The sequence below is a fragment of the Drosophila sulfurigaster genome, chromosome 3 (assembly GCF_023558435.1).
Source record: "Drosophila sulfurigaster albostrigata strain 15112-1811.04 chromosome 3, ASM2355843v2, whole genome shotgun sequence".
NCBI classification, from domain to species: Eukaryota; Metazoa; Arthropoda; class Insecta; order Diptera; family Drosophilidae; genus Drosophila; species Drosophila sulfurigaster.
The window spans coordinates 22,553,550-22,772,080 of NC_084883.1; the positions used below are offsets into that span (position 1 = coordinate 22,553,550).

Below are 218,531 nucleotides of genomic sequence, written 5' to 3' on the forward strand. Positions count from 1 at the left end.
CAACAAGATGTGATGAGACGGTCAGTTGGAACCGGCTCTGAATGAATGCCGCTTGTGAGAGACAAAAGGCAAACTTGCAACTTAAATTGGGCTCTCGGTTGGTCTTTTTTTGTTTTGTTTTTTGGTTTGTTGTTGTTCTTAGTTGCCGCTGCTGCTGCTGTTGTTTGTTTGCTTAAATGTTGCATTGTATGTTTGGGCTGAGGCTCTGGCAGCCGTTGACTGCATTTAGCGTTCATTTGATGAACAATTCAGTGCCATGGCTTCTTGCCATGCACTTGTTGTTGGCCAAGGCGTGGGCAAACAAACGGTAGCTGCCATCGAGGCCAACTACAAGTAGAAGTCGCCGTCGCCGTCACCGTCGCCATCGCCATCTCCATCTCAAATGTATCTGTCGTCGTTGCTGCTGTTGTTGTTGCAGCCATTTAACGTTACCACTCCCCGGCCCAAATGACTTTCGCATTCTTGCCGCAAACGTTCCTTTCATACTCTTACATGCACTTCACCCAAGCAACTATCACTTTCCCATGCAACTGGCGTAGTATTACATAAATGCTTGGGAATTATGCACATTCATAAATTATACTTCAAAAGAGAAAGAATTCGCAGGTGTACTTAAACACATTTCGTTCTAAAAGAAAGAAAGCATTCTTTCCTATCTAAACAAGAGGAGTATTTGAAAGCCAAAATTTAAAATTAGAAACTCATATAATCTATCGCAACAATGACAAAATTAAAATCCAACCATAATTAAAATCCAACTAGAACAATTGATTGATATAGATAACAATCACATATCTTAAAGAAATAAAATGAAACATTTGTATGTTCAATTCAATAATTTAAAAGATAAAAATATATTATGTTTTTAAGGACAAAAGGTTATTTCATATGTAGTTAAATATATATAATTTTAAACAAACGCACTCTACCATATTTTTCAGCAAGAAAAGTATTCAAAATTTTAAATGATAAACACATTTAATAATTTAAAATTTGAGTGATGCATTTTAATGAGAATAAAATACAACATAAATTTAAAATGGAATAATGTGTTTTATATTTTTTATTATGATCGTATGAGCAGAAGAAATGAGAATTTTAAAGCTAAACTTTTGAATCGATAACTCATTTCAACTTTCATGATGAAATCCATATTAAAAATTTGGCTAATAACCTTAATGTGTGATTAAATGGTATTATAAATTTAGATTGCAATACCGAATCTTATTTATTTATGACAATTTAAACTGCCTTTTTCCCCAAATGAACCTGTTGTTCTTTCAGAGTTTGCTTAAGCTTAAACATGTAGTAAGTGTATTTGAAAATCGTGTTCTATGACTCTTCATGATTGCCCCTTTTTTTGCTGCTGTCGGCGGTGGCATGTTATGCGACTGCGATTTGAATTCAATCAAAATGAGAGACACACACAAACAAAAGCAAGTCATGTGGAGACAAAAAGCATTGCCGCTAAATTGGCCGCTGGCTTTTTATGTTTCCTGTGACGATTCTTTGTTTATTAAACTAGCAATTTCTACTTTTATTTCACAATTTAAATACCCCGAACACACACACATGGAGAGACAGACAGACAGACGGACAGACAGAAAGTCCTCCTACGGGCAAGCAGCAACCAGCAACCAGATAGTCATGTCAGAAATGAATACATGAACTTTGTTGACCGCCGCGCCAGAGATTTATGTGAGCATGCGCAGTATGCAGCTCTCCGTGATCTGGTCGGTTGCGTCTGCGCCCGCCAATTGACGTTAATTTATGGCATCGCCATGCACTCGCCGAGCCTAACAAGCCCAAAATGCAACAAGCTCCGAATCTGCCAGGCAGCAAGAGCGCAAAAAAAAAAAAACCAAAGCAAAAAAAAAACTAAAGACAAAGACACAAAACGCAACAAAACTTATGAACTGCTTATGAGTATTTATTTTTATAGAAATAATCAGAAAGGCAGTCAAATTTATGGCAACACAGCTAAATTGGCCAGGCCCAGAGAGCTGCATGCAACGGTTGCCATAAGAGGCTTGCCACACTCTTGCTGCACTCTTATACTCTTGCACAATTCGCAATTCTTTTCAATCTGCCAATCGCCGCAAGGCGAGTGTCTCCGATTTGCATGGAAGGACTTTTGGCTTATCATCAGTCGCTTAATGCGCTGACATGTTTAATTTTCGGGCGTGTTCGATAAGGAATTGCTGCTGTTATGCAAACAAGAGGCGATCGAATAGTTGCGACGCTGCTCTCTGGTAAAGCTGCAACTCTTGAAGCAACTCTCGAGGCGATCTAAACGACACCTGTTGAAAGCGAATAAAGTGGACCACCAGAAAGCAAATGAGTTACCTTAATGGCTGACAAATGCTGCAACTGAATTTATCAACAGTTCCTGCTATCATTCAGTTGTGACTTTAAGGCAAAGTCTCTGGCTGTGAGTTAATTGAAATCGAAAGGAGTTTAAAGTGTTTCACGATACGATCGTTCGTTAAGTGCTGCCGACTTTCTGTGGTGCAGTCAACGCTAACCATTGACTCTTTATGCCCCCACAACTGTTGCACAATCACAAAACAGAGTCAGGCCAGCGTCGTTTTAGTGTCAATTTGCAGTGGAAGCAAACAAACAAACACCGTCAAGTGTACATAATTTATGCCAAATTCATTTATCGCCTGCTCAGCATTTTTTCTTAAGCTGCTCGACCACATTGCAGACAGTTAACATATATTTGTTTTTGGGTAACTGCTGTGCAAAAGCGACTAACATAAAACTAAAGTACAAGCATGCACATTAACTTTGTGATAAGTCCAAATAACTAAATTTGTCAGCGCAACTTTTTTTGGTGCGATTTTCCACGCGTTTTAAGCGCGTTTTTGCCTTACGCATCCTGCAGATGCGGTTTGTTTGTGTAGCCGCTTATCTCAGATGCTGGCAACGAGCAGAAATAACAACAACAACAAGAACGAGCCAACAACTGTCGATTTTTTCAATCTGGACAGTAAAATTACATGCAAATCCAATTAAGTTGTTAACTCTTCGTTCGATGCCGCGACTTTTCTGTATTTCCTTTATTTTCGTTCGCAATTTATTTTAATTTTTTTTTTTTTTGGGTTTCACTTTGTATTGTTGTCTAGAGTGTGTGTGTATGTGTGTGTTGGTTGTTTAAGCTCTTTAGGGTCACTGTGGTGCACTCTTTGCGTTTTTAATGAGCAAGTGCTCTCTGGACCTCAATGGATTTTGGGAATGGTTTCCCTCGCGGCTGCCAAAGTGTTTGGCATTTGGGGCTATTGCTATTGACCAGCTGTGATTAAATCACAATCCATGTCATTGTTGTTGTTGTTTCTCTTGCTGTTGCTGTGGCCAATTACTCGTTTATTTACAATGCAGCAAAAGCCAAAAGATTTTTGCTTTAATTTAGTTTCGCTTTAACTCGCATTTCGTTTTAACAGCTTTATCTCACTCGTATCTGGGAACTGCTTATAATTGGCAATTTAAAGCGAGCCACAAAAGCGCCTATTTAAATCAATTGGCCAAATGAAACTATAAGCCACAAAGCCAGTGATTTAATGGCCTAATAACACCGCATTTACGTGGCCACTAAATATTGCATTTATTTTCGCTGTACACCAAGCATATGAAAATGTTCAATCAGCTCTGTACTTTTAATGTCAGTTTTTCCATTTAACCAAATCCACCATAAGTGTGTTATTTTTATGCTTACTCTCAGTCTGGGGTGGACATAACATTTTAATTTATTTGAATGATTTTAGAGCTTTAACTGACTTTCATTACTTGCATCTAAAGTACCATTTCATTATTTATTTCGCAATAAACTTTAGTATGATCTTATTGACAGCTGTTTTAGTGCTAACTAGAAAAGGCTCGTTGTCTAACTAATTTATTGGCTTTTTCTTAAACTGAATACTTTATTAACTGAGTAGTAATATTATATTATATTTCTTTTTAAAAAAAAACCTTTACGGGAATAAACATTATTTTGCCTCCATATGTTGGATAATTTGGTCTTGTTTATAAGATGGAACTTTGGTTTTTGATTGCGATAGGATAAAAATTGTAAAAGTTATTTATGAAGTTCTTACTGTTTTTGGTATATTTGATATATTTCAAATGAAGTACTTCATCGATATACCAAATATGACCTTAGGTATATTTTAATATTTTTGTGGTATAGTGTTTGGTATATTTTAAGAATAATACCACACTGTTTTGCTTTAATTCAAAATGGGTAGAGTCTACAGTCCAGCTCACTCGATTGTAATAGTAATAATAATATAAAAGTAAATAAATATTTTTACTGTTATAGTTGTGAAATAAGTAAAGAATTAGTGTTACATTAAATTCACATAACTCTTTTCTATAATCACCATTGAATGTCAATATGGACCAACAAAATCATATTTTTTCCCAACATAATGCAAAGCAACTTTACTGTGCTAGAGTATTACTATCTTCGGTGTATTCAGAATGGCTATTTCCTTTGCCACTCGTGTAATTGCGTCACAGAAGTTACGCGAGCAATTCTCGCTAGATATTTATGCTCAGCCATCGCACTGCAATTGTTGGACACGCCCTCGTCATTAACAATGCAAGCGAAGCCAAAGGAAAGCAATGTGCTAGGACAAATACTAGTAGTACTCACCTGGTGGCTGTGGGATGGTAATCCACTGTGGCAGCTGCTACTCTATAATTGAATTCACAAAACTAATGATCCATAAGCAAGTCGTTGTCGTTGTCGTTGTCGGTACACACACACGTAGAGATTTAGATAGATGGTCAGTTGTTGGAATGCTTTGCAATTGCGTTAAATGCACAAATTTATGAGAATTTAAACAGTGATTTTCACGCTTTAATTACCCAGGCAACCGGCAACTTGCAACTGGCGACTAATAATAGTTCCCCCAACTGAGGCTGCAATTGAGGTTGCAACATAGAGAAACGCGTTGTCGCGTCGTCGTCGTCGGCATCGACATCCACGCATGCGCAGCAGTTGCCCCAGCCAACGAACCGGGAGAGAACTAAGACTGAGACACCGACTGCGGCGGAGACTGAGACTCTGAGACTGAGGCTGAGACTGAGACTGGTCTCTGCCGTCTTCCTGGCCGCGGGCGGAGCTGCGTTTTGCTACCTTTCCAAAAAGTAGCCGACAAACGGAACGCGAAACTGCAACCGTGTAACTGCTGCGTTGTGGCGTTCACAAATTTCATTCGGCCTCGCGGCGTTTTTGGCTTTAATTTATTGCAGTTTTGTCGGCTTGGCGCGGCCAGCGTTTTTAATATGCGCTGCTGTTAAGTAGTTGCAGTCGTTCGTTGTATTACTGATCTTAGTGGAGATCGCTCGCACTCGCACTCGCACTCCCTCTCACTCTTCCTCTCTCTCTCTCTCTCTCTCACTTGCTGTCTCACTCTTTATTGCACTCTCTGTTTCTTTCTTTTTTTGTTTTGTTTTGCATCACATCCGTGTTTTGGTTCTGCTCGCGTTGAGCTTTGTTTTCGCACTGCCAATGTTTGTCAGCAATTGCGCGGTCTCTGCCTCAGTCGCTGCCTCTGCCGCTGCCGCTGTCGTCGTTGACGTCGCCATCGACTGCGCTGCTGGGAGTAACGAGTTTGCAGTCTGGAGTTTGGGAATAGGAGGATAGATGGGGCATCGAGCCGGTGCACTGCGAATGCTCAAGTTCTTTTACTCGCCGTGCAAGTTTTTCTGCTGTGCTTCCATCAGGTTGCAAACCGAACTGGGGAATGCGGCATAGAACTGGGAGAAAGGGAGCAATGTTTTGCTGGTGTTGCCACCTATCAGATATATTGAAAAGAGCAACGAATGATCGAGGTATTCTTCTTAATCGTTTCAATCACATACATGATAATAATAATTGTAAAGTATAATAATATTAAGTTGAAAACCGAAGTGGGAATGCAATGGCGTCAAGATATTATCCCCAACCGTCTCAATCATTTCGAACTGAGAAATTATAATAATAATTCTAAAGTATTCAAAAAATAAGTTACAAGCTGAATGCGATATAGAACCAAATGATTGAGAAGTATTAAAAATAAAAAACACCGAATAGCAACGAGATAATATGCTCAGAAGTTTCACTCATTTAGAACTTCAGAAATTAATATATGAATTCTAGACCATGATCACAATGAGTTGTAAACCGAACTTGGGAATGCAGCATAGAACTTAAAGAAAGATAGCATTGTGCCAGTGTTGCCACTTAACAGAAATATTGAGAAACTAATGGATGGCAACGAGGTATCATCCTCAGTTGTCTCACTGCAGAAATGATAATAACAATTCTTAAGCTCAAGGAACGCTGAACTAGAACTAGATGGAAACAGGGACTGTGACTGGAACTGGTAATGCGACTGTCAGCTTAGCAGCAGCAGACGAGTTGTTGGCCATAGTTTATAGCCCGATCCACTTTGTGGCTATCTGATGAACGCTGTGCACCTTGACGCATCATATTTCATATGCAATTTGAGTGAAGCCCGAGCATAGATAGAGACACTAATGGCCCGATGAACTCAACTCGGCTCAACTCAACTTGAGCTGATCGCAATTGAATGGCAGCCCTACCCAGCGTTGGCCCAGAGCGATAGAAAAGCCTCATTAAAAATTACAAGCCTTTAGTTTATGCTATATAATTTAATTGATTTCCAAGCACCTTTAAGTTGACTCGATTAAAGTTTTGTGCCTTCACGCAGCAGCCGTGGCAGCAGTTATGCTATTAGATAAATGATAGTGTTAATCATCTGAGTCCAGCCTGTTGAGGCAGCAAATAGTCTTGGGACCGGAACGAGCTGACAGAAGAAGGAGCAGGCCATAAAAATGTAACAGCCATTTGGTCGCAGATCATCATTGTCTATGTTTTATGATGTAAGTAATTAAGCCATAATCGTAAAATACCGTTCTTTTCTCATTTAAATTAACATACTAAATGCCGTAGGCTGTACAACAAACTGGAGCAGAGAACCGAAGCTGTGAAGCACCCAAAGCTGTCGCTGCTAACGGATCTGCTATCCAGACGCCTTTGGCCATCCGTCTACGTCCTCGTCACTTGATCTTGGCGACAACGCGAACCACAATCACGACCAGAGCCTCAACGAGACATCGACATCGACTGCGGCTGTGGCTGCAAATTGATAATGATGTAGAGCACACACACACATGTTATGTGATGTAGTAGTATCTCAGCCTGTCGCTGTCGTTGGAACTGTGAGTTTGAGAAATGCAACGCCATTGACTGCTGCTGGCCGCATACGTACATAGTCTGCATAAATATCCCGACAACAAGTTGTCGACATTATATATACACACACATATCGTCGACTGCCTCAGCTAAGAGGCAGGTGCAACCCACGCCCAGACTTTGTCTCAAGTTCAATTGCATATTACAATGATTAGCATAAATGTTCGGCCATGCCCACAAACATTTAATAAACACAAACATGCTGTTTGCCTCTATTCTCCAAAAGCTGGGCATCAATTTAAATTGCTTTCTAATTTTACTTACAAGATGCTGCTGCTGCTGCCTCTGCTGCTGCCTTTGCTGCTTACCTCCTGGAGTCTGCTGGACAATGTTAGGCCATTTATGGTCCGCTGCTCATTAGGTTGCTAGCCCAGTCTATGGGCCGAGCCAAACCCGACTACCAGTAATTTTAATGGCCTACGTATGTTAACTTCTATTGGCATAGCCGCTGGCTTAGACGATGTTCCAGGCGCTGACCATGACGATGCTCCTAAACAACTTTGGTGGCAGGTGCAACCGGCAGCCAAACAACGCGTAATTACAAATTGCAAGTTGCTTCCAATTTGGCTTTAATGCTCTTTTGGCTAATAAAAATAGCATTCTCTAGGCTTTTACCAAAACTTACTTCGGATTGTTCACGGTATAAACCGCATTGAATTTGTTAAATGCAACAGAGAATTTTCTCAATAGCCTGTTAATAGTCTTTAACTAATTTGAGTATATTTCAAATAAATACCTGTATAAGTGAAATATATTATTCATTGTTCTTCATTTGAAAAAAAAGTGCTAAAATCAAGAAAACATTCTTAAAAATTTAACCTAGAACACAAATACTTGAATCAAGATTAGAACTTTTTTTTTTAATTTCAAGAATATATTGTAAAATAAAGATATACAATAAATGTGAAAAACAAAGAATCGAACGTTTTTAAATTTAGATTGCCTAAAAGAAAACATGAAGAACGAAATCTTGTTTAAAGAAATTGTCAATTTGGAATTCATCTTTTAAGATGGAAAAGCGTGATTGTTCAGCCATTTATTTATGTAATTGTTCCTCGCGGTCAAAATATTTAACCATGGAATAATTTAATTACACAAAATACACAGATAGTTACATGCCCACAGCTTTGCAATAAATATTAATGAGACCACAACTAATGAGAACACTGCATTTAGTCAATTTAAAATGCGTTTAAGCCAATGACAGGGAATTTCACATAAACATGAAGCAAACTTCATTTAAGGGAAATTAAATTTGTACCATATATTTTGGCCGTACTCGATGTGTTCCCAGCTTAAAAGCCTGAGAGTTTTTATTACAGGTGTGCGGCCGAAATGGCTCAGATGCTTAAGCCTGCTAAAGCAGCGCAGAGCTGGGCATTCGTCACGATTTTTTTGCTCTTTCTTTGTTGTTGAGAGACTGAGACGAGCAACAGAATGTGGCATGAGAAGCGAACGAGGTTGCAAGCATTTTCATTTCTTTTATCGCACATTAAATTTACAAAAATAGTTTTAACACCTTTTAAGCTTACAAGCATGTGTTGGTCTGGTTTTCAGGCCTCGTTGGCCCCACAGTTGATTTATCCTTACTCAGGCGTACATGATCTTTGCTGGTCGAGACATGTGCTGACCATGGCCAACAGACCAATAACAACAACGACAGCGACGACGACGACGACATGATTCGTACATAATCCAGCCATTATTTTTGCTCTACCACTGGTGCCGGCCTTTTGGTTCATCCTTTGGACCAGGTCTTGCGGCGGATGGGACGCGGCTGTCGACTTATCGCAAAAATTGCGTCAAGATGTTTTAATGCGACCCGTCCACAGCGCGCTTTGCGACTATAAAAATGAAAGCAACTTTGGACAGAGCTGAGAACTGAGATGGAGACTGAGAACAGAGAACTGAAAGCTGAGAGCTGAGAGCTACAACGAACATCCTTTTTAATTTAAAACATTATCGTAAATTCTCTGGCAATTATGCGCGATGTTCAAACGCATCTCTCTTCACCTCACCAAAATATCCGCATCGCATTCACATTTCGCATTGTCCACAGAGTCAAAACACATGTCTGAATCTTCGCTGTTGTTGCAGTTGAAGTTGCAGTTGCAGTTGCAAACTAATGCTAATGAATTGCATGTTGCTGCATTCTCCCCACTTTGACTGCGTGCTGCAAGCAGATTAGCTTAGCATTCTCTCTCTCTCTCTCTCTCAACTTACCACCTAAAGGCCATGCCCCAAGTTCTTTATTCCGTTTTGACTAACTAGACAGGACCATATCTTATCGCTGAGCTCACTCTGTCGACACGTCGTTTGCCTAAAAGATATCACCATTTCAGCCCGTGTGCGTGCATTGTTGTTATAAGTCAAGCTCAAGCTGAGCCCTTGGCACCAATCGACAGTCGACAGTCGACACAAGCACACACAGCACCATGCACCTCAATAAACGGCAATAAACTTATGCGATTATCTGTAGATGGAAATTGCAGAAATTCGCAGGCTTCGACGGCAAATAATATGGCGGTATTTAATCAGTTGTGTTGAGCTTACGTATTCGATTTCGAAGCCTTATTAGCCAACCAGTTTTGAAGTATTTTTGCTTAAGATTTTAAGTGGGGAGTTTGTCATCGCAAAAGTTCTGATGCGTTGCCACAACTGTTTACCCCAAAGGCCGTAAAGCAATTAAGTAGCATTCGTTTTGGTTGGATGTCTGAATGGATTCTACTATGTATATATCTATTCAGTCGGCACTTTCTCCATTCAATATGTAAATGCCGTACTGTCTGCATATTTTACGAACTGCAAAGTAGACAAGTTTTGTTTTAAAACTGTCAACGCGAAGACTGGCAACGCCTACAAAGCGAATTGTCCTTGTGTTTGGGGTGAAAAAAAGACAAAAAAAAAGGGGAGAAAAGGGATAAAATAAAAGTAGGAAAACAGCAGAAGATTCTGTGCGTTGGATAAAAAAAAAAAAGAATAGAAATCCTACTATAATAAAATAAATTGTTTCAATGCACGGCAAGTAATCCGCTTTGGCGGCACTCATTCCTTGCGGTTTAAGATTTATGCACTGCAAAGTCGCTTTCGCTTGGCATTTTCTTCCGGTTGGTCTCCTTGGTTGCTGCTGGCTGGAAAAGTGAAAGGGGTGCGCGGCACGGTCTGGCCATAAATTAGCTACGCGGAATGTCCTGCTACTACAGCTACTTGTGTTATCCTGGCGGTGGCACTTAAACACAGTTAATCCCGCATTGCTGGCAAAACAAAGTTTGGCAATTTCAACATCTTTCTTTTTTGCTTTGTTTTGCTTTGCGCGTTGAACAATTTTCAATTAAAGTGTTGAAATTTTAAAGTCATCGTTCGTCGTGTCACACACAACGCACAAGAACACATGACAAATTAGCTTCCTAATGAGCTGAGACATAAATCTTGACATGCTTTTGCCACGCACTCGAGCAAACAGTGCTTTCTCCTCCCCTTCCCCTTTTGGAAACTGCGCCTTACAATCCAGAACAATAAGCAGGAGGCTACCCCGACTCTATTGCACGTCGAGTCGTCTTGTACACGTGTTAAGGCAAACATGAAAGCCAGCCAAGATGGCATTAAGGCTTCATTACAAGGACTTGCCATTGCCTGCTGCTGCTACTTCTTCCCCGCCTTCTGTTCCTGTGGGTTGCCCTGTAAGCCGAGCCATTATTAAAATGAACTGTTAATACAACGACAGCACAACGCTTGATTTAACTACACACCAACCGAGGGTTGGCAACCGAATTCAATTGAATTTCAAATTAAGAAATCAAAGAATCAAAGTAAACATCCCCAAACCAAAGGCAACTATCAGCGCAGCTCAAAATTTGACAAGTTAAAATCTTGCTATAGATACAGTCGCAATTAGATAAAAAATAGAGATTAATTGAGATCTATATTGACAACGCAAAAAACAACAGCAGCAAGTTGAGTAAAAATCCCCCACAATAGATATATTTTATAGCCTCAATTTTCAAAGCATTTTGTGATGAGCCAGCATTCTCAGAATTTCACACCTTTTACGCTTTGATGGTGCCTACCACTTAACCTGTTGTAGGCTCTAGAAGGGTCGACTTATCGCTGTTTAAAAGCCGCCCGCATCATAATAATGAATGGAGCATTAATAAAACGACAAATGCCATAGAACAAAAAGCTGTATCAAGTGAAACTTGTAAATATTTAAAAGGCCTTTCATATTTCATGTCATAAATCGCACAGAGCAGCTGTTATAAATAATAAAAGCATATATATTTAAATGCCCATAAATTTGCGATGCGGATTTAGGTCATTAAACTGTACTAAAAGAATTCAAAAAGGCACAACCAAAAAAAAAAAATCACAGCTTGCTTCTAGGCGCACGTGAACTTCTACTCGAATGGAACACATAATGCTCTCTCTTGGCTGCCATAATACTCCAAGTTGGGCTGTAAAGAGCCCATTCGAATACCCATTGCAGTGCGTATTATTAGCATAATAAAAATACAACCAAAGCTCACACATTGCTGAAGTGATGAGGGATAAGCCGGGAGCGGATTTTGGATTGCAGATTGCCGGACAACAGCGAGTGCCGCAGTGTGGACAATATAATTTTATGGGCTCACTTTTATTGTGGCTAAGTGTCTTGAGCTTTGCTTCAAAAAAGCAACATCATCATCATCATCGTCATAGTCATAGTCATTGCCATCGTCGTCATCATCATCGTCATCATCATATCCGGGGTAGGCGTTGAAAGCCTTGGCCGCATAACATTTAAATGTTATGGGCTGTGGCTCACACGAGTTGCCATAAATGTTATAACAAATTTTGTGCTTTTTTTTTGCTGTGTTTTGAGTCAGATGTCTGTGTTGCTGTTGCTATTAAAACACACGTATCATGTACATATGGCGTTGACTTTCAAATGTGGCCGCAGTTTTATTAAATGCTCTCTATATGCCGGGGCTAACCACAAATTGCAAATGCTCACCTGAGCTCACCTCACCTCGCCTCGCCTCGTCTGTAATTCCGGGTATCAGCTGGCTGCAGCAAGCAGGTGCCGCAACATGAAGCGAGCTTTGTCTGTGCTGTACTGTGCTGTGCATGTTTTAATTAAATATTCCATTTGCCTAAACCAAAACCCAAAACCGAAAGCCGCAGTTAGTTGTGGGTGTAGTGCATAAATTCTGCACTGACAGTGGTCAAAATGCCACTGAGTTCTCTCTGTACTGAGTACCTGCGGTGTCCTTTACACTCCTCTATGTCCTGCCATGTCCTGTGCTCAGCTGTGTCTGTCTGTTTGTTGCATGTTTGCATTAAGGATTATGTGTGACTGCTCACGGCAGTCCGAATCAGGACAACAATTGGTTTGGGGGCGCGTTTGCTGGCAGCTGGCGGCCAAGTCATTAACACATGCTCCCGTGGCACGAACACTGGACGCTGACTGTGGTTGTACGCGGTGCGTGTGGTGCAGGTGTTTTGCGGTCAGACAACTTTAACAAAAGTTTAAAGTGCCTTTTTCATCATCATATTGAATTTCAATTAGCCGTTGAAATAACAGTTTTTTTTCTGCCTTCGACTGTCAGCATTATGTAAATGCATTTAAATGCAACACGACCAATAATGAACCACAAAACATTTTACAACTGAATAAATAATTTGGCACATTAATTGCATGTATTTATTTTAAGCCCTTAATTGCGCATACGTCCCGTCAGCCAGCCAGCAGCTAAAAATGATCGCAAAAATATGCATGCGACTAATTAAAGAGGCCAACGTGTAAATTATATTAATTTTCATTTATTTACACCCACAACAAAAAAATGACTTAGAATATTAAATAAAATTATGGATATTTGCAATTAATTAAAATGCACTTAGGGACAGGGGAATTTCTGATTTGAAGTTATTTCCGCGACACACGTTTCAGTCATAAATCATTTAAAAAGCAAACTCAACTAATTTGCAGTGAACCCAATAATTAATGGAATAGAAATCATATTGCATTACAAGTCATTAAAATTCAATAGAGGCAGCCATAAATTTGAGCACATTTAATTTGAAAACTGCGTACTCGAAATTCACTTTACGCACAATTTTTAATGAAAATGTCAAAGAAAGAAAGAAAGCAACGAATCAAGCAGGAGAGAAAAACGAAAAACTTTTCTACTGGCAACAATGGCATAATGCAAATACAAAACTGGAAGCTGTGGAGCAACACTCGATGGCGATGGCGACTGGTGGCAGCCAACGGAAGCGGAAGTAATGCCAAATAAGAAAACGAGACGAGGAGGGAGCGACAACAAAAAGAATGAACAAGGCGCCAACACATAATAATAATGCCATCATCAATGCCAAACAAGCAACGGAAAAGCGGCAACCCAATCCAAAAGTATCGACAATGAAGAAATTGCAGTGGGAGGGGAGTCGAGAGGGCGACGTCAGAGCCACAACAAATGATGGAAGATGCTTTAAATTAACAAGCAAATGCAAATAAGCCAGCGACAGGCAAAAGGGAAATAAATTAGATAAAGGCAAAAGGCAACAGCGCTGAACAACGCACAGGACAACGCCGCGAGCCGCAGCACGCGCAGGATTATTACTACAACAGGACACACAGCGCACAGCACAACAATGCCAATAACAACAACAGTCGAAAAAAAGGACAACGCAGCAGAGCCTGCGGCCAAATGGAAATACATATACTCGTATTTCTTTTGTATTGGAATACAGAAGATTTTGCTGGTTCGTTAAGTATACCAAAAGACATTCGGGTAAGGATATTGAGAATCCTGCAGGAAACTCAGCATACTTGAATGTTTAGTGGGAAGGGAGAGGGAGGGAGTCCAAGCCAAATGTCAATAAGTTAAGTGGGCATGGTCACGTTAAACGGCCGCCGCCTTTTGTGACTGTGTGACTGGCATGCCAAAGAAGAGCGTCCGAAACGAGCTGTAGCCAGGGCATTAAACTTTGACTTATAAATATGATTAAAACATATTTTCGTAGCCAGTCGAGCCCCAAGATTGTGGGGCGGCGGCGTGGCAAACGGCGTCAGTTGATAAATGTGCAAAGTTTTGCGGGCTTAAAGCTCAGCAGGCAGCAGTTGCCTGAGATGCCGATATAAATCCAATTTAGTAGCTACCATAAAAGTAGCAGCAATCCCAGTGAAAACGCCCTCGCTCTCTCTCTCTCTCCCTCTCCCTCTCTCTTTTCCGCTTTGTCTACGTCTTCAACTATTTGCATGATAAAAATCTTTCATCAAGTCAAGCGCCAAAACAATCTCAGTCTCAGTCTCTCCATCGAATTTAGCAGCTTCTCCCTCGATCTCTGCATAATTCGACGATTGCAGCGTGAAGCAGCGGCTTTGGCCTTTGTGTGGTAAACACCTAAAGTAGTAAACTGGGATTTAAGCACACACACACACACACACAAACACACATGCATAGAGCATACACCTACGTGTCTATAAAAATTTTACGTCGTTCGCATCGAGCAAGGACAAAAACTTTTGCTTGGCTCTGCCAAAGGCAACAGCAACGTTGCCTGCCAACGTCGATTGAGAGATGGGCGGTGGGCGGTGAAGTAGCGGAAGGTAAAAACGTTATACAGGATATGCCTTTTATTGCTGTGCGAGAATGGGAAATTGTGATGCCTGAATACATACATAAATTCTTGGTTATACTCGAGTAAAACCCAATAGGGACATTATACATTTACGTCCTACTACTGAATCTATAGAATATGTAAAATACTTTTCAAAAAGATTAAAATTTTTGCAATTTTAATACGTTGCCGGGCAAAAAGAAGGTGCTGCCAGGAAATACACACTCACTCACACACACATATATGTACTCACGTGGGTTGCCAGCAGAACTTCTCGTTACACAAAGTCGTAGGGCAAACAACAAAAATTCAAAAGTTCCTTTTAAGTTATATGCAAAAGATAGAACAACTCTCTCTGTGCTTGTCCATGTTTGCTCTGTAATTGTTTTTCGAAAAGTTTTATAAGCAGCTGTGTGTTTATAGGAAAACTCCAGCAGTTACTGCACAAAATTCCTTTGGCCACTTTCAGACAACAAACTCGCAAACTAAATACACAAAGATTTGCATTTAAGTGGCATCTCACAGCACATCAAACTGCCTTTATTTTGCCCTTTCAAATAAAGGCAAGAATATAACATTAAATATTAAACATTTTTCTTTGTTTATTATAACTTTCAGCATTTTATCAAGTATTTTTAATAAGTAGGAAATAACTTTGAATATTTTGCAATTTGCTTTGAAATTGTAGTTAATAGTTTATCATCGTTAAGTCAATATTTCTGCACAAATAATATGAATAATGAAATTCGCTTTAACTCTTTAAATTGTAGCCATTTTTTCATTGCTTATTTTAAAGTGTTGCAAGAATATGTCTATGTATACTGCAATTTATATTTTCCTTACACCTCGCATTTATAAAATAATAAATAAATAGAAAATTACATGATAAACAATTAAATTATTTTCAACTCTTTAATATATTTTCTTTATTTCTTTCACTTTCTTTTAACGATATTTGTATTACCTACTCTTAAAACAATTTTCTTATTAAAATTCTCGCTTTTCTATATAACAAATTAAATAACTAATTTCTATTTAACTCGTCAATTTTGCGTCGTTATTTCAATTATTTATTCGTTGCACATTCTTTATATTCTTTCCTTTCAATATTTTCAGTCATCGTTTTACTGCACAAATATCAGCAATTAAACATGTAAATAAATATTTTGTTTTGCTTATTACAAATCTGCAATTTATTTATGGTATTTCTTTTATTTGAACTTTTGCCTGTTTTCGCTTTTCTTTGTAATATTGCAGGACACGCGCTATCCTAAATCATTCTTACCCTAGTAAACTCATTGGTCACGCCGACCAAGTCGGATCCAATAATAACTCAGGGCAGCAGCAAAGCGTTGTCCTGCGTTTTAAAGCCGCTTAAGTTCATGAATCCGCTTCCGGTGTAGCGTCCGCTTATTAAGCAACCCGCGTGCACCTTGAGAGACTTCCCTTGCGTTGCCAGGCGACCATGCCTTTGGTTGCCTAGCATATGGCCAGCCTCGGTGCCTGGCCAAAAGAAGACGTTAGGACACAGCACTCGGCATAGAGCAAGCTCGAGCACAAAGAAACGTTCCCCATTCCAGGCGTTGGCATTTAAGATAAATGATCGCCTGCCAACAATGCACAAAGAAGAGTCACAAAAAGTTTGGTCACGTTTGTGCTATTTGGCGGCGGAGGCATATGCTCCATTTGGGGTAGCTAGCATCTTATAATATGACAAGGGTTGGTGGGAGGAGAGGAGAAGGGGCGAGACAGGAAGTTGGCAACGTCTAGGTTGCATTTACCTTGCCGCAATTTTAATATGAAGCTGCGAGTTTAAAATTCAAGACACATGCAGCAGCTTAAACGTTTTAGAAATCTATTTTTCAAATGCCAAGTCTGGCCAGGGGATGAGGAAGAGATGAAGCAAAGGGGGCAGAGGCAGTCACATGTGTGCGTGCAAATTGGCAAACGTTGCGAGCATTTAATTGAAACGTCTGCCGAGCAGCACAACAAAAGAAACAGACGAAAAGAGAGGGAAAAAGAGAGAGTAAGAGCAGGTGAAAGTGTTTCAAAGTGTGCAGAACAAACAATTTTTTACTATTTCCATTGGACACTCAAAATAAAAAAGTGAGCAAATAAATGCCAAGTGGTAGAATGAGACAATAAAGGACATACAACTCCAAACAGATGCCGGACATCAAGTGATGTTTGTCCAACTCCCGCTGCGCCGCCTTCAGCTTGGTGCAGTGCTCGTAAAGAATTAAAGTGTGCCGCATCACATTGTACTCCACCCGCTGCAAGTGCTCCAGCTGCACTTGGAATTGCTCGAAGTCAGGCGAGTGCATCTGATCGTAGATTTCACCAAGCACCTCATGCGGTATATGCGTATCCATGCGTCTGATCAGATTCGCATCCACATCGGGCATCTCTTGCAACAGCACTTTGTAAACAGGCAACGAGTCCATCGTCTTGTTGTTGCGCTGCAGACGCTTCAGCAGCCGACGCAGTGTGCTCTCCTCCTGGGGCGGGAATGTGCCGGCCATGTAGTTGAGTGTGCCCAGCGCCTTGTCATAGTTGCCACGACAGATGAACTTGACGATGCCTTCGGCCACTTGCCGCTGCAGTGGTGTCAATGCTTGGGACATTACCTGCAACCGGAGAGGCAGCTGTGATTAAGTCGAATGCTGGTAGATCATCATCCTCACCTTCTGTAACGAGAGTTGAGTTTATGTTTTCCTTTTAGTGTAATTTGTTTCTTCTATTACCTACTGTGTTTAATTTGAAAATGTTTCCGTGTGTGTCTGCTTCTATTAAAGCCATTCCGCTTGATGACAGAGAGCCATAAATCGAGCAACATATGTTGGCATTACAAGTGGCTCCTGCGCCGTCTGCGCGCCCAATTCAAATGGAAATCAAAGTGGGCGTTCATGAGTTAAACACTCCAATACAGCTCCAACTCCAACTCCAACTCCGGCTGCGACTTCATTCTGCAACTCGCGCTTCGGGCAGGATGTGGCAATGTGACAAAGTCGCTGCCAGTTGCGAGCACTTGTGGTTTACGACCTGGTTCTGCGTTTCAGCTCTTTGAATTCTCTTTCTCCCTTTCCTCACTCATACACACACACACACACATACACGCATTCGCACACTCAAGTGGCTGCGCTATAAAATGGCGGCAAGCATTTCCGCTTCTGGCTGCCACATTACTCAAAAATTTATTATTCTCATCTAGATGAGTTCATTATTTCGCAGCGGCTGCCAATGCCGTTGACTGCTGAGTACTGAGCGCTGAGTTGAGTGCCAAGCGCTGAATGTCGAATGCGAAAACAATTTAATTTTATTGTTTTTCACATAAATTTGTTTGTGTTTTTTCTACGCTTCGCATCGCTTCTGTTATTCAACAGAATTATGCATTGTTTTTTTTGCAAAAGATTCCATATGAAATCTGAGACACATCTAGCAGCTAGCAGCTGCGCGTATGGAGGGGGCGGCATAAAAAGTTGGGTGGTCCTCTTCCCAGTTGCACTGCTGTGTTGCTCCCTACACTGGCGGCCATATAATTGAGTCACGTTTGCTCTGGGATTACATGCGCTTGGGTAACATATTCAGATTTATGCCGCGATGTCGATTCATATGCGTATACATGCAAGTATAAACAAATTGATGTTGCCAATGTGTGTGTGTGTGTTCTGTGATTTATGATAACCATATTCCCCTTTGCATATTAGCAAAGTATGGCAGCCACGATGTATTAAGTATTGAAGGTTTTCAGCAGCTGATACGCACTTCAAAAATATTAAGATTCTCTTTTAGTTTAAAAAACTTCAATTTTATTTAATCAAAGAACTAGTTCTACAATTTATGTATATATACTACCAACACACTACTACTACCAACACTCTAAATATATTTTAAACTGATTTAATTTGCTTTAAGATATATAGTCCTTCAAAAAATAAAATGAAACAGAAACCTTTTTATCACACTTTTGCTCCAGAGTTTTCTATGTATATTTTTGTATTTTTTGCTGTATATTATTAAATGTTAAGAATAATTCCGTACTCGACTGTAACTTTCTTTCTTGTTAATTTATTAATTAAAACTAGAACTGAATTTAAAACTATTACGCATACTCTTTTGATAAATTCTATACAATTCTTTTATTAAATATAAAACATTCTTACAAATTTCTTGAAATAAGAATTAACAGATTAAATTGCTATACTATTTCCAATTGTACAAGATTTTAAAGTGGCAATTTTTTCTCAAACAAACAGATGGGCGATTGGCCTTTAACTTTATTTTAAAACGTGTGAATAAATACCAAAATAGTTTGCATACTTTATTTCCAAATTAAAATATAACAAACTACAAATAATCTATTTATTAACAATAAATACTCGAACTTAATAGTTGAAATTCCTGTACAATTTCTAAATCTTGCAACATTGTTATTGGCAACACAACTAACATAGCTACCTTTACTATGTGTAGTTATCTCACCCATGAACTATTGATTATACATATTTCAAAAGCTAAACCATTGAAAACATATCACAGCACCCGTTAAGGCCACAAATAAACCAATTTTGTACGTTGTTGTTAAAGCAATATGCAACACGCTTTGCTCTCATTTCGGGATACGTGTTTATAATGCCAATAACCTGGCGCTCCCACACGTTGAACTTGTTTCCCCCGTCCGTTCCTTCTTAGCACAATCGTCAATAAACAGAAACTAATACATGACAGACACAGAGGAGAAGGAGACAGAGAGTGGGAAGTTGAACAGGAATCAAAATTCGTGCTGGCATGCAAGTTCAATGTACATCTTCCTGGACTGGCAAACGAAATTTAATTTATCTGTATCAGTTCCACTTGCCCTGAAATTCAGATGACAGGCAGAGTGGCAGAAGGCAGTCAGCAGGCAGTCGAGGAGTTGTGTCAATGCCACAGCTGGAGGAACACATGTTCCGACAAATTCATCTGCCATGTCACAATGCGCAACGGCATGCAGAAATTTTCTTACTCCACTTCGAGGAGGAAGCTGTTTTCACCCCACCAAACAGAGCGAGAGAGACATCGTCATGGATATGGATATGGAGATGGATATGCAGGGGGTTGGGAATTTTGCTCTTGGATATATGCGATGAAATAGTTTGCACAGGCTGCACACGCTGCACGTGACAAGACTCGGCGAAAAGTGAAACTTTCTGTGCAAATATTTTGTGCAGGCAAACAGCAATTTTTTGGGTAAAACGATTCGAGCTTAAAGCGTTCCTCCCTCCATCCCATCCTCTAGCGTTTGGGGCCGCAAGTGTCATTAATCAAATGGTACCCAATAATATCGTCGGCGTGTCAGCGTCTGCCAACCCTTCTGTTATCCTTTATCCTTTTTTGGCTGTTGCTGTTGCTTGCTAAGCAGCCATTTTTGAAATATGAACTTTTTGAGTCCTTGTCGTTGCGCTGACGAATGCCGGCAGTCATTAATAAATTAGGGGTTAAAATGCCATAACAGCAGGCAAAGGCATCAAAGGATGGAGAAAAGTTGTTTATTTAATTGAAAGTGAAACGAGCGAAAACAGATTTGTTTAACTCAATTAAAGGGGGGAAAGTAGAAAATGGAATTTGATTTTACGATCTCAGCAGTTGCTGTCAACAATTCATATTTAGTTTCATTTAATCACCCACAATTTAGTTCGAGTTCAAGTTTTTGTTTTCTTATCGTGATGGATCATAGAAATTTAGACACTTGGTATAAGGGCAAGTGCCACGCCCCTGGCATAATAGTCGAAGAGGAGGCCGAAGTCAGTGAAAGCAATGAAGACACACATTTCGCAGCTGAAGAGCCCGACTACGATTTGGCCTACGAAGAACTGGAGTCCATCAAAGGGCGGTTGCTGCTTTTGCGCAGCAAGTTGCTAATAACACCTCCAGATCCATGTGAGCAGAAGTATCCTATTCCACTAGAGGACGAATCCTTTCGTACACCCAACCAGCAGCTGTTGCTGCAACGCAGCAACTGTGTGCTCAAGTGCCAACTACAAAAGTTCATGCAACATTTGCAAACAACACGCAGTCAAATCAAAGTATTGGAAGCAATGCGTGCCCAGCTGAACAAATGTCTCGGCAAGATGACCAGCGAGGTGCAGAAGTTTCAGGGTTTTCAGCAGAAGGCCATCGAATTCTTTGGCATCTGCCTGGAGCGTCACGAGCAGGTGAAGATGTGCAAAGTGGACAACGATCACTTTGGCGCCAAGGTGCAAGCCATGATGAACCACACCCAAGCCAGACTGCGTTATTTGGTGCCGATGCGTTGCCACAATCAGTTGCACTATGATCTCTCTGTGGAGTTGATACTAATGCGCATCTTTCTACACTCGCTGTTCAGTAACATGATCGACGATTGGAATCACTGCAAACGCCATTTCACAGAGTAAGTATTTTCGCTTTCCTAGAATATAAGCTACTTTGTTTTACAAAATTACAGACGGAATTGGCACTGCTCAGCTATACTTCCCCCCGTGGACAAACATTGAAGAGCCACCCAGCCATGAATGTATTTCATTTTTATTTTATTTGTTTGGCCAACTTGGTCAAATTGCCGTCTACTAATTGCGTCTGAAATGTAGCTCAATTAACATTATTGGCGCTCGGCGGCTTTTATGGCACTTTTGTGGCCCCTTCGTAATAATTACAAAATTTCAACTCTGCCGCGGCAATTGCCTCAAATTAATGACGTGCATTTTTATTTTGAGAGAATGCCCGTTAAAGTTACAAATATCCCAGCGTTTGCTTTTACCATCCCTGAGCTCTCCACAAAATACTAATCCGACGCCATACAAATGTACGCATTCCCACCAGGATAAGACGCTACAGCTAAATACGCAATGGCATCAGATAAAAACAAAAGCAGATTTGTCTCTCCCACACAAAACACACGAAAATACCCTAAAAAAAAAAAAAAAAAGAAAATAGAAGTAAGAGGAATCAGAAAAGTCCTTGACACAAACCATGGAGCTGACAGCCCAAAGCGAGAGCTGGCGGCCACAGTTTTCACATCCTCCCTCTTGGAGCCTTTTTGTCGAAATGCGTAAAAACTCAATTGCTGCGCATTGGCAGACAAACAAACTATGGATTGAGATCGAGCTATGTTACAGTAGCGCTCCCCGTTTGCCCTGCTTCCCTCTGGGCTAAGGCTACATGGGTTAAATGCGCCTCAGTCCTTGTGCTAAGTGAGATAGCGCCGAAAACGGCAAAAACGAATTTATTGGAGTCATGTGCTGATAAGCGTTCGCTTCAATGCCATGCCAAATTACAATGTTACATGAGAATCCCAGCAAACATCAGCACAACGAACTGGTAATGCTCTACCCAAAGATACTTTACTAACTACAATTGTTTGCAGATACTTTTGTGTCGTTTTAATTTCAGTCCTTAAATTCCTTTGCCCGCATGACGTAGGGTATAGAAACACACAGAGAAAGAGATAGACATTGCTAGATACACAGGCAACAAACACATCAGACATCAGAACATGGCTGTAACACAGGAAACGCATTAGATACTTTTTGGTTCGGTTAGCTGGGTTTGGGTCTGGGCATGGTCAACTGGCCAACTGCTGTTGCTGCTGGTTCAGCTGCTGTGGCAGACATTCGATGTGCGATAAAAATCTGCGTAAAATGATGCGGCAATTTGATGAGCAACTAACTTCGGGCAATTAGTTTGCTATAGCATTCGAGAGTTCGAGAGTTGGAGTTGGAGTTGGCGTAGTTGTCGTGCGTGTTTCTGTTTAACTTAACTGTTGCACCAGTCCATGAGGGTTGACAGGGAATGGCAATTGACATCGGTATCAGAATCAATACGGGGGGAGAATGGGATTGTGTCTAATGGTATTTAGCGTTAATGTGTTTAGCAACTGTTTGAAGTTTTGGTGATTTATGTGAATAGATGCGGATCTATTGAAAGAGTGGTCGCACCTGCTTTGAAAGTATAAACGGGTGAGTTGTTGAGTATTGTATTTGCTACTTTACTTACTCAAGTCTTTGACAATGTAAACTGTAGGGGAAATGGCTGGCTGCCTGACTGCCTGCCTGGATGGCTTCTTGCCTTTGGGCTGTTTCTGTTTAGCAGCAATCTCAAAGATACATTCGAGTGCTTGAGTTTGCACTGTACTTGTGTGTGCCGACCGCAAAAGTACAAATAATTTCCATTTGGCCGCAGAAGCAGCAGCACCAACATTTGCATTTTTCTTCAGCTCCAGCAAACCCACAATATAGACAAACATGCCTGCGAGGCGGTAACTGGAACTTCAGCATCAAGTAAAACTTCGTTTAGTGCGCTCACTGCTGCTGCTGCTGCTGCTGTTGTTGTTGGTTGGTAGTACGAGTATTTGTACAGCCGAGAGAGATATGTCTACTTATAGATACTTTGTCGACTGGGCAAACGAAAAACGATGCGGCACAAGTTGTAGATAAATATGGCATAGATTACATAACTAGTTCGGGGGCCGAACAATAAAACTTTTGCTCTGCACCACAATGACGACGACAACATAAGTATCTATTTTTTTCTTTGCCGCTTTCTTTCTTGGCACACACACATGTGAGAGATACTTTTAAGTATCTGTGTGCCCTCGCACAGTTATTTATGATTTTTCCCGAACTCCGCACGGCAGTCCGTAGCTCTTGTTCTCTATCTGGCTGGCGCATCTCTCAAGGCGCCGTGGCTTAGTTGGTTAAAGCGCCTGTCTAGTAAACAGGAGATCGTGAGTTCGAATCTCGCCGGGGCCTACAACTAACTCCAACGATATAGGAAACTGATGGAGTTAGGTTGCCTTTTTATACCCGCTACCCATAGGGTAGAAGGGTATTATAACTTTGTGCCGGCAGGAAATGTATGTAACAGGTAGAAGGAGGCATCTCCGACCCTATAAAGTATATATATTCTTGATCAGCGTCAACAGCCGAGACGATATAGCCATGTCCGTCTGTCCGTCTGTCCGTCTGTCCGTCTGTCCGTCTGTGTGTCTGTCCGTCTGTCCGTCCGTCCGTATGAAACACTGGATCTCAGAGACTATAAGAGATAGAGCTATAATTTTTTTTCGACAGCATTTGTTATGTTTGCACGCAGATCAAGTTTGTTTCAAATTTTTGCCACGCCCACTTCCGCCCCCACAAATCAAAAAAATCGAATAACAAGCGTAATTTTAAAGCTAGAGTTACGAATTTTGGTATATACAATAATTACTATAGTAGTTATGATTCCTGAAAATTTTGTTGCGATCAGAAGAAAATTGTGGAAGTTATTAAAGAAATACTTTTGTATGGGCAAAAACGCCTACTTACTAGGGGTCTTGGTTGTGTTAGCCGACAATCTGGTACATTGTGCCGTCTATGGTATATTTTGAATGGTGTACTATATCGATATACCAAATATACCATTTGGTATATTTTTAGTATTTTTTTAGTATTTTCGGTATATTTTGAAAATGATACCGCAATATTTTGCCTTTATTAAAAATGGGTAGCGGGTATCTCACAGTCGAGCACACTCGACTGTAACTTTCTTACTTGTTTAATTTAATTTCCGTATTTTCCAATTACAAAATGGCAAATTCAAACAGTTTGCGCCTTCTGCTGCCATTTGCTATTTGCGCGCCATTTATTGTTTGTTTCCTCTTCCGCCGACAGCAGCTCCATTAAAGTTTCCTATTGTTGTTCCTGTTGTTGCGTTTGCACACCAACTGACGCGCTTGCCATTAACATGTTTCAATTGCCGCAATAATTGTTTCAATAATCGTTAAATTCAGCAATATTGCCCGGTGCCATGAACTGCTAAAAGTACTGCTAAAGTGCCGCGGGTGTAGAAAAAAAGCTCCAATCGGAAAAGCTCCCACTACTGTTTCGATTTTTTTAGACAGGTAAATCGCCTATCACTGTGGCAACTGATAAGACTCAATAAGTTTAGGGCTTATCAATATTATAAATTTATAAGTGTTGAAGTTATAGTTGCCCAACTTCCACATACCCTACATATACTTAAATATTGTCAACGTTGTCGACACATAATTTAATACAGTATAAAATAATATAATATATCATACCCTAGAAAAATACTTATTAACACATGGGCTGAAAAGTCCCGGGCCTAACGAAGAAAACACACTTTTTTTGGATCAAAATTGGCGTTACTCATTAATTTAATCTTTATCAAGAGCATCGCAATCATTCCAGAGCCGCTGTAACATTTCAATATAAATTTTTTAGAACTTTTTATTTTTTGCCTCAAAATAGGCTTCAATTTCAGTGATAACCTCTTCATTCCTACGAAATTTTTTTACCGGCGAATATTTTTTCAGGACTGCGAACCTCCAGAAGTCGCTAGGAGCCTAATCTGGCGAATACGGTGGATGTGGGAGCAATTCGAAGTTAAATTCATGTAGTTTTGTCACTGTCATTGAATCATGAACACATTCTTGTTGATGGTCAAAAGTGAGCAAACGCGGCAGCCACTTTGAAGAGAGCTTTCTCATAGTCAAATGTTCATGCAATATTAGGCCAACATGTTCTTTTGATATCTTTACGATGTTAGTTAATTCATGCAAATTTAATTTTCGATCATTCAAAACGATTTTGTGGATTTTTTTGATGTTTTCTGGTGTGACCTCCCCATTTGGACGTCCACTGGGGTCTGCATCATCGGTGTCTCTACGACCACGTTTGATTTCAGCAAACCAACGTTTAATTGTTGTTTCTGATGGAGAGGAGTCCCCATAACACTATTCAAGCCAAAACTGTGCTTGAACGGTATTTTTTTCCCACCAAGAAGCAGTGTAAGATTAGAACACGAAATTGCTTTTGATGCATTGTTTTGAAAATAGCAAAAGTAGTGTCACTCTTAGCTCAATAACTTACAAACTAATGAATAGAATATCATGAAATTTTAGCAGCTGTCTTCTGAAGGATTGTATTAACTGAAAAAAAGGTGACTGCAATAAAACTAGCGCCACCTATGTGTAAGGCCCGGGACTTTTCAGCCCACGTGTTAAGTATACGAAACTAGAAAAAAAAATGTTCAAAGCTTCATGAAATCAAATATCATATATATAATTAAACAAAATATTAATAAAAATTGTTTCGAAGTGAAAGCTTCATTAAACCAATGTTATATTTATCTGTTTCTAAAGATAGATTTCTATACTTACATACACAGCATACCGTATGTTATTATATCATATCTATGCCGCACACTCTCCATGGGGTATTTTATTGTCTAAATTTAGAGAATTGAAGTGTGTACTCCATTGAGAAAGATATCATTATCTTCATGTTTAAACCAAAACCAAAAACATTTGAACAAATATTAATTTAAACAATGGACTTTCCAGGTACTACGCTATAGATAGCTTTAGGCAGCTCCAATTTTGTAGGCCTCTTGTCTTAAATTGACTATTTTTCCCGATGAAAACACAACGGCGCCGTGGCTTAGTTGGTTAAAGCGCCTGTCTAGTAAACAGGAGATCGTGAGTTCGAATCTCGCCGGGGCCTTTGAATTGACAAGTTGTTCAGTTCAGCAGTTAAATTTTTTTTTAATATTATTCGACTACATTTTAAATTATATACTAATCTCTAAGTCTATGGAGCATGTCTTAACTACGGAAAAGTAACAATAAAACAAAAAACAAACAATTGCAACTGGTTCGTGCATAAGCTGGAAAAAGCTTTACATCGAAGCTTTAGAAGCTTGCAAGCTTTCGCAACTTTCACTTTCGGTTAATCCTTGTAGACCAGATACAAGACGACAATCATAAAGTACGTGGGTCGTTCGAAAACAAGCTGAGTGAAATTATCACGCTTCTCGTCCATCAGATGGCACATTCTCTGATAGATGCCCTGATTCTGCTTCTCTACCAGCGACAAGAGACAGACAATGCGATGGCTGCAAATTACAATTGGGGTCACTTGGCTTGTTTTGTGGTGGAATTGAATTGGCAATAAGTGTGCACCACTCACCGTCTGTGGTTTAGCTTCTTGACCCGATCCCGTATCTCCGCCGACAGACCCTCGACCAGTTGAACAGCGCGCCACGAGTCGTAGCTGCGGCTAAAGCGATCCCACAGCAGACGCTCCTCAATGCAATCTTCGATGATTTTGTGCGCACGTTCCATATTGAAATTGGTGTGAAAGAATTTCCAATCATTTTTCGGCTTCTCCTTCCGTTCGCCTCCCTCGGCCACCGGGCCCTCGCCCTCTCCGCCGTTTTGCAGCGCACGGCGGCGACTTAACATGGACTCCGAGAGCAAGGCATTCATCCGATTGGTGGTGCGTACAGACGCAGTGATGCTGCAAATGAAACACAAAGACTAATCAGTGTTGCTGCCACCAGCCGAGAGCTTCACGTACCGCGTCTTCATTGACGTCCAACTGGACGCCGCTACAGTGCCTGACATCTTGGTTAATATCACAATTTCTTAGACGACACACGCGTTTGATTGGAAAATCGCGGCCAGCCGGCAAAAGGAAAACAAATGCCTTGCACTGCTATCTGCACACTGACAGGACGACCGAGCGACGTCAACAACAATGACGACGACATCGGCACTGACATGCTGACACGAGGAGCTTCGGCCTGTGCCTATGTCTATGCATGTGCCTCTGCCTGTTCCTGTTCCTGGGCATGTGCCTTAACTCTCAACTCGCTGTCGGTGCCTCCCCGGGCATCCACACATCATCAAAAAAAAAAAGAAAAAAAAACAGAAAAGTTTTTGTCGGCGACTTTGTTGGTTTTTCGCCAAACGTTTTTTGTTGGCCTTCCGCTTTGCGTGTCGCTTATCATAAACCCAAAGGCAGCGCTCCAATTGCAACAACGGCGACGTGGAGACGTGGGTGTCATCGCCAGGCCCAGACCCAGGCCGAAGCCGAAGCCTAGTCAGGCAGAGTGTTGGCATATGAACGCGCCCCAGTCTGGGGAAATTACTTGAGCACTGCCGGCACGCGAAGCCTTTCGAGTTTATGACTTTTGATCGGTTACTTTGCGACACCTGCAACGTGGCACACCGGAAGGACGAAATCGCGGCCATTGTGCGGTTTACAGCCAAAGTTCAAGTAGTTTGATTGCATTTACGACACTTGGCGAAACTCTTTTCTTCTTTGACTCTATTCTTAACAACATTTATGCAATTTATTGCCTGATATTTACTTCTATGAAGCAACTGCAGAAGCGTATTCAAAGTTCGCGTTCGATTGCGAAACCTTGTATTTACTCAGTTATAGTTTTGAATTTATTAAATTGATATACCCTCAGAGTCACGTGTCGAGAATCTACCAAATAGTTTCCAATACTTTTATATCATCAAGCTGAGTTCTCTAATTGTGTTGAGGTAGTGCATGGAATGCATGCTTGTGTCGAACTTAGACTACAGCGCGTGTCAACCGAATAGAATCGTTTTGCAAATAATTGTTAGATAAATCAATTTAGTTTGTCTTAGAACTCAAATCTGAATTACTTAATGAGCCTAATCAGTCAATACGTTGATTATACAACACAAACAGGCTGAACTTAATAAATTTTTATTTAATAGATATATATATATATGTACTACCAGCATAATTTTATATAATTTATTCAACTTCATGACATATTTTAAGTACTAATTTAATAAAATCCAGCCTGATCTGAATAAGAAGAAAATCACAAACTTGCGCTGAATACATTAAATTTCTAGACTAAATTTTATATTTTTTATTAGTTAAGTTTTGGTGATTATATAATTTAATCTAATACCTGCATAAATACATTTAATTTATATAACTTCATCACACATTTTAATTGCAATTTAAATAATTAATTTATTCTCTTGCAACAGCATCTTTTTCTTTTATATATGTTAACATAATTTATGCTCTTTAATTAACAATATTTGAAGTCAATATTTAGGTGTTCAAAAGTTGCATATTTTCATATATATGCAAGAGTTTTACACTTGCAGTAAAAGTTTACATGGTTGATTGAATTTCCTTTAAATCAAATTATTATTTGACTAAATTGTAAAGACTTCAAAGACATTTTAAAAAGTGATTGAGATTATTTTTGAATGAAAAGAATTTTCTAACATACACCTAATTTTTTTATTACATTTATTAAATTAATATTAATTACGAAATTAAACAAATTTACCTATCAGGATTAATTACAAAATGGTTGAGGTAACCCTGCCGACACGTTCAGTTAATAAAAGCAAAAGAAGCTGCTTTGGCTGCAACTTTAGTGCCGAAAACTAAGCGAGGGAGCTGCTGTAAATCTTTTATTACTTACGCAATAAAAAAGTAACAAAAGTGCAAGAACTACTGAGCTGAGAGATAGTAGAATTAAGCGTATCATCATGCGGCATACTATAGATAGCAAGTTACTCGCATGTGCGCCCCCGACAATAAATGGTTAGAACTTTAACTGTAATGGTTGCCACTGGCAGTTACCTGGTTACTAATTGCCAGGCACAAACTTTACGACACGTGAATATGTGCCAAAATTAAGTAGGCAATGCCGCAGCCACACATCCATTTTGCTGTGTGGCTGCCACATTCGGAGTTGGTAGCAACAAATTAAGCAATTTGTAGGTGGCGACACCCACAAGGGTAACACTTTTGCCATTTGCCACAAAGGCAGCTCGTCTCGGCTGTTGCTATTGATGGCGGTGGCGATGACGGTGGCGGTGGGGCAGGTTATTAGCACCCGGGTGCACGAACTAACGAACGAACGTTAAACGCGAAACAGTATGTAAACAAATATGAAAATCAAAACAGAAAGGAAAAAGGAAATAAAGCAAAACACAAAATACACGCCTTTCATTATTTGCATTAACTTACGCTTGCATGCGACTCATGAGGCGCCTGAAATTATGCTACGATTTTCCGCTTGAATTGTTCTGTTGTTGCTGTTACCCGTTCGGTGTTAGCTGTTAGCTGTTAGCTGATGGCTGTTAGTTGTTAGCCCGCTCAGAATATTTGGCAAAACTGCACGTACGCTCGTCCCGAATGAAACTGGCTTTGGTTTCTCAAAACATAAAAGCGCAAAACTAGCGCTGAACATTGCCCAAAACCAGAGAAGAGGAAGCAGCTCTCTAACTGATTCCGCTGACAAGGTGTACGCTCTAAAGGTGATTGTTTCACGATATAGCACGCCTCCAAAAACACCGCACCACACCTCGCCGCCCACTTTGCAGCTGGTATTCTCTGAAACTCTCGCTGCCAAGCTTCGGTTTCAGTGGCATGTCTAAGGACAACTCTGAGTTTTTTTATTAGCAACCCCATCGCTTCACTTCGACACACACACACACACACACAGAAACACTAGCATCTAACACATGTATGTGTGTATTCTAAATTGTATTTATTTTCAGTAATTTGCTTCATATCTGAGATACACATATAGAACAAACACACACACACTCTCATTCACATCAGCACCATCAGCTGGCAGTGAGGCAATTAAAAACTTAGGTTACAAACTGTCGACGCGGCTGCATGCAACCGATTTACTCTGACAGCTTTTCCATGTGTGTATGTGTGTGTGTGCTGGTATCCAAGTTGACTCTATGTGTGTGTGTAAGAGAAAGAGATCGCGTGCCAAATTCGCGTTGAACATGTCCACTTAAGAATTGCATTTAAAAATCCACAGAAATCGGAACTGTACACGTGAGAACCGTTTAGCTTTGTTAGCCAAATTGTTTGGCCCAAGTGGCACATTGACACATTGTTATAAATATTTTAATATCCACAAATAAACAACCATTTACTCCTAAGCTTGAGTGTAATGAAAAAACAAATCTAATTGGATAAGCTCTTTCGTCATATTTCGTTATGAAGAAATGCGATTTCAACCGATTTGTTTTTCTAAAATGATTCGCTTTTTTAGTTAGTTAGTTTATTCGGAATATCGTGGTGCAATTCAAAGTCTGCGCTATCAATTGTTTTTTCTTATCGTTATTTAAAAGTTAGATTCTATTTCCGGCAATCTAGAACAGAAAACAGGGTGCCTCTTCGACAAACATTAGGATTTTCCAATGATATGGAATTTGAACATTTTAATTACAAATTTTTTATTAGCTAATACTTGATTTACACTAATAACATTTTGGTGAATGCTTCCGCATATATACATATTGTCGATTTGTATTACATAAAAGTAAAAAGTACTTAATATCTGGAACGACGTTGCTCGTTGTTGAATGTGATACCCAAAACGGTGGCAAAGACGAAGGCGGCACCCTATGAATAATGAACGGTAGAGGTTGAGTCAATGCTAAAAAGCTTATACCAAATATTTAATATAGATAAGTTAACTTACCTCAACGGCTATCAAAATCCAGCCAAAGACCCTAACGAACTTCAAGGCGTCGTCATAGAAAGCGATCAATTTAGTTAAACAGCCGTCGGGGTAAACCGAGTGACTTGTTGTTGCGGTTCCATTAGTGTTGGCAGCATAACAACTTTCGGGTGTCGTCAGATTGGCCTTGGTATAGTCATTGGGGCCAGTAATACCACAGCACTTGAACTGCAGGATTCCAAAATAAATAGATAAATTATATGATCGAAGAGAGGTAGAAAGTCAATGCTTACAGTCTTCTGATAGAAGGTCATGGCATCGGTGCCATTCTTTTGCTGAGCCCAGGCGTTGTTCAATTGACTCCTTGCCAACTGCTCATCGTCAATGTGGTGGACATAAACGAAGCACAGCACGCAGGAGAGGATCAGTATGATCAGCATAATAATGGCATACTAAAGGGGAAAGAAAACGGGTTTAATTACAGTATAGATAAAGATTAAATAAATACTCACCATCCATGTTAGACAAGAGCTCTCTTTGATGGCACCACAGCAACCGAAGAAGGAAATCAGAAATACAATCGAACCGATCACAATGAAGAATATGAGTACGGGACGTGTCTCATTGGCGACATCTTTGAGTGCAATCGAATTGACCACAATCACACCAATGCCGAGCAACTGAAATGGCAAAAAGGGGGTTATGAAACATACATATATTTATAAAGATGTCGACTCATAGGTAAGTACACAAATCAAGCTATATAGATAGGGGCAACAAGTATCTAGCGTGCCGCACCCAATCGTATCTAGGTAAGTACACACTCAGCTCACTCATACATCATCCACGCTTGACTGCCGATAATAACAACCACTGAACCAGTGAACTACTCTCACAATATACTTGTAGTATGTTAATACAGTCAACACAACTGAACTTTGACGCTCTGACTAACTCACGAGAGCATTGTGTTTACTCACCGCGCATAAAGCGTTGAACAGGAATACTAGATATTTGATCGTTGCCGTTGCACAACCCATTTTACTTTGTTCTCTTTTCTGTTTTCTGACCAAACTTCGATGTTAGCCCGTTGACGACTTTTTTTAGACTAAATATTAACTAAAGTCGCTTTCCCGTTCCAACCGACACCGGCTGCTTGGGCTGTTAGTTGCGATAATAATTGTATGGGAAGTTTTTGTGTGACGACGACGACGACGACGAAGGTGTACAATAAATATAACAATAATAACGATAATAAGCGCTCACCTACACTGAGAGAAATGAGCGAGTGCTACCTTAATCCTCAGTGATACTATCATAAATCTCCTATCTCACTGATAGTGAATTTGGCAACTTGGTAACTGGCCAAATGAGTTATTTCATTTAATAATAACAAACAACTCATTGTTCTATGTGCTACCCATTAAAAGTTTAAGCAAACAGTTGCACCTACTAAAAGAAAATGTTTTGCTATATACTTCGCTTATCTAGGGTATTAGGGAAGTCTTGTCGATGAGCATAGTGAGTGACCCTGAAGCACATAGTGAGTGAGTGTAATGTAAGCTAATTTGCTGATAAGAGAACAAGAAACAGCTAATACCACAAACTGAAACTTATCAGCAATAGTATCAGTTGTCAATGCTCACTAAATGAGATACTTTGACTCACTTCCCCTACTATATATGTAGGTGTGTGTGTGTATGCAAAATGAAACTTGCAGCTGTCGCCGTTGAGTGCAGATCAAACATGTTGCTTAATTGACTGCAGTTGCAACTGCTGTTGATAGTGGAGATTGGAGGTGTACTCCAATTCAAATACTTTTGCGATAAACTTTGCTTTCCCCGCGTGACGCTGCCACTCAACAGCTGTTAGGCAAAACCTTATCGGCTAGATGGAGCTTGCCTCCACTATCAGTGCTGAATGCCTACCTAAGCTTCAATGGACAACATACTCATGCTCACACTAACACTCACACTCACACCCATAGACGCACTCGCACACACCCAGACACACTCGCAATCACTCACTCATGGCTAATGTTTGATTTCGGTTTCTTGTTATTTTATTTTTCTTGCCACTCAGTTGCTTTAAAGCGCTGCGCATTGACGAGACAGTAGATCGAATATTGAATTTTGCAAAATGCCGAGTAGCATCAAAGTATTGAAGATCTCCTCATTTGTTTTGGACTTTCTTTGTTGTGTGAGTTGCTGCAGATAGATTTCGCATATGGTTATCATTAAATCGAATTAATTTGCATTATTTTCTAGGTATTTGCCGCTTTATCTATTGCCGCATGTTCTTATGCCCTGATAGTGTTTCCTCACAGTGTCGCCATTCGTTTGCCATGTATTTTTGGCATTGTCCTTGGTGTGCTGATCTTTGGCAGCACCATCTTTGGATGCATTGCGGCTCTGCGCGAAAACATTCGTCTTAGCTGGATTGTAAGTAGAATACTTGCAAGCTGCGCAATAAGTACACAAACAGTTCAAACCGTTTATTTCTATCCATTTCATATGCTCCGCCTAAAAGTATACTGCGATTTTAATGGCTTTGGTATTCGCACAAATCACCGTCGTATTCGCCGAGCCAATCGATTTCCCACTGCTCGCAAATGAGACCGTAGGCAATGCCTGGAATAATCAGCTGTATAATAATGGCAGCATGTCATACTTTGAGATCAAGGTAAGTATCTGAATTTTGTTGTTTAACTAATTCAACAATACCTTTTTAGTATCATTGTTGTGGCATGTCAGGCCCAATGAATTATATGGAGAGCGGAATTACAATTCCACAGAGCTGCTACTTGAATCAGAACTCGAGCATCGTGCCAGATCTGTTCACTGTTGGCTGCAATAAGAAACTTGCTATCGCGTATGTGAAGGGCACGAGTTATGAACGCGCCTGTGATTGGAGTGTTATTGGCATAGAGGTGTGTTTTCATATTCTTTATTTGTTTACCTTGGATTAACAAATTCGTTTAAATTTATTTAACAGCTACTTACGATGATTTTGACTGGGCTCTTTGCAATCAACTTGCAAAATGCGGAACGTAGACGACTTTATCGTTAATCCGATTCTAATCAAATTGTAAACAGTATTGCACTTGTACAAATATTGCATTGATAATTTGTTAACTTTTATTCTAAGTCAAATTGTAATTTTACAAATATTGCTAATTGTACAAATATACTATTTATGATTTGTTAATTTTTAAAAATTTTATGCCATCATAAACAAATATATTTTCGAATTTTAAATAAAGCGCTCCCACTCCTAGCGGAATTTTTGTGAACTACTATGCACTGTGGATTTTATAGAATATACCGCACTTCGATTTATCGACGGGCCGCCACAAATAATCAAACCTGCAGATTTTGTAAATTTATTTACGGAAAATTATTATATTTTCTAATTTAAATTTAATTAATGAGAGAAGGAAGCTGGAAGCTGATAACAATTATGAAATACTTTTGAAAGCTTCCATTTTTTAAGAAACACAGTATATGGTATTTTACGTTATAATTCATTGGTCGTTTGGTATTTTTATCGTTATCTGTGCGGTCACGCTATTCTTTAGTCAGTGTTTACGAATTTTATGAAATGAATCAACGAGCTGTGGCCCAGATAACTAGTTTTCTAGATAAATAGCGAAATTTCGAACAAGCAAAATGCATTCATAAGTAATTCTGCACAGTTGGCACTCGGTTCGCGCAAACCGTCGCGGCAAATAACGGCTACCTAAGTATTTAAACGACCCATTCATTTGGTTGGTTGCTGCTTTGCGGTGGCAGCGGCGTGTCATCAAAACAACAAATAAGAGATACCAAATTTCTTAGCCGACGCTTAGTTGGCATCGAAGAGAGCTGCCGAGCAAGTGTGGGCTTGGAGTTTGGGGCTCGGAATTGTTGCCGGTCATTAACACAGCGTAGCCGAAGGCTGCAACAACATCAGCGACAACAACAACACGAAGACGGGCGCAAACAAAAGACAACGACAACAACAGTATTGACCATTGGGTGTCCAAATAGTAGTCGATCAAAATGGGTCTTCGATTCCAGCAGCTGAAGAAGCTATGGTTGTTATACCTGTTCTTGTTGTTTTTTGCATTCTTCATGTTTGCAATTAGCATAAACTTATATGTGTCAAGCATTCAAAACACTGACGCACAGCCGCGGTGAGTAAACAACACAAAAAAACACAAATAATTTAACAACAACATAATGAAAACAGTTGAGTATTATTGTGTGCTATCTAAACAATTACTGGTTGTGAAGGAAGTTAATGTGCTGGAATTTGGCATAAAGATGCAACCGCCACTATCAAAGCAACGTGCAACTCGTCTGCTAAATAACCGTTGCGTTGCAGTGTCATTGCATAATTTCCTTCAAGGCAAAAAAACTCAACTCCACACAACTCGACTCGGCTCGACTTGATTCGATTCGATGGTGTTGCAAGTGGCGTTGGCGGCATTGTCGCTGCCGGCGCTGCTGCTGATGTTACACTCGAGTAAGTTGACTGGACGGGTCTCTGACTCTGGCTCTGGGTCTGGGTCTATGGTCTATAATAGTCTATGGTCTATCTAGCCTTGCTTTCGATTTTTATAGCTACTTTGCATTTGTTTTTTTTCGTTTTTATTATTTCTTATTTCTAGCATTTTGTTTTTTCCTCTTTGAATTCATTTAACGCTGCCCGATGCGACTGAATGACTGTTAAATACATACTACAAATTATTGCCAGTGTCATCTCCATTGTTTGTTTTTATTTATCTATTTTTTTTGTCGTTTTCGCTTTTTTTGGATCAATTTGGCTGCCTGTCTTTCGTATATCGTCTTTTGCGCAAAGTCATCCAAAACCGCCGCCCAAACGGCGATCGCTCTGGCCGTACAAAAACATTGTGGCTCACTATATTGGCAAGGGAGACATCTTCGGCAACATGACTGCAGGTTATTATTAAAGGCACATAACAAATGACACAAGCATTCACCGATTCATTTGCAGACGATTACAACATTAACCAGTTCGAGCCTAAACAGGGCGAGGGCGCCGATGGACGACCTGTGATTATTCCACCGCGCGATCGCTTTCGAATGCAGCGCTTCTTTAAGCTAAACAGCTTCAATATACTGGCCAGTGATCGTATACCCCTTAATCGAACACTCAAGGACTACAGAACCCCAGAGTAAGCAACCGTCGTCTGTCTAAAAAAGCATTTAAATTTCGCATTTTATGTGAATAATTAATTCATTTTGCAGATGTCGCGACAAGAGATATGCTAATAACCTGCCCACAACGTCCGTCATTATTGTTTTCCATAATGAAGCTTGGTCCGTCCTGCTGCGCACCATTACAAGCGTGATTAATCGGTCACCTCGTCATCTGCTTGAGGAGGTCATCTTGGTGGACGATGCTAGCGATCGATGTGAGTGTTTCCTTATTGATTTTACTCCGTCTGATCATCACCGATAATGTTCGTTTGCTTTTACAGCGTTTTTAAAGAAACAACTGGAGGCATACATACAGGTTCTGGCGGTTCCAACGCGCCTGTATCGCATGAAAGAACGCAGCGGTTTAGTGCCTGCTCGTCTTATGGGCGCTCAGCATGCCCGAGGCGATGTACTCACCTTTCTGGATGCGCATTGCGAATGCTCTCGTGGCTGGCTGGAGCCATTGTTGGCGCGAATTCAGGAGTCACGTGAAGTGGTCATTTGCCCAGTGATAGATATAATATCCGATGACAATTTCAGCTATACGAAGACCTTTGAGAATCACTGGGGTGCCTTCAATTGGCAATTAAGCTTCCGCTGGTTCTCCTCGAATCGCAAGCGACAAACCAGCGCCAAGCCAGCGGACAGCACAGCACCCACAGCAACGCCTGGCATGGCTGGTGGTCTGTTTGCCATAGATCGTAAGTACTTTTACGAAATGGGCGCCTACGACAGTGACATGCGTATCTGGGGCGGTGAGAATGTGGAGATGTCATTCCGCATTTGGCAGTGCGGTGGCCGCATCGAGATTAGTCCCTGCTCGCATGTGGGACACATCTTCCGCAGCAGCACTCCGTACACTTTCCCCTGGCGGCATGAGTGAGGTGCTCACTGCAAATCTGGCCAGAGCTGCCACCGTATGGATGGACGATTGGCAGTACTTTGTGATGCTCTACACAGCTGGACTGTCGCTCGGTGCACGCGATAAGGTGAATGTGACAGAGCGTCTGGCGCTGCGCGAAAAAACTGCAGTGCAAACCATTTGCATGGTATCTGGAGAACATTTGGCCAGAGCATTTCTTCCCGGCACCGGACCGTTTCTTTGGCAAGATCATTTGGCTGGATGGTGAAACAGAGTGTGCACAGGCCTACAGCAATTATATGAAGAACTTACCTGGTCGGGCTTTGTCACGTGAATGGAAACGCGCTTTCGAACAAATTGATAACAAGGCCGAGGAATTTATGTCGTTGATCGACTTGGAGCGTGATAAGTGTCTGCGTCCGTTGAATAACGAAACGCCACGCACCTCATTGCATCCTGTTACAGTGGGCGATTGCACATCTCATTCGCAGAGCATGGACATGTTTGTGATTACACCCAAGGGTCAAATAATGACCAATGAGAATGTCTGTCTCACCTATCGCCCGCCAAAGCAAGGCACTTTGAAGCTGCTTGTGAGCCGCAATGCAACCACATCGAATGTTATGCTAATGCAGTGTGCCATTGAGTCAAGTCAATTGTGGACCTACGACATGGACGTAAGTAGATAATTTTCTAAATAATTTGCAACGCTTAACACAAAATATTTCATTTGCAGTCGCAACAAATTTCGCATCGTGAATCGAAGCTATGCCTTACACTTAAGTCGGCCACAAATACGCGAACGCAGAAGACGGAGAAAGTGGTGCTAATATCGGATTGTAACTTCAAAGATATAACACAAAAATGGGGTCTTATACCATTGCCATGGCGCATGTAATGCTATCCACAAAAATTCCCTGCCAGCGATCTTACGCAATGTGATATTTATTGAAATTGTTTAATGCACCCGCCCCACTCGTTTTTACATATGACACGCTGTAAAATCCCCCCTCTTCCCATACACACACACCTAAACACATACACCGAGAAACGCCCACAAGAATTGTTTGTGAAACATTATTATGAATGCATAGGGACGTTTTTTCCCTTTGCGTTGCGACTTGATGAAACTCTATGCAATTCTATGTCATATTTATTAAGCAAATATTTAGGCAATTTTAAGACAACCACAATTAGAAAGTACTTAATACTTTTGACATTTTATAACAACTTTAATAAAACAAAAAAACAAAGTCTCTCTCTGTGCATTTCTCCTATCTCTATTACACATATTATACATTCATGTCAATCTCGGTTCCGCTTATCGGCTTGACAGTTCATTAACGTTACACTTGCTTTAAATTTTGTGAATCTGCTGCAGATTGCAGCATTCTCAACATGATCGTCTACTACAACACAATCAAGTACACCGGACTTCTGTCCAATTTTATATACATGGTGAGAACCCAATTAAGCTATTGTAAACCTTTCTATTGAATAAGTTAACTTCCCTTGCAGTTGCTGGCGATTGGCGTCATGTCTGCAGCGGGTCTGGGACTGCAAATTGTGGAGCCGAATACGCCGGAGCACACATACTTCGTGGAGAGCCTTGTGCTGGGTGCAACCATCTGTATGATTGTCATATTTGGCTGCTACGGCATGGTCTGTGATCTACTTAGTGTTAATCTTATTGTGAGTTCAGCCTACACTTAGTATTATTTTGTTTATGCTAATGTTGCACACTTCTATAGTTCACCTTCTTCATACTGATCGTGCTGGCCGTGGAGTATCTGCAGGTGCACAACTATCAGCCGCACACTCGTTACAGTGATGCCTGGCAACAGTTGGAGTTGTCACTGGCTTGGCAAAACTTGGACAAGCAGCCAGAGCTGATGCAGCACTTGGAACAACAGCAACACTGCTGTGGCTACAACAATGCCGAGGACTACAAGAATTTACATTTGCCATTGCCATCGAGCTGTTATCAGCAGTCGCCGCAAAGCGATGGCAGCACAAAAGTCAAGTTGATTTCGCGTGGCTGCTTGGCAACTTTGAGCAACACCAAGCGCGGAATTCTGCATCGCGATAAGCTATTCATGTGGTGCATTGTTGGCCTTGAGGTAGGCAATTGACACCTTAACCGCTAAATGCAGCCGCAAAACAGTTGCAGCTGCGGTTCATTGATCATCATCAGCATTGAGACAAAATAACAAACGGCATTTCTGTATTTCGTAGGTCTTTATACTGGTCCAAACAATTTCATTGAGTCTGCTGCTCTACAAGTTGCGCCAACGCGACAGACAGGCAAGGCAACAAGTGCCGCCAGGTGTGCGTCGCGAGCCACGTGCCAATCATGTGGGCTCCAGAGCCCAGCTGCTGGACAATGTTTGAAAGCCATTCATCATCATCATCATTATGCGTCGTGTGTTGTGTAGTGTTTATTATATGAGTTTGTCAAATGCATGGTATAAATCTAAGTTCTCTTTTAGTAGGTATACCGTCGTGTTTTAGTAGTCAGCTGACAGCTTAGCGTTATGGCCAAAATAATGCCCACAATCTGAAATTGAAAGCGTATAAAGCACATTAAAACAAAGCTAAAAGATTGCTGCTGTTGCTCACCTCATAGGCAATGAGTCCGATGTGTGCCCACTTCTCAAACCGATAGAATTTCAAATGATCGCTCTTCACTGCCGACATGCAGCCGTTGCTATAGGGATTCAAGGCGTGGACACCCTCCTCGGTGTGAAAGCAGCTTGGCGGCACCTTCAGCTTCAGACTGGTGTAGTCCGCGTAGCCTTTGTCACCGCAGCATTCATACTGATCACACCAAATGCAATTCAATATAAATATTTCAATATTTATTGGTATCTTATCTACTCACTCTGCGTTGCAGTTGATACATGGCACCGGGATGTGCCAGCTCCTTCATCCAAATGCCCATGACAAACACTTCTGTAGTGTCCTGTTGCCTGTGCTCATTGTAGGTGCTCAGCTTCCAGCCATGAGCACCGATCACCAAAGCGAATAACGTCAAGTGCTGTGTGTAACATTAGCAATCGAAGTTATTAAACGGTTCACTTTATTACTCACCACAACAAGCACTTTAATGGAGCCCAGAAAGGCGCCCGAGCAGCCAATGAGAGCAGCCAGGATGAGCGTCCCCGTGATGGACAATTGAACGATTTTGTCGATATCAATGTGCTCCATTGATCCCTCCTCCAATTTGTGGAGCAAATCGTAGGCGCCAGCCAGCGTGGCCAGGATGCCGATTAGCTGCGTGCGTCAAGTGATAAAATAAAATAGTATCATGGGATTAACGATTTGCTAATTAACAACGTCATAGCGCATAAAAAAAAAATCAAAAGAAAAAGCTAAAATAAATATAATCTAATATTCAAAATAATAACAAATGCTTGAATATAAATAAAATTTAATTTGGTTCACAAAAAAGTCAAAGACAAGAACAACAACATTACTTTCGGCTTTATTTTTAAATGGCAGACGTATATATCTACACACACACACACACATACACACACAGGCAGACAATTGAACACATGCGCTAGTATTGAATGTTTTAAGTTCGCGAGTGCGAAATCTTAGCAGCAATAATTAAAAATAAGTAAAGTGACATGTTGTCTGGCAGAATGGAAGCAGGAGATTTGTTTGCTGCCAAATTGCCCGTATACAAAATTACATTTAACAATTAAAACCAACCGAAACGTATTGAGAATTTAATGAAACGTTTTAAGCATGCCAAGTCAACTGCAGAAAACATACGCGAGTAGGTGTAAGTTAATGAGCTGCATCCAAACATTGCTCATACGACATGTGAGTCAACTAGTTATTAATTAAAAGTACTCGATGCAACTTATTAAATCCAACGAAATTAACCGACAGACTGTCAGCATACGAAGAATACTATATAAACACAGATTTTCTTTTGTTATTCCGTCAATTACTCATACGTAAAAAATGAGATAAATTCGCTGTGTTCCGTGAGTGTTGACAAAACTTACCAGAGTAAACGCATTGAAAACCACCGCTGCCCATTGCAGACACACCTGCACTGTGGGCATTTTGTTGAGTTAACTTTGTATATACTTATTGTACTAAAAATGATGGCAATATTTTTATATTATTTATTATTTTTTTCTTGTTAAACATTTGCCATTCGCTCGTGTTGGTCCAACGTTTGCCGACTGAGACGCGCGTTTCTCGTGCCTCAAACTGTTAATGTTTTTTGGCTGCTGCTGTTGCTTCTGCTTCTGCTTTTGCTGATGCTGCTAAGAGAACTCAACTCGTTCAACATGAAGAAGAAAAACTGCGAAATGTTTACAAATCCGCTGAGTGGTTGCCGCCTGCTCGGGCCGGACAGGCGGTTTTGGTCGTTACTCAAGAGACATCCCTCCTCTGCCCCACGACAGGCAGACAGACGGACGGACGGACGGACAGACCGACGAACTGGCGAAGGCAGCCATCAGACGGGCCCAAAAAGTTTTGTATGTATTTTTATATGCGTCTTTATAGGCAGCTATATATTTATCTATCTATTTATCTACTTATCCGCTTATATGTTATACGAGTATAAGTAGTTTTGGACAAGGAGAAATGCCAAAATTTATAGCATTAATACTAGAATAGAGTATCCGACACATTGACCATTTGATCGCATCAATTGAGAAAGTGTTTTCAAATGCTTTTCTGTTTTTGTTTACAACAGTTTCACACGATTTATTTTGTAAAATGCCAACACTTAGGGATGCTACTACACACACACTTAAGTATACAATATTTGCGTTATATCCAATTTTTATCGATCGCGCTGCTCCAAATGACTAATTGGGGCGAACCTTTCAGAAACGCTCTCGTCGCAATTTATTTCGTACTGTGACGCCCAGGTGGGTGGCCGAGATCAGAGCGAGGAGCTGTGTGTGCGAATGATAAATAGAGAGTAGGGAGAATCGATTAAATGCCATTCACTGAGTGCTACGCTCCAAATATTTTTGAAATGTCTATTCTTGGCTTTCGTAAGCCTGCCATAAATTATGAGATATTTTGTCAAGGTCAGTGCGCATAACTTGCCTCCACCACCAGCAGCAGCCACTTGATGATCAGTCCGTTCATGACATTGTCTGTGGCATGCGCCTCCACAGCCACCAAGCAACCTTCGCCAAACAGTTGACTCTGAACACGCTCGCGATTCTTATAGCAGCTGAGCGGATACGCGCCTCCTTGTAGTATGTAATCCTGCGGTCCGTCCTGACCACAGCACGAGTACTGCAAGAGAAATTTATAAATTAAAAGTAATTTCTACAGTGTATAACTAGCTTACCTTGTGTTCCAAGTACGCTATGCGCTCAATACTGCGTCGCTGATCCGTCCAGAGTGCCAGAAAGTCGGTGCGTGCACGTTGCACATAATCGGTGGAATGTGCGGCAGCAATGATATAGATTTGCAACCCGATCAGCAGCAGCATGCAACTAACAAACTGAAAATACCTTTTAGCGAATTAAAGTCACTGTAAAATACTTCCTACTTACACTCCAAATGAGTCCCAACGAGACGCGTCCGGCTGCAAAGCAGCCCAGGAAAGAGCTGAGCACCACAAATGAGCCCACGAATATTTGGACCACGATGGCAATGTGCTCAAAGGTGCCCGGCGAGGAGCTGTTCAGCTCGTATACAGACAAAGCTATTAGTGTCACGCCAATTAACTGCAAACAAACCGTGCCCATAAGACAGAAATAATAATCAACGATATATTACGCATACGCACCGAAAGCAGCACATTCAGAATGATGAGTATGGCTTTGAGGAAGGATGTGCGGCAGGCCATGATTTTACCAAATCAATCGATAGTGCGTCCAATTGCGTTTTATATTCGACTTAGCTTGACTTCACTTCTCTAATTGTGTGCTGCGCAGTTGGGGATTTGGACAACCGAATGAAATACTTTGCCTAATGAACACGCTCGCACAAATATTTCAGCCCTTTTGCCGTACACGATGAAGTGCGACTAAACGACGCGCTTTTATTTTGAAATTATGGCGCTCCAAAAAGGCCAGCGACTGTCTCATAGTCTCGTAGCCTAGCCGTTTTGAATTGGTGGGTTCTCGTAAGAAATCCACGTTCCAACACTCAGTGCTGTTGTTGTGGTTATACCCTATATCAATTAAGTTGTACAACACGGGTATAATCAACTTGCAATCTTCTACATTTAAGTTTACAGAGCATATAAAATAATTCATAGTATCAGATATGAAATATTACGTATACGCATTCCTGTGATTAAATGTGAAATATTAAGTATACGCATGTATCTTATGTTGAACATTTCATAGTGTAAAATAGCATCAAAATTGATATATTGATGATATTGATGCCATACTTTGAATTCAATTCATTGAGTATGAAATATTAAGTATACGCATACAACATACATTTCACATTGCATAGCAAAGAAATAGTATTTAAAGTAAAAGATTAAGAATACACCTAGTAATAGCATAGCATAGTAATAGTACTGAAATATTACGTATACGCATAGAAAATTGTGATAGGATTACGAGTGAAATATTACGTATACGCAGAATCTCATTAAAATTGTAGTTGATGTTCGTATCAATCGGGCATTTTTATTAACTTGCTGAGTATCTAACAGCCAATCACTGCAGACTAGGTCAAACTTACTTGTTGTGCTATTAGTGTTGTGTCTGTTGGCATTTGTGGGTGGTATGATGTCACGACGTCGCGACGTCGACAAAAGCTTTTTCGCATTTCCGCTATGCTCGGCTCTCCCAAAGGAGCTTTTACTCGTCGATGATAAAGTGCGCAACAGTATTCCATTCCCCCCTTGTTGCGTGTATTAATCAGTGATAAGCGGCAGGATATGAAGTAAAACGCAGCAGCTTTTGAAAATTCTGACACATCAATCTGAAGCGAAATTTAACATATACGAAGCGTCGCACTTAGTAATGAAATTAAACAGAAAATGCTTCGAGTTATTGTATTTCTCTGCTTAATTTCTACGATAGTTCAAGGCTTTGGCCAGTTCTCTGTGCTGCTGAGTCCCAAGTCTTTAGAGTTTACTGGAGATGATAAACTAGAGAGCGCTTATGTGGGCGATGTACTCCTTGCTGCACTGGGAAATGCTATAGCTGGATCAAGTAAATGGACGGGCATGTCTGTACGCGATCCTTTTAGCTTGGCGCAAACGTCGATCATTGTGTTATTGGTACGCGGTGTGCTGAATATGACGACTCCACAAGGTGCGGGCAACTATGAATTGAAAGGTATTGGTGTAGAGGATTCGTTGAATTATATGGTTAGCCAGTTGCCCAAAGAAACGGTGAATGATATCAACTTTACGAATCACAAGGAGGGACTGCGCAAATTTGAAGAATGCTTTGGCACACTGGATACACCCGTTGTGCACTCCGTACAGTATCTTCGTCCTAAGCAATACTGGAGCCATAAGCATTTTCTTGATCAATTAGGTCTGATCAAACTTGCTACGCAGAAGTTGGATGTCATTCTGAAGCCGTCGCATGTGCTGATCTATCGCATATCATTGGATCGCATTGTCAAAGTGGCACGATATGCACCGATAAGTGAAGCCAAAGCATTACTTGCCACAATCATTGCAAATTTACTGAATGTTATCAGAGAACGTAATGAGTCTGTGCTCTTGGTGCAAGTGACCCTTGGACAGAAAACACAATTGCTTACGAAGAGTCATACAAGAGAGAAAATAAATAAGAGTCCCTTTGAGAAAATGAATGATAATGTGGATCATCCAATTCTTGCCAATATTATAATTTGGTTCTGTGTCGTGTTTGCCCTTGTGATCACGATTATTTGCTACGCAATTGCGACAATTGATCCGGGCAGAGACTCAATCATCTATCGTGTGTCCACCGTCAAGGATTGGACAAAGAAAAAGCATTAATTTTATGATCATAATTTGTGCTCGGAAAAATAAATAATTGGAACGTATTAATATAACGTTAACATAGGAATTGACCAAATAGCATTACCATATTAGTTGGCGAGTTCATTACTCGATGAATTTCACAATCTACGTGCCATGTTTACGAATTGGCCAACCCTCGTGCCAAAAGCAAAACATTGATATGACAATAAAAAAAACAAAAACAAAAAATAATTCTACAAATGAGATAGAGGCAGATGAGCAACAAGTTGTCTAGCAGTTTTGCCTTTTGCTTTTCTCGACGGTGAGTACGTGACGTAGCTCTATTTATAATCTGACGAAAACAGGGGCCTACCTAAGGGCGAACGCGTACCACATGTGGTATGCGCACTATGTAAACGCAATCGTATTTGAAACACACATAAATATCAATTTATTGGCTTTATAAATATATGTAGTTAAAGGCTACTCGTACATAAATTAACTAGCTTAGGATTTCAGCATACGAATTAAAATGTTCATTAGAATAGTATTAAGTTTCATAATTTTTGGTTACGTGATGTAAATGTTATTTATGCTTTTCATCGAGCACAAATCCAATACATTTCCTTGTCGTCCTTCCCGGACACGGTTTTGTACTTGAGGCGTAGCTATATCATTAGCCGCTCATTAAAATTGCATGCGCCTCTGTTTGTTGCGGAAACTAATGCCAAGAAATACGGCAACGGCAAAGCAACCCAGCTGTGAATATTCCCAGATTATTATCATCGAATTTCAAATTGAATTAAACATTAACGCCAATCGATCGACTCACCTCGAAGGCAGCCAACACCCAAGATGCAACTATTATGGCAAACTTTCCATTGTCGTAATGATTTTGCATCTCATTCACGCAACCTTTGATGAACATAGCGTTGACTGTTTGCTGTAGATCGGCATAGCAACTGGGTGGGATCACTTGATTGAGATGCACATAATCCTGGGCACTGGATTTGCCGCAGCATTCATAAATCTGCTGGTTGCCATCCATATTGTGAGTTTGCCAGGCGACATCGATTTGCTTCTGGGCGCTCTCCACCTTCATCGGATGTAAGAAGAGGCATGTTGTCAAGATTTGCAGTATGGCGAGCACAAGCAGCAGCACAGCCACCTACCAAAGGTCGAATGAAAGCCGATATTATTATGTACATATATGTATATACACCATCAAGGCAATGACCTACCGTTGCGGTTAAGCAGACTGACTCACGTATCGCAGCGTAGATGCCAGTGAATGCGAGCAACACAATCAGGACACTGGCCACATAGCTGGCGATAATTGTCTCATCGGTGCCCGTATCTGAGTTAAAGGCTATCCACCCGATGGAGCCGAGTGCCAACAACTGAAATGTATAACGGAAATTCATATGTGGAAATTCACAATTCGCGACTCATTCGCATGACAATTAAGCATAAACAATAAACGATAACAAAGCATCGTCACATGTGTACAATTGAGAATTAAATGAATATTCGTTTTAAATAAGTGTTTCGAATTATCCAATTTATAGCATAATCCCAACCTATAATAATATGAGTGATTTTTTCAAGACATTCTGTCAATTGCTTGCTCACTTTTATAGCTTCTTATACAGTTGGAATGAGTGGCGGATGAATTGTTGTTGTTGTTGTTGCAAAAACACCCCGACCGACTGATTTGGGGACCTCTTTTCTTATATAGGTCAAATTGCAAGTAAGTAGTAAGAGAGTATGACATCATCTGGCGTAGCAGTTAAAAAGTGGCACACACAATTCCTTCAATTTTCAGGCAAGTCCGTTACTAGATTCCCAGGACAGTCAAAACAAAACAAATGCTTAAAGCGTAAACATGTTTGTCATGGTTACCAGACTGTCATCACAGAGGGGGTTGGGAAGTGGTGGCTAGTTGCAAGTGGCTTCTGGGGCAAGACCTGTCGTCGACGTGGCCATAGTGTGTGAAACTGACAAATGACAAAATATTAAAAATACAACATGGCCAGATATAAGTGGGGAGCGCAGTCAGCTACAACTACAATTAGTCCAACATCATTGGGGCCATGTGCATGAGAATATTTGAGAATATTTCTTGTGTCTTGCAGAACTCTTCTATGGATATATAATATGTTAGAATCCTCTTGATTGCCACTATACTTGTTTCAAAAAATTATTTTTGTAAGCCATTTGAAATTGGCTTTCGCGTTGTGTGACGGTTCATGACATCATTGCCTGCAGTTTATTTATTTCTTTTTTGGTTTTGTTGTTGTTTTTAATTAAATGCAACAACAATGAAATTATTTCAATTGCCTTTTTTTCGATTTGCACACATGCAAATATAAAATTTCCTGTTTATCCATATATGAAACTTACCGCCAAAATGACATTCAGCGCAATCGAGATAATTTTAACGGCAGTTGTGGCGCAACCCATTTTCAAAATTTACTTTGAATATCTGAAAATTAAATAATAATTAGCTAATACTGAAAATGCACTATCGAAAATTGTATTTTTATAGCGAGAACATTTCTTTAATACAAGATGCGGAAGTGTGCATTCTGATGACTTTTAATTACTCGAAATTGAATCTTATTTAAGTTCGTTTTGTTCGAAATTAGCCCTGCACATGTCACAAATATCACATCACTAAAGTTGTTTAACCTTTTGACTTCCAATAAAAAAATCGGTTGTTTATTTTTTAATAACAATACAAAAGTTTGCTGTACGTTGCCCTCTTCTTATTTGATTTGAATAATTTTTCTCAGTTGAATCCGTTCCGGAGACTTTCACGTTCTGCGTTTGCATGCAAACTGAATCCAAACAAACAAAAAAGATTGTTATTTTGTTCATTGAATGCGACTGAGGCACTCGCACGCACACACACGCACATGCTCAGAAGACACCACTCACAGACACAAATTCAGAGCACGCGAATAAGAATGAGAGCAAGAACCACAGAGAGCGCGAGAGCGCAAGCAAGCGCATGCTAAAGAGAGTTAATGCGCTCGCGCATATTAACGCTCCACACAGTGACGTCACTATCACTTTACTTCCAATTGCAATACGTCACAAAGCCCGGCGTAACAACTCATACTCATACAACTTGTCTTAACCCTTTGGTTATCATTGAATTGTTTCAATCGCATGATATTTTTGATATTTTGTTTTATTTACCTTTGTGCGATATATTTTTTACGTGAAAATTAAAATTGTATTAAATTGTTTTATTAATGTCTTAACATCAAACAGCTAATAGTATTCAAATTTTAGAATAATCTTTTATATTTAAAAAAAAACAACTTAAACTTTTGCGAGCAATACTTTTGACATTTTCCCTTAGAGAAAGGATGTCGCATTAATCATAATATGACAACGCTTACGCATTGTAATTACCATATATTAAATTATTGTATTATATCAACTTACCATAACTGACTAATTAAATTCTATGGAAATTAAAGTTGATGAGTTGAAATGCTTTTACTCATTGATGAACTGTAATAATACCTTTTTAAATTCATTCCCATAGCTTCATATAGAATTGAGGTAAGTTAATACTTCATACAGCAAATAACATTTTGATTGATCTAATATGGAAATGTTTATTACGTATTATAATTACCATAAATATTGTCTTATAGAAAATTACTATAACTCACTAATTAAATTTCATGAAAATTAATTCCTCGATTAAAACTGAGCAGTTAAGCAGCTTTCACTTATTGATATTGCTTCTCTAATAAACTTTAATAGTGATACCTTTTCTTTGGCTCATTCTCTTTCTCCATCTCGCTGCCTGTTTGCCTAGGGCATTAAAGTGGTGCAATATCCAACATTTGTGTTGTTGTAATAAGTGGCTTTTGAGCTTGGGAGCGTTGCCTGCCGATGCTGTGCAGCTGGCTGGTCGGCCTGACCGCAGAAAGCTCATTAAACATGTCGTCATTAGAGCTTAATTGTGTGTTTGAATATCAGTTGAGCTTCAACTCCCACGTTCACGATTAGTTCACCTAATTGATTTTGAAAGCTTTCGAATTTTGAGTCAAAATTGCTTCAACAGCAAACAACAAATAAAAACACATCGAACAATATTGTTTATGTATATTCGAGATTAGTTTTATTTTAGGCACTGGTTTTTTGCTTTGATTTTTGCTTGGCAAGGGAACACATGGCTTTGTGCTCAGCCCAAAAGTGGCATAGGTACATTGGTGACATTTTAAGTTGAGGTACAAATACAGAATTGACTAAAAGTTAGCATTAATAGTTATAGCGGCGTCTGCGATTCGAATAATGTATGGCTAGTATGATGGCTAGTGTCAGTATTATCACCTGCAAATATATAGAAATGGTTAACTCAAATCATTCAAGCAAACACATCGCGGGTGGCCATCTGGAAGCACAACTCACATCGAATCCCAGCAGGCCCCATTCGCAGTATTGCCATGTTATGGCCTCATCAGCAAAGACCTTCTCCACCCGGCTGAGGCAGCCTTCGGTATACACATACGATGGATTCATGCAATTGTTGCCCTTGCAACAGCTCGAGGGCACAATGTCAGTCACATGACCAATGGTTTTGTAGTCCTCGGGTCCATTGCGTCCACAGCAAGAGTTCTAACAAAACAAAGCGAAAAGAAGAAGCAATCAAGTTAGTTGAAAGTTTTCGCCAGACTGTTTGCCTGCCACCTTCAACACTTACGGTCTTCTGAATAAAATCCATGCTGCCTGGCTTGGTTAGCTCTTGTTGCCATTGCTGCTCCACCAGCTGGATCGCATACTTCTTGAACGTGTCGCGGGGATTGAGGACGATGAACGCGATTATCAGCACAAGCAGGATCAGTAACAGCGTCACATACTATTAATTGCATTAAAGGTTAGTGCTTGACTAGCATCAGATAAATGAGCAAGTAATTCTTACCGTCCACAACATGCGGCAAGATTCACGAATAGCGCCACAGCAGCCAAATAGTGAAATTAGCAGTATAACGCCGCCCAGTACCATGATGCCTATGGCATAATACTGAGGCATTGCCCCAACGCCAAGGCCGCCAAATACTATAACCACTATGCCAAGTATCTGCAATGTTCAGAAACGATTTAAAAATCAAATATCACTTATGTATATATGGGTAATAATTAGAGCTTAGAATGATTTTGGAATTATTTTTCTGTTTTAAGATAATTGCAAAAATTAACAAATTCTAACTCTCATCAAAAATTTTGGAATTTATATATAATATTTTATACAAAAATCAAAGAATTATCCACATCTAGAATTTCCATTATTCCATTATTTAACTAAACTCCTTGCACTCTTCGTGTTTGCTTCACTTATATTCTCTTTTATCTTAGCCAGCAATAAAATTGTCTGCTCATAACAAATTGGAGGATGTTTAACAACAAAAAATTAAACATTCATAAATCTTTGCAATGTCAAAATATTGTTAATTCCTGAATAAGTCAAGATCTTATCTGACTGTTGTGAAATTGTCCACTTTTGAATCACCAACAATTGGGGGCGTATAGAAATCACTCCTCCGGATTGTTGATGATTTCATACCGGTCTCTATTATGCATTGTGTTAGGTAGAAATTACGAGATCAGAATGGTAGAAAACTAATTGCCATATTATTTGATGACTAGCGATATCTGATGTCATCTAGAAGTCTGAAGCTTTGTTGCCAAGATTTTTTCATTCCAATTAAACGAAGAGTTTCTTTTGTGAAATATGAAACATAAGAGCATCTAATTTGTTAGGCGGATTGTCAACGAATCAAAGAAAAACATGAAAAACCTTTATCTGCTTTCGACACCAGGTGTGTTGACATTGCCTTTGGTGTCTTGTGTGCGTATGTTTTCTAATCCGGTTTATAATTTTTTTTTTTTTAATTATTATACTAAATCTAAAGGCATGACGTCGTTGTCGTTGGTGTTGTTAGCTCTTTGTTAACAAAAGAAGCTTTCCACGCGGCTCAAGGAATGCAAAAAGCCACAGACAATAGACACACAAGCACAGCAGAAAAACACACGCACACAACACACACACACACACAGAGAGAATGTGAAGGTATTTGTGTTTTTGACTAGCAATAATAGTCGTGAACTAAGCACGCATATGGACGGACGGTAGAGTCATACAAGATGATATCATCTGCCGCTAGGTAGAGCGCTAAAAAGAGGTTCTGCTTGCAAACGTATGCAAAATATTTCAAATAAAACCAAAAACAACTGCAATATCTAATCAAAATTTTCAAGTCTGCCATATGGTTCATCTCAATATATTTTTGAAAATATTTCAAATTTGAATACTTACCGCCCATAATGCATTGAAGAGGAACAGTGAGTACTTAATGGTGCCCGTTGCGCAGCCCATTTTTCAACCAAAATATATGCTTCTTCGAATTGTTTTGTTTGAGATGTAATGTAAATAATTGTAATTGTTGTTGGCACTTGACACGTGCAAGAGCAACAGCAACAGTTTGGAAAACAATAACAAAAATTACGTGTACTTCGATCTCCTGAGAGGTTTTTTGTCTATTTTCAAATTGGAAGGCGGCAACTGCTCGTTCGGAGAGCTAGAGCTAGAGCGAACACGGTCACGAACGAACTGAAACTGAAACAGAAACCGACACAGAAACACACAGACAGCAGACCGATGACTGAAACTCAGGCCAAAATCCGAAGCTGTCGGCGACGGCGACGGCGGCGGCGGCGAGCAGCGTTTGCCTTTGCTTTGGCGCTCCACACACAGAAAAACACAGTGAAGCAGCGAAGCACCAAAGCACCGCATAACCACACTAACACTAGCGCAACGAAGCAAACAAAAAGACAGTAAACAAACATGAAAAGCAAAAGCAAAGAAAAAAAAGCCAAAATCAAAAGTCAATGTGTGTGTTTGTGTGTACATATACGAAAGCCTCGCTGATGTCGGAAGCCAAACAAACAAAAAACACAAATAAATAAACAGCCGGGCGGTCTGTTGCTCCAGAGAGAGCAACGCAACTCAATGACTGACTGACTGACTGACTGACTGAGCGGGCTCCAAAGTGGTGTACTTGGGATCTATGTAGGTCTAGGGGCCGCGAATGATTCTAAATAGACTCTGGCGCTACAACTGTAAAATGTAACCAGATGTTAGCACCCCACGAGAGAGAGAGTAATCGACTCTCTAGATGCGATCGCTCCCTCATTTTTTGTTTTGTCTTTTTTGTTACTTCTCTTGCTGTCGGGGAAACTAATGCGATGCGATTATCGAACACGCATTGCGTCATGATTGAGTAGCTGGAATGACGCCAGCCCAGCAGATACTTTATAATTGGAGTCTATCAATTATCATTACAAGATTAACGCATATGTATTTGTAAAATGTTGACAACACGGTGTCTATATAAACATTCATTTCGATTCGATTGAGTATTATTATTGGGTTATTAGAATCAGTTCGTTTTAATAGTGATACGAATATGTTTGGCGCTCCTTGCGAAAGCGTCGTGCCAAATAGAATGAGCAGAAGCACAACAAAGCCTGAAATTACATCAAATAGTGATTAGTGATGTCAGCAGGAAATAAGAGTAATATTCGAACAACAATGACGTACTGTAATTCCGAATGAGCCCCATTTGCTGGTATTCACATAGTTGAAATATCTGAGGAATACATCGGCAGCTGCAGTGACACAGCCCGTTGTATAATATGGCACATTAGTATTTCCCTCGGGATAGCAACTCAATGGAAGATTGGTTCGTTGAATGATAACGTAATCATCTGGTCCATTGCGGCCGCAGCATTCGTACTGAAAGAGATGAGTTGAACATCTGTTATGACTCTATTCAATTTCAAGTATATTGACATTGATCGCTCACTGTGCGCTGTATCTTGTCCATGGCACCTGGTTTGATGACCTCCAAGTTCCATTTGGCATCCACATCGTCGACCGCAAACTGTTTTATGTAATCCTCATCAAAGTTCTTTCCAAAGAGGCCCAACAATTGCACAACGAGCAATGCCAACAATATGAATCCATACTGCTCGAATGCGAGAATATAAATTGTTTGTGCGTGTGATTAACAATCTGCTGGCATATTTTTATTTTTTTATTTATCAAGTTCACTCACCGTTGTGGTCATACAGACACTCTCCTGACAGACCCCACAGCAGCCGATAATAGATGCAACAAACACAATCCCGCCAACAACATACAGATAGGTAATGTAAACCGTTGGCGCTTGCTGTAGACTCAACGTGGCTATTCCAATTATCAACAGGCCAAAGAGCTGCAATCAAAGAGCGACTTATCACAATCAATATGCATTCTGTTGTTCGCTTGCAAAAGTCATTCGCATGACTCAGAGGCATAAAGTGCATGTTGCAAAACAAAATTTAAATTTAATTCATTAAATATTCTATATTCGTAATAGAGATTGTAGTTGTCTACAAAATTGTTGATCAATTAAAAATAAAAGGCTGACGTCTGAATTAATTACAAAAGCAACATTAAGCAAATAATGGAGGCATTAAAATATAACTGAGATTTATAAGAACCATTACGATATATTTTCTCTAATGTAGTATAATAGATCTTCTGCGCACAAGATATATTTATAAATCTTGTTATACTATAAGTCGTATACTTATTATTTTACAGCCTAGGCCGAAGGCGTTAGCGGTTATTTAGAAATACGTTAATGTTAATTTTAAATATATCAAATTTTAAATAAAAATATTTTGCAGATAAGCATTTCCTTGCAATGAAACGATTCTTACTTCTCAATATAAACTTAAACGATTCTCTTCATTATTTGTTAAATCATTTGCATGCATATAAATATATAAAGCATAAGCATTCTGGTATCAGATTTATCGCTAAATACTTCATCATAAAACCGGCTATTTGTATATTTTTGACTCCTTCATTCTAGCACATTCGTACACATTTGTTAAATCTATATGTATACTCGATGAATTCACTTATATACTTCAAAGCAAATAATGCACAAACAACACGAACGAATCGAATATGTTATGAACGATGAATAATGTGCATTTCAAGAGCACATACACAAATATTTGTTCAATACGAATATTCAAGTTCACAAACTTACCGCAAAGAGTGTGTTGAGAATGTTGAGAAAACACTTAAAGCAACCGGAAGTACAGCCCATGTTGAGACGCTGAGTTAAAAGTTAATTGGCGTATATAACAGAACCGATCAGATCGGCGTCGATTCTACGAATGATCAAAGTCAAAATGATGAGAAACAATGGAAGGTGCGTTCGTGTTCGACTCTTCGGGTCCAGCCAGTGCTGGAAGGCGTATTATTTTTTGGGGGGATTATTTGGCGAATTCAAACAATCAATAACGTAACGTATTTCTTATTAATTTTATTGAGTGATCATAAAATTCATAATTTGACTATTTGCCACGGTTCGACGTTATTTCGTTTTCGCATTTTCCTACTATAATTAACAACTAATTGGACTAAGCATCTATTGCTTTCGCTTGTTAGTTCTCATTAATGGGAGTCTCGTCATCCTTTGTCTTGATCAACTTGCGTGCCTTGCCCATGAAAAAGGCGGCAAACAAGCTGAGTACCTGAAATAAGTAAATTATATTAGAGAGTCTCTCTTCTTTATGTATTTCTTTTTACCAACCTGCAGTATGAATATAGCAATGGAAGCGTAGTAATTGATATCTGCTTGCAGAAGTAGGAATCGAGGCGCCTTTGTGGCGCAGCCCTCATCATTAATGTTCGAGGGTTTGGTGCAATCAGCTGAATAGCAGCAGCTGGCTGGCAGAGCGCCCTCCTCCTTGCCCAGATAATCCTGTGGTCCATCCAAGCCACAGCAACGGAACAAACTGTGTATGGGCTGCATAGTATCATCGTTGACGGATTTCTCCTCAAACAAACGCTTGACGCGATCATCGAACTGTCGCAACAAAGTGCCCTTCAGCGACGAGAAGGTAAAGAAGTATGCGGTCAACATAGTCATTACCAAGACAGTGCTGATTAGGAACTGTAAGGTTTCGTTGGATTAGCTGGTGAATTTAGTACTCAATTGTGCACTCACATAAATGGAATACTTGTAGGACTCCTTGAGCGAAACATAGACACCCAAAAAGGCGGCTGCGAAAATAGATGCACCAAGCAGGGCAACTGCATAGCCGCCATAGACGCATAAGGAGGCGCCCCAAGTGACGACGCCACAGGAAAAGAATAATACGTTAAGTGCCTGAAAAAAACGAAAACAAAAAATGATTTAATACTCCAAGTAGAGCATTCACGAGTCGCGCACTAATAAAAATGTAAACAGACAAACTCATCTCTTAGTCACGCGTCCTAGACCCCAAGCGATTCATCATATTGGCAGAACGCAATGGCTAACGTAAACAAAAAACCAAAATCGACCAGGCAGCTTAGCCAAAGCTGACCATTCGCGTTGTTGTTCTTCGCTGTAGGCATATAAAATGAAGAAATATGCAAACATTTGCGCATGTTAAGTATACCACATGTAGGCCAACTGAAGGCGAAAGTAAACAATCATATTTAAATACTAATTGATTGCCAATTGTTGCCAGCTGCTGAGCGCATTGCAAATTGTGTGATGCTCTGATAAACATTCCACATTCACGTATTATCGATTTTTTGCGCTTACATGAGTGCGGAAATACTCGTAAATTTTGGCTACAAACTGTCTGCTTCGGTTTGGCTTGTCAGGTCATCAAACGTTCCCAGGAGGCGTGACTTGGTCATTGACTTGAATTTAACTTACAGAGATTAGAATGCATGTGGTAAGTAGTGCATATTTCCAGGGTGTTATGGCGAATGTTTTCTCCATGATGCAATCTGTGAAACGAAATAAAATTATACATGTAACACTCGACATTCAGTTATTGACCATAAATTGATCTATTTATTCACACTTACTGTCAATTTTCACTAGCTTCTAGTTTATTTTTAGACTCCGTTGTATTCTTTAATGGGAGCTGGTTTATTTTTAACCAACAATTGCAACTGGTATTATATATAAAACACTGACCCACGTATTTATGCTTGGGGGAGTGGCATTGTTTATGCGGCACCAACGAAGCCAAGTACGGAAGCGGCAGCGTCGTCACTTATGGCCCGAGTGCTGGCAGTCGACTGACAGCCGCAGACCTGGTTTCAATTTCGGCTTCTCAGTTGGAAAAGTTAACGCCGGCGCAGGCGCTTCGACTTCGAGATACAGGGTGTTACCCACTTGGTGAAAAAAGTGTGCCACAAATTGAACAATTAAAAATCAATTTATGAGCAAGCAACTTTCGAAGATACTCCAATTATTAAACATGACAATTTACAATTTATTCGTTCTGTGTGGAACAAGGTGACAAGATGCAATTAACATGGCTGCTGCAAATTATTTGCTTGTTAAATATAAACTATGCAAATGTAAGTACATACATAATTTATAATTTTTATATTTTTTTGACGCACAAATTTGTTGTTATATTTCTTATTATTATTCCATATTCCTTCCTTATTTCTTATTCCTTATTATGAACATGTAACACTCTATATTCTGTTATTGGCAATAAAGTGATCAATTTATTCGCAAATACTTACTTCACTAGCTTCAGTAACCAATAATTACAACTCGTACAATATATTTTTTATCGTCAAGTTAATCTATTTAAGTAGAAAAAACCAAAATTACCTGTACTTTTTTCTTTCTTCTCTATACACAAATATTTTAAAACGTGATTTTTATTTCTCCTTGCTCAGCTTAAATTTATTAATTTTACCAATATTACCTGCGAAACAATGGATACAACTATAAGTACCATCGAGTATTGTTACATAGGCCACGTAAATGAACTGAAAAACTATATGAGCTTGCGTTACGCCCTCAGAAAACCGATCATAAAGGATATTGGCGTAAGTATTCACATACTTTTGGTTCAAACTTTCTTTTAATTTTCAGCAGTTTCACTTGCAATTAATGAAACGAAGCAATGGTTGGAAACCATTTCTCTATGGCATTGATATCGACATGTGTCGTTTTTGGAAATCAAATTACAATGCCATTGCCAAACTCGTTTTTTCCCTTATCGATGGTCATACAAACATTAATCACAGTTGTCCCTATAAGGTATGAAATAGTTTCGCACATTAGATTGAAAATTAATGTCGTAACTTTCAGGATGAGAAGTACATATTTATTGATAACCTTATGAATACGGATATATCTCAAAAAATTGGCGGACTTCCCTTTGGCAAAGGACTTTATGCGCTGAACGCTGAATGGTCTTGGAGAAATGTATCGCGTGTTCGGGCAAAAATATACTTTGAGGTTTTAAAGGTTTAACTTCAGAGAGTATAAATATTTCAACATTGACATGTATTATTGAGCAAGCTATTGACGTATTTAATATTTGTACAATATATTAATAACAATCTTTCAATGTACTATATGGTTTAATTATAAAACAATTAAATATTAGTGTATTTTAATATAAATAATACTTAAATTCTAGTGTTAAATTTATTTACATCCAGCCGGCATTATTGCGCCGATCTTGGTTCTTCAGTCCAGTTAAGAGCAGCCAGCCAAAGAAGGCGCCAACAGCCTGTGAAATCATATAGAGATTAGCCGTAATAATAATACAAGTAAGAAAGGCTGTTAAGGCTGGTGTCCTCGACTATAAGAGAGCTCCTACCCAATTTAAATAAACCATACAGGTATTATTCTTAATCAAGTAAGAAAGCTACAGACGAGTGTGCACAAAAGGGCGATATTATTCTTAAATTATATCAAATTAATACCTACTATATACTGTATTTGGTATATTGATATAGTACAACATTCAAAATATATACATTAAATATATATATAGAATACTAAACATACCAGCCCAATCAGTTGGCGATGTATTTCGGAAATAACTTCTACAATTTTTATCTGATCGCAAATTTTCATGTACGGAGGCGTGGCAATAATTTGAATCAAATTTGATGTGCGTGCAATCAAAATTATATCTATATCCTTATTGACTCTGAGATCTAGATATTCATAAGAACAGACAAACGGACATGACTAAACCGTCTCGACTAGTGATGCTTATCAAGAATATAAAAGGGATTAAGGGACCGGAGATGCCTCCTTCTTCTGTTACCTACATTTTCTATAAAAAGTTTTAATACCCTTTTACCCTATGGGTAACGGGTATCAAAATATACCCCCACTTACCTCGCTCAGAACCAACAGCCAACATACGATCTTGAAAACCAAAAGCCTGTCATCCAAGTACTCCACGAACTGCGATTTGCAACCAACTTTGTAGATGCTGGAACTGTCGACGCACTTGAGGTCAATGCAACAACTCTTGGGCACAGCATGATGTATGACCGCATAGTCCTCGGCATTGTTGACGCCACAGCAGTGTAGCCAGGTCTCATAGTACTGCAAGGCGCCAGTTTCATTGCGCTCAGCATCCCATAGTTGTTCAAAGCCTTCGTTGATACTGCCAGAGAGTCCATCCTTGGTGCCATGCGATATCATGCTGAGGAACATCAGCTGTATGAGTATGAGCACCACAATTGCCACCACATACTGCAGAAAAAGTGAATAAATTTGTTTACTTTCGGATAATATTATTTAGTATATAGAATTCACTCACAATCAACAGTCGCCTTGGCGCCTCGTGTATGGCGGCCAAGCAGCCAAAGACCGCAATGATCACTATGACGACACCCAAGCCGATTATCAGACCGCCGGCCACATTCTCTCCGATGCTGACTGAATACGTCACATATGCGCTTAAAAGTTAAACGGCTTAGTTAGTTATTAGGTATTATGGAGGATTATCCACATTCACTCACAGAAAATATATGCCAAAAGCAACGAGAGCCAATCCAAGCACCTGCAAAAAGAAAATAGCAAATCAAAGCACACAGGTGTGCGTATTTTAGTAAATTATAGAAATAGCAATACACTCAGGAAAAATATGTGAAATTTGTTTAATGAAATTCCATTTTTTGGGTCAGCATTTTTTTAAAGTAATCACTCTTAAATTATCTTAAATTAATCGTTCTTCAAAAGTTTAATCGTTCGTTTTTAATTTCAAAATGAGAAATTTAAATCAGAATTACTCATTTAAAATAATAGATAGGTTTAAAGTTTAGTTCGTATAATTTACCTAATAAGTATTAAAAACAAAAAGTTCGTAACTACATATAAATATGTAAAAATGTTTACAAATAGCAATTGCAAAATAAAAACCAAAAATATAAAAAATATTGAATTTTTAATTCTAAAAGTTATTAATTCAGAAACATATCACTCTTGAGATAAATCTAAAGCGCACTTAAAATTCTGCGCATTTCAAGAAAGTTCTTAACTATAAAAATTCGTTTCTGGATCAGAAATTTTTTTGTTAGAACACCGCAAATTCTTAATTCAACTACGAAAGTACTTGATGTTTCTCTCAGTGCAGCTACTTTGACTCACCGCATACACAAAGTTGAGTAAAAGCAGCAGATGCTTCACTGTAGTGTCCGACAGACCCATCTTGCGTTCTTTTCTCCTATTTTGCTCGTCTGCTGTTGATGTTGCTGTGGCAATGCAACAAACGAAACTGCGACAATAATGTAAGAGACACAACACAGCAGCTGTCTCTCCGATTCGACGAGCAAACAGACTAACTGCTTGGCGTGTGTTTTGTGGTTTTGCTATTTAAATCAGCGAAAATGAGCTGAATGCATTAAATAGGTGTTACGTATATGGCAATAGCCAGTTTTGGACTGCGACTACGCCGTATCCGTAAGATACTTTTGTATCTCTGTCTCTCTGCTGCTGCTTGCTGACTTGTTTGCTGACCGCTGTCTTTCAGTGGCGTGAATCAACTGAAACTGCCAGCCACTATTTTTGTGTGTGTTTTCAGAAAAACGCGCGTTGCTTTGTAGCACTACAACAAGATTCTAGCCTCACACAGACACACTCACTGTGTTTTTCATCTCATCTAACGATCTATGTATAACATCGAGAAAATCGAGAGCGTTGAACCGCCCACATCGCTGCCTCTTATTGGGAAAAAGGCGAAGGCGCTCCCCCCATCTCAGTATCTCACTGAGCAAAAGCGTATACGAGAGTCTGCGTTTTTTGTTTTTCTATTTTATCTGTTGGCATTCTCGTTTCGGCTTGTTATTGTTTCCATCCCAAAAAAAAAAAGTCTCAATCCTACTCGTTTTCAGATATTTCTCGCTGTATTTATTATATTTATCTTGCAGTCTACAGCAAATTAGTCAATACCAACAGGTTTATTTTATAGTTTGTTGTTATTGCAATGTTGCGTAGGAGTCATTTTACAACGCCGCAACGTGATTTTTTCTTTTTATTGAATGCCGTGAGCTGGCATTGATATTTTTATCAATTAATGCAAGATAGTAAAATAGTAAAATATTTCGTTAACTATTTAAAAATGTACAATCACAAAAAAAACTAACTAAACATAGAAGTAAGAATATGATAATAATACAGGATACAGTGTCAACAATTAAATATTAATTTTGCATTAATTATAAAATCGCACGCGATCGCGATGATTTCGTATGCTATCCACCAAATAACAGGTAGCTACGGAGCCAACAAACTGCAAAGAACAATTGATAATTAAAAGTCAAATTAGTTAATTCATTTTTAAGTATTTTTGCTTACCTCAATGATTATTAAAAGCCAGCTGAGTGTATGGAAATTTGCCGTCTTTGTGCTCACATAATGCTTGAATTTATTTTCACAGCCATCCATAAAGAGATTTTGCGGATTTGTGCAATCCTGTTGTAAGCAGCAACTCGGAGGATATTCTCTGTCCAGCATGATGTAATCCTCGGCGCTATTTCGACCGCAGCAATGAAGCTAAACAAATACAATTGTTGATTGATGGCTAATTGAAATGAAACCCCTTCAAGGCACTCACCCATTCCTCGTAGACGTTCAGTGTGCTGTTGCTTCGCATCGAGTTTGTATCCCAAAGCTCGTCGAATCCCTGACGCAGACTCTCTGGCAATGCATCTCTGCTGGCTGAAAAGCTGATGCTGAACATGATGAATTGTATGACCAATAGCAGCAACAAAAGAACTGCATACTGCAGTTAAATAAGAATTAGTTTTGTGTGCGAAATTCGAATTTAAATTTGAACTCACACTTATGAGCATTTTCTTGCACTCCTTGGCCAAAGCAACAGTGCCAAAAATGCTGGCCAAAATGATGACGGAGCCAAGCAGAATACAAAGTATGGCTGCCATTCTCTCGCCCTCATCGATTGGATTTGGCTGCTCCACAATGGTGTCCAGCAGCCAGGTGCCATACCAGATGAGCAGACAGCCATTAAGCTATAAGATTTGGAAATGAATTTCGAATTTTGTTTTGAAATTCTTACGTCAATGTCACACACACATACACACACAGCCATAAAACAACAAGCGACGTAATCGTGTATTTTTGGGAGAATCGTCAAAACTTACAGCGTAGATCAAATTGATGACACATAGAGCGTATCTGAGCAGTCGCGTTGTGCAGTACATTTTTCGTTTAGATTACACTATACAACATGATACACTAAACACCAAAATAAAATAGAGACACTCACGCACACTGATGACACTTTTAATTAGTTTGCGTTAATCGTTTCGCACCAAAACAATGTTTGCTTTTCAATACGTTTTTTTTTTTTTTCGGTTACGGCACACCTTGAGGCATCGGCAATGGTCGCACGGCAAATACTCGGCACCGACTCATCATAATCTGATTTTGTTTGGCCGCATCTTGTTGCGACGCTTCGCCGTCAGTTGTACGATTAACCCACAGTTCTTGTTGTCGCCAATGCAATAGCCAAAAAAAAAAAATATACAAATGCCTCAGAGAGTAGTCCGTTGTCTAGTCATATACATAAAGTCAATATCAAAGAAAAACTCAGCACACAAAGAATCAAAAATTAGCGTATGGCGCCCACGCGGAAAAGCAGAGCACACATGTGGAGACAGATAGAGATACAGATACAGATACAAGTAGAAAAATTCATCTATAATGTGTGTATTTTAGATACTCGTATGCATGCCAAAGAACGGAAACTGCGGGCTGACAAAGATGAAAGAACGAGAGAGGCAAACTCAGACACAATTTGGTCAACATCGAAACAGAAACAATGATGTCAACAAACAAATTTGATCTTACAACCACAAATTCTGTGGCTATTTAGCATTGAAATTGCCCTTCAATGCAGCCAACGGGTGGCCAACGTCTCTTCCCATAAATATTGAACTAAGCTGACATCTTGGTATGTTTTCTCCGTCGAAGTCAATTCTAATAAGCATTTAAATCAGTATGATTTATTAGGAATTTATTGTAATTAATAAGTACAATTCTACATAGTTGTACTTTATTGCTCGAAATGTTACAAATTGCATTGACCATACAAAAAATAAAACATTCACACACACAGTTACTTATGGTAGGCACTGTGTGAACACTTTGTGACAAATCTTATCAAAAATAAATACATGCATATAAATACGTAAGAAATAAGACATCGAAATCGGCTTGAACACTGTTTTTGCTTTTCTTTTTGTTTTTGGCACCTTTCGTTGAGCTCTCTTCGCTGACTGCAGAATCGGAATCGAAATTAGTTTTATTTTTAGTGATTTTTATCAGTTTATCAGTTGTGCTGTTTGATTTTGTCGATGGATGAACATGAGGTAGACTAGCAATTGCCGCAAAAACATATTTGTTGTGCTTAGTATTAGATTATTTGTAAGTATTTGCACAGTATTGAGAATTCTTTGGCCTTTCTTTAGAGTATGCGCGCCTTATGAAGAGTGCTCCAAATTATTGCTGAACTTATTTTGGAAAGTACTTCGAGCGTCTCCAGCGATTCACAATGCTATTGGCTAGCACATAGGCGAGCAGCGCACAAATTACCTGAGAAACAATAAAAAAAATGTATTAATTTATATATTAAAAAATAATAAAGTTAATTAATTAATGACCTCAACGCCCACAATCGCCAGCGCGAATATATTGGAATCTACCCATCTGTCCGCAATGAAGTCCAAGAATTTTTGCCGACAACCTTCAAGATTCATTTTACCCGAATCGGGATTGTAGCAGCTCTTCGGCTGCAACAGATAATCCTGGTAGCCAGCATTGCCGCAACACTCGAGCTAAAAAAAAAAAATGAAGAAAAAACAATCAATCAGTATGTGAAATATCACTCGATATCAATTGATATGTTACTCTTACCCAAGACTCTATGCTCGAAATTTGGCTGGAATTTGCTGGCTTAACTGGCAAAGGCTGATCATGCCAGATTTCATCGAACCTTCTGTCCACTGAGATAAGCAGCGATTCACGGAATATCAAAAGGAAACCCACCGTCAGCACTTGCAGCACGATCAGCACAATCAAAATGACCGTGAACTATGGAGAAAATAAACATAAATTAATAATTGTTGCTTGACGGAAATCGCATTACTTTACGCTTACCGATTTGACCATGCGACTGCTCTCGCGCCATGCGCCCAAAACACCAAAGATCGCGGTTAGCAGCAGGACGATGCCAATGGCAATGGTGATGAAGCCGGCAGATTGAAAGACTTCAAATTGGATTATGATGTGCAGACCAACCAAAATGACTGCGATGCCAAGTAGCTGAAAAAGGTGTAAGAACAAATTAAAATTCAATTACCTATTATGACCTTCAAATGTGTCGTGAATTTCAATTGGCGGCTTTATTGATAGACAGACAGTGCGTATGCGTAATATGCAAATACGATTTACAAGTTGTTGCCAAAATTGTGTGCTAGGCAAATATTTTGTAGTTGATTCAGCTGTCATGCCACCACATTCAACAAGTTGGCCTTCGCACAATTTGTTCTCTTAGCTGACATCACTCATACGCAACGTTGTCGCGCGTTTTTCGCACAGCCTTTCCCTTTCACTACTTTTCGCTTGTGGCTGCACAATTAGCTCAAATTAGTTGCATGCGCCGTTAGCCAAATGCAATTGCAATTATAATTTAAACAATGAATCATTTGGCTTGCTCACAGAGCGAGCAAAATGTTCGCAAATGTAAACAACTGCGAATTTGGCAAGTATATACAATAGTTTTGCCGAGCAATCGTGCAATCAGCATATACATGCAAAATAGTTGAATAAATGCGCAATAATTATATTAACACTGATATTTTTTTATCACCTGCAAACATTGTTTGCTTGCCAACCTGTTGGCAGCTCAATTGTGAATAACAATTGTAAATTGTAAATTGTTTGAAACCAGTCGCGACGTGTTGTCACTTTGGGCCATGGCAAACTTCCGCACAAATCGATGTCACGTTAAGTAGCCGCCTCATCGGCTTTCAGATTTTCCTAAGCATGAGGTAATTATGACTGATTTGTGCGATTTATCATGCTCATGTTTATTTTTCTCGATTTGTCTTTCCATTCTGTTTTTTTTTTTTTTTTTGGGTTTGTCTAGCCCAAACGCATTTGGCATTTACTGTAATTCATGACCATAACTGGTTTCGATGTCGACAAAGTTTATCTTTACTTAGCTACGCCTTTTAAGGCTCTCAAGTGTAATTGAATTAAGGTCGACGATTAATAAATTAGCTGATGTCTCTCTCACTCTTTCTCTCTCGCTCTGTTAAATTACAATTATGCAAATGATCGAGTGGCTAGTACAGACAAATTTAATAGCGAGCCGTTAACGTTGTACATACAAATGAAAAACACTTTTAGATATGGTAATGTAAGTAAAAGTATTTGCATTTGTTGGCTATAAAACATTAATAGAGTTATTTTATGTGGTTAAACGCCCTATTTGTATGCTAGTTTATGTTGACAAATCATTAGCAGCCTAGACAAAGCCATAAATTAGAGTCTGATAAAGTGTTTACAACGCTCTGCAGATAACAAACAACTCAACACTTGTCAGTCTTAGAACTGTGGCATCTGGCATTACGTTGAATGAACTACGCTATTTAATTGTAATTTATTACACATGGCACCCAATTTTTACATTACTTTTAGAGACGAGTCATGATAGCAAAGTATGTTGTGCCAACAACTTCAGAGTTCAAAGGGGCGACAGACAAACCGAGCATAACCCATAGAATCAAAGTGACAATGACAATGAATCTAAGTACACGCCATGCTTCATGGGGCACAGAGCACTCGTAGTTAGTCAGCACTTAACTTACTTAACAATTCATTCGCAAAATCATAAGCAAATATTAGATAACTCACATAATGTCACATGCGATACTTTTAGCAATTATCACTTGGCTGCTTCACGATAACGAGTTAAAAGTGCCAAATGTGCCGCGGCAACAGCGAAAAGATACAAGTAATTTAAACCAGATAGCATATAGAATTATGCATATATGATTCGCTCTAATTTGTCCAGTAGACAAGCAATTAAATGTAATTAAAGGCAAGGCCAGAGGCAAGTAGCAAATACATATTTGCACATACTTTACGCTCGATGATAAGAGACAAATAGACAACTGATTAGGCTTGGGCGAGTTTCTGATCCCCGATCGACGCTTCAAAGAGAGGAATGCGAACAGCATGTGGTAAATGGAAACTAGAATAACTACACGGCTGTCATTGAATGCGGAGCGGAGCAGAGCTGAGCTAAACGTTTGCTGAGATTTATGTGGGTTTACAAAACTCCGACAGCGACAACTTGACAACATAAATGCCCATGTACATGTTGTTGTTGCCGCTTGGGAAAACTACAAAAACAATAAACTTAAAAAAAGGTTGTGCCCTACCTCAAATGCATGGGAGGCCCATAGGCACAACTGGCATTTAATTAAAAACACGCGGCCGCACCAAATGAAGTAATTTTTAAGCACAGAGTGAACTGCTTGCTCATCAGTAAATCAAAGTTTACTCGGATGGAACCAATGCGGAAAATTGCGCATACGCCACGTTGTGTGCGCGTTTCTTTTCGACATTTCCTTTTCGCATTCTCAGTGTTCCACATTTCCACATTTTTTTCTTTTTTTTGTGCTTTAAGGTTATTGCCGAAAAATATTTATATTTTCAATTTTGTAATGCCTGCGCGTCTGAAAATGACATCAACAAATTTTAGTTGATGAAAATGAAAATAGGAATAAGAACAAAAACCAAAACAACAAAACGAAAACGAAAACAAAATACACAAAAATTGTTGGCGCAAAAAGTAAAATAAACTAAAAATTCTATGTGTGTATTTGGCTAGAAGCTATGACCGCCTTTTGCTCAGGGCCAAGTTTTGTGGCGTGGGTGACCAAGTTTTATAATGTTATTTTTGCCGCTGCACGCATAAGCAAATTTTTCTCCTGTTTTTGTTTTTATTTTAAAACAAATTAAAACAAAAAACAATAAATTAAATGAAATCTTCGGGCATATGGTTTAATATTTGGAAAGATGGCAAACATTATAAAAATAATATAAAAAAAAAACAAGCCTGGACAACATTTCGAAAGAATCCGTATCGAAATCAATATATATATATACTTTATTCGTATGAATTCTCAACTTGATCTGTTCGTGCACATAAAAACTGAACTTGAACATTTGTTTTAAATGTTATGCCTAAATTTGATGAGCTGCGCCCAGTTCGAGTCAGCAGTGCGATTAGCCAATTAACATAAGAATAACGTAGAGCATTTTCATTTTTTTTTTATATACGATACTGAGCACTAAAACTGAATGAAAACCTTCAAATGTAATTGAAATGCTGCCGAAAGCATTTAGCTATTCAATCAAACTGAAAGACTATCTGGATGTCCATATCCATTGGATACTCCTATCGGATTCAATGCTCAGCCGCATTAATTGCACAACAATAAATATTTATACGATGTTGATAAGTCAAGGTTTGTTTTATATACTTGTATCACATAAACAATTGCCGATGTTTTCCCCATTTGTTGAACATCAAAGCGCTAACCTGCTGATAAAGAAGAGTGTGAATAATACTTTGAACAACTTATAAATTGGAAGCACCTAAAAAGATAATGTTCGACCATTTTGATGAGTGTTTCGTTGATTTGTAAACAGCTTCTGTCGTTAGTATCACTCTAGAGTCTAGACCTTCAATTAGTTGGACTTTAGTTGGGGTTAGAAAACTTTTGTAGTTGTGAATGAACTTCGCAACTAATGAAACTAGTCTTTCCATCTGTAATTATATCTTTTAATGCTATTATAATTATAAGTTTTAATAGCATTTACAAGACTTGGCAACACTCGTGGCCAAATGTAAGAGACTTAATTTACATACGCGACTTCCGCCAACAAAGCACAACTAATCCCATTGCCTATTGTTGTCGTTGGCTCCTCTCAGGTTACCGTCAATAAATTTCATAATCATAATCACATTATTCGAAGACTCACCGCATATATTATGTCGCATATCAGTGCAAACACTTTCAGTAGCTTTGTGGAACACGCCATTTTGCTGTTGCTGTTGCTCTGTAAATTTTTGCTTTGCCAAAATGCACTCTTTACTAACAACTATTTTTAGTCACGTATCTTTCCGACGCGATACTGAGAAGAACTGTGCTTAGTTCTTTCTTTTCGATTTTGTATTGTTTTCACTGCCTTGTGCACTTAGTTTTCCCGAAGCTCTTGGCAACGCGTTGGCACCGCACGGGCCACAATAGAACACTTGTTTGAAATTCAAAATATTTAGTTTAACGGTCGCTCTGGAAACCAAACCGTCATGTTCGCGCACGAATGTTAACTGATTTGTTGATAGCGAAAACTTTTAGCGAAAACCAACACACAACTTTTTGAAAATGAAACGGCCGGTCGGAACGAGCTGAAATGAAACAGAAACTCGCGCGTGCGGTTGCCGCCGCTATGCATGAGCGTCACTCAAAGGGGTTCGTAGTGTTTCGATTCCATTGCGTTGCAGCTAGTACGAAGAGTACGTGGAGTACGTAATACGTACTACGTATAGATTTAAATGAAAAGCCAAGACGACAACAACTATTGTGCCGCGCTATTTTTATAATAGTTTACATACTTTTTAGCGCACTCACATCGATATTTTTGCAAGAGAGAAGAATAGAATATTCTTCTATTTCCCAGTCTCATGTTGTAAGCGAATGATTCATGGGAAGCATGTAATTGTATATATTAGGTCAACTTGGCAAGAGATTAAAAATATTGTTTAAATCCCCACTTTACGAAGCACTGAATTAACAGTTCTATAAAAGTGAGTTTTTTATCTTAAACTCTTAAATATCTTTAAGCAAAATATTGAATTTAACATTAAAATTTTACAGGAGCTTTACTTTACACTTTGAGTGGCAAAATAATAACAAACACAATTTCCCAAAAGATTCAATTGACAACATGTGTATTTATTATAAATTAAATTCATAATAAGTTAGTTCACAGTACTAAAAACTAAGTTTGTCTGTTTTAAAAATGCTCACAATGCAACAATACCCTTACAACATCGAAAAGCAAACATATCAAAGTCATATATTGTAATGCAAGTCGAAAAATGAGAGAGCTTGTAACAGTTGATTATATTCTAAAGCATATTAACACAGAGGTATAAATTTCGTATAAAAAAATAATAATATAGTAATAATCGTCATTGAGTAAGGTAATTGGAGCCATTTAAATCATAGAAATGCCATTTTAGAGCAAACATCTCCTTAAAAATAAGTGCGTCGACTAACATTCCGAATACTGTTGCACAGACTACAGGAGACAAAAATCAGTAACACCTGTAAAAGAAGACACAAAGAGTTATATGTCATTTTTAAGTTAATTAATATTTTTAAGGAACCCACCTCAACTGCAACGAGCACCCAGCCAATGATGTTGAAAATATGCAGAAGATGCACCCAGTAGTTTTCAAACTCGATGCGGCAACCTTTATGGATGAGATTATCGGGATTTTCCTGGTCATGGTCTCTGAAACACGATGCTGGCGGTAGACGTTCGTTAACAACATAATCCTGAGGACTTCCTCGACCACAGCATTGGAACTGCAAATGAATTTATTAATTGCATTATGTATTGTATTGTATTATTCCGGCTTCTTGTATTTTTCTCACCCAATTCTCATACAATGACATGGCGCCAGGACTATCGAGCTCCTGTTCCCAGGTTACTTCCAAGGAATGAGCAAACTCCGTCGCAAAATCGTTCACCTTTGTAGTAGCCACGTATAAGAATAGACCCTGAACCAGAATTATGAGGAATAAAAGTACAGCAAACTGCAAAGCAAATGTTGAATCATTAATTGAATTCCAAGTTGATGTCATCTTGCATCTACTTACGGTCACGGTGCAGCAAACATGCTCTCGCCAAGCAGCCAGATAGCCCCAGAGAACGATGATTAAAGCAGCTCCTCCAACGACTGCATAACATGCCGCAATAAACTTACTTTTGTCGGTGAGATCGTAGGATATCACCACGTATGCGCTAAAGCCAATCAAAACCAGTCCCAGCAGCTGCAAGTAAACAACAATTATCACACTCCGCAACACTAGAGAATCACTTTATCCTATTCCTACAGAACTTTCGCCTACTCTTTAATGTTTTTGACCTTACTCCATCAACCCGAGCAAGTACGCATTGGCGACCTAGAGACTAGTCTGTCTGGCGACGAGAAAGACGTCAGCAGCGAAAAATAGGCGACAATAGCAACAGTTACGATGAAGAAGAACTTGATAAACAAAAGGGGCTTTAGTTACTGTCTCAATTTGTTGTTATTTGCTCACAAAGTATTCAATGAGTATAAAAATAATAGATTATAATGGGACTCAAAATCATACGCACTGTTAATTAATGTTGACATTCATGGAGATGCGAGATTTAAATCTCTGGATTTCTTCTCTGTAGTTTGCTATAAACATAGTATTATATATTTCCCATATGTTCATTTTAATGTTTTTTTAGAATACATATAAATCTTCTTGGTCATATTTTTCTCTCAGATTCAGTGTCTATTCTTTTTTTATCGTCTCTGTTGGGTGCGTCGTTTGATTATTGTTTGCCAACCGAACAACAGCCTAATCATAAGTAAATAAGAAACGACTTGGAAAAGTAGTCATTACTTAGTTCAAGCACGTCAATCGCAGGTATGTGACCCATCTGTTTTTTGCAATCTTTCTATAAATATTCTCCTAATAAGTCTTTAATTGAAATGGACATAGACATCGCATATTTTGAGTCACGTAGTGCAAAACAATTTAATTGAACTCAATTCCCAATATTGAATACCCCACATACATATGTATATAGAATTTTTCATCTGGAAATTTTAATTTAATAACAGACACATGATAAGTGCAAGACCTATTTATCATTAATAATCACGTAAAAGCGGTGAAAGGCCTTACACCGCATGCAAGCCATATTGAGGCCTTACTAACATGTGGCTATTCTCACCATTGGCTTATAATAAAATTTTGTTAAATAAACTAACAATCGAGCAACGAAAAATAATCATATGAATTTCTAGTGCTCTCTCTTTAATTGTGCCAACCGCAGAGTTCATTGCACATGGCAACACGTTGCTCCAGAGTTTCAGAGCAATACATGTAGATAAACATATAAGAGTAACCAAGTTTCTAAGTGTTATCAGCAAAGTACTTTCGTACGTTTTAAATCCTGATATGAACTTTAAATTACTTTGATAATATCTTGAAATTATGAATGGTAGTAACTCTCTTTCATAAATAAACAAGTAACAATTCTAAGAGAAAATTGACCTTAAGTGTTTAGTGTTCAGTGTGCACCTTCAATTCCTCAACAATACCGCCAGACTAATTGAGGCTATTAACACAACTGTCATTGTAAACAAACCGAAAGAGAAGATGGGCGTCTTTAGATTAAAATTATTTGACTCACCGTACACAGTATATGCAGTGCATATGCAAACACTTTTAGTGATGATGTTGATGCCATGGTGAGCTTTATTATTCCAGCTCGATGTTAAAAATTCTTTAAATTCGTCTATTCGGTAGCAACTTCTCTTAGCTTTGAAAGCAATCAAAGAGACTTGTTTTTTTATTATGTTTCCCGCCGTTTCTTCTACGTTTTTATGTTTTGAAACTCTCTCACTTCACCTTTAGCATGAGTAATACTCTCAGCAATTTTGATGATGACATGAGATCATGAGACAACCTTATAATACAAGTTTGACCATACCAATTTTTTATTTTGAATATTCACAATATCGCGATCTATGACGACATCTTATTTATAATTAATGACGAACTTTGCCTAGCGCCCCCTCATATATGTATATATATAAATATATAATATATATGAATATATCAGAATATTTAAGAAGATCGTCAATAGTTTCTATGATGAACTAGATACATATATATGTAAATAAATTTCACGCGACGATTGTTTTATATTTGAAAGTGTCTCCGACAGCTCTCTCTCGCGACCAATAGCTTACTGAGCGAACCCAGTTATCTGTTGCGTGCATAGCCAGCCAGCCAGCCAGCCGGCATGCGAGCTTTTATAGCTTTTATAGCTTTTCGTTGGCCTGTCAGCTGTGACGTCAGCTATGCACATACCTCGTACGCACGCACAGCATTCGAGAGAGCTTACAAAGTCAGCCACTTGTTGAGTTCGTCAAGTTAACAGTTGTAACCTTTTCTGTGCTCAATGCTCCTCACGAGCAAGCTTAGAAAAAAGTCGGATTTAAAAGTGCTGATATTTTTATATTAAGAATTTATATATAAGCCATTTTACGTTATCTTATTATGGTGCCAATTATAAATTTAATAATTGCTTAAAATCGTGTTTTAAATGTTTGTAACTATATGATTACAAAAGTAGATCTTTATTGTATTAGAAATACGAACCTAATGAATACTAATGTCATTGATATATATAGAAGTATAAAAAAATTAAAACATAAATTAAAAATAAAAATATAAAGGTTGAAAGAATATCAAACTTGGATCTTGTGTATAATAGTTTTTTATCAAGTAAATTTTATTATCAAATTTAAATTTAAAAATTTCATTAATGCTTTTTAAGTGATTTAAAAAATAAACGCATGAATATAACTATATATAACTATAATTGTTTCCCATTCATAATAAAACAAGGTGATTCCTAGTAATACAACGATATGGAAATAATATAGAATTTTTTGTAGGGAGTATAAATAAATTACAGAATAATTAATGAACATAAAAATTTTAATATTTTTTGATTACAACTTAGCCAACCGATTGTATAGATTCTGGATTTGTAGTGACATCTGGTGCTGGAGTCCGCCTCACTTTAAAGAGATGATTGGTCACGATTATAAACGAAATTATAAGTGCAGCTGAAAGTTATTTAAGATTAAATACTTATCACAGGAATAAAATATACAACGCAAACTTACCTACGCCAAGACCATTGAAGATAATATTATAAAAGGTATAAAATGAATTGTAACAAATGAATGTAAGACAACTGCAACAAGTGATTAATGCTTGAAACAGAAGCCACCATTCCAAATTGATAACATTCTACAAAAAGAAAAGGCCATGAAAAATCGCACAAAACTTTCACAGCTTTGCTACTTACACGAAAATCAGTCAATACAAAAATTGGAGCTGCAACCAGGGATGGAACATATAATGTATATAAGGCATACGCTTCGAAGCAGTCCTTATCAATCGCCTCACCTTTGATATAGAAATTAAAGGTATTTTAAAATAATATGAGAGTCTCGTAGATTTACTATCCAACGAAGTCAACAAAAAGTTTCTCAAATGAGTATATTGTATGTTATATTGTGTTAAATACACAATTTGTAGAATTTGTATTTAAATTTGCTGACTCATGAAGTGATTACTCCGCTATGCTCAATAGATTTCAAAAAATTATATATAAAGATATTTTAAAATATACCTTCAGGCAACTCGTCCACATCGCAGTCATCGTAACACCGAAGCACAAATGTAAGAATTACAAAAAATAGCAAAAAATTATAAACTATGGAGATATAAAACGCAACTACGCCCGCAGTTTTCCAAAACGAACACATTTTTATTGAGTCGCGTATATGTCTATAATCCCAAACGTTTACACAATAAATGCCAAAAAAAAAGCTATTCTCCACATCAGCTGAATAAACTAAAGATCATTTAGTTAATACGAATACATTCAGTTTATAAATTAAGTAATCAGCTAGGTCTATTTATTTTATGCATCATTTTAGTAGTCTCTACTGGGTGAAGGCATGAAAAAGCAAACATTCGACGTTGGCTGCATGACAAACAAGGATTAAAGTCAGTGGAGCAGTTCAGTTGGCCCCAGACTGGGTCAAGTTCAAGAAAATTGCTGCGAAATATCAACAATTCTGGTGTTTGTGGTACATACCCCAAGTGAAACCACAACGGACTTATTACATGTCAATCGCATGGTAAACAAAATATTTACTCTATACATACTATACATACATACATAGTACATAGTATGAAACTACTGTGGCACGTTGCCATGCCATCGGCTCGAGGCACAACAAAGGCTGCACTGCGCGTACAATTTGCATGCCAATTTAATTGCAACAACTTTCAACGGCAGTGATGGCAACTTGAATCACAACCTTTTATTATAGCAAGTACAAAAGACTAAAATTATTAGGGGTATTTGGTTTTTTATTGTATATGTATATATAAATACGTTTTAAATGCTTTATTCATCCACGTTGTCTTCAATTCGAGTTTGGGTTTACATTATTAAATTGTTAAAACTTCAAGAGATTCCAATTTACAAATATATTGATGAACAGCTTTCAATGTATACATCATGTTTTTGAATCTTTATATATCTGAATATATATATATTATCTTTCATTTAGACACTTGTTTATATCATTTCGTTTTCAACAGGTAAAAATTAGCATTTACATAGTCTGCTTTTAATATCTTATACAACAAAATAAGTGTAAGTGTAACATTAAGATTGCGCTTATCAAGTTGTAAGTTTATTGTAACAGTGTCTGTCTATTGGTTTTGTTTTTAGCTTTGTACAACGACTTTGGATTCATTTAATTATCGCGTGAGTAAGTTTTAAGAGCAATAAAATACAAAAACAATAATTGAAAAGCATTTAAGCGACTTATACTAAGTATTTTTCGTTTTTCATGTTCATGTTTCTTTGCTTTTCATTTTCATTCGTTTGAAAAATTGTGTTTTATACGAATAACTTAAATGTTCATTTTTGCAACCTAATGGTTTACTTTAATTATTTTCGTTATGTGCGTTCTACGACAATACATATTATAAAAATTAATGCGAATGTTGTGTTTTGTTGTGTGTATGTGTGTGAAGTTGTGTGCGATTTTATGTGTCATGGCATTTGTTTAGTAGACACCATTGCGTCGCTTGTAATTGCGAATATTGTTGGCCAAGCAACAGGCAAAGATGAAACCAACCAGCTAAAAGAAAAAGGAATAAGTTGATTAGAATGAATTAATTTAAATGAGGAGATTCAACTCACCTCAACACCAATCAGGCCGAGACCGAAATATTTTGACTTATCAGTATCACCGGACACAAGAGAAATAAACTTGTCACGGCAACCGCCGTAGATGTTGGAAACGTTGATGCAGGAACCTTCACAACAGCTAGCGGGCAGTCCTTGGAAAGCGAATGGATAATCAATGGCACCATTGCGACCACAGCACTTGAGCTAAAACAAAAATATATCAAAGGTTTAAAAACTGTCAAGAGACTATCATTGAATAGCAGCAGTCGCTTACCGAACGCTGAATGTTGTCAAAGACACCTCCTTCACCCTTATCGCGATTCTCCCAGGCCTTATCGATAACATTGCCCATGGCTTGATCGTAGTTCTCCTTATTGGTGAACAAAAGCACAATAAGAGTCAGCTGCAGAATAAGAAGGACCAGCAAGCAGACAGCATAGCTCATAGTCATGCAAACGGATTCACGAATAGCTCCACAACATCCCAGGAATGAGATGAACAACACGATCGAGCCAAGAGTGATCAGTCCAATTGGCAGTATTGCCTGTGGGGGGAAACCGACCTGTCCATTCACCTCGATGGTGCCAATGGTCTTCAGGATCAATACGCCATAGACAACACCTAATATGCCAACAATCTGGAACAATCAAAAAAGTTTATTAAAGTATATTCTTTTGTTATTCTTATTACTACATTATTTATCTTTTTGACTTGACTTTTTCAGGTATTTGCAATCGCTTTAATAACATATATATTTTCGCTTAAAAATTATATGGTTTTATCAGTAAATTAATTCATTTAAGTATTTGTCGCCATATTAATCTTATTTATCAGCACCTAGTGGTTTTATGTAAAATACCACACACGATTTGAATTGTATTAGTCCAACAATGAAGCAGTAGAATATGAATCATGATCAAGAGTTCTTTGAGAACAACTGGCAATGTTTGCCACCACAATGACCGCTTTTGTAAATGGATACATAATAAATGCAATAAATGGCACTCACTCACATTAACAATTGCAATGCTTGTGTTAATTTTGTTTAATTAAAAGACTGGCCTGGGCATTCATATGGCAAAGATAAATTATTACAAGCCTTAATTAGTGCTGAGCCCTCGTGGACTGACCTCAGGGATGATAACATAGCATAACAAGCAGAAGGTAGTCGTGGCAAATGACTATTAAGATTCAAAGTAACGCAAAGCTTACGTAATGCAACTAACACTTTATGCTTTAATTCGCGTTATTTTAGTGTTAATTTAATTTCTTTTGCACGCACAGTAGTTCTATTTACCATAGACTAAACCAAACAACATAATCATCAACATACACATTATGAAGAACATTTAGATAAGACTTGATAACCTTAGAAACTAAAGCCCGGAAATCTGACGACCGACAAAAAGCCGAGACGCTTAAAGTTCAAGGTGCCAAGTAATGTACGTCAAATTTATGCCAATTGCGAAATTTTGTAATATTATTGTTGTTATTGCACACAAAGAAGAGAGCAACAAATGCATGCTATTCTGTCGCAATGGGAATAAATGCTCGCCAATTAATTGAATTTACTTGATTTAATTGTGTCTACATCTGCATGAACATAAATACATACGTATACACATTGTATTCATGTGAATCTGTTGCTTTAGCATTGAGTGGGCTGCTGCTTCATTTCACTCATTAAGCACACACAGTGTCTGAAATTCTTATATGGCATTATTTGTGGGCGGTCTAAAATTAAATATTGTACATTGTATTGAATTGAAGCGAACGTCGAAAGCTAAGAACATTTAAGTTGTCCAAATCTCTGGCATAATTGACCCAAATAAGCTGCGACTACGAGTTTACTCTGGCCGCACACAAAGACAGCGTATTCGCCTATTCCGTCTGCTAATTGCTCCACTTTCACAAAAACAAAAGCATTTCCTAATGAAAGGCATCACGTGCAAACAACTCGAATGATTAAAGTCTGTCTCGGTTTACTATATATAAATTCCCTGCTTTTTTTTGAGTACTAGTCGACAGATTATATCTACATCATATTCCACAAGTAACTGGCACGCTCGTCTGACGTCATCACAACTGCATTGGAAAGTTGGTTGAATAAAAATTGCTGAATAAAACCATACAGAATCCATGAACAAACAACCCTCATCATAAGCAGCATTTGCAATGAAATAAATACGCATAATGTGAATGGAAGAGAGTCAATGAAACCGCACCCAAAAAAAGAAATAAAAGCAAACCGCGATCTCTTATATCTCGCAGTTATCGCAGCAACAAGAGAACACACAACAAGTGACGACAACGAGATACGAGATACGAGATACGAGAAAATAAAACACATGCTTGTGCAACAGGACGTATGCGTGCTACGAGCGAGCAACATGTGACATTTTGATTGAAATCGTATCGCAATTTATAAAATACGTACACGAAACATTTATTTATAGAGACACACTAGGGTCCACTTAATTATAGAAGGGCCACTGAAGTTTCCAAGTAACTTTTTAAACTGGTTTCTCAATAAAATTATAGTTCTTGAAATCCCTTTGACCTTTACTTTGGTTGTAATTTATATCGACAGTTCTGAATTCTTTGTAATTTGATACAAATCTAAACATTATATTGAACTGAAATTCAACAGTTGTGATGAATAAATAAATACTACTTAATTATATAAACAAAATATGGCCACATACGTAAAATCGAGTTTCAACATTGCCGACAGCCAAAAACTTGTATTCAAACTGGCGAAAATGCTGAGATCATTAGGCTGATCGTGTTTCCAACAAGTCATATGGGATCAATAACGTAATTTCTGATGTGTTTTACATTTCGTGACAACAAAATAAAACAACAACAACAACAACAAAACTCCTGAGGGTTATTAAAATAGTTTTAGTTTAATTTCCCCAGCGTGTTAAACACAGCTAATGAAATTATTTATAACTCAATTACGAACACACATCAGAAATATACAACTGAAACTTGCATATATAAGTTGTGCATTGGGTTACAACAATAAATGGAGCAAAACTCAATTAACGTCAATTGTTCCGATCATTTGAAAGAGCATTAACTTTACTGCATGTGGAATAAAGGTTAAACACCCTGCTCTGTGTGAAGAATATTGACTCATGTCAGTTAATGCATCAGAAGTTAAAATCAATTCGCAGAAATTGTTAATAAAATGTTAAAAATGTTAATTAAAAATTAACTGTCTTTCTATGGAGTTGTGGACGCAAATCAAGGTTGATATTACGTCTCAGATAATAAACTTGCTGAACAATATTCAGAATTCGTATTGTTAAATTGAAATTAATGAATACGCCTAACACGTTAATCATCACTTAACCAGTTTGTACTTGTATCTACCTACATACTATATAGATATATCTGTATGTATCTAAAGCAATTTTAAGCACTGGCAATGGGAACAAAAATACTTTGAAACTCAAGTTCTAACTGGCGGTCGACACTCCACACACAGAGACGTGTTTGAAATACAAAACAAACATACTCGAACCCTCAAATGAATCTGGGTACAACACACATGACTCCCTGTCTGGCTTGTACTCAAGGGTAGAGAAGTATGAGTGAGTGAGTGTATCCATACAAGTATTACCGTAGTTTCCCTTTTGTATTTAACCAACCGAATTGCACAATGTATTTTTTTTTTTTTTTTGCTGCTTTCTCGACCGTTGCGATGTGTTTCGTCGTTGTATCTTGGGTATACAGATTCTCTTATCGCATGCGTTACAGTAAAACTGTTTATCAAGTTAAACACACAAAACTTAAATATCTGCGACATTCTCAATTTAAGTGAAAACATGATAAACACAGCTTAACATATCAATCAGTTAAAAAGAAATTTGCACTTGGAAACATACTATATACAATTTATTGCAAGAGTATTAAAAGTTCGACAATGTGTCTAAAGTGGTTTTTCCTGTTTGTTTTTTGTGTATACATTTTTTTTTTTCATTTTTGTTTTGTACTCTTTTTTGTCTGGCCGAGTGACGCTCAAAGGCGGCTTATTGTTGTGGCCTGCAATTTGTTGCTTTAGCTGAAACAGAAGAATGCTATATACTCCATTCGCATTTTGCGTCCGATTCAGCTACAAATTGTATCTACACCTGAGCCGGGAGAACGAACACGTGTGCGTTAGCTATGTAAATAATCTGTAGTAGTTACTCCACCAGTTGCTATGACCAAAGCAACAAGTTGGCTTTTTTCGCCGACGATTGTGTTTTTTATGTCGTTCGCATTTTGTATTTACTTTGTTGTTTTGCTGTTTATTTGTCGCTATTTTTTTAATGTTTTCTGTTGCGCTTGACGATTCCCAAGGCGTGAATTTGCAAAAGTTGATAAAATATATATGTACAGTTAAAAATACATATATATACAATATGCATATTCCAAACGAATATTGTTTTCATTTATATATTTTTCTTCATTTTTGGTCGCCTATATCTTGAAGGTGCGCTTTTTTTTATTGCTCGTATGCATAAATATTTGCTTTAATTAATATTTCAAATGCGTTGTGGACGCGTCGCCATTTTGTTTAAGGTCTCGAGCAGGTCGGCAACAAGGTTGTCGTTGTTATACCTGACTTAGTTTTCAGCTGTGCTTGCTGTGTTGAGTCATGCATCTGTTGATCAAAAACTAGCACGTCAATTGTCAATTATATTACTTGTAAGTGTGCATACATATCAATGTAGTAGTCCCCGTTTCTATACAATTCTTCGTCATTTTATCAATCGGAGGTGCACATTTCTGGGAAACTGATTCACTCTTTGCCAAAATGACATCACGCATCCCCAACATCTTGAATTCTGTTTTGTGTGAGTGAGTGAGAGAGAGAGAGAGAGCGAAAGTATTATATTCTTATGCTGTGTAAACAAATCTCTAGCTTGAGCATCTATTGGTAGCTACAGCAACAAGAAACAAACAAACCATTGGAATAACAGCTCATAAACATTGAAATTGATTAAGCCGCCTCATGACACCATCTATTATACTCTCTTAATGTGCACAGCAGCTCAGTCGCAGATAAAACCGCACACACACACACATACGCATTAGTATACATGTATAAGTTTGCGTATCTCTGTCGGCGGTTTGGCTTGGAAGCTGACTACACGCACACTTATTATATTACTACATACTCTCGATGATGTCATCGGAGAGGACGGAAAACAAGTTGTGATTTTTTAGGTGAACACTTTGCTAAAGCGAAACTGATCCGACCTGATGCGATTTTTATTTTGAAATGCATGCCTCTCAATTCTATGAATGGCATAATAAATTGCATGCTTGCAAAGCATTAATATCTGCTAAATTTCTGCAGAATTTTATAATTTACTATACATGTTTCTTTTTGTTTTGTCTTGAAATCTTGAATTCACTTACCGACACGATCGTATTGAATATAAAGAGTATATATTTAACCATAGACGTTCCACAATCCATATTGCTGAAGTTTCAGTTTCCTGTAAATGCATAAAAGGTAAATGATATAATAAAAAGAGATATCATTTTTAAGTTTTGCAATCAAACAAGTTCGAATTACGCAAAATAGGTGAATTAATTGATCATCAATCGACCATCGATTAGTCGAAACAGTTTCAAGTTAGTTTATATAACTCTCCACGACCGTTGCATGTGTTGAACTTGTTTTATACGGATTGCGTTAATTAATTTTATGCGGCTAGAGTGTATTTACTATGGAAACCTGACTTTGACGATCCCTAAGCTAAATACGCCCATCATAAAAATATTTCAAAATGATTTATCTTAGAAACCTTATTATTTCTTTTCAATCTTTTATATGAATAATGTTTTTTTTTGTGACTTATTTCCTTCTTAGTCACAGGTGATATTCGTAACACTGAATATAGCATGAATAATAATGGATATAAAAAACTCGTTAACAGGTTTATGTTTTATCTTTTTGAACTCATGATGCGGTAATTTAATTTTTTAAACGTATAAATGTCCGCTTGTTTAATTTTTTTTTTTTGTGTATAAAACAATTTGCATCTGTTCGCATTATTCACGCATTGACGCCGTAAAAACATCGCCGGATTTCATCTGGGTCGCCACAGCGACCGTGGACAAAACAAGAAATGTTTACATAGAAAGCTAGCAGCAACAACGCAACAATGTTTTGTTATGCATCTATTATGTATAATATTGATGGGAAAAAGGAAAAGTTCACTGCACTTATTCAAAGTCAACAACACCAACATCACATAGTCATTTCATTCTTATAGAAATTTCGTGTTCCTTGTTTCTTTCTCTTTATTCACACAGAAGCATACGGTTCGAAGTGCGTCGTATGTTTTGCATCTCTCCTTTATTGTGCTTTTACACTTTCCGTTTTCAACCACTTTTACTCATGCGTCTTTCTTCAGACAGCTGCCTTCTCAGCAGCTGCATTCTATTTGAGCATCCTCAGGTAGTCGACAAATAAACGAGAGAAATCACATACATGTGCATATGTGTGAAGCGTATTGTTTTAACTTATTCAGTTTGCTGCACTTTGCCACCTATTACTGCAATTACCTTTTCTGATTTGTTCAAGGTTTCTTTAACACACGCGACACGTCCACCTCGACGAGAAACTGTTTTTAAATTGAAAAGGAACGCAAAAAGTATCAGACGTCAAACGGATACACAGTGTGACCAAACTTGGAAGTCATAGCAATACCAGCAGTATTTTGCTGCTAGACCGTTAAAATATACCAACATGCCCAAATAAATATACCAAGCAACAGAGTTTCCTTTCCATAGATACATATGTATATCCATTTTTCGGAGTGGGGCTACACTATAAAACACTTCCGAAAAATAAACAAAATATTTTCAATTTGAAAATTACCGTTAAATTTGAAAATAATTAACCGCTTAATTTTGTTTTACATCGCTTTTTAATCTATTAGTCACAAGCACATTAAATCCTATAAAGTGGTTAACTATACCAACTGAATAAATTACTTATATGTATGTAATAAACCGTGATGTAATTATCGTTTTGCAACCTCGATAAGCTAAGTTTATTTATAGAAATACAGTTTCAATAATTATTACATTTGCAAATAAGTAAATATAAGTAGAAGTATGTTAATCATTACATGTGACAACAAAAAATATAAGGAGATACATTACAAATTTTCATTCAAGACATAATTTTTGACGTCTTAATCATTATTAAATTATTTTTAATAATTTTGACGTCTTAGGTTGTTGCGCGTTTGGTTGGCCAGGCAGCAGGCAAAAATGAAGGCGGTCAGCTAAAATAAGAAACTTAATTATTACGCTACTGCAAATATTAATTTGTCTATATACTGTACCTCAACTGCAAGCACACCCAAGCCAGCATACTTAATTATGTTCACATTTGTGTCCCACAAGGAATCAACAGCCGACTTGCAACCGGGTCTAAGCATAACGGAAGTGAAACTGCAAGATCCATTCGAAGGTGAATCACAACACGAAGCTGGATAAGAAGTACCGTAATCGGCAAATCCGTGCAGTCCACAGCATTTCAGCTATTAGAAATTTAAACTTATTTAGTAAAATTGCATTTGATATTATTAAACAGAACTAACCGATTTTTGCAGAGTATCCATTAAGAGTTTATCGGTATTGCGTTGGTCCCAAATTTTTTGCACCACTGTGTCTAGTGACTGTCGGATTTGGACGTGATTGATCCAAATGTAGATGATGAGAGCTATTTGACACAAGAGCAAGCCCAGCATCACGATTGAGTACTATAAAAAAATTAATAATAGATCTTTAAAATTTAACATTTGTTAATATAAAATGAAATTTACAGTTGTAAGTCCGCAAGAATTCTCGCGAATCGCTCCACAGCATCCAAGGAATGAGACCAAGAAAATGATACATCCTAGGATCAATATTACAATAGCCACACTATTTGCAGTAAAGGTCTCGTCAACACTCGAAAAGTTCTTGATTTCTGCGACCATAAGGGAGCCAAATACAATAAGTAAAATGCCGCATATCTGAAAAAGGTTCGATTTTAATGAATTATTAAAAATATGTTACAGTAAGAAAGTATTTAATGATTAACAACTTTATCTTGCTAAAAAATTACACCACATATATTATATATACTATTGTTACTATTATTTCAATTATATTATATTATCGATTTATGAAAACAATTTCCAAGAAAACAGTATTTAAAGAAAACAGCGTTAACATGCAATAAGGGTACTCAATATAGAAGAAATGCAATCTACTTTTAAGCGGCCCAGTCATCAATTCATGCAATGCAATGGTATTACTCATCATAAGCCAATCATTTGGTCTTGCAAAACATTCTACTCGACCACATTTCATTAGCTGTAATTACATTGAACATTGACATGTAAACGAATACGTGAAAATCACGACATTCCCTAGCCGTTATGAAGAAGCTTTTTCAGTCATCATTAGATAAGATAAACTGCGAACCACTTTCCAAAACTTATAGATATGTATGCCGTATATATACATATATAAAATGATATATACGTACAATTTAAAAACCCTTACTCGATATACACCCATACACACATATATTTGTGAATTCATACATGAACACATGTTTGTGTCGACGATCTCGAGTATACTTAATTTTTCCTCGAGATAAGATTCACACATGCACTCAGTATATGAACAATACATTTATACGGAGTCTTTTTATTTGCAAAAAAATATCAGACCGGTACATATTATTTAATGGTACACAATAACAAATATTTCGGAACTTACCACAAATAATATATTAAATATGAAGAGCACATATTTAACAAAGACTCCGCCGCAATCCATATTGGATATATATATTCTTTCTCGAAACGAAAGCGGTTATTATAATTACAACTGAATAGTTTCAGTGTCAAACTCGAACTGATTTTCTTTTTCGAATGAATACAACTGTTTTGTACGATTCGTTGAGTGGGCCTCTTATCGCACTGACTGTAGTTAACTTTTCGACATCGAAAATGAGCTCCAGTAAATGTAGTATACTTTTTGGCAGCGAATAAAATATGAAAGCTTGCAAAGGTAATCGAAGGGGAATCCCATACTCAAGACTTTCTATAACGCAGCCATAGCAACAGCAAAGTTATTAACTTAATACAACAAAGAAAATAAAAAAGCTGCAGTCCATCTATGATTATAATATGGCCTTCACCTACTTAAAGTATTGGCCGGTTAATAAACGGTGTACATTTGATGGGTTGCCAGATAACATCCTCACCTATTAATTGTTAATTAAAAGAAAACAATTATTGAGTCTAGGTAATAATATTTATTAAATAACTCAATTAATCAATGCAATATATAGTTCAACAGCTTTAGCTACTCCACATCATCTAAGCCGAAACTTGTCTGCCTGAATTTGATTTGCGCATTGAATGGGTCAAAGCAGCAGCAAGCAAGAAGACGATAAACTCATATAAACAGATGCCTAGGCCCGACCAACGAATGAGATCTGTGTTTTTGACCCAGAAGTTCTCAAACTTAGCATTGCATCCCTCAAGATTCTCATAGATTGCTGGAGAGCAGGCCTGAGTGCGGTTGGTGTAGCCACAGCAAGTGCCAGGCACCGTCTGGTTTCTGGTGTTATAGTCCAAGTAGTTGGTGTCACCGCAGCAATTGAATGTCAGCTCAATTGCGCCCATTGGGTAATCGTTAGCCGCATCGTTCTCCGCCCAAATTGTGTTCACCAGATCACGCATATCGTTCAGGAAGCCCTGACGGTTGACAGCCACCCAGCAGGTGAGCACCAATTGCAGCAAAAAGAGTATAAACATCAGCGTAGCATACTGAAATGTAAATCCAAATTTGTTATGTCCTATTTAATTAATGTTTGAGAGTTATAACTCACCGTGCCGGTCAAGCAGGCACTCTGACGCCAAGTGCCACAGCAGCCGAAGAAGGAAACGATGAAGATGAGCACGCCCAAAACAGTTATGCATATGGGAATCGCATTGGTCTCAATCAGTTCTTCGATGCCATAGAACTGATTGATGTGCGAGAGCATAATTGACCCCAGCACAATCAACAGAATGCCGACGATCTTTAAAACGAAATAATAATAATGGTGTCATTAATATAACAATTTATATTTATTTATATATTATTACAAATGTTATTTATATTTATTAACATATGTTATAAACAAAGTGATGACCTAAAAAAAACATAGCAAATTAATCAAGGCTAATAGCTCTGGAGTTTTCTTCCTTATCATTGTAACACAACAGACATTAATAATACATCATGTACCCGCATATCTAAACATTTATCGCCGCACACATTTATCATATCATATCACAGCTCCGTTACAAACATGTATTTCCCCAATGACTCAGGTACATTCGTGTCTCTTTAGACCAGCGATAAGAACAATGGACGCAATGTGTTTCTCTATTGTATAATGACAATCAATAATCCTCTAAGCTCTGGCGCATGCGACATTAATAGACGATTTATACTATATTGGTAAATATGAACTGCGAAATATATGCAAATTTTTTTAGTCGCCGGAACTCATCAATATATGTAGATAGTAGAAGTTTAAGTTTGCTAGACAGTTAAAAAAGTACAATTTTAAAATTGTTTCTTTATTTTGTAATTGTTCTCATATTTACGAAAAAGGATTTTCTCCAATCCCAAGCCTAAAATTAGTGTCCAAAATATTTTACACAAATTTATCAAAATTCTATTATAGAGTTGGACTAATAAAATTCTCTTTATATTAAGGGCATTCGTAATGATTTCATGATAAATTTCATTGAATTTCTAAGATTTTCCGCACATTTTTCAAATATTTCACAATTAACCAGTTCATTTGTTCATAAGCTTCCGCTTTAGTAAAATAGAAACTGCATTATCAACAACTAAAACCAATATATAGAATACTCCTTTTTTGCATGATATCCATTTGAATAGTAATTCCATAAATCCTTTTTGAATGCAACTCACCAAAAACACTATATTAATTAGATATAGTAGAAAATTTAAGGTTGCAGCTAGGCAATTCATTTTGTTGCTGTTTTTTGTATCCTTTGGGTTAAATAAATCAATTTAAAACACAGTTTCCAAATTTTGTTTTATGATTTTATCGCGCTTTGTTAACGCGTCGTTTACTGCAGTTCGATTAGACTGGGCATTGTTTAGAGCTACCGTTCTTAAATGAAATGAGACATACTCATATCTAGATATTCGGATTTGGGTATCTTATCAAAAAGTCCCATTTGTGTTGATAACGTACACACACCAAAGCATTGGGCTAGGCCTTTGTGAATAACAAAACAAAAAATTTTTGGGTTCATGAGTGGGCGGAATAGATAGCTTCATTGATAGTGTCTGATTCATCCAGTCGCACCGAAAACCGATTTCTGCCCGTATCAGCTCCAAAATAAAACAACACAATTGATAATGAGTTTCTGGGAAACTTTGCTCAACGCTGTACTCAAAATTATCGCAGTAGTGCCTAATACTATTAGCCAAGAACTATCCCACTACTAAAAAAATACAAAAATACTATATTGCGATAAGATAGCCAACCAACCAGCTTTGCGATAGATCATTAAAATGACAGCACACTTTATACAGTTACTTTATAAGTATTAAAACTATTTGTTTATTGATTCTCTATGGCTTTGATGAACATTTTCTTTGGTGATCTGTGAATGATGAAAAGCGTCTTGTTAGCTTAACGCTGCTTCCTCATGGCGCTGGCCAAGCAGCAGGCAATGATAAAGATGGCCAACTCGAAGAGCGCAATGATCAGACTGCTCCAGCGAATGAGATCCGTGTTGGAGGACCAGAAATCATTGAATTTCGAAATGCATGGTGGACGTGTCGTATAGATAGCTGCTTCACAGGTACGAGAGCGATCGGCGTAGCCACAGCAAGAGGCGGGAACAGACGTTCCCCAGTCCGTGTAGCTATCCTTGCCACAGCATTGGAACTATAGTGGAAATCTAATGTTAGCATCGATGCAGAAATAATTTTTAATTCATCACTTACGGATAGTTGCAGGGCATCCATGGGATATCCATTGGCGGAATCGTTTTCCGACCAAGCCTTATCAACCAGATCATTCATTGTGTTCAAGAAGTTCTCATTCTCCACAAAGATCCAGATGGACAGAGCCAATTGCAGAGCGAAGAGAATGAACATACAAACGGCATACTACAAGAGTCAAAATATGTGATTTAGATATATCCTTATATCCAGAGCACTTGTCGATTCTCTACTTACAATTGTCGTGCAACAGGCATTCTCGCGAATGGTGCCACAGCAGCCGAAGAAGGAGACTAGGAAAATGACGCAGCCAATGACAATGATGGAAATGGGAATCGTCTGAGCATTGACCGAATCACTGAACGATCCAAAGGTGCCAATGCTGGACACCATGATGGAACCGACCACAATCATCAGTATGCCACCGGCCTGTAAATTGTTAAATTTTACAATTTAATTACAATCAATCCATTTATTGTGCAATCCAATTCAATTAGCTGCGGATAGTCCAGGTGCGAATACTTACGACAAAGATTATATTGAGGATGTACAGAAGGTACTTGAACATTGCGGATAGGCAATTCATTTTGATAAATTCGTTAATTCGTCAACTCGTTGATTCGATTTAATTTTAAGTCCGTTCGTTTCGACTGCTCGAGTCTAAGTAAAATACTTGTGCTCAGATCTAGCCATTAATAATGAAATTTTTGCGCCACAAAATTTCTGATAAGTTTATCAGGCCACATAACAACAATTTGCGGCCAATACGGCTGGGATCCATATGTGAATAACGTGCCAACTATGTACTACTCTGGCCTTATCAATGGACCTTATCGGATTGTACCCAGATAGAGAGCGTAGCAATTCGACTCTTGGAGTATATACTCCAACCTGCCATATAGTAGAACCGTCATATGTTTATTGTCACAGTCATTTGTTTGTGCACACATTTTAGGGGTACTTGCACCCATATAGCAGATAGCATCTCTGACTCATGGACACTCTGTATCAGCATTTATCTTAGAAGTAGACAACCTTGTCATTGGGGGGCCATTGTCTATATTGACACTTAGGTTGATTCATTCGAATTTTACGCTTCCGTTAATTGATATTCCAAGTACATTTCTTCCAGCTTTTTCTCGCGGTCAATTATCGCCCAATAATCGAGTTATCGTGCACTACATCAACCGGCTTTCCGATGGCCAAGCCTAGTGCATGACTCAAATTTCGATTGCCAAGTACAATAATGCTGGAAATGACAAAAAACCAACACGATGGGAGTCCCCAACCCAATCTACTAGATTTATAAATAAGTAGACAAATTATTCCCAATGGCGAAATAGCCTGTCAATGGTCACTAATATATTGATTTAACTACTCGAGTGGCAGCTTGTCGAAGCTGATACTAGATGCGACTGATACTAAAGGGATTATCATGTTATGGTAAAAAAAAATAAATAAATACTAAATAATAGCAATAGTACATACAAAATGAATCAACATTCCACAAATAGAAGTTCCAATAAATATTTTAGTTGATGAGTAGCTCTAACCCATCAATTATTTCGGAATTTTTCCAATATAAATATTATTCCCCTTATTTGGTAAACTTCTTCAAATAGATAAGAGCACCTACGCCTAGCCTTTTAGTTACTAATAAAATAGATCGAACGGAATTAGATAAGACAATATCAACATTTTCTAGCCACCTCAAGATTGGGTCATCTATAATTTAAAACGTAGTTCAAGAATACATCGTATATAATAAATTTATGTTTTTATTGCATTCTGTATAAATAAAAATATTCGTTACGCATACATTTAATTTGTACAGTTAATGGGTAGCACAATCATATGGAAAACAGTGCAAATTACAAATAAAATATATAAATTTCAACATATATTTTCAATAAAATGTGCGTTGTAAAAAAAAATAAGAGTAAATGTCAATAATGTAATGGCCATCGGATTCATTGATTTTATGCATTAATTATATGTATAATTTGTAAAAAATTGGGCAACATGATTCGTACTTTCGGTTTCAATTAAAATTAGTAAGGCCACAATTTCATCCCCTAATGCCGGATGTTAAGCGAAGTCCCTTAGTAGTCCACTCGACGTCTATAGTTTCGAATGCTGTTCGCCAAACAGCAGGCAAACACGAAGCCAACAAACTGCAAATGAATCAAAATGAGTCACGAACCCGATGTCTAGATGCTGTTGCTTGCAACTTACCTCAATGGCGGCAATAACGAGACCGGCGTACTTGATGATGTCACTATTTCTGTCCCAGTACTCGACAAAGACCTGTTTGCAGCCACGACGGAAGACGGTCTCCTGGCGACAGTTGTTGGGATCCTGACAGCATGAGGGTGGGAAGTAGCCTTGGAAGGAGTAATCAGCAAAGCTGCTGCGACCACAGCACTTCATCTGAAATGATCAAAACGAAAACGCATGAAGATATCATATTGAATATTTACAAAAACCGTTGAACTTACGCTAATCTGAATGGCATCCATGTAGTCGGCACGACGTGTGCGACGATCCCAGGCCTTCTCCACCACTTCGCCCATGAACACCAGATATTTATCCTTCTGCAGCCACATATAAATGACCAGGGCCAGCTGTCCAATCATCAGCACAAACAGCAGAATGGAGTACTACACAAATCGAGAATAATTTTAAATATAAATATTGCAAAAGAATTGAGAAGTGAAATTACCGTCATGGACATGCAGTAAGATTCGCGAATGGCGCCGCAGCAGCCAAACCATGAGATCAACAATATAATCGCGCCCAGCACAATCATTGTAACTGGCACCTGTTGGGTGCGCAAAGCCTCGTTAAAGTCATCAAAGTTGTGGATATTGCTGAAGAGCAGTGCTCCAAAAACTATCAACAAGATGCCGCATATCTGTGGGGAAATAGAATAAATAGAAACTTTTTTATTTTCGAACAACACAAAATGCTCATTGGGTAGCCGCTAGACATGAAAGCTTTCGCATTAAAGCTTTCAATTGCTATGCAGAGCGCAAAATTCAAATTGAATGATATCATTAAACAATAAATTATTTCAATTCGGCTAAATTCTCTAGAGTATTAATAACATAAATTGACTGCTTATTTATTTTTAACAACTGCATACTGCATACTCACGCAAAGAACTAAGTAGTTTCGATTAAATTCTAAACAAAAGTAACTGAATTGTTTTGTCTCGTTAAACGTTATCATTTTGTTGCAGTGCATGGCACCAACAACAATTATGAATAGTTCGAACAACTTATCATCGGGCATATCTAATCAATACTAAGGCTATTGAATTAGGCAATTTAGATTAAATGATAACCGTAACAAATAAATATGCTAAGGGCAACTGTTTGCATTGATTTGGCGTGACAGACGTCAGCAACTAAACATTTCGTATATTGAGCTAGTGAAGAGTCGCTAAGAGTAAAAGATATTCTAAGATATCCGACTGATAAGCACAGTAATTAATTAAAGAACATGAACTCGCATGTTGACCTATATTAAATGATGATTATTTCGCCCAATTTATGTACATATGCTCACATTGAATTGAGATCAGTGGGATGATGACGGAATAACTAAGCACTCATAAATGAATGGAATGGCACTCTATAATCACGAATACTCGTAACCCACAGTTCATACCAAATGAGTTCAAGGGTGCTGTCAACGTCCAAAGCGGCGCCGCCCAATTTTCATTTCCACATTTCATTTGCCCCTCCCCCATAATGCGTTGAGAAATGCAAATGTTTTTCAGCCCCAAAACTTTTCAACTATCCGTCAAACTGACTGAGAGAAAGAGAAATAGATGGATAGATTATATACGCCAAGTTCACATTTAATTAAGGCAGCTATAGCTATTTTAAGCGCTGACGTTTCAGAGACGCCCTCGCCCTATAATTGCGCAATTTTCCATTTTCCGTTGCACAATATTTGGCTGCTTTTACGTGACTTGACTATAAATTATTTTACTTTGTAATACACATACATACATATGTAAGTTTCCCAGCCCACAATAAATATTTTCATGTCGCATGGACTTGGAACTGGTTTTGTTGTTTGTGTACACTGTACAGTTCTCAGTCGTCATGGAAGCTAAGCGCACAACAATTGCAAAACAAATGGAAATGCCATTGTTAGAAACCTGTTGCAGCTACTGGTTAACCTCGTGCAACAAGCTGTTTAATTCTAGAATCACCAGAATCAAAATAAACGACATCAAAATAAATAATATAAGCAAAAAGTAGCTGTATTGTATTGTATGTATACATATTTAGTTCAGCTTTAGCCCAATTTTAATAACGAGTTCTGCATTCGGATGAGCTGCGGGCAACAGCCCCGAAACAAACATTTTGTGAATTGCCACATTCTTCGGGTAAAACCGGTTTGTCAAATTACTCGTTGTGCGTTGTAGGCCTGCCTTCACTTTCTTGAGTGCTCCTAAGATAAACAACGTACAGTGAAACCTCGCGACAACTAAAACGTTCACTGTGTTAAAAATAAAAATGAACGCTTTTTTATTTCATTTGCAAATATCTATTTATAGCTAAGAAGATATAAATCAACTAACACAATCTTAAAATAGTTAACTGCTTTTATTGGTTTTACTGTATTTGTAAGCAAATATTTGTAAGAAAACCTGTTCTAAAGCAGCTAATGATATCATAATTATAAAAATTGTGTTTGGCTCACACATAGCAAAATAAGCATAGAATATAAATGAAAATAAAAACACTTTTCTTACTCACCGAACACAGCAAATTGAATATAAATAGTATATATTTGACCATAGAGATTCCGCAGCTCATTTTGATTGAGTTTGAGATTCGTTGATGCAACTGAAGAACTGAAGAGCTACGAACTGTTTACTGTTGTTTGAGGAGAGCACAGAAATGTAGTATACGAAATGAAATATCAAGTATACGTTATGTATGGCATAGTATGATATACATAGTGATACATTTTATTTGTTCAAGCATACATACATATATATATACAGTGTATATAAAGTAAAATGCACTCGCTCACGTACGCACGTCACACACATACACACACACGGACTCACACATATACGCGAGCTTTTATGTCATACAGCAAAACAACAATAGCAACAATTGTTTATACCAAATTCATGTGTTCGTTGCGTCGTTTTGCACTCCTGTGAAAATCATGAGAATGTCACGTTCTCAGTTTCGATTGGGATCAAGTTGGATTTGTGCGACACTACGCGGGAAGTCGTCTTATAATTAAATTAACAAATATTTAATGTACGTTCAACATTGTCTTCACTTAATGACTAATGATGGGGGGGGAGACGTGTGTGATCACTGAGATCAGCGCACCAACTCCGGCAACAGCTTCTGCTTGGGCAGCAGTGATGCCTTCAGTTCATTGAAACGCTGCCAGAGGTACGGATAACGCGATATAAACGCCAGCCACGCCTCTTTGCTGGCTGTGGTTTGCTCCACCTGACGTAGATGCTGATAGTATTTGTTATTCCGCTTGACTGCGGCCGCCACATCCTGAGCGTATTTTGCGAAACGTAGTTTCAACAATGTCTCGGACACATCCAACAGCTGGTTGTTGCCCTTTGGAGGATGCACCAGGCATAGCTGGCACACAACATAATCCTGCGACTTGGCACTCTTATTTAGTGGTAAAAATGTTGCCTCACGTCCAACCAGACACTGCTGCAGCCACGAATAGCCGTTGGCATTGACGCGCACTCCCGGCAGCTTGACGGGCAGCAAGCGATCGCGACTGGTAAAGATCGGTATGAGCGGTCGGTGCTTGATCAACAGCAGCGTGTCCTGATCCCGTTGCTGCACTCCACGTATGGTGCCGGTGTGCATGATGCGTTCATTGATAATCCGCTCGGGAATGTGCGACGGCTGCTTGAACTGACGCACGAGATAAGCGGGCTTTCGCTTCATATACGCAACCAGCAACATTAGCGTTGAGGTGCCGTAGATCGCCAGTTCGCTGCCCACGGTGTCGCGCTCCAGGTAATTACATAATCCATGGTACTTCTCCAACAACAAGCTTTTCGCAGACTCCATTTCGTTATGGGTATTCAATTAAGTACACTTGCGCCTAGTTCATGGGGGAAGGGAGGAGGAGTGGAACGTTGAGAGTATTTTATGCAATTTGTAATGACATCATTTTACTTTTAAATAATCTGCAAAGCGGCAACGCAAAAACACAACGTCCTCCAACAGTCTCGCGTCGTTTGGTTATATATACGCTCTATTCTTATAAGATATACATATATATCTATCTATACACAAGTATATTTGGGATTTTTGTTGTCATCCGTTTTGGTTTGACTTAATGTTTTGCTTGGGAGAATGAATACACGAAGCAAGCGACAAGTCAGTTGAACACAATTTGACATTCACGCTTGCCGGCGACGCCTAAGTGCAAGTGGGATGGCAAATGAATGCTTGGTGATCTAACTAAATTTTTCAACACTTGAAAACTTGAACGTCTTGCAACACTTAAGGATCATACAGACGCACGTACGCACACACACACACACACGCACACCAACACCAACACAAGCTCCAACGGTTTTTAAAACTCACACACACCTTATTCCGTTTGTTTTTTCGATTTGTTTTTGCGCGCGCTACGTTATGAACTGTTGTCGATGTCGTTACAGACTGAGATCAGCCGCCAGACACCAACCACAACAACCGCCTGTTGCTTCATGCGGTCGGTCGTTTGGCCGTTGGGTCGGTCGGACACACAGACTCTCACACCAACGACACGGCCAACGTGAAACGTCGGCGTTTTCGGCATTCGGCTCCCACTAGGTATTTATTTTGATTGTATTCATGGCTTCCCCAACCCCAAAACATTCACACACACACACAGCCATTGACATCGTTGCTGTACTTTTTAATTGCATTAGCCCTTTTTTGTCACGTCATAATTTGAACGTAGAAATACGTTACTTTTGCGTTTGTCTTACCAAACAACAACACTGTTGTTGTTTATTTGTTTATTTATGTTAATTCGTTTCATATGATGCAGCAGTACATCGTTTTATTGTGGTTTATTTGAACGTGATTTCTGCAGACTTGGGCGCCAAGTTAGAAAACGTGTTTTGCTTGTTGATAAAGCTTTTGTAACCAATATGTTGTACCAAAATATTAATTACAATTTCACCCACAATAGATAACTTGGGTTTCAATTAAAGCTCGGCTTCCGCTTTTAATTGCATTAGGCTCGAACTTGATATTTGGAATTGCAATCGTTGGGGTTTCGTTTTCCTTGACATCAAAACAACAATAATTGTTGCAACAACAATAAGAACAATACCGTGAATACAACAACAAAAACTGGTTTACAAGCTATTGTAACTTGCGTAATCCAATCCCACAAAACGTGGCTTGAAAACATATTTGTTTTGCTCTCGTCACGTTCAGCATAAGCACAGTTGTTTTGATGTATGTATCTATATATAGATAGATATTTATGTATAAAATATGTGTACATATATAGTATGCAGATAAACAAGTATCTATGTATGTACATATTTTCATTATTTTGGTGTCGCGGCGTCACAGTCGCCAAATCCAATTAACGAGATCGCACTGTACAATTAACCCTGGGCCATATGTAAATGAATTTCCATGATGTCCGCACGCATTTCATGAATCATTTGTTTACGATTTCGGAACAACTAAAAAATGGGAAATATTTTATACTATTCAAAGTGCTTGACATCAAATGAGATTAGCATTTAATTGACGTTTTACATGTGTACTTAAATTAACCCTGCGAGAGTGCATCTAATTTCCCACGAATTTAGTAGAGATTGAGATTTCCCATCTCATAATGATTGTGCTTACGTCAAATGCGAATAATTTCGCTTCGTTTAATACGCAAATTGCTTTCCCAAGTTTGAACATCCCAAGTACATTTAAGTATGTACATATATGTACATCCATATGTCTGTATGTGTATTCAAGTAACAGCACCCACAGCTACTTATAAAGCGTTCAAATGTTTCCGCAAATTTAACACAGCTGCGCAAACAATTTGACAAGTTTTGCTGCTATCAGTAGGATTTCGTAGAATAACGATCATTTTTTTTTTTACATAAAGATTAAGTTTGCATATCCAATCAATGCAAAAGCACATGCACACAGACATACACACTTGGGCAATAAATAAGCTCGGTTGGTGGGTGGAACAAGTCTGTTATGTATGCATTATATATGTGAGTATGCATTTATGCATGTGTATGAGTTCGTGTACTTCATAAACTGCAAGGCAATCACAACACTTTCTCACAGGCATGCGTAACCGGTTCGTTTATAACGGCACTTTAGCACTACACACCGGACGTTGATATTTTTGCAGCACACACACTGACACTGCTTCCAGTTATGCACTGGAATGTGAATGTAAACAAAAAAAGCATTGCATTGGAAAATAGGGACGCCATAGTTGTGTGCTTTATTCGTTGCTGCTGCAAAGCAGCGCGTTAGTCAATCAATCAATTGAATTAAATCAAATCAAAATTATATCCTTATTAAAATTGTAAAATTACGCGTGAGCTTAGCAATTAACGTAGTAGAATTAATACAAACGGCGCGAGTACTGCAACTGTTGGCCATGTGGCGGCTGTCCAGCTCCGGATGCGGCGCCTGGTTGTCCTGGCAGCATGGCCAACTGTTGTTGTCTGGCCAACTGCTGATCATAAGCGCTTGCGCCACGTCCTGGCGCATATCCCTGCGTAATGCTGCCCGTCGCCTTGGGATTCTGCAGCCCCAAAAATAAATTGAATTAAATTGCGTAAACGAATGTTATACGTTGGCTGCTCACCTGTGCTGAGCTTGTGCTTATCTGCAGCACATTCGGGTGCAGCGGCAGCTCTCCCAAGTGCGGCTTATAGATAACACCCTCGGACAGAAGATGCGGTGGCGGCGGAGGTGCCACGCCCACTCCGACACCATCGTGCTTCACTTCAATGTGATAGCGATCCGACAGCTTCTCCATGGTCACCTGCGGCTTGGACGTTTGCACAGATTGCACCTGCACGAGGTCGGCCTGTGAAATGGGCGGCGGTTGATCCAAATTGATGTGCAGCACCTGCATCGGCTGCTGCGCCACTTTAGCTGCTTGTGATGATGATGGGGATGGGGACTGCGAACCGGGCGGCGCTTTGCTGACCGTTGCACTTGGACCCGACTGCAACTCTACGTGGTAAGCGGGTCGCAGTGGCAGACTGTAATTGTAGATGGACTGCAGCCGTGCATCGGCCACCTGATGAGCCTGTGTCGTTGGTGGCGCCGCTGTCGTCTGATAGAACAAGGTGCCAGAGCTTGGATATTGTGGCGTTTGCTCTGCAAATCAAACAGATAAAAGATAGATAAAGGGCAATCGGTTGGATCAACGATTTGCTGATGAATTTGCTTTTTTTTGGATGTTAACTACTTAGGGGGTAAAACGATTAATGTGTTGTTCTTACTGTTCCATGACATTTTAGCATAGTCCGCGGCACGACGGTAGTCATCGTGTTCTGCGAATCAATTGTAAACAAATAACGAAATGAAAATAAATTATGTGTCTTGTGCATGTGTGTTTTAGTAAGGAGGATTAGTAGTTCTTGTGTGTGTGAGCGTGTGCTAATCAAAAATGAGTGATAACCGCTTTTGTATCTTGGTTAGTCAACTGAGAAAGCAGTTAATCAAAAAACAAGAAGGTGTGTTTGACTATCTTGAAAGCAATGCTTACTCTGCTGTTGTGGCGCATAGCTGGCGGGACTCTTGTAGTACGCCTGATGCTGCTGCTGTTGTTGGCTAGGCGGCGAGGGGCTGCGACCACGTTTTACAGATGTAGATTGGCTGCCAGGTGGCTGTGGTTAGGAATTATAGGTTAAAAAAATGTAAAAAATATTGATTTCTATTTGTACTTGCCTTCTGCAGCATGGGCATTTGATGGTGCTGCAAGCGCACAGGTGGCATAAACACCTGCGCAGTTGCAACACTTGCTTGGGCCTGCAGAGCTTGTGCTTGCTGCAGCGCAAATAATTCATTCTCCTTGGCCTGCTTTTTGCGCGTCTCGTCATCGTTCAGCACCTTCTTAAGCTGCACCACTAGCTGATGCTTCTTCTGATGCAAGTCGGCCAATTGTTCATCCAGTCTGGTGATCTGTCCACGTGTGTCCTCCAACGACAAGTTGTTCTCGCGTTCACGTGCTTCCTGCTCGCGTCGCAGTCGCAACTCCTCCACCTGTCGTTCATACTCTGCAAATGATTGTATTAGTATTAGTATTATTTATAGCCTGTTGATGCCCTTCATATAGCTACCTTCTTGTCTTCTCTGTCGATCCGCTAATATGAACCCTTTGAGTGACCCTCGCAATTTTTCGGCTCGTTCGGCAGCTGCCGCTTGTGCAGCTGCATTATTATTATTTACCGCAGACGCTGGCGGCATCTTTGAGCTGTGCTTATTTATCTTGCCAATTTTATATGCTTTTAGTGACAGCTTTGCAATTTTGAAATACAATTGAGGAAAATAAAATAAATGGGCAAAATGCCGTAGCGCAAACAAAACAATTTGTATGCCGAAATTGAGTCGCGTGGTATTTATTTGTCTAGTTCTTGAGCGCACGCCGCTTTTTGTTTTCTTCGCTAACAATGCTTGAGTTACTTGTGTAACAATATATTTAACAATTATTTGAATATGGTTTGTTGTTTAAATGCACTTTGTATTTAAGTGTAGCTTTCGACTAAATAATAAACAATTTGTTGTGTGCAGTAAATGTGTTTGGCAACTCTACGTAATCGAGCTGTATAGTTATCTCTTTCATGCAAACAGCTGGTTGAAGTACGGGCACCTTTTTCACTAAATATCGATAATGACAACAATGAAGAGACCAGCTGTTGTAGTTAAATTGGATGAGATACTATTTGGAAAAGATCGTTTAGTAGACACACAAAATTGGATTTTCTTTTTTCATTTTCAAAGAAAAAATGGTTTTTGGAAAACTATTTCTCAAAGTATTAGATTTTATTCTGAAATGAACGTGGTCACTCTGATCTGCCCTGTAAAAATGGTATTTCTTTAGTCAGTTTTATAAACATATTTTTGGTTTACAGCTTGCGGTCACACTGCTGCTAGTCTTGTTGGTGCGCGGTTAGATGGTCGTCGGAAAAAACGCAAAAAATACAAATATTAAAGAACGCTTACTAATTATATATTAAAAATAGTTCGTGAATCCGCAGTCAATGCGGGTATTTTGTGCAAAAACGCGGGTCGACAACAGATTGCATGTTCAATCGTACAAATGCTGTGAAATGTGTTCAATTTTGTGATTAACCCACATTGCATTGTTTAAACACTTGAGTCACCTTAAATTCAAGTTAATTTGTGTGCCTCCCAATAAGTAAATCTAAAGCGTTCTCGTCAGGGAAATTGGAATAAACTCATAACACTAAAGGCGGCTAAGCGCAGCAGCAATAGCAGAAGAAGAAGAACAGAGCAACAACCCCGGCGACAGCACCCAATAAATAACAACAATCATGGCGAGTGAGTAATAAATAGCAAAAGAAAAAACATAAAATTATTCATGTTGAACTTAATTCATGTGCTGTGTTCAACTCGAGCAACAAAGCAGATCTAAAAACGTTTTAGACGCACGTTTATTTTATGCCTAGTATAAACAAATGCAACTCATGCGTGTCATTGTGTGTGTCTGTTTGTAATGTTCACCTCCCCATGTGTGTGTGTGTGTGTGTGTGTGTGCAATCAAATGTGGCAACTAAAGTAAAGTATGAGAATGTGTACATTTTATGTGCGTCTTAATATTTTACGAACTGCACTGAATGCACAACAGATTCCGACCTGCCATCCCCCCTCCCACATCGTCGACACCACTCTCCAGGTGCTTTTGGAGTGTATGTCTGTCTGCTGCCGGCTACAAAAGTTGTGTAAAGTGGCAGCAGTCGGAGGCTGTTGCAGACGTTGCTGTGTTGCAGCTGCAGGCTGCCGTTTGTGTCGGGGAGTCATGTGTGAAAAATCAATATTTACGCGCTTTTCCCTCATTTGTTGCCTTTCTTCCTTCCTTTCGTTGTTGTTGTTGATAATGATGTTTTGGTCTGCACTTGTTCAGCAAAGATGGCCACACATGGATCGCTTACACATGGTCACACTTGGTTAGATCGCCATTTGCATATTACACCCTGTGCCTAAGTCTATTCCAATCAGAATTTCCATTTCTCATCCGCAATTCGGATCCATTAACTGACAACCACCTTTCAGCAACCACCCAAGCAACCCAACAACACTGTCGACTCCCCATTAATAAATGAATATGCCCCTGTGCGGCACATGAGGTGCCTGCTTTACCGGCATTACACTAACATGCAACCCCCTTGGCGCAAAAAAGGGAAGAAAACAACAACAAGAATAACAGGCGCGACAACATCAACATCAACAAACACAAGTTGTACGTGCCAGCGCACATTTGAGACAAACAGAGACGCACACACACACACACCACCGTCACCCGCTTTGAGTTCGTGTCGCCCACAAGCGGCAGCTGCGCCCCAAACTCACTTTAGATTTTAATTGGTCCTTTGTGTCTCGCGTCCTCCGACACTTCAAGCAAGCCACCCACAACCCACAACCACCCCCCAATGTGTGGCTGATAAGGCATATCGCTTACAGAAACACCCTGTGCTAGAAATATTTCACTGAATGCCTTTTCTTCTTTATTGTTATTATTATTATTTTCGGGCTTTGCATTCGTTTCACGCAGCTTTACCCCAGATTAGCCTACACACAATTTTTCTAGTTTTTCCCCATGCCCCAATTTATTGGCCCTCGCTCGCTCTCTCTCTCCTTCGTTCGTTCTCCCTCTCTGTTAACTTGTGATTTTTCGTTTTCTTGCCCTTTCCTATTTTTGCTTTACTGCTAATAAGATTTTGGTCTGCACTTAATGGCCTTGACTATGGGCTGAATGATGCGTCCTTTGAAGGGTGGGGGTGGCGTTTTAATTGAGTTCTGTCCCCATTCAAATTGGCATAGAAATTAATTTCAATTAACTCAAGTTTTGAGTTACAGACACAAGGACACGTCTTTGGCAGTGTTTGTTTCACTTGCCCGAAGGACGCACAAAGTTTGAAGCATACTTTTGGGATTGAAGTGTTGTCAGTGTTTTTTTTTTGGCTTTTTGTTTGTTGGAGCTTTGCCAGCATCTTTGCTTTGTCTTAAAGTGTGTACTTCCGGGCCAAGCACTCACTTTGTGGAATTGCCAAGGCTCAAGAAGTTCAAGTCCTGGTGAAAATTAGAGTTTTCTTCATCACAATACAAAACATTGCATACTTTTGGGAGTGACAACAAAATAAACTTTTATTTTATAGTTCAAACGAAATAATAAGAATTAAAATGATAATATTAATAAGAGACATTGACTGCCAAGTAAGCTTAGCAGATCTTTGCTAGATTTTCGTTTTTACAAATTTGTAAATACATTTTTAATAAGTTTAAGTTATATTAAAACGAGCGTGCAGCTTTAATGTCGTGCTAACTGGCCCAAATTATATGTTCTGAAGTTTGCTTCAGCTGTGTGTTTTTTGTTAAGTACATATGTATATCAAGTCCACATTTCTGCTTACGCAAGCTGCTGACGACGAGGAACACAACAACATCAACAACAGCATGAAATCATTAATGTCCGCCAACCTGCGGAGCATCACAACTGAGATTAGCGAGGGCAACTATGAGCTGGCCATGCGCCTGATCAACAAAGGCCTTGCCAGCGGCAAGAAGAGCAGCGAGAGCAATCAAGACCATGTTATGGCATTGCTGGAGCTGAAGAACATTTTGGTGCGTCTGCGACTGAAAGGCGAATCACCAGATCAGACATTTGGACCCACACTGAAATCGAATGCTTTGCCACACAGCTTTAGCATCGAGATGCTGGACGTGGTGCAGAAGGTGTTGCGTTGTCGCAGCCACTACGAAGTGTTGCGCATCTCGCATCATGCCACCTATTCGGAGGTGAAGCGTGCCTACAAACGTTTGGCACTGCGTCTGCATCCGGACAAGAATCGAGCGCCTGGCGCCGACGAAGCCTTTCAACGCATCAATGAGGCAGCCGACACATTGACCGACAATCAGAAGCGCATCGATTACAATATGCTGACGGTAATTGGCGATTGTTTTGGGGCGAGAAAACGACGTTGGAGCAGCGGAGAAGCGGACGAGGACGATGAGGTGGAAGAGTATGCTGAGCAAATGGAGGGGGAATTTGATGCGGAGGAGGAATACAGTCAGCAGCGTCGTCCATCATATCAGCCAGCGAATCAACGTGTGCCGCAGTCACAGTCGCTCTACCAGACCGAGCAGCTGGTCATTGGCCTCGCTGCCTCGGTGGTGTTCATAGTTATAACGCTGCAGTACATGGCCAAAGCGCCGAACTTTAGTTTCACGCCCACCAGGTGAGTGCCAGCGCATGTGCCACATGATGCCCAACCCAATCAACCAACCAAGCAAAGCAAAGCAATCAACAAACACACAATCTCGTCTTCAAATCTCGCCTCGCAGCACCCACAGCGTGCAGCTGACGAGCAGCATCAATCAAGTGCCCTACTTTGTGACGCCCGAGTTTGCGAGCAGCGAACAAACGCCGGAGCAACTGCAGCGCATGGAGGAGCAGATCGAGGAGATGTATCTGACGGATCTGAAGTACAGTTGCAAGCAGGAGCGCAAGATGCGTGAGTTCGTTTCCAGTTCTTTTTCTCTCTCTGTGTGTGAGTGTTTGTATTTGTGCTGTGTTATTCATCCAGTTGCTTTTGCAGGCGACAAGTTGCTCAATCGCGCACGCAACGCAAACAATCGCAACTTGCGGGATCACGCTCTAAAGATGCCAACGCCCGCTTGTCATGCTCTCGTCAAGATCGATCAGGCCAAGTACAAACCGCTAATCATCGATAATTACGATCCTGGCGCCAATGAGGAATGGAACTGAGCAAGTCAAATAAATTAGAAATGAATTGTGCTGAATCTATGCCAAGTTTTAGTGAATTGATTATGAAAATGTAACAAATGCTTAATATACAAATAAATTGTATGTAAAGATCCTGAGTCTTCTCTCAGTGAATTGCAAACAAAAACTATAATGATCCTAAACTAACAAATAAGTTGTTTTATTTTGAGAAAAATTAAAGTTATAATTTAGTTATACCCGCTGTCCGTAAAATATAAAGGTATTATAATATTGTACAATGTTTCATACATATGTACATACAGGCAGAAATAAGAAGTCTTTTACAAAGTATATATATTCTTTATCTGTCTGCCCACATCTTAGAGACTATAAGAGATGGTTGACTAAAGTTGCAAGCAGATGTAGATTGTTTTAGATTTACGTCATGCCCCCTTTTTCCCATGCAAATCTAAAAAACTTTTAGAATGTGTAATTTCAAAACTCGAGTCTCGAATTTTGGTACATGCAATAAAAACTGGTCAAATTATGGTAGTAATTAGAAAAAAATCTTAAAAATTAGAACAAATCTGGTTTATTTTGTAGTCTATGATATATTTTATAGTAGCTTATTGATATACTAAATATACATTTCGGTATATTTTAAAGATAATACCGTAGTTTTGCTTTTTATGCAAAAGGTTAGCGGCTATCTTTTATCTAAATTTAGTTCAGAAATATTTGACTTAAAGAGTAAACTTAGGCTAGAGCATTTTATACATATTTAGATGTATTTTCAACTGGTTTAATTTCGGGCATAGTTGGGGAAATGTTTAGGCTACAACTGTTGAATTGGGCCGAACAATTTGCAAAAGCAGCCTTGGGTTTTGTCAGGCGCTTAGCGTGATGTGTTGTGTTGTGTGTGTTGATGTTCGCTTAACCCAGTTTTTGGGTTGCCAACAGCGCAAAATTGCACATGAAACCAATATGCAACAACAGGGGGCAACAAACACGCCCACAACAGCAGCGCAGCAACTACCAAACTACAAATACAAAGAAAAACAAAAATAAAAATGGAAAATAAAGGAAAATATGGCCCAAAAGCAATTGCCCCACAAATTTGAAGTCAGGCAAATTCAAATTCCTGCAGACAGTCAGACAGCGAGAGGGAAAGGGAAGGGCAGAAAAGAGAGCGAGAGAGAGAGAGTAACAGCATGCTTTGCCCCTTGGTGAAAAGCTAACGAACTTGCCACATTGCATGGCAGCATACTCTGAATACCAACGAGTACCAGTTACAGCAGTTACTCCTAACTCAAACCCAAACCGTAATCCAAATGAAATGCCAACGCACGCAAAAGGCAGCGTTCGAATCGGTCGCATAAAAGGAGTCACGTGGCACGAGGCACGCGGCAGGAGGATGAAGGCAGAAGGCAGACGGAAGCGAATGAGGTAGCCAGGCGGAAGTGGCACTGTGCACCTGCCATGTCTGTCACTCAAATACTTGATGTGATGTTGATGTTGTTGTTGCGTTGTTGTGTGGCAACAGCAGCAGACTGCTGCAACCAAACTACATCGTTATTGTTCCCAGCGACTGTCCAATTCCAATTGCATTCAACGCGACTCTGCGACAAATGCAACAATTTCTCTATGGTCTGTGTGGTCTGCATTCAAGTGGTGCACACTTCCCTACCTCCCTCCCTCCCGCTGCCGCTGCCACGCTTTCAATGTGTTGCAGCCACAGGACAGAAGCTGTTTCTATGCCAAATGCAGCACCACTTGAAGGGTTTTTCTCTTTACGTTTTGTATTTTTTTTTTTATTTTTCTTTCGCCCCGGCAACTTTTTATTCATTATTTATGCTCCACAAAGTCGACTCAATGTGGCCCGCTCTATATAGTTCTCTCATCGTTATTGTTGATGTTGTTGTTAGCAGTTACCAGTTGCCATTTGCCACTTTTCAACTTGGATCCGGCTCGAGTTGTGGCCCTTGCCCTTTGCTTTGCCTCGCGACTCTCGTCCCTGGGATCTGGATGGGATGCCGAGCAGAAAAGCTTATCAGAATGGCATTAGGAGGGGTTTGTGGCCATGTGTTTGCTTTTCCAGTTTATGTCCTAAAGAGAGCCAAGGGCTAAGGACTTACGTGGCATGCAGCATGTGCCATGTGGCATGCGGCATGTGGCATGTGGCATATGGCGTGTGTATGAGCTGTCACTGAATTAATGCCACAAAAAACTACATGATAAACTAACTCAAAAAGACTTGAAAAGCTCAAAAAGCTGAGCGTGATTAATTTAACAATCATAAATAGGTAAACATGTCTTTAAACATTTTCTATGAGCAAGTTTAAGTCAAGTTGATAAGTTATGATAATAAAATATTAAAATACTTCAACTTTAATAATAGTTTAATAAACATAAATACAAATACATATATTCAATATTGACATACATTTTCTTATATATAAATTCAGCAAATTTATTTCAATGAATATAATATGAACAATTAATTGAATTCGAATATTTCAAAACATTGTGTAATGAAAAGTAAAGATGAACGTAAATTTTATTAAATTATTAATTTATGTTACTCAAATTATTAGGAAGTTTCTTTTTTTTAAGAAAGGATTTTTATAAATATAATATGAACTAGTTAATATCAACAATTAATTGAATTCGAATATTTCGAAAAAGAGAGTAACAGAAAGTAAAGATGAATGTAAATTTTATTAATTTATTAAAATTAATCAAATTTGAAATTATTCATTTATGTTACTCAAATTATTATGAAGTTTCTTTTTTTAAGAAAGGATTTAGGATTAAAAGAAGCGTATTTAATGCTCGTTGTTTGACCTTTGCTTTTTTTCGCGCATCCTTGGCATTGTTTTTCTTTTTGGCGTTGACTTTGCCAGCTGCGGGAATTTATGCAAATTGACTGTCCGACTGCCACGGGTAGAGAATGGAACGTGGACTCCAGCGGAGTCCTGGGCGCAAAATGAGCATTTAATGTGGCACGCTTAAAGCATTTGCACATAATTTTTGAGTAAATTGCGTTTGACTGACAATTCGCAAATAAATGGGATTAGTTGAGTGAGGGATGGGGCGGCGAATGATGGGCTAAACCGGAATCGTCAGCAATAAATTTTGCAAGGCAAACAATGGCCAGGATGTGGCCCCCAACCCCAAATGGCAGACTCGTGCCTTGCGTGCCATTGCGCCGCCCTTTAATTGTGTCGTTCGACTTAACCCAGATAATGGCCAAAAATAGACGCAACTACTTCTGTTTGCTGTTTACTACTATTTACTGTTTACTGTTTACTATTTGGACGTTTAACGAATCGTTTTTCTGCATTGTGCTTTCTCTTCTTTCTCTATTGTGATTCCAGCCGAAATGGACGAGCTCATCGAGCAGCTGAAGACGACGAGCGTGAGTCAGGGCGATGCGACAACGACGCTACTCTGCGAGATCTCGGCCACAAAGGATCCCAAGCTGTTTGACAAACACGAGCTGGCCGAATGCTTTCTGCGTCTCACACAGTCCGAGGACACAAATGTGCGCAAGGAGGCGGCCAAATGCATTGCCGAAATCACCAAATCGGAGGTGCAACGCAAGAAGTTCACCAAACGTGAAATCATTGCCGCCTTCCTTGAGTGCCTGCGTCATGTGCCCACCGAAGATGGCAGCATGGAGCTGCCGATACAGATATGTCGCGCCCTTGGCAACATTTGCTATCTGAACGATGAGGCGCGTGATCTCATACTCGATCTTCAGGGCGATGCTGTACTGCTGCAGTTGCTCGACATTGCCACCATTGAGGATGCCGCCAATGCGCCACAGTTCATCAAAGTTCGCGGCGGTCTGCTCTCCAATTATCTGTTGGGCGGCGAGGGATTGGCGAAGCGTGCCATGGAGCTGGGCATTATGCAGAAGCTCCAGACCATGATTGACAACGGCGCCAGCAATGTGGAACAGCATGAGGATCTGTTGTTGAACACATTGCCGTTGCTCAGCATACTCACCGAGAATGTGGCCGATCTGAACTTTGAGGCCCAATTGAATATACAATTGTCGCGCATTTTGGCTGCTTCCACAAATCCGGATTTAGCCGAGATGTGTCTGGAGCTGTTGCACTACCAGGCGGAGAGTGACGAAGTCAAGCTGTTGCTGGCCAAGGATGGACTCTGCGAAACCATCTACAATCTTCTGGAGAAGTACAAGACGCTGGCCAGCACCAGCGAAGCGCGTGCGCTCATGAAATTGGCCTGCGAGCTAATTGTGCTCGTTCTCACTGGCGGTAAGCTGATGCACGCACATGCATTATGGACTGTCCTTTTAATCTAATCTCTTTATTGTAGATGAGTCCATGCACTATTTGTACACGACGCCGTTGCTAAAGAATATGGTCGATTGGCTGGACTCCACAGACATTGATCTCTTGACCACCGGAGTGTTGGCGTTGGGCAATTTTGCGCGCACCGACAGCCACTGCATTTACTTTGTGGAACAGCAGACGATGAACAAACTGCTCCAGGTGTTGGCCAAAAACAATGGCGTCAAGGACGATGTGCGTCTGCAGCATGCGTTGCTCAGTGCATTGCGCAATCTCGTCATACCCAAGCCGAACAAGAATGCTGTCATTCAGGCGGGTCTGGTGCAAACCATTCTGCCAATGCTGGAAATACATCAGCCACCGGTTGTCTTCAAGCTGCTCGGCACGCTTCGCATGACCGTAGATGGTCAGGGTAAGTGCAAGTTAAACAGCAGTTGCAGCAGCATGTGACAGTCATGGCTATTATATTTCGCAGAGAAACTCGCTTTGGAGCTGCTGAAGAACAAGACGCTCATTGAGCAGTTGGTGCACTGGAGCAAATCGTCCGACTATGCGGGCGTCACTGGCGAATCGCTTCGTCTGATGGCCTGGCTAATTAAGCATGCGTATCTCAATAAGATCGCTTATGCTCTTCCACGCAAGGGTGACGCTCCAGCCGAGCAAATTGCAGACAAAATTCCACTCAGTCAGGACTACGATCGCAGCAGTCTAAATGAATTCCTGGCCAACGAGGGCACCGTGGAAGCCATGGTTAGCATGCTGACGGCCCAGCATCTGGTTATGCAGAACGAAGCCTTGATTGCCCTGTGTATACTCTCGGTTGTGTATTTGTCGAAGTCTGGCGAGCCGGAGCAAGCGCAAAGGCTGCAGGATCAATTGATTGAGTGTAATGTGGGCGCTAAGCTGGCCGAGTTGATTACCAAGTCATCGGATAGCATGACGAAAGAGATTGTCGAGAACTTGCAGAACTGCATAAATCTGTTGAAAACAGCCGAGAAACTTGTGCCGCATCTCGAGCAGCACAACATCAATGAGCTGCTGAAATCCATACCAATTCTAACGGAATATTGCACCTTGTAAGGCATGTGGCGACTGATTGTGTTGAGAGTCGCTCTGCACTGCACTACACTGCATTTATACCGAGTATTGACCCCTCGCTGTCCAAAAGCACCGCCAGTTGCCTAATCCGAGCACAAACACTCACAAATGATAGACCGATAGAATTACCTTTTTGACCACAAGTCGAACATCAACTTTTGGCCCATCATGTAGATTCCACCTTAGAGCAACGATTCAGAATTAGACTTGATTGTAGATGCAACACACAACACACACATACACACACAACAATCACAGCAAACGTGAAAAAACAGATGAACAGAAAAGATGAAACGGGAATGTATTTTTTAGACGCAAGCGTATTTTTACTGCATTTACGATACAACGTATAATTAATTAAATTTACATGCATATAACATATATACTATATATATATATATACATATACAAACATTTATGTATATACTATATATATTTATATTTATAAATATATATGAGTATATATATTTAATAATTTAGCATATAAAAACTTTTCTGTTACATGATTTTTAAGAGCACAATAACAACAAATCGTGGTGATATCGCTAAATATATTAACTAAATGTATTTTACGTATTGTACTTATAATTTCTAATTGCAACTTTATACAAAACATTCGTTGGCACACACCAAAAAGAACAACTTAAAACAACTAACAAAAAAGAAACAAAGAAAAAAACAAACTACAACATTTTCACGCACAAATGCATGTAATTTGAATTAGGAATTTTAATTGTTGCACATTTTGAAATATTATTGTACAACTCACCGAAGTTCTCACTCAAGTTGATGGTAATTTTTTTAACATTTTATGTGAACCGTGAAAATAAAAACAAAACAAAAACTGTAACTCAATAACAATCAGTGAAAATAGTTTAAACTCGAATGAGATGCATAAAATATGCTAAATTTTTTAAAAGTATAGTACTAGAAATATATTTGAAATTTTAACAATTATTAATTATTGTACTCAATTTTGTGGACAGCAAACCAACAGCATCAACAACAGTAACATTTCTTAAATCTTACACATAAGGCAATTTAAGCACAATTTAAGAAAATATTTATATAACGCGTTGAAACACAAATATTTATAAATTCTAAACACAATAATGTACATTTAAATAGTTCAAATACAATTTGAAATGCATGAGAAATAAATGAGCGAGAAAACCAAAAAAAAAAAATGTTTATATTTATTTTATTTACAGAAAACAGTAAAATTAAAAAAAAATGATTAGTCCACAAATTAAAAAAATATATATTTTTTAATTGTTGATGCGTGACCACCTTACTATTAAGCAAAAGTATGCTGTACTTTCAACCAATTCAAAGTATTGTTTTAGATTATTTTCGACATTTCAGAAAGCGGTCACATTGATCTATAATAAGAGTCAGACGCTAACGCTACGGAAAATTCTTATATATTTTTTATTATTTTAACATGCTGAAAAAGTGTTTATATTCAAGTGAATCTAAAGTTTCATGTCCACATTCGTAAGACCCGCAAATTTTGTGCTGGAATAAATAAAAACAGGAATTGTAATGCGAAAAACCCGCTCGCAAACACAGGCGGAAAATGCCGCTTCTACCACACAGCAACAATCGACATCTTCAGCGCCAACAGCAGTGAACACATTTGATGCGAACAAATTTAAGGTAAGTCTACTGTAATATGTTTCTTTTAGCACTAGAAAGTTTAGCAAAACATAAATTTTTACATTCATAAAAAAAACAATTGATAAGTAAAAACAATGTGACCAATGTGGGCAGGCATTCTTTGAATTGTAGCGCCATCTATTGCAAAATAGTTGAACATTTGTTGAACGGATTCAATGTTTTACAACACTGTCATCCGCCATATTTCCTCCGACACAACAAATTTTGTGTGATTAAAAAGATAAATGCGGGGAAATTAAAATAGCATTTTAGTTAAATATCATCTTCAGATATTTGTAGTTAGTTAACTTAATACTAGTATTAGAACGTGGTCAACTTAATTATAAAAATGCCGCTTCCTTTGAATCGCATTTTCTATCGTGCCGTTCAAGGTAATGTACAATTTGGGACATGCAATTTTGTGTCCACTGTGCGGTCGGCGTATCTCTCAGCAATGTCTATGTCGGTGGTTTTTCGTTTTTTTTTGCAAAAGAATTAATGCTCGTACTACCGGTATTATTGGAGTGTGCAAAGTTTGGAATTGTTGAGTTAAAGCACATTCTCATTACATTATATGCATATGTATGTACTTACATATGTATTAATGTTTTATATACTGTTTGGTGTATGTACGCACACACATACTTGTATACAAACTCACATGTAATGCATACAGAATTGTCATTGTCTACATGTGTATGCATATCTATACAAGCGATTGTGTGAATGTGCGTGTGTGTTTGTGTATTGTGTGTATATACGCGGCGTCGTGCTTTTTGAAACAGTTATTTTATCAGCCCCCGCCTACACTCTAACCAAGATTTTCTCTTACTCTTAAATTCCCCATTTTTGTTTTGTAGGAATGTGAGCAGATGGTGCAGATGCTACGCGTCGTAGAGCTGCAAAAGATCTTATCGTTTCTGAACATTTCCTTCGCTGGACGAAAAACCGATCTGCAAAGTCGCATCGTATCGTTCCTGCGCACTAATCTGGACCTGCTCGCACCCAAGATACAAGAAGTTTACGCTCTATCCGTACAAGAACAAAGCGCCACGCTGCAGTACATAGATCCAACCAGAATGTACTCGCACATGCAGCTGCCCGGCGTGCAGCAAAATAATGCGAGTCTCGTTGGCGGTGCCGCCGCCGCCGCAGCAGCTGCTGCAGCCGCCCAAGTGCCACCCGGCGGTGCTGGCAATCCCGCCCAGATGCCCGTGGGCGCTGGCGGTGCGCCCGGCAATCTAATGCCATTCCTGCACACGCACAGCATCAACAGCCAGATGCCCATCCATCCGGATGTGCGCCTGAAAAAGCTGGCATTCTACGATGTGCTCGGCACCCTGATCAAGCCATCGACGCTAGTGCCGCGCAACACACAGCGTGTGCAAGAGGTGCCTTTTTACTTTACACTGACGCCACAGCAGGCTACAGAGATTGCAACGAATCGCGACATACGCAACAGTTCAAAGATTGAGCATGCCATTCAAGTGCAGCTCCGTTTCTGTCTTGTCGAGACATCGTGTGACCAAGAGGACTGTTTTCCGCCCAGTGTTAATGTTAAAGTTAATAACAAAATGTGTCAGCTACCTGTAAGTATATTTGACTACATTCTTTATTTTCTCTCTTTTACTTTCTTTCTGTATCCCTTTAGAATGTCATTCCTACAAATCGCCCAAATGTGGAACCAAAACGTCCGCCACGCCCGGTGAACGTTACATCCAATGTGAAACTGTCGCCCACAGTAACCAACACAATAATGGTGCAATGGTGCCCGGACTACACTCGTAGCTACTGCCTAGCTGTATATTTAGTAAAGAAACTTACATCCACACAATTATTGCATCGCATGAAAACAAAGGGCGTAAAGCACGCGGATTACACACGTGGTCTGAGTACGTTAAATTCATTTCAATTCAAATTGTTGGGCAAGAGTTACATGTTTCTGATTTGCAGTTAAGGAGAAGCTTACAGAGGATGCGGACTGTGAAATCGCAACCACCATGCTAAAGGTATCGCTAATTTGTCCATTGGGCAAGATGAAAATGTCGTTGCCGTGTCGCGCCTCAACCTGCTCGCATCTTCAGTGCTTTGATGCCAGTCTCTACCTGCAAATGAACGAGCGCAAGCCCACCTGGAATTGTCCGGTTTGCGATAAACCAGCCATCTATGACAGTTTGGTAATCGATGGGTAGGTTTTCCTCATATCAACACGCCACATTTGTATAAATTGTAAATGCATTTGCTTCTCTTGCTCACAGCTATTTCCAAGAGGTATTAGGCTCATCGCTGCTAAAGAGCGATGACACTGAGATTCAGCTGCATCAAGACGGCTCTTGGAGCACACCAGGGCTGCGTAGTGAAACTCAGATTTTAGACACACCATCAAAACCAACCAAGGTTGAGGTCATATCAGACGATGTTGGTTAGTATTCTATATACATTCATAGTAAATTTACCTTGCAAACTATATCTACTACATTTCATTCTACTTGTATAGAGCTGATCGATGACAGCAAGCCGATGAAGTCTGATTTGTCACCAGCGCCTGAGGATCAACCAACCTCTACATCCAATAGCGAAACAGTAAGTTTTGAATGCTATTAAAACCAAACCAAGTGTCAATTTAAAATGTTTTATGATTTAATGCAGGTTGACCTTACCCTAAGTGATTCTGATGATGATATGCCGCTGGCCAAACGGCGTCCTCCAGCTAAACAAGCGGCTGCCACCTCCACATCGAACGGTACTGGCGCTGCTCAACGTGCCTATCCCTCATCGCAGCAGCCGCAAAAAACTGGTACGTTGGATCCATATTTGTAGAATGCAGTAAAGCAACAAACAGGCAACATTTAAACGTTCAAAATGTAGAAATCGCTGAATAGGTTAACTATACACAGACGTAAGGCAATATCCATATATCATTCATCACACACATTTATCCACATACACGTTTTTGACACTGCCGCTTTCCAAAAAGACGATAGACTCGAATCATTCTGTGTTCTATTTCCTCGCTTAGTTTATCCGTTGCAGTTTTCATAACATTTGGGTTAAATAAGGTCGAAAACATCTAAGAACATAGTTCATTCATCTTCTACAATACATATCTGGTATATGTAAGTGAAATCACCGATTTGCAATTTTAGGTGACTAACACAATCAATTACCTTTTACTATGCAATTTTTTTTTATTCTCGTAGCTCTTTTCAAAAAGTCAAACCTTCCTCTACCATACACACGCATTTCTTACAAAACTATACAGTCACGGTAGGTTGTCTTGCTGGGTTAATAAAAAATATAACTCGAACTCAATATCTCTCTATTGTGAATATTACTTGCAGTAAGATGGATAAGTTGTGACAATCGTATGATGGGCGTTTGACTGATTTCAAAATTCTATATTAATAGTTTTCAATATTCTTTGTCGTTTTTGCTATCATATTATGTTCAAATTAATTTGTTTTCCTCTTATTGTAATCTGTATTTATTTTTTGTCAAGCACCAAATATACACACAATGTACTCGCAATAATTATTTGTAGTTAATGCAGATGAACAGCGAATTTCCACAGATAGACCGTGTTTTCTGCCCAAAATTTGAATCGCGCGTGTTATGCAATAAAAATGATAACGTTTTTTAGTAATAACTTGTGAATTTTTCTCTACTTTCTCCAACTCTATCTCTCTACTCTCTATTTTTCAAAATATATATATTGAAAATATATGTATATTCTATTCTCTTCTCTTCCTTGTGTGCTTCCATGAAAAGATTCCCCCGAGCAGCAAGCACTGCGAGCATCGCTGTCACCTGAAACGCATGAGCAACAGCAGCAAATGCTGCTTGGAGATCAGCCATCAGCAGCAGTTCATGCCAGTCTATTGGAGTCCCTGGCTGCTGCGGTTGCGGATCAAAAGCATTTTCAACTATTGGATCTGGCTGCAGTGGCGGCGGCTGCTGCTGCCACGGCGTCCGCCTCAGCTCAGAATCCAAATGCGGGCCCATAGAGTCTCTCTCACTCTCTTTGTTTCTCTTTCTGTAACAGAAGAAAATGTAACAATTGTAAACAAACACTCACCACTCACTCACACTCACACACACACACACCTTCACTCACAAAATCACACACCTACACACAAACCATCTTTTTGTTTACTTTTTTAACATATAATTTTGTTTTGTTTTGTTTCGATTTTTGGTTTGCCTTTCACTCTTTCGACCAATTTCTGTTCGTTGGCATTTATTGAGTACAACACTCATTTCACAATCTCAGAGGCTATTTAATTCACTTTCATCACATCTTTCGTATACATTTTTTAATATATATATATTTTTATATACAAATTCAATTAGATTGTTGCACTGTAATGTAATCGCAGTTAAGTAGCAAATGCTGTTGCTCTTGCTGTTGAAGTTGCGCATACACAAATGGTCTGTTGTTCGCTTGCAATACTTGAAACGTGTTGCTTGCTGCCCGGTTGTTACTGTTCCTACATATACTATACCTAAAGTCAACAGTTTAAATACTTTATACTTGGTAACTTTGAGGCCTCCAACTTAATCTATTTATATTTTGATTGATTTCATCTCTTCTCTATGTAGACTTTTATTTCTGTTTCTTTGCCTGTCTTTATTTGATTACAAACACAAACACACACATCCATATATATAAATACTTATATATAAGAAATTTCACACAGTTTACGCTTCTTAGCCAGATTTAATTTTATTAAACACCCACACAACAACTACGATAGAACAACACTTACTTAATTTATTGGGTTGTATACGCCACATACCCTTTTCGTATTAGTATATCATTTTAGAGAACAATACACACAAAAACAAATAGACCTATGCATTACCCACTAGTTTAATATTAAATCATAAATCAAATGTTAATTATTAAGCGTACAGTAATTCCTATTCAGATAACTACGTACGAAATAAAATCGGAATCGCTTCAATTTTAAGTTATGTTCGGGAATAATTTAGATGCTAAGTTATCGTAATTTCTTGAATGCTTAACTCACTTGCATTCTAATATTGTTTTTCAATTTCTATCATAAAAAACAAGGAGCATTGTTCTTCAGTTGTATTTTTAACACTGCATATGTATGTTATCTTTTTGAAAACGAAGATAAAAATAAATTTACAAATTTCACAACTGGAACATAAGTAACGCGTAAATTTCTCTCAATAATAAAGCAAAAATATCGTATAATACTGTTTCATCTTTGTAATTATTTATTTAGGCACGCCAGCTATGCGTATGCACGATCTACCAATGACCAAAAGTTAAAAACACATTAAACCTTTGTATATATAAGCAACGTGCTGCCGAGATTATAATTTGAAACAAGAATCAAGGAACCATTGCATGAGGGGTTTAATACATAAGTACATTATTTATAAGTAATTTTAATCTGCAATTAAAACTAAATATTTTGAAAAACGGTTGTCTTTTATTTGTTGTGCAACGCACTTGGAAACTTTTTTTACATATTAATGTAATTTTTTAAGTTTTAGTTATAATTTTCTACTTCGATCTTTCATTTTCGTAGTGTTTTTCATTTTAATTAATTTCTTTTTTGCAGATGAAGAAGAATTACCGGTGGATAAAAAAGAAGTTTCGGTTATTGAGCTTTCTGACTCGCCATAAACATATTTAGCAAAAGGCGACAAGCCCCAAAGAATTTATGCACGCCGAAAAGTTTTTTTCTGTTTTTGGACTTTCAAACATAAACACATTTGACAATTTATCATTTACTTTAGTAACTTCAAGACCTAATGTATACATTTAATATTAATTGAGTACAAAATGACGAATAAAATACACGTAAATAAATACAATATTGAAATTTAAATCTCAGCTCGCACTTGGCGCCTAGATATATATAAGCGCTGCCAGTAATTTGCATTTTTATTTCTAACCGGTTGGCAGCTCCGGCTATTTGTAAAACTTAACAGCTGATCGGCTGTTGTGCAGCCCTACTTGAATATACTGAATGCTATTTTATAAATATATACTTGGTTTTTAAATTATGATTTTAATGTAATAATGAAAATTAAATTATGATATACTGTAAACAGAGTAATAGCCTATTTCCACTGCCACTCAGTTTTTTTTAACGTTTTGAACCGACTTTTTTCATAAGGGTTTTACATGAGGAGAACGTAGCATTCGACCTGAACGGGAAAAAACCGAGGTTTTTTGATGCAGTGGAAATAGGCTATAATACCTTTGATATAAAAATAGGCACCTTTGTATGTTGCTATATATAATTCGATTACTCGTTTTGTCATTTAAATTATTTTTCCAAATGTGTGTTTCTAACTTAAGTTTGATCAATGGTAAAAATGCCCAAAAGCTAGAAATCGTTTAAAAAGTAAATCAGTTGTTTTAAATGTCGCGGTTTCTTGCGCGTTGTAGAAATATACTAATAAAAATACTAATAACTAACGAGGTGGCAATTATTAGCGTTTTTGTTTATTATAAAAGTTCGGCGTGCGGTCGCACAGATTTTTTTTAACAGTTTTTTTTTTAATAAACAAGGTCTGAACTGATCTAAAAAATATAATTTATTCAATAATAAACGTCCTGTTATTGCAGTCTTACAATGCCTGAAAAGCCATCTTTGTACTACGCTCTATTTAGTCCTCCGGCACGGGCCTGCATTCTAACTGCAAAGCTTATTGGACTAGACTTAGATCTTATGTGAGTCTTATACTGTATATATTTAGATCATTTTCACTTTTGTTTTCTTTTTAAACAGTGCTGTTGACTTTTCCAAAAAGGAGCACTTGAGTCCGGAGTTTCTAAAGGTACAAGCATACACTATTTACATATATTTTTCAATCGTACTTATGCAATTTTCTCAACAGCTCAATCCGCAGCATCAGATTCCCGTGTTCGTGGACACAGACGGAGAGGTCTATGTGGATAGGTGCGTACGAAACTGGATCAATTAAGAAACTCGTTTTCAAAGTGCTTGTTCTTAGTCATGCAATTATGTGCTTCATGGTGGCCAAGTATGCTAAAGATGATCAATTGTATTCGAAAGACTTGAAGCGTCGTGCACACATTGATCATCGCATGCACTATGAGAACGGCGTGCTCTTTCAGGTGATCAAAGACATTGTGGCACGGAATATATACGGTGGCGAGGCGGAGTTCAATGCGCGCTCCTTAGAACTTTGTCACAATGCATATGCCTCGTTAGAGCAATTTTTGAATCAGGGCAGCTTCGTTGTTGGCAATGAATTAAGCGTGGCTGATATATCCATTCACACGACACTGATTACACTGGAGTTGCTTGTTCCTATAGACCAGGAACGGTATCCGGAGATTAACGGATGGCTACAGCGAATGCAGAAATTGCTGCCAGACTATGAAGAGATTAATCTAAAGGGTGCGAAGGCTCTGCAGCAACGTATTCTAAACTGCATGGCCGAACACAAGGCAAATAATTAATTGTTCAATGTTTGTGTTTGATTTGTTCATATATATAATATGTATTTGCAATTTGAATTAATTTGTTTATAAGCTAATTGGATTAAATTCTGGCTACACTAAATTCTCATGTGTCTTTTGATTTGGAAGTCAAATGTTGGTATTCATGTGAAATAAGTTGCTCGTTGTGAGTTTTCTTTTGATGCATTTGTTGTTTGTTTTCATCGATATATAAGCAAAAGTTTTGATTTTGAAACAAAAGTTTTGATTTTGAAACGGTCACTGAACTACCAAACATGTGTATAACTAGAATACGACGTATATATAACGGTATATTTATGTATGTATTTGTTTGTATGCAAGAATAATAATATTTAAGGTTTTGTCTGATATCATAGTTTGTTATCGCAGGTAACTTGCCTACTACTCCTTCTTCTATATCTAGCTATATACAACACAATCATAAACCTAATCACACTTATTTTGGTATACTTTCCCAGCAAACACACGACGACGAAAACGTCTCCTTTCTTATATCATTAGTCAAAGGTCGTCCAGTTATTCATTCCCTTGCCAACGCCTGTGCCTGCGGTTAATGCTGGCGCTGTGGTATTGCTCGGAGTCGTTGTCGTCGTGGTTACATTTAATGAGAACTGATCTAACCCATATTTTCGCAACAGCTCAAAGTCATCATCCGGCTTCACACCTGTCATATTGTTGCGTTGTATTTGTGGGGGCAACGGAGTCACTCGATTTGTGACCGCAGCCACAGTGGCCATGTGCTTGGGCGCAAAGTATGGATACAGCGGATTGTTGACACTATTATTGGCCTGCATAACCACGCTGCTGGTGACGCCGGCGGGCAGTGTGCTTGACTTCGTCTTGTTGCTGTTGAAATGTTTGCTGCCCAGCGGTGGCAAGGGTCTTGCATTCTGATTGAGCGGATCGAAGTCCTCCAGATCGAAGCTAGTGTTGTTGCTATCGTCCAGCGATATCAGATCATTCATGCTATCCTCTGGTTGGGGTTGTGCGCTACTATTGCTCCGCGGTGACTGTGTAAATAAACAAACGAATTTACAATTATTTTGATTGTAAGCAAATTGTAAAGCAGATTATGCGAATGGTTAGGCTACTAAATGACAGGCAGAAAAATGCGGATTAGTGATTGATTGCAACGCAACTACTACAAGGAAGGGGTGCAAAACAATGGCCGGGTCTTATTAAATGATAGATAAGCAGAGCTAAATGTGTTAGTAAATGTGTTATGGGGCCGCAACCAGGACGTTCTTAGACAACTAGACGCGCAGCTGATGTACCTCTCTTTTGGCCCGCGGCGTTGGTATCGGCGCCGGCTCGGAGCCGTTCGGCGAGGACATATTTAGCTGCGAGAACCTTGAGGCAGCCGTTACAAACGAGGCACCCGACGAGCAGGATGACGACGACGCCGACGACGATGACGCCGATCCTGTTGACGTGTTTGAGCAGCGCAACGAATCATTCTGCTCATCCTGCCAGCAATTACGCTCCAGTCGATTAATGCCAGCCGTCACTGCGGCAGCTGTGGCCGCCACCACAGCATTAGCGCTGCACTGACGCCTTGGCGGTATCGGTGGTGATTGCATATCCGGTGGATTGTCAAAACTGGAGTCTGTGGTCGCCAGTTGACGTCCCTTCGCAGGCGTCGATGTGTGCCGCGGTGGCTTTGACTCCACCACAACATGCGAGGGCGTTGAATTGCTGGGCGCATACGGATGATTGTAGTAGGAGACGGGCTGTGTGGTTGGCGGCGGAGGACGTGCGGGCGGTGCTCCATTTGTATTTGCAGCGGCGATGCGCGATCGTGTGCTGTGGTGTTCGGCATTTGGCTTAAGCTGCACATGGCGGATGGCGAATGACGAGTGGCGGTGATTGGTGGCGGTGTTTTTTGTGTTGTTTTGGTGGTGCAAGTTGCAAGAAGATGAGCAAACACAATCGAGTTGTACATACACAAGAGATACACACAGACAGACACAAGGAGACGAGGCGAGACGAGACAACACACATAGAAAAAAAAAACACATGAAAAGGCAATGAAAAGAATGAACGTAACATCAATATTTTTGTTTCGCTATTCACGTAGTATAGAAACAACATCAATAATGCACAAATTAATATTAACGAGTGTTTGTGATAAAAGAGACAATAAACAAGCTGTATGCCACATAAGCAAGCGACGCAGTGCAACGCAAATGCAACGCGACACATTTCAGAGCTGCAGCAGCCGACTCTCGTATGCACGCACCATGCTACTTACGCTGCGATCAACGGCGGGCGTCTTAAAGAGCGGATGATTCTGCAGCTCCTGCGACAGATTCATCTCCGATGAGCAGATCGAGCTTGCCGAGCTAACAGCAGGAGACGCACCCACAAGATGATCACAATTACCACGCATCGACGCACCCAGCGTAGAACCATTCGCGGGTATGTGACTACTTGAGCTCGACATGGCCAGCGAAACGGGGCCACGACGTGGCTGGCCATGCGCTGGATGCAATTGCAGCGACGTTTGCTCCCGAGTCGCGATTCCTCCTCCTCCATTCACGCTAATCTCGCCCTCCAGCCGTTTACTGCAAACCGGTGAACTGGGCGCCGAACGATGGGTGACCTTCCGCCCAAATGCAGCACCGTTGCTGCCGTCCGGTCGATCCGAGTGCTGTGGCGAGCCGAGGCCAAAGTGGAACTGATGATTGGGATTGTGGCTGCCGTTGTCGCGCCACTTCTTGTAGGCGGTCTTAACGCCACGCGAACTCTCCTTGACCTTTAGCGGAATATCAAACAGAGATTGGATCAATCCAAGCCGTTTAATTAGAGGCATATATCAAAAATGAAACACAGATCGAACGTATATGAATTACGAGATTAAGATAAAATAGAGCTAAACCACTCACCGATTTGACGGCAGACTTAACAGCTGGATTAGTCTGCAAAAGTTAGGCGCATGTTTGGATAATACAGTAATACAGTAGTAGGTAGGATCGATTGATATATTATCGATTCAAAGCCAGAACGAGCGAGCGAGCATAAAGCACAGAAGCACACAACGTGAGTCCCAAAGTAGCATATGAAAGAGATTCACGATTCACGCGACAGACATACAATACATTAATGAGAAATATGTATATGAAAATAAGCCGCCGCAGCAATACAATGAATACAATGAAAATTACAACTAATTACTACTTAATTGTTAATTATGAAGGCGATGACAATGCTGATATATACGTAATAATGATGGGTTAGTGCAATGAGGCTTGAAAATGCTGATGATCTTCCATAATGATTTCGGTTCAAGGTTGTTAAAAATTATATTTGCGAGATTTGTGGGTCGATTAGTCGAGTGTGCAGTATTCAAGGTGTCTGGATAATAATGATATATTTGTGTAACTACCCCGGTTGATAAAAATTTCATTCGTTATGTTTGCATATGTCCAAGGCTAACATTTGTTATCATTTGAGGTTGTAAGTAAATGACGCGCGGTTAGCGTTAGACATAGTATATAGGCAATTCCATAATTCAAAGCGAGAAGAGTTAAGAACGTGAAAAAATGGTTTCTGCGGAAAACGTTGAACTTCATTTTTACCCAACAAGATTCCGCAAGAATCATCATATTTATATTAATTTAATTTCTGCTCTTTTAGTAGAAGGTTTCGTTTAGAAAAATATCAGATAAAAAATAATTAAATCAATTAAATCAAGCCCGAAAAGCTTAAAATGTGTTCCTGCATTGTATTATATAATTATTTTCTTTTTGTTTTGGAATTGCCCATAATTGACATTAAGAGCGCGCCCAGTATTTGATGATGATCTCTAACAAAAACATTGAAACTACAATTAAGGAAAAAATAATTAAGTTAAAAACACAAAAAATATATACGAAAATAATAAAAAAAAAGGAACTAAAAAAAGAATTATTTTTGCCGTGAATTAAAGTATTAAGTGCAGTACTAGATTAAAAAGAGAGAAAGGAAGATTCAATAAAACTAACATTTTGATGTGAAAAGGTGTTTTTGTGTGTGTGGAAATTCTACTCGTATTTTGGTGATGGACGGATGGCATTCAGTTTAAATATAGTTCTTGGCAAACACTCGCGAAACACTGCGCTTTCCCAAATAATACTGCGAAATAAATCGAAATTAAATTAAAGATAATATGGTTGATCAAAATCAATAAATAAAGAGAAAACAGCAAAGTTTTAGCAATTCTTATAAAATACGGCACAACATTTATCGGGAGTTGTAGTGGGACAGCGCAGGGGGAACTCTCTTTCATCCATGTATGCTCTCCAAACCAAATAGAAATAAATATATATATGTATATTTAAATACAATTACGTATATATGTATGTACAATAAGACCCAAAAAGTGTAGCACAACTAAAAAGTGGGAAGTATGGATTGTGGAATGGGTGTATGTCGGAATTGCTCAATGAGTGGGTTAAGGCAACAGAGACACCGACCAAGGCCATAGCTAAGCCAAAAAAGCATTACATTTGCATCAGCAGCATCACTCACCTTGTCCTTCATTTGCTTTAGGAATACATAGTTGCGACCGCGTTTCTTCATCTTTTCCGCATAGCGCACAGTTTCCAGTTCGAATTCATCGGAGAATCCCAAACCGCTATTGAGCATTTTGAGTCGATCGTCGACGAATTGCGCAAAGATCTGCAACTCCATCATTTTGGTTAGAAAGGGACGCAAATGTGCGGGCCGAGATTCAATGAATTTGGCGTGATTGAACGTCTTGCAGGTGTCGTGAAACTCAACAGCATCCCGATAGCCGCCAATCAGCTGCACCAGTGCACCTAGAAATATTTTCGATACACGATCCCCAATGTGATCCTGCGTGTGGCTCAGATATTTCTTAAGTTGCGACACAATCTCCGGCGGCAGCGAACGCACATCATCAAAGGGGCTTTCGAATATCTTTGTATCACAGTTTAAGATCACAACTTCTCCGAGCTCATCGTCGGAAACCTACATTAAAAATGTATATATCTTTAATAAGGAAACGTGGTTAGCTTTAGCTCAATGCTTACAGTGTCGAGTACTGGCTTTGGCACACCAATTAGATATGGCATGGGTGCACCCAGGTAATCCTTAAATTCCCAAGGCAACACCGGTATGAATATGTGCTGCCAGACCATAGGATAGAGGAATGCATTGGCTGCTTGAATGCAAGAGGAGAGCCTATCCAAGTGGCTGGAAGTGAATATGATTCGCCGTTCGGCAAGCATGGCAGCAAATACACAGATCATCTCCTTCGGATCCACAAAATTGTAATACAGATTTAGGTTATGCTGTAATGAAATAAATCACCATTTATTCACTTAATTAGCAAGGTTGATTAGACAAAGTCAACGCTTACATTTTCTGGTATGCTAGGCAGCTGAAACTGCAACGGACGTTCAAACGTAAAATGCTGCAAGATAATCGAGAAAATTATTGTCACACATGTCAACAGCATTAATTTTCATTCAACTTACGCTCTGTCCGCTACTGTAGAATACCGTTAAACTGCCGCCCGAATCGGGCACGCCTCTGTTGTAAGCCTCCGATAGGAAGGTTCGAAAGCCATTTCGATCCGTACGCCGCAGTTCGGCCAGTACAATCAACAGCTTGAGGAAGGTGTCGTGCCAGGGCAGATAGGTGATCAGCACCATCGCCGTATCCGTTTTAGGATCGTGTCGACAGAAGCCAAATCGCCATTTCGAGTCGCCGGTGGTATGTACAAATGAATACGATTGCACTGATCCCCTGTAAAATAAAGAGTGTACAATTTAATATATGTAATTAGTCTCGTTGCTGAATTTATCCTCGAAATTATGCGTTTGACTTTTGTCCTTTAAATCGATTAACCTATGCCAGCAAATTTTCCCAAGTTTTAATAACCAAAGTGGAAGTGGATTTCTTATCTTATTTTTATTCTCAAAAAAGTATTTTTCCCATGACGAAAATTACGCCATGCTGAAATTTAATAGGTCTATGAATGACCACCTATAAAATCGCATAATTTTACCATATCTGCATATAAGAACCACCAAGGAGCTTAAGGAGCTTCCTTTTCACCCCACCTTGTATATGTTATATATTATTTTCGTGCCAATTTATTTTCATAGACCTTTGAACTACAGATAAGTCGATGGAATTGCAAATTTCCAGCGAAAATTATTCAGAGATTAAAACATATACTGGGAATGCCAATATAACCACATAAATAGTCTGTACGCTGCAAATATTCGAAAATAAAAGCAAACAATTATTCTTCCATTTTATCGACTTATTCTTGGAATAAGACAAATTATGTAATTGTATACAATTAGCCATTTCATCAAATACGGCTATATTTGCTTCACATGGACCATTTGCGGTCAGGAGTGGGCAAGCATTCTCTGGTCTGTTGTGTATACAATATAAAGATTATTAAAGAGCATCCGGTCGACAACGGCGAACAAGCAACGGTGGCACGATTCGATGCTGAATGACCTTGATATCAACAACAATAGTAAGAGGCGCGTGCTCCATGCTGTGCTTCATTGCATCTCTGTTTGTACAGATTACTTACATAGTATATACAGCATTACTTGTGTTATAGTATCTACCAAAATTAGACAGCTATTCATTGCTCTTTCTTCTGGTTTGCTGCCTGAGAATGACTAATGCCGTTGTTCATTGACGCGAGAAAAGTTGATTTGCCATTTCTGTGAACTGTCTCTTAATCCACATAATAAACAATTAGGAGGCAAACAATAAAATCTATATTTTATGAGGCATTTTATAGCATATAAGCCATTTAAAACATATTAAAGACTAAACATAAATTATATGTAAATTTATGCAATACATTTTTTTGCTTTCGGCTCAAGTCTTGTTATTGTGTGTACGTGAGTGTGTGTGTGTGGAAATAGCTTATTAGCAATTTAAACAACGCACAATTTGCAGCAACAGCAACGACAACAACAACAATAACAAACATAATATTTACTCCCACTTAGCTCACTTTCAATGCGACGCGTTGCGTCTTTTGCTTTGGCCTCCGTTTTGAGTTGTGTTTTGCTTTTATTTTATTTTTTTTTTACAGCTCTTTCGCATTTCGCGGGCATTTTTCTTGGCGTTTGCGGATTACGTAAAGTCGTTAGATGCGATGCGCGCAGTTTATTTAATAAAATATGCAAAGCAGGCGGAGCGACAAAATCGCAATGCGCGTCTTCTTGCTGTTGTTGTTTTTTTTTTATTGTGCGGCCAAGGAGGAAGTGGCGGTGACATTCCCCAAGCTTAGCATGTCGGTGCATTGACTTTGCCGATAACAGTTAATTACAACAATGCTAGTATTCTGCGAGAGAGCGAGAGGAGAATAAGACTTTTGTTTGAATTAAGACAGACAGACAACAAATGAAAGAAAAAGAAAGGGAGCTGCAGGCGAATTGTTATCGTTGTTGTATGACTCTCTCTATCTCTTTATTGTTGATGAGCTAATTCCTAAAATCATTGCCACTGGCTAATATTTGCAATTATTATTAATTTTACTTTGAACATGAGCAACATTTGTTCGCCGCTTTCGAAAACTCAAGTTTATCAGTGTTTTCCCTGCGATAATTATGGCATAGAGGGCAAATGGAATGGGAAAGGGAGACGAGGGGCGAAACCAAAGACAACTTATTGCCCAGTTTTGAGTTTTGAGCAGCTGCACACAACAGATAAACCAGAAATGTTTTCGGCGTGACTAACAAGGCACTCCACAAAAGACAATTCAATTGGCCATACATACATATATACGATATTCACCATATGTATGTAACTGATATAGTAACCAGAGTGAGGAAATATTTACTATAAAAGAGAAAAAACAACAACAGCAGCAGCGAACAGCGTAAAGTGCGAAAATGAATTGCGCTCAGCAAAATGCGAATGAAATAATCCATCACAATGCGCCATACAATCTGGCGCACATGTAAACAAACATAAAACTACAACACAACAGGTTATACAATTCATGGACAAACTTGAAGTGGTCGCAGTCGCTGCTGCTGCTGATGCCATGATTCATCAGCGTCGACGTCAACGTCAGCGTCGTCGTTGTCGACCATTCACCCAGTCAGACTGTAAATATCAAACCGAACATCAAACGGTTGTTGTTGGTTCTATTTGTTGTTGTTGTTTGTCTATGGCTCGTGTATATGACTAACGTAGAGTAACCGGAAACAAATACACACACATACTGATGCAATGTTTCGTGGGGAATTTGTAACAGATGATTGCATGAAACTCACCTTTCGATGTCGCAGGGAAAGGCAAACGATGGTATGCCGGTGAGCACCTCCTTATCGCGAAATCCCTCTGGGAAACTCTCGATAATAACGCCAGCGGGCGTCGCTGTGCCTCCTCCATTTCGACTGATAGTGCCACGATCAATGCCTCGCGTGGGTTTCACTTCGCACCAAAACTCAAAGAGTTTTTTCACATCATTTCTGTCAATAGCAGAACATTCATTAGGTAAGCTAGCTTATAATAAACATGTAGTAGTAGCAGTAGAAGTAGTTGTAGTTTATAAAATACGAGCAGCTGATGTAAATTTCACTGCTCAGCCAAGCGTTACGCCCACTGCACATATTGTATGTAGTTTTTTCTATTCCCAGCAGATGGAAATCTCAGAGAATATGAAATACTCACTTGATACGCGAACCCATTTTCTGGATGTTGTATTTGCTGCCAGTTTTCTTTTCTAGCACATGTTTCAATCAATTTAATTTGTGTGTTTTTATCTGTTGTTTTCTACTACTCCGATCTGCTATTTTCATATGTCGTATTTTTAATTTGGATTTGTTTTGTCACTCAATCACACAACGAGCGAACAGCAGCAGCAGCCCGCATAAACATTCACTACTGTCACTGCGCCCTTCTCTTCACTTCAGCTGCCTTGCTCTTGCTGTTTCTCTTTGTCGATTCACGATTTGGATTCGCGACGTCATTGAATCATATTTTTCATTGTTTTTCTCTCGCTATTGCGTATGCAATTTTTTGAAACTATTCAAGGCCACTGTATATTTGATTCTGGGCAAGTGCTCTAGCCCCAATTATTAATAATACACTTAGCACACATTTATTAATCTGCAATATTATCGAACAAAAACAATTCGACCGACAAAACACCAACAAAGAGACTCACGCGGACGAACGCGACCGACCCAGACAGCAGTTGCACTTGTACTGACTTAGGTGGAGGAACATTGACGCCAACATCGATGCATCGATGGATGTATTTAAAATGTTCCAAAATATCGATTTTTTATGGAAAACTTTAATGTTATTTGTAATGTAATGTAATGTAATAATAATCTTCGTATTTTTAATTTTTTAGGTGGATTTTTGTTTTTGTTTCTTAAAAAATAGAGCTTTTTTAAAGCTATTTTATTTGTCGGAATGTTACCAAACGCAAGACTTTAAATACATGCACTTTAATGTTGTTTAGATATACTAAAATACAGAAACCTGTCATTTGGCCACACTACATTTACGAATCAGGTAAGTTTTTAAACATGCAGTTTAATTTTTCTTCATTTCCTAAAGCTTTGGACATCATCTACAATATATTCATGATAATATTTGTGTGTTTGGCCTGCACTTATTCCTCAAAAAAACATACTTTTCGGCAACCAGAGAAATCGAAAAACGATTATCATACGAATAACGGCCACATTTCTCATGATTGGTGTTCTATTCGATAACCGATTGAAGGGGTCAGCTGTGCTTAACTAGTTCCTGTTAACTCAAATGAATCTGTTAGGCGTTTTAAATTGGAGTACCTGACGTTGATTTAATTCGAGCTCAAGCAACATTTTAAGATAGACCGCCTCCAATTTAAAAAAAATTTTAGAAAACACTCTAATTTTTAAGATATATTTAAGTAATCAACTCAATCTAAAAATAAATAAGTAATGCGAAAGTTCCTGATGCACCACTGTTAATTTACATTACAGTAAAATGTAAAACTTTGTTGTTTCAAGTTGTGTCCGACAGACGCCAGCTGTCACGTTTTAGTTGCGCTAAAATTGTTTTTGTTTACAATCCAGTTTCGTTACATTTAAATTATTATCCTCTTACCCCGGTTGTGAATGCATAGAAAAAATACCATAAAATGGCTGTAATCATTGCTGTTATTATATAATTATATTTGCTTCCAAACGATAATCGACTAACAATTACTGAAAGTTCCTTTTCTGGCGGCAGCAACAGCAACAACAACTAACGCTTCGCTTTGTTTACTTCTTGTAGAGAGGCAAGTTATTATTGTGTATATATTGGTTAAAAATGCGTGCGTCATAATTGGTAAGGTAATTACGCCACCCACTTCCTCCACATGCACACCAAAATAGCACAAGGGTTGACATCCCATCCCCTTGACCCTGGCTATTGATTTTGTTGTTGCACGTGATGCCAAGACAAAACTCAATAATATCTGTGTGTGTGACTATGCGATGTTGTGCATGTGTGAGCAAATGTTCGCATTACAATTCAACGGCCATTTTGGCTAGAGAACGCGACCTACCGGCCTAGAAGTGAAGCAAGCACAGCTCATTGCTGCTTTGTGAGCCACTGGATAAGCATCAAAATTTATTTGTTTAAACTGTGTCATTTAGAATACATTACAAAAAATTATCCAAAATTTATTATTTTTGAAATTATCCGTTATTTTACATTTCTTTTCAAGGTAAGCGCAAAATACTCGTTTCATGGATTGTTAAAAATTATGCAAGAAAAACAACAATAAAAGTGTCAAACGTGTTTAGTTACCTCTTTGTTGGTAGTCGAACGATAAACGAATTTATACACTATTCTATATGTGTACCCAACTTGTTTGATAAGCAAGCCATACCATAGTTAAGATATCTGTCCCTTCCTGACAACACACAACTTTAAAAGTCCCCGAGCCATGTTGTACGCCTTCGGTCAGATGCCGCCCAAAGCGGCAAATCAAATTCAAAAATTCAATTTTGCCGAGTTGCGAAACTTTGCCCGAAGCACGCTTGTGATTAGTCATAATGATACTATTAACAGAAGCATGATGAATGCAGCTGTAGCCCATCAACTACAACAACGATACCAACAGCAGCAAAAACAGCAACAACAACAACAACAACGACTTCTACATCATTATCATCAACGATGCGGTCTACAATTTAAAAAGGAACTGCTGTGAGTGCGAATGTGATAAGCCCTTTATTTTGGAATAAGTTCTATGTGTACTCTATGTATTATCTGCGTTGTCATCTGAGTGTCTTCGTGATAACGAACAGAACGCGAGGCGAGACTCGAGTTCGAGTGCACGCCGTCTCTTCTGGCCAGTTAGTAGTTCTCAATCAAAACATATACATATGTATAGTGATTACTATGAGCCGACGATGTGCGATAAGATATACCTCGCAATTATACGAGTAGTATATGTATGTGTATATACACATACATACTATATCACAAAAACCCGACGAAAATGACTTCGACACACTCTGCATATTATTCATTCATTCAGCAAATTCCGCAGCCTTCGTTTATAAATTGTAATTTGCACGTCTTTTTCTCAATTGCAGTCGCCCTAGGGTTCAAAGTACCAAATTATCAGTTCGGGGCATTCAAACAGAGGCAATGTCAGTCAGCATGTTCTATTCCATGTACGCGTATCTCTCGCATATACCTCGTCTCCATGCGCTCGGTATTGCGATATTCGCTTATGTCGTGTATTACCTCATTCAGGTGGTAAAGGTGAGTCTTTCTCATATCGTTTATTACGTAATCTCGTTTGAATGATATCTAAATCGCAAGATGATATTTAAACTGCATGTCACCTCACAACTATATATGTAACTATAGCGACCGATTATTGCCTGCTCTGAGGGACCATTCAAGAAGTATCTGATACGCAAGATGCCCACGCTGGAGAACAAGTATTGGCCAACTTTCTGGTGTGTGGAAAGTCGTGCTCAGACAGTTCTTGCGAGCCTGCTGCGCTCCCAAAGTTTGCCGCGCGTCAACTACCGCAGGTAATGATCTTGATGACCCTTTTCGATTTATAGTACATCAATTTGATGCGCTTTATACATATGTATGAGAGCAGAAGTTTAAAGCGAAGCGGTTTTAAATCTTGATTAAACACAATTCGCGATGGCCTTCAACCCATTTACAATCTTGGGTATTTATAATTTGAAATACTTTAGAACCTCAGAAAGATGTATAGTATTTATATATGTACATATAGAAAATAGATTACCCAGCGATTTTAATCGGTTATTGAAAATGATGCAATTGTATGGAATATGCAATTAATATATAAAAATGTTTGGGAGACTCATTAACATTTCACAATCACAATGATCGTGCTAATTTTTCCCTAATTGGTGCAACCTAACAGTTGATTTGCGTTTAACTGAATCTTTTCATAAAATATACAATACAATATAATATACAATATAATATTTTTTAAACGACTGTTGGGCTTTTAGTGAATAGTTTTCAATAATCAGATTTTTGAAATTGTGTTCATTTAATTTAGATAAAATTAATTGAACAGATTTAGAGCAAACTTTTTAATTGACAAACATCTTTATACGATTATGGTGGATGTGCAATGAAGCGTACTTCCAATTATTGTTGTCCAACTATTATAAATCCAAATTAATTATAGAATAAAAGCCAGTTTCTAATTTTGTATATGTAAATTACCTTTTTTTTAGAGAAATTTTGAGCCTCAAGGATGGCGGCGAGGTTGCTCTGGACTGGATGGAAGAGGGCTGTGACGAGAGTGCTCCCTGTGTGCTAATATTGCCCGGACTGACAGGTGAGAGTCAGGCGGAGTACATCAAGTGCCTAGTCTTTGCTGCTCAACAGGCTGGCATGCGGGTTGTTGTATTCAACAATCGCGGTCTTGGCGGCATCGAACTGAAGACGCCAAGACTTTACTGCGCTGCCAACTGTGAGGATCTATGTGAGGTTGTGCAACATGTGCGACGCACGCTGCCCGCCCACTGTAAACTGGGCGCCACCGGAATATCCATGGGTGGCCTCATACTCGGTATGAACATAAACAATAACCAAATTGTTTACTATGTGGTAACACATGTGTTGGCTTTATTCAGGCAACTATTTGGCACGCAAGAGTGACGAGGCGCGTATCAATCTTTCGGCTGCCAAGATTATATCGGTGCCTTGGGATGTGCACAAAGGCAGCGACAGCATTGAGAAGCCAGTCATCAATAACTTGCTAGGACGTCATCTTGCGGGTAGCTTGTGCCGCACTTTGCGCAATCATTTGGAAGTCTACAGAGATATCTATCAGGACTCTGACATAGATATACAACGCATACTACGTGTAAGTACTATTTTAAAGCACTTCCAGCAATAATAAAATGAATACTTATTTGCCACTAGTGCAAGACGATTAAAGAGTTCGATCAGCTGTTTACGGCCAAGCAATTTGGATACGCCCATGTCAATGATTACTACGCGGATGCCACTCTGCACAATAAGTTGGATCACATTTCGGTGCCATTGCTCTGCTTGAGTGCAGCTGATGATCCGTTCCAGCCATTGGATGCCATACCCATTAAGGCGGCCAATCAATGCACTCATGTGGCAATTATAATTACGGCCCGCGGCGGTCATATCGGTTTCCTTGAGGGCTGGTGGCCATCAACCAAAGATCAGTACATGTGCCGGCTATTCACCGAGTACTTCACCAAGGCGCTCTTCGACGAGGATGGTGAATTTGAAAGAACCGCCAACAAAATGCACGAGCATTTTCTTGCCAAACGCACTGTTGAGCTGGGCTCGGATGCTAATGTGCCACCAGCAGTTCTATTGGTGGACAAACCGGTCGAGCAGCTGGAGCACAAGGTGAAGCTGATGTAGATTGGCAACGGCCAAACACAAGAAGCATCAAAAACAACTTATTAACTAGATATATATATAGAAAATATCTGCGCGTATGTATTCCGATTGCCAGTGTTGTAGAGTTTAGCTGGAGACTTGTGATACTATGAATTGAACAATAATCCAATGGGTTAAATTGAACTTGTACTTGAACAATTAACTAATTAGATATTCAACATTTCGACAGCCGTTAGAAACTATACCAAAATTATCGCTAGAGCAAAAATATTAGTCACATATCAAATTGGAACAGTGAACCAACAAAAGCTTTATAATTAATGATAATAATAATACATAAAAATATTTATATTTTAGTAGATTAATCGCGAACGGAAAAGTAATAACTATGACACAGAACAATAATCTTACTCAAAACATCTATTTTTTTAAAATTCAATATATATATATTTAATTAATAATAATAATAATAATAAAAAATACAACGCTTAACGATAGTACTCTCAGTTTTGAACAAAGTGTATGCGCGTATTCCGCTATCTCCAAATTGTAAAAACGAAAACAAAGAGCGAGCGACTTGAAAAAACCATTTACAGCTAAAACACGTACGTATTATGTACTATATAGTATATATGTATATGTATATAAAAAAGAGAGTTATTTGGGTTGAATCTGCCTAAATGGGCTTGTAGAGCAGCGTGGTTACGTATTTCTTGCGATAACGATGTGTGGCACTGAGCACCATGACGCCGTCTTTGATGGAGAGCGCATACAAGTGGTTCAACATGACATGGTTGGGTTCGGGCAACAAAGTTGGCTCGCACTGCAACAAATGATGGAATTGTCAGTAGTGTATAAACTTGGCTAAGCTCAAGTACTCACCGATAGCGGAGTGTCTTTGTTGAGTATAACCTGAAGCAGATGTGGCGGCAGCACAGGCGGACCCGATACCTTCTCCCAGGGCTTCACCTGCGGCACCTCCTGTGAGTACTCTCTTTCCGCATAGTTGGGCACGTTCTCGCTGTCTTTGGCCAGTGCTTGGAATACCTCAAAATCGGAGGCACGTACCGACACCAAATTGTTCTTTTCGCCCTCGTCGTTCTCCACACTTTTCTATATGACACAACGAAATTGAAGCGGGCAATAAACTTGTAATTAGAGCACAAAGCAAAGCCAAGCAATTAGTGCAGTTTCGGGTGTTCAATATTTGTGGCATTGCCAACCCAACTGAAATCCAAAACACTGATGTGTCGTCGCTTCTCTCAGCTTTGTTTACAGTCCAGCGGCTCGTTGATTACACAACACACACTCAATAGTGGAAAAATAGTCAACTGCGTCATCAATTGTAAACATTCTCGCTCTCATATCGATTTTCCCCCCACTTGAGATTGCAAAACTTACCAATTTGGGATCGTGCTTCCATTCGCCATCCACACAGAACTTGTACTGGTGATCGCCTTCGGGTAAGTCAATGATGGTCACAAAATTGCCGTGACTGCGTACCATCGGTATGGGTTTCCACTTGGAGAATGTGCCCGATATGGTGACATTCTTGCCACCGTAATCCCAACGCAACACTGTCGGCAGCGCTGTTTTCTTTGGCTCAGCATCAGGGTCGCCTAGACCAAGTGATCCTGTTGCCTGCGCCAGTTCGTCGTCGTTGTTTTCGTCCATTAGTAAATTGTTGTTGTCTCGCTCAGCTGTTGCTGCTGTTGTTATTGTATCGTTATCTGATGTGCGCTTAGCGCCAGCTGCTGCTCTCGTATAATACGGGTCTTCGTCTTCTTGCGACGAACCCTCGGTTAAGACTGCCGTATGTTTTTTATCGAACGAGAATGCTTGCCCGCCGCCTGCTCCAATACCGCCCAAAGCTGCTGCTGCTGCGCCCGCGCTTCCCCCGCCCCCGTTGCCCCCTCCGGCCCCACCGCCGCCACTTGCCAGTACCGAGTCGCGAAAATGTGCGGGAGAACTCGGCGTTGAGAGGTCGGTCGACTTGTGACGCTCTCGATGCATATGCACAGTCGAGCTGCCCGCGTTTCCCATATTGCTTGATGCAGCACTTGCTAAATCGTAGTCGCTCTCTTAAAGCGCGCTCTCTCTCTCTTTTGGAGGTTACTTAAAGCATTTAATATTGGACGTTTGTTTTTTTGGCACTTTGTTTTACTTCACCTTCCGTTTATTGTTTTCAATGTTGTTGCGTTTCCGCGTTCGTATAAAAGATGTTTGCGTAGTATTATTATTATTCGTTGTAGACAATATTTGGCAATTTAACTTTGATTTTTTTGTCGTATTATTTAATAGTTTGTTTTCGTCGTAAAATGGCTAATTATAATTACAACTAACTACATATGTGTGTGCACATATATGTATGTCATTTATGTCCGTAGATATGTTTGTGTGTATTTGCAGCTCCAATTGGACTACTGATTCATTTGGCAAGAACGTTACAGTGTCGCATGACAAATTGTTATCGACCAGGGCGGCAAATACTGCTAGTTTTAAAATTGATTTGATATCTCCGTTAAACAAATCTTATGCAAAACAGAAGGAACTGAATAATATATATAGTCATATATTGAAAGTAAACTTTTATTTTCAATTAAATTTATCAAATCGAAGAAGTTAAATCATTTGAGCCGGTTCCGCTGAGTTAATGTTAGTGTCGCGCATGCAGCCCTGCGCAGATATGCAAGGTTTATGTGTGAAAGAAAAAAAATTAGACGAAAGCAGATAGAGCACATTAATTAAGCATATTACTCCATACATAACATACATAACAATGGCCGAATTGGTGAAAGACTGGCTGGCGGATTATCAGCGCGCTCGCCGTCAGCCAGCCGAGTCCGAGGCATTTGTTGTGGAGCATGAAACGGATCCCGAAATTGCCGAGGCCATCTTTACGATATTTAATGAACGGCAACGCAACGAGGACCTGATCCACGATATATGCCAGCAGCTCTTGGCCTTCTATCGCGCCCCCGAGGTAGCGCTACATAAATTCCCATTGCAATTCATACCCGTTTTGATATACACGTACCTTCATGCGGTGGCCGCTGGTGACAAGAAGGCGTCCCGTGGCGTCGAGACACTGCTAATATGCATTTACAATGGCGAGGTGTCCACCGATGATGGCGGCCAGAAGGTAGTTGCCTTTCGGATGCCAATACTGGCCCAAGCGTCCGTCTACCATGAGGTAAAGAATCTGCCAATGACGGATCTGAGGCGCTGGGAGGAGAATTGCAATCGGGAGGTCAAATGGGGGCCACACTTGCGCATTGAATCGATCAATGCTCAGAACCGGATGCGTATCTTGACAGCGCTCCTTTTCTGTTACAATCAGCAGGTGAGCCTCACCCAAAAGTCGTCGTTGCTGCATCTATGCCGTGTGACATCGCAGCTGGTGAATCAGGGCTTCACCACTAAGTCGGGTCATGGTCATCGCATGAGCTATGGGTAAGCACATAAAACTAAGCCATTGCCACGACTCACCTTTGCTCAAGTGCAAGCCAAGTGGCTTGCTAATTACATGACTCACCTACAAACCCATTTGTATCGTGCAAATTACTTTTTGAGAAGCCAATTTGTATTTCAGTTAGCTACTAGAAAAAATTGATTAACTGAATATTGCTTTTGTAGATCGGATCCAGCTACAGGTGCGACATTTCCTAAGCCTTCCTCACCGCGCATACCGCTCTCTGCATCCTTTCTAATCGAACTGGTGCACGCCATCTACTATGCGATGTTCAATGGCTATGGCACGATTGCCATACAGACACTAGAGGACATACACAATCGTGCCAGCTACGAGATGTATACGGAATTGATACTGGTAACAAATGCGGTGCGAAATTCGCTGCACGCCAATCCATCTGGTCAGCCCAATGATGGACCAATGGGTCTGAGTGTAGCGCTGACGCCGGCCACCAACACGGTGACCACATCTGTCTCGAAGTCAATGATCACAAACGCATCATTCCGTACGAAAAAACTGCCCGATGACATACCCATCCAAGTACAGGATCTCACAATGCCACAGGCCCCACAGCAGCTGGCTAGTGTATCAGAGGAAACGGAGCCGGGTGCTAAGGAGTCGCCATCGACCAAGGAAAGCAGCGGCACACGCACTTCGATCATTAGGCCAAGCATGGAGGGTATAAAAGCGCAGGCACACAAGGCACTTATTGCTGGCTTCAAGAAGTCCAAGGATAAGGAGAAGGAAAAGGATAAGGAGCCGCCGAAACCACCACAACGTAAGTTTGACAAGCACACGCAGAGGAACTCACTGCTGCAGCTGCAGTCTCAGACAACGGATGATTACGAGAAGAGTCCGCTGACGGTGAGCAAGTCGAAGACATACGATGCCGTCGGGGATCCGCAACCCACCGACATGCTGCCAATACAAACGCTCTCGCTGATCAATGAGAATGGCAGCAATAGCTTCAGCATCGATAGCGACATGAATGATGGCATTGCTGCTGTCCTGGCTGGCCAGGGCAACAACGTTCCAGCCGGTACCATGGCCTCGATGAACAGCAACACAACGTCCATCACGAGCAGTGATTTGTTGACCAAAAGCTTTGATTCCAGCGTCGAGATGACACCGATGGGTCACAGCAATAGCAATGGTGGCAAACTGGCCGAACATGGTCTGGAATAGTGTGCGTGTCTGTGTGCAACCATTCCGAGTTCATTAACAAGCCAAGTGTAGCCAAAATACATGTATATTTATTATGTACATCATTACTACATATGTATGCTATATATTACGATATTCGCACGTTACCTTTTGGGTATTAACTGACGAACAAAACAGGGGCTATGTTGGGGAGTTATGAACTGTGTAATTGTAAATCGCTGTTTATCGCAGAGTAATACTTAAAATGTTTGAATTTGTTAAAGTTTATTGTCACTCTTAGTTGTTCGTATGTGGCGCATGTACGCATTGTATTATTGTATTGTATTCTAATTGTTGGTAAAATGTACATTACTAATTATGTAATTTTCGTTTAGGTTTAAGCGTTCAAAGTCTTACACACATACACAAAACATACACCCCACACATAAATAAACAATTATACATACAACTAATATAGCCAAGTAACCGCAGCTGTGCAGCTACTCATTTAAATGAAAGTTTACTAATTCCAAAATGCTACAACGAATAGCATTTCCTTGATGAATTTAATTGTGCAATTATCTGGTTCAAGAATTCGTTATAATGAATGTAATCCTTGGGTACAGAATGTATGTATCCTTTTCCAGGAGCAGGTTCCAAAAAAAAAAACACATTTGTTAAGCAATTGCAACGTATACAAGACATACCATAATCCGTATATACAAAAATTACATATGTATTAACATATACAATTCAAATACATACAAAATATTTATTGAACGTTGACTTACAACCAATGTTAATATTGATTTAAACTAAAGAAATATATATATGTATACCTAAATGAAAGGGAACTGACGAATGAGTGTTATGCTACTTAATCATTGCGACTTTATCCGCTTTCTGAATTTTCCCTGCAGAAAGATGCGCGGCACATCGATTCCCTCTTTCAGATTTAAGGTTCGTCGATGCACATAGTTATTGCTAATCACCTCGAAATCGCTGTCGTTGAAGAGCTGTGCCAATTCCTGCTCAGCGAAGTAGTAACTGCGTGTGCCGTCCTGCCGCATATAGAGATTTTCGGCAATTTTGTGGCCCGGCTTGAAGCGCAGTTGTGCCATATCGTAGAGCCCATAATCTCGGAACAACACCAAGCCACCAGGTTTGAGCAATTTCCCAAGGTTCGCAATTACCGCTTTGAATTTATCCGGATGAATGGCGGACAGTACAAAAATCATTGTGCACACATCCAAGCTTTCGGGTGCAATGTGCTCATGAACCTGTTGCGTCGTAATGTCACATTGAAACGCTGTTATGTGCTTGGTATCGTAGAGGGAATTGGAACGCACAAATTCCACAGCACGTGGAGAAAAGTCACAAGCATAGAAATAGAATCCAGCATTTGTTTGCTCCTTCATCTGTTCCTCTAGTAATGGAAATACTAGATTTCCAACACCGCAACCTATTTCCAAGAGGGTACGCTTCTCCTGTGGACCAGTTTCTGCACTCGCCTGGTCAGCCAGCAGTTCCTGGAATTCACGCGTTGTCCAATGACGATCTTTAAAAAACCGCGTTTCATTTCTCTTGTAGAATAAGTCCCAGTGTCTCTGGGCATCAATTTCCAATTTATTCGCTTTGAACTCAGGCACCAGGCGCTTGTTTTGCTCTTCTAGCTTATCTCTTTCGTCAGCAGTTAGCTCTTTCGTTCGATTAGTAATTATATCAGGTTCCATTTCATTTAGGTTTTAAATAATACGGTTGGATTATAACCCGAATACAATAAACAGCATGTGCTGTGTGGCCAAAACACTATTGCGATAGCCCGCTCATACATTGTTTGTTTACGTCACAATTTCATATTTGAGAACATTTTTTAAATATTTCATCCGCTCTGGACTCATTTGATAAAGCTCTGCAGCCATTATCAACATCCAATAACAATCAATATCTATCATTATTGTTTTTACACTCCAGTAAAGCAAAGAGGAAATTAATTATGTGTTGCGCTATCTTGTGAATTTTTTTTCCTATGCCGCACAATATCGGCTAATCGAGAATTCCTCAACGCACCCATGTGTTTATTATTTATCGAAATCATAATTTGTAGTTTTAATCGATATTCACTTCGATTTAATAAAAAGACCGTTGGAAAATAAAATTCAAATTTAAATATAATTACAGTTAAACGTGAGATTTATTTATTGGGCTGTGAATTATTAATAACTAAAGTCTCGAATTATATGTATGTATTATTAAGAAGATAACAAGTAACAAAAGTGAAACTACAACAGTAGTGTCGATTTCAATGGTCTTTGATGGCCAGGTGAAGAAGATGACCGATCTTATCTTCCCATTATGGTGGGTTCATCCGCCATGGCAAGTTCATCATTGGGTGCCTTAGCACCCTTCTTCTTACCCGAATACCACAGGAACATTAAACCGCACAGAATATTAACCCCAAATGTGAACCACGCCAGAAAAACGCCGTAGCCCCAGCTAGAAAAATAAAATTAATTTTGTCAATAACAATAAATTTGAATATTAAAAATATACTTACGTCAATTTCGCACCATCCGGATATGCATAGAACAAATGTGTACGGGTGTAGTCGAGAGAGGAGAACAACACTTGCAATACTACCAGAGCTGTGGATGCAGCTACCAAATGAATGCCACCAGCTAGACGCTTAAACATGTAGCGTGGATTCATAAACGTATAAAAGGAGAACACTGCTCCCAGGCTCATGACGAATAGCGTGATGCAGGCAAAAGATGCCTGCGTCCGTATGTAATCTGCAATGGGGTACCACATCACTACCAATAAAAAACTGCAAACATCTTTGCTATATTCTTGATGTACTTACCCATTAACTCGTCATCGAAACCTGGTTCACTGCGTAGCGTGTTGGAGTTGGGGAACATGTCGATGTACTTGCAACGCGCTATTCAAGTGGGTAATTAATAGATGAACTTACATCATTTGGAATTACTTACGGTAGGGTATATAGCTGTAGAAGTTAGTCTGCCCGCCTCCCTTGGGCGGCTTCGGTGGCACCAGTATCAATATGACACGCTCATCGTTGAGCACATAGGCGGGAATGCCAATGTCTCGAATGTAGGTGCCCAACAGGCGCACCACCAGCGGATACTCCGTCCAGTTGCCAAATATGGACAGCTGTGCCACCTCTGGTATTACATAGTATGACCAGGTGTTGTTATACTTGACCTTCTGCAGAGCTGTTCCAAATGTTTTCCTATCAATGATGCCCTTAACGTCGAGCGGATTGATTTCAATGGGTTTGGCTAAGGTCGCATTTAACTCGTGCTGACCCAGCTCTGCGGATATGACGAGCTTATGGAAGGCTGTACGATAAGTTTGGAACTCCTCTTCTTCGCCACGTGCCCAATGGGCAAACATGTGACGTCTTGCAGCCTCAGTAAAATTATCCGATGGCTCTAACTTTTCTGCAGCGAAATTTCGAATGAACTCCATGTGCGAGAGATTGCGCTTGGCATCGTTGATTAATGTTTGCGAGGTATACGACATGGAGCTAAAGTTGCGCACCACCTGGGCATTGCTCAAGGCATTCGGAACGATCGAGTTCCGACAATGGCGCCACAGTCCTGAGTGTGAAGACATAAAGAAGCGTCTCGATTCCGGTATGAAGATGCCTGTGAAGGATCAAAATGATTAACGCAAGTAAAGTGATTGTGCAATTGTATACATACCTGTGCCGCCAGATATGATAATCCAGTGATCCGTTGAAATGGCCACAATCCAAATGATGAGCGAGAGAACCATCAACAAGCTACAGCCGAGGAGGACACGACGCTGAAACATGTATGCCTCCATAAGAGGTCGTCTGGCCTCATCTCGGCCAATGGTCGAGGTTGAAACGTCGCGTATCATTTTTCATCCACCTTCCACTACTTTCTACGGGCTTAGCAGTTGTGTGGCCGACTGTTTGCGGTCTCCGGACGATACCAATGGGAAATCCACACGCACATGGGACAGGGCACGTTCCTGTTGAATGTCATGAATGAGTGTAAGGCGCCACAAAGTAAGTTAGTTAAACAAATGAAGCACATTAAGTATACGTATTGCTGTCGCTGAGTAAATGAAGTCACATTGCGTATACGCATCGTTGTACAAGCCACACAGCAATTTGTGCTGCTCGTGCTCGCGTATGCTTTTCGGTGTGTGTGTGTGTGTGTGCGTTCGCGTTTATTCTCTCACATCGTCATAATTATAATTCAGCAGGTGTTTGGCGGAATTTACGCGATTTTCTTTTATATTTTACCACTTTTTTCCGCTGTTTCTCTTCGAACGGATTCTCGCTATAGACTATTTTTAGTTCGCAAGCTCAATATTTAAAACATCATATTTTACGCACATTTTGTCTGGCACTAACCATTAATTATGCTGCTTTGGAGAATTTATTTATTTACATGTTGACTCTGGCGTTGACGCTTTGCCAACGAAAACGATTTGAAAACCGTTCTATGGTGGTTTTTTTCGTTTTATTTTTCACTTTTTTCTTTCACTCTGACAGAAATTAAGCAAATTAGTGAAGACATTCAGAAAAACCAAAAAACAACAAATTGAAAAATGAGAAGAAATAATGCGAATTCTTTGAAATAATGTTCCATACTACATATTTATTATTTTTCTTAAATTTTAATATTTTGTATTTTTTCTTATTTTTTTGTGTTTGAAAATATTTGTCGAGAATTAGGTGCGCCAGCGTGGGAGTCTACGGTGACAGCGGGGAACAGGACGGAGGAGCTGTCGTATGCGTGTGAAAGTGCCATACAGTCAAAAGGCATGTGTACATAACGTGCACATAGTCAGGTTTTTCCTTTTTCCTTTTTATTTATAATATGAATATACTTAAATTGCTTTGTTTTCCCATCAAGATAATAAAGAATATACATACATATATAAAGATCTGGGAAGAATGTGTACATAATAAAATGTGAAATGTGCTGCGCATTTCGCAGCCAAAAGATGTCATTTTAAACATGGGGAAAACCCCCTCGCACAATTTGCATTAATAATGGCCATTAAGAAAAAGTTATGATCCCATTTGTATTTGGTTTTAATGACACAATTAATTGCAAAACATTCTCTTCTCTGACTTCATTCTCTAGTGATGCGTTCTTGTTGATACGTCGTGCTACGGATACGTTGCATGCCACACTTTCAGTGGGGATCCAAGATCGCTTCCGCAATGTATTTTTAAACAAACTGCAGTGGAGTTGCATTTACGTCATTCGGTTGAAGTGCGTCATTTGCCACATTTAAATAGGCAGCGAGATCTCACTCGCTCTCCATCTTTTTGTGGCAGAGTTCTATGCACGTGTGTTTGTGTATAAAGATTACACCCACGAGTGCCACAGATTTGTATACCCGGGACCCTTAAGGTGCAAGGGTATGAGGACATGATGACTAATTTGTGTAAGAGATAAAATAAGGAATACATCTATGTATGTACATATTTAACACAATTACTCTGCCATTCAAAATCAATGTTAGGACTTGAACATAGATCACATTTGTAAATTAAAAAAATTAAAACCCAAAAATTCCTTGGCTTAGCCGCTAAGCCTTAGCGTATTAATTGTAATCCTGTATCAATGTATGTATCCATGATGAAATGATGAGGTATCTCGCCGTCGTATATAATTTAGCATAGCTTTTTTACTTTTGTTTTTTTTTGTTCGTGGTTTATTTTCTCGTTTATTTTATTTTGTGTTCGGTACCAAAATTTTACTTTACGCGTTTGGCGCGCTCGCCATTTGTTTTAAACAAATTTGTCTTAACATTCACGTATTTTTAGACAAAATGTACAGTTAAAAGTCTGAATACACTCTCAGCGTAATGTATTGTACAATGTGCATATATCTTTCGACCTGGCGGATTGACTGACTGCCTGACAAAACCGCCGAAATGCTCATTTTTCACATCTCGTTGTCTCATTGTTTGCTTGGGGCTGCTTTTCACATATTGACACTTTTGACAGGGCAATTTTTTATTTATTTATATGTATGTAGGATTTGTAATGTTTGAATTATATGTATTTTGAGCTCGCCCACACAATCGCACACACAAACACACTCTTGCATCTCAATCGAAAATAAAATAAATCTTATGCAAAAAAGATTGTGGTCAAGATTCATTCATTGCAATTGTCGCGATGCTGCACTTAATTTGATTTATTTTTGTTTCAGTTAAAACTTTGTATAAATCAAGGTCTATCTGTGCGTTGCATTAAATTCGAATTTTAAATTACAAGTTTTTGAATGCATCGTAAATCGTAAATCGCCACGTCTCGATTTTAACTGTCTCGAATGTGTTTACAGTTTAGATTTTTATCGTTATATAAGTGCAGACACACAAAACATAAAGCGAAGAATGCGTTAGAATAATGACTGCAACATTGTTTACCATTAAAGCTTCCGATCTTGCACAAAAGTTATAAGTTACGGTCGATCGATTCGCTGGATTTTCTTTTGATTTGTTTAGCTTATCGTTCAAAGCGCGCACGATTTGAAAATGTGAAATTGTTGGCTAGTCTCTCAACTAAAAACCAATGCGATAACAAATAAATAAATATACTATATACGAATACTAGAGCTAAACGAAGACGTTTAAAAATATAAAAGCGATGGAGGAGGCGATGGCGTTCACGTTCACATTCACGTTCACGTATACGGATTTTCCACAATACAAATCAAAATGCGCACACAGAAGACGACGGACGTTGGGAGAGATTTGGCGATCGCCGCAAAACACAGCCGCTGACTACTACTACTGCTGATGCTGCTGCTACTGCTGCCTGCCTGCTGGCTAATGCAGAGCACAATCACAGACTGACTGACTACTCTACTAGCGACGAGCAACAAGCAACAAGCAGAAACAGCGAAACAACGGCAACAGAGCCAGGCAGAAGCAGCGCCAGTGGTTGCCCTGGTCGCGATGGCGTCGATGGTGGGAGCACGATAAAACAAAAGAAGGCATGAGCAGCCAAGGAGCGAAGCACCCCATCTACGTTTCTATTGTTGCTTGCGTTTGGCCGGCGGCTCTGATTTGCGAGCGTAAAAAGGCCCCGCAACATAAACATAATTGCGGCGTTGGCGGCGCGCGTTCTACATACAAGAATTTTGATATACAATTTCGGGGTGGCACCAGACAGACACAGACAGACTTTGTTGCTTGCTTTTATTTCAGTTTTTCTTTTTTGTCATTATGGCACATGTGTGTAGCATGCGTGTATAAATAAATAAAACCAGTGCATGCCACCTGCAGAAGGCATTGGTAATGGAATGGTCTTAAGCCCAACAAAGCATATAAGACATGAGAACAGCATATCCCGAATAATCGCGACGCATGAACTCTGCATTGTCGTGAATCTTTGCGTCATCGTTTTTTAATTGCACCATAAAAACAATAGCCAGTGCCTTGTGGCAGTGGCAGTGCGTTAGAGCAATGTCTGTGCCTGTGTGTGTGTGTGTGTGTATCCGAAAGTGCTTAAATTTAGAAATTGATGAATTTAGGCATCTCTCTTTTTTTAATGATACAGAGCCATGGGCAGCTATTTATATATGCATACTCTTTATTCGTATTCATACTCATACTATATAGTATATACTATAGCAGCTAGCCAGCCAGTCAGTCAGTCAGTCAGCCAGCCAGCCGCATGCCAGCGCTCATCACCAGGCACATCGTTGTCTGCTCCTCCTCGTCCCGCTAATAATACCATGGCATCGAGGCGGGCCAGCAAGCGTTTTTGGCCCAAAATGCTATTAAACGTTGACAACGAGTTTATGAATGCTGTTAGATCTTTTTGGCATACCATTAGCGCATCATTCAAGCAAACGGGGAGGCGTGCCACGCGCATGACGTTGCCATGTGGTGCGGATCTATACAGCTAAACCACTTGTTAATGCTTATTTGGCAAATGGACAGCGCTTCGCAGCCCGCTGTTAGTGTGAATGGATGTGGTGTGTGTATTCCGTCTATTGCTGTCTGTCTGTGATGCGCAATGCGCCCATATCCAGATTCAATTCACTAAGTATATCGTTGGGAGCAGAACCTTGCATCGTTAGTCCAGCGATAATTTGTTGCGCTTCCGGACAATTCACACAGGCATTCCGTATGGCCAGAATGCTCCACTCACGCATCACTGCAGAACGTAAAGCAAGTAAGAAAATATTCTAAGCAGCAATGCAATAGTAACTTACATGGATTACGTGCATCCATCACAGTACACTCGAGTAGTGCGGGCAGCAGTTGTGTGTCGACGGCATAGCCTCTGTTCGCCGCATTCTCATACAATAAATTGGCAGTGCATCGCACCAGAAGCGTCTTTAGCTCAAAGGAAACCTTTGATTCGTAGTCTGCATCAATGTTCGAGGTCAGAGCCACTTCCTCCAGTTTTGTCATAGGTTTATCCAAGCTGCCTACGCCAATGGGCTCTTTGCCAGCGGCGACCACGCATCGCAGCAAGCTGCTAACGTTGATGAACAGCGATTGATCGTCCGCATAGATTTTGGCATACTTTTCCGAGCCACTGGCGCTTGCTATAATGCGCAGCAACGTGTGCACCTCACGTGGATGCAGTTCGTGGCGTAGTTTCATGGTCTCACGCAATATGCAATCCGATTTCATTCGAAATTCCTTGGCTATATACTGCAACAACAAGTTGTGAAGTACACCATTGGGACTGTTTTCTCGCAGATAGTGTGTGACATAGTCTAGAAATGCGATGCGCTCCTCGACAGTTGCCAATCGCTGATAACATTGCACACAGTTTCGTCCATGTTCTACAATGTAGTGCTCCAGTAAAAAGTGCAAATATTCGAAATTGTAATTCGATTCCGTCTCGATGATTGCGCGCCACAGGCGTACACATGTCTCGAACACTACCTGATCGCTGACCACGTGCGCACCTAGTCCCAAATAGATGTTGTACATGATCATCAGCAGAATATTATTAGAGCTGCCCAATGGCGTCGCAGAGACCTGTTCCGAAATCTGTGCGCCATGTGTTTTCCAAATCGCTTCCTGTGTGCTTTTATTGTTTACCACGCTATTGGCCAGCACCTGAAGCGTCACATTGTGCAGCGTTGGTTGTTGTGCTCGCACTACTGGGTTGAACACAACAGTTTGCACAAACTGTGCAAACCGAGCATTTTTAGCCAACGTCTCTTGGTTGGCACTGCCTTGAGTGAGCAGCAAGCGAACGCGTTTCAGTAGCGTTGTAATTTCTGGCTCATTCTCAGCCACGTTCAGACTAGCAATTTGTTGCAGAATGTCGTTGGTTTCGTTGGGCTACAAAATCGACCAATTAACTCTATAAATAAAAACAAAAATAAACAATATTTACCGGCTCCACATGTTCCATGTTTTTATTTATGGTGAAACAGTTGATTATTATCGATTCCATTCATCGAAATGTTACGTACATTACAGTGGTATTCCCTACGAAAATTATGTTATCAGCTGACAATGTCAATTTCTTTTTTCATGAATATTTAAATTTAAATTTAAACAATTGCTGCAGAACAAATATTCATAACAGATGATTGGAAAATCAAAATTGCTTTTAAATAAACTTGAATATTTGTTGAAATATTGTCCCATTTCTAATAAGATGTGACCAAGTTTCTAATGTGAAAATGCTTTATTTTGTCCTATATTTCGATAAGTATCTTTTAAAAAAACATCTTGCGGTCACGCTTGCTTTGCCTTTTGTCAAAAACAAAAACATTACTTATTTTATGCAAAATTCTTGATTTCCGAATTATTATGCTTGTTCATCGCGCGCTATGTCAAAGCTGGCTATCACAGGTGACGTAAGTAAGCGCTCAAAGAGCCGGCCGGCCACATAATATATGTCATCTAATCGATGGGATTGGGGGAACCTTAGTTACAGATTTCATGCAAATATTGCTAGCAGACACATCCAGCCCAATCAAAGATTTTGGCAGCCGCCAGTTCGTCATTTCCACGCACAGAGAACGAGGAGTAGTAACATAAAACCCAATGTTGGAGAACCGGCGACAGATGGCAATTCGGTGCCGGTAAATAATGTTATCAAAGCGGTGGCGTTCACAGGAGCAGTAAGTGAATTCTATTCTTAAGCCACATATGATCTGTGTTTTAATTCATTGTTTGAATTTTAGTTCAGTGTCGGCTGTTTTGCTGGAGCGACCATAATGGAGTACGAGAATACACGTAGCATGATTATATCAAAGGCAAAGCAGGCACGTTTCGGGTGGTTTCAAAATCGATCGATAGCGGATCGTGATAGCTGGTGGCAGTTGAAACAGGATGTGCGACGCTTTTGGGATTCCCTATCGCCTGGCGATAAGACATTTGCACCAATCCTAGTAGCTAACTTGTTGGCGTTTGGTCTGTGGCGTGTTCCAGCTTTGCGCACCACAATGTTAACATATTTCACATCAAATCCGGCAGCGCGTGAGTTCAATCACATTTAAATCGATAAGATTACATAATTACAGTTTTTTTTTAAATTGTATTTTAATTATTTTATTGCAGGTATCGTTTGCTGGCCAATGTTCCTGTCGACATTCAGTCACTACTCAGTTATGCATATATTTGCCAATATGTATGTTCTCCACAGCTTTTCCAATGCAGCCGTTTTGTCCTTGGGCAAAGAGCAATTCATGGCCGTCTATTTGAGTGCCGGCGTCTTCTCCAGCTTGATGAGCGTTCTTTACAAGGCGGGCACAAAACATCCGGGCATGTCTTTGGGTGCGGTACGTTCAATTATCCATTTCATCTACACATTCTCAATTACCGAGTCTCTAATTCCGCGTTCATGCAGTCGGGAGCCATCATGACCGTCTTGGCCTATGTTTGTGCACAGTATCCTGAAACCCAGTTGAGCATATTGTTCCTGCCTACAGTTACATTCTCTGCCGGCGCAGCTATTAAAGTGATCATGGGCATTGACTTTGCAGGCTGTGTTATGGGCTGGAAGTTCTTTGATCATGCAGCGCATTTAGGTGGTGCCATGTTCGGCATGTAAGTATACTTTGTTATGGGTTACTTTTGAATTATCTGTTAATATGCAATCTTTTGCAGTTTCTGGGCCCACTATGGATCCCAATTGTGGGCGAAACGTATTAGTCTGCTGAACTATTACCACGAACTCCGCAGAACGAAACAAAAGTAATACAAGTGACAATATGCAATTGTACAAAATTTTGTGAAATACACACATTGCACTAGCGAATCTAAAAAAAAGATTGTTGGGCCGTAGAGGCTCGTGTTATCCTGGATTAGGTTCAATAAAGCGCCACAACTATAAATTATTAAATATCTACCACTTCGTTCTGCTTCGTCTGCTTAGGCTTAAGTGGTTGCTCTGCCAGATTCCGCTGTATGCGATGACCAATCTCTTTGCGACGCTGCACAAATTTCTCCCTTAGCTCTTGGGGTGTTTCTCTCTCAGGTGCATAAGATATGTGCAAAATGCCACCAAAGAATTGCTTCGCATCTAGTTGCCTCTTAGCACGACGAGCCTGCTCTACTCGCTCGAAATGTACAGCAAAGACATCTGTGAATGCTTCAAGATCCACTGTAAGCAATAAAACATCCTTTAGAGATTGTCTGTTAATGCAGATTCCTCCGATTACCCACTCTTCTTAGCCATTTCCGATGTCACACAAATGCAGGACAGTAATTTCCCAAAGCCCTGTAATTTATTCTTAATGTTCGCATGTAGATTAACCTTGGGTACGCCGAAAACCATCAAGTGCTTGGACTCCGTAGCAACGGAATAGACCTGAAAACAATTAGCATTATTTAAAATTACAATAACAGACTATTAAACTCATACTTTAACTGCCTTTAATTCACGTCCCTGTCTGTATTGCAATCTCGTTGTGCAGTACTCAAAGCGTTTGTGATGTTCAACAGGCTCCATATTTTTAAATCAATACCACTTTAATCATATATTTTAATTATTTAGAATCACATCAACAAATTGCTGCCTCCTTTAAAATCTCAATTGTTTGGATTTTGTATGTTGGAAAATGCAAGGATCTTACCACTTTACAACACTAATTTGGCAGTCACTTGTTGCGTGCACACAGCTGTTGTGGAAATGTGATGGCGGGAAACAAGATCTATAGGCCAGAAATACCCGCCTTGCATAAAAGGCACAAATGAAGATATTTTTCATTCATTGACCCTCGAAAATTCGAAGAGAGAAGTTACGTACGCTCGGAAGTGAATATAGCGTGTTATTATTTAAAAAAAGTGTGAAATACTTATAAAAAAAGTGCAACATGGCTCAATCTCAAATTGCCGGCAAGGAAAACATTACGGACAACATGGAAAAATTCTCGCTTAAGGTAAATGACACGTTTTATACATAGAAGCGCATGTTATATACACACATACAATGCAATTATATACAACGCATGATAAATTAAGAGAAACAGATTAAATGAAACGAGTTAATTAGATGCAATTTGATTATTAGATACCAATTTACGGCAATTCGAGTTTTTGTAAAATATCTTAAAATGCTCGTAAATTGCACAATGATTGGCATTTGCATATTACGATTTTGCAGTAACCTTCACATTGAAATTTCTTTGCAGAGCCCCAGCAAGAAAATTTTGACAGAAAGCGCAAGCAACGTTCGTAAAATGTCGGTAACAAATGAAGACAAGGACGCAATCAAAGCAGTCCAGACCATCATGGAGAAGACTGCCGCCCCTTTTGATCCCAGTTTGGAGCCATTGCTGCGAGAGAATCCCCGTCGGTTTGTCATTTTCCCCATTCAATACCATGACATTTGGCAAATGTACAAAAAGGTGAGAAACAAGATCTTCATACACATGCATATGTACACAGTACATCATTGGGCTTACTCATATACATACATATAAATATGTACATATGTATATGTGATTGTAAACAGCTTGTAAGCATTGACTTTGTGAATTGGGCGGGAAATTTCTTGATAAAGCGCGGCAAAACAGGTCACGTCGCAGACGTGTCAGATAGCATAGCATTAGTAATATTTAACCAATCTAAACAAACAATAAAATGATGGGGAATTAGATTGCAGTTATGATGAAATTGCATTTCCAAGGAAATCATGGACATTTATTATAAATATGTATATAATTAAAACATGTTTTTTTTTCCTAATTATCTCGGCAGGCTGAAGCATCTTTCTGGACCGTCGAGGAAGTGGATCTGTCCAAGGACATGACTGATTGGGCCAAGCTAACGGATAATGAGCGTCATTTCATATCGCATGTGTTGGCCTTCTTTGCTGCTTCTGATGGAATTGTTAACGAAAATCTGGTCGAACGTTTTAGCCAAGAAGTGCAGGTGACCGAGGCACGTTGCTTTTATGGCTTCCAGATTGCCATGGAGAATGTGCATTCCGAAATGTACAGTGTGCTTATTGACACCTATATCAGGGATCCTCATCAGCGAGACTATCTCTTCAATGCCATTGAAACGATGCCGGCTGTTAAGCGGAAGGCAGACTGGGCTCTGTCTTGGATCTCTTCGAAGGCTGCCAACTTTGGTGAACGGATTATTGCTTTTGCTGCTGTGGAAGGCATCTTCTTCAGTGGGAGCTTTGCATCCATCTTCTGGCTGAAGAAGCGTGGGCTTATGCCTGGACTTACGTTCTCCAACGAACTGATCTCTCGTGATGAAGGTCTGCATTGTGACTTTGCGGTGCTTATGTTCCAACATTTGGTGCAGCGGCCTAGTCGGGAACGCATCATTGAAATCATAACGGATGCTGTGACCATTGAACAGGAGTTCCTCACCGATGCGCTGCCCGTCAACTTGATTGGCATGAACTGTGCTCTGATGTCCGAATATATCGAGTTTGTCGCTGATCGCCTATTGGTTGAGCTTGGTGTGGGCAAGATTTACAACACAAAGAATCCATTCTCTTTCATGGAGATGATCTCTTTGGATGGCAAAACCAACTTCTTCGAGAAGAAAGTGGGTGAATATCAGCGCATGGGAGTTACATCGAATCGTTTGGACAATGTGTTTACATTAGATGCGGATTTTTAAAACGAATCTATTCGCTTTCCTCACAGCTGCTGGTTCCAGGTGTTATTTAGATACTTTTAATTATATCTCCTTAACTTTCTTTTAGTATGTAAGTTCACAAAATTTGACACATTAATTGATTATCATTGTCATTCCTCTTACCAAAAAATCGTCGTTTTACATATTTTTTAATCACATCAGACATACTACTTGACTTCCATGAGAACATTTTATTTGTACCTATTCAATTATCATAACATTGTACATAACATTTTAAATAAATTTTTATTATACTTAATATTTATGCCTCATCTTTGCATTTCCATTTTTATGTGGTACCTGACGAATATACATACATAGTTATGTATGTATGTATGTGTATTCTTATCTAACAGTCTTGTGTCTATTGTAGGTAAATGGGACTTCGAAATGAGCTAAATAAATCTGCTTATGTATTTATTGCTTCGACTTGGCATTTCCAAGGCGGTGTTCGTCGCGCTGCCAATCGCGTAATTTTTTTAGTCGATTTGGAAATAATATTTTGTTGCATTCGTAAAGACTTAAAATCTTGTAGGTACATACAATTTACAATAATGTATCTCTTTTAAATAACCAACTCTAACGTAAAATAGCTAAACTAGCCAGATCTGACGTGAAAAAAGCTACATTCGCAACACTGGTTACATTAATGTTTTACATCCCTGAAACAGAAAATTCGATTGCAGCGACTACAATTGTAATCGTCATCGGAATATTAAACAGCTGGTTCTTGCATTTAAACGACTGCGAGCTGCCGTGTGTGTGTGTGGGGGACATATAATGTAAGCTAATAATTATTATCACTTAATTACAAAATATGTTTTGTTTTGTTCAATTGTTGTGCAAATGTGTCAATTAATATGTCACGTGTCTTGTTATCAGTATGTGCTTCAAACGTACGGCTCGACATACCTGAAAAGATCATATTTGCTTGGCATCAGTCGTTGTGCATGTAAGAACGGAAAAGTAAACGGCTGCCGCGGTCGATTCGTGGCGGCTTAAATGGATGTAAAAATGCCGCACTCATCACATGATATTTTGGACGAGGACGAGCTGTCTTCTTCGCTTTTAAATTCAAGCAGTAGCACACCTGCATCAGGCTCAGAAGATGATACACAACCTAAACAAAGGCTGCGCGGTTACAGAAAATTGCAGCGAAGGCAGCGTTCGCGTTACCATTTGCCCAGGAGCATGAGACGATGTGGCTGCTATACGCTCAGTTTGTTTATTGTATTTTTAATGCTATACAATTACCTGCCGAATATCTACTTGGATGTACAAAAACGACACAGTGCGTAGGATGTGGTTTGAATCCACAATCTTCTATGTACACACAGTATGTACATACATATATACAATAACCCTCAATATTTTTTCAGTGCCATTGTCGGACTGGTCGGCGAACACATCCTTGGACATCAAGGATTATATTTCGCCCCAGCAGGATACGGCCCTGATTATGCCTCGGGGTTTCTGCACAAACAAGACCTTTCTCATCATTGCCGTCAGTACGAACTTGAACAATTTCGTAGAACGCCAGACAATACGTGAGACATGGGGAAATACAACAGAATTCAACTATTCAGCATTTGGCAAGCTGCATGGCCATATGAAAGGACGCTACCTGCCGGCAAAGCCAGATCGTCTGCGTCTTTATGCCGATTATCTAACTGGCGAGGGTGATTCATTGACTGCCACAGTGCGTATCATTTTTATTGTTGGGCGCAGCAGTTATGAATCACATCTGGGCAACGAAACGCTGATACGCCTGAACAACGAAGCCGAAATGTACAACGATATTATTCAGGATAATTTCATTGACACGTACAACAATCTAACAATAAAATCCGTCATGGCACTGAAACACATTAGCAGAAGTTGCGCCAAGTCTTGCGCATACTTTCTCAAATGCGATGATGATACGTTTGTCAATGTGCCAAATCTCTTGCACTATTTGCTGGGAGGCACAGTACCGCTGTACAATGATACCTTGGACTATTATGATCGCAGGTCGTTTCTCGTCATGATGCCACACAATAGTCTGAATGCCACCACGGGCATAATGCGTGGTCATCAGTTTTGCAATGTGATGCCCGTGAGCGAGGTGAGCAGCAAATGGTACATGCCCTATTACATGTATCAAGCAGATGCATATCCACAGTATCTTTCGGGTGCTGGTTATCTAATGTCCATCGATGTGGTGGATCGTCTCTATGAGGCAGCGTTAAATACATCTCTCCTATACTTGGAGGATGTATATATTACCGGTCTATGTGCAGATCGGGCAAATATCAAGCGGCAGCATCATTCACTATTTAGTTTTGCACACTCACAACATTTGTGTGCCTTTAAAGGCAGCATAACACAGCACCAGGTGAAGGAGGAGACTATGGTCGAGGCGTGGCGTTATGTATCTAATTATACTATTAAATGTCCGCCCCCGGGTAATTACTTAAACCATATGCGATTGCGTAATCGTATGAATTGTTAAGAGAAAATGAGCTGTGAATCTGCCTCCCTGTGTAACAAAGGCTGCTAAAATGTATACGTAGCACATATCTGAACGATATAATTTTCTTAGTTGCATGTATTGGAAGTATACATCCTATTTATGTTGCATGTGCTTTCAACGCACAAGAAGACTCAATCACACTAACATTAATTATTAGAAACTTTTGTTCCTACCCTGTCCAGTTTATTTTCGAATGTTTGCAATATATTTCTAAATGCTTCCTGCATAAGGATTGTGGAAATCGCGCACTTGATAATCATATAATCTAAGTCAGCTGATCAATATTTTACCGAATAGACAAAACCAATTATGTATTAAAATTGCTCAATTTACATATCCAAGCTGTAGAACAAACTAAAATTGAATTTTACGTTTTTAAAATTATTATTCATTCAATTAGATTGTTCAATCAGTGTTTTTCCACAATACCTTACAGAGAATTTTAAGATGACTAAAGAGTCATGCATGAAACCTAAAGAGATAAGAGTTTTATCAAAAGATCCTTCATTATGTCCAATTTAATTAAATTATACACTTTATACACAAACGTACATTTATGTATGTCCAACAAAAAACAGCTAGTAATACTATTAAAAATCAATGCTCTTAATTACCCCTAATTATATTACACATATCTAGGTTTAATGTAGAAATTTAGCACAAAAAAGAAAAATTTACTAGTTGCAGCTAGGATTGGCAGCTTGAAGAAATGTACTTCTTTTAGAGCGTTAAGGAAAATTGTTATATCATATCGTCGTGGGTAGTTTTTTTTGTAAACATAGCCGCTAAGCGTTCTGTTTATTTTGTTTACCATTAATATACATATAGAAATATATATATATATATAAATGAATATAATCTCATTGCGCCAAGTATTTATTTTTCTAAAATTAAAGAATAAATGAAATTATTATAATATCAAAAAACTTAGATATATTAACTATATAATGTCAATGATTGGATTTATGTTTATGTACCATGGAAAAACAAAAACAAGATAATTGAAATGAAAATGTGGAGAGCCAATCAAAAATGGCTCGTCTTATGACTAAGCGTAGCATTTTTATACAAGATATTTGCTGTATAAATAGTGTCATTACAATAGCAAGTTTCTATAACTATAATAACAAATTACATTCGAGTTTAGCGTAAATGTCCATGAAAAATTTACTTTCACTTCGAACAGATTATAGCAAAAGTGAATTTTATGAATACACTTAAAAAGCTTCAACATTACTGTCCGACTGTGGTATCTGCCTGACTTCGCTCTCATTATCTGGCAATTCTGTCAGTAAAAGTTCATCGACTGTTGACGAAATTTTATTGGGTTCAGCTTCTGTATGCTGAGTGCTTGTGACTTCTGTGGGTTCGATAACTGATTTGGTTTCGGATTCCGTCTTCTTAAATTCTCCAGAATTCTTATCGTTCTCAATTTCCTCTTCCGCAGACAATATGGCATCAGTCTTTGAACTGTCTTCACTCGCAGTTTGAATAGTTGCACTTTTATCAACTTCTGTGCATGCGGGTTCTGGTGAATCGACATGGCTTTCTACTTTATCTGAATCAGTAACTATAGCTAATATATTATCGCTTTCGACAATGTTAGACGAATTTAATTCATTACTTTCCATGGTTGAGTTTTCAGTTATTCCAATTGTGTCTCCGTTTAACTTTTCAGACTCTTTATCTTCATTTGAGTGGTTTTCAATTACTGAGTCTGTTTTATCATTTTGAGTTTCTGCAGTTTTAGTTTGTTCTTTAGTTTCTATAGTACTTGAATTCTTATTAATTTCTGCCATAACTTCATTTTCATCGATTATTGAATTAAAATCAGTGCTTATCTGATTATCTGCTACAATTCTGGGTTCTTCTGTATTAACATCAGGGTTTTCACTATTATTATTTTCGGGGTCTCTTGATCTGTTCATATCTTCGTTACCATCTAAGTTTATATGATCCACTTCACTCGCATCTTTACTGGCAATATCACTCTCGTCTTTTGATGGCATTGGTTCCATACCGTCTACATTTTCAGACTGTTTCTCCGTGTCATCGATGGACCCTTGGGATTCTTTAGAAAGCTTTTTTTGCTCCTCGATCCATAGACGTGCTACTTCAAACTCATCTTCTGCGCGTCGTAATTTGACAGCAACTCTCATTTTGAGCTTGGCATCATTCATTTTGATTTCCTCCATTCGCTGACGTTCTAAATGAAGCAAGGCTGGATTTGGTTTGTTAGTTGTCTTCTTGCGGGGCTGCTTTTTTTGTACTGCGCCGCCAGGTGATGACTTGGTTTTCACTTCAGCTACACCTTCAGTTATATCGACCTCAAGCAGGCTGGCTAGTATAGATGAGCTAAAAGCATTTACATCAATGTCCATGGCTGGATCAATAATGGCTGTCACTGGGTCCGCTTTGGGCAATTCAGGTTCAGGGGCTGTTGATTTAACCGCAGTTATTTTCAAGCCTTTTGACGGGGATTGGGCAGATGTTGACGGTCTCTCTTCCTCGTTGTCCGAATCAATAGTAATAGTGTCAGTTTTAGGCTCTACAATCTCGATTTCATTGTCCTCATCGTCGCTGGCTTGTTTCTCTGTAAGAATAAAATCGATTTTATATTGATAATTATGAATAAAATTCAAAAAAGAATAATATAATCGTATCACGGTAAAATATTGTTGAATTTTAAGCTTAACAAATTGAATTGAGTGAGAATCTTAAGGTGGTTTATTGAAGAATGCATTGAAGTATGGCATAAATTTAACTTAGTCTAGTCAGTAATATTCGAAGCTTAAATATTGAGAAACCGCATTTCCTCTAGCGGAAAATTGGTGCGTAACTTTTGCAGCGTCTTTTCATTTGGTCTTGGCTGTCGTTCCAGTTCTCGACAGTAGCACTCATAGGCAAACTTTGCCATTTGCCAGCGAAGCTTACAGGCACTCGCTTCACGTCTGAATCGTGGCAGACGTCTGGCTACTTCTGCCCAGAGTCTTTCGCGGGCACCGACATCATTGTAATCGACATGTCGCGGATTCCAAAGCGTGGGATAAGCTCGCATTGCTTGCACAAGTTGTTGTACAAACTGTTTATCGTCGGGCATATCCTTGAGCTTGCCAGCCGATTCACCAGATGAGCTATTCTCTGATCCCTGCTGGCCACAATCCTGCAGTGGCTCAAATTCATCACGTAAATCTTGTTCATCAATCTTATATAGAAAATATAAACTGGCCAGATATTTGGAGTATTTTAGCTCAAGATTGGCAAATGTGCGCTTGTCCTTGATGGTTTTCAGACGGAATGATTTGTACATCTCGTACATTTGTTGCCAACGCTCCACAATATACTCGTAGCGATAGTCTGCAAGAATATTACAATTTAATAATAGTTCAATAAATGACTGACAGACTACTTACTGGGCGCAGATTTCCAAAAGTTTTGCCACAGAGACTTGCGAGTCTGCTCGTCAATGCTGTTAAATTCAGGATCCGCTGACTTTCTCCAGAGCACAGGATGGCTTTTGGCAAAGTTAATGATGCGCAGGTCAATAGGACGCACATCAAGAGGTCGAACTGGCAAGCGATTAATTGGCTTTGTAGTTAGTCGTTTACCACTAGCCATGTTCGGTGAGTCTTTGTGAAAGGTATTTTCGATGGCATCCAATTGCTTGCGCTCGAACCCATCACCATCATCTTCGCCACAATCCACTGCCAGCCAATCACTGCGTGGCAAGTCTCTATTGGCCAAATAGTTTGTTGCCTTGTCAAAGTATCCCTTAAAGCGTCGTCCCAATTTCACCAAACGTTCAATGCGAACGTATCGTTTGCGTACATTCTTCCAGCGCAGCTTTATGTCATCACCGCGTGGAAAGTGGCTGGCAATAACGCGCCACTGCTTGCGTGTGACCTCCATTTTGCCATAGTCGGGATGACGCGTGCACCAAATTGAAGGATATTCACGCAGTAAGCGAGTTAGTTTTCGATCGTAGGCATGCGCCTGCTCGTTACGATTCATGCTTTCCTCGGTGCCAAGGGCATCGTATTCATCATCCAAATCATCATCATCATCGATATCGTCAACATCATCGTTCTGATCATCTTCGTAATCATCTGGACCTTCATTCTCATTGTCCACATCCTGATTAGTGTCTTGATCATCATCCTCATCTTTCGGATCACCTTCCGCGCGTACGCCGATTGGCAACAATGGAGGCAGTGGTTCCGTTGAGTCTCCATCCTTGAGATTTGCATGTAAGCTCTTGCGATACTCGTAGACTTGATTATGAAAACTATTACAGCCGGTATTAAAGAGATCGACATCGTCCAACTGTCCATAGCAAACATAATCCACAGCTACAAATAAAAAAAAGTGAGAGAGAGAAGGAAAGGCATATTAATGTTTATCGAAAAACTGCTGCTGAATTCGATTCCATTGCCTTTTTGGATATTTTGCAAACACATGGACCAAGAGTTCAATTTAATCATCACAAGGCTGTATTTAAAAAGCCAAAGGAAATGGAACTCGCAGAGTTTTTCATAAACACAATACAATATACTATACTTACATGCAGCACACCACATTCAAATGTATACTCGTATATGTATATTTATATGGATTTCTTTTCGTTGCCCGTTTCTCGTCCATGTGTTAAAATATTCACAAAAGACAATGAACACCACTAGTTTTAAAATTAACATATTTTTTGCGCTTTGCATTCACAAGCATCCGGATGCTATGTTTGCCGTTTAAACGCGATACATTGAAGATTCAAATTTCAAATAGATTTGTGACCATAACACTTCTTATGGGATCTATTATTCTTCCTTAGCTTAGAACTTACCTGCTGCTAATTGTCCGTTCTCCAAGCTGTTGGCATCGTTCTTAAAGCCCATTTCTCGCATATCAACCAAGCATTTTTCCTGCAGCTGCTTGAACCGTCCAATCGCATAGGTCATTAGATAGGACAAATGTATGTACAACTCCTTGAGATCCATATAACTGCGAGCCTGATTGTATGCATTGGAGTGTGTTAGCGTTTGAACTTTCCCCGTTAAGTGCGTACATATTTCCATGGCATTGAAGATCTGCTCTTGCAGCTGAGTGCGCGCCGTACCAATCGACGTGTTGGGGAACACATGCCGCACAAGGCTCGGCTGTGGTTTCGCTGCTGCCGCTGGAGTCATCATAATCGTTGTGCCGCCATTACTATTGGCAGCCGGCGCTGGAGGTGTTGGCATGTTAACGGATTGCATTTGGCTGCCATTGTTAACTCGAACGATTTGTGAAGTGCGTGGCTGTTGCTGTGGATTGGTTTGCGGATTGTAGATGCCGATGTTGGAGCCGTAGCTGGGATTGTTGTGCATCATGCGCTGGGGTGCTGCTAAGCGCTGACGAATAATAACCTGCGGTGTCACCGGCATGGGAGCAGAAGAAAGTGATGTCGACGGTTGACCTCCAAGTGGTACTTGACGTTTCACCTTAGAAGATTTTACTATTAATATTGGTAACCTATACAAAAATGCATCTATTTACTTGTATAAGGCGACCGTTGGGCAGACGATAGGAGTCCTGTTGAGCTGCAGTATTAAGATCGACACGAAATCCGTTAATGGTATGGAAAACGGGTCCAGCACTACGCACCGCATTGGGCACTACGGTGCGTCGCACCACGGGACTGGAAATGGGCGTGCTTTGGCGATAACGCATGCCCGAGCTGCTCAATACGAGTGGCGGGGGTAAACTGCTACGCGGAGCGACAGATGAGTTGCCATTGCTGTTGTTGTTGTTGCTGCCGCTGCTACTGGGACTGGGTCCAGTGTAATTCTGCTGTACGCTCGTAATGCGCGGTGTTGTTGTGATAGTTGTCCCAGATGAGGCACTGGGGACAGTGCGTGGCGAAGACTTTTGGGCAACTGAGATTTGGCAGTCCGGCTCCAACATGCTCAGCAGATCTGGTGTACAAACAACTTCATCGTTAGAAGACTTGGGACGTTTCGCTGGCGGTCCCTGCGGCTTTGAATATTTCTTGACCGATGTGATGGAACTGTTATGGCTACGCTTAGACGCATTCGATTCTAAGCTCTCCATTGAGTCGGACAAACTATTGGCTTTCGCCTTGGCTAGCCGACAGCAAGAGCTGCTGTCCTTGTTCATCAAACGCCGCATCTCATCACCAGACAGCGGCATCGCTTGCAGTCCACTATAACAAAGTAAAAGAGTAATTAGTGATGGTTTCGATTGCATTTGCAGCACTTACTTCTTTTGTGTCTCAATGTAATTAATTAGAGCCCAATGTTGGGCACGGAGCGGCCACAATATCTTTGGGGTACATCTAAAACAGTTCCAGTTCTCGTTCTGTTCAATGTCAACGATGACGCCACGTGAGAGGTTCTTAATGATGCACGATTTGCAGAACACAAATGGACAAGTGGAACAGCAATAGACCTCGCCACCTTGACCACACCAGCGACAATACAGCTCAGAGCCATCTTCTCCCTTGGAGAATTCGCCGCTGTTGTAGAAATCGTGGCACTTGACACAGTGTGTGACTCGCAATATGGGGTGCATTTTGATGTTGCTCTCCGTGCTGGGTGCCGTGCCAAGATGTGAACGACAGACGGTGCAATGGACCTTTCGCTGATTGACCACATCCACGGTGGGATACATTTTGAGATAAAAGCGCCGCTCCTCCTCTGAAACGCTAGCGTCCATTTCGAATTTTGTGCCTAAGAAACGACCACATATTAGTCCGGGCGAAGACAGGAGGAAATGGATCCGGCAACTTACCCGCAAAATCGAAGTCGTATACTTTCAGGGAGGGCGAAGGAGTTGCTGGCTTCGCGGTTGTAACTGCCACAGCCATTTTAGAGCCGCCGGCATCGCTATTTATTGATGTACTGCTCATGTTGGTTCCTCTGAACACCGGTAACTTTAAGCCGATTTTACCACCGCACGTGGGATTTGCAATCAGGGAATATCTTCTTTTACACACATGCACACATGCATATACACACACAGTCTACAATGCCAAACGCAGTGGACGCAACAGCAGCGTCGCGCTATTTCTTGTTTCTTTTTCTGCAACAACTAATGACACTAACACAGAAGCATGACCAATGTGTGTACAAAATATAAAGCTTCCAACGCGCGGCAAATGATCTCTGCTGTTTAGCAGTTAAGTTATTAAAATATATTTCTTTTAATATTTTGTGTTGCTTCTATGCTAGATTAAAAATGTATTTTTCACGCGACAGCAATACGAATACTATCTCGGTTTCCAACATGGCAGCCACTTCGTGTCTTCACACGAAGCGAACCGAATGCACGAAGTATACATAACTTTTGACTCGACTTTTAGAACCGATAATGGAATATAAAGTAAATTCTATTTGACGATAAAGCCCACGTTTCATTTAGTTGTGATCATTAACATTCAAATCCTATATTTATTTCAGATTCTAGCTAATTAATGCTATATATAAAGCCCAACTTACGATCGGTTATAATTAAGTATAATTTTTTGCTAAAAAAAAAAACGACAAAAACAAACGACTTTTCCAATAAACATTACCTTATATAAAATACAATTTAAAAATCTCTATTTACATATTTTTCCATAATATATTTATGTTCACTCGACAACCCTATCAACATCTAGTCATCTCTTTCGCACTAATGTAAATCTAATTTAAACCCGAACTTCAACTAAAATTGTAAATATTTAGTAAAAAAAAATACAATTGCCAAATTGTTCAGTCAAATAAAAAGTATTTGATAGGTAATTTTGTTACATTGAAACAAATTTTAAAATTAAAACTAATTTTTTTATACGATTGAGCATGCTTCAAGTTACTGAACACTGGTTACGAATGCAACACTAATTAAATTGTTTTCAACACTGAATTGTCCATTTCACTTGAGATTGCAAAAGGAACGTATATAAATAAACAGGTATATTATTTACATATGTATATAAATATGCATTTTAAAAAAAGTAAAATTTATTATAAATACAAAATTTGATATTCAACTTACGCCATTAAAAGAGTGGATGTAAAGTGGAATTTATAAAAGTGACTTGCACTTTACTCTCAATAATATTATACGCGGCTTTCAGTTTTCTAGATTATTCTACTTTGTCGAGAAAGATTAAAAAGCAATACCCTATACACACATTTTAAATTAAGTCCTATAAATACAAAGTTGTTAAAAAGAAAACTCCACTTATTTCATGAAATATAATATATAAACAACTTTGGACATTGTGAACAATTTGGGGAATACCCGTAATAAAAGTGTATAGCGATAATCGATGTACAATATATTTTTGTGCTTTGACATCGTTTAAAATCACTATATCGCTTGATAATAAATTCACATGCCTATGGACTTATAGTCCACAAGTTTTGAAAAATAATAATTTCAGCTTTTATTTTGTTCCCTATCTTAATGCAGTATAACAGTGATAAACTATCTTAGTAGTATATGTATGTTTGGTATATTAATCGCCTTTTTCAAATATAAGTTACGGTCACCCTAATAAAAACTTATTGTCGTCGGCTCTTTTTGTAAATAATCATTATTCTCTGACTTTAACAATATATTTTGTTTTTGTATTTTGTAAAATATGTTTCCACATCATTTGTAATCTGTGTTCTAATCATCTCTAAAACAGTTTTCAACAAAATGGAGGCGTCAACTTCAAATTCACTTGCCAGTTCGTCAAAATCGGACTTCTTTTATGGCTGGGATTTACTATACAAGACTGTAGATGGAATAATAAACAAGAAGGCTGATGTTATGATAGTCCTTGCACATTTTTTACTTACTAAGCACTACAAATTTCGTTGCATTGGTATTGGAGACGATGTGAGTAGAAGTTACCTGCAGAACATAGTAAATAAATTCACTATAATCTTAATTGTCTTTAATAGAAAACGTTGAGCGAGGATGAGGAGGGAAGTGAACTGTTGCCAGATTATTGGAACAGCGATAACACCAAGTACTCATTGCGTTATGTGCACAATAATGTGCTTTACCTCCTGCTGGGACATATTACAGAAGATGCTTTGATTCTCAATCTCTTGGACATTAACACCAAAAATGTGTCCAACATTTGTCTCACCCCAGAATCGTTGGTTGCCGAAGTCAAAGGCAGCATCACTAAAATAATGCCCACAGCAAATGATATTGTTCAACGCTTTCGCAATGAACTGTGTGATCCGGTAAGAGCAGTCGTCTTATGTTCATTTAGGGATCAAGATTAAATAGAATTATTTTCGATTTGTAGATATTTACTGGCAACTCGCGTGAGGTAACTACACAGACCCAGGCAGCTCAGCCCCCGGCTCCAAACCCGGCATTAAACCCGGATCCCCTGCGTGTTGGTGAACCTAATCGCCCAGGGTAAGTTAGAAATAATTAGTGCGGCTGTTTGCTTTATTAAGAAATTGATGACATTGTAGATCTTTTATGCCGCACGGATTTGAGCCACGACCATTTGGATTCCCAGATATCGGTCGCGGTGATCTAGATCCTTTGGGTCGTGGTTCTGGCAACCTGTTTCCGTTTGGCCAAAATCCAGGCTTGGCTCGTTTCGATCCGTTTAGTCCTCTTCCACCCCGTGGACCGGGCAGCATGGGACCGAATCCAGATCACATGCGCCCACCTAATTGGAACCCAGATTACTACATGTAAACACAAAGCCAAATGTAGATCTTAAGGCTTATAAAATCGAGAGTTATACGGAAACTAATTTATAAATCCAAAAGATGAAAAATAGAGGATAAATGCATTATTATTTGATTGTAACTAAAATATAATTTTATTGTTGCTCATATGCGATACAGAATATTACGATAAGAACAGACAAAATCAGCCTAAAATCGTGGTTAAATGTAATACATACTCGTATGTGACATTTATAAACTCTCTACTCCATAGATTTGTGATTAGGCTGCTGCAGTTGGGCAGTTTTGGATAAACATATATTATTATGTAGTATATGTCGCAGACAACTGCGACAACTTTTACACAAGGCGATAAATTTACAAAAAACCCTATAGCTATACAATGTAATGGCGTGTTATTGCGCAAAAAATATCAATTTTTTTTTATATGTTGTATATGTTATATACTCGTCTAGTATAAAAAATAAAAGTGCGCTTGAAAGTAATTGCGTCATATAATCTCAAGAAATTGCTACGGAAGTCAACTGAAACTGAATATGCGCGCAGCTAATAATAGGTATAATTATTATATTACATATACATATGTATGTTTTGTGTGGTTCATTTATGCCTAGCCTAATATTATATTACCATAATATTTTGCTAAATTAATTAATTATTGAACTTCCCGTGTGGGTCAGTGAAGCTCGTAATGTTCTTGCTGTTCAGCTGGTTGACTTAAATTATTGTTTATTCCCATCATCTCGATGTATGATGTTTGGGGCATTATAATAATTTCTGTTTTTTTGTTTAGGTTATACATAGAAAATGATTTGTGCCTTGGCTGCTTGGGGTGGCGGTAGGCTCATGTAGTGCGTTGTGATTCAAGCGAAGCATTTTGTTTGCCCTCGTTTATCTGTCACCTCTCCTCTCTCAGTCCCATTCCCCGATAAACATGCGTGGTGTGGGTACATAGCCGCGGGTGGGCAGCGGTAAATGGCGTCCATAGATGTGATTGTAAGGAGATTCGACAAGCTCGGAATCTACAAGAAGCGTAGATAGAGTGATATTAGCATATTTGATGTACACATATAAGTACAGATCGTTGTTGTTTGGTGATTATATTTATGATAAACAATGGAATGGACAATGACCAGTTTGTGGGTAGGGTATATAGTATGTACAATGTTAACGGTTGAGGTTGGGTAAGGTAAGGTAAAAGGTATGGTAAGGTAAGGTAAGGTGGTTGTATGGTAAACTGTTGCCGTCCAGGGTCCAAGTTAAAGTAGAGTTAGTATCAAATCGTACAGTTTAGGTAATACCAAAGGTACAAAAGGTGCTACTAATAACCAAAAAGGCAAAATTCGCATTTTTTTTATATATACACAGCGCATATCCTAAATCCAATATCCGATATCTGTTGCCGGGGAATAACTCGTAACCATAGTATATGTATGTATGTAAAAACAACAAATATTAACATTAAATCTAAATCTCGTGTTGGCCAAATAACCTCATTTCGCAGAGCACATTTTCAGTTTCAATAGTCAAGTATTTGGATTTTCTTGAGGCTGAGACTGCGCGGCTTGCGCGGCTTTAGGTAGCCATAAATGGATTCCATGTCGCTGATGTCAAGGCGGCTGGCAGTGCGCCCAGTTCTTTGTGTCTGCGCCTGCAATTGAGGCAGTGCATTGTTTGTTGCTGCTACCGATGTTGCTGTTGTTGTTAAAGCATTGCCTGTTGCTGATGCTGCTGCCGCAGTTGATGTTGTTGCCGATGCTGCCGCCGCTGCTGTTGGTGTTGCTGCTACTGTGGATGTTGCTATTGCTAAACTCTTTGTTGCTGCTGTCGCAGTTGTTATAATTTTGTTTTTACTATTGAAATTATTTTTGTTCTTCAAGACGTCATCATTGTTTCTCTTGGCATTGCCATTATTGTGGTTGTTGCTGTTGTTCTTGCTGTTCTGGCTGCTGCTGCTGTTGTTCGTTAGCTGTCGTTTATTGTTGTAGTTGCCGTTGCTGTTAGTCGTATTGTCATAGAGTTTTTTGTCAGTTTTTTGCAAAAGTGTCGCCGCCTGCTGTCGCTTGCCCCGCCAACTTGGCACTGGCAGCTGCGGCTTATTGTTGTTATTATTGTTATTATTATAGTACTGCGATCGCTTCGTATTTGCCTGCAACTTGCCGCCGTTGTAGCTAATGTCTGAGCTCACAGAGTTCGGCACACGCTCATATATGTTGACCGGTGCAGCGGGCGCTTTGGCCACAATGCGCCGGCGTCCGCCGTACATATACAGCGAGCCCTCCTCGTTGGGCTGCTCAAAGAAACTCTCTGTGGACTGGGACTTGTTGCGTGCCGTCAGCAGCGTCGGTGCTGTCAACTGTCGCAGCTGAGCACGATCCACATACACGTCCGTCTCCTCGTTGCTGTGCGCAGCACGCGGACGCAGCAAACGGTGCAGCTGGCGCATATAGTTTCCGTTGTTGTTGTTGTTGTCGTCAATGTCAAAGTCCATGTCGAAGTCATCGTACTCGTAGCTGTCGTAACGCTCGTCCGTGTGCAGTATGGGTTCGTCCTCCTGCACCTGTTCGAGCACTGAAATGTCACTCTCACTACACCACTTGGCCACACCGGCATGCTTGTCCAGCAGCCCGCCACTGAGACGCTGATGCCGTCGCAGCTGCTGCTGGCTGAGACTGCGCTGCGGCCGTGGCGCGGGCACTTCGCCGCAAAGCGGTGCCAGAGCATAACAACTGACACAGTTGCAGGCAGTCTCAGTCGTCAGCGGTGTGCGACGTGTGGACAAACGACGTGCACCTTGTCGCACAGCCACCTCTTCCAGGTCATCGTAGTATTGGGTTGGCGGCGGAAAGTAGCCGCCAGCGGCAGCTGCTGCACCTTTGTGACTTGGGTGGTGCAGCCGATGGCAACGGTGGTTGTGCTGATGCTGATGCTGGTGTCGATGATGGGCATGCCCATGTGCTGTGCTGTGTGGGTGCAAGTGAGAGTGCAAGTGCTGCTGCTGCAGTTGCTTCTGCTGGTTGCTACGTGCTTTGTTGTTGTTCTGGTTGTTGTGGTTGTGATGGTGCTTAGCTGTGCTTTGTGTCTTTGTTGCTGTTGTAGCTGTAAGGTCCGTTGGCAGTGATTGTGGTTGTTGCTGTTGTTGCATTTGCATTTGCAATTGCAGAGCGTGCGTTTTGTGTTGTTGTTGTTGCAGTTGATGTGATTGTTGTTGTTGTTGTTGTGGTGGTTGTGGTTGATAGCCGCCCTGTTTATAAATACCTATGCCACTCTCATAACTGCGCGTCTGCCAGATCTGATGCTGATGATGGCCCGGCTGCTGATGGTGTACAGCATGCGCGGCAGCCGCTGCCGCTGCCATCAGTTGTTGCTGCTGTTGCTGCTGAATGTGATGCGGATGCATGCCAGCCATATGGTTGTGTATCATCGAAGTCTTCTTTTGTGTGAGCGTGCTCATGCCGTCGCTGTTGCCATTGCCATTGCCATTCATGATGATGTTGTTACCGTTGCCGTCCCTCTGATCCTTTGATCCTGACTTTGATGACTTGACAAAGTTCGGCACACGTGCACGCAATCCACAGTAGTAAGGATCATCTGCAAAAGGCCAATCAATGTATTTAGCATGCTTCTAAAGTTGTTTCACACTGTCTTACCATATTTCTTGTTATCCTTGCCCTTATCGGATTTGCCACGAGAGAGCTTGATTCTGGTCTCCAAATCAATATCATCATAGTCCGGCTACAGAGTGAATAAATACATGTATTAATGTGTACACGAAATAATTGATTGTAACATTGCATATTAAATAATCAATAATCTGGGGAGAATGTTGCGTATACGTGATTTAATTACATTTATTATGTAATTGAGATTGATGGCCCATGTATTTGACTTAATAGTAAAACATCAGCAACAAGCATTTATTTTAAATATTTATTTTCAAAATGCCGCGAGCTCATCAAAATCAAAAGACTTAGGCAACGAACGCGCAGTCTTCAGCTTCAGCTTTAGCGTCAGCTTCGGCTTCGGCTTCACTTTGCGCAAGGTGCGCCAGCAATGGCTGCACACGTCGCCATATCTACATACACATATCTCATGTATAAGTGTCTTTGTGTGCGCGGCTTACAGTTAGCCATAACAGTGCAGAGCCAGAAAGAGAGAGAGAGAGAGAGACATACATACATATATATACTTTTGAGTATATGTATGTATGTATGCGTTATGCATAGGCAGAGCCCAAAGCATTAGCCCCCAAGTCGCAGCTCGGTCGTTGGGCCCATTGGCAAACCATTGGCAACATTCCGTGCATATTAATTACACGCGATTCGTTTGCAGTTATTTGTTGGCCTGTCGCTGCCGCTGCTGCTGCTGAAATTCGAATATTATTGAATGCAAGCCAAATGCTTGTTGAAGCACAACGACAACGGCAACGGCAACGGCACAACGACATCGACAACGGCAACAATGTCCAAAGCGAAATCGTCGCCGCAACAAGTGGCCTGGTATTTTTAGCCACTGGCCTGGCTGCCAGAACTGAATACCGAGAGACGTCGGCGGACGGGATGACGACCAGAGAGGAGGGCACAAGAGTCATAAAGCATTTTGCAAGTGCCCGCGTTGCGCACGTAGCCAAGCATAGCCAGCCACCCGTTATATATTTTCATTGCTGTTGCTGGACTAGTTGCCACACTTCTCGGTTGTAAGTATTATATGTGTTTTAGTGCTCCCAAAATGTTGTTTTTCTCTTCGTAATTTTGTATTTTTATTACGCGCACCCATAGTGTACTCCACTTTGACTTCAACAACTGTTCCAACACTTGGTAGCAAAACACACTTGGGCAACACGGGTTGCAGGTTGCAGGTCTACAGGTTGCCGCTAATTGACTCACCTTTGGAATTAGATCGTGCGCATAGACATTATCCCTGGGCGGCAATTTGGGTGGCTTCTCGCTGCGCTTGTGCGCCAATTGTTGCGTCTGCAGCAGCAATTGTTCTCGTGTGGCAGCCACATGACCGTTGTTGCCATTATTCAAATGCTTGCCAAGCTGCTGCTGCTGTTGCTGGTGTTGTTGTTGCAGCTGCTGTTGCTGCTGGTGGCCGCTGCCAAAGCCAGAGCTGCCCGAGCTACCATTGCTGCCATTGCCGGCCACGCTGTAGGGATCCTCATCGGGTATAGGTATGCGCGGGCGATTCTTGATGTCCACAATGGGACGTTGCACTGCGAAAAAAGATTAAACAAATATTTGAGTACTCGCTGCAATAAATTAAAAGCGAACTCAACCGCAGCACGCACATTCAAACAATAGGAACTAGAACATCAACGGACGGAACTAGAGATGAGCTTAAGCCAAATCGATAAACAGATCAGCAGTTAATTTTTGTATTCCAAATCAATAAAGAGAACCTGCTGCTACTTATAATACGATATATTTTAAAATGGAAATCGAAAACCAATAACTGCATCTAGTATTTTCGATAATCGATATATTAACTAAGCAGTTTTGTTTTTGCGAGTAATTAGCTTAATTACAATTAGATTAAAATTTGCTTATTTGCATCTTGGCTAGCCGCAATTTGATTCTCGCCCATCTCTAGAACTTCACATAATGGCAAAAACATAAAATAACTTTGCATTGAGACAGCACACTTGTAACTCACCTGGCGGCAGTTTGCTCTTTAGCATATCCATGGCTACCACATTCACAATGAGCACCCAAATGGGGCACTCCAAAATGTCATTCTCCGATTTGACAAAGGCCACTGCCGATAGGCATTGCGTCTCCAAGCGTCGACGATCTGGATAGGCACGGCGCAGTTCACGATTTACGTTCGACTGAAACTTCTTCATATCGAAGAGCTGAGAGCAGAGCAGAGCAGAAGAGGGGGAGAAATAAGTTGGTTAGAAATCAGGCGACAGCGAATTAGTAAACAATACAAACAATTTGCATATTGTAATAAGTACTCGTATTTGTTCACATTTGAATGCTATGTGTAGTAGTAGTAGATTCACTACAGCAATGCTTTTTACCTTGACTATTTTTTCGCTTTCGAGCGCCTGATTTGGCAGCTTCAAGATCTCGGCACCAATGGATGTCTCCTCGTTGGGATTGCTGGCGGTGCTCTTAACAAATACATTGCTCTTGGCATAGCGACGTACGAGTATATTGCCAGCATCATCCATTTTGATTTTGACGCCCTTAAATACAAAAATAACACGCAAAATTAATTCGAGTACTTAACAAATAGCTGTACTTTTATTTATTGTTGTTATTCCAATCACACATTAACAGGTGACGAGGCTAATGGCTGTTTGTTGTACTTGGCTGCCATCAATTCTGTTTATTGTTATCAATATGTAAACAAATTTAGGCAGGCCCACTTTTCGAATCGTTATGTGTGTACGACACACTTTAATGAGCTATAAACTTTATTTCACGCTTACCTGACCGATGACGCGTTTCAGTTCGTCGGTCTTCTGATCTCGCATGGGATTGTCAAAGCCGCACAGTCCAATGCTACAAGAAGAAGAAGAAGGTAAAACCATTATAATCGCATAATTATTATGATTGCGAACAGCACTTTATTAATTGCAAATCAATCAGCTGCCGCGTTGAACAGAAATAACAAATAATAAATAAGACTCGTTTGTTGTCACAGTCAACTCCATTCACTTTCAATGGAGTGGGGCGACTCGAACTTCCAATAAATTCGAGCGTTTCTATGAGTCATCAGGCTGGATCAGCATTTTGTTACAATAAACGTTTGACAAAACATTTGGCCAAACAGGCGGTGCATAAAGCAACACCACCCCAGACAGTTGTTGGCGCAGCCGCAGCAAAAAGTGTGGCAACAATAGCAACAACAACAAGAGCAACCGAAATGTGCATTCGCCTGCCACAAATTCGCATTGACAGTGATTTATGTGGTTGGTGCAAAGTGTGGCAGCTGCAGCCAAAAAATATATAATAAACATTTCATATTTTTCCATCGACTTGCTTAATTGCCGAACAAGACTTTGGGGTCTGACTCACTTTTTGTTTCTTTTTTTGGCCATGCTACAAGCATTTGCCAGATTTGTTTCCCAAAGCAATACAAGAACTGTCAAGTCAAGTTGTTTTGTTTTTTCAACTCTCTATACATAGGAAACAAAAATTTTGCTGTAGATGCCAAGGAAGAGTTGTGGCTTGGCTCAGCTCAGTTGGGTTGAGATTTTTGTGCTTAAGGTCGCCTAAAATGTCGGGCTAAAATGCTAACAAGAAGCTGCAGAGGAAGCCGCAAACGGCAAACCGCCAGCAGCAGCAGCAGCAGCAAACAATGAAACGAAGCTAATTGTAATTGTCGTTCGTAAAAAGGCCACCGCATGACTGAGGTTGCCACAAACGTTGTTTGCTGCTGCTCGTCGACGGTTGTTTTTGTTGTTGTTGTTGTTGTTATCTGCACTGCTCCTGTCTCTGCTGCCAAGCTCACTTGACGCCGCTCTGTCACTATTATGTTTTATGTTAATTTGTATAATGAAGCGCTGCCACTGCCAGTGCCTGCCACACAGCCAAAGCAAAAGCAGAAGCCACCAGTAGAACGAACGGCAACAATTGCCGTTGGCATTTGGCCATGTGCCTTAGTTCTGCGTCTAACATCGCTGCTGCTTGGCGTTGATTTATTGGCTAAACGCTTGTAAAAACCGTTGAAATGTGTGTCAAAGTTTTCCATGAAATGAAATCGACATGGACTGCTGCTACTGGCTGTTTTCTGCCGAGCTGCTCTCGTACTCAGTATGTGGCTTTCAAGGTTGCCCTCTACATGAAGCGGATTTGCAGTTCTTTTGTTTCTAAATGCTTCGCTTAATGCAGGCTATCAAAATGCGTTATTAAAATTGAACGTTACAACAACAACAACAGCAGCAAAAAAAAAAAAGATGAACCGGTATTATCGCTCTTGCAGTCCCCAATCAAGCAGCCAGTTAGCCAACGAAGCCAGGCAATCCCACTGCCAATCACATATTCAGTTACCAATTCATGGCCTGGCACAAAGTTGCATTCACTTCGATGTGGCTAGCATACGTTGTATGTTGCTTTACTTATATACATATCGGTTGCAAGGTCGTCCAGTAAAACAAAAAAAAAAATAAATGCATAAAACAACATAAAAAAAAACCAAAAACAAAACTGGACCTGACACGCCTAAATGAGCTAAAAATGCGAAAGGCAAAAAGGCACTGCACCGTCTGAGTTGCAGTTTTGCGGCTGCGGCTTTGGCTGACGATGTCGATGCCAATGAAAGCGAGAGTCCAACTTGTAGCGGGTTTTTAAGCGTCATTTGGAGTTCAAGTTAAACGTGTGCAGTGGGTCAAACCTTGCAATGGGGGGGAACTGATGTTGCTCGCTTGCTCACTTGCTGCTTCTTCAAGGAAGCGGCAGCAAAAATGCAGTTAACGGCGACTGGTTTGCGAGAAGTCCAAAACTGGCACCAGCAACGCTTTGACCCGCGGCTAGTTTCAGAAAAAACAAAAAAACAACAACGCAAAACTGACGAAAACAACAGAAACAACCGGTTGAGCTAAAAATAATGTAAAACATATTCAGAGACAAAGTCCGGCGCGTAAATCAACCGAAGTAAAAGTCTCATAACGAAAGACTTAGGCAACGAACTTGCGGTCAGAGGTAGCTATGTTTATAAACGTATAAATTTAAGTTCAGCTCGTTAAGCATGCACTCAGCGGTCTTAGAAGTCTAGTTAACATTATTCTATGCTCCAATTAGATAAATTAATTGCAGACAACTTCTGGTCGCACCTAAAAACTCTGCCAAGGCCAAACTCTGTCTTTGTTCTTGGCTTGCAAAAAACAAAAAAACAAAAATAACTGGTGGCACGCTAAACAGCAGCCAGGCAGCAAATGGCTTGTTTCGCAATCAGTCTGCCAGTCCCCCCAGTTCCCAATCGAAAACTGTCTTTTGTGTGCTGTAAATTAAAGCATGGCCTTGGCTAGCCGCGGGTCGCGCCTTTTTTTGTGCCTCACTTTTTATCCGCACGAAATGAAATGTTGCAATCAAATGGTTTGTCAGTGCTCTGTTTATATCACGCTGCGCCTGCGATATCGCCGCCGGCTATTATGATTTGATTTCAACTGTTGCCAGCGACATGCAAATTTGATTGGCAACGCCCACGCAATAGCAACACCAACAGCAACAACAACAACAACAACTCAGGATAGTGGCACAAACTGTCATAAGCAACAAAATTTATATTGGCGCCATTTCAATTGTTGCCCAAGATAATGGCAGACATGTAAGTGGTCTGGCCATGAGTGTTTAGGGTTTGCCATTAATTAAATGCGCTTGTTGTGCTGCAGTTGCTGGCGTTGCTGTTGCTGTTGCAGTTGTGAGTGTTGCTGCCGTGTGGTCCTTTGCATCTGCTGCGTGTCACTTAACGCGACGCCAACACACAACAGTCTAATTAATTAATTTACATGCAACATCTATAGCTATAGCTTCAAGCTAGATAAATTGCCAAACCGCAGCATGCAACCGCGCTGCACTTTTCAATTAACACACACCGAACTTGAGTTACCCTTAATTTAATGCGCATAAGACAGCAAAATAAATGTGCATAAAAAAAAAACAATTTAAGAGCTGAGCATAAAATAAACACGTTCGCTGAAACGAGTTTGCAAACGTGCAACTGAAAAGTGAGTGGAGCACTAAAAGTATTTAAATTATTATGGTAATTGGTCTGCATAAGAAGTTGGCAAACATTAAGTGAAATTCTAACCAAAGCTAACGTGTCAAACTGGTTGCAAAACGCAATTAAATTGAACTTTCTCTAAAGTTTGTATTAATATTTCTGAACAACTGCAATGAAGTATGAAATTTATAAAAGTGAAATAACATTTGGAAATGTTTAAATCAATTAAATATTTTATGTATTTCAATGCGCAGAGGAATAATCAGTGCAAAGAAGAATATTTCTAACCGAAACTAACGTGTCAAACTGGTTGCACAAATGCAATTAAATTCAACTTTCTCTAAATTTGTATTTATATTTTTGAAATTTAATCAACTGCAAAGAAATATGAAATCTTAATAAGTTAATTACTATATTCAATATGCTGTCAAAAAACTTTACAAACATTGAAATTACTTTCTATAAATTTGTATTTGCATTTAACATTTGAAATCAAGTATAGTGAAATATCTTAAATGATTTCAATGCATTGTCAAAGCCAACAAGAAGTTCGCAATACTCTGACTGTTGTTATTGCGCTGTCGATTCATTTGCATTTTGCCAGATTTCCAGCTAAAAACGTTGCGTGTGGAATAAAATGTTCTATGCATATGATAGCCGCATCCCATAGCAAAGTCGCAGTCAAATGCAGCAATGGCTATTTTTAATTTGAAGATGGCAAAGGGAAATATAAGTTAACGAGGACTGACGGAAGCCGTGGCAGTAGTAGCTTCAGCAGCAATTGTGGCTAATTACAAAAACAAGCAGAATTGTTACACCTAAGAAGTAAGAAGGGGTGGAGGGGTAGGCAGGGAACGACAACAAGAGGCCACACACGCGAGGCAATTGCCGTTTGTTTGATGTCAGCGGCATGCCAATTGATTAACTTGACACTCTCAACTCGCAAAATCAGTTTTGTCCGCGGCCGCGGGACAAAATGCATATTTAACCTCGCAATTGACATAAACAGGTAGCCACATTGACAACCAAACAACGTTTCGTTGTTAGCCGAAAGCAGGAAGAGAGGAGCTGAAGTTAGACCAGGAGTTGAAAACGTAGTCGAACTGCAATTTGCATTGGTAATCTGCGATGACCTCGTCACGAATGAATCGAATGACTTTCGTTATTATTTTCAATTTCATTTGATTCGCTTTTTTCTTGAATTTTTTTTTTGTTTATCGCCTATAATAATATCGAACATAAGCAGCATCCATTGAAGCTAGTTGTTCAGTTTTTTCTCCGTTGACATTTTACTGGCAGCATCTTCATTTTGCAAAGGCAACAAACGATGCCGCCATCGTCGTCGTCGTCGTATAACAATGCAAACGTTGCCCTTTTTGGGCATCAACTGCTGCTGCTGCTGCTGCTGCTGTTAACCAGATTACGAATTGAGCTTTAACGTTCGGATCGATGATGACGGTTGGTGGTGGTGGTGTGCGTTTTAATCAGCACATTTATGGACTAATACATAATACATTATGCATTCGATCTGGTCATTGTAGTGGTCATCACCATACTCCTAAGTACAAAAGAGACTCTCCTCTCCTCTTCTCTTCTCTCCACTCATCTCATATTATGCGCAGACTTCTTGACATTTAGCTTCGAGTACGGCCCCAAAACACTCGACACCAAGCCAAGTGGCTGCTGCTGCTGCTGCTGCTATACGAGCAATGTGTGGGCTGCTTTCAGGCGGTTCAAAAAAGCGAAATTGCCACAGCAATTGAGCCAAAAGCGTTTGGCATTTGCAATTTCTGGCACGCAACTGCGAAATCATTTTGAGACGGAATATGTTAATTAGCCATAAACTGCAGTGCGCTGGCCCCAAAAACTGCAACCACAACCGCAACCACAATCAAAGCCAAGCTTAGCATAGTTATCTTTGTTGGTAGAGGAGACCGCCAAAAAAACAGAAAACAACCGAAAAACTAGAATTCTTGGAAAACAACTTAAATTGGCCCGCAACGGAAATCGCTCATTTTATAGAAATACGCGCAATTATTAAAACATTTTCACTTGTTCTTGCTATTGCTGGTATTGCTATTTTTTTGGGCATTTTTCTCATGATACAAATTGCCGCAGTGAGGTCACAAATGTCGTAATTTGCATTCGCATACGGTGCCGAAGGTTCTTTTTTCCTATTACGTACCGCTGCTTGGCATTACAAGTTCAGCTTGGCAATTAAATCGTAATACCAAAAGCCATCAATTTGATGGGCGTTGGACCAAGGCATCTCTGACAGAGAGTCAGAGTCTGCCAACGTTCAGTTTTATTCATTCATTCATTCATCGGCCATTTGGGAGCACATCAGGTGTAATTTAGTAATTTATTATTACAATACGACAAGAGCAAAAACAAAAACAGAAAAAACACTCCATTCGCATCTCCTGTTGCTGATTTTTTTTTTTTTTTTCGTTGCCAGTGGGTCAAGGGCATTCACGGCAAACCGATTTGCGCAAAAGTTCAAAGGCATCATTTACGCGTTTTTTTTTTTCTTTCTATAAATATTTAGCCTCTTGTAGATTTGTATATTTGTTTTGAATACTTTGTTTATTTACTTTGCTCAATGCAGGCAGCAATTATAAACAAACAAGGCTTAATTATTTGCATATGCTGCTGGGTACTTACCGCATGCCATCGAAGCCATCATCAGAGCCATTGATGGTCAGCACCGGAGCACGTGCGTACGCTTTGGCCACACGGCGATTGCGTTCGAACACAATTACTTTGGCCCAGATCTCGTCGTCGATTTGCGTCCATTTGTCCAGCACTTCCTGTATGTGTTCCTGCAAAAAAGGCAGAGACAGACAGAGAGAGAGAGAGAAAGAGTGAGAAAATGGCGTGAAAATGGCAACAACTTTGCTTTGGCAATACACAAAAGACTTAAGCGAGCAACTTGCTGCTGCCGCTGCCAAACAAAAGAAACCAAAAAAAAAAACTTCCAACTCCAACTTCAACTGCAAATGCAACTAATGCCAGCAATTTTCACTTTCCATCAAAGTCTCTATATATGTCTGTGATTGTATCTAATGGTTACTAGCTACATGTACGTCTGTGTGTGTGTCTCTTCTCTATGTGTGTGTGTGTGTGTGTGTGTGTGTACTTTTTGCCAGCCAAAGTGAACGGCCTTGTTGGGCGCTTGCGTTAGTGCTTTTATTTTTCTTGTTGTTTTTCACTCACTTTACTTTTACTATTTATATATTTTTTTTTTCTCTTCTTTTGTGTTTTGTGTTGCTGCTGGCTGCCATTACAAGTTGTTGTTGTTGCTGCTGCTGCCGCTGCTGCTGATGTAGTTGTCGTTGTTGTTTTTGTTGTTGTTAAATAAAAGTTAAAATCAAATCGGAGCAAATGCTGGCACGAAGCGCGATAGCGAATCGTGTTGCAGTAAGACATATAAAATTATAGACAACGGCGTTTACTGCTTTTATTGTTGCTATTTTATATCTCTACTTATTTATGTGCGCCTGCCTGTGTCTGTGTGTGTGTGTGCACAGATATTTAAAGTGCTGCAAGGCTTTCGATTGCACTAAGAAATGAAAATGCAACTTGCGCTTGCGTCATGCTTAAGTGCACAGCGCATATTTTTATATTTTGATATAGTTTTCTATCAAATGGGTAACTCGACAAGTATTCAACATTTTAAGAGTAAATAAAAAAAGTTAAATATAAAATTATATAAAAATAATTTATAATTTATATATAAAATGGATAGCTCAAAATGTACTAAAATAAACAGTCAGTAAATAAGCTACTTTCGAGTGTGCTCATCAGTGAGATACCCGCTAAGTAAATGTTTCTTTCCACACAAAAGTATTTCTTAAACAGCTTCTACAATTTTTATCTCTTATAATAATTACTTATCAATTGTGATTTTATTCAAGGACAAACCGCACATGTAACTGGTTCATATAAAAATCTGCATATTTGGCAGGTAACCTCTAACTGATGGCACGAATGTGTGTATAGAACGGGTTCTTGACTTTTATTTGAATTTGTTTTGTGTATTCGTATCGTACTTGTTGTACTGCTCTCTCGTATTATCAAGGCTTTATATGCCACACAGCTGGCAATTTAATGGCGCCATATTATCATATGTTCGTTCAGTTCAGAGAGAACGTTAAGGCACACAACACAAAAAAAAAAAAGAGTTCAATTAACTTGAACAAAGAACAGGGTCGTAAGCAAAGCCATTAGCCCAGTAACCAACATGCCCACAGTTGTTATTTATTTGAGTTCGTAGTTGTTTGTAGTATTATTTTTTTGGGCAAAGTTCAGCGTACAAATTGAAGCGCTGCCTTTATAATAATGAAAAAATATGGAAAACCAGGTAAGCAAATATATATCTAACGTCTCTCTTTTGGTTTAGTTCTACATACAGTGGGCCACAGACAGCAAATCGAGTGGTAAACTTGTCTGGCTGCGAGTGAGGCTGAGGCAGAGGCTGAGACTGAAGCTGCTGCCACTTCATGAACAGGCCCGAACATTAAAAATGCAAATAAATCATGTAGTAAAACTTGTTAACCTTTTCGTATGCTTTTTGGCTTTATTTTTTATAAATACATACATATGTATAAGGTTCGTTTGTCTGAGTTTTTGTGTGTGTGTGTGCGGTGCGCACTTTAGCTTTAATTTTAGCTGCTGGTTGTGCGAGTATTCAGCACTTTTGATTTCACTTCAAAGTCTTTCAGAATTCTTGGCTTGGCTCTAGCCGTCTGTCTGGTCTGGGCAGATTCACTTTTGTTGTACAGGTTTTCATTTTTATTTATATTTTTTTCAGCTTTTTTTGGCTGTCATGAAAGAAGAATCTTGTAGGCTCAAGTGTTGTCGTATGGCCAAACAAGTTACAAGTTAACTGATGTTGTAGTTTATACTATTTCTAGGCCGTCATCTTCTGCTTCAGCCCAAAAACAAAACAAAACAACACAAAACGTTATATGACTCGACCTCAAAATGTCGAAGTTCATCATGGCAAGCTAATGCGGTTAGTTAGTTACTTAGTTTCTTCACTGACTGCAGTTCTCTGTATGTGTTGCTGTGTTGCTGCTTTTAATTAGCTTAGTTTAGTCTGGGGCTTGGGCACGCTGCGAACCAATGGCGCGTGTGCTTGCTACGTATACGTAATATTTTATTTGTGCATGAAAATTAGCACAGCTTTGAAAATACATTTCATAAGCGTTGTTGGGTTGTGTGTTAACCAAAATGCCAATCGATTCTTGAAAAGCAACTGAACTGGTTTTTTAAGCACACATTTATTATGCAAATTATTACCGAATATCTACAGCATGAAATTAAGCAAAAAATACTGTATACTGTATACCAAATTTTTTTTGAGACTCTGACGTAAATCGATTATCGAGCGAAATAGTAAGAATGCTGCCAAAGGTGTCCGAACTACCATATATAGAGACCGTAAGCAAAACAAAAAAATAAATAATGAAACCTGACAACAGAGTCATAAAACAAACAATGATGATAATGATTATATACACAGTCATAATCGAAGTCGAAAGTATTTAATGTTTTTTAATTTTTGCTTTTTGTTGACTTGCTAACTTTTCAAGTTTGCAATTCTTCTAAATTTCTATAAATAATTTTAAATACCCTTTCAAAATGCAATTTGCAAAGTTGAACAAAACCACAAAATGGCATAGCAACAGTATCTGTCATTTTTGGGTTTTTTCCCCCCATAATTTGAGACTGTGTCAGACGTGTATGAAATAATATTATTGTGTTCTGTCACGCCCCGTATGTTGCAAGCTTCAAGTTATTTCTGTTTTTCTGCGAAGCGCACAAATGTCATTAAAGGTGTAATTAAAGAAGCTGTCTGCCACAGCGCCATTAATGGGTTCAATAAGTTCTATAATTGACACCGAACAAAAGCAACATCAACAGAAAAAGCAAAAGCAACAATAATAACAGCAGTCAAAAAAGAAGCGACACAAGTAGCAGAAAACACGTGCACAAGTGCAAACACCACGGAAGTTTGGCTCAGGTCGATGTTTCAGGCACTCTTGAGAATCTTTTTTTGGTTTTTGTTCGATCTGCTCGTTGTTGTTACTTTTGTTGTTGTTTATTAAGTTTGCACTTTTTGTGTAAAATGCTGTTGAACTTTTGTAGTCACGATTTTGGCACAGCAGCGAGGCGAACGAAGCCGTCGCTGAGGATGGCAACAGATGCACCTAGCGCTCTGAGTTGACATTTAATAAAATGAATTTGCCGGTGATCAAGCGCGCCAGTACAAGCACAAGCACAAGCGGCAGTCTTTGTTGTAATAGATATAATCATTATTTCAAATTATTATGGACTTGATAAATTTGTTTTGTGACAGGTTGCAGCAGCAGCAGCAGAAAAGAAATTGCAATGTTCAATCTGCTCGCTGATGGCAAAAAAAGTTCATTGATATGTTTATTTTCAATTGATTGACCGCCGCGGGCTCAAAACTTGAAATGTCTGAAATGTTTGACCCCATTTCCCCGAAAGAAATATCTTCCCCCAATCGATGATGGCAAAATAAATATTGTTTTTGCCAAGTCAAGTTTTTTGGCATTTTTCTGTTTTTGAAATCCGCACACACAAATTTATGCTAATTTCATGCATAGTTTTGTCTCGCCAGGTTAGGAGCTGACATACCATATAATAATAGCTGGCGGTATCTTCCGTCAGCGCCACCAAATGCAAATCAATCAATAAGTTTTCACTCGAGCAGGAAATTCAATCCAGGCAGCGGTTTTATAAGAAAATCTGTCAGTCTTGTTTGTTAGTAAGAAAGACTCTTTTATAAGGTTTTCAAAATGTGGCGGCGAATTTTTCAACTTTGCGTTTAATAGTTAAATTACGCGCCAAGTGACATGTGTGTAAGCGCATGTGTGTGTGTGTATGTGTGTGTGAGTGCGGTTTTTCCTGCTTGCGCCAACGCGTTTTCATGGCGAACAATCCTGTTGTACAACTCTGGGGAACGTGTGCCAGCGAAAAAACGAAACCGAAACCAGGTGAACGAGTGGCCAAACATGCGCATGGAAGTGGAAGTGGAAAAACAGCATAAACAACAACAGTAACAACAACAGCAAGCAGGCGAGGCGATGCGAGGCGAAGCGAAGCGAAAACTTGTCAGCTTTGCCGAAAAGTACGTAAAAACTTTCATTTTCATGCTACTTTCGTATGTTTGGAAAAGTGGTTAGAAGAAGCAGCTGCAGCTGCAGTCGTGTGCAGTCTCTGCCTCTGCCTCTGCCTCACTCTCAGCTGAACGTTCTGCCCGAAACGAGTTCGTTGCCTGAGTCTTTTGTTCCTATGTTGTCGTTGCATGTGTTCAATTGCAAGTGAAGTCTTTTGTGTTTTGTGCTCGCCTTGTTGTTGGCATTGTTCCCAGCTAATAAATTTGTAAACAATATTGAAAATAGTACAGACCCAATAACAGCAACGACAACAACAACAAAGATTGCTCAATAAATGCCTGGCAGCCAAAAGAAAAAAACACAAAAAAACGTTAGTCAGAGCAATTCAAAGGGTCCCCAAAAGCTGAGCAACGACAATAGGAAAATACTGCCATAATTTGTTTCTATGCTCAGTTTTTGTCTGTTGTTGTTTGTGGTTTATAGTACTTCATGGGAAAAATTAGACGCCTTTGTAATGCTAAATGGAATTATATAGACGCTCACGCCAATTGCACAACGGTTGCGGCGCTTGAAAACCCAAAACGCAAAACGCGTGGGCGGCCACATTTTCCAAGCCAAAAAAGGTTTGTCGTTCACTCGCATGCGAAGAAAAGTGTCGCCAAACTTTTCACTTTTTTGCGACACACTCTTTTTTTTTTGGGTGAGGCTGCTGTTTGCTAACCGTATTCACAATTTATGCAAATCTATTTGATCAGACTGTGGGGCGGCTCAGTTTTCGGTTTTGATTGGTTTTAGCTGTTCACTGGCTGCAGTTAACCTAGTTAAATAATGCTCATAATATTTATTTATGACAACAATGGTAGTTTGTTTGAGTGTATGCGAGAGTGTGTGGGCCGCAACGGCATTTGCCAAAAAAATATAAAGCTGAATAGCTACTGACAACTGCTACGTTTACACGGTGCTTGAGTTTGTGAATAATTTATGAGTTCATTATTATGAGGCTAAATTAAAAAAAAGGAAAATTTCAAAATAAAATAAAAATGCTGTTTGCTATAGCATAGCATCGTTAAAAGCAGAATTAAAATAACTGTTTTAAATAGTTATTATATAAATCGTTCAATAGATTTATGGAGTTAATAAATACTGAAAAATAATGTTCAAACTGACAGCATAGGAGAAATTGAATTCAATGCAAAAGCATTACAAAAATGTATGGATATAATTTGAATAATTAATTTCTGTGGAATGGCAGATATACAATATGTAATATACCGGTTTTACAGTTAAGATAAAATTCGTTAAATAGATTAAATCGAAAAATATTAATCAAACTAAAAGCATAACCAGAATCGAATTCAGCTCAAATGCATTACAAAAATTGGTTAATATTTCGATAAAAATTCTGTTATAAGAATTTTGCAGTTAATATAGAAATCTTTCAAAAATTTATAGAATTAACAAATAATAAAAAATATTAAGCAAACTGTAGGCATACCCGAATTCGTTAAATAGATTTATGGAGATAATAAATACTGGAAAATTAGGTTCAAAGCGAAATTGAAGTCAATTCAATAGCTTTACAGAAATCGATTGATTTATTGCAGTAAATTTGGACTTCAATAACTACTTTTGTCGTATGATGAACGATATCATGATTTGGAATGCATGAACGTGAATAAAATGTGATGCGAGCTATGAAAACAATATTAACGTTGCTTTTGTTGTCTGCGAGTATTTTGTTGCCTAAATGCTAAAATCAATGAAATGCCCACACACACAAACAAACAGAGATTCGTAAACATAGACAGAGACACGTCACGTTCACTCATATAAAGTTAAGCTCGTGCTGGGCTTGTACATTAGGGTTACGTTTGTATTTTATGAATGTTGTTGTTGCTCAGCGTCTTCATTTTTTTGTTGTTGTTTTTTTGTTTTTCGTCGCTAGGTGTTTTTGTTGCAGCAACTGCCAAATGGCCATAGGCAAATTAAAAATGCACAACGCAATCCGATGGCCTAACGGTAATTAATGCAATTGGTCAATACAACAACAACTACTCTCTGTACTAGCCAAAACAACAACAACAACAACAAAATACATATTGTGGCTGCGGTTTAGTGCGTTTTATGCTGACGCTGACCTCAATGTGGCCGCTGCACGTGTCGAGAATAAACCATTGAGGAAAATGGCCACAAATCATAGCAAAACCAACTGTGGCAAAGCGGAAGTCAAAAGTCTTTTGCGCTGTCAGCTTGTTCGAATCGTGGTCGTCGTGCTATGGCCTCCATCTGACTTGACTTTTTGTTTGTTTCTTTGTATCATTCCGGTAGCTTCTAATTGCACGTTGACACACACCATTGAGAATGCCTTAGACTATGAGTTTGTATGCTAATGAGTTGCATTTAATCTTATGGCCAGATAATAATCATCTTCTTTAATTTGTGACTTACCTTATAAAGTTTGTCTTTCTGATACCAAACATCTTCCTCCTCCTCCTGCTGAGTGAATGTCTGATCCAGGTTTAGATCATCGCGTGAACGTGATAATATTTTTCTTCGCGATACCATTTTGTTGTGAGTCGCCGGTCCAAGTGTGGATGTGTGTGCTCCGGGTAATGGGTATGGGAGAGTCTGCGAAAAAAAAGATACGAGTAAGTCATAAACTGTTTGGGAATACAATCATTCGTATATTGTATGTATTTAGCTTTTATGTGCGCCGCCTGTTTTGGAAGATACAGAACTTTTTTGGCAAGTATTTAACCATCTAACTGTACATTCTACATATGTACGTCAAAAATTCTTTATGTTTGATGACTGAAGAGTGAAGACCTTTATGCTGACAGGTCTCAAACTGTGCAAGCGTCAAATTGCAAACCAAACAGAACCCAAAAAAAAAAAGAAAACGCGAAGGTTCAACGCACCCAAGCACAATAACAACAAGTATTGTTTATGACCTGACTTCCTTTTTACAAGTCATCCACAGGCGGCCTCAGCTGTGTAAACTTTGCGGTTACCCAATAAAAAAAGCCTAAAACTCAACGGTTGATGCGCCTACAGCTGGTAAAATGCATTCCGCCCAAGAGCTACACTTGTTGCAGACTGCAAAATAATTTATCGAAATATATTTCCGACTCCAACTTGTTATTTAATACATTATAATTCTATTAGTCTTTTGCATAAGCAAATGAAACTACATAGATATATTAATTTTATTCAAATATGCAAAAGAGCATCCACTTAAAATGTTATTTATCTTTATTATTTAATTTAATTCTAACATGTTAGCTGCGAATATTAAAGCCACAAATTGTGCTTAACTATATGCGGAGGTTAACATGATAATTGGCATAAATCTATTTCATTATAACTTCTTGTTATATATGATTATTTTTTTATGGCATTTTCGCATGCTGTTGGATCAGTGTGCACTATGTGAGTGTGGCATATTTATGACCAGCCACAGAATTTATGTAAAACATGCAATTTTTATTGAATTACTTGTCGTTTTGTCTGGATACGCACTGAAGATACAGATATCACGATACTGAGATACTGAAACCGAAAGAGCACATCGCAGACATATGGAAACTGAAAACTTGAAAAGCACCTGTAGGCCTAAGGAGCTGACAAAGGGAAAATAACAAAGCAAAGCAAGAAGATAAAACAAAGCAAACGCCAGCCAAGTCGTTTGTTTTTTCATGGCTCAGTTTGTCAAGTTGATGAAAAAAACGTTCATTGCATAATAAACACCTCTTGGGGCTGGTCTCTCGCTGAATCTCTGACGCGTGTAGCGGCAATCTCTATTGCTCTCTCTCTCTCTCTTTGGCTACTCTCTCTATTACACTCTCTTTGTTTCTTTTCTTTCTCTCCCTCTGAGTATATGCAAATGTATGAGGTTCGCTAACCTGTTGTCATATTTACACGCTTTGTTGTGTTGTTATTATCATTATTATTATTATTAGAGTCTATAATTGTCTGTCAGCTTTCTTTTGCCGAAATGGCTGAGTGACTGAGTGCCTGATTGACTGATTGACGGCCTCAAAACTTTGGGATGCTACCCATAAATCTTTGACACCCTTTGCGCAATTTGACATCCAACGCCATTTTAACATTTTCCATTTTCCGTTTGGAACGTACTCGTGTACCTACTCGATTCGTATTGTCAACAATCGACGCCATTTTGTGCGATAGATTGCAATCGCATAACAAATGTTGCCTGTTGGATTTATGCAACAAAAGCCGTTAAATTGTACGAATGTCTGACAATTTTTTCTTTGCACCATTCGTTGTCTCCATCTCCATCTGCATCTGCATCTGTATCTGAATCTCAGCTTGTATTCATGTCTGTGTCTCTGTGTAAGTGTTTGTGTGTCTCTTGTCGCCAGTTTTCTGCTTGTTTATTGAGCTGCATTAAGTGCTGCATTTTTTGCACCTTTCGATTTTGGCTGATTTTGCCATTGTGTTGCACGGTTTGTTGTATTTTATGCTGTACTCCCAGATGATGTCCGTCCCAGCTCTATTGTTATTTATGCATCCGACACATGAGCTACCTACTTACGACTTGTTCGTACTCGTACTTCAACTACTATATAGAACACCATGTCTACTCCCGTTCGCCTGTTCTGACATGACACGTACACAGCGAACAAGCTCTCCAGGCAGACGTGTTCTAGTTTGACTCGACGAGCAATTACGTGTACAGCTTGCCAATGATATGAGCAATTGGTTATAGCATAGATGCATATATTACCATACCCTAAAATGTGGCTAGCATAGTTCTCTCAACACATTGGGAATGCGACAAAAACGACGTGAAGTTCTAAGTTCAAAGTTAGACAGCTTCCAATGAGAGTTTTTCGATATTTACCAATAACATTGCTAAGAGAATTTTTTGACAGCTTCCAATAATTTTCGATAACATTTTTAAAGCAAAGTAAATGTTTGAAAAAGTGAGAGCACATCGTTCTTAATCGATATTAGTTGTAAGGTAAATGTTTAACATAGAGTTTAATGACTCTTATCGACAGGATATATTTATGTTTTAACTTCGCTGAAATAATTCTTGCAATATTATGTGTATTAAACGGTGTAGAGTATATAAGAAACGACTTGTCATAAAGTTTACCTTGATTTTTATCTATACCCAAGTCTTGCCATTTAAGAACATTTGATTATCGCAGCCTGTGGCTGTCGCAATTAAATTACCTGGCAATTTTGGTGCATTTTAATGCACATTGTTTATGGAACACGCGAAATTAAAAATGCTTATATTGCAACTTGTTCTTGGAAGATTTCTTTGACAACGAAATGCTGACATATCAAAAAACTTTATATGACACACTGAATGGGGACGAGCTCAGATGTCTGCAGCCGATAACTGCACCTCTGCTGCGATGCTGATGCTGAAGTGGTGTCAAGTGGTGCTCCACACACACAGATCCTGCAGACTCATAGCGGATGGAAGGTATGGAATCTGTCAAAAGTACAGCTAAAGGGAAACTGCAACGGCCGCAACAGCATCAACAGCAGCAACAACTATGCACACTGTCTTTGCTAATGGGTTCTCTCAGCGCAGGTTCTTTGTCGTTGGCTTTGTTGTTGTTGAAACAGCCGTTGGACTGCTGGAGAGTGTTGAGATGTTGATGGCCACTTGATGGCATCGTGAAATGAAGTCATCAACGGTGGCATCGTTTCTGCTGTGTGTGTGTTGATTTTGCTGATTTGTCTGCATAGCTTCAAGCACTTTTACTGTTATATTTCACTGTTGACTGCAGGAATTAAAATTGTGAACATTAAGCCATGCATTTGCCAATGTCATCGCTAAACTCGCATTCACTTTCAAATTGTTTTCTCGCTTTTTTTTCTTTTTGTTTTGCACGCACAAAAATCACAAAGACTTTCACAAAAAATCGCAGTAAATAACCTTTGTCTTTGAGATCTGTTGGCAAATTTAGTGTTATTAAAATAATGCCAATTAATCAGACTTTGACATAAGATACTGGAATTTATAAGTGCCAGTTAGTGCTTTATGGCCAAATAGCCAACTACAACTCAATTTGAATGCTAACTGCTGCGGCGATGAACTTTCACAATTAAATGCGAGTTTTGAAATTATTTTAAAGCGTAATGCTTCCACATACTCGTACATTAATAAAGACATTAAGCGACTTAAGTGAATAGATTATTCAATTATTAATATACATTTTTTCCGCAATATATTCGACGAGTTCATTAACATCAAAGCAGCTACATCTGCCGCTATCATTGACAGTTTTTTGAAGCTGCAAGCAATAAAAATGCTTTCGCCGTTGATGAAATATCTTTTGCATCATGAAATTGATGAGCACCGAAGAAATAGAAAGTAAACTATTTCGTGTTGCGTTCGCAATTCGATTTTGGACAACTGTGAAAAATCTTCAACAACAAGCAAAACGAATGGAAAATTGATGTGCATGCGCGATACGAGTTTGTTGTCTGCGTACAAGTCTTTCGATTGGCGGGCGGCTCTCTGACTTTCGAATAGAACTTTCTTTGGGTTGCCAGTCTAGCAAAGGAATATATGCATTAATTATAAATTATAAGCGTACTTGCTGCATATTAACTAGCAACGATAACTTGCCGCGTTTTATGAATGAAAGTCAACGACAACGACAGCGTCAACGACGTCATTAACAATGAGCACGAGTATTTTCAGTTGTTTTACGTGGGGGACGGAAAATCAATAAAGAATTTTGATGATGACAAACCGTCAGATATGTATGTATGTAGAATCGTAGTCATAGCCCAGACAGCGCTTGCATATTAATTATCAGCCATGTAAATTTACTTAAATGGGTGTGAAGTGGGCTGCCTGCATGAAAATTCTAATGCTGCATTGACAAACAACGTTGTCGTTGCCGTGGCCGTTGTTGTTGTTGCTTATGATGACTTTGACTGCTTGCAACGTGTCGGTCATTGGCTGCGACTGCAACAGCGACGTCGCTCACATTATGATGGCCACTTTTTCACTTAACATTTGCCGGCTGCTGTTGTCGAGAGTTGAGAGTCGACAGCCGACTGCCAACTGCAAATAGTTTTCAGTTCGTTTACCTAACGTTGTCATTGTTTAAGCAGAGTTCAAATGCACTGCGAATGCGTCACGAGATTTACTATTTTAGCTGTAAACAGACAGCACGTGTGTTTCCCCCTGTCTTTCTCTCTCTCTCTCTTTCTTCCTCTCTGTGTGAGTGTTTGGCAATGTTTGGCTAGTTGGAAGCGTCGCAGCAGCTGTTGTAGCTCATTTGTTTACACTCGTCAAGATGTGGGCACCTTCATGTGAAGACTAGTTAACAACACGACGATGTGTGGGCGTTGTTTGTTGCATTGAAATCCATCACATTTGGCAGTTGACAACCACGCAATATTGCAACAGGTTTAAGGTTCGAAAGCCTAAACAAAAATTTCGCAAAATCATTTGCCAAAAGTAGCCGAGCCCAATGATGTTAAGGTCAGATCAGGTTAGAAAGTAATTCCATTATTTTTCGTGTTTTTTTCGCCTTAGGGCTCATTATGTAACCAGAACCGACATGAAAGTCGCGCTAATGAAGCGCTTCTTTAACGTGCCACACAACATTTGATACTTTCGTCGACTTCAACTTCTTCTTTTGCGCTTGTGACAAGCTTGAAGAAGAATTTGTGTTTTGCTCTGGCAAGAATTTGATTGATTGGCTATGGCCAGAAATAAACAAACCTCTTTCAGTGTTTTTTTTTTTTTGGTGTTGGCTATGCCGCAAAAGAAAATATCCCAAAACGAAATTGTTTTTACAGTCTGCTCGAAATTCACGCTGAGGTCAAGCCGAGCGAGAGAAGAAGTTCAAGCCATTGAGATGAGCGTGGCCATTGATTTGTTGCCAAATTAAATTAAGCAGTCATTGACTTTTAAGCCATGGCGCAAAAGGGGAGCGAAGAGGGAGATCTATGTGGGTACACATACGCATAATGGAAAAGATATTCATAATACATATTTATCGGTTTAATGCGTATTGTTTAGAGGTACTCGACTTTTGGCTCTGACTCTGACTCTCGACTCCAACCCTGTTGTAGCTGTGGCTATGGCTAATCAAATGCTTTAATTTGCATAACAACGCCGTGAAAGTGCTCCGCATTGGCATGGTTCAGTTACTTGGCCGCATCTATTGTTGGGGTTAAGGTTTTCATTATGCAAATCGTATACAGACGGAGATATTTATATATATATCTAAGTATATGTTTTGCAAATAGATATATCGCGTGTGCAAATAGGAAGCTAATAGTGCAAAATTCAAAAGGCGGCGGCCAAAACAATGTCTTGCGGAACTTGAAACTTGCCGCTTGCTGCTTGTCTTTATTTTTGTTAAAAGAGTTTTGTGTGTTTGTTTTTTTTTTTGGCGATTTAACACCTGAGCGCGCCAAGCGTAGAAAGCATCATTATCGCCATCAGTAAGCGACACCAACAACCGAATCGAACAAACACATTAAGAGCGTATATATATAATACTATACACACATATATCATTAAACAACAAACATAAATATGCATAAGTATATGCATATTGCATTTCGCAAGATCACTCATATTTCCCATCTTCACAGACCCAACAGACAACACACAACACGCACATCTCTGACTATGTTTGGCGCTCATCGTTCCATCATTCACGCAATTATTGAACGAGTTTCTGTTAAATCATAAGGTTTAACAATACACTCGCGCATATGTATTTTAAAGTCATGTAACTGTCAGCGTTTTGACTTTGCGCAACACAACACAAAAAAGCGACAAACACAAATAAACTAAAGACAAGAAATCCGAGAGCTAACCAAAAAGTTAACATTTCAATTTTTAAATTTGACTTCGCTGTAGATTTGATTGATATTGGTTTTCAGTTTTCTGTTTTCAATGTTTTTCTTCTCAAAAATGTAAATTTACAAATTACTTGACACGCTTCCAAATGCAAATGTGGACACCACAAATCGAATGACTTAAGTGACGAACTCGCAGCATAACAGCAAATGACATTCGTACACACTTAATTTCTACCTAATTCTCTGCTACACTAATCGACTAATCCAAGTTAATATTTTTTTGAGCAGTTGAGCCATTCATTAGTTAAGTATTTCGGTTGCATCATCAACTAATGCTTTTTAGGCCGATTGCCGAACGCTCTTACAATTAATCAATATGATAGATGAAAAGTATTGCACCGGGAGAAGGGGCTCTAACTGGTTGGTTGGTTGCTGAGTTGCTTTTGATTGCAGCTGCATTTACATTCAACTGAAACTGAAGTTAGACTGTCGAAGACATCATGTTGCAGGTGATATCAAACTGGTTCAGGGCTGTCTAACGTTGGCAGCAGCAGCAAACAAGTTGACACTTTCATTATGCCTCGAATAGTGTTCCGCATTTTTGGCGCGTATTTTAGATTCGTTACGTTTTATCCATAGCACCAACAGCAACAACAATAACAAGAAACTTGCACTGTCCAAAAGAGACGAGTGCAACTTTTGGCTGGCCAAAAACCCAAACAACAACTATTAGTTTTGCGGAGTGAAAAGCAAAGCAAAAACCAAAGCGAACAACACAGAAATTACTTGCAAAAAAACAGCAACAACAACACGAGTTGGCGGCTGCTTTCGTTTTCAGTTTGAATCTCAGTTTACAGTTTACAGTTTCAAGTTAACAGTTTTCAGTTTCCATTTGGTCTGCACGCTTCAACTGGCTAGAGAGCCTGTCTGCTCTGTGGCATCCATGTCGGTGTCTCGTAGAGATGTGGCGTGCAGCCAACCCATTGCAATGTAAACCATAGCAATTTAAGCAAACCTACAATACACACTCACTCGCACACACACATGAGAGCGTCGAAGTACACTAAATTTTCCACGAGCGAGTGATTTTGAAAATCAAACGAATTTTCTTTCTTTCTTTCTTTTTTTGTTGGCATCTTTCTCTCTCTTTCTCCGTCTGTCTGAGCATCATTAGTTTTGGCTAAATAAATGAAGTAAAACTGAATGAAAGCAGTGGCTATTTAAGACTTTGAATTGAAGTTTAGGTTGGCGATTTCTGGTGCTTATCACACGCCTGCAATCAAGAGACCAGCTAGCTGCTAGCTAGCCAGCAGCTGCTTTTCACTTTTCAAATGCGACGACGGCCCTCGAAAGCCACGAAAGTTGCTTTTATTTATTACACATTGCTGAAGCTGCTGCTGAATGCTGCTGTTGATGTTGATGAAGAGCGGAAATGTGAAGTAACACGACAGAGAGATCATAATATTGTCTGTGTTTTGTTTAACAAGCGTTTTGTCTACCAGATTGAATCGAGCAACAGCAGCAGCAGCTACAAATACCTTTTTTTTTGTGGCCTACGCGTGCACTTAAAATGCAATTTATATTCGAGAAAACAATGCCAAATGAATGAAATAATGTTTTAATAAAGACACCGACCAACGCCAGAGGCTGTTTAAGGTTGGGTCTATGACTGTTGTTGTGTTGTGCTGTGCGATAAGACATTAAAGGCCATCAGCTAATACCGACACTATCGGGCTAATCGTTAACAACAATAATAACAACAGCGAACACGAGCGTAATGTAAGCATCAACAATTTAATTAACTTTTAATATCTTGCGTGCTGACGTTCAAGTGGCTAAATGAATGCGCCTCATTTCCGAGATATCATTGAACTTTTAGCCACACAATACGCATTCTTTTTGACTGCTATGAGGAGAAATTAGCATGTTCCAGGCATATGATTAACCCATTTCCTAATTTCACTAATGAACAAACGCCATAAATTGTACTTTGGGAACCCACACACATACACACACACATACGTATATAGCCACATATATAACAAATCAATGGAATGGATAACAAATTGGCAGCTCATAAAAATGCGCAACGCATTTGTAAACAGCAACGAAAGAAATGCCAGAAGAAGAAAACAAAAGAGCGACACCGTTCTGTGTATACATTGGAAAGACATTTCAATTGACAAGAAATCTGAATATATTTTTGTTGTCGATACAAAATATTAATAGATAGCAGAGATCTTTAACTGTGGAGTGTGGAGTGAAGGGAATTTCTGTAGTCATGCCTCTTTGGCACAGTTCAAGTTGGGATTCAATGAAATATATATGTCGATTGTCTTTGCTTTGGCGTATTGCGCATACGCCGCGTTGTCGTCATTGTTTTGTTGTTGCCGCAGTTGTTGTTGTTGCTGTTGTTGTTGTTCTGTCATTGCGTTTGTAACTTTGCCACGACCTTTTTTTTGTGTCTGTGCGCACGAAAACTCATTTGTTCATGCATAAGTTGCAGTGTTGTTTTTGTAGTTTTTCTTTTGTTGCTTCTGAGAAAATGAAGTCAACTATTGCTGTTGCTGTTGCTGTACGCTTGTGACTGACATTTCCCATTAAATTGCCACGTTATTGTCTAAAGTCGTAGTGTGTGCATTTGAGGTTCTTGCAATAGCACAAGTCGAAGGAGGGAGGCGCTGAGCAAGACCAACTGAACTTTGCATATTTGGTTACTGCATTTTCAACACGTCTTGCTGAGTGTCTGTCTAGTTGTCTGTTCGTCTGGTTGTCTGCAGCTTCGTCTTCTTCTGCCTGAACACTTTAAGGTCTTTTACGCGATTGTTTACATTTATGGCTGCATAATTGGGTGCCTCAGCCCCTGCCCCTGCCCCTATCCCTGCTGCCCTGATGCTGCGGCTGCGTCTGTAACTGTTGCCAGTTGTTGCTGCATTTAAATTTTTGCACACTAATTGACTCCCACCAAGAACTGAGAGAGAAAACGAGAGAGACGAGAGGCAGCCAAGCCAAACTGCAACTCACGGCGACTTCCTTCCCCGACAATTGTCGCAACACCTACTGCATTACATTTTTTTTGTTTCGATTTGCTTTTTTTTGTTTTGTTTTGAGGCACGTCTTTTAGTTTATTAACTGCATTTGTTTCGGAGGCGTGATGACGACTCATCAGTCAGTTTTGTCAGCATTGCCAACAGTTGTTTTGCTTTTCGTTTTGGTTGTGTTTCAGGGCCATAATACAACTGTGCCTAACTAGAGCGATGCCTAAGTCACAATTTGACATTGTATCGTTAATTCTGCACTAATAGTTTTAATTAGTCCTAAAAACATTTCCAGTTTGGTATGTTAAACTTCATAAATATACATAAAATAGACGCAAATCGCTCGTTTTCAACATATATATTCAGTCTGATCTTTTTCGACAACAACAACGATCAACAACAACAAAAACAATGATGACAACCTTGAGCTGAGCTCGTCGTCTCCGGCTTGTATCGTATCGTCGCCGTCGTACACTTGCTGCCTTCATATTATTTTGTATTTAAATGAAAATGAAAACGAAACCAAAGCTTGACTTGGAAATAAATGTAGCAAAACAACAACAAAACAGGAAGTGCACAACAATACGCACACTCAGAGACTCAGAGACAGCGACTGCTGTGGGGCGTGTGAATATGAATGCATTTGGTATTTGGCTAAATGTTACGCATACGCCACGTTTTACAGGGCGAGGGCTGACTGTTGTTGTTGGTGGTGGTGGTGCTGCTGCTGCAGCTGTGTTGCATGCAGCTACACGTTATTGTTGCATGCGTGTCTGACATGCTACTCACCTTTTGCTCAATTACTTTTGTTGCAGTTGCCGCTGCTGCTGCTGCTGTTGTTGTTGTTGTTGTTGCTGCTGCTGCAATGTCGAAATTGTTGCAAAATTGCAGATATTTTCCCAATGATTACGTAGCAGACGCCAGTTGCTGCTACCGTAGCTGCTGTTGTTGTTGCTGCTGCTGCTGCTATGCTTTTTATGCACTTTTAATGCTGTAACAATGATTTTCTATAATTATTATTTATGTACTTTTTATATTATTTTTCTTATTGATTTTCAATTCAATTTCTTTTTTGCCAAGTCGCGTGCGCTTTTCACTTTACGACTTTGGTTTTCGGTTTTTTTTTTTGTTGTTGTCGTGACAATTTATGCGTGTTTGCTGTTTGTTGTTGCATTAATTTCACTTTGACTGTGTTTTTGTTATCTTATTTGCAAACGTGTTTCTAATAATTTTTCAAATATTTCGTTTCAAAATTTGGCCACAGAATTTGCTAGCAACCAATTAATTTTCGTTGTAGTTTTTAATGCAAAGTGTCTGTCGCACAAATTTTGTGAATTTCATTAATTAATTATAGCCGAAAAAAGAATGTGTGTTGATGTTTTGGTTTATTTTTTTTCGTGATCGTTAACAAACTTTTTACTTATTATTTGTTTTGGTTTTCGCTTGCTATTTCAATATTATTTTGGACGCACTTCAAATTGCATAACGACTGCGCGCACAAAAAAATGATGATGACGATGACGATGACGATGATAATAATAATAATGATGAGGAGGTTGTTTTTTCTTTCTTTCTTTGATATTTGTTTGTTTTGCTTTTAGCCACTGCTCGACAGCACCAGGGCACCATGGGCTCCACAGCTTACTCACAACTTTTGCTCTGCTTTGCTTCAACTGTGTGCTATGTGGTGTATGTGTGTGTGTGTTTTCACTGTGCCGCACCGACAGCAACAAAAGCAACTGGCAACAAACGCACTCGACGACTTTCGCGACTCGACTGACGACGGCCGTTGACGGCCAAGACGGTCTTGGGTCTCGCTTTGGATCTGGCTTCAGCTGGCTTGTTGTTGGCCTTACCGTAAGTTCGGTTACGTTGGCCGTTGCTCGATTCGTTGTTCGCTGTTCGTTGTTCGGGTTTTTTTTCGTGTGTTCGTGCACGAAAAAAACTTTTGCTCATGGCTTTAACTTGGTTTAATAGCATTTAGCGTGTCGAAGCTTGCAGAGTGCCAAGCTGAAAGCGAAGCTTTTGCACCGAGCCAAGCTTAACTAAGCAACTCTTTTACATTTGCCCAATAAACAGCTGAGCTTAAGGTATTCTCTTTGGTCACTCTCTTAACTCTTATGCCTGTGTGACAAGCAGAAAAATCAAGAAAAAAAAACTGCAATAAATTCTTGGACAGGTCAAAAGGCTGTTAACCAAAAAGCAATAATTCTTGGTGAACGCGCCGCTAATTTGCATATTTCGATCATCAATCTCGCCGAGAGAAGAGAGATACAACTCGCATAGTGTTTGTGTCTACAGCTTTCTACTACGTGATAATTACATCATCAGAGCGAGGCAAAGCCATCATCATCATTGCGATGATCGTCAACTTCATCGGCATTTCTTTTTTACAAATTAAGTTGGTTTTTTCGGACCGTGTACGTTTATTTATCATTTCGTTTCTTTTTTGTGTGTATTACTTGAAAGCTTTTGCCGACAACAACGTCGCCAATAACCAGAAACAGATGAAGCCTGACTTACACACATACAAGTGCATTCATACGGGCATGTGGATAACGGTAAATTGTATATTGATGCGCTGCGTTATTCTAATGGCATTGTGAAGGTCAAAGTGTTGTTAATTCGCGTAAAATGTCAGCAAGCTTTTAATTGAGCGCGCTCTTACATTACGCCCACAACTAAAAAACAAAAGACTTAGGCGACAAACGCGACACCTGACAAAGTCATAAATCAGAGCACACGGCTCAGCGATTTGCCAACGATTTATGTGACGGCAATTAAACGTGCAGAACAATTACGCTATTGTCGACCAAAATAAATAAATAAAATGGCTTATTAAAAGACTGCAACAAGTGCAGCGCATTTGCATAAAAAATGCAAAGAACTGTAACAGTCTTTGGCTGCAACAGTCAGGTCTTTGGCGACCTGAGCTGTGTCTCTCATGAACCTGTTCGACTGCAAAGAAAAAATAATTACAAAATCAAAGTAAATATATGCTGGCAGCGCGTCAATTAAAAATGCCAGACCAAAAGCCAACAACTAACTAACAACTTGCCATTGCTGATCATAGTTGTTGCCGCCTCTGTTGTTGTTCGATGTTGTTGTTGTTGCTGTGGCTGCAAATGCAGTGCAACATTTCATGAGATTAATGGATTTTTGAAGCCTGCAGCTATGAAAAGGGTATAATAAGCTGAGCTGTGCAGATTTTTGACGATCAGAGCAAATTATTCCATCTGCCGCTCGCTTTTTTTATTGAAAAAAAAAGAGTAAAAAAAGTGTAACAAAAAATATATATGGGCAATTCTTTGACGGAATTTGTCTCGTGCGACACTATTTACAGTAAATAAATTTTTAAAAATAAGAAAAGATTATTTATTTGTATGCTATTGCTCTGGATGAGCACTTTATTTATAGCATAGATTGTTTTGCATAGAAACTTATTCTGTTTTATGATGAAAATTTAAAAATTCGTTATTTTTTGCTTTGTGAACGAATTCTAGCATTTACCCACATTTTGTTATGCAACTACTGAGTATCTGAAAGTCTACCCAATGCATTTTTTAATTCTAACTGGTTAACATTTTATAAAGCTGGCTGCACCCACCCAGCGCACTGGCCACAGCCACATGGGGCAAGCGCGCAAAAGATATCCAATTGAAACTGCAAATAAAATGAAGTTCTAGGCAGGCATGATTGACGCAGCAGCAGCAGCAGCAACAGCAACAGCAGCATCAGCAACAATGCTGGGAATGTCTAGAAATTGTAGCCAGTTAAATTATAATAATAATAAATTCATGTGTTGCTGTGGTTGCTGTGAGTCCGCCAAGTTCGTTGCCTAAGTCTTTTGTTTGTGTTGTGCTGTGTTGTGTGTTTGTCTGCCTTTGTTTGGTCTATCAATAATAAACATGTGCACACATTTTTCACACACATTTAATTTGTTTAAATAAATATCAAACATACACACACATAGCAAGTAAATGACTTCATTTTTGGCCCAGTATTACCTAATCCCACATCGAGTAATAACAGACAGAGTCCGAAATGTAGCTTCATTTCCCAGCTAATGACACTGTTTGTACACTATCTACTCAGTGTGTTTGTGTTTTGACACCAGCGCACAAAGCGAAGCACAAACCACTTTATAATCATTTAGTTGGGTGCTAATTATGCCAGACAACAACAACAACAAATAGCAGCTGTCCAGTCGCTAGGCAGAAGTTTTATGCGCACTTTTTGTTTAGTTTAATGGTCGCTATTATCAAATTATGAACTGAGCGCACTCATGATGGCATCATAAACGCTACGACTGTGAGTGGGCGTGGAGCATGTCCAGCATACACAATGGTCAAAAACATTTGGCGAAATGCCTCGACTTAACTGGAAATTATGATGAGTTTAACATGCAGGGCATGGCACATACACAAAGTGTAGCCATCATCAAGTTGTAGTTTCTTCATTTTGCACTTGTTATACTTTGGCAGCACAATCGTCGTCCATATTCACTGCGGTTGGGCGTTAACTGTGAAATCCAAAAACGTTAAGCTTACACACACGTTTGGCATTCACAATAATATGCAGTCGCATGGTATGCGGCATTATATAATTCGACTTTGAGGCCCGAAATCGATTGGACGCGTTAATGAAATCGAAAAGTGAAAGATTTTTTTTTGCGACGCCATCCATCCAAGTGAAAGACTAAGCCCAACATGGCCCAAAGCGGCAATCTAATTAGATATAAACGCTATAGAGAAACACATAATTGTTTTTATTGAAAGCCAATTAAAGTCAAGTTCAAATGGCGCACCTCGTGTCGTGGCACAACAAAAGTAGTGTGTACCGACAAAACAAAAAATTAAAAAATCAGCCTCGTGTATCTGTAATTAAAATTGGGCGAGCGTTGAAAATTTGCTAACAAAATAGAGAAAAGAGGGAGCGCAAAAGAAATCCAATGTGTAAAAAAAACCTGCGCAACGCCTGCGGTCAACTAAAAACTAAAAGCTCCGACCGAAAAACAATGCTTAACATATTAATAATTATTTAGATGCCAGACAAAACAAGGCTTGAATTATGCGTAATTTTGTATGCAATAATCTAATAAAACTATTTACGATATGCAACACATAAGTACCTGCAATTTGGAGGTTGGTTTGTTAGCTGTCAACGACTGTCATTAAACTCAAGCTGAGCCTTGGCTTTACTTATCTTTACTTAATGTTTGCACTTTGTCAAAACAAGAAAAAAAGACGCATAGGGGAAAAAACAACAGACAAAGACCCAAAAAATTAAAAAAAATGTATATATATATACAAAGTTCAAGTCCACAGAAGATGTTGGTAACATTGACCCGCTACGGTTATCGTCGGTTATCCGTCGAAGCTAGAGTTAGCTGCAACTCATTCATAAAGCGACGGATCTTGGCTTTACTCGTACATACATCAATGTCAATTCACACTCATAAATAGCTAAAGACATACGAGCAGATTTCTTATTAATTTTTTGGCAAATTATTCTTGTGATGGCAACAACAAAAGACTTGAGACACAAACGCGCACTTCCCTTCCAGCAATCAGCTTCAGTTTCAGCTTCAGCGATTGGCAAATACAATTACAAAACGGAAACACTTCAAATGATTTGAGTTCTGCAAAAGTTCAACAATGGGTTTAAGACTATATATGCATGATATATGACTCGGCGATATGTGTGTATGCGACGCGTATTCATTGGTTTATAAGCCGCTAATAACTCAAGTGCGTTCTTGTGGGCCATAAGCCATAGCTAAAGCCAAAAGAAAACGATAAAAAAAAGTCTGAAGCCAACAGGTAATCAATGTCGCTCGATCAGCGCCACTTTGGTTGCCTTTTGTTTGAGGGCAGGTTGTGAACTTGACGCCAATATGTCACACACTCGAAAAGCACTCGAACCGATTGGCGTTAATGGCAACACACGTACTTTGTCACGTCTGCACAGAAAAGATATGAATGGGTATTTTTTTCGTAAAGGGGAATATGAAGCGAGCAGCAGGCGACAACGAGATACAAAACTCTGGCTGTTTAGCTTAATTAAATCATTTACTGAAATGATTGTGCGCTATTTTGGCATTTGATGTCATTGGCTCAATGCGAAGGCTAACATCAATAGACTCCAAGCACAGCACAGCACAGCTCTGAGCTTTTGGGCCTGGCTAAGAGCATAACCAAGACCAATACCAACAAACATCAGCACCGCCATCAACACTAGCATCAACAGCAGCTCAACTATTGCGCAATGGCCAATAAAAAAACCCTTTTGCTTGAATGTATTATGTAGGTCAGTTCGGTCGAGTCGTCGGGGGCTAATGTGGTTAAGCGTGGAGCACGCCTCTTGCAGCTGATTTATGCATGTTTTTGTGGCATGCCACAACAGGAAACCCCAGAAACAAGTTTCGCCAGCTGCACCAAAGACGCAAAAAATAAAGAGGAAAAGAAAAAACGTCAACGACAAAAAGGGCGAGGCAATAGCAACTGCCACACAGCAGTCGCATTCGACGCACTTTCGCTGCCGACGACACGACCTTTGACAACAACTTGTGGCAGCATCTCTTGCCACTTGCCAGTGCCACACCATTGGCTTAACTAGCAGCTTAAGTAGCATTCCGTGTAACTGCGCTGGCAGAATTCTTTGCCATGACGATGCCAAAACTATTTGGCCAAGTTTGTCGCTTGAGTCTTTCGTTTTCCTGGCTACTGTTTTGCTTTATTTTAAATTTTTCTGTCTGTGTTTTTGTTTTTTTTTTTGGTTACCAAAAATGTACTTCGACTCCAAATGTTGCTATCTGATCTACGCTTTGTCGCGTGCATGTTTTTTTCATCAAATTTTTTTCTGTATGTGTTTTGTTCGCTGTTGTTCCTGTGGCTGCTGCTGTGGCCGCTGTTGCTGTTGATGTTGCTTTTGGGGAATGATATCATGTAATTTGAAACAATGTGGCCGAACAATTCATTATAAGCCGCCAACTGGTTGCTGACAGCTGCGCTTGTTAAGTGATATTCAATAGATATACTATATATACAATATATATGTATATATATATAAATACTCGCATATCTATGCGGATTTTGTGGTACGCGCGTGCGCTGCCAGCGCCATTTGATCAGAGCAGTTCATTGTTTGTCAGTGGTGTGTGTTTTTGGCCAGACAGGATTTTGTGACTTATGGAGTTTGTTTAAATGGCTTTGTAGACTGCCGCAGTCGTTGCCTTTCACCTGTGCTGCACTTTTTCTGTACCGCTGTTGCACTAATTGCACAATTTTTCCTTGTTGGAACCGTTGTCAAGTGCTCAACATTTTTTCCTTCATGGGGTGGGCGTTTTGAATGCTGTTTCTTTTCTGAACTAATTTCAAACGGGTAGACAAATAAAATAATAGCCAAAAATGAGTTGGCTTTTTGTTTGTCGCTGTCGCTTGCTGTTGCAAGTGAAAGGCCTGCGGTCATTATACAATCAACAATATACAAACCAAAGTAAACCGAAAACTGGGCAAAAAGTCGAGCAGCCCAGCAACCGAGTGACCCATGTGCCCAGAGTGCAATTAAAAACAACGACGGCGCCGGCTACAACAAATTGTTATAGAAAATTATCGTTGAACAATGCGCGACCGCCCGCGCCACAAAAAGAGCACAGCAATAGCAACAATAATAATAAAAACAATTCAAGCAGCTGCGAAGCTGAATTCAGTTGCAACCATATGGTTGGTACAAAAGGCAGGCATTCGCTGCTGCGCTGCTGCTCCTAAGCCCATATCCATTGACTCTGCACCTCGTTTGCTCAATCACCGCAGCCGCAGCAGCAGCAAAATGTAAGCCAATTAATTTGCCTTTTATTTGTTGTTGTTATATATAGTAGATATATATTTTATACTTGCCAATTTGGCAGGCCATAATTGACCAAAATATGGGCTTTTAATTACACATTGTGTGGCTGCAATTGAATGCCAATCGTTTGCCGCTCTAAATACATTAGAAGACTGAATGACTGACTGACTGAGTGGCAAACCCCAAAATCTAACAGATCGACAGCTCAACAGGTGGGCCTCATGGCTGTGGCCCTTTGAAACTAATTACAAACGAGGGGAGGCAATAACAGAGATTTATGTGTGTAACTGTGGGGCTGCAACAACAACAGCCCAAAAAATTCAAATCAAAACTCGAGCAAAGCGCTGTGAAATTTCATTTTACTCAAGGTTAACACACGTGGAAAACTATGAATACGAATGTGAATACAAGTAGTGACTGAGTCTAAGCATCTGTTTCAGAATATGGGTTGGGTTTGACTGCCGTGTGGATAGCTAGATGGACGTAGTTAACGTTAACCAGCAACAGCAACAACATCAGCAGCAGCAGCAGCAGCAACCAAACACTCAGACAAAGAGACAGTTGAAGTTGGTTGGGTGCTGATTGTCCAGGTATAGAGCTGGTTGCTGCTGCTGTGGTGCAACCTCTAGATTTGAGCTCTCGCAGCAGTTGTGGTTAATTTGCTTGTCATTGCCCAGTTGAGTGGCGGCTCGACAAACTCTGACTTAGCGAGGCGACGCGACGCGATGTGATGTTGGTCTACTATTTGAATACAAATTTAATTTGAAATTGAAACGGCTGCCGCTGCCGCGTTGCCACTAGCTAGTAAGTTTGTGCCTAAGCAGGCATTTTGGGCAGCTGTTTTGCCACTTGGACGTGCCGTAAATTAGCAGCACAGCAAAATGCACAGTATGCACTCAGTTAATTGGAAAGTGAACTGAACTGTACGCTTGCTCCACAAGCATGGGAAACTGGCAAGCTGACGACCTTAGGCAGGCCTATTTAGGGGCACATTACTTAAGGCCTCACTTTTGTCGGGCCTCATATTCATAAGTCTTTTCCGGCCCAGCTATTCAGTTATTCGCAAAATGCGCGCCTCAATCAATTTATATCAAATTTAACCCGCATTCGCCTTTGAACCACAGTTCAGCAGCCAACCCCCCGAAAAAGTTAAACAATTTTGTTTAATCAAGTTTAATTTTTTTCTGTGTTGTTGTCTCGGCATTGTCTTGGCATGCGGCATGCGGCACGAACGGTTATGGGCTATAAGTGAGCGGCTCGCTTGCTACCCAGCCAGGAATACGAATACTACTCACTTACTCGCTTACATACAGGCCAAACCTATGGCGAGTATTCACGCGACGACTATGAGCAATAAACAGATATGGACGCGGATCGCCTTCTTTAGTAATTTCAGCTCACTTTGCGCAATTCTTGTCTTGTCGAACCAGCACAGCACAGAGCTCAAGTCCAGTTTCAGTTTCAGTTACAATTTTTTTTTTTTTAGTCTGTAGTTTAGTATTTACAGTTCCAGTTTTCCAGCCTGTGCAAATGTTGTCCAGTTTAGTTGCTTTACTTTTGCTTTCGCTTCTAGTGCAAAATGTTGATTTCTTGCTGATTTGCACTACGGTTACGAATAGAGTACTTTTCATTTTTTTTTTTTTATTTTTGCTCGTTGCGGTTAAACGTGGTTGCTTGGTGGTTTTGCTGACTGCTGACTGCTGGTTGATGGTTGGCGGTTAGCAGTGTGCGCACTTGTTACTGCTCCAATTTGCCACGCTTGATTTAAGCAGTGATTAGAGGCGGCAACATAGTCGTCTACTCGTCGCCGTCGTCGACGTCATCCTAAACAGACGTCTAATTTATGTGAGATTGCGTAATCTCTGGCGATTTTATTTCTCTCACTTTATTTTTGCGTTCAGTTTTTCATGTGAAAATGCCACAAATGCGTTGGCCATAATACAACAAAATACAACACAAATAAAATGAAGCATTTTTTTCGTACTACGCGTGGACATTAGTGGCAGCTCCACCGGCTGCTGTGACTAATTTATGCGCCAAGGTTTAATTTTTGGGCAGTCGTCGCGGCATATCAAATGTTGACTTTCAGGCCCAGTCGGGCAATCTGGCTTTAAATGGGCATTGATGTGTTCATTCGGTGAGCTTGATGGATGCGTGTGAGAGAGCTCCACAAGTTGAATTGTTTGCTCAAATATTTTGCAGCTCGCAAAGTTCGTTGCCTAAGTCTTTCGTTTAATATATGCAACAAATTAGAGTCTTGTCACTAGTTAAACAAATTAACAAATTAGAGCGACTTGCAGCACACTTTGCCATTTGTTTGTCAATGCACACGCAGTGCCACTGAAGGTGGCACTCCCTCCACATCCGTTTCCCCCGCTAGCAGCAGCACCTCCGAGTGGCGAACATTAATGAAGACGAATTGGGGCAAGTGAAAAAATTTATTTGCTTGGTATTTTTGGCCAGATTCATTTAACTAGTGACTGCTTTTATGCATGTTATTTGAAATTAATCAAGTTGATACTTTGATACTTTTATTGATAATTAATTCAGATAAGCGGGCAAAGCGACTTAAACTACACAACAACAACATTAACATTAACAGCAACAGCAACAGCAGTCGCAGTCGCAACAACAAGTTTAATGAAGAACTTGCCGCCAACGTTGCTGCGCCGCTGTGGCTCTAAAGTTGAAACCAGTTTGTTGGCCAAGTGAATGCGGGTGTCACTTAACTCATAAATCTTGTGCGACCACAGACCAAATGGCCTTGAAGCCTCGCACATGCTCCAGCCCATGTCAGAGCAGAGTTGAGTCGAGCAGAGCAGAGCAGAGCAAAAGCAGTGCGAACTCTGAGTGTCAGAAGCAGAGGCAGAGGCTTGGGCTTCTTTACAGATGCCGCTCTCGTGTTGTCCTGCTGACAAAAGCGTTTCACTGGAATTTCGCCGTGCTTCATTTCACATCAAAAAGCCTCAAGTTGTGTTTTGTGCTCTCGCTGTGATTAATTACGGACTAATGTCAAATTTTGTTTTCAGCCTTAAAGTCCAACGACCATCGCCCCATAATTTGCTGCATTCCGCCCCATTCATCAGCTGCGATTGCGAAAGGATTCGATTCGAGTCTGATTGTTGCGTGGGCTCTGTGACTAATCAGCTGGGATTTGTGCAATCGACGTCTGCGTCTGCCACTATCAATGTCTGTCAATTAAACTGGGCAGCCAGCACAACACATGTCTCACATGTCACAACAGCTTGCCACTGCCGATTGCTGACCAGGGCACCAACAAGAGCTCCCCATGTTCCGCTGTCAGTCGTCTGTCGACGCAACTGTCACTCCAAAACGCGAGCTTAGAAAAACTCAAATTAAGACAGCAAATGTGTTATCAGAGCGTTATTTAAATTATGCCTCCACAACTACTCGATCCATCGACATGTCGTGTCCGCAGGGCGAGCAACACGATCACACAGCCAATGCAAACAGCAATCGATGGTTGGTTGGCTAATGGAAGTTCAAGGCATAGCATATGGTCATTTTAAGTGTATAATTAAGTCGCATGCCGCAATTTGCAATTAAACGCCTGGTCGCTGAGCTGTTTCTGTTTCTGTTGCTGTTGCTGTTTAGACATTTAATTAACATGCGCAGCTAAGCAACTTTTAGCAACAGTTCCAGCTAAAACACACTCGCTACAAAAATTCCCCCCCGGTTAGCGCTTGCATTGCAAAATTGTGCAAAAATAATAATAATAAAATTAATATCAAATCGATAATGTTAAAAGTGTTCATGGGCCGAAGTCGAAACGAAGTCGACCATAAACTGGTAAAACAAGCTCGCTCCAAAGCGGCGTGGTCAACGGGAACTAAAGCTTCGTCGACTGCCCAAAGCTTCAGCAAAAAAAGAGTCTGCCACTTGCACACTGCAATTGCAGCTGAAAAGTGAGAGTGGTTCGGTCAGTTGCCAGTTGTGAGCCAAGCGCTCTCTCTCTCTCTCACTCTGTCTCTCGCTCCCGCAGAGAGCTTTTCCAGCTTTTGTGCTCTTTGATGCGCTCTTAAGTTGCGTTCGCTGCATTCGATTTTACCATCGTGTTTGCTTAATTTTTAATTGTTTGCATTCAAAATTAACAGTTGGCCGCGCCTGCTTGTAAAGTTGTCTTTGTATTTATCATTGCATAGTTTTAGGCGGCGAAATATTTTGAAGCTCTTGTAAAGTAGCATAAATAATAATTTTTGATTGTTTAGTAAATGGATTTCGCCAAAATTGCAATGAAAAATAAAAACAATATAATTTCCGAAATTTGAATATTATAATTTTCTTGCGAATAACGAATTTGCTAAAATTTTATAATTAGTTCTAAAAACAAGTTTTCGGAATGTTTTAATATTATAATATCAGCCATAAAAATAATAATTTATTAACGAATTTAACGCTGAAATCGAATTTAAATTATTCTAAATACTTTCAAACATGCATTCCATTTACGCAATGAGAACAAATACAATAAATCAACAAGTTAGAAGCTCGACTGTGAGATACTCGCTACCCATTTTGAATAAAAGCAAAATATTCCTATATTATTTTCAAAATATACCGAAAATACTACAAAAATACTAAAAATATACCAAATGCTATGTCGATATAGTACCACATTCAAAATATAGATTGTCAGCCAAAGCAACTAAGACCCCTAGTAAGTAGGCGTTTTTGCCCCTATTTCTTTAATAACTTCCACAATTTTTATCTGATCGCAACCAAATTTTCAGGAATCGTAACTACTATGGTTATTATTGTATACACTAGCTTTAAAATTACGCTTGTTATTCGATTTTTTTTGATTTGTGTGGATGGAAGTGGGCGTGGCAACAAATTGAAACAAACTTGATCTGCGTGCAAACATAGCAAATGCTGTCGAAAAAAAATATTGCTCTATCTCTTGTTCTACCCTGTGGATAGCGGGTATAACAAGAGGAATTTATAAATGAAATTTATAACATAAATGTTTAACATCGCTTAAGATAAAGCAAGGTATTTATGATATTGTATTTTGTCGGGACCTTGTAACAATTTCTCAGCCTTTTCGGCTTGTCTTCGCACGATTGTTTCGCTTTCATTGTGCCTGTCGCTTTCTAATAGCCGTTAAGAACGCTTAAAAACGGAATAAACTGAGTAAATAAGAAGTGTGTCAGCTTAAACATTTAAAAGCGCTGCATTTAGCAACGATTCAATTAACACATGACCGCTATTTGGCAGGTGAGCCAGAATGTCGAGAACTGTTGCGTTTTTTTTTGTTTTTTGTTTTTTTGGCAGCCATGTGGAACCCAGAGCGCCGACTGTGTAAACACATGTTCTTGCAACTGATTACAAATTTACGATTGTATACGATTATAGGATTATATATACTACATACTTTGTACGTTTACTGTCGATTTTTTGTTTCATTTTGCCAGGTCTTTAATGTGCATTTTATTGCAACACTCGCCCGCCGCCAAGTGGAACAAAAGACCAAGAGGAACAAGACCTCAAAAGTCCAAAAGCTGCACATATACACACAATTCTCTGAAATCGAAAACAAAAAGAATGGCATCTGAAATTGCATTTGGTTAGTCATGCGCGAAATAATAGCACACAAAACTATAAAATATAATAATAATAATAATAATTGTTAGGTGCAAAACCAGCAGACAATTGCGCCGTTGCCTTTGTGTGTTTTTGTTTTTTTTTTTTTGCCTTTTGGTTTTTTTGTTACACTTGCCGTCAACTTGGCAGCAGCCAAGCACTTGGTTTAGTTGCAGTTTTTTTCTGGTATCGCCTTTGTGTGTTGCCATTAATAATGATTTAATTTCCATTGTTTTCCCGCCAATTCTGCGCGACTGCGTCAAGGACGCGTCCATGCGTCAGCTTCATCAGCTAGCCAAGAGATTTGTTGTCTTGGCCAAAGGCACTGCAATGTGGTTGGACGCGTTGACTCAATTGACCTTGCCGCCATAATTGTAACTATCCACGTCAGTTAGTCAGAATATGTGTCACAAATTCGAGCATTGTCTTTATCACCTTTTGGCTGGCTTCACCTGCTTACCCAGGTTTATCGCTTTTTAAACTACTCAACGCAAATATGCCTCATCGCATTTATAGAACTTTCACCGCAGAAGTGTAACTCCGCAGCCTCAGCTGATGATTCAGTGGTTCTTTTGCTTAAAGAGTGCTCAAAAAATCAAAAAAATACCCATTCGAATTTAATGAATGCGCCATCATAATAAGCATACATATATAGACATATGTAAATACTATACAAATGAGCGGAGTGAAGTCACAATAATTGCGGTTAGAACTGTGTGGCCAGTGGGCTTTCCAGCTGAGAGAGAAAACTTGGTACTGAGAGAGCAATGACTGTGTTTACAAAAAGCGGAAATCAGGTCAAGTCAGAAAACAGCCACGGCAACAGCAACAAGCAGCGGCGCTTGTATCTTTCGGGCAAATGAAACACAAAACGATATTGACAACAAACAAGAACAAAATAAGGTAAACATGATCATGAACAATTTGTTCTAATTTCTAATGCGAATGCTAATGCTAATAAAGCGGGCAACGGGACTGGCACCCCATCGTCTCTCAGAATCAATAAATCGATTTCATAATTTGTGCGCATGATGCAGCGCATTCCCAAAAATCAGCCAACGACTAATGTCTATGTCTGAGTTCCAGTCGCCAGACTCAGTCTGCCCCCTTTTTTGGTGCTCAACTCTTTGGGTAATGACATTGCCGTATTCCTGTTCCAGAGAGAGCCAATGGCTTGACCTTGCTGCTTAGTCGCAGGCATTTGCATAACGGCAATTGTGACTTAATTGCTGCCCTCCCCTGACACAATTGTACGATTTGGGCTGATTGCTGATTAGGCAATGCAAACATTAGAGCACACAATCGTATTTCTGTCCATCTGTGTGTGTGTGAGTGTGTGTGTGTGATGCGGGCGCCAGGAGTTCAATGTCAATAATTGAGCATGGCGCACACAGCTCATAAATAACGGTGCAGTGTCATTGTCAAATGGTTGTTAGCCAACAAGTAGGACGACGACGAAGACGACGACTAAGACGATGACTACGACGACAAATAAAGTTATTAACAATGCGCCAACATGTACGTGAACTCTGAAAATGGACGAACGTGACAAATACCAAAAAGCCAGGCATCGGTCCAGGTTACACAGCGTCGATCCAACTCCCTCCTCCGAATGTTTGCATAAGCAGCTGCTGCTGCAGCAATCGCAACAGCCAAACGGCCAGCAACATCACATTGTCCATCATTCCTAGGCAAAAAAGCTGGCGGCAGGCAAAGCAACTTTTTTTGCCAAAAGGGCAAACGCGTTGCAACGCCGCCAACGTTGTTCGACTGCCTGGCTGGACAGGCTGCAAAACACCGTTAACATTTTATTTGACTAAAATTGCCTTTAATTTATTGCTGACGTGGCAGCATTTGCATTTGTTGGCATGAAGAACTGAGAACTGGCTGCGACTTGTTCGTGTGCTCGTGGATGTGGTGGGGCCTCGAAATGTTTTCATTGTTGATTTTGCAGAGCATATCTGCCGCCCGTCAAGTGCCACTTGTTCTAATTTTTCCATTTCAAAACCAATCAGCGCATTGCATTCGTTGTCGTTGCCGTTGCTGTTGTTGCTGTTTTGCTTTTGCTATTGCGGTTGTTGTTAGGTCAGGGACCCGATGTCAGTGCCAATGCCAGGGCCAAGTGTTGAGAACCAACCAAACCAATAGCGCACAACACTTGGAAATCGTAGCCTAGACCCTCTGGGCCATGTTTCACATCATAAATAAAATGTGGCGACTAGCATTTTAATAAATCAATTAAACGGCGCATTTGCCAATACGTATTTGCTACTCAAGTTGCCAGCATCGTTTCCCGCGAATCTACATTTCTCTTCGACGAAGCCAGGAAGTGCTGGGCTGAGCTTGAGCTTGCGTTTGGGCAACAGGTACATCGATTGTGATTCTGATTCTGGCAACAAGTTAAGGACATGAATGCCCGCAGAGTACACAAGCGAAGAACACGTGTTTAACTTCAACTTGGCACGTACATGAAAATATTGCACAAGATAAGAATGAGCTGCTGTTGCTGCTGCTGCTGCTGCTGATGCCGTGTGGGTTAGGTTTTGGGGTTGGCCCCGGGATAACATCCGCATTTTAATGGTCATACAATGAGCCATAGCCATTGCAAATTAGAATGCTCGCTAAGCAAATGCGACGTAATTAATGCCAGAGCATAGCGAGCAACCTGTCAACGCAGCTCAAAATCAAAATGACAACTTGCGGTACACGAGTACACAGAGCACTCGTTCATGTCCACGCCTACGCCCACGCCCACGTTCACGCCCACCTATGACAACTGAGAACTGACGACTGTCGACCGTCGACCGTCGACTTGCGACTACAAAGTGGCCAACAGCTATGCAATTAGCATTTTTTGTCCGGCAGCGACAAGTTTATGCAAAGTTCAATACCAACAGCAACGACAACAACAACAACAGCAGCAAGAACGACTGCTCCAAATCCTTTTGAAGAAACTTGGTCAAAATACTTAAGCTCGAGTTGCATTGCTCTTGCATTGTCATCGAAGAATCGAGCGGCCCAAAGCCAACTGGCGAAACTGGGTCAACACTCTGTCAGAAACCGTCAAACAGCTAAAAAGAATCTGTGGAGGAGTTTTGCACTCAGCTGCGTCCATCGATGCATTTGACATGCTATGACAGTTTTATACGCGCCAATTTGATGCCACATCAACAACAACAGCAATAACAGCAGCCACAGCACATCAGCTCTTCGATGCCCCCTGCTGCATTTAGGTGCTGAAGGTGTTTAGGCCATTTGCATATGCCGCGTCGGCCTTTGTGATTGGTTTCTTTTTTGTGTGTCGCTGTCATGGTTAATTTGAAGGCTGATCTAAACTGTAATAAAACTAAGAAGACACAGATCAAGGTAAAAACTTTATAATCGTTTTCTGAATCATTTATATTTAAATATTATACGTAGCAGAATCTTAATATAGTTTTATGACACATCGCACTAAACGTTGAAAATTTATGTTGACAATCTATGGAATTTAGTTATCATTTTTAAACAAAATTATTTAATAGAAAAACATTTAAGAAACATCTAAAAATACTTATAAACATGCTCAATTTAAAACGAAAAAATTGCTACTGAGAAAAAAATTCCCGATTTTCATGATCAAACCAGATCTCCAAATGTGTGAATTTATGTTTAAATTCAAATATCTTTTTTTAATAAATTCTTCCTTTTTCCCATTCATTCCGGCATTGTTGAGCATATGACATCAATAGATTTATATAATTTTTGTATAGATAACATATTAATTATTTACTTTAAAGTAATTTATTAAACCATAATTCAACACGAGAGTAAAGTATTTTTTATTGTTAGGTGCTCTTGAGTAATTACTGTCTCTTCAATTCACTTTCACACAAAAACTTGAATTTGACATATGAATAAGATTGTTATAATTTATGACAATAAGTAAAAGTTAAATCTATATATAAATTGCATATTTAATTGTATGGTTGTTATTCAAAATTCAAGCAAAAGTTAAATGTATCTATAGAATGGGTAAATTGCATATTTAATTGTTTAGCTGCTATTCGAAATTCAAGCTATAATTAAGATTCTATTCATGGGAAAAAACTGTTTTGTGTTTAGAAACAAAATCACAAATCTAACGGAATTTTTAACTCGTGGTATTATTTCATTCTTCAAGTGAAAGCTAAATATATCAGTTGTTAAATAATAAAGAGGAAACGAATTAAAAGTTCAGTTTAGTTGAGAAATATTTAAATAAGAGGAGAATATTTGCACTTTTAGCTGGTGTTATTACCCAATACTTTATGTAAATAAGAGGGAAATATTTGCAAAATTTCCTTTATTTAAGAATCCTAATGAAATGTAATCGAGGAACTTATAATGTTACTTTAGCAATACTAGTGTTAGTTCGTATTTTAATTGTTGCAAAAATGTGGTGTAAAATGTTTATTGATTTAACTATTAGGCCGCCACACGCATTCGAACTTCTAGCATAGAAAGCACATCGCCTGCAATAAGATCTTAAATTACAACAACCACGTTATCGAGTACAAGCAGCTCGTCGTCCGGCTTTGGCACGAGTTGGAGTTGAACGAGGAAAGTTTGGAGGCAAAGGCTAACCACGACCAGAAGAAGAGTGGCGTGTACTTCGTGTACATGGGCAGCGCAATTGCAATCGCCCTGACCTCACAACAAGCCGCGGCGCTGTTGCCGCCTCGTTGGATTCCCTTAACGCCTGCGATAATACTCTTTCTCTCTCTCTCTCTCTTTGTGTCTCGAACACTGTTGCTGCTCTCTTTTTCTCTCTGTGCAATTTCGACACTTTCAAGATTTTACTTAAAAAATTTGCCATAAATAAGTGCCGCAACGGGTGTCTCTATGTACGTATTTGAGTCTTATTGAGGTGCTTGTCTATGGAGGCTGTGCCCTTGCTTGTTACTTGTTGTTGTGTGCGCGATGTTACTCTCATTGTTGTTGTTGCTGTTGTTGTTATTGTTGCTGTTGCTGAATGTGGAAACCTACACGCATGTCCAGCCTGATGATATGTACTTTCGCAAACATAACTGACATGTTTGCCTAAGAGGCAATAAAATAAATCCCAAACTAAACACAAAGCCAACTGGACAACGCGTCCACTGTCCAAGTATCCCAAGCAGAGACAGCCAACCAACCAGACAGACAATCAACTCGCCCAGAGATCGCACGTGTCGGACGAGCAAATGAAGTTAACTCAATCATGGGCCTGGGCAAGGGCAACGTGTCGGTCGGCAATAGTAAAAATGTTAGAATAACATGTATGAAATTTATCAAGGCTACCATAGGGACTGGCTCCACGGCTCCAGAGCACAGCATAGCACAGTCACAAAGGGCAGCAGCAGCCACCGTAGATGTAAGAACAAGGACTGACTGGCTGGGCTGCCACACGCTCAAGGGAGCAACAAAGTGATATTTATGCCAATTGCTAGCTTATAAAACTGACCAGCTACATGCGAATGCGAATGTGAATCTAAATGCGTGTGTGTGTGTGGGTCTTAGAAGTGCCAGTAGATGTGGCCAGGGATAGCACCACATGGGCATAAGCATAGGGCAACAGTTGCTGATGTAGCTGCAACATTTGCTGCTGCTGATGCTGTTGCTTCTTATGGCCGCTTGCACTTTGGCGCAAATACAAGCGGACACTGAAAGGTGAATTCAATTTATTACGAGTGCATTTCAAACTCGAAGGTTGAAGTTGAGCTAAGCAGAGCTTGTTTTTTGTGTTCTGTTCGCTCTGACTGGCTTATCAGAGCAAACTAATCCTTGTGGCCAAAGTAAATGCAATTATGTGTAGTTTATGCGCTCGCTGGCTTCATACTTTTGCTTGATTGACACATAAATTTGCGATGCATGCAAGACGATAGCTACTGCCTTGGTTTTCCTTCTGTCTGCCTGCCTCTCTAACTCTAACGAACGCTGGCCCACTAAAAAGTGTGTGTGCTGCAGCTTCTGCTCCACCCCAATGCGATACAATACAACTCGCGCCACTGATAAGCAACTGATTGTTTCGCCATTTTCCCTTTTTGCATTGTCATCAGTCAAGGCGGCTAATTAAGCGGGCGAAAATGCAATCGAATGTTTTCACTTAAGTGCAAGTAAATTTCACAATCAATGGACTCCAACTTCGACTTCAACTTCATGCCACATTCTCATTTTCTTCCATTCTCTGTGTTGCAGCTGTGCAGCAGGAAGCAGCAGCTGAGGTAGCAACATCTCAGCAGCATTTGTTTGCAGTTAGAACTTGAACTAGATGCTGACTTGGCAGGTCATTAGTAGTTGTCAATGATGGCGTGATTTGTGCGGCACTTCCTGGCCAGCCAGCCAGCACACTCTCTTCTATTCCTGCCCAAAGAGTGAGAGAGAATTCCACACGCAGTGATACTCTCGCTGCGACTTTTAATTACATTTTTTACATATTTTTGCGTACGCATTGACAACAGCAACAACAACTAGTCAAAGTCAAAGCATTTGCCGCCTGCCCACGTAGCTGAGCAAGAATTTATAGACAATGCAACTACAATTATGGCGATAAGGCACACAGGCTCCAAAGATCGAACGTTCCCCCGCCCATCTCACGCCCCGCTGCACACAAAGTTTTTGCATAAAAATGTCGAATGTCGTGCGGCGTTTGTTACTTATTACATGCGACTGGGGCGACCGATATCGATATTGTTTGCTCCACCATACAGATCACTCACACACACACACACACACACTAAAGCACACTCTTGCATAGTTAGTATGTTATATATAGTACTATATAGTATAGTAGTACGAGCACAACGTGGCCTGTGTCGCTAAATCGACCTTCAACTTTGTTTGCAACCTTGTTAGTTAGTTGTATGTTGTGTGAGTTTCGGTTGCTGTTTCTCTGTTTCTGTGTTTCTCTCTGCTTTTCCCTTTTATTTTTATATTTCTTCTTCTCATTTGTTGTAGTTGCTGTTATTGTTGCTGGTTGCTGCGTGTTTTTCTTTGGAGTTCGGCGCAATCGCGATCACTTCTCTTGATTGTAAGCGGCGCAAAGGCAACGCCTCCAACACCGCCGACGTCATCGGCACGCAACTGACAGCAACAACAGCAGCAGCAGCAGCAGCAACAACAGCAACAACAACACCCGCAATCAACAATTGCACGACAACTAAACACTGTCACAACTGACTGACAACAAAACTGGAGCTGGAGCTCTGCTTCTGGGAGCTGCAGGCTGTGTTTTCATTTTCGTTTTCGTTTGCGGCCAACAACGAAAATTTGTTGCCTGCGGCGGGGCATGTTGCAAATGAAGCCAATCAGGAGGACAACAAGAGTTTTTCTAGCCATCATTAAATTGAAAATAAAATAATGCACAGGCCTCTCTCTACCTTAGTCTCAGCCTCAGTCTCAGCCTCAGTCTCAGTCTCTGACTCTGTCTGTGTCACGCCTGCTTTAATAACTTTGTCCTCGGCAGTATCGTTGTCCACGCATCTTGTACTGGACGTGCAACGTGCAACTTATTGCTCTATTTTCGCGCGTTTGCTGCAGTTTTCGATTTCAGTTTCACTTTCAGGCTGCCATTGTTTGCAGCCCCATTTGCTGCCCATCATGTTAACAAGCACTTGGTTGGATCCCAACGCCAACTCAGCACGTTGGCAAACCCTCTGCAAAACCCATCAACAATGTAAACGAGCCCGCAGGGCTACATTGCAACTACATAGAACTCTAGGACTTGGGCAGCGACTAGCGACTGCAATAAACAACTTAAACGACATCGTCTATGAGTGGGCAGCAGTTCAGTTCAGCAGCAAATCAGCAAAGTCACAATCACCACACAAATTCTGACCCAAAAGCCGCAAAAAAAAAACACAAACTAAAAGTCCTTCACATTTTGCATGGAAATTCTGAATTTTGCGTCATAATCAACATGAAATTGTTGCAGTTATTCGTATCTCGTGACTCATCAACATCATCAACATCATCATTTGCAGCGAACATACTAGCAGCGAACATACCCGCATGCTGAAGAACAGGTAATCCACACTCAGCTAAGATCGACGCAGATCGAGATCTGCCACAATATCTAGATGATGATGATGTTGATGTGACGTCACAAGGTCGTCGAATGGCATTGCCATTGATTGTGGAAATTCCTGTGAAGTAACCACAGCTTATATAGCATGATATATAACAATAAATATTCCATCCATATATATTTATAATTTGTGATTTTTTCACAGCTGCCTGTTACCAAGGAATGAATCGCATTTATCGAGCGAGCTTCGAGCAACATTTTTTTGGCTAGCCACAATATTATTCTTAATACACACAGTCAGACAGATACATAAGTATATTAATTGTGTTGTGATCGGGTTAAACTTGTTTGCAACTTTCGGACGTGCTTAACGGTAAATCTTAAATACATTTTACATATTAATGATAATTAAGGCAGATTTGCTTTTTAATATATTGCTGCATTGACATTTTGGATTATCATTTCAAGTGCAACTTTATGACATTGTTTCTCCCTCACTCTTTCAAATACGAGAGGCATCATTTAAATTTATAATTATTTTTTTGATTTTTTCCTTAAGCCGTTTTTATACCCGCTACCCATAGAGTAGAAGGGTATTTTATCTTGGTGCCGGTAGGAAATGCATGTAACAGGCAAAAGGACGCAACTCCGACCAAATAAAGTATATAATCTATTGTAATATAATAAAGACGCCTACTGCAATCGGGTCTTAGCTGCTTTGGCTGACAATCATGTATATTTTCACTTCTGTGGTTATTGTAGTCTTTTTATGGTATATTATTTGGAATACTTTACGAATAATACCGCACTGTTTTGCTTTTATTCAGAATGGGTTACGGGTATCTTACAGTCGAGCACACTCGACTGTAGCTTTCTTACTTGTTATAAATAGAAACATGCCGAACTGCTTCTGGCTGTAGTGTTTGACAAGCCAATACCCTATATATAAGCTTACGAATTAAACATGTTACACTCCTAATCTATTTTGGTAATTCTAATTTATAACATTAATAAATGCTCTTTATATTTATATGGGACTGACTTCTTCTACAATTAATACAAAATATTTTAATGACTTGTAATACATAGTCATCTTAAATCATATTGCTTTGCATAAATCTTACATTTTTAGTGGTAATTAGATTTATGAACGACTTCAATTTAAAATGTATGGACTCTTTCTGGGAGCTATTTTTATATGATAGGGTATACAAACACAAAGTGAGGGAAAAACTCAACAACAACAAAAACCGATCATTGAACTTGGTGCGTAAAAGTCGTGTTTGGGCACAGGTCAAAAAGTGAACTTCAGCTTGGGCAAAAAACAAAATAAAATAATAATATTGTTTGGTACTTGTCAGTTCCAGTTACCAATTGTAGAGCACACACACCCGAAAAATACTTGGCAAGCGGCGGCGGCTTTTTGCGTGTACATTTGGCATTTTTAAAAAATGTGTCGAACAGGTTTAGGCAGACACTAAATAAATAATAACATACTAAACACTTTTTAGCGAATACAGCATAGGATTTAATAATTAAATATTGTGTTTTTGTGTGAGCTGATAATTTATTTATATTTAAGAATACATTTCAAATGTTTCACTCAGTCTCACAGTGAGTCTTGATACCGAACCGGATATAGACTTAGGGTTCATGCTAACACTCGTAAACGAGTATAATACTCGTATATACTATATATGTGTATGTGTATAGTAGTATTAATCAAGTATAGCATTATGTCATGAGATAAGTGTCTAAGTCATGTTGGTCAAAAACTAGTTGGCTAAAAGTGAAACCACTTCAATGTGCGTTCTCAAGAAAAGTGAAATTTCAGCACAACAATATTATTAAGAAGATAATAATGATTGATCGATCGATGCTCATGCAAATTTGTTAAATGCAGCATAATTTCGCATGGATGGTTAATTCAATTAATAAATGAAGCTTTACGATTTGCCCCGAAGGCAAAAGCAATAATCGCGTATAATAATTATAGAATTTGAGTCGATACGTTCTTTGTGCGATTAAACATTAACATTAAACAAACACACAATTAAGTGTTAAAAAAGGAAAAAAAAAACATTATATTATTGGCGAAATATTTGCTGGTGCAATACGATTATCGTCGAGGTGCGAGACAACTAATGCTACTTGAGCAGGCCTACGAGCAATTAATGTCGCATTCGAGTGTGCAGAAAATAATCGACAGCTTCAAATCAATTAAACAATTCAAAATTCTTATTCGTATTCGTATTCGTCTGGCGGAAGTAAAAGCAAACGGATAGACAAACTGCAGGAGGCAGTCGATTGAGAGACAGCAAAAGAGTCAGAGTCAGAAGACAGACAGCCAGACAGGCAGACAGACGGTCCATGTTTGATGCTTGGGTGGGTTAAAGCCATTAACATTGGACTATGACTCTGATGGTACAGATATGTACTCGAGTTTCATTAATCTTCCGTTTTGTTTGTTGTTTTTGCTTAATTTGGTGCACACACAAGATAAACACATGTACAGACATAAAAACCAAAAACAAAAATCTATTTAAATATATATTTTGTTTATAAATAACAAAGCCAAAAAGCCAGAGTCAAAGCACACCCGTTTTAATTTTCTGCATATTAACCAAATAGGAAATCGCGCTAATTGCTTGGCGTCGCTTTTTTCTTATTTTGTTTAAGATCAAGCAAGCGTCGTCGATTCAATATGCCCACGCCTAAGCTCGGCTCAACTTGGATCGGATTGGATCGATCATTGTATGTAGATTACGTTGGCCAAATGATGCTCAATCAAGTCAAATGGTCAATGGGCAGCCAGAGACTTAGATTTCCAGTTATGCCGCATTTGTCGAGCTGAGCTGACGAGCCTTACGACGAGAATTCTTTTAAATTATGCCATTAAATAGTAACAAATTAATAACAATTAAATTGTGCTCAACACAACGCATTCATCAAATAGTCAAAAACTAGTTAATTTGTTGGTGCCATCAGAACTTTAAAGAAAAAAGGCAACAAAACTGGAATCTACTTGTATTAAAAACCGAAAACAAATCACTTTTATTTTCAGTTGCCAACAACTACATCGCCTGGGTAGCTGGAGAGCAGCAGCAACATTAAAAAGAATTAATAATACCCACAGATTTTGCTTCGCTGACGGTTCCAGTTCCTCACTTGGTTATTTTTAAGCTCTGTGCTCATGTGAAACCAAAAGTAAGCAGCAAACCATCAAAAGCGTCAGGAGTTCAAGTCAAAAAAAAAAGAAAAAAAAATGTATACACACCTTTCGGTTTCTTAGTTCGGTCATTCTTAAGAACGAATATATATGAACTATAAAGATTGATATCATTGCCTGATGCCGGATCGGATAACTAACTAGCATAGTAGCTGTTGTTTATATTCGTTGACTTCTCCAGCTGAATGCCTTGACGTAAGCAGCGAGACCACACAAAAAACTGGTTACAAAAAGCAGCCAGATTCTAATTGTAAGATTTCAAAATTTTGGCTGCCGTCGCCGACGTCGTTGCCGCTGCTGCTGTTGGATGTCATAAAATTTAAACTTTTGTCGCTGATTTTCATATAAAAAAAGATCGTATTGTTTGTGATTTCTTCATGTTTATTCAAGGCCATACCACAGGCCAAGCCAAGACATGCCAGGCCAGGCCTGTCCATGTCAGCCCAGAGCAGACCAGGCCAAGTCAGGGCAGGCCAGCCTGTTATTTGCATACTCACACACATTGAGGGGCTTAGAACAACTTACATACTATTTAAGCATACACAAGCATGTTATAGATCAGATTTAGCTACTAGTATGCAGATTAAGCAATCACAAGCTTAGAACGTGTTAGCAGCTCGCGTGATCTAAGCCTCCAATAGAACCAGTAAATAATGTAATAATGTGCACTGCATTCAGAGATCAACTTATCCACGCGCTGTTGCTGGCCAGAGCGAACGACTAAATGCAGCTTCATAAATCAAGCGACTATAAATAAGTCAAAGTTAATGGTCTAAAACCCATAGCAGAGAACTAGCGTAGCCGCGTATAAGTTCGAGTTGATAACGCGCCATAATCACTCACATAACTATTTATAGAGGCGGCAGTAAAATATTACTGGCAGGTTCAAAATGTCCTTGCTCATAATTTTATGGCAGTGCGACACTATGACTGGAATGGCCTAACGCCAGCCAATAAACTCGTACACATAACTGCACTGCAAAAAAATTTAATTGGATGTTAAAGTTAAAATTGTTGACTGTTGGACACATTTTCAATAAAAGCAAAAGCAGTATAATCGTTACATTATGTCAAAAAAATATTTAAATATTCCATCTGCTACATTTGGTATAACGTAATACTTTTACATTCAATATATAACATATCAAATACAATATAACATATCAAATACAAACTATTCGAAGTTTTACATTTGGTATAAGGAAATACTTTATCATTGAAGAAATACTATAGAATTATTATTCATAGGTCGATGGAAAGAGCTGTTACATTTCCTGTTGTCACAAAGGTAAACACCCTTTCACCTTATTGGATATTAAATATAAATAAAACATTAAACGAGTTAAAATAAAAGGTTTTTGCTCTCTAAGTGAAAACATTTCTGAAATATCCAATATCTCATATACAGCTTGGCAACGATATATACTTTTACATTAGCATATTAGCATACCCATATGTAAAATTAGGCTAACCCAAAAATCAAGTTATGAATTATTATTTAAATTAAGAACTTTGAGAATGTCAAGAAAAAAGGTAAAAGATAATATTTACTATGCAAGAAAACTTTCCTATTGTTCAAAATTTCATTTTATTTAGGTATAAGTGTACTTGACTTCCCCTATTTAAATAAATGTCATTCAGTTATAACTATTAGAATTCGTTGAGTGTAGCTTCTATTTATTTATCGTCTGCTACTTGTAATTGCCACAAATTGTATGACATTTTTATGCCATTTGGCCGGCTTGGTGTGTATAATTGATTTACGTGCTGTTTGTGTATTTGCCGGACTAGCAATAAATTTATATTTATGTGCAGTAGCCACAGTTCTGAGGTGCCTTATCGTTTTCGCTTTCTGTCTGCCCGACGCCCGGCAGGGGAGCTCGCAAGTGGACACATTAATCAGGGGCCACTAAAAGACCAAGTGAGAACGCCCACGCCCACGCCTGCCATGGGATGCGCTCTAATGGCGCAGATATATTTTTTTGCAACACTGTTGCTGAATAAATCATCGAATGTGCTCCCAGCTTCAGCTTGACTATGATATGATGATGTTATGCTCTGCAGTTGCCGCCTTCGCCCCCATCGCAATAATAAGTATCTATGCATCTCATGAGATGGCAATCAAGGCAAGCGTTGAAACTGCAATTAACACAATCAACATTTTTAATCTAAGAACATTAATTAGCTTACTTAAAGTGACTTGCCGTTGATTTCATTGCAGCTTATTGCATACTGGACAACTTAATTGCGTTAATTACGCATTAGATTATTTGTAGCCATATCGAAATGTTGAAAACGAGAGCTGAAACCTGAATGCATTCTGAGCTAGTTCCGATATAAAATTGTCTGAAGATTGATTAGAGCATAAGATAACAAAAGAAATAATTTACGGCAATTAAGCCAGAGATATGCAATCTTTTTATTAGTTAGTATTAATGAATTATAGAAGGTTACGGCGGCTTACTGACATTTATCTAGCGAATTTTTCAAGAATAATGAATATGTATCGACAAACAGTAATCGACATTTTATGGCAACATTTTTATGACAAACTGATTCGTTTATAACTGTTTGTCTAAATGTCAAAAATCAAAAATAGCAACAACAAAGAGAAGAATACCACAAACTGGTTTAATTTTATGCAGATTTCCTGTATTTTAATTGTAGAGAAATTCATTAATAATTGACTTTTTATTAACTCCAAGCTCATCAAAAAGTTAATTAAATTGTAGAATGAAACCGAACCGAAATATTCAAGCGGAACTGTTGTCATTCACAATTGAAATCGTTTGGAACCAGAAAGAACTTGCTCAGTTCTTCGAATAATCGTATATATAATATATACATATGTATGTGGTATATAAGTAGTATTGCATTTGGCTTAATTATATATTTAAAGCTGACATTTATTATAATTAGAGTTACAAGCTGCATTCTCTGTGTCTGTTGTCTTGTCTTGGCTCAGTTTCGTCGTTCTTGCGTTCTTGGACTTGGACTTTTTCTATAGCTGTGCTAATTTGCTTGCAACTTGATTAATAAGCCGCCATAAGTTGCTATCACAAAACAGCAGCCACAAACTCGAGACCATTCATCTTCTAGACAAAAGAGCATCGCCACGTTCTTAAGTTGTTCCAAGTTCCTTCAGCTGCCGCCAATTGCGGCGAGTGGCGAGCGATCTTTGTGAGGTGCTGAAAACGAAATTCATTTGGCTGCAACGCGGCCTTGAGCATGAATTATGTGTGCAATTACTCTTCAGGTTGTCATGCCTGCCCCTCCACACTACAGCCACACAGACACTTTGAGAAGATCGTTGTAGCTTTCATCTGTCTGCGATGCTCTGTTTCAGTCTCAACTGCTCTTGCTGCTGCTGCTGCAGTTCTAATGCCAAGTAAAAGTGCAAGTTGCCAGTTACGATTATGGAAGTGTGCCACTTGTTGCGTGTGCTTCTCTGAGTGTCTGCGCTGTGCAACTGCAACTGTGCCTGTCTTCTTTCTAATGGCGCCACATGGCGACGATTGGTGGTTGGTCCAGCCGGAGGCTCTCTTGGATAGAGTCAGCATCGTTGGCACTTAATTACAGCTTGTTGGCCATGTTGCAAGTCAGCGTGTTGCCTCGCACGCTGCATTTTGCAGTTTGTTCAGCTTGCCGATTGCCGTGTGAAATGAATGTTGGCTGTCATCGCGTTTGGTGCATGTTGTTGATATCATCGAACAACCTTTGCTGGCCTGCAATGCAACGATAGCCATCGCTATCTCGCCGTCACCATCGCCATCTCTGTCTCGTTTTGTTTTGTGATATGTGAAAAGTCGCTGCTGACTGAGTCAGCATCATCATAATCTGTGGCCAACTTTTGACAAGACGCAAGTCAAGGCTGTATGTATCTACCACGTCTTGTTAGAACACTTGTCAGCTAATTAATACCCATTCTGGGCAATGGCACACATCACAATTTCATCAATTAGCGTATGAAACAGCGGCACACATCTGAGACTGAGACTGAGACTAAGACTTTATTTAAACACTTTCAACTTGTGCTACGTCATCGCCATTGGTTCGGGTTCAGGTTCGAAAACAATTGTA

The 218,531-nt window shown here is 39.5% G+C and overlaps 45 protein-coding genes and 2 non-coding genes across 71 annotated transcripts; 19 read left to right on the forward strand and 28 right to left on the reverse strand.

Annotated features, from left to right (window-relative positions):
* Nucleotides 1-16,919: 16,919 nt before the first annotated feature.
* Nucleotides 16,920-17,661, reverse strand: LOC133844651 (uncharacterized). The gene is made up of 2 exons (XM_062278734.1): nucleotides 17,551-17,661; nucleotides 16,920-17,493 (listed from the first exon to the last, which is right to left on the reverse strand). The coding sequence occupies exon 2, from the start codon at nucleotides 17,488-17,490 to the stop codon at nucleotides 16,960-16,962; it is 531 nt and encodes a 176-aa protein (XP_062134718.1). The 5' UTR covers nucleotides 17,491-17,493; nucleotides 17,551-17,661; the 3' UTR covers nucleotides 16,920-16,959.
* Nucleotides 17,662-20,510: 2,849 nt separating this feature from the next.
* On the forward strand, nucleotides 20,511-21,578 carry LOC133844054 (uncharacterized). The gene is made up of 2 exons (XM_062277881.1): nucleotides 20,511-21,278; nucleotides 21,333-21,578. Exons 1-2 carry the CDS (start codon nucleotides 20,572-20,574, stop codon nucleotides 21,379-21,381), a joined length of 756 nt encoding a protein of 251 aa, XP_062133865.1. The 5' UTR covers nucleotides 20,511-20,571; the 3' UTR covers nucleotides 21,382-21,578.
* A 1,982-nt stretch (nucleotides 21,579-23,560) lies between these two features.
* Nucleotides 23,561-23,634, forward strand: Trnat-agu (transfer RNA threonine (anticodon AGU)). Its single transcript has one exon. It is a non-coding gene; the product is annotated as a tRNA-Thr (tRNA).
* A 2,543-nt stretch (nucleotides 23,635-26,177) lies between these two features.
* LOC133843227 (dynein light chain Tctex-type protein 2B) lies at nucleotides 26,178-30,583 on the reverse strand. Of its 2 annotated transcripts, none has more exons than XM_062276669.1 (3): nucleotides 27,247-28,333; nucleotides 26,857-27,186; nucleotides 26,178-26,782 (listed from the first exon to the last, which is right to left on the reverse strand). In XM_062276669.1, the coding sequence occupies exons 1-3, from the start codon at nucleotides 27,291-27,293 to the stop codon at nucleotides 26,617-26,619; spliced, it is 543 nt and encodes a 180-aa protein (XP_062132653.1). In that variant the 5' UTR covers nucleotides 27,294-28,333; the 3' UTR covers nucleotides 26,178-26,616. The 2 variants fall into 2 exon arrangements, with proteins under 2 accessions (XP_062132653.1, XP_062132654.1); XM_062276670.1 differs by lacking the exon at nucleotides 27,247-28,333 and adding an exon at nucleotides 29,710-30,583 and having other exon boundaries at nucleotides 26,179-26,782.
* On the forward strand, nucleotides 26,318-26,391 carry Trnat-agu (transfer RNA threonine (anticodon AGU)). The gene has a single exon. It is a non-coding gene; the product is annotated as a tRNA-Thr (tRNA).
* A 341-nt stretch (nucleotides 30,584-30,924) lies between the features above and the next one.
* Nucleotides 30,925-32,287, reverse strand: LOC133843225 (protein late bloomer). The gene is made up of 5 exons (XM_062276667.1): nucleotides 32,149-32,287; nucleotides 31,681-31,848; nucleotides 31,462-31,620; nucleotides 31,190-31,396; nucleotides 30,925-31,110 (listed from the first exon to the last, which is right to left on the reverse strand). The coding sequence occupies exons 1-5, from the start codon at nucleotides 32,206-32,208 to the stop codon at nucleotides 31,039-31,041; spliced, it is 666 nt and encodes a 221-aa protein (XP_062132651.1). The 5' UTR covers nucleotides 32,209-32,287; the 3' UTR covers nucleotides 30,925-31,038.
* Nucleotides 32,288-33,240: 953 nt separating this feature from the next.
* Nucleotides 33,241-34,406, forward strand: LOC133843226 (protein late bloomer). Its single transcript, XM_062276668.1, has 5 exons — nucleotides 33,241-33,367; nucleotides 33,436-33,609; nucleotides 33,698-33,850; nucleotides 33,900-34,097; nucleotides 34,163-34,406. Exons 1-5 carry the CDS (start codon nucleotides 33,308-33,310, stop codon nucleotides 34,235-34,237), a joined length of 660 nt encoding a protein of 219 aa, XP_062132652.1. The 5' UTR covers nucleotides 33,241-33,307; the 3' UTR covers nucleotides 34,238-34,406.
* A 338-nt stretch (nucleotides 34,407-34,744) lies between these two features.
* Nucleotides 34,745-38,487, forward strand: LOC133841424 (polypeptide N-acetylgalactosaminyltransferase 3). The gene is given in 8 exon segments (XM_062273879.1): nucleotides 34,745-35,342; nucleotides 36,011-36,111; nucleotides 36,167-36,347; nucleotides 36,421-36,587; nucleotides 36,654-37,237; nucleotides 37,239-37,394; nucleotides 37,396-37,911; nucleotides 37,971-38,487. Coding segments are annotated over 8 exon segments (2,001 nt in total). The 5' UTR covers nucleotides 34,745-35,208; the 3' UTR covers nucleotides 38,133-38,487.
* Nucleotides 38,488-38,541: 54 nt separating this feature from the next.
* Nucleotides 38,542-39,729, forward strand: LOC133841425 (protein late bloomer). Its single transcript, XM_062273881.1, has 4 exons — nucleotides 38,542-38,692; nucleotides 38,753-38,926; nucleotides 38,986-39,354; nucleotides 39,470-39,729. Exons 1-4 carry the CDS (start codon nucleotides 38,633-38,635, stop codon nucleotides 39,623-39,625), a joined length of 759 nt encoding a protein of 252 aa, XP_062129865.1. The 5' UTR covers nucleotides 38,542-38,632; the 3' UTR covers nucleotides 39,626-39,729.
* Nucleotides 39,575-41,484, reverse strand: LOC133841426 (protein late bloomer). Of its 3 annotated transcripts, none has more exons than XM_062273882.1 (5): nucleotides 41,254-41,484; nucleotides 40,325-40,507; nucleotides 40,116-40,271; nucleotides 39,854-40,051; nucleotides 39,575-39,791 (listed from the first exon to the last, which is right to left on the reverse strand). In XM_062273882.1, the coding sequence occupies exons 1-5, from the start codon at nucleotides 41,311-41,313 to the stop codon at nucleotides 39,720-39,722; spliced, it is 669 nt and encodes a 222-aa protein (XP_062129866.1). In that variant the 5' UTR covers nucleotides 41,314-41,484; the 3' UTR covers nucleotides 39,575-39,719. The 3 variants fall into 3 exon arrangements, with proteins under 3 accessions (XP_062129866.1, XP_062129868.1, XP_062129867.1); XM_062273884.1 differs by lacking the exon at nucleotides 41,254-41,484 and adding an exon at nucleotides 41,015-41,135; XM_062273883.1 differs by lacking the exon at nucleotides 41,254-41,484 and adding an exon at nucleotides 40,711-40,729.
* A 455-nt stretch (nucleotides 41,485-41,939) lies between these two features.
* LOC133841427 (protein late bloomer) lies at nucleotides 41,940-43,284 on the reverse strand. The gene is made up of 5 exons (XM_062273886.1): nucleotides 43,014-43,284; nucleotides 42,778-42,951; nucleotides 42,570-42,725; nucleotides 42,320-42,514; nucleotides 41,940-42,162 (listed from the first exon to the last, which is right to left on the reverse strand). The coding sequence occupies exons 1-5, from the start codon at nucleotides 43,071-43,073 to the stop codon at nucleotides 42,091-42,093; spliced, it is 657 nt and encodes a 218-aa protein (XP_062129870.1). The 5' UTR covers nucleotides 43,074-43,284; the 3' UTR covers nucleotides 41,940-42,090.
* A 944-nt stretch (nucleotides 43,285-44,228) lies between these two features.
* LOC133846088 (ATPase H(+)-transporting accessory protein 2-like) lies at nucleotides 44,229-45,185 on the forward strand. Its single transcript, XM_062280836.1, has one exon. The coding sequence runs from the start codon at nucleotides 44,229-44,231 to the stop codon at nucleotides 45,183-45,185; it is 957 nt and encodes a 318-aa protein (XP_062136820.1).
* LOC133843066 (protein late bloomer) lies at nucleotides 44,794-47,996 on the reverse strand. Its single transcript, XM_062276434.1, has 5 exons — nucleotides 47,841-47,996; nucleotides 47,553-47,634; nucleotides 46,391-46,549; nucleotides 45,982-46,317; nucleotides 44,794-45,908 (listed from the first exon to the last, which is right to left on the reverse strand). The coding sequence occupies exons 2-5, from the start codon at nucleotides 47,610-47,612 to the stop codon at nucleotides 45,837-45,839; spliced, it is 627 nt and encodes a 208-aa protein (XP_062132418.1). The 5' UTR covers nucleotides 47,613-47,634; nucleotides 47,841-47,996; the 3' UTR covers nucleotides 44,794-45,836.
* A 1,326-nt stretch (nucleotides 47,997-49,322) lies between these two features.
* On the reverse strand, nucleotides 49,323-51,989 carry LOC133841035 (23 kDa integral membrane protein). The gene is made up of 5 exons (XM_062273284.1): nucleotides 51,490-51,989; nucleotides 50,095-50,253; nucleotides 49,876-50,031; nucleotides 49,584-49,790; nucleotides 49,323-49,505 (listed from the first exon to the last, which is right to left on the reverse strand). Exons 1-5 carry the CDS (start codon nucleotides 51,547-51,549, stop codon nucleotides 49,434-49,436), a joined length of 654 nt encoding a protein of 217 aa, XP_062129268.1. The 5' UTR covers nucleotides 51,550-51,989; the 3' UTR covers nucleotides 49,323-49,433.
* Nucleotides 51,990-52,505: 516 nt separating this feature from the next.
* On the reverse strand, nucleotides 52,506-54,418 carry LOC133841034 (23 kDa integral membrane protein). The gene is made up of 5 exons (XM_062273283.1): nucleotides 54,278-54,418; nucleotides 53,291-53,449; nucleotides 53,039-53,200; nucleotides 52,774-52,968; nucleotides 52,506-52,700 (listed from the first exon to the last, which is right to left on the reverse strand). The coding sequence occupies exons 1-5, from the start codon at nucleotides 54,335-54,337 to the stop codon at nucleotides 52,623-52,625; spliced, it is 654 nt and encodes a 217-aa protein (XP_062129267.1). The 5' UTR covers nucleotides 54,338-54,418; the 3' UTR covers nucleotides 52,506-52,622.
* Nucleotides 54,419-54,536: 118 nt separating this feature from the next.
* LOC133841031 (23 kDa integral membrane protein) lies at nucleotides 54,537-56,311 on the reverse strand. The gene is made up of 5 exons (XM_062273281.1): nucleotides 56,101-56,311; nucleotides 55,946-56,019; nucleotides 55,244-55,405; nucleotides 54,827-55,189; nucleotides 54,537-54,767 (listed from the first exon to the last, which is right to left on the reverse strand). The coding sequence occupies exons 2-5, from the start codon at nucleotides 56,009-56,011 to the stop codon at nucleotides 54,678-54,680; spliced, it is 681 nt and encodes a 226-aa protein (XP_062129265.1). The 5' UTR covers nucleotides 56,012-56,019; nucleotides 56,101-56,311; the 3' UTR covers nucleotides 54,537-54,677.
* A 112-nt stretch (nucleotides 56,312-56,423) lies between these two features.
* LOC133841036 (uncharacterized) lies at nucleotides 56,424-57,672 on the forward strand. Its single transcript, XM_062273285.1, has 4 exons — nucleotides 56,424-56,601; nucleotides 56,935-57,087; nucleotides 57,137-57,301; nucleotides 57,353-57,672. The coding sequence occupies exons 1-4, from the start codon at nucleotides 56,545-56,547 to the stop codon at nucleotides 57,515-57,517; spliced, it is 540 nt and encodes a 179-aa protein (XP_062129269.1). The 5' UTR covers nucleotides 56,424-56,544; the 3' UTR covers nucleotides 57,518-57,672.
* On the reverse strand, nucleotides 57,559-60,060 carry LOC133841030 (tetraspanin-9). The gene is made up of 5 exons (XM_062273280.1): nucleotides 59,660-60,060; nucleotides 59,032-59,072; nucleotides 58,830-58,968; nucleotides 58,400-58,762; nucleotides 57,559-57,779 (listed from the first exon to the last, which is right to left on the reverse strand). Exons 1-5 carry the CDS (start codon nucleotides 59,717-59,719, stop codon nucleotides 57,699-57,701), a joined length of 684 nt encoding a protein of 227 aa, XP_062129264.1. The 5' UTR covers nucleotides 59,720-60,060; the 3' UTR covers nucleotides 57,559-57,698.
* A 331-nt stretch (nucleotides 60,061-60,391) lies between these two features.
* Nucleotides 60,392-62,016, reverse strand: LOC133841029 (protein late bloomer). The gene is made up of 5 exons (XM_062273279.1): nucleotides 61,672-62,016; nucleotides 61,351-61,539; nucleotides 61,125-61,292; nucleotides 60,866-61,063; nucleotides 60,392-60,800 (listed from the first exon to the last, which is right to left on the reverse strand). The coding sequence occupies exons 1-5, from the start codon at nucleotides 61,729-61,731 to the stop codon at nucleotides 60,723-60,725; spliced, it is 693 nt and encodes a 230-aa protein (XP_062129263.1). The 5' UTR covers nucleotides 61,732-62,016; the 3' UTR covers nucleotides 60,392-60,722.
* Nucleotides 62,017-62,568: 552 nt separating this feature from the next.
* LOC133841032 (tetraspanin-9) lies at nucleotides 62,569-68,088 on the reverse strand. Its single transcript, XM_062273282.1, has 5 exons — nucleotides 67,589-68,088; nucleotides 63,689-63,853; nucleotides 63,446-63,622; nucleotides 63,193-63,366; nucleotides 62,569-63,124 (listed from the first exon to the last, which is right to left on the reverse strand). The coding sequence occupies exons 1-5, from the start codon at nucleotides 67,646-67,648 to the stop codon at nucleotides 63,044-63,046; spliced, it is 657 nt and encodes a 218-aa protein (XP_062129266.1). The 5' UTR covers nucleotides 67,649-68,088; the 3' UTR covers nucleotides 62,569-63,043.
* Nucleotides 68,089-68,546: 458 nt separating this feature from the next.
* Nucleotides 68,547-71,609, reverse strand: LOC133844136 (protein late bloomer). Its single transcript, XM_062277988.1, has 5 exons — nucleotides 71,072-71,609; nucleotides 69,496-69,669; nucleotides 69,271-69,432; nucleotides 69,004-69,201; nucleotides 68,547-68,937 (listed from the first exon to the last, which is right to left on the reverse strand). Exons 1-5 carry the CDS (start codon nucleotides 71,126-71,128, stop codon nucleotides 68,866-68,868), a joined length of 663 nt encoding a protein of 220 aa, XP_062133972.1. The 5' UTR covers nucleotides 71,129-71,609; the 3' UTR covers nucleotides 68,547-68,865.
* Nucleotides 70,525-161,458, forward strand: LOC133844128 (proteasome inhibitor PI31 subunit). Of its 2 annotated transcripts, XM_062277980.1 has the most exons (5): nucleotides 70,525-70,537; nucleotides 160,049-160,242; nucleotides 160,308-160,598; nucleotides 160,664-160,779; nucleotides 160,839-161,458. In XM_062277980.1, the coding sequence occupies exons 2-5, from the start codon at nucleotides 160,060-160,062 to the stop codon at nucleotides 161,068-161,070; spliced, it is 822 nt and encodes a 273-aa protein (XP_062133964.1). In that variant the 5' UTR covers nucleotides 70,525-70,537; nucleotides 160,049-160,059; the 3' UTR covers nucleotides 161,071-161,458. The 2 variants fall into 2 exon arrangements, with proteins under 2 accessions (XP_062133964.1, XP_062133963.1); XM_062277979.1 differs by lacking the exon at nucleotides 70,525-70,537 and having other exon boundaries at nucleotides 159,956-160,242.
* Nucleotides 72,298-73,762, reverse strand: LOC133844138 (uncharacterized). The gene is made up of 4 exons (XM_062277991.1): nucleotides 73,091-73,762; nucleotides 72,764-72,864; nucleotides 72,579-72,705; nucleotides 72,298-72,518 (listed from the first exon to the last, which is right to left on the reverse strand). Exons 1-4 carry the CDS (start codon nucleotides 73,224-73,226, stop codon nucleotides 72,409-72,411), a joined length of 474 nt encoding a protein of 157 aa, XP_062133975.1. The 5' UTR covers nucleotides 73,227-73,762; the 3' UTR covers nucleotides 72,298-72,408.
* LOC133846089 (uncharacterized) lies at nucleotides 74,059-87,397 on the reverse strand. The gene is made up of 13 exons (XM_062280837.1): nucleotides 87,255-87,397; nucleotides 86,966-87,157; nucleotides 86,732-86,896; nucleotides 86,418-86,672; nucleotides 84,582-84,773; nucleotides 84,199-84,519; nucleotides 82,516-82,707; nucleotides 82,291-82,452; nucleotides 82,033-82,230; nucleotides 80,090-80,161; nucleotides 74,946-75,308; nucleotides 74,684-74,875; nucleotides 74,059-74,621 (listed from the first exon to the last, which is right to left on the reverse strand). The coding sequence occupies exons 1-13, from the start codon at nucleotides 87,312-87,314 to the stop codon at nucleotides 74,547-74,549; spliced, it is 2,439 nt and encodes an 812-aa protein (XP_062136821.1). The 5' UTR covers nucleotides 87,315-87,397; the 3' UTR covers nucleotides 74,059-74,546.
* Nucleotides 81,706-83,618, reverse strand: LOC133844132 (23 kDa integral membrane protein-like). The gene is made up of 5 exons (XM_062277985.1): nucleotides 83,462-83,618; nucleotides 82,516-82,707; nucleotides 82,291-82,452; nucleotides 82,033-82,230; nucleotides 81,706-81,972 (listed from the first exon to the last, which is right to left on the reverse strand). The coding sequence occupies exons 1-5, from the start codon at nucleotides 83,519-83,521 to the stop codon at nucleotides 81,901-81,903; spliced, it is 684 nt and encodes a 227-aa protein (XP_062133969.1). The 5' UTR covers nucleotides 83,522-83,618; the 3' UTR covers nucleotides 81,706-81,900.
* On the reverse strand, nucleotides 83,988-85,865 carry LOC133844131 (23 kDa integral membrane protein). The gene is made up of 3 exons (XM_062277983.1): nucleotides 85,682-85,865; nucleotides 84,582-84,773; nucleotides 83,988-84,519 (listed from the first exon to the last, which is right to left on the reverse strand). Exons 1-3 carry the CDS (start codon nucleotides 85,739-85,741, stop codon nucleotides 84,067-84,069), a joined length of 705 nt encoding a protein of 234 aa, XP_062133967.1. The 5' UTR covers nucleotides 85,742-85,865; the 3' UTR covers nucleotides 83,988-84,066.
* On the reverse strand, nucleotides 88,489-93,465 carry LOC133844134 (23 kDa integral membrane protein-like). Its single transcript, XM_062277986.1, has 6 exons — nucleotides 93,346-93,465; nucleotides 91,504-91,623; nucleotides 89,451-89,642; nucleotides 89,227-89,388; nucleotides 88,964-89,158; nucleotides 88,489-88,902 (listed from the first exon to the last, which is right to left on the reverse strand). Exons 2-6 carry the CDS (start codon nucleotides 91,561-91,563, stop codon nucleotides 88,831-88,833), a joined length of 681 nt encoding a protein of 226 aa, XP_062133970.1. The 5' UTR covers nucleotides 91,564-91,623; nucleotides 93,346-93,465; the 3' UTR covers nucleotides 88,489-88,830.
* On the reverse strand, nucleotides 91,677-144,377 carry LOC133844130 (uncharacterized). Of its 2 annotated transcripts, none has more exons than XM_062277982.1 (2): nucleotides 144,365-144,377; nucleotides 91,677-92,848 (listed from the first exon to the last, which is right to left on the reverse strand). In XM_062277982.1, exon 2 carries the CDS (start codon nucleotides 92,812-92,814, stop codon nucleotides 92,089-92,091), a length of 726 nt encoding a protein of 241 aa, XP_062133966.1. In that variant the 5' UTR covers nucleotides 92,815-92,848; nucleotides 144,365-144,377; the 3' UTR covers nucleotides 91,677-92,088. The 2 variants fall into 2 exon arrangements, with proteins under 2 accessions (XP_062133966.1, XP_062133965.1); XM_062277981.1 differs by lacking the exon at nucleotides 144,365-144,377 and adding an exon at nucleotides 92,923-93,269.
* On the reverse strand, nucleotides 95,191-97,551 carry LOC133844122 (G protein pathway suppressor 2). Of its 2 annotated transcripts, XM_062277971.1 has the most exons (6): nucleotides 97,077-97,551; nucleotides 96,685-97,013; nucleotides 96,503-96,623; nucleotides 96,237-96,287; nucleotides 95,591-96,111; nucleotides 95,191-95,527 (listed from the first exon to the last, which is right to left on the reverse strand). In XM_062277971.1, the coding sequence occupies exons 1-6, from the start codon at nucleotides 97,201-97,203 to the stop codon at nucleotides 95,345-95,347; spliced, it is 1,332 nt and encodes a 443-aa protein (XP_062133955.1). In that variant the 5' UTR covers nucleotides 97,204-97,551; the 3' UTR covers nucleotides 95,191-95,344. The 2 variants fall into 2 exon arrangements, with proteins under 2 accessions (XP_062133955.1, XP_062133956.1); XM_062277972.1 differs by lacking the exon at nucleotides 96,237-96,287.
* Nucleotides 97,879-107,994, forward strand: LOC133844115 (GTPase-GDP dissociation stimulator vimar). Its single transcript, XM_062277962.1, has 4 exons — nucleotides 97,879-98,298; nucleotides 105,079-105,987; nucleotides 106,049-106,435; nucleotides 106,499-107,994. Exons 1-4 carry the CDS (start codon nucleotides 98,292-98,294, stop codon nucleotides 107,101-107,103), a joined length of 1,908 nt encoding a protein of 635 aa, XP_062133946.1. The 5' UTR covers nucleotides 97,879-98,291; the 3' UTR covers nucleotides 107,104-107,994.
* Nucleotides 100,215-101,859, forward strand: LOC133844124 (dnaJ homolog subfamily B member 1). The gene is made up of 3 exons (XM_062277975.1): nucleotides 100,215-101,213; nucleotides 101,320-101,489; nucleotides 101,574-101,859. The coding sequence occupies exons 1-3, from the start codon at nucleotides 100,360-100,362 to the stop codon at nucleotides 101,741-101,743; spliced, it is 1,194 nt and encodes a 397-aa protein (XP_062133959.1). The 5' UTR covers nucleotides 100,215-100,359; the 3' UTR covers nucleotides 101,744-101,859.
* Nucleotides 108,486-114,617, forward strand: LOC133844113 (E3 SUMO-protein ligase PIAS1). Of its 7 annotated transcripts, XM_062277956.1 has the most exons (9): nucleotides 108,487-108,780; nucleotides 109,641-110,369; nucleotides 110,432-110,672; nucleotides 110,734-110,968; nucleotides 111,039-111,202; nucleotides 111,278-111,363; nucleotides 111,430-111,577; nucleotides 111,981-112,047; nucleotides 112,122-112,311. In XM_062277956.1, exons 1-9 carry the CDS (start codon nucleotides 108,667-108,669, stop codon nucleotides 112,138-112,140), a joined length of 1,803 nt encoding a protein of 600 aa, XP_062133940.1. In that variant the 5' UTR covers nucleotides 108,487-108,666; the 3' UTR covers nucleotides 112,141-112,311. The 7 variants fall into 7 exon arrangements, with proteins under 7 accessions (XP_062133938.1, XP_062133940.1, XP_062133941.1 ...); XM_062277954.1 differs by lacking the exons at nucleotides 111,981-112,047; nucleotides 112,122-112,311 and adding an exon at nucleotides 112,549-113,955 and having other exon boundaries at nucleotides 108,486-108,780; XM_062277957.1 differs by lacking the exons at nucleotides 111,981-112,047; nucleotides 112,122-112,311 and adding an exon at nucleotides 114,375-114,617.
* Nucleotides 115,313-116,691, forward strand: LOC133844135 (glutathione S-transferase 1). Its single transcript, XM_062277987.1, has 4 exons — nucleotides 115,313-115,495; nucleotides 115,554-115,602; nucleotides 115,663-115,724; nucleotides 115,780-116,691. The coding sequence occupies exons 1-4, from the start codon at nucleotides 115,398-115,400 to the stop codon at nucleotides 116,249-116,251; spliced, it is 681 nt and encodes a 226-aa protein (XP_062133971.1). The 5' UTR covers nucleotides 115,313-115,397; the 3' UTR covers nucleotides 116,252-116,691.
* LOC133844112 (DENN domain-containing protein 1A) lies at nucleotides 116,020-125,592 on the reverse strand. Of its 8 annotated transcripts, none has more exons than XM_062277947.1 (10): nucleotides 124,937-125,588; nucleotides 124,537-124,734; nucleotides 121,753-122,023; nucleotides 121,635-121,688; nucleotides 121,306-121,566; nucleotides 120,782-121,243; nucleotides 119,158-119,190; nucleotides 118,512-119,027; nucleotides 117,547-118,101; nucleotides 116,020-117,282 (listed from the first exon to the last, which is right to left on the reverse strand). In XM_062277947.1, exons 1-10 carry the CDS (start codon nucleotides 124,951-124,953, stop codon nucleotides 116,770-116,772), a joined length of 2,880 nt encoding a protein of 959 aa, XP_062133931.1. In that variant the 5' UTR covers nucleotides 124,954-125,588; the 3' UTR covers nucleotides 116,020-116,769. The 8 variants fall into 8 exon arrangements, 7 of the variants coding, with proteins under 7 accessions (XP_062133931.1, XP_062133932.1, XP_062133933.1 ...); XM_062277948.1 differs by having other exon boundaries at nucleotides 118,524-119,027; nucleotides 124,937-125,587; XM_062277949.1 differs by lacking the exon at nucleotides 119,158-119,190 and having other exon boundaries at nucleotides 124,937-125,589.
* Nucleotides 126,828-130,713, forward strand: LOC133844117 (phospholipase ABHD3). 2 transcript variants are annotated; one of them, XM_062277965.1, is made up of 6 exons: nucleotides 126,828-126,974; nucleotides 127,852-128,023; nucleotides 128,132-128,301; nucleotides 128,992-129,329; nucleotides 129,394-129,626; nucleotides 129,686-130,713. In XM_062277965.1, the coding sequence occupies exons 2-6, from the start codon at nucleotides 127,907-127,909 to the stop codon at nucleotides 130,163-130,165; spliced, it is 1,338 nt and encodes a 445-aa protein (XP_062133949.1). In that variant the 5' UTR covers nucleotides 126,828-126,974; nucleotides 127,852-127,906; the 3' UTR covers nucleotides 130,166-130,713. The 2 variants fall into 2 exon arrangements, with proteins under 2 accessions (XP_062133949.1, XP_062133948.1); XM_062277964.1 differs by having other exon boundaries at nucleotides 126,862-127,459.
* On the reverse strand, nucleotides 130,547-132,535 carry LOC133844127 (5'-AMP-activated protein kinase subunit beta-1). The gene is made up of 3 exons (XM_062277978.1): nucleotides 131,546-132,535; nucleotides 131,027-131,257; nucleotides 130,547-130,967 (listed from the first exon to the last, which is right to left on the reverse strand). Exons 1-3 carry the CDS (start codon nucleotides 132,185-132,187, stop codon nucleotides 130,821-130,823), a joined length of 1,020 nt encoding a protein of 339 aa, XP_062133962.1. The 5' UTR covers nucleotides 132,188-132,535; the 3' UTR covers nucleotides 130,547-130,820.
* Nucleotides 132,781-135,432, forward strand: LOC133844116 (hyccin). The gene is made up of 2 exons (XM_062277963.1): nucleotides 132,781-133,597; nucleotides 133,781-135,432. Exons 1-2 carry the CDS (start codon nucleotides 132,924-132,926, stop codon nucleotides 134,799-134,801), a joined length of 1,695 nt encoding a protein of 564 aa, XP_062133947.1. The 5' UTR covers nucleotides 132,781-132,923; the 3' UTR covers nucleotides 134,802-135,432.
* LOC133844139 (tRNA N(3)-methylcytidine methyltransferase METTL6) lies at nucleotides 135,495-136,504 on the reverse strand (the record flags this gene model as incomplete). Its single annotated transcript, XM_062277992.1, has 1 exon — nucleotides 135,495-136,504. A coding segment is annotated over one exon (864 nt), but the record flags the coding sequence as incomplete, so codon positions are not given.
* LOC133844121 (uncharacterized) lies at nucleotides 136,930-141,977 on the reverse strand. 2 transcript variants are annotated; one of them, XM_062277969.1, is made up of 6 exons: nucleotides 141,207-141,977; nucleotides 138,488-138,782; nucleotides 137,753-138,430; nucleotides 137,623-137,700; nucleotides 137,317-137,572; nucleotides 136,930-137,255 (listed from the first exon to the last, which is right to left on the reverse strand). In XM_062277969.1, the coding sequence occupies exons 2-6, from the start codon at nucleotides 138,666-138,668 to the stop codon at nucleotides 137,102-137,104; spliced, it is 1,347 nt and encodes a 448-aa protein (XP_062133953.1). In that variant the 5' UTR covers nucleotides 138,669-138,782; nucleotides 141,207-141,977; the 3' UTR covers nucleotides 136,930-137,101. The 2 variants fall into 2 exon arrangements, with proteins under 2 accessions (XP_062133953.1, XP_062133954.1); XM_062277970.1 differs by having other exon boundaries at nucleotides 137,317-137,551; nucleotides 141,207-141,970.
* LOC133844123 (ataxin-10) lies at nucleotides 142,357-144,300 on the reverse strand. The gene is made up of 3 exons (XM_062277974.1): nucleotides 144,148-144,300; nucleotides 143,003-144,092; nucleotides 142,357-142,944 (listed from the first exon to the last, which is right to left on the reverse strand). Exons 1-3 carry the CDS (start codon nucleotides 144,205-144,207, stop codon nucleotides 142,778-142,780), a joined length of 1,317 nt encoding a protein of 438 aa, XP_062133958.1. The 5' UTR covers nucleotides 144,208-144,300; the 3' UTR covers nucleotides 142,357-142,777.
* On the forward strand, nucleotides 144,456-146,106 carry LOC133844126 (presenilins-associated rhomboid-like protein, mitochondrial). Its single transcript, XM_062277977.1, has 6 exons — nucleotides 144,456-144,616; nucleotides 144,691-144,883; nucleotides 144,947-145,241; nucleotides 145,323-145,543; nucleotides 145,612-145,811; nucleotides 145,872-146,106. Exons 1-6 carry the CDS (start codon nucleotides 144,570-144,572, stop codon nucleotides 145,960-145,962), a joined length of 1,047 nt encoding a protein of 348 aa, XP_062133961.1. The 5' UTR covers nucleotides 144,456-144,569; the 3' UTR covers nucleotides 145,963-146,106.
* On the reverse strand, nucleotides 144,526-146,913 carry LOC133844137 (RNA-binding protein 48). Of its 2 annotated transcripts, XM_062277990.1 has the most exons (4): nucleotides 146,840-146,913; nucleotides 146,629-146,733; nucleotides 146,430-146,574; nucleotides 144,526-146,367 (listed from the first exon to the last, which is right to left on the reverse strand). In XM_062277990.1, exons 2-4 carry the CDS (start codon nucleotides 146,713-146,715, stop codon nucleotides 146,102-146,104), a joined length of 498 nt encoding a protein of 165 aa, XP_062133974.1. In that variant the 5' UTR covers nucleotides 146,716-146,733; nucleotides 146,840-146,913; the 3' UTR covers nucleotides 144,526-146,101. The 2 variants fall into 2 exon arrangements, with proteins under 2 accessions (XP_062133974.1, XP_062133973.1); XM_062277989.1 differs by lacking the exon at nucleotides 146,840-146,913 and having other exon boundaries at nucleotides 146,629-146,764.
* Nucleotides 146,937-149,131, forward strand: LOC133844125 (ribonucleoside-diphosphate reductase subunit M2). The gene is made up of 3 exons (XM_062277976.1): nucleotides 146,937-147,145; nucleotides 147,398-147,613; nucleotides 147,966-149,131. Exons 1-3 carry the CDS (start codon nucleotides 147,080-147,082, stop codon nucleotides 148,845-148,847), a joined length of 1,164 nt encoding a protein of 387 aa, XP_062133960.1. The 5' UTR covers nucleotides 146,937-147,079; the 3' UTR covers nucleotides 148,848-149,131.
* On the forward strand, nucleotides 149,502-152,034 carry LOC133844119 (beta-1,3-galactosyltransferase 1-like). Its single transcript, XM_062277968.1, has 3 exons — nucleotides 149,502-149,647; nucleotides 149,748-150,156; nucleotides 150,245-152,034. Exons 2-3 carry the CDS (start codon nucleotides 149,868-149,870, stop codon nucleotides 151,354-151,356), a joined length of 1,401 nt encoding a protein of 466 aa, XP_062133952.1. The 5' UTR covers nucleotides 149,502-149,647; nucleotides 149,748-149,867; the 3' UTR covers nucleotides 151,357-152,034.
* On the reverse strand, nucleotides 152,233-158,700 carry LOC133844111 (uncharacterized). Of its 2 annotated transcripts, XM_062277944.1 has the most exons (6): nucleotides 158,161-158,700; nucleotides 157,631-158,099; nucleotides 156,907-157,573; nucleotides 156,215-156,851; nucleotides 154,791-155,726; nucleotides 154,087-154,734 (listed from the first exon to the last, which is right to left on the reverse strand). In XM_062277944.1, the coding sequence occupies exons 1-6, from the start codon at nucleotides 158,276-158,278 to the stop codon at nucleotides 154,169-154,171; spliced, it is 3,393 nt and encodes a 1,130-aa protein (XP_062133928.1). In that variant the 5' UTR covers nucleotides 158,279-158,700; the 3' UTR covers nucleotides 154,087-154,168. The 2 variants fall into 2 exon arrangements, with proteins under 2 accessions (XP_062133929.1, XP_062133928.1); XM_062277945.1 differs by lacking the exons at nucleotides 154,087-154,734; nucleotides 154,791-155,726 and adding an exon at nucleotides 152,233-153,970 and having other exon boundaries at nucleotides 158,161-158,689.
* Nucleotides 161,459-161,775: 317 nt separating the features above from the next.
* Nucleotides 161,776-191,535, reverse strand: LOC133844118 (uncharacterized). Of its 2 annotated transcripts, XM_062277967.1 has the most exons (11): nucleotides 191,394-191,535; nucleotides 190,534-190,735; nucleotides 180,335-180,514; nucleotides 173,403-173,560; nucleotides 167,503-167,575; nucleotides 167,089-167,256; nucleotides 166,719-166,917; nucleotides 165,950-166,278; nucleotides 164,714-164,798; nucleotides 164,322-164,654; nucleotides 161,776-162,085 (listed from the first exon to the last, which is right to left on the reverse strand). In XM_062277967.1, exons 3-11 carry the CDS (start codon nucleotides 180,449-180,451, stop codon nucleotides 161,976-161,978), a joined length of 1,572 nt encoding a protein of 523 aa, XP_062133951.1. In that variant the 5' UTR covers nucleotides 180,452-180,514; nucleotides 190,534-190,735; nucleotides 191,394-191,535; the 3' UTR covers nucleotides 161,776-161,975. The 2 variants fall into 2 exon arrangements, with proteins under 2 accessions (XP_062133951.1, XP_062133950.1); XM_062277966.1 differs by having other exon boundaries at nucleotides 190,534-191,535.
* Nucleotides 191,536-200,080: 8,545 nt separating this feature from the next.
* On the forward strand, nucleotides 200,081-201,367 carry LOC133842713 (uncharacterized). Its single transcript, XM_062275921.1, has 2 exons — nucleotides 200,081-200,562; nucleotides 200,622-201,367. Exons 1-2 carry the CDS (start codon nucleotides 200,351-200,353, stop codon nucleotides 200,935-200,937), a joined length of 528 nt encoding a protein of 175 aa, XP_062131905.1. The 5' UTR covers nucleotides 200,081-200,350; the 3' UTR covers nucleotides 200,938-201,367.
* Nucleotides 201,368-218,531: the final 17,164 nt, after the last annotated feature.

What these genes read in the sequence shown, in the direction of transcription:
- LOC133844651 (XM_062278734.1), bottom strand. Translation starts at nt 17,490, where the DNA reads ATGTCCCAAGCATTGACACCACTGCAGCGGCAAGTGGCCGAAGGCATC.
- LOC133844054 (XM_062277881.1), top strand. Translation starts at nt 20,572, where the DNA reads ATGGATCATAGAAATTTAGACACTTGGTATAAGGGCAAGTGCCACGCC. An exon ending in TGCAAACGCCATTTCACAGA is followed by an intron (nt 21,279 to 21,332) that starts GTAAGTATTTTC and finishes ACAAAATTACAG; the next exon opens with ACGGAATTGGCACTGCTCAG.
- LOC133843227 (XM_062276669.1), bottom strand. Translation starts at nt 27,293, where the DNA reads ATGTCAGGCACTGTAGCGGCGTCCAGTTGGACGTCAATGAAGACGCG. An exon ending in TGGACGTCAATGAAGACGCG is followed by an intron (nt 27,187 to 27,246) that starts GTACGTGAAGCT and finishes TTTCATTTGCAG; the next exon opens with CATCACTGCGTCTGTACGCA. An exon ending in AAGAAGCTAAACCACAGACG is followed by an intron (nt 26,783 to 26,856) that starts GTGAGTGGTGCA and finishes TGTAATTTGCAG; the next exon opens with CCATCGCATTGTCTGTCTCT.
- LOC133843225 (XM_062276667.1), bottom strand. Translation starts at nt 32,208, where the DNA reads ATGGGTTGTGCAACGGCAACGATCAAATATCTAGTATTCCTGTTCAAC. An exon ending in GCTCTTGTCTAACATGGATG is followed by an intron (nt 31,621 to 31,680) that starts GTGAGTATTTAT and finishes TTTCCCCTTTAG; the next exon opens with TATGCCATTATTATGCTGAT. An exon ending in TGACCTTCTATCAGAAGACT is followed by an intron (nt 31,397 to 31,461) that starts GTAAGCATTGAC and finishes GGAATCCTGCAG; the next exon opens with TTCAAGTGCTGTGGTATTAC.
- LOC133843226 (XM_062276668.1), top strand. Translation starts at nt 33,308, where the DNA reads ATGCCGAGTAGCATCAAAGTATTGAAGATCTCCTCATTTGTTTTGGAC. An exon ending in TTTTGGACTTTCTTTGTTGT is followed by an intron (nt 33,368 to 33,435) that starts GTGAGTTGCTGC and finishes ATTATTTTCTAG; the next exon opens with GTATTTGCCGCTTTATCTAT. An exon ending in TGTCATACTTTGAGATCAAG is followed by an intron (nt 33,851 to 33,899) that starts GTAAGTATCTGA and finishes ATACCTTTTTAG; the next exon opens with TATCATTGTTGTGGCATGTC.
- LOC133841425 (XM_062273881.1), top strand. Translation starts at nt 38,633, where the DNA reads ATGATCGTCTACTACAACACAATCAAGTACACCGGACTTCTGTCCAAT. An exon ending in TACTTAGTGTTAATCTTATT is followed by an intron (nt 38,927 to 38,985) that starts GTGAGTTCAGCC and finishes ACACTTCTATAG; the next exon opens with TTCACCTTCTTCATACTGAT. An exon ending in GGTGCATTGTTGGCCTTGAG is followed by an intron (nt 39,355 to 39,469) that starts GTAGGCAATTGA and finishes TGTATTTCGTAG; the next exon opens with GTCTTTATACTGGTCCAAAC.
- LOC133841426 (XM_062273882.1), bottom strand. Translation starts at nt 41,313, where the DNA reads ATGCCCACAGTGCAGGTGTGTCTGCAATGGGCAGCGGTGGTTTTCAAT. An exon ending in CCATTAAAGTGCTTGTTGTG is followed by an intron (nt 40,272 to 40,324) that starts GTGAGTAATAAA and finishes TGTTACACACAG; the next exon opens with CACTTGACGTTATTCGCTTT. An exon ending in TGTATCAACTGCAACGCAGA is followed by an intron (nt 40,052 to 40,115) that starts GTGAGTAGATAA and finishes TGGTGTGATCAG; the next exon opens with TATGAATGCTGCGGTGACAA.
- LOC133841427 (XM_062273886.1), bottom strand. Translation starts at nt 43,073, where the DNA reads ATGGCCTGCCGCACATCCTTCCTCAAAGCCATACTCATCATTCTGAAT. An exon ending in TAGCGTACTTGGAACACAAG is followed by an intron (nt 42,515 to 42,569) that starts GTAAGCTAGTTA and finishes TTTCTCTTGCAG; the next exon opens with TACTCGTGCTGTGGTCAGGA. An exon ending in GGCTGCTGCTGGTGGTGGAG is followed by an intron (nt 42,163 to 42,319) that starts GCAAGTTATGCG and finishes TCGCACACACAG; the next exon opens with CTCCTCGCTCTGATCTCGGC.
- LOC133846088 (XM_062280836.1), top strand. Translation starts at nt 44,229, where the DNA reads ATGCTTCGAGTTATTGTATTTCTCTGCTTAATTTCTACGATAGTTCAA.
- LOC133843066 (XM_062276434.1), bottom strand. Translation starts at nt 47,612, where the DNA reads ATGGGTTGCGCCACAACTGCCGTTAAAATTATCTCGATTGCGCTGAAT. An exon ending in CAGTCTGCTTAACCGCAACG is followed by an intron (nt 46,318 to 46,390) that starts GTAGGTCATTGC and finishes GACCTTTGGTAG; the next exon opens with GTGGCTGTGCTGCTGCTTGT. An exon ending in GGGTGTTGGCTGCCTTCGAG is followed by an intron (nt 45,909 to 45,981) that starts GTGAGTCGATCG and finishes GAATATTCACAG; the next exon opens with CTGGGTTGCTTTGCCGTTGC.
- LOC133841035 (XM_062273284.1), bottom strand. Translation starts at nt 51,549, where the DNA reads ATGGGCTGCGCAACGGGCACCATTAAGTACTCACTGTTCCTCTTCAAT. An exon ending in TCTTCAATGCATTATGGGCG is followed by an intron (nt 50,254 to 51,489) that starts GTAAGTATTCAA and finishes TGAACATTGCAG; the next exon opens with ATACTTGGCATAGTGGTTAT. An exon ending in TGGATTTTATTCAGAAGACC is followed by an intron (nt 49,791 to 49,875) that starts GTAAGTGTTGAA and finishes TTGTTTTGTTAG; the next exon opens with AACTCTTGCTGTGGACGCAA.
- LOC133841034 (XM_062273283.1), bottom strand. Translation starts at nt 54,337, where the DNA reads ATGGGCTGTACTTCCGGTTGCTTTAAGTGTTTTCTCAACATTCTCAAC. An exon ending in TTCTCAACACACTCTTTGCG is followed by an intron (nt 53,450 to 54,277) that starts GTAAGTTTGTGA and finishes CTTTGATTGCAG; the next exon opens with CTCTTTGGCCTGTTGATAAT. An exon ending in TGGACAAGATACAGCGCACA is followed by an intron (nt 52,969 to 53,038) that starts GTGAGCGATCAA and finishes CATCTCTTTCAG; the next exon opens with TACGAATGCTGCGGCCGCAA.
- LOC133841031 (XM_062273281.1), bottom strand. Translation starts at nt 56,011, where the DNA reads ATGGAGAAAACATTCGCCATAACACCCTGGAAATATGCACTACTTACC. An exon ending in CCACATGCATTCTAATCTCT is followed by an intron (nt 55,406 to 55,945) that starts GTAAGTTAAATT and finishes CGTTTTTTTCAG; the next exon opens with GCACTTAACGTATTATTCTT. An exon ending in CCTACAAGTATTCCATTTAT is followed by an intron (nt 55,190 to 55,243) that starts GTGAGTGCACAA and finishes GAAACCTTACAG; the next exon opens with TTCCTAATCAGCACTGTCTT.
- LOC133841036 (XM_062273285.1), top strand. Translation starts at nt 56,545, where the DNA reads ATGCAATTAACATGGCTGCTGCAAATTATTTGCTTGTTAAATATAAAC. An exon ending in CGATCATAAAGGATATTGGC is followed by an intron (nt 57,088 to 57,136) that starts GTAAGTATTCAC and finishes AATTTTCAGCAG; the next exon opens with TTTCACTTGCAATTAATGAA. An exon ending in ATCACAGTTGTCCCTATAAG is followed by an intron (nt 57,302 to 57,352) that starts GTATGAAATAGT and finishes CGTAACTTTCAG; the next exon opens with GATGAGAAGTACATATTTAT.
- LOC133841030 (XM_062273280.1), bottom strand. Translation starts at nt 59,719, where the DNA reads ATGGGTCTGTCGGACACTACAGTGAAGCATCTGCTGCTTTTACTCAAC. An exon ending in CGCCAAGGCGACTGTTGATT is followed by an intron (nt 58,763 to 58,829) that starts GTGAGTGAATTC and finishes CTTTTTCTGCAG; the next exon opens with TATGTGGTGGCAATTGTGGT. An exon ending in GGCTGTTGGTTCTGAGCGAG is followed by an intron (nt 57,780 to 58,399) that starts GTAAGTGGGGGT and finishes ATGATTTCACAG; the next exon opens with GCTGTTGGCGCCTTCTTTGG.
- LOC133841029 (XM_062273279.1), bottom strand. Translation starts at nt 61,731, where the DNA reads ATGTACTGCACAACGCGACTGCTCAGATACGCTCTATGTGTCATCAAT. An exon ending in GCAAGAAAATGCTCATAAGT is followed by an intron (nt 61,293 to 61,350) that starts GTGAGTTCAAAT and finishes ATTTAACTGCAG; the next exon opens with TATGCAGTTCTTTTGTTGCT. An exon ending in TGAACGTCTACGAGGAATGG is followed by an intron (nt 61,064 to 61,124) that starts GTGAGTGCCTTG and finishes GTATTTGTTTAG; the next exon opens with CTTCATTGCTGCGGTCGAAA.
- LOC133841032 (XM_062273282.1), bottom strand. Translation starts at nt 67,648, where the DNA reads ATGGCGTGTTCCACAAAGCTACTGAAAGTGTTTGCACTGATATGCGAC. An exon ending in TTTCGAGCATAGAGTCTTGG is followed by an intron (nt 63,367 to 63,445) that starts GTAAGAGTAACA and finishes TTTTTTTTTTAG; the next exon opens with CTCGAGTGTTGCGGCAATGC. An exon ending in TGGCGATTGTGGGCGTTGAG is followed by an intron (nt 63,125 to 63,192) that starts GTCATTAATTAA and finishes ATTGTTTCTCAG; the next exon opens with GTAATTTGTGCGCTGCTCGC.
- LOC133844136 (XM_062277988.1), bottom strand. Translation starts at nt 71,128, where the DNA reads ATGGCATCAACATCATCACTAAAAGTGTTTGCATATGCACTGCATATA. An exon ending in ATGTTTGCTGCACCGTGACC is followed by an intron (nt 69,433 to 69,495) that starts GTAAGTAGATGC and finishes TTTGCTTTGCAG; the next exon opens with TTTGCTGTACTTTTATTCCT. An exon ending in GGGTGCTCGTTGCAGTTGAG is followed by an intron (nt 68,938 to 69,003) that starts GTGGGTTCCTTA and finishes CTTCTTTTACAG; the next exon opens with GTGTTACTGATTTTTGTCTC.
- LOC133844138 (XM_062277991.1), bottom strand. Translation starts at nt 73,226, where the DNA reads ATGTGTTCGTTTTGGAAAACTGCGGGCGTAGTTGCGTTTTATATCTCC. An exon ending in TTGTATTGACTGATTTTCGT is followed by an intron (nt 72,706 to 72,763) that starts GTAAGTAGCAAA and finishes TTCTTTTTGTAG; the next exon opens with AATGTTATCAATTTGGAATG. An exon ending in CTTCAATGGTCTTGGCGTAG is followed by an intron (nt 72,519 to 72,578) that starts GTAAGTTTGCGT and finishes AATAACTTTCAG; the next exon opens with CTGCACTTATAATTTCGTTT.
- LOC133844132 (XM_062277985.1), bottom strand. Translation starts at nt 83,521, where the DNA reads ATGGATTGCGGCGGAGTCTTTGTTAAATATGTGCTCTTCATATTTAAT. An exon ending in ATTCTTGCGGACTTACAACT is followed by an intron (nt 82,453 to 82,515) that starts GTAAATTTCATT and finishes ATTTTTTTATAG; the next exon opens with TACTCAATCGTGATGCTGGG. An exon ending in TGGATACTCTGCAAAAATCG is followed by an intron (nt 82,231 to 82,290) that starts GTTAGTTCTGTT and finishes AATTTCTAATAG; the next exon opens with CTGAAATGCTGTGGACTGCA.
- LOC133844131 (XM_062277983.1), bottom strand. Translation starts at nt 85,741, where the DNA reads ATGAATTGCCTAGCTGCAACCTTAAATTTTCTACTATATCTAATTAAT. An exon ending in TAATTAATATAGTGTTTTTG is followed by an intron (nt 84,774 to 85,681) that starts GTGAGTTGCATT and finishes TTCGTTTTAAAG; the next exon opens with ATCGTCGGCATTCTGTTGAT. An exon ending in GTGCCTGCTTGACCGGCACG is followed by an intron (nt 84,520 to 84,581) that starts GTGAGTTATAAC and finishes TTTACATTTCAG; the next exon opens with TATGCTACGCTGATGTTTAT.
- LOC133846089 (XM_062280837.1), bottom strand. Translation starts at nt 87,314, where the DNA reads ATGAATTGCCTATCCGCAATGTTCAAGTACCTTCTGTACATCCTCAAT. An exon ending in GTGCCTGCTTGACCGGCACG is followed by an intron (nt 84,520 to 84,581) that starts GTGAGTTATAAC and finishes TTTACATTTCAG; the next exon opens with TATGCTACGCTGATGTTTAT. An exon ending in TCGGCCTGATTGGTGTTGAG is followed by an intron (nt 74,622 to 74,683) that starts GTGAGTTGAATC and finishes TTTTTCTTTTAG; the next exon opens with CTGGTTGGTTTCATCTTTGC.
- LOC133844134 (XM_062277986.1), bottom strand. Translation starts at nt 91,563, where the DNA reads ATGAGCTGCGGAATCTCTATGGTCAAATATATACTATTTATATTCAAT. An exon ending in CTTACTGCATGTCCATGACG is followed by an intron (nt 89,389 to 89,450) that starts GTAATTTCACTT and finishes CGATTTGTGTAG; the next exon opens with TACTCCATTCTGCTGTTTGT. An exon ending in TGGATGCCATTCAGATTAGC is followed by an intron (nt 89,159 to 89,226) that starts GTAAGTTCAACG and finishes TGATCATTTCAG; the next exon opens with ATGAAGTGCTGTGGTCGCAG.
- LOC133844130 (XM_062277982.1), bottom strand. Translation starts at nt 92,814, where the DNA reads ATGGAGTCTGCGAAAAGCTTGTTGTTGGAGAAGTACCATGGATTATGT.
- LOC133844122 (XM_062277971.1), bottom strand. Translation starts at nt 97,203, where the DNA reads ATGCCGCCAGCGTCTGCGGTAAATAATAATAATGCAGCTGCACAAGCG. An exon ending in AAATGCCCATGCTGCAGAAG is followed by an intron (nt 96,624 to 96,684) that starts GCAAGTACAAAT and finishes TCCTAACCACAG; the next exon opens with CCACCTGGCAGCCAATCTAC. An exon ending in TGCTAAAATGTCATGGAACA is followed by an intron (nt 96,112 to 96,236) that starts GTAAGAACAACA and finishes TTTGATTTGCAG; the next exon opens with AGCAAACGCCACAATATCCA.
- LOC133844115 (XM_062277962.1), top strand. An exon ending in TGTGCTCGTTCTCACTGGCG is followed by an intron (nt 105,988 to 106,048) that starts GTAAGCTGATGC and finishes TCTTTATTGTAG; the next exon opens with ATGAGTCCATGCACTATTTG. An exon ending in CATGACCGTAGATGGTCAGG is followed by an intron (nt 106,436 to 106,498) that starts GTAAGTGCAAGT and finishes TATATTTCGCAG; the next exon opens with AGAAACTCGCTTTGGAGCTG.
- LOC133844124 (XM_062277975.1), top strand. Translation starts at nt 100,360, where the DNA reads ATGTATATCAAGTCCACATTTCTGCTTACGCAAGCTGCTGACGACGAG. An exon ending in TTTAGTTTCACGCCCACCAG is followed by an intron (nt 101,214 to 101,319) that starts GTGAGTGCCAGC and finishes CTCGCCTCGCAG; the next exon opens with CACCCACAGCGTGCAGCTGA. An exon ending in CAAGCAGGAGCGCAAGATGC is followed by an intron (nt 101,490 to 101,573) that starts GTGAGTTCGTTT and finishes TTGCTTTTGCAG; the next exon opens with GCGACAAGTTGCTCAATCGC.
- LOC133844113 (XM_062277954.1), top strand. Translation starts at nt 108,667, where the DNA reads ATGCGAAAAACCCGCTCGCAAACACAGGCGGAAAATGCCGCTTCTACC. An exon ending in GGATTACACACGTGGTCTGA is followed by an intron (nt 110,673 to 110,733) that starts GTACGTTAAATT and finishes TCTGATTTGCAG; the next exon opens with TTAAGGAGAAGCTTACAGAG. An exon ending in GACAGTTTGGTAATCGATGG is followed by an intron (nt 110,969 to 111,038) that starts GTAGGTTTTCCT and finishes TCTTGCTCACAG; the next exon opens with CTATTTCCAAGAGGTATTAG.
- LOC133844135 (XM_062277987.1), top strand. Translation starts at nt 115,398, where the DNA reads ATGCCTGAAAAGCCATCTTTGTACTACGCTCTATTTAGTCCTCCGGCA. An exon ending in GGACTAGACTTAGATCTTAT is followed by an intron (nt 115,496 to 115,553) that starts GTGAGTCTTATA and finishes CTTTTTAAACAG; the next exon opens with TGCTGTTGACTTTTCCAAAA. An exon ending in TGAGTCCGGAGTTTCTAAAG is followed by an intron (nt 115,603 to 115,662) that starts GTACAAGCATAC and finishes TTTTCTCAACAG; the next exon opens with CTCAATCCGCAGCATCAGAT.
- LOC133844112 (XM_062277947.1), bottom strand. An exon ending in TTTCCCTGCGACATCGAAAG is followed by an intron (nt 122,024 to 124,536) that starts GTGAGTTTCATG and finishes TTTATTTTACAG; the next exon opens with GGGATCAGTGCAATCGTATT. An exon ending in TAAAGCAAATGAAGGACAAG is followed by an intron (nt 119,191 to 120,781) that starts GTGAGTGATGCT and finishes TAACTTTTGCAG; the next exon opens with ACTAATCCAGCTGTTAAGTC.
- LOC133844117 (XM_062277964.1), top strand. Translation starts at nt 127,197, where the DNA reads ATGTTGTACGCCTTCGGTCAGATGCCGCCCAAAGCGGCAAATCAAATT. An exon ending in CCGCGCGTCAACTACCGCAG is followed by an intron (nt 128,302 to 128,991) that starts GTAATGATCTTG and finishes CCTTTTTTTTAG; the next exon opens with AGAAATTTTGAGCCTCAAGG. An exon ending in CATGGGTGGCCTCATACTCG is followed by an intron (nt 129,330 to 129,393) that starts GTATGAACATAA and finishes GGCTTTATTCAG; the next exon opens with GCAACTATTTGGCACGCAAG.
- LOC133844127 (XM_062277978.1), bottom strand. Translation starts at nt 132,187, where the DNA reads ATGGGAAACGCGGGCAGCTCGACTGTGCATATGCATCGAGAGCGTCAC. An exon ending in GGAAGCACGATCCCAAATTG is followed by an intron (nt 131,258 to 131,545) that starts GTAAGTTTTGCA and finishes TGTGTCATATAG; the next exon opens with AAAAGTGTGGAGAACGACGA. An exon ending in ACAAAGACACTCCGCTATCG is followed by an intron (nt 130,968 to 131,026) that starts GTGAGTACTTGA and finishes CATTTGTTGCAG; the next exon opens with TGCGAGCCAACTTTGTTGCC.
- LOC133844116 (XM_062277963.1), top strand. Translation starts at nt 132,924, where the DNA reads ATGGCCGAATTGGTGAAAGACTGGCTGGCGGATTATCAGCGCGCTCGC. An exon ending in GGTCATCGCATGAGCTATGG is followed by an intron (nt 133,598 to 133,780) that starts GTAAGCACATAA and finishes TTGCTTTTGTAG; the next exon opens with ATCGGATCCAGCTACAGGTG.
- LOC133844121 (XM_062277969.1), bottom strand. Translation starts at nt 138,668, where the DNA reads ATGATACGCGACGTTTCAACCTCGACCATTGGCCGAGATGAGGCCAGA. An exon ending in TATCATATCTGGCGGCACAG is followed by an intron (nt 138,431 to 138,487) that starts GTATGTATACAA and finishes GATCCTTCACAG; the next exon opens with GCATCTTCATACCGGAATCG. An exon ending in CCGGATGGTGCGAAATTGAC is followed by an intron (nt 137,256 to 137,316) that starts GTAAGTATATTT and finishes TTATTTTTCTAG; the next exon opens with CTGGGGCTACGGCGTTTTTC.
- LOC133844123 (XM_062277974.1), bottom strand. Translation starts at nt 144,207, where the DNA reads ATGGAATCGATAATAATCAACTGTTTCACCATAAATAAAAACATGGAA. An exon ending in ACATGGAACATGTGGAGCCG is followed by an intron (nt 144,093 to 144,147) that starts GTAAATATTGTT and finishes TCGATTTTGTAG; the next exon opens with CCCAACGAAACCAACGACAT. An exon ending in GATGGATGCACGTAATCCAT is followed by an intron (nt 142,945 to 143,002) that starts GTAAGTTACTAT and finishes TACGTTCTGCAG; the next exon opens with TGATGCGTGAGTGGAGCATT.
- LOC133844126 (XM_062277977.1), top strand. Translation starts at nt 144,570, where the DNA reads ATGCTTGTTCATCGCGCGCTATGTCAAAGCTGGCTATCACAGGTGAC. An exon ending in AGCTGGCTATCACAGGTGAC is followed by an intron (nt 144,617 to 144,690) that starts GTAAGTAAGCGC and finishes GGGGAACCTTAG; the next exon opens with TTACAGATTTCATGCAAATA. An exon ending in CACATCAAATCCGGCAGCGC is followed by an intron (nt 145,242 to 145,322) that starts GTGAGTTCAATC and finishes ATTTTATTGCAG; the next exon opens with GTATCGTTTGCTGGCCAATG.
- LOC133844137 (XM_062277990.1), bottom strand. Translation starts at nt 146,715, where the DNA reads ATGGAGCCTGTTGAACATCACAAACGCTTTGAGTACTGCACAACGAGA. An exon ending in GTGAATTAAAGGCAGTTAAA is followed by an intron (nt 146,575 to 146,628) that starts GTATGAGTTTAA and finishes AATTGTTTTCAG; the next exon opens with GTCTATTCCGTTGCTACGGA. An exon ending in ATCGGAAATGGCTAAGAAGA is followed by an intron (nt 146,368 to 146,429) that starts GTGGGTAATCGG and finishes TATTGCTTACAG; the next exon opens with TGGATCTTGAAGCATTCACA.
- LOC133844125 (XM_062277976.1), top strand. Translation starts at nt 147,080, where the DNA reads ATGGCTCAATCTCAAATTGCCGGCAAGGAAAACATTACGGACAACATG. An exon ending in TGGAAAAATTCTCGCTTAAG is followed by an intron (nt 147,146 to 147,397) that starts GTAAATGACACG and finishes ATTTCTTTGCAG; the next exon opens with AGCCCCAGCAAGAAAATTTT. An exon ending in TTTGGCAAATGTACAAAAAG is followed by an intron (nt 147,614 to 147,965) that starts GTGAGAAACAAG and finishes TTATCTCGGCAG; the next exon opens with GCTGAAGCATCTTTCTGGAC.
- LOC133844119 (XM_062277968.1), top strand. Translation starts at nt 149,868, where the DNA reads ATGGATGTAAAAATGCCGCACTCATCACATGATATTTTGGACGAGGAC. An exon ending in GGATGTACAAAAACGACACA is followed by an intron (nt 150,157 to 150,244) that starts GTGCGTAGGATG and finishes ATATTTTTTCAG; the next exon opens with TGCCATTGTCGGACTGGTCG.
- LOC133844111 (XM_062277944.1), bottom strand. Translation starts at nt 158,278, where the DNA reads ATGAGCAGTACATCAATAAATAGCGATGCCGGCGGCTCTAAAATGGCT. An exon ending in GAACGGACAATTAGCAGCAG is followed by an intron (nt 155,727 to 156,214) that starts GTAAGTTCTAAG and finishes TTTTATTTGTAG; the next exon opens with CTGTGGATTATGTTTGCTAT. An exon ending in CTTTTGGAAATCTGCGCCCA is followed by an intron (nt 154,735 to 154,790) that starts GTAAGTAGTCTG and finishes ATATTCTTGCAG; the next exon opens with ACTATCGCTACGAGTATATT.
- LOC133844128 (XM_062277980.1), top strand. Translation starts at nt 160,060, where the DNA reads ATGGAGGCGTCAACTTCAAATTCACTTGCCAGTTCGTCAAAATCGGAC. An exon ending in GCAATGAACTGTGTGATCCG is followed by an intron (nt 160,599 to 160,663) that starts GTAAGAGCAGTC and finishes TTCGATTTGTAG; the next exon opens with ATATTTACTGGCAACTCGCG. An exon ending in GGTGAACCTAATCGCCCAGG is followed by an intron (nt 160,780 to 160,838) that starts GTAAGTTAGAAA and finishes ATGACATTGTAG; the next exon opens with ATCTTTTATGCCGCACGGAT.
- LOC133844118 (XM_062277967.1), bottom strand. Translation starts at nt 180,451, where the DNA reads ATGGTATCGCGAAGAAAAATATTATCACGTTCACGCGATGATCTAAAC. An exon ending in AAAGCGAAAAAATAGTCAAG is followed by an intron (nt 166,918 to 167,088) that starts GTAAAAAGCATT and finishes CTCTGCTCTCAG; the next exon opens with CTCTTCGATATGAAGAAGTT. An exon ending in CGCACGATCTAATTCCAAAG is followed by an intron (nt 164,799 to 165,949) that starts GTGAGTCAATTA and finishes TTCACTCTGTAG; the next exon opens with CCGGACTATGATGATATTGA.
- LOC133842713 (XM_062275921.1), top strand. Translation starts at nt 200,351, where the DNA reads ATGGCCTTGAAGCCTCGCACATGCTCCAGCCCATGTCAGAGCAGAGTT. An exon ending in TTCACATCAAAAAGCCTCAA is followed by an intron (nt 200,563 to 200,621) that starts GTTGTGTTTTGT and finishes TTTTGTTTTCAG; the next exon opens with CCTTAAAGTCCAACGACCAT.